This window comes from Pinus tabuliformis, chromosome 5_2, assembly GCF_031772625.1.
Source record: "Pinus tabuliformis cultivar Carrire ecotype Pingquan chromosome 5_2, CPIR1, whole genome shotgun sequence".
NCBI lineage: Eukaryota > Viridiplantae > Streptophyta > Pinopsida > Pinales > Pinaceae > Pinus > Pinus tabuliformis.
Window position 1 is genome coordinate 835,231,436 of NC_142306.1, and position 212,049 is coordinate 835,443,484.

The 212,049-nt window shown below is 40.8% G+C and overlaps 1 protein-coding gene across 1 annotated transcript; it reads right to left on the reverse strand.

Moving 5' to 3' along the window:
• Positions 1 to 3,952: 3,952 nt before the first annotated feature.
• On the reverse strand, positions 3,953 to 189,795 carry LOC149161922 (cytosolic endo-beta-N-acetylglucosaminidase 1-like). Its single transcript, XM_089435044.1, has 9 exons — positions 189,077 to 189,795; positions 165,780 to 165,917; positions 165,270 to 165,379; positions 165,070 to 165,181; positions 164,848 to 164,955; positions 65,327 to 65,439; positions 58,729 to 58,810; positions 30,022 to 30,102; positions 3,953 to 4,012 (listed from the first exon to the last, which is right to left on the reverse strand). The coding sequence occupies exons 1-9, from the start codon at positions 189,560 to 189,562 to the stop codon at positions 3,953 to 3,955; spliced, it is 1,290 nt and encodes a 429-aa protein (XP_089291170.1). The 5' UTR covers positions 189,563 to 189,795.
• Between the last annotated feature and the right edge of the window lie 22,254 nt (positions 189,796 to 212,049).

The following is a 212,049-nucleotide window of genomic DNA, read 5'->3' on the forward strand; positions in this document are numbered from 1 at the left end:
AAAAAAAAACCAGGAATGATGATAAAACTTGATCTCTCAAAAGCCTATGATCGCTTAAACTGGAAGTACTTGGAATCAATATTACAGGCTTATGGTTTTCGCAATAGATAGGTGAAATGGATCCATAGCATGATCTCTACACCAAATTTCTCCATCCTTTTGAATGGTACACCAACCTCAGTCTTTAATGCCACAAGAGGATTACGCCAAGGTGACCCCCTATCACCATTTTTGTTTATTATAAGCGGCTGAAGGTTTGGGAAGATACCTCAAAAAAGAGCTAAGAGAGAGGAAAATAAAAGGCCTGAGACCTTGGGGAAACAACCTACCTGTTACCCACCAACAGTTCGTGGACGATATTATGCTATGTTGTACCGTCTCTTTGAGAGAAGTCAAAAGGATGAAAGGAATTCTTGAGCTATTTATGGAAGCTTCATGCACATAAATAAATAAGGGCAAATCGAACACTTTCATCTTCAATGCCCCTGAAACGGTTAAAGCCCACTTGACTAGAACTTTGGGGTTTAGAATGGGAGAACATCCTACAAAATACTTGGGCACCTTACTAGCGGCAAATCCTCTGAGGATAGCTAACTGGCAGCCCACCATAGACAAACTCAAGAATAGGTTAGCTAATTGGTCATTTAGATCTCTGAATAATAAATATAGCAGCAAGACTAGTGCTCCTAAAATCGATTCTCCAATCTATCCCCATTTACCCTCTGTCGGTAATGGTTGTTCCTAAAGGCGTGTGTACCAAAATGATTGAAATCATCAGAAAATTCTTATGGGGAGGGCCAAAACAACAGAAGAAATGGCCTTACTATCATGGAATAGTCTAACAAAAGCAAAAGAGGCAGGGGGATTAGAACTTAGAGATCCGCTTACCCTAAACCAAGTCCTAGGAGCGAAACTATGGTGGCGCTGGATGAAAGGGGGCAAAGATTTATGGAAAAAAATATGGACTCAAAAATATAACATGCCTACAACTGCTGAAGAAATTTTGAGATGGGAAGAGATGCCAAAAGGCTCTACGATATGGGATCTGGCAAGTCAGAACAGAGATATCATAAATAAGCAGGCTTTTTGGGAGATAAGAAATGGAAAGACAGCTAAATTTTGGGAGGAAGCCTAGCAGCAAAGGGGAAGAATGATGGAGATTCAGGACATACTAAACACATACAGGGAAGCCAAAGCTAAGGCACTTAATTTATGCCAGCGGTTACTGGAAGGAAGGAAGAGATAATGAGACTTGGAGAGAATGGAAGGATCCAGAAGAATGGAATAATAACATCAATGATGATCTAAAGGCAATGCTAGTAAAAGAGATGGACTCAAGAAGGATTAAAAACAAAACAGGGCCGGACATTCTTAGATGGGGCGGATCTACGAAAGGTACCTTTACGGTTAAGGAAGCATACCTCCTAAAGTCCAAACAGGGGCAGGGAGAACAACTTCAAGAATGGAAACAATTATGGAGGAACAGGTGGTGGCCAAAGGTCACCATGTTCACCTGGCTAGTAGGAAAGGGTCGCATCCTGACTTGGGATCAAATTCAGAGACGAGGGTTCCTCGGACCACCCAGATGCAGCTTATGTAAACAAGACATAGAGACCCAGGAACATATTTTAAACGCTTGCCCGGTAGCTCAACAACAGTGGGAAGAGACCAGAAACCTATTTGGAAAGACAAACTAGGATCCTCATGACATAAAACAGACCATTTTCCAATGGGGGAAAGGCCATTTCTAAGCCCAGTGGTGAGGAGAGCATGGAGTCTGGTAGTAGGATTCAACATATGGCTTATCTGGAAAGAGAGAAATAGAAGGATATTTCAAAATAAAACCAACTCCCCGGAGTCGATATGGAAAAGAACTCAAAGTCTTATAAGGGAAACAATTCTATCAGAAGCTTGGGACCAAGAGGATTGGAAAACTACCGCGGAAGAAAACCGAATCTTAATAAGGTTAAATCTGGAACAAGGAATGGTTCATCCTCAGAAGCAAAAAACTCAGAGCATACAGATCCAAAGCCCAGCAGTATTCATTCGTCCCCAGGATGGCTTCATCAAACTAAACTTTGACGGGGCTTCCAAAGGAAACCCGAGACCAGCAGGATACGGAGGGATTTTTAGAGATAGCCAAGGTCACACCAGGTGGATTTATGCAGATAAAGGAGGTATAATGAGTAACAATGAAGCAGAATTTATGGCTGCTTATCAAGGAATCAGAGTGGCAATAAGAAACGGATATACAAAGCTAGAAATAGAAGGCGATTCAAATTTAGTCATTGAGACTATCAGAAAATTGAATAATGGAAAGGAATGGGAACATGTGGCAAAGAGCTGGAGGACGGCGGGTATAATCCAGGACCTCACAGAAATTATGAAGCGTATAGACTATAAGATTATTCACCATGTTAGGAGAGAAGGCAACAAAGCTGCCGATCTCCTAGCTAACTGGGGCTGTAATGAATCGGACGGGAAGGTGGATAGTATATGGCCAGCTCACCTGGCAGGAACACGATGGGAGAACCTAAATCTAATCATCAAGCAGGACAATAATGACACAATACACTCATGATCAAAGTTACAGTCAAACCCCGATCGGGGTGGGGAAAAGGACTCTGTGCGAAGAAATGATGGTGGCCAGTACGTGGAAGCACAAGCCACATCCTAAGATAATCATACTCCGGTATGTAGAACCGGCATGCAGGTGTGTTCGAGACCCGAGGCGAGAAGGTGAAAGAATAATGGAAAAGGCAGGGGAAAGGATGACAGAGTTTGGTCGGTGGAGCGCAGGATAGGTGTCGATAAATCAATAAGAGATGGTGAAGGCAAAGTAACAGACAATCCGAGGTTAAGTAAGGTGGAGAAGGCAGAGAGTATTAGGCAAAGAAACCCTGGTAACCGGCTTAGAAGAGGGCAGAAGGCAATGGCGGAGAGAAGAAGGAAGGCAAGAGAAAACACTGAAGAGGAAGGAAGATGGATGGGCCACGATAAGAATAAGCAGGGAGTCCAGAACGTAAGAGAGAATGATAAGCAGAGGGTCGAAGAGCGTGAAAGTCCCTAGGAGACCAAAAAGTATCTGCTATCCAAAGGAAGAGAGATGAAGGATAGCAAGCCGGAGGAGCAGTCGGAAGAGACAGATACTCGAGATGAGGAGGAAATGGAGGTTGGTAGGAAGGAGTTCACGGAGAAGGTAACATTCGAGGTTGGACAAGGCAGTCGAGGTACCATCAGAGGAAGACCCTCCAGAAGAGGCAAAGGCAGAAGACGCAGGGGTGGTGGGAGAGTCAGGCAAACAAACAGTCATGAATCAAAGGCGCCATCACCAACCCGTCAGAAAAGAGGTCGAAGAACATCGGAGCAGATGGCTTGGGAAGTGGAAAAAGCGTATAAAGAAGGGACTAACGCGGAGATCAGAATAATTATCCAGGAGTTGGAAAATAATGTTCTGTAGGAGGCCTCAGACCCGAAAATGGAGGATTGGGAAATTCTATTACCAGACCCAGGAAACACAAGGGGACGTTTATCCCTGTACAAACAAGCTTTGCATGTCTATTGGGTGATGAAACGTTTATTAGCAAAGGCCATGGAACAGGTTGCTAAGGAGATGACTGAAATGGCTCAAGGAATCCCAATACTAAAAAGGGAGATGAAAAACCTCCAACTCACTCTTCTGATGCAGGATAGCAGGCTAGAGGAAATTCAAATTCTGTTGAAAAAGATAACTACTGTGCAGGACGAGGAGAAGACCAAACCGGAAACCATGGTAGACTGAACCTTACTGTTCTGTTTTCAAATGATCCTTCTGTTAGGCCTATGAGAATCAGTTTTTTTTGGAAATGTTTTTGAATTGTTATTGCTGATAGGAATCCAGAGTAGTCTGTTGATAGGGTATGCTATATGGTATAGACTCGGTGGTTTATATTCATATGTTAAGGGTTGACATTTACTGACTTTTGATGACCAACAGACCCGGTTTCCCTCCGGGGCGGGTTGAGGTCACCATCTGATTGTACATATTAATCTTAGTTGAATATAATAGAAAAGATCCTACACTAGCTTACAAAAAAAAAGAAAAGTGGCTAATTGAAGGTGACCTAGATAAAAGGGAAATTAACAATCAGGTTGATGCTCACACAGTTAATCCACCAATCATAGAAGATCAAGTTATAACTCATGGCACTTGTGAGATTGATCCATCATCCTTGACAGGGCAAATGCAGAATGAAGAAAGACATGTCATGCATATCTTACATATTTCATCTGAGAGTTTTGAAGCAGAATGTTCCACAAAGAAAAAAGGCAAGAGAAAGAGAACAAGAAGAAGATTTGATGCATCAGATGGTCGCGAGCAACTTGATTTTCAGATAGGAAAAAGTCCTACCGTATGCAGCATTGGACATGGCACATCCGAGAAGCAGCCGACAAATTTCCCTGAAAGGAGGCAAATGCTTAGTATATACTATATTGAACACATCTGATGTCATGGGGCATCCTCTGTATTTCTAACCCTACTCCTTGTTTTTTTTCAACATTTTCATTTCCGTTTTAGGATTAGATTTACTTTTCATGTTACTAGATAGTTAATAAATGAAGAGCTTATATCTTTCATGTGCTTAATGTTATACGAGATTTTTGGATGGATGCAACTTATGTTTTGTTGTGTGTTGCTTGGATGCAGATTCAAGATTCTCACATTCCTACAGTGCAGCAACATGTCCCCAAGTAGAGCCAGATGTTGACCACTACGTGTCAACTACCCATAGCAGTACAGCCCCTTTTTTCGCAAAAGGGATAGCGCTTGATCGACGTGCCAGTGCCATTCGACTATCATCATCAGCCTGATCATGTTATGTTGTAAACCCAGTCTGCATGTGTAAATTGTAAATAATCTTAGCAGATCTGTGTCATGTAAGTATTTGCCTAGGTAAACCTAATCTTCTAGTGATGATCTACGTTCCGGAAGGTTTTTTTGTCTCACTGATCCATGATCAGCAGAGTTTTCCTTCAACCTAACACCAAAGCCGGAATGGATTTTGTCATTAGAATCTTAGGGGAATCCTAGTGTCCTTCAAGTCTATGTAAAAGTAATTTGGAAATAATTCTAACTATTCGGTTAGGTTATTACAAATTGCTTGATCTGCTAGATTATATTTGTGTCGCAAGACTGGGTAGTCTATGAGGGTCTATGTCAAATGGGTTTTCCCCCTTGAAATGTAAAATTGTAAAAGTCATGATGTAAAGTGTCTTGAGGGTTAGAAAATGTTTTAATGCCCTCATAAGTCCTAGGTCTTAGGTGTTTTTTCCCAAAGGCTAAGTTCGAGGGTCCAATAAAAATAATAAAAAATATAAAATTAAATAAAAAATTAAATTAAAATTTAAAAATAAATTAAAAAGAAAAATAAAAATTTGAAAAATAAAATAAAATAATAATAAGTCAAAGTTTTGAGGAAATAAATGCAAAATTTTAATTTTTTAATAGATTAAAATGCATTTAAAATTTCGACGGATGAGATTAAAAGAGATTTTGATTCTTCTCGACGGTCGAGATCAATTTTGACATGGATCACTTGAACCAGCCGTTGGGGAAATTTTCCTTTAAATAGGGTGTCAGGGGTCATTTGAGATCATTTGATCTTAGAGTCGTGTGCTAAAGAAAGCTCTCTTGTAGTCATTTTTTGTGCAATAAATAAAGACTTTGGGGTTGAAATCTTGTTGGTGTTACTCTTCTTGAATCGTTGTAAGATGTTTTATTTTTCAGCATAAATTTATTTTCAGCCATTGATGATAGCTTGATAAAGAGTGATTTTAAACACAGGTATCTTGTTTAGTCGCTAGGGTTTGAATGGTAGTTAAATTTCTGGATATGATGGCAGGTATCTCCATTACATTTGGATTTTACCATCATTTTCTCCTTCTTCGTTAATGGTTGATTTAAGTTGTGCAGGAAATCCTTTTTTGGGATTACCGGGCGTTCGAGGAAGGTCTCGTCTGAAGGGCGCATGACAATTGTGTGACAACACTATAAATTTGCCAATATCAACTCCTACAGCATACTAAAACAGGCTTTTAGACAATTACTACAACTGTAATACAAACTCAGTATTTACACTATTGACATTTGCTTGACTAAAGATAAGGAAACATAAAGAATAAAAACACATGGTATATATGTTGCCCTAGAGATTTTCCAAAGTCAGCTCCAACAAAGTGATCCCAGTGACCAGCTACAACACCAACAATTTGTACACACTTGTCCTGTCTATCACGGATCTAGGAAATGTCTTCTACAAGTGTCGTATAGGAGTTACTAGCGTACTATTACAGGTTCCAATCGCACTATCAATTATTTGTTCTACTCAACACGCATGCTGACAGCAATATATGATTTGGCCAACGTTCCTTTTTATTAAGCAAAATTGTCAAACCGGCAATCAAAGCAATTGAGTTGAATTTTGATTATACGATATCGACTGGCTGGGATTCTTGAGTGATACAATATTGTAGCTATTGTTGATTTTAGACAGATAAGAGTGCCTTTGAGATGTTGAAGTAACCCATTATGTTCTCAAAGTCCAACTCATCATCCGTAGGGGATCATTGCTAACACCACGGCCAAAATATTAATACGATCACATCTACCAATTATGTGCATATCACCCTATGTTGATACCCACCATATGTATAGCAACCCCGCAATCGCTCCAAAATTTGATATTGCTCCTCTGTCACTTCACGTGCAGGTTACTCCTGAAACTCACACACTTCGTCGCACAGGCCCAGCAATAATCAATCGTCCATCGCTCTCAATAATGCACCTATCATGAGAAGCCTCTTACATTGTCATTAAACGAACTGGTGTTAGGACACACCGCCATCTCTATGGCACGTGATGCAATTAACTTGGACTGCGACCAAATTAAGCAAAACGCTGAGACTAGCAACTCAACTTACAAAGAGGAAAAACCTAGCCCACGAATTTAACCAATGGCTGCTAATTTTGGCCATCGCGGGGGTCACGGATTAGTGGATTGATGACGCCTCAGGATGGAATCTCGTGGCCCTCCCGGTGTCGAATTATTCAGCAGTCATTGTTGGATTATCTTGTTGCTAGCCTCGAAATAAGCTCAGCCCCGAAATTTCTTTATCAAAATTGGCCCGCATTCCTTTCAATGCAAAGGTGTCGTTTAATAATTTGTGGCCCTCAAAACATAAGTCTTTGCTCAAAGTGATGAAGACAATTGAATTTTCAACGAACTTGGATCTATATATGTGGCGGCCCCCACTTTAATGACATGTCCATGTAATTTCAAATGCCACGATTCCACGATTTTTGTAAGTCGACCCCTTTAACTTAATCCTTGACTTCACTCGCATTTACAGGCTGTCAAATAAACCTTCTAATGTGCTAACATAAAGGGGCACTAGATTGTGCTCATAGCACTCTTGTACCCGATGCACAACAATTCAGATCTGTGCACATCTATTCACACAACTCTGGCAACTACAATATGATCTCGACCTGCGCCAAAATGACAGCATGTAGCTTGATTTTTGACCAGCAATATTGCGGCCCCAGATAGGTTTTTAGGCCTTACAAAAACTTAGCCTTTTTAATAAAATGATTGGCACAATCGTTTCTTCCACTGAAGAATTTGGCCCCCAGGGCTCGGGCATGAATCGATGTCCAAGTATGATAGATTTTGGCCACATTAGAATTCAGCACTTCCGGCAATAAATCAAATACAACTCGGCATCTACTCAATCTTTGGCAAAATAATATTAGATTTGGCACCTCAAACCCTCAAACCATAGTTGTTGCAACCAAGAACTGAAAACCCACAGGTTAAGCCAAGACCAAGGCTCTGATACCACTGTAATGTCCCAAACGAAATAAATTTGGAACATTCCCTTCACATAAAATTTCTACTCATAAACAGAAGATTTCCAAGTAAAATATAACATATAAAATGCATGCAATTTGATAATGCGATACGTAGAAAAATCTCAACTTTATTATAATATAAGAATTGGGGTTTTACATGCTGGAAAAATAGTTGAGGCCAGATCTACAATAATGCCACAATGGGCCTCCCAAAACAAACTGAAAAACAATACACTGCAACCTGTGAACCCTGAATGGATCCACCAAGGGGAGATGGGTGCTTGCCCAATCTCTCTAAATCACCCGAGGGTTTTCGTCTTGGGGCTACCAATGGAGTAGAGAATCAGGTTCTCAACCTCTCATACAAGAAATAATATCAAATCCAAGATGTCCTCCAATGGCCTCCTCCTCCTCTTTTATAGATCTGATGGACCCCTCTAGAATCTTCTATTTTATTATTATTTTAATCATGGAGCACTTTTCCCTCTTTTATTTTAATTAAAATATTCTTTTTAATGCAGGAAAAGGGTAAATTGGCCACCATGTCTCCTTAGGTCACTGAAACTCCCATCCAAAAGTCCCATCATGTAGATCTTCTCATTTCGGTTCCAACGAGCTATTACACTGAGGTGTTCCATCAATTAATCTCCCTGGAATGCCACCTCGAGCATAATTAATTAAGTTATGTCCAATAATAATGCTAATTTTTGGAAAGTTTTCAGAATGCAACGGAACGAAAGACAAACTGTGTTGATGATGGAATATGCCAAGCAAATGCCATCAAATCCCATAAAAACTCCTCAAAACTCCATTGGGACCCCTGATGACATAAACCTGCTCCACTGACCTGGCCATCCCCTATCCTGGAAATCCACCCTGACTATACTATGAGGAAGAATAAAAATGGGGACATGACACTCCACTAGATCTGCCCAAAAAGGAGTCTTCAATGGTGCTTTAAGATTGCCTTAACAAGGTTGTTGTGGACTTCAACAAAGTTTCACAAATGATTCAACAATGTTCTAGTCATTACTTCTATAGGCTGAGATGAAAGTCACTGTAGGTCTGTTGCCATAAAAGCTCCTAGATGATGCTTTTAGGAGGTGTCCGAGTTTAAGGACTGAGATGAGATGCTAACTGAGCTCCAAAAGGTCTGTGGTAGTGATCTGAGCCCCTTTTTACACTACAGGTCCAGCCTTAAACGTTGCCCAAACAATGATGTCTTCAAGGACACTGTTGTACGAGATTCTTCACATAAGAGCTGCCACAGGACTATTGTATAACTCAACTTCTCCAATAAGGATCCAGGCTCTAAATGATGATTGTACCAATGTCACACTGCTCCATAGAAATCCGCACTTCTGCAGTTCAATCCGAGCTCAATCCTCTTAAACACAGTTCCAATTTGTTGCAAGATGGTTCGAGGTGAAATGCTCCAAAGTTTGTTCATAAGTCCGAGGTATTCACAAAGAAGTATGTAACAGGATTGCAAGTTCGAAGCTCTATTTTACTTGGCAGCAATCCGAAGTAGAGGTCTAAGGTTTGTCACAACTATACTCAAGTCCGAGGTATGTAACAGTTCTTTAGTTCAAGCTCTAAACACATTCCACTTGCTAAGAATTCATTGTTTGTTGTCCTCAAGGTGTCCGAACCTACAAAAGATGTATTGGAAACTTCAAAGTACATGAAGTGTCATTCAATCTTTAGGATGATCGCTCATCCAGCATCAAACCCTGCAAGCGTAACCCTTTACCAAAAAAATTGAAACCTAAGAATGGAGCCCAAAAATTCCATGCAACAAGCTTTCTTCATCCAGTTTCTTCGAAAAGGCTGAGATTTCAAAGTTCAATGCAATTCCATCGATTCATGGATGAAAGACGAATATCCTCATGCTCAGAAATTAAAAAACCTTCCACTTGCGACAACAATGTGACCCTTTCACCATCAAATATTCAAAATATCTTGAATCTGCAGACAAATAGCAAAATATACAAGGATAAATTTCACTGCTACAAATGCTTGTCTTCACCGAGTTGCTATTCCTTTCTGAGATTGCTTTCGCTGAGTTGAGTCAATCAACCGAATGAGCTCAGGCCATGTATATATACGTATTTGAACAATCACGTCCGAATTGGTGGAGCCGACCAATCAAGTAGGATATTGAAGACGACTTAGGTAAAGGTGAACTCGACATGTTAAATTTTTAATGTTGTCATGTGGTAAAAAAGTTATGATAGTCGGCTTGAGAGTTGACTTTACGAATTAGGGAGTTCACAATAATGTGTAGATATTTTTAATTAAATTTGAGGATATTCAATACTATAATGGTTAGGGATAGATTTAATTAAGGAAAGATTAGGGCAGATAGGATTTTATTTATGATTTAGAAATTTGTTTCCAAGAACTAGGGTTAGGGTTTCATTTATGCAAAGGCTAGGGTTTTAGGGATGGATTCAATTATGGTTTCCAAGAGAGGGACTCAAGGGTTTCTCTAGTGGTTACAATTAGCTTTCCAAGCTTCTTACAAGCTAAGGTTGGATCATCATGCATAGGGTTTTCCATCAATTCTCAACCTAGGGCTTGCTCTTAGGGTTTTATCATGTAGCTAGGGAATATGCATCATCTTCATGCTTAGGGGATTCACCTAGGGTTTATTAGGGCAACACAGAGTTGCGGGGGAGTGCCCCCCCACCCCCTCGAACCCGCTCCCAAAGCTCGCTCCGGGCGGGAGCGCTCTCCCAATTAAAAAAATTTCACTCCCTGCCAATTTTGGGAGCGTTGTTGGGAGCGTCGCTCCTGTCGCTCCCGGAGCGAAATTAAAAACCCGGGAGCGATCAAGGAGCGATCACTCCCGACCTTTAAAAATCGCTCCGGGAGTGAATCGGGCTGCGTCGAGAGCGTTCCAGCGGAAAAAAAAAAAAAAAAAAAAATCCGCGGACGCCAAAAAATTATCAATTTAAAAAAAAATGTTTTAAAAGCCCAATGGGCCAAATAACATTTCATTATCACTTGAATGAATTGAGAAGAGCTGGAGAGCAAGAGCAAAGGAGGAGCGAGGAGCAAGTGCCAAGGAACAAGGAGCAAGCCTGCAAAGAGGTAAGTAACTTAGTAATTTAGTTAGTTTAGTTAGTTTAATTTAGTTAGGTAGTAATTTAGTTAGTTTAATTTAATTTATTTAGTTTATTAACCTTATTTATGTTAAAAAACATGAATATAAATTAAATTTATTAATCTAAATAAATTAAATTAATTTGCAGATTCAAAAACCTACAAATATCAAACACCATGGACCTCGCTATATTTCTTGGCATTTTCCTCTTCTTGGTCCCTTTTAAGGTTATTATGGTGCTGGAGAGTAGGAAACGGAGGGGCCAAACTGAAGAGGGGGATGAAGAAGCTGGAGAAAGTCGAATTGATGAAAACCCTGGTGAGGAGGAGCTGGAGGAGGGTGAACATGACCCTCAAAAAACTAAACAAGACCAAACCCCATTGTGGAAATATGTTAACAGGGTTGAAACAAGGAGAGGGGGTGGAACCACTAAATTTCATTTCCCCCATTGCAATAATGATTACACAGGTTCATACACCCGTCCTAGAAGACATATATGGTTCAATGATCAATCTATGTTTTTTTATGTTTTTTATGTCTAATTCATCATTCTACATGTTTTTGTTGACATATATGTATCAAAAATTAAAAAATATAAAAAATATATATTTTTAAAAAATCGCTCCCAGATTCGCTCCCAAACCGGGAGCTTCTGAAAATGGTCACTCCCGCTCCTGTTCTCGCTCCTGCTCCCCGCTCCCGCTCCCGCTCCCAAGCAACATTGGGGCAACATCATGTATCACAAGAATATTTTTCATCTCCAACAATGCCATATTGACATCAATAACAATGTTGAAGTTTCTAAGTTTACTTAGTTAGAAACCCTCCATGCACTCTATCTAATTTATTCCTACCTACTTATTATTTTTTCTTTAACAAGTTATTTACAATGTAAATATTGAAAATAAACACCAGTGCATGCTCAACATATTACAGATCAACAACTAAAAGAAACAAGAACAAACACACCATATGACACCATTGTTTTTGGACTAATGTCCCCGGAAAAACCCAATGTGGGAAAACCAGTGCAGCTATCTGAGCGTTCTCTTATTAAGCAATATCAGAGTACAATCTGGGTGTCGAAACTGGCCTACCCAACAGAGAATTTTCTTGGCAATAATACCTCTCAGTATCTGACAAATTATTGGTTGAAACCCCAGATAATCCTTCCGGCAACTACTCTGCACCAATCTGCCCCTAGAAACCCCAGCATTTGCCTAAATTGGACTGTGTCAGCCTCTCCTAGCCCAGTGTTGGCCCTGTGTCAGCCTATCTTGGCCTGTGTCAGCCCAAGGAGGCCCTACGTCAGCTCTCTGAGCCTCTGCGCCAGCTACGTTGGCCCCTCTGGTGCTCTGCGCAGCACTTAGCTGCCTCTGCGTGGCCCTGAATGAGCACTGGCTACTCCTACATCTCTCTCTCTGGCTGCACTGCTACTCTCTGACACTATCTCTACCTCTCTGTCTCTCTGTACTCAATGCCCCTCAGCTGCTCTCCCGATCACTAATTCTATCTCTCTTAGCAAACCCCACTCTAGAGAATAGAATGACTAATCACTCTGGTGTATTCTCCAAGTGACCCTCAAGCCTCCTCTTATACTTTTCCTGTTGACATCTCAATGGTCGAGATTAAGTCCCTAATCAACGGCTAAGATTAGATCTGGCTTGATCCATGTCTTTTGGACCATTCTAACACAGATTCATATTAATACACATTAATATTTTATTTTCCCTAAGTTTAGACATAAGGACTCCATTAAAAATATTAATTATTTTAATCTCCTGATCTGTTTAGAATTTGCCAAAACCCTTTATGGGTATTGGAGATCTCATGTGCCCCAACCTCTACACCAAATTCTGTGGCTAGAGCACATCCGATGCTACCCCAAACCAACACTCCCTCTTCGCAAGGATTGTGTTCTAGCAATACTCCTCACTGAGTATTACTCTGATCATCCAGCATTAGTTCCCTGTGCTGATGCTAGGCCTTCCTACCCAATATCCTCTGCACTGCTGCCCATGGTTTTGCCACTGCCACTGTTGCATATGTACGACAACTCCCTCTGCACGCATGCTACTGCTGGTCCTTTCTCCCAGCAATGCATTCACACTATACCTCCTCTCATCGTGTTGCATCGTGTCGCCCACTGTTGCACTGTAACTCAGTTACTGAGAAGTAAGTAATTGATCTCCCAAATGACCTCCCTGTTGGGCTAGAGACACCCATTGATTTTGAAGCTCCCTTTGCCGTTGACAGTGCTCCCTCTCTGACCTTTGCGCTGCTACAACAACTCCCTGCATCTTGCACTGTTGCACACCTCTTTGTGTCGTCCTGCATTGGTGCAACACTCCTGTGCCTCTCGCAGTGTTGCAGCCTGCTAGCCTCGTGATGTCTCGAGACTCCTGCACTATAGCTCTCGTTTTCGCTCCATTCGCATCCGTCTCTACCCAAATCAGCTAGTCCTGCTACTCCTCTTCGAGGCTCCCGTAGCAAGGTCTCATCCAAGAGGTTGGGTACCTCGAGAATCCTGCCCCTCATCGCCTATAGTCTGCTTGACTACAGCTCGATGTCTCCCCACTTCCACTCAAGTAGTGCGTGTGCACTCATGGCACATTCATCGTCTGTCAAAACTTTCTTTTGTGCCCATGTTGGCGCTGCCTTAGTCTCGGAAAACTTTCCCTTACTCTTCTTCCTTGGACACTGGGTCACATAATGACCCAGCTCCCCACAATGGAAGCACTTGATCTTGGAGAGATCTTTTTTCTTCCGCTTTTCCTGCTTTCCCTCAGATGCTAGGGCCACATCCTCCTCCTCTTGCTTGACCTTGATCCCTTTGTTGCTGCTACCTGTCTTCGATTGTCGTCTAATCTCTTCCTAGCAAAGAGCTACCCACATCTCGTCCCAAAGTGGGAGAGTCCCTCTGCCCAAGATACTCTGGACAAATACTTCCCAATCTTCTAAGACAGCATTCAGGGTTGTCCTCCCCATAAGCTCATGATCCAGTGTCGCTCCTATAGCAGTCAACTGGTCTCGGATCCCATTCAGTCCTCCGAGGAAGGTGTCAATCAATTGACCCTTCTTCATCTGATACAACCTCATCTGGTTCTCGAGCAGCATTCTTCTCTGCACAGAAGTATGCTAGTATAGCTTCTTGAGAGCCTCCCACATCTCAAATGTCGTTTCCTTCTCGGCGATATGTGGTACCACATGATCCTTGACCCCGTCAAGGATAATGCACTTGGCCCTTGCCATCACCTCTTCATACCTGTCATTATCACTGGGGTCGACTAGGACAGCGATTACCTTCAAGGCGAAGTTCTTGACACAATTCCTGTCAAGCACTGATAAGATTTTGGCCTTCCAAACTGCGAAGTTCAATGCTCCGTCTAGTCTATCCTGGTCTCTTACCCCGTGTAGTGCCATGATGCTACTCTACTTCCCTCCTGGAAGTTCTCTGTTCGTCTCCTCTTAGTCTCTACTTCCCGTCTAGAAGTTCTCTTCTGGACTCCCTCTGAGCCCTGATTTCCCTCCTCGAAATCCTTCTGTCGCTTGTCGAGATGCCCCATACTCTGATCGTCTTGTGCAACTGCACTGTTGATCCGGGTTCCTCGGCTAGAAACCCTTGGTAACAACTCCTCTAGCCTTGCTCTGTCAAGTACTGTTCTGACGACAGTACCTCACCAACTCCACTCTGCAATATTCTTGCAGCCTTCTAGACCCCAGCAACTGCCTCTCTGTGAACTGCGTCAACCCCTCTCTACCTCATGCTAGCCCTGCGTCACCTCGAATGGGTCTACGTCAACCCTGGGATGCCCTGCTCAGCCCTCTGGCTGTTTGCGTCAGCAATGCTGGCCTCTCTGAGGCTCTGAGCAGCTCCCGACTTCCTCTGCGTCACACTCCTTGGTTTCTGCGCTGCTAGAAACAGCTTCTGTCACCTCAGGACAGTTGTTCTCTACTGTTATTGCTCCACTCGACTGATGTCTTTTATTCCTCCTGTGATTTGCAACCTCGCTCCAATACCATGTTGAAGTTTCTAAATTTATTTAGTTAGAAACCCTCCATGCACTCTATTTGATTTATTCCTACCTACTTGTTATTTTTTCTTTAACAAGTTATTTACAATGTAAATACTGAAAATAAACACCAGTGCATGCTCAACATATTACAGATCAACAACTAAAAGAAACAAGAACAAACACACCATATGACACCATTGTTTTTGGAGTAGTGTCCCCGGAAAAACCCAATGTGGGAAAACCGGTGAGGGTTTTCTTATTAAGCAATATCAGAGTACAATCTGGGTGTCTAAACTGGCCTACCAACAGAGAATTTCCTTGGCAGTAATACTTCTCAGTATCTGACAAATCTACTAGCTAAAACCCCGGATAATCCTTCCAGCAACTATTCAGCACCAATTTGCCCCTAGAAACCCTAGCATTTGCCCAAACTGGACTGCGTCAGCCTCTCCTAGCCCAGCGTTGGTCCTGCGTTAGCCCCAGGAGGCTCTACGTCAGCTCTCTGAGCCTCTGCGCCAACTATGCTAGCCCATCTAGTGCTCTGCGCAATACTTAGCTACCTCTGTGTGGCCCTGCATGAGCATTAGCTGCTCCTGCGTCTCTCTCTCTGGTTGCACTGTTGCTCTCCGGCACTATCTCTGCCTCTCTGTCTCTCTGTACTCAATGCCCCTCAGCTACTCTCCCGATCACGGATTCTATCTCTCTTAGCAAACCCCACTCTAGAGAATAGAATGACTAATCACTCTGGTGTATTCTCCAAATGACCCTCAAGCCTCCTCTTATACTTTTCCTGTTGACATCTCAATGGCCGAGATTAAGTCCCTAATCAATGGCTAAGATTAAATCTGGCTTGATCCATGTCTTTTGGACCATTCTAACACAGATTCATATTAATACACATTAATATTTTATTTTCCTAAATTTAGACTTAGGGACTCCATTAAAAATATTAATTATTTTAATATCTCCTGATCTGTTTAGAATCTACCCAAACCCTTTCTGAGTATTGGAGATCTCATGTGCCCCAACCTCTCCACCAAATTTTGTCGCTAGAGCACATCCGATGCTACCCCAAATCAACAGACAACCTTGACCAACACCAACCTCTTTGAGTACAAAACCCTAAGCTTGGGTTTCAAGCCCACAAGTCATTTTTGTGGCGCTCCAACCTCCAATATAGCAAGCCATAAGAAAGAAGCTCAATATGATGAGATGCAAAAGAAAGAAGGAGCCATGCAACTACTACTTGAAGATCTCCCTAAAGAACTGGTAGCTGACACACTTATAAAGACAAGCTAAAGAGCTTGTGGTTATGGCTTCCTAACTGAAAGGAAGTGAATGAATCTCCTATATGATTTAAAGGGGGTAAGAGGTCTCCTTAAATGTTGAAAAAGGAGCAAGGATCTATTCCCTAATTAATAGGGAATAGGCATATCCTCCTTAGCTGAGAGGGAGTGAGGATGAACATCGTATTCTCTTCTATTATGTGTCATGCACTAGGCCAAGACTAACAACGATATGTCTAGTGAAGGCCATGGTATGGAGAATGGAGAATTGGACAAGCATCTGAAATTTGATACTCCTTGAGGATAAAGAATCCAAGATAGGAAGTATTCTTGTTGACCGACACTCTTTAAGCATTGGGCAGGTATCCAAGATAAGAATGATTAAAGAGGACTGATATTCTTTGCGGATTGGGAATCCAAGATAAGAATAGTCCTAAAAGGACATACCTAGGGAACATCCAGATGTGGTATGTACCTTGAAGAGGTAGTGAGGTATCTCACGTAAAGCCTCATAGAATTATGCTCTCATATAAATAGAACTTGTCAAGTTAAGGCCTTACTATGTTGACTATGTTGGTTGTAATATTAATGCTTAAAGATGGCTTATCAATCCAACTCTTCTTATGAGATCTCTTTAGTTTGTATAATATCCTTGTACCGGTTGTACAATTATGTAGTTCCCTAGTCATAATCATTGTGTCATATCATTATATAGTATATTATTATTCAAGCATAAGGTTAATAAGCTTCTTTCAATTGGCCTATAAGCTTCATGGTCATGTTCTTCATGCTTCTAGGTTGTTTTTCATGTCCTCACACATAATTGAATCAAGAGAGAATATCATTCGTATAAAACCCTATTGGGCAAGTTGCAACTTGTAAAAGAATTTGATTTGAATCTAGAAGGTCAAAATAAGCCTCCAAGCACAAGTCGGCCCAATCAGTGACAAGTCGACCTAGAAGAGGCTATTTGACCCCCACAGATGTGTATATATACAAGCAGTTTTTGTTGAGAAATCTAGGGCATTAACATTATGTGATTTCTCTACCATTAGTAATTGCTTGTGAATGTTTTTTGCTTCTTATATTAGAATCTTCTTCTTGTTAGATTATTAGTGTTCTTCTTCATCAAACAGTAACCAATGCATGAACATAAATAGACAAGAGACAGAATGCAGGCTATGAGCCAGGGCCAAAACCTCTCACTCTTTGAGAGGAAAACCAGCACAAATTCTTCTTATAGAGATTCCAATTGACGAATACCAAGACCAAGACCCTTGACCTATTAGCCACTTCCAAGACCAAGACACTAGCTCTCTTGATTGTCTTCTCCTTCCTCCTTTCGATTCCTCTTACACATTGAGATCATCTCCTTTTTTAGCATAATGTGATAGCAACGAACTATAGACATACTTGAGATGGCACTGAGACATATCACTATATTGTCACCAAATTGTCCTTACTACAACAACACTAAAACACTGTACTACTTCACTTACTATCAACTCCTTCATATCATCGAACGAAGGCTTCTATATATCATCTGGCTGTGGTATAGATACCCTCATCCGAACTATATCTTTTTGTTCGATCCAGGTGGATATTGGTGGCCACCTGCCAAGTCCACTTGGACCCCCACCATCGTTTCTTTCAACTTTTCAGTTTCCTTAATTATAGCACAGTTTACTATTTTTAGCAGTTTTTCGGGTCCTGAACTTCCAGAGCCATTTTGAGGCCCTAAATGACGTTTTTTTGAGAAAACTAGGAACAACATGGGTCCATGGACTAATGTTGCTCTTCCCAAAGTTGTAGTTCTCGGATAGATATTTCTAACGAGATACTGTGCGCGTCAAACAAAGATCATATGCCAAAGTTACGACCCCGGGAAGAGCAATTTACCCAAACGAGGCCCACAGTTTGGCGTTTCATCTTCTAGGGTTAGGTTTTTGGATGTTTAGGGTTTTCCATTGTTTCTCAACAATAAATAGGCCTTCGAGCCTCATTGTAACACAGTTAAGACGCATGTAGTTGCCACATCTCTTCTCAGAGATAAGCTACCATCGTCGTAGTTGGTTTATTTCCATTTCTGTTTGTAAGCATATTTCAGTATTTTCCATTAATGAAATGAAGTATTATTTCCGCTGCATTTTTCTGTATATGCTTATCTCTGTATTTTGTTGCATTCCTGGTTAAATCCGGATCAGTGGTATCAGAGCAGTCTTCTTTTTTTCTCTGTTTTTCTTTGCATGTCCCAACGAGGTTGAAATATAAGGAGTTAAGGCTTGAATTGGTCGAACCTTTAGAAGACCAGCCTCGCAAATCCTGACGACCTCCCATGGTGGATGAAAAGAAAGACAAGGGGATAGGAGATCCTATCAAAATCTTGCTCAAAAAAGCCCTCGAGCGACAAAGGAACGCGATGATGGACAACTTTGCCCAGATCCTTCAGCGGCTACCCAGGGGTGACGTATCGGCTTCCAACAGCTACTCTGGAAACGCCACACCATTTAAGTTACAAGTTAAGTTTGAAATCCCCATATTCGAGGGTCAAATAGACGCAGATGTCGTCGATAAATGGTTAAATCTGCCAGAGGGTTATTTTTCTGTTCATGATTTTTCCAGTCGAGAAAAGATTATTTTTTCTCTTCTCAAAGTAGCCGCCCACGTCAAGGACTGGTGGGAAACCTACTACGAGCATAAGGATGAAAGTACAGGCTCACTATTTTCGGCCGCACCCACCTGGAATTCATTCCGGGATGCCATCAAGGAGCAGTACTACCCTGTCGAAAGCTATAAGGATCAATACATATAATGGACCATGCTACAGTAGGGAAGGGGCCAAGACGTGCCGGAGTTCACCAATATTTTCCATACCCTTCGCACAAAGTTGGGTATCAAGGATTCGAAGCAGCGTTTGGTACTCAAATACTGTGACTACCTGCACAAGTACATCCAGGAAGAAATACAATTCCTGAACATCTCCTCACTCGGCACTGCATACCGATATGCGGTCAGGGTCGAGCAAAAGTTTAAACAGAAGAAGCGAGACTTTGGATCTGCGAATCCGAAGTAAGGGAAAGGTGCCCCCAAACCGCAGAACAAAGGACAAAGCTAAGGCGAGACGGCCCAAGACAATCCGCCAAAGCTGCAAGCAAAGAACAGCGCCGCGAAGCCGAAAAACGACACGGGAAAGTGGTGTGAGTTCCATAAGAGCTCCACTCACACAAGTGAGTGTCGGGCCAAGTAGTCACTGGTGGTTGAGCTAAAGGTTTCAAAATCGGATGCGGGTTCCGACTTTGAGTCAGAACCCGACAAAGGGAATGACAAAGGGAAGCATATTATCGATGAGGAACCCAACGCCACCATTGCCACCACGAAGATCCAGAACGAGGAACTCAAAGATCCAGAGGAGGAGTGTCTCTTCCACTCTCAGATGTGGGTAAAGGGCTCCCCGCTACAGTTCATTGTCGATAGCAGGAGCCAAAAGAACCTCATTTCGGCAAAGGTCGTGAAGCGGCTAGGCTTACCAACCACAGCACATCCACAATTGTACACCATCGGGTGGCTTCACCAAGGACAGGATCTTCGTGTGAGCCAACAGTGTCGCCTTCCATACAACATCAAGCCCTTCACGGATGAGGTATTATGTGAAATTGCTCCCCTTGAAGTTTGTGATGTATTACTAGGACAACCATACTTGTGGAAGCGACACGTTGTGTATGAATCAAGGCCCCGTGCTGTTATTGTTACTTTGGGAACTAAGTTGTACAAGATACTAGAGGTAGCACCGCCTACCGCCATCTCTTTGATTACTGCAAAACAATGCAGTAAGCTCGTTTCCAAAACCGGGAAATTTGTTTTCCTGATGATATGCCCTCAAGAAAAGAAGAAGACGGTGGCCACGACCTCCAGACAGGGCCCCTCCGCATCACAACTACAGATGGACAAGGTCGTGGAGGAGTACGAGGACATATTCACCTCCCCTGCAGGGGTACCTCTGCACTGTCAGGTCAAGCACTCCATCGATCTGACCCCAGGTGCGCAGTTGCCCAATGGACCAATCTATCGGCACTCCATTCTAGAGAATGATGAAATCAAGAGGCAGATTCAGGAGTTGCTGTAGAAAGGTCACAGTCGTCCAAGTTCATCACCTTGTGGGAGCCCGATCATGTTGGTACAAAAGAAGGATGGGACTTGGAGACTCTGTATTGACTATCGGGCGTTGAACAAGATCACTGTCTGTAATAGGTACCCGATCCCATGGATTGATGACCTCTTGGACCAACTGAAGGGGGCAAAATATTTCAGCAAGATCGATTTGAAGTCAAGATATCACCAGGTACCAATCGAACCCTCCGATGTGTGGAAAACTGCCTTCAAAGCCAAGAAGGGCCTGTTCGAATGGTTCGTGATGCCTTTCGAATTGACGAATGCTCCTGCAACCTTCATGAGGCTAATGGATGACATCTTGCGGCCATTCACCAACTCATTTGTAGTGGTATACTTGGATGACATCCCGATCTTCAGCTAGAGTTGGGAAGAGCACCTCCACCACATCCGACAGGTTCTCCAAACACTACGACAACACAAGTTATGTGCCGATTTCGAGAAATGCACTTTTGGCATGACCCAGGTTCAATATCTGGGATACATTATTGATGAGAAGGGGGTGCCTGTGGATCCATCCAAGATCCAAGTCATTCGAGATTGGCCATCTCCAACCACTCTGACAGAGCTTCGTAGCTTTCTAGGTCTTGCCAACTTCTACCGCAGGTTCGTGTTGGGATTTTCTCATATCACTTGGCCCTTGAGTCAAGTCACCAAGGGAGGAGCGAAAGCAAAATTCTTTTGGTCTGAATCTCAACAAAGGGCATTCACAGAGTTGAAAGATCGCCTCTGCATGGCACCCGTGCTCGCATTATCAGACTTGCAACAACCATTTGAGGTCGAGACAGATGCCTCTGACTATGCTATTGGGGCAGTCCTTACTCAACACGGGAATCCAGTGGCATATCACAGTGAGACACTTTCAGACACAATCCGGAAGTATCCCACTTATGACAAAGAGATGTATTCCATTATACAGGCCTGCCGACAATGGAAGCATTACATTTTGGGGAAGGAAATGGTCATCCACACAGACCACCGACCCTTGCAGTTCATACAGACCCAAGGGAAATTGCAGAATGATTGCCATCAGAAGTAGTCCACATACCTGCAACAATTCCATTTGAATATCATGTATAAGAAGGGTAGCACCAATAATGTTGCAAATTGCCACAGTCAACCACCGATCATGGCGTTAACCACTATGCTCAACTCTTGTGGGCACGAGACTTCTGATTGGCACTTCTCTACAAAAGTGACCCAGAATTCGGCCACACATACCAGACACTCTTGGAGGGTCAACATGTCCCAGATTTTCACCTCCGAGATGCCCTGTTATGCCACCTGGGTCACCTTTGTGTTCCTTCAAGCGAGCGTGCCAAGATGATTTGGGAAGCACACTACAATCGGGCTGTTGGACATTTCGGGGTCGAGAAAACGGTGGCAGTACTACAGAAGTATTTCTATTGGCCGAATCTTCGACATGATGTCAGGAAGTACATCAGATCATGCACTGCCTGCGCCATTGCCAAACCAACCATCAAGAAGCAAGGCCTCTATACCCCACTGCCTACCCCTAGTCGACCTTGGGAATCCATCTCCATGGATTACATGTCAGGTCTTCCTTCCACTAAGCATGGAAATGACTGTGTTTTTGTGGTCATCGACAGGTTCTCGAAGATGGCCATTATGGTCGCCTGCAAGAAGAATATCACAGCAAAAGCCACTGCTAAACTCTTCTTTGAATGAGTGTGGGTACACTTTGGGATCCCACAATCTATCATCTCAGATCAGGACAGCAGGTTTCTCAGTACATTTTGGTCAAGTCTCTGGTCGATGCTCGACACCAAACTCACTAAGTCCACAGCGTTCCATCCTCAAACTGATGGCCAGACAGAGGTTGTCAACAGGATGATTGTACACATTCTGCGCATGTACAACTCAAAGCATCCACGCACATGGGACGAGAGCCTCCCCTATGTTCAACACAGCTACAACCGGGCTCTCCACAGCTCGACTGGCCACAACCCTTTTCAGGTGGGCTTGGGATTCCAACCACTATGTCCCATTGATGTGGCCATGCCAGTTGTAGCTACTCACGCAGATTCGGCTCATGTCCAGTCCGAAACAGATAAGGCAAACAACTTCATTGAGCACATCCAACATATTCGCCAGCAGGTCCATGACATTCTGGAGAAATCAAATGCCAAGTACAAGCAGCGACATGATCAACATCGGGTGCCACACAAGTTTCAGGTGGGTGACAAAGTCTGGTTGCATTTGCAAAAGGAATGCCTTACCGAAGCCTATCAAAAACTTAGACCACTCCAATATGGTCCTTACACCATTACCAAGGTTGTGGGAGACAATGAATTTGAGCTCAGCATTCCCCCATTCCTTGGCCTGCACCTAGTGTTCAATGTGGACTGCCTTCGGCCATACTTTCCACCATTACTAGACACATCCAACATTGCAGAATAGCTCACACCCATAGAGTTAAATCCAGATTGCATGGAACAAGCTGCAACTGATCGGATCATGGACACACAGATCAAGCACACTCGCCAGCAGAATATCCAATTGTATCGAATTATCAAAGTAGGCCAACTCCTTCACCAGGGCAAGTGGCTCACCAAGGACCAAGTTCAGCAAAAGTTTCCTCATCTCATGGAGGAACTCAACGCAATGGGGACCATTACTTCCTAAGGGGGGAGGAATGATCCAGGTGGATATTGGTGGCCACCTGCCAAGTCCACTTGGACCCCCACCATTGTTTCTTTCAGCTTTTCAGTTTCCTTAATTGTAGCACAGTTTACTATTTTTAGTAGTTTTTCGGGTCCTGAACTTCTGAAGCCGTTTTGAGGCCCTAAACGACGTTTTTTTGGGAAAACTAGGAGCAACATGGGTCCATGGACCGATGTTGCTCTTCCCAAAGTTGTAGTTCTCAGATAGATCTTTCTAACGAGATATTGTGCACGTCAAACGAAGATCATATGCCAAAGTTACGACCCCGAGAAAACCAATTTACCCAAACAGGGCCCACAGTTTGGCGTTTCATCTTCTATGGTTAGGTTTTTGGATGTTTAGGGTTTTCCATTGTTTCTCAAACAATAAATAGGCCTTCAAGCCTCATCATAACACAGTTCAGAGGCATGTAGCCGCCACATCTCTTCTCAGAGATAAGCTACCATCACCTTAGTTGGTTTATTTCCATTTCTGTTTGTAAGCATATTTCAATATTTTCCATTAATGAAATGAAGTATTATTTTCGCTGCATCTTTGTGTATATAGTTATCTTTGTATTTTGTTGTGTTCCTGTTTAAATCCGGATCACTGTTGTAGCATTGAGACCTTTACCCAGAGATCCAACCTTCTTACTGTCATTGTCTACCCGAAATCATAGAGAGACATATCCGAACAGTATACTGGGACTACCATCTGAATTCAGAGTGAGATCTGAATTCCTATAGATTGTGATCAGCCCTTACTGTCCCTTCATCTCTTCGTTGTCCCTTCCATCGAACTTGTCCTCTGTAATACCCATCTGAAAAAACTCGGAGAGATCCGAAATGTGAAATGTGTAAATGTGGATGCCTACACGCCTATATATAGTCGTTTTCCCATCAATATAAGTCGACCTATCATTTTGAATAGATGCGTCACCTTGCAATGTGAGCCGACATGAGTTTCTTATCATTTCTTGAAGCCGACATGAAGAAGGAGAACCGTGCTTATCTTTGGAGGGCTATTTTACAGTATATAGACTAGAATACATTTGACATATCTTCATACATGACATTGACTCTTTGACAAATCCTAAGGCTCTCAATGGGAGCCATCTAAAATAAACCTCTTGCTTATGAAACCCATGAAGCAAGGCATTACAATAATAATTTTATTTACTTATTTTCATCATTTACAAAGATCATAATTACATGTCATTATGAAGACCGAACCTAGTTACACTTTTCAACACTCCCTCTTAACTAGGGAGGTATTCATAATGGTACTTGGTCATTCTCAATCTAAAGAATTTCTCATAAGAAGAATCAGATTGGTAACCCATCTGTATAGCATCATATCAACCAGCATTGTCACATAGCAAGGCCTTGACTAACAACTCTATCCACATGATCAGAGCACAATGTTGGCAAGACCAATGATTCATAGACACCATAATCATTGTCTCTCAAGGTACATACTCCACCTGAGTGTTCACAAAGTATGACCTTCTTTGGACTATTCTTATCTTGGATAGATAGTCCTCAAAGAATATCGGTCCACGACTACTCTTATCTTGGATGCCCTATCTCATCCTCAAAGAGCATCAGATGCTAGATGATTACCCAATCCTCCATTTTGTCTTCCCAGGTGAAGACCAGAATGATGTGTCTATCTCTCCCTCTCAATTAGGAAGGACATATCAATTCCAATAATATAATGTACTCATTCCTACAGAAGGAATGTACCTAAGCTCCCTCTTGGCTTAGGAATTTCCAAGTTTCTTCCAAGTAAGAAACTTGTTTTCAGGCTCCCTCTTAATTAGGGACCTACAACAGCTCCTCAACCAGCTGCTTGAAGAGCTCCTTCCTTCGATGTCATGAATTTCTTTTTCAAGGAGTCTTCATCTTTTGGGGCTTCTTCATAGGGCACAAACCATCCATCACTTTCATCCATGAGTCAGTCATGTCATCATTCCTTTCATCAGAAAGTGATCCATCAGTCTTCATCTGGCCTTGCTTCATGTCATGTTGCCTTCTTCATGCCATATTTTTCTTTGGAAGGATCTTACATCCTTCTACATGGTCCTCTTGGAAGATATTCGCAGTTCTTCCCTTTAGAAATCCTGCATAAACCCATCCAAATATTTGTTCAAAAATAAGAAATGAACACTTAAATCAAAATTACCTTTGTGATGGTCTTTCATCATGACATCTTCCTGTAGGTATCAACATCCTACAAACATGTTGACACATCTCCCAAAGATATCCATTGTCAAGGGTCTCCATCTTTTTCAGACTTCCATCAGAGTCTTCATATCTTTCCAGGAGATTTCCTAGTCAAATCTTCTTGGTCTTTCGGATGTTGATTGCCTTTACCATGGTTGCATATTTCATGATATATTCCTTCCTTTCTTCACACATTTCATTCCCATGAGATTTCATTCAAAGTTCCTCAATTGTAGTCAACCACCTCATGCTTCATATGAGGACATATTATGTTGATTTCATCTAGTGTGACTCATGCCTTCCAGAAACCTTTAATAGGAGGAGATTCCTTTCCTTTGATCATGATTCTCAAGATAGAGCAGTGATCCAAGTTACCTACAACCATACAACATGACTTTATAAAATCAAATACAAGCATACATATCTCATTTACCTTTAGGTCATCTAGGCTTCTTTCAGCAGCTTCCTTGATTGAAAATATCTTCAACCCCTTGATTTGCTTCATCTCTTATGTCATCATACCATCATCCATGAATTCCACAAGTTGGAGTTCCTGGTGAAACACTTGCTTCCACTCAAGATCGGTGAATCCTTCGATGAGGATTCCATCAAAGAAACTTGAGGATTTTGCATATCCCTATCCAGCAAATGTTTCCTTTTGATTTGATGTATGATGAGACTTGTCCTGGATGACTTCTTCCCTTTCTTAAGTTTTCCAATAAGGTTCTCAAGAAATATATCCTTCATAGTTGACTATCAGACATCCTTCATGTTTCCTATGCTGATGTCATGAGCTCTTACTTCTAATGCTTTTCCTCTTCCTTGGACTTCCTTCTTTCAGCTTTTTCCACTTCTTCTCTATCTTTCTTGTTATTTCCCTTTCGTACTTGGGACAATCTTTCCTATGATGCCCATAGCATTGAAACTTAACTATGTTCTTCTTTCCTTTCGACAAATCTTTGAATCCTTTCATTTGAACCTTCAACACTTTTGCCTTCAACCTGTCATCTCCTGTCTTACATAGAAACCACAAGTTGTTGAATAGGATAGCCTTCTTATCCTCATTGACATTTGTTACCTTGCTCATCAGTTAGTGCATTTAGAACAATGAGGATTATCTCTTCTAGATCTTGCAATTGAGATCTTCTGAAGATAATCCTTTATCCTTGGATACCTTCAATTTGTGTAGATAAGATCTACGTGATATGACCTATTGTATCGCATCTTCAGAGAATAGCTCTACCAGCTTATCATATATATCTCTTTGATGTCTCCAACACTGCTATATGAGGGGACCTTTCATAAGAATCCCTTTCCATGTATTCAAAGGAGACCTTTCCCATGATATGTTCAATGACTTCTCTTTCTTCGAGGACTATGCCTATCCTCCTTTTCCATGCAAGGAATTTCAATGACCCAACCAGCTTATAGATCTCCTTGCAAAACGAAGTCATTTTCCCAAATTTGATTATAGAATGAAAGATACTTACTTGACAAGTGAAGATGAAATCTTCAACTTGATCACTTTGATGGTGGATGAAGAAGATGTATTAGTGCTCCTTTCAGATGATCTTCTTCCAAATGAAAAGCCCTTCTTCAATAAAGGAGATCGCTCCTTTTATGATGTCAATGCCTTTAGATCTAGCTTCCATTGTTGATGGTGAGGATGTTTTGATGCTTCCTTGGATGATCTTCTTCAAGGATAAGGAGGGGATCCTTGCTGCAATGATAGGGAGCTTGCCTTATAGCTTTTGAAGATGATGATAATGTCTTCTCACCTTCAAGATACTTTGACTTCTTTGGTAGTGAATGAATGCAGATCAGAAATGCTTCTAGGATCTCCAAGATGATGTGATCTTAGTCCTAGAAATGCTTCTCTATACTTTGGGTTGCCTTGCTTTGTAGATCTCTTCATCTTGATGAGGGTCTTTGTGGTCTTTTGCTAAAGATTATAGGATCCAACACTCTTGCTGGTGTAGACTTCTAGTTGCCTTGATTTGTAGATCTATTCGCCTTGAGTAGAAATAAGGCTTTGGCCTCAATTATTTGATGATCCTAAGACTTCTTTTGAAGTAGACTTCCTTCTTTGATCTAGGGTTTGATTCTTCAATGTAGATCCTTCACTTTGCTTTGATGCCTTCCTTGAAACTCGATCCTTGAGTGTCTCTTTTGATTAGATGCCCTTCCTTAACTTCACCTTAGCTCCGATACCATGTTGAGAAATCTAGGGCATTAACATTAGGTGATTTCTCTACCATTAGTAACTGCTTGTGAATGTTTTTTGCTTCTTATATTAGAATCTTCTTCTTGTTAGATTATTAGTGTTCTTCTTCATCAAACAGTAACCAATGCATGAACATAAATAGACAAGAGACACAAAATGTAGGCAATAAGTCAGAGCCAAAACCTCTCACTCTTTGAGAGGAAAACCCACACAAATTCTTCTTATAGAGCTTCCAATTGACAAATACCAAGACCAAGACCCTTGACCTATTAGTCACTTCCAAGACCAAGACACTAGCTCTCTTGACTGTCTTCTCCTTCCTTCATTCGATTCCTCTTACGCATTGAGATCATCTCCTTTCTGAGCATAATGTGATAGCAACGAACTGTAGACATACTTGAGATGGCACTGAACCATATCACTGTATTGTCACCAAACTGTCCTTACTACAGCAGCACCAAAACACTGTAATACTTCACTTAATAGCAGCTCCTTCATATCACTGAACCATGGCTTCTATATATCATCTAGCTGTGGTATAGATACCCTCATCCGAACTGTATCTTTCTGTTGTATTACCCAAAGATCCGACCATCTTACTATCACTGTCTACCCGAAATCACAAAGAGACATATCTGAACCGTATAGTGTGACTGTCATCCAAATTAAGAGTGAGATTTGAATTCCTGTAGACAGTGATCAGCCCTTACTGTCTCTTCATCTCTTCATTGTCCCTTCCATCGAACTTGTCTTCTGTAATACCCATCCGAAAAACTCAGAGAGATCTGAAATCTGAACTGTGGAAATGTGGATTGCCTACACGCCTATATATAGTCGTTTTCCCATCAATATAAGCCGACCTGTCATTTCGAATAGATGTGTCTCCTTATAATGTGAGCCGACATGAGTTTCTTATTCTTTCTTGAAGCCGACATGAAGGAGGAGAACCGTGCTTGTCTTTGGAGGGCTATTTTACAGTTTATAGATTAGAATACATTTGACATTTGACTCTTTGACAAATCCTAAGGCTCTCAATGGGAGCCATCTAAAATAAACCTCTTGCTCATGAAACCCATGAAGCAAGGCATTACAATAATAATTTTATTTACTTCTTTTCATCATTTACAAAGATCATAATTACATGTCATTATGAAGACCGAACCTAGTTACACTTTTCAACAGTTTTGACCTCATTTGACACACATTTCGATTTGCACAAGAAAGAAGTTTGATCTGAAGCAAGGAGCAAGAAGGAAGCAAGAGCAAAGGTCAAGGAAGCAAGAAGAAATCAAGAAGAAGAAAGATCTGATTTTGAGCCTTATTCTCTCACACGTGTGAAGGAATTAGGGTTTCTACAACTATTGCAGGGCCAAAAGTTGCAGGTCGAGATTGCAGATCCGAGTTAGGGGTCGAAGCTGAGATTTGAAGCAGGTTGAAGGAGGATTGACCCTTGTTGACTTGGTTGATCTTTGACCTACTTGGAAGAGATTCTTGGAGGGCTGACTTGGTGCTTGGAGGAGGACTTGGTCTAGGGTTTTGGGTCTTGGTTTTCTCATTTGAACTGATTCTATAAGAAGAGAAGAGATTCTTTTGGGTTTTCCCCTTGGAGGGGTTTTGCCCTGGCTTGAAACCTACTTCTTCTGTCATTTGTCTTTATTGTTCATGCTCTTCATAATTGTTTGATGAAAAAATCTAATAAGAAGAAAACTAAACCTCACAAGCAATTCTTAAGGATAAGGAGAATTAATTTAATAGCTTCCCTACTAGATTCTCCAATAGATGGGAGAACACACCATGCTCCCAACCACTCGATCTACCAACTCGGGACTTTTTAAATTGAAGGGCATGGGGATGAGCTGTAAACCACTTATGCATGCACGGATGACAATATCATTTAATGTTGGGATTTTATCATTACGATTTATATTTTTATAAATTTAGAGACAGGGACCACTATGCTAGGAACCTTGACGTCCCCGTGAATTTCTCTAACCTTCAGGGGTGCTCCCACACATCCCCCTTGTGTGTATTACCGCTCCCGCACTCCCCTGTCCTAGGAACTTTGTGGAACATAGAAAATACCCAGGAAGACAGAATAAAATTAGTGATCTATTCTCCAACTTGAGTTTCAATGAGCTTGTACTTGAAACAAATTCAAGTGTAGCAGTCAAATCTATAAACGATATTCATGTATAAAATGACCACGAGTAGTAAGTGAGATCTATATGTAAAATAGTGATGAGGCAGCACATAAGATAACATTGTTGTAGATATGGTGTTATATCAAAATAGAATGACTTAAAATTAAACTAAATACACCAACCTGTTTCGGGCATATGAACTTGAAAAAGGAAAATATTTATTAATGTACAAACCACTGCTGAATAGTATGAAATTTGACAAAATAGAAAACCATTAAATTGTCAGCAGTGCACAAACCTGATATGATTGACAAGAAATGTTACTCCATGGTTGGTCTGAAACATGCTGCCCTTCTATGTAAATTCCCTTTCCATGACCCTAATAGAATGTCAATTCACAATTAAGTGAGATCTTAATAGATATAAAGGCTTTGTATAACGACAACTAAAAAATATACATTGAGCATAGACCCAATGCCATGTTTCACTCATTTCAAATTCAAATGCTAATATAAGAAAATGACAAAATTAATTATTTTAAAAATAGTAAGCAATAAGAATTATAATATATCATCATATTCTACAAATATATAATTGGATGTAGTTACTCATGGAAGAAGACCAAAAGAATAACAAGCAATCATTGGCACATTGAACGTTCAAAGAGCAACAGAATAATACTTGGTGAATGCTAGATACATGGGGGATTTCAACTACTATCATCAATAAAATTCAAAGAACTTTGTTACCACTTCGAGGTACTGACTAGGTTCTTAGTGTGAGGGAAACCAGGTTGCCCACACTGGCAAATTACATGTACATTGATACATGAAAAATCCAATAAGAATTGCCCTTCCTACATTGCCACTCTAGTTCAACAACAATAATAATGACCAGCAAATAGCCACCAAAACCATGGTTATGATCTTAGACCTAACCTAAGTAAATACCCTGCAATTTACATTTTGATCTATCATTCTCTTTTATTTCTACTTTTTTCATCGCTCTATTTTCTTCTCTTTTGTTCTCTCCCTTTTTATCATTTTTCGAATTATTATTTTTTTTAAATCTTTGAACAACACTTTTTTCTGTCATTTCCCAATGGTATTTAGAACAATATACCACTACAGAGCTCAAAGATTTTCCAACCCCTCATATTTAATCTCTGTATAAAACTTCAATTATCTCCAAAAAATATTGTTTGAACAAAGTTCTTGTTAAATCAATTCAGCATTTCAATAAACTATCTTCTCAGAACTAAGACATTAGTCATTACAAGATCTCGGTTTCATTGGAAATGCTTACACGAATTCCATGGGAAATATATTCCCATGCATATATTTCAAAAAATAAAAATAAAAAATAATAATATTTATCTAAAAATTTAAGTTGCGTTGATATTGGTCTAGAGAAAGTTAGGTGCTCTCCCACTCTTCAATTATTTCCATCATTGGATTTCTACTATTAGTTTGTCATATGACCCCAAGGGGAGGCATATATGGGGTTAAATGTAATCATAATAGTGGTTGGCTTAATAAAAGGGCCACACATGTTGAAATTTCTAAGTCTAACTGTTAGAAACACTTCATGTACTTTTCTGATTTATTTATGCCTACTTGTTATGTTAAATTAACAAGTTATTTACCATGTAAATACTGAAAATAAATACAAGTACATGCTCAACACAACTGAAAGAAACAAGACAAGCACACAAGTGACACCGTTGTTTTCAGACTAATGTCCCCGAAAAACCCAATGCGAGAAAATCGGTGCAGCTATATGAGGGTTCTAATTATAAGTAGTTTCAGACTACAATCTGGGTGCCAAAACCGGCTCACCCAACAAAGAATAATCTCAGCAATAGTACCTCTCAGTCGGAGACAGATACTCCAGCTGAAACCCCGGATAAACAATCCCACAGCTCTCAGCTCCAATCTGCCCCACGAAAACTCCCAGAGTCTGCCTCTAAGGACTGCGTCAGCCTCTTTGGCCCAACGTCAGCCCAATAACCCTTGCGTCAACCTCTGGAGGCACTGCGTCAGCCTCTAGAGCCTTTGCATTACCCACACTGGCTCTCTGAGGCACTGCGTAGATCCTGGCTGCCTCTGCGTGGGCCCTGACTAGCTCTACATGAACCTCTAACTGGCTCTGCATCCCTCTCTCCTGACTTCTACGCTAATTCTCCCAGTACACTCTTTGCCTCTCTGCTTCTATAGTCACTGCCCCTCAACTGCAACTCTAATCACTCCTTCGATTTCCTCAGCAAGCCCTGCCCCAGAAAATCGAATTCTTGATCAACTCAGTGTGTTCTCCAAGTGACCCTCAAGCCTCCTCTTATACTTTTCTCGTTGACAATTCAATGGCCAAGATTAAGTTCCTAATCAATGGCTAAGATTAACTCTGGCTTGATCCATGACTTTTGGACCCTTCTAACACAGTTTTATATTAATTCACATTAAAATTTTATTTTCCCTAAGTTTGAATTAATATTTTATTTTCCCTAAGTTTAGACTTAGGGACTCCATTAAAAATAATAATTATTTTAATATCTCTCAAACTGTTTCGACTCTGCCCAAACCATTTCTAGGTATTGGAGATCTCATGTGCCTTAGCCTCTCCACCAATTTTCGTGGCTAGAGCACATCCGATGCTACCTCAAATCAACACTTCCTCTTAGCAAGGACTGTGCTCTAGTAATACTCCTCACTGAATATCACCCTGATCATCCGGCATCGATTCTTGTACCGATGTTAGGCCTGCTGCCCATCATCTACACTATTGCATCATGTACTGCTACCCATGGCCCTGCCACTGCCACTGTTGCATCCGTACGGCAGCTCCCTCTCATCCTGTTGCATCGTGTTGCCCATAGCACTGTCATTGCTAACTGCTACACTGCAACTCAGTTACTGAGAAATAAGTAACTGATCTCCCAACTCTGACATCGTCGTCAAGGTAGAGACACTCATGAAGTTGAATCTCCCTCTGTCGCTAACAAGTGCTCCCTCTCTGACTTCTGTGTTGCTGCAACAACTCCACACATCTCGCAATGTTGCCTCACGCTATCTTGGGACTCATGCACTGTAGCTCCCTCTGTCGCTTCAACTGCATCCGTCTCTATTAACATCCGCCAGTACTGCTACTCCTCTTCGGGGCTCCCGTAGCAAGGTATAATCCAAGAGGTTGGGTACCTCGAGGATCCTGCCCCTCATCGCCCGTAGTCCGTTTAACTACAGCTCGATGTCTCCCCACTTCCGCTCAAATTGCATGTGAGCACTCAAGGCACATTCATCATCTATCTCCACTTCCTTCTCCACCCTTCCTGGCGCAGCCTTGGTCTCGGAAGCCTCTCCCTTGCTCTTCTGCCCTGGACATTGGGTCGCATAATGACCCAGTTCCCCACCATGGAAGCATTTGACCTTGGATAGGTCCTTCTTCTTTTGTTTCTCTTGCTTTCCCTCAGATGCTAGGGCTCTGCGCAATCCCAACACCAGCAAAATCCACACCTCCTAGCCACAGGCGCCAATCCTTCCTCACTGAGAAAGATGATCGGGCACTGCGTAGGTCAGGTCTACTCCTCTATGCCACAGCGTTGATCCTCTTCACGGCTCGAACTGATGACACAGACACCGTGTCACCCCTTCCTTGCTTCTTTTCTGCTAGGAACAACTTCTGTCACTCGGGACTGCTGTTTCTGCTGTTGTTGCTGTGCTCGGCGGATGTCCTCAGTTATCCTGTGATCTACAACCACGCTCTGATACCATGTTAAAATTTCTAAGTCTATTTGTTAGAAATCCTTCATGTACTTTCTGATTTATTTCTTCCTACTTGTTATGTTAATTAACAAGTTATTTACCATGTAAATACTGAAAATAAATAAAAGTACATGCTCAACACATACATATCATCAACTCAAGGAAAAACAAGCAAACAAGTGACACCGTTGTTTTTGGACTAATGTCCCCAGAAAAACCCAATGCAAGAAAACCAGTGCAGCTATCTGAGGATTTTATTATTAAGCAGTTTTAGAATACAATCTGGGTGCCAGAAATGGTTCATCCAACAAAGAATGCCCTCGGCAGTAGTACCTCTCAGTCGAAGACAGATATTCCAGCTAAAAACCCCGGATGAATGATCCCACAGCTCTCAGCTCCAATCTTCCCCACGAAATCTCCCAACGTTAGCCTCTGGAGCCTCTACATCACCCAAGCTGGCTCTCCCTGGCATTACGCAGCTCCTGGCTGCCTTTGCGTGGCCTTTGGCTACCTATGCATGGCCTCTAGTTGGCTCTGCGTCAACCCTCTCTCGGCTTCTGCGTTGATGCTCCCGATACCCTCTTTGCCTCTCTGCTTCTGTATTCACTGCCCCTCAGCTGCAACTCAGATCACTCCTTCGATTTCTTCAGCAAGCCCTACCCCAGAAAATCGAATTCTTGATCAACTCGGTGTGTTCTCCAAGTGACCCTCAAGCCTCCTCTTATACTTTTCTCGTTGACAATTCAATAGCCGAGATTAAGTCCCTAATCAACAGTTAAGATTAAATCTGGCTTGATCCATGACTTTTGAACCATTCTAACTCAGTTTTATATTAATTAGCATTAGTATTTTATTTTTCCTAAGTTTAGACTTAGGGACTTCATTAAAAATATTAGTTATTTTAATATCTCCCAAACTGGCTAGATTCTGCCCAACCCATTTCTGGGTATTGGAAATCTCATGTGCTTTACCCTCTCCACCAATTTCCGTGGCTAGAGCACATCCGATGTTATCCCAAATCAACGTCGTGAAGCACCAAGTTTGGAAGAATGCGATGAACGAGGAATATGAGTCGATCATGAAGAATGATGTCTGGGATGTGGTTCCTAGACCCAAGGACAAGTCAGTGGTCAATTCAAAATGGCTTTACAAAATCAAACATGGAGCTGATGGGAGTGTTGAAAAGTTTAAAGCCAAGTTCATTGCTCGAGGCTTCTCTCAAAAAGGAGTGGACTATGACGAGATATTTGCATCGGTTGCCTGATATCTTGAAGTTTCTAAGTCTACCAGTTAGAAACCCTCCATGCACTTTACTGATTTATTCCTACCTACTTGTTCTGTTACTTAACAAGTTATTTACAATGTAAATACTGAAAATAAACACTAGTGCATGCTCAACATATTACAAATCATCAACTGAAGGAAACAGATACAAGCACACAAAATGACACTGTTATTTTTGGACCAATGTCCCCGAAAAAACCCAATGCGGGAAAACCGGTGCAGCTATCTGAGGGTTTTCTTATTAAGCAGTTTCAGAGTACAATCTGGGTGCCAAATCCGGCTTACCCAACACAAATTGCCCTTGGCAGTAGTACCTCTCAGTCTGAGACAAATGTCCTGATTGAAACCTCAGATAAACCCTCCGGTGGTTCCTCAGCTTCAATCTGCCCCAAAAACTCCAGCACCTGCTTTTCTGGACTGCATCAGCCTCTCTTTGCCCAGCGCCTGCCCTGTGTCACCCTGAATGGGCCTGCCTCAGCCTCAGGAGGTTGTGCGTCAGCCTTCTGGGCCTCTGTGTCAGCCACGCTGGCCTCTCTGAAGCACTACGCAGCCCCTGGCTGCCTCTGCGTGGCCTTACGTGCGCCTTGGTTACTACTGCGTCACTCTCTCTAGCTCCTGCGCTGATCTCCCGGCACTATCTCTGCCTCTCTGTCTCTTTGTACTCACTACCCCTCAACTGGAACTCCAATCACTGATTCTATCTCTTTTAGCAAACCCCGCTCTAAAGAATAGAATGACTGATCATCTGGTGTACTCTCCAAGTGACCCTCAAGCCTCCTCTTATACTTTTCTCGTTGACATATCAACGGCCAAGATTAAGTCCCTAATCGACGACTAAGGTTAGATCTAGCTTGATCCATGTCTTTTGGACCATTCTAACACAGTTTTATATTAATCCACATTAATATTTTAATTTCCCTAAGTTTAGACTTAGGGACTCCATTAAAAATATTAATTATCTTAATATCTCCTAAACTGTTTAGAATCTGCCCAAACCCTTTCTAGGTATTGGAGATCTCATGTGCCCCAACTGTTGAAGTTTCTAAGTTTACTTAGTTAAAAACCCTTCATGCATTTTTCCTAATTTATTCCAACCTACTTGTTATTTTTTTCTTTAACAAGTTATTTACAAAGTAAATACTGAAAATAAACACCAGTGCATGCTCAACATATTATAGATCAGCAACTAAAAGAAACAAGAACAAACACACCACATGACTCCTGTTGACCACTGGAGTGGCACCTGATGATTATATGAAGACGCCAAAGCCAGGGTGACGGTTTGAAAGTTGAGCCCCTAACACATTGTAGTGTCTAGAGTCGATGTATATTACCATACTAGATCACACAAAAATTTCGTGGAATTTGGTTAGATCTAGGTAGTCATTTCTTAATTTTTTAGATTTCCCGCAAGTCAAAAATTGCAAATAAAATTGTATTTAAATTGTAATAAATGTAGTCTAGAGAAGTTGTATGGGGTATGAGTAATCAAAATTACACCTCTCACCTTCAACTTTCTACTATGACACACTTTGAGGGGTTAATAATGTGTTTTGGACCCTCAAAACCCACTTTTCCTAAGTTTAGTGGGAAATCTGACAATTATTAAGCCAGAAATTAAATAAATAGAGAAAAATAAATATCCACACATGTTAAATGTTGTGGAAATGAGGTGGAAAATTATGGGGGAGTTAAAGTGAAGTCCTAAGATGATGCGGACTCCTAAAATCAAGGAAAAGACATGTGCTCAAATAAAATTGAATTTCTGGCATTAAATGAAAAAACTGTTTGGAAATTCGAATTTGTGAAGTTAATGCACATTTGGGAGAATTTGGGAGAATATTCAGTGGAGATTTTTGTGGGAAATTGTCCCTACATGGGTTACCACCCATATACACTTGTCATTCCACCATAAAATTCGAATTGATGAAGTTAATGCACATTTGGAAGGATTTGGGAGGATTTGAGAGAATAATTGGTGGAGATTTTTGTGGGAAATTGTCCCCACATGGGTTACCACCCATATACGCTTGCCATTCCACCATAAAATTCGAATTTGGCACATAAGGGAAGAAGAAAATTATGTCCACTTGCCAGAAGTCGATTTTTACACTTGGCATTGGAGTTCCATTCAACAAATTCGAATTTTTCTTTGGGATTGTCACTTCATGCCACTTGTTTAATCACTTCTACATTGGGATTTTCCCAACTCTATATAATAGAGTCATGGGCTCTTACATTGTATAAGATTGTTACTAGCTATTGTGCTTGCGGAAACGTTGCTACTTTGTACACTTTCAGAAATATCAATAAAGACTTTGGGGTTTGATTCATGAGGTGTTCCTTCTTTTCGAATGTGATGAATTGTTGGCATTGGTATAATTCCTTTCACTCATGCTTTGATCTAATTTGCTTCCGAATGCTCTTGTAGATTTGTTAATGTAGAGTTATCTTACATTGACATTTGATTTAGAAGTATGCTCTAGGTATAGAATGCTCTAGTTGGTTTTAAATAAATCTCTAGAGTTTCTTATCATTGTTTATTGATAAATCTATATGAAACTAATTCTTGATTGAAGTTTTGTAGAGGGAACATCTTGTTGGGATTATAGAATCAAGCGTGAGGGGAAGTCTTTGGCGAGACCAACCTAGTCTTGATACATTCTTAAAGGAACTCTCATTTGTTCTTTGAACCTTCACAGTATTATTTTACAAAATGGTTTTGCAGGCATTTCGGCACATAGCTTGTACACAAGCCAAGAACTTCTAAATTTAAATCTCTTTTAAAAAAACACAATGTATTTCATTTCTTTCATTGCTATCTAAGAGCTTGAAGATGGCTAAGAAAAGACGAGAGTTTACTCTCACTCTTTAGCTTAGCCTTTTGTAAATTATAATTGTACATATACATTTTATCTTGTTGATTTTTCCATTAATACCTAACTTATTTTGCAGCCATTGTTTGGATTGCTAACTCTTGTGTGGCAGATTTTGAAGAACAACTTACCGCAACATCTATCAAGTGTTTGCAGGACCTTTAGCAAGTGTTGGGGGTTCAATTTCCAAGGATGTCGTGAGCCCTTTTGAGGCTTATTCTGGCCCAGTCGAGTTCACTAGAGGGCTGCCCATTTTCCTCTTTAAGCCGTGGGCATTTGGAAGAAACTCGTACCTTGTTTCCCTTGCATAAGTTTTGTGAGATCTTGTCACTACTTTCTCAAGAAAAGAGGTCTAGTGTCCAAGTTTCAAGCAATTATTGTGAGGACTCTCCTTGAAGTATAGTTGAAAACTTTGAAGGGCCCTATTCTCATTGTAATATTAATAAAAGATCTAACTTGCTTGTGGGAGCTTGGGATTTCTCCCATGGTATCCTATCTCCCCATTTAGAGGGAGGCTTCTCTTGGGTGGATTGACATTTGCATGGTTTAAACTTTCATACTTCATTCACTTGCATGCTTTAATTGGGAATTAACACAACCTCACTATCACATTTCATTAAGTTAAAGTTTGTTACAATTTCATTTGAGCTTTGCATTTCTTTCTCATTGTTGCTTGGAGCTACAAGCTTACACTTTACTTTGGGCAATTCATCCTTTACATGCAAGCATTTTATATTCTTAACAAACTTTGATTCGTTTCCATTTATATTGGCAAATTGTTTCATGAGCACTTTAATACATATTTCAATTTTATGCTACATTGTTAGCTTGAATATTGGAGCAATTTATTGTCATTGTTTATTTGAAACAAATTTTACTTTCAAACAAATTACTTGTATCATTTTAATTCATTGATGAAACACATGCAACACTTGTAAGCTAATTTTATTCCTCTAATTGAAGTTATAATTGCAACTTATGTTGAAAACTATTTCATTTTCAAGCATTGCAAATCAATCTTTTTGAAGCATTTGCATGTATCATTATTTTAATTTGGAGAATTAACACAATTTGCATTTCATCTAGGGATTTTAGTATAAGAAGGCCCCAAGCATCATTAAAATTTTACCTCCAACATAGGTTGGTTGAAGTAGACATCTTAGGGATCCTCTACTCCTCTATTCACTCCTCAATGTGAGATCCATATCATTTGGCAATAGTGAGGTCTGAGGATTGAAAAGTTAAATTGTAATCTTGTTGTAGAGCTAATTAATAAAATTAACCAAGAGAACTTTCCATTACATTTACTTTACTTGTCTCTTGATGGTTTGAGTTTTCATATGCAAAGTCTATTCCAAAAGCAAGTATTGTAATCATTTCAAACAAGTGTTTTCTTTTCATGTTTCAAGTCTAATTGCATATTGATGTCTTGGTTTAGCACTTCCTTTCTTTTACATTTCCAAGTTAATTACTAATTTTGGGTTTTGGCAAGATATGTTTCACATGTTTTGATTTATAAAGTTGATTATCTCAAAAGCATTTTGTATTTTACATATCTTGTGCTAACAATTCTTATTTACATTTCAGGGTTACTTTGTTTTCTCTTTTGAGAGCATTGCATTTTACTTTGAGCAAATATATCTTTAAATTGTTGAGAAAATTCCTTATAAGGCACTAGTTTTATGGTTTTTAATCATATTAATGATTGGCATTGTTATTTCAAGTTGCTCACTTCATATTTGCCCATAAATCCTTAAAAGTAATCCATTTTTACTATAACACTCTCCTAGAAACTCACATCTTTTAACTTAACTTTTCATTAGGGACCACCCCCTTTAGCTAACCTAGGAGATAGCTCAAACAGAGAGAGTTGGGATTAGTGTGACAGCCCCTTCTCTGAGTTCCCTGCCACCAACCACACCTTGTGGGGTTGAAGGCTTTTCTCACTAACTTGTAGGTAGGTGTAGGCGGCAGGGTCAACAACACCATTATTTTTGGACCAATGTCCCCGAAAAAACCCAATGTGGGAAAATCAATGCATCTATCTGAGGGTTTTCTTATTAAGCAATATCAGAGTACAATCTGGGTGCCGAAACTGGCCTACCCAACAGAGAATTTCCTTCGCAGCTATACCTCACAGTTTGAGAGAAATCTCCTAGTTGAAACACCAGAAAATCCTTCCGGCAGCTCCTTGGCACAAAACTGCTCTACAACCCCAGCATCTACCCAATTTGGACTACGTCGGCCCCTCTCTGTCTCACGCTAGCCCTGCGTCAGACTTTCTTGGCCTATGTCAGCCCAGGAGGCCCTGTGTAAGCTTTCTTGGCCTCTACGTCATACACGATGGCCTCTCTGGTGCTCTGCGCAGCACTTGGCTGCCTCTGCGTGGCCCTGCGTGAGCCCTTGCTGGCTCTGCGTCACTCTCCTTGGCTGCTCTCCTTGTCAGTTGCGCTGCTCTCACGGCACAATCTCTGCCTTCTATGTTTCTCTGTATTCAATGTCCCTTAGTTGCTCTCTCGATCACTGATTCTATCTCATTTAGCAAACCCCGCTCTAGAGAATAGAATGACTGATCATCTAGTGTACTCTCCAAGTGACCCTAAAGCCTCCTCTTATACTTTCCCTGTTGACATCTCAACGGCCGAGATTAAGTACCTAATCAACGGCTATGATTAGATTTGGCTTGATCCATGTCTTTTGGACCATTCTAACACAGATTCATATTACTACACATTAATATTTTATTTTCCCTAAGTTTAGACTTAGGGACTCAATTAAAAATATTAATTATTTTAATATCCCCTGATCTGTTTAGAATCTGCCCAAACCCTTTCTAGGTATTGGAGATCTCATGTGCCCCAACCTCTCCACCAAATTTCGTGGCTAGAGCACATCCGATGCTACCCAAAATCAACACTCCCTCTTAGTGAGAGCTATGCTCTAGCAATACTCTTCACTGAGTACTACTCTGATCATCTGGCATCGGTACCTGTGCTGATGCTAGGCCTTCCTACCCAACATCCTCTGCACTGCTACCTCCTGTACTACTGCCCATGGTTTTGCCACTGCCACTACTGCATCTGTACGACAACTCCCTCTACATCCGTGTTGTTGCTGGTCCTTTTTTCCAGCACTGCACCTCCTCTCATCATGTTGCATCGTGCTAACCACTGTTGCACTACAACTCAGTTACTGAGAAGTAAGTAACTGATCTCCCAATCTGACCTCCATGTTGGGCTAGAGACACCCACTGATGCTGAAGCTCCCTCTGCCGCTGACAAGTGCTCCCTCTCTGACCTCTGCGTTGCTACAACAATTCCCTGCATCTCGCACCGTTGCTCACCTCTTTGTGTCATCCCGCACTAGTGCAACACTCATGTGCCTCTCGCACTGCTGCAACCTGCTATGCTTGCGTTGTCTCGGGACTCCTGCACTATAGCTCTCTCTGTCGCTCCATCCGCATCCGTCTCTACCCACCCAGCCAATCCTGCTACTCCTCGTCGGGGCTCCCGTAGCAAGGTCTAATCCAAGAGGCTGGGTACCTCAAGGATCCTACCCCTCATCGCCTGTAGTCCGCTTAACTACAACTCGATCTCTCCCCACTTCCGCTCAAGTGGTGCGTGTGCACTCATGGCACAGTCATCGTCTGTCAAAACTTCCATCTCTGCCCGTGTTGGCGTTGCCTTAGTCTCGGAAGACTCTCCCTTACTTTTCTTCCCTGGGCACTGGATCGAATAATGACCCATCTCCCCACAGTGGAAGCACTTGATCTTGGAGCGATCTTTCTTCTTCCGCTTCTCCTGCTTTCCCTCAAGATGCTAGGGCCACATCCTCCTCCTCCTGCTTGACCTCAACCTTTGATGCTGCTACCTTTCTTCGACTGTCGTCTGATCTATTCCTAGTGAAGAGTTGCCCACATCTCGTCCCAAGGTGGGAGAGTCCCTCTGCCCAAGATACTCTAGACAAACACTTCCCAATCTTTTGAGACAGCATTCAGGGTTGTCCTCACCATAAGCTCCTGATCTAGTGTCGCTCTTATAGAAGTCAACTGGTCTCAGATCTCATTCAATCCTCCGAGGAAGGTGTCAATCAATTGACCCTTCTTCATTTGATACGACCTCATCTAGTTCTCGAGCAGCATTCTTCTCTGCACAGAAGTATGTTGCTATAGGTTCTTGAGAGCCTCCCACATCTCAACTGTCGTTACCTTCTCGGCTATATGTGGAACCACATGATCCTTAACCCTGTCAAGGATAATGCACTTAGCCTTCGCCATTGCCTCCTCGTACTTGTCGTTATCATTGGGGTCGAATGTGATAGCTATAACCTTCAAGGCGAAGTTCTTGACAGGATTCCTATCAAGCACTGATAAGATTCTAGCCTTCCAGACTGCGAAGTTCGATGCTTCGTCCAGTCTATCCTGGTCTCTTACCCTGTGTAGTGCCATGACGCTCCTCTACTTCCCTCCTAGAAGTTCTCTGTACGACTCTACTGAGTCTCTACTTCCCGTCTGGAAATTCTCTTCTGGACTCCCTCTGAGTCCTGATTTCCCTCCTGGAAATCCTTCTGTCGCTTGTCAAGATGCCCCCTACTCTGATCGACTTCTGCAACTGCTCTTATGATCCGGGTTCCTCGGCTAGAAACCCTCGGTAACAACTCCTTTGGCCCTGCTCTGTGAGATACTGTTCTGACTACAATACCTCACCAGCTCCACTCTGCAATGACTGCAGCCTTCTAGACCCCAGCAACTGCCTCTCTGTGAGCTGCGTCAGCCCCTCTGTTATGAAACCAGCTCACAAAAAGATAGAAAAGATAAATCAATGCCTTAGAATTCAGCCTCTTCGAGGGGGCAACCTCCTTTACATTACACAAATGAACAATTCTTCGATGACACAAATGACAAGACCGCCTTTCTATATATATAGGAGTCTAAGTGGTCATTATATAATCAGAGTTCACATAACAATAATAATGTAAGGGCGCAATAATAACAGTAGTGGGCTTCTATGGGGCACAATAGTAACAATATGGGGACTACATGGGTACAACAATATAATAAGGGGGTTGTACTAATAATAATAAAGGGTTACACTAGTATTATAGGGGCCTAACATGCCCCCCTCCTTCAAAAAGTGTTGTCCTCAACGCTTGAGAAGTTCTTGATGCTTCTGTATAAAAGTATTGTTCTCCCATGTGGAATCTTCAGCGGTTAAGTTCTTCCACTTGATGAGATACTCTGAAATTGATCGATTTCATAGCTGTCGGGTTCTTGTTTCTGTGACTGCTCCAGGTTCCAATATGATTTTTCCTTCCTCTTCAAGTTCTAGCAATATTGTTTGAATTGGGATCTTCTGCAACTTTTGAATGAGTGGTCACACTTCTTCGTCCTTCATCCATTCATCCCTTGCTTCGTTTATCCAATCTAGTTGGATAATAGAAATAGCACAAAACAATGCTTCCACATCCTCATCCTTTCTTGAGAGTGCATCTGCAAAAAAAAAAAAATCTTCCCGTTTTTGTAGATGATGTCAAAGTCATAACCCAACATATTTGTGACCCATTTTTCATGTTCTTCTAAAAATAATATTTGTTCTAAAAAGTATTTAAGACTATCAAGATCCATTTTTACCTTGAAGTGTCTTCCCATTGGGTAAGTTCACCATTTCTTAACTGCATGTAATATTGCCAACATTTCCTTCTCATAAATAGCTTGCTGGAGATGTAGTCGTAAAAATACCCAATCACCTACATCAAAACTTTTTTCACTGCGATGTTGATCTACCTATTGTTTCATTCGATTTTGCACCAAAGTGGCATTATTCTTTAAAAGTTGGAGAACTTGTAGTTGATGCTCGATGTGATCTTTCACTGCTTGAACCTTTTTCTTCTTGATATGTCCTTCTATCTTGAGAGTTTGAGGAGTGGTAATTTCTTCCAATGCTTTACAAGATATGGTCAGATTCATTTCTTGATGCTCGATGTGATCTTTCACTTCTTGAACATATTTCTTCTTGATATGTCCTTCTATCTTGATACTTTGAGGACTGGTAATTCCAGCCAATGCAATACAAGATATGGTTGGATTCATTTCTTCTTTCTCGATGTGATCTTTCACTTCTTGAACCTTTTTCTTTTTGATATGTCCTTCGATCTTGAGAGTTTGAGTGGTAATTATTGCCAATGCTATACAAGATATGGTTGGATTCATTTCTTCTTTCTCTGGGGTTGGGTCCTAGCGTATATCCTCTTCATTTGATGTTTCTAGATCCTTTTCTTCCTCCTCTCCATACTCAATGTAAAATAATTTCTTCTCAGCACACTCATGATCTTTAATGCATTTGCTATCACAATTGTAACAAAGCCCTTTTTCTCTTTTTTCTTCCAATTGTTGTGGTGTCACCCTTATAGGTAGTGGAAGGCTAGGAGAAACAACACTTCCATGTTTATAGTTGTGAGGGGCAGAATTCCTTGTTTCCATAATTTTGCTTTCCACTTTTCTTGCCAACCTGAATGCCTTCTCCAGTGAATCAAGTTTCCAAAGACGAACCTCATGTTGAATGTTATCCTTTAAAGTCCCTATGGAGACATCAACCCTCTGCTTCTCTCGAATATCATTTTCCCTTATATTCAAGATTTGAAAGTCCTTAATGTGCTCTGTCATTGAAAACTTTTGTTTGAGATTTATCAATTGGCTAAAGAAGGTGTTTCGCTTTGTATCCTCATAATGTGCTATCATTTCCTCCGTAAAAATTTACCACATGACAAGTGGTTTACGAGAACAAAGCCCTTTATACCATAAAAATTGATTTTGGTTCTAAATAATTAGACGCTATACATACCTTTTGTAATAGTGGTACACCATGTAGATCAAAATATTTCTCCATCTGTAGTATCCAATTTACCAAATCCTTACCATCAAACTTCCTCATCTCGCTTTTTCTTGATTTTAGGAGCTCGATCTTGAAACAAATGTGACTCTGTAATTTCGGATCTAACAGTTCTGAAATCGCGACCTGCAGTAGTCCTCTGCGTCCTCCTTCCAATGCCACCAGTGTAATCAAAATTGGATTCTCTAAGAAAGAGTTATGCACAATCTCCCAAGATGACCTAATTATATACCTTTTTAGAAGAGTGAACTTGTATGAAGTGCCACATGTCACTGTTTTGACCTTTGGATCTGAAAATATACAAAAGAAACTAAAGTCTGTCCTCTTTCTGTAACTTCTTACGAAATTTCAATCTGATGCACAGAGAGATAGTTATGACGATTTTCCCAAGGTGACCTATTTGGAATGTAATTCGGGGGTCTGCAAAAACAATAAATTCCTTAGATCATATCTCTGAAAATATAGCGAGACAAGCTCTGAAATTTGGACCTGAGGTTTAGCGCGAGTTCGTCTCAAGTGGGTTTTTTTTGTAGATTCTGAAACATCGCAGAAAAGAAGTTATAGGGAAAACGCCATGCTGACTTGTTTTGGAGCAGCAAAACCGTAGAATCCAAAGCTCTAATACCAAATGCTATGAAACTAGTTCACAAAAAGATAGAAAAGATAGATCAACGCCTTAGAATTCAGCCTCTTCGAGGGGACAACCTCCTTTACATTACACGAATGAATAATTCTTCGATGATACAAATGACAAGACCACCTTTCTATATATAGGAGTCTAAGGGGTCATAATATAATCAGAGCCGACATAACAATAATAATGTAAGGGCGCAATAATAACAATATTGGGCTTCTATGGGGTACAATAGTAACAATATGGAGACTACATGGATACAACAATATAATAAGGGGGTTGTACTGATAACAAAAAGGGGTTACACTAGTAGTATAGGGGTTACACTTGTCATTATCATTGGAGTCGACTGTGATAGCTATAACCTTCAAGGCGAAGTTCTTGACAAGATTCCTGTCAAGCACTGATAAGATTCTGGCCTTCCAGACTGCAAAGTTCGATGCTCCGTCCAGTCTATCCTGGTCTCTTACCCCGTGTAGTACCATGACGCTCGTCTACTTCCCTCCTAGAAGTTCTCTGTATGACTCTTTTGAGTCTCTACTTCCCGTCTGGAAGTTCTCTTCTGGACTCCCTCTGAGTCCTGATTTCCCTCCTGGAAATCCTTCTATCGATTGTCAAGATGCCCCCTACTCTGATTGACTTGTGCAACTGCACTTCTGATCTGGGTCCCTCGGCTAGAAACCCTCGGTAACAACTCCTCTGGCCCTGCTCTGTTAGGTACTGTTTTGACTACAGTACCTCACCAACTCCACTATGCAATATTCCTGCAGCCTTCTAGACCCCAGCAACTGCCTCTCTGTGAGCTGCGTTAGCCCTAGGATGCCCTGCGTGAGCCCTCTGGCCCTCTGCGTCAGCAACGCTGGCTTCTCTGAGGTTCTGCGCATTTCCCAACTTCTTCTGCGTGGCTCTGGTTGGCTCTGCATCACACTTCCTTGGCTTCTGCACTACTAGAAACAGCTTTTGTCACCTCGGGACATATCTTTTCTGCTGTTATTGCTCCACTCGGTTGATGTCCTTTAGTCCTCCTGTGATCTGCAATCACGCTCTGATACCATGTCTAAGTTTCTAAGCTTACTTAGTTAGAAACCCTCCATGCACTTTTCCTAATTTATTCATACCTACTTGTTATTTTTTTCTTTAACAAGTTATTTACAAAGTAAATACTAAAAATAAACACTAGTGCATGCTCAACATATTACAGATCAGCAACTAAAAGAAACAAGAAAAACGCACCACATGACCCCATTATTTTTGGACCAATGTTCCTGGAAAAACCCAATTCAGAAAAACTGGTGCAGCTATCTAAGGGTTTTCTTATTAAGCAATATTAGAGTACAATCTGGGTGTCGAAACTGGCCTATCCAACAGAGAATTTCCTTAGCAGCTATACCTCACAGTTTGAGAGAAATCTCCTGGCTGAAACCCCGAAAAATCCTTCCGACAGCTCCTCAACACAAAACTGCTCTGCAACCCCAGCGTCTGCCCAATTTGGACTGCGTCAGCCCCTCTCTATCTCACGCTGGCCTTGCGTCAGCCTTTCTTGGCCTGCATCAGCCCCAGGAGGCCCTGCGTCAGCTTTCTGGGCCTCTGTGTCAGACACGCTAGCCTCTCTGGTGCTCTGCGCAGCACTTGGCTGCCTCTACGTGGCCCTGCGTGAGCCCTTGCTGGCTTTGCGTCACTCTCCTTGGTTGTTGCGCTGCTCTCCCGGCACAATCTCTGCCTTCTCTGTTTCTCTATACTCAATGCCCCTCAGTTGCTCTCCCGATCACTGATTCTATCTCTCTTAGCAAACCCCGCTCTAGAGAATAGAATGACTGATCATCTAGTGCACTCTCCAAGTGACCCTCAAGCCTCCTCTTATACTTTTCCTATTGACATCTCAACGGTCGAGATTAAGTCCCTAATCAGCAACTAAAATTAAATCTGACTTGATCCATGTCTTTTGGACCGTTCTAACACAGATTCATATTAATACACATTAATATTTTATTTTCCCTAAGTTTAGACTTAGGAACTCCATTAAAAATATTAATTATTTTAATATCTCCTGATCTATTTAGAATCTGCCCAAACCCTTTATGGGTATTGGAGATATCATGTGCCCCAACCTCTCCACCAAATTTCGTGGCTAGAGCACATCTGATGCTACCCCAAATCAACACTCCCTCTTAGTGTTGAGTACTACTCTGATCATCCGGCATCGATACCTGTGCTGATGCTAGGCCTTCCTGCCCAACATCCTCCACACTGCTGCCTCCCGTACTGCTGCCCATGGTTCTACCACTGCCACTGCCACTGCTGCATCTGTACGACATCTCTCTCTACATCCATGCTGCTGCCCATGGCTCTACCACTGCCACTGTTGCTTCTGCATTGCATCTCCTCTCATCATGTCGCATTGTGCTGCCCACTACGGCACTGCAACTCAGTTCCTAAGAAGTAAGTAACTGATCTCCCAATTCTGACCTCTCTGTTGGGCTAGAGACCCTCTTGATGTTGAAGCTCCCTCTGCTGCTGACAAGTGCTCCCTCTCTGACCTCTACACTGCTACAACAACTCCCTGCATCTCGCATCGTTGCACACCTCTCTATGCCATCCTGCACTGGTGCAACACTCCCGTGCCTCTCGCACTGTTGCAGCCTGCTAGCCTCACACTGTCTTGGGAATCCTGCACTGTAGCTCTCTCTGCTGCTCCATCCGCATCCATCTCTACCCACATCAGCCAGTCCTGCTACTCCTCTTCGGGGCTCTCGTAGCAAGGTCTAATCCAAGAGGCTAGGTACCTCGAGGATCCTGCCCCTCATCGCCTGTAGTCCACCTGACTACAGCTCGATGTCTCCCCACTTCCGCTCAAGTGGTGTGTGTGCACTCATGGCACAGTCATCATCTGTCTCCACTTCCTTCTCTGCCCTTGCTGGCACTGCCTTAGTCTCAGAAGACTCTCCCTTACTCTTCTTCCTTGGACATTGGGTCGCATAATGACCCAGCTCCCCACATTGGAAGCACTTGATCTTGGAGAGATCCTTCTTCTTCCGCTTTTCTTGCTTTCCCTCAAGATGCTAGGGCAACATCTTCCTCCTCCTTTTTGACTCTAATCCCCTTATTACTGCTTCCCGCCTTTGTCTGTCGTCTAATCTCTTCTTGGCAAAGAGATGCCCACATCTCATCCCAAGGTGAAAGTTTCCCTTTGCCCAGTATACTCTAGACAAATACCTCCCAATCTTCTGAGACTGCATTCAAGGCTATCCTCACCATTAATTCCTAATCCGACGTGGCTCCTATGGAAGGCAACTTATCTCGGATCTCATTCAGTCCTCCGAGGAAGGTGTCAATCGGTTCTCCCTTCTTCATCTGATATGACCTCATCTGATTTTCTAGTAACATCCTTCTCAGCACAGAAGTATGTTGGTACAATTTCTTTAGGGCCTCCCACATCTCATTTGTCGTTTCCTTCTCAGCAATGTGTGGTACTACATGATCCTTGACCCCGTCAAGGATGATGCTCTTGGCCCTCGCCATTGCCTCCTCGTACTTGTCGTTCTCAGCTGGGTCGACTAGGATAACTATCTTCCTAAAGGTGAAGTGCTTGACACGATTTCTATCAAGTATGGATAAGATTCTAGCCTTCTAGACTGCAAAGTTTGAGGCTCCGTTCAGTCTGTCCTAGTCTCTTACTCCGTGTAGTGCCATGCTGCTCTTCTACTTCCCTTTTGGAAGTTCTCGATGTGACTCCCTTTGAGACTCGATTTTCCTCCTGGAAATCCTTCTGCCGATGTCGAGATGCCCCCTACTCTAATCGTCTATGCAACCGCAATACTGATCCGGATTTCTTGGCTAGAAATCCTCGGTAGCAACTCCCTCCTACTTGGCCTTGCCCTTTCAGGTACTGTTCTGACTACAGTACCCCACCAGCTCCACTCTGACTCTTTCCCATAGCCTCCTCAACTCCAGCACCCTGAAGGTGAGAGCTCCTAGGCTCTGTGCAATCCCGGTACCAGCAACTCGACCTCCTCAGCCAACTACGTCATAGCCCTCTGCGTGGCTCTCCATGAGCCTCCTTTTGCCTCCCTTGGCCTCTGGGTTGCCTCTTCCTGGCTCACCCTTGATGACGCAGGCACTGCGGCACCCTTCCCTTGTTGCTGCTTTGCTAGGAACAGCTTTTGTTACTCGGGACAGTTGTTTCCTGCTACTATTGCTCCGCTCAGCTGATGTCCTTGACTCCTTAGTTCTCCTGTGATCTGCAACCACGCTCTGATATCATGTTGAAGTTTCTAAGTCTACCAGTTAGAAACCCTCTATGCACTTTACTGATTTATTCCTACCTACTTGTTCCATTACCTAACAAGTTATTTACAATGTAAACACTGAAAAATAAACACTAGTGCATGCTCAACACATTACAAATCATCAACTGAAGGAAACAGGTACAAGCACACAAAATGACACCGTTATTTTTGGACCAATGTCCCTTGAAAAACCCAATGCGGGGAAATCGGTGCAGTTATCTGAGGGTTTTCTTATTAAGCAGTTTCAAAGTACAATCTGGGTGCCAAATCCGGCTTACCCAACAGAGAATGCCCTTGGCAGTAGTACCTCTCAATCAGTGTTTTTAAAACCGGAACCGGTGACCGAACCGGTCCACCTAGCTAACCGGTTTACCGACCGGAACCGGTCTAACCGGGACTGGTTTGGTCTAAACGAACCGGTTTTTAAAAAATACATTAAATAATTAATTTTTAATGAAACAAAACTATTTTTAAGATGTAAAACCATGATTCCAAGCCAATAGAGACAAAATATGCAAAGTTTGCTCATTTATATACCATGCAAAGGTGAATATATCAAAATGGCACCGAGTGCAATACATATCATCGACAAAATAGCAAAATACATAAGAAATGAGGCTCTAAATGGCCTATAAAGTCCAAAAACAATGCTGCAAGCTATGAGGCCATTGGCCTACTACAAGTCTACAGTGTACACATGATCAATCATCAAGATCATCACCACTACTAGACACAGGATCATCATCAGGAGCTACATAGACATCATCTGGTTCAGAGTCTGAGGATGCCTCTGCCTCATCTGCAACATCAGTATCAATGCCACCAATGACAATAGAAGTGGACCTAGTGGAAGCACGAGTTTGTCGACCTGCACGACTAGTGCCTTCCATTGGTTCCTTGCCTTTCCTTGATGCCGCTACTGATCCTCGTTCTGATGCCGCCACATAATCTGCCTCATCCTCCGCTAAAGCCATGTCGATATCAAAATCAGCCTCAAACACAGGATCTTCAGTCTCCTCCACCCATTCTGATGTTGGATCAATATCGTCCAACACAATGGGATCTAGATCAGGTGATTTGCTCATCATTTGGTTCCTCCTCAGTCGAAGGTTGTATTGCACAAAAACAAGATCATTTAACCGTTTTTGTTCCAAACGGTTTCTCTTCTTCGTGTGTATGCGCTCAAAAACAGACCAATTGCGCTCACAACCTGAAGCACTGCAAGTTTGACTGAGGACTCTAATTGCAAACCTTTGCAATTGAGGACACTGGCCACCAAATGACTCCCACCAATGTGCTGCAAAGAAAAAGACAATAATTAGTAACTTAGTTTATAATTTGAATTGTAAAGAACGTAAACAATTTTAACTTGAAATGAAAAACAAAATGGAAATTGGAATTGCTTACCTGGTTGGTCCACATCTCTTGCCATCTTTGCCAAGTTTTTGCCAAAAGTACCACTTTCTTGATTGAAAATAGTAAGCTGTCTATGTATATCCAACTGGTCTACATGGTTAGGGACCATGCGCTCCAAGCAATCAATCAATCCAGCTCTGACCTCCCCATCATGCTGATCTCCTAGCCGATTTTTATAGTGATACCTTGGGTTCAAAAAATACACGGCTGCATGTATAGGACGATGGAGTTGATTGTTCCATCTGTTATCAATGATCTCCCATATACGGCCATATTTAGCTAACCTGTCATTGTAAGCTGCCCGTATCTGCTCCTTTGCCTGATCCATAGCTTCATAAATGTAGCCCATGGCCAATCTTTCCCCATCCACCAACCTTAGCACCTTAACAAGGGGCTCGGTAATTTTCACAAGCTCTACAGACCTTTTCCAAAAATAAGTGTCTAACACTTTCTTTTTGGTGTCTTTTCCATCTGGTCTACGAGCCCACCGAGATTCAGACCATTCATCAGAGGAAAACATTTTCTGCAAGTTTCTATGTTGACCATTGAGACATTGCAACGTGAGGAAGTGAGTTGCAAATCTCGTAATTGCAGGCCTAACAAGCTCTTTGCCTCCAGTGTGTTTCCTCATTAGGCTCAATACCCATGAGTGGTTGTAAATGTATTTTGTAATGCACTTGGCATGCTCTACAGTGTTTTTTACCCACTCCACCTTGCCTATATCCTCAAGCATGAGGTCTATGCAATGTGCAGCACATGGAGTCCAAAATATGGTGTTATATTTGGCCTCAAGCATCTTTCCAGCAAGAACATAGTTTGAGGCATTATCAGTGATGACCTACACAACATGCTGCTCCCCAACTTCCTGAATAATGTTATCCAAAAGCTCAAATAGAAGGCTTGCATCCTTTACCCTATCAGATGCATCAACTGATTTCAAAAACATGGTTCCTTGAGGGCAAGAAACAAGGAAATTAATGATAGTGCGGTTCTTTCCATCGGTCCATCCATCTGACATAATGGAACAACCTGTTTTGACCCATGACTCTCTAAACTCAGTCAAATACTCATCAATGGAAGATATCTCTTTTTGCAAAAGAGCTCCCCTCAAGTCATGCATACTAGGGCCTTTGAAGCCCTTTCCTGCAGCTATAACAGAGTCCCACATAGCTTGGTAATAAGGTGAGCGAGCAGCATTAAATGGGATATCTGAATCATACCACCATCTAGCAATGTATTGGTGAGAAGTTTCTTTGCATTGTTTTTTCCAATGCTGATCCAAAGTGGGTTGAGAACTTGGCTGGGAGGAAGTGGGATTAGATTTAGAAGAAGCAATGGTGGCAGAAGATGAGAAATAACTTTGGATGTTTGGTCTCTTTGGTCCTTTTGATGGTTGGCCAACTCCAACAGAAGGATGAACATAGTGAAAGGGGTCATTGGTGGAAGGGATAGAAGTGGAGTCTTGAATCTCATAATCATCATACCCACTCTCTTTCATGGCTTCTAATAATTCCCTCTTCCTTGCAATTTCATCTTGGATGGCCTTCTCCCTAGCCTTATCCTCATAAAATTTTTCAAGCTTGGCAATGTATTCTGCCCTAATAGGACCTAACAGTGCATTTGGTGCATCACATGGCTTTACTTGGCCTCTTACCCCAGCCAAGTGTTGTTTCAACCTAAGAATACCCCCACCTCCAATAGATTTATGGCATAATTTGCATATCATTTTTCCCTCAACTACATCACAATGAGCCCATGCACTGTCCTTTCCTTTTGGAGCCATGTTTGCTTGAAATAATAACAATTTGCAAATAAATCTGCCATTTAAAAAAAAAATTGCAGCTAAGGAACATGGAAAACCAATGATAAATGTAGGAAAAAAAATGCACATGCAAGCTACAAAATTTGATAGCATAGAGCTAGAGAGTTCATAGGCTTAGCATAGATGATAGATCATTGAAATGAGAAGTTTATAGCACAAAAAAAATAATTCATGGACAGCAGACCCAAATGAGGAATTATCAAGTGCAAATCCTTACCTGGAAATGCAAAGTAGCTCCCTTAGCCTCCTCTTGATGATGGCAACTCCACTGACAGCTACACACTATCTCCAAAATAGCTCCAACTCCAACTCCAAGATGACTACTTCAGCAAAAACTCCACACTCTCCAAGCTCACAAACAAACTCACAAACACTCACAAACACTCCAAATCAGTTGTGTGAGACAAATGAGAGTGAGAGGGGTGTCTTATAGCAAGTGTGAGGGTGTTTTTGGAGGGAAAATCCCTTTCCCTCACCCCCAAAACCCCTAAACCGCCCTCAGCTCCAAAAAACCGTGCGCTTTTTAGCTTGACCGGCGGCCTGTCCATAAACCGGCCGGTTTAGGACGGAACCGGCCGGTTAGCAATAAACCGGCCGGTTTTGACCTAAACCGGCCGGTTTTTACCGGTTAGGTCTATTTTCTGGGCAAATGAGGCTTCTAACCGGGTTTTTTCACCGGTTCTGACCGGTGAGCCTCCCAACCGGCCGGTTAGGCCGGTAACCGGTCAGACCGGAACAGTTTTTAAAACTATGCTCTCAATTTGAGACAAATGTCCCGGCTGAAACCCCGGATAAGCCCTCCGGCAGTTGGGGCTTGGGGGCCCCATCAAGGCTCAAGGGTCAAGGAGGGGCCCCATCAAGGCTTCAACCCTTCGGGCAAGACCACTGAAAATGAATAAGGAACTTGCCCCAGAAACTCCAACGTCTGCCTTTCTGGACTGCGTCAGCCTCTCTCTGCCTAGTGTTGGCCCTGCGTCAGCCTTCTAGCCCTCTACGTCAACTACGCTGGCCTCTCTGAAGCACTGTGCAGCCCCTGGATGCCTTTGTGTGGCCCTGCGTGAACCCTAGATGCTACTGCATCACTCTCTCTGGCTCCAATGCTGATCTCCCAGCACTATCTCTGCCGCTCTATCTCTCTGTACTCACTGCCCCTTAGCTGTAACTTCGATCACTGATTCTATCTCTCTTAGCAAACCCCGCTCTAGAGAATAGAATCATTGATCATCTAGTGTACTCTCCAAGTGACCCTCAAGCCTCCTCTTATACTTTTCTCGTTAACATATCAATGGTCGAAATTAAGTCCCTAATCGACAACTAAGATTAGGTCTAGCTTGATCCATGTCTTTTGGACCATTCTAACACAGTTTTATATTAATCCACATTAATATTTTAATTTTCCTAAGTTTAGACTTACGGACTCCATTAAAAATATTAATTATTTTAATATCCCCTAAACTGTTTAGAATCTGCCCAAACCCTTTCTGGGTATTGGAGATCTCATGTGCCCCAACCTCTCCACCAAATTTCGTGGCTAGAGCACATTCGATGCTACCACAAATCAACATGATATAGCACTATTCGTTCAATCATAGCCCTTGCTGCCTCGCAAGGATGGAGCCTACACAAAATGCATGTCAAAACTGCTTTCTTGCATGGAACGCTTAAGGAGGAAGTCTATGTAGAACAACCCGAAGGGTTCGAAGTTCAAGATCGTAAGACACATGTATGTAGGTTAAAGAAAGTCCTCTATGGATTGAAGCAAGCCCTTAGGGCTTGGTATGACAGGATAGAGAGTTATTTTATGAAGCTGGCATTTACAAGGAGTGAAGTTGACCTGAACCTATACTTCACGGTTGAAAAGGGCAAGCCTCTCATTCTGATCCGCTATGTGCATGATCTCTTTCTGCCAGGTGATGACCCTCTCATTCATCAATGCAAGAGGGAGTTGGCTTCCGAATTCGAGATGAAAGACCTGGTACTGATGCACTATTTCCTAGGGTTGGAACTTGGAGGTCTGGAAAAAGCCAAGTGATATTTTCCTTTCTCAAGGAAAATACATTGTGAAGTTGCTTGAGATATGTGGGATGGTGGATTGCAAGTTCGTGTCTACTCCGATGGAACTCAACTTCAAGAAGCTATGTGGAAGCATTGTTGGGCCCAGATTAGTGAACCCTTCTGAGTATCATCAACTTGTGGGGGACCTCATGTTCTTGGTAAACTCTTGTCCTGACATATGCTTCGTTGTGAACAGATTGAGTCAATTTATGGTCGAGCCTCATTGCATTCATTGGACTGCTAAGAATCTCTTGAGATATCTCTGAGGCACAATCCACTATGGACTAAGATACACTGTCGGGAGTTTGAGGCTACATGGATATACAGATGTTGACTGGGCTAGCAGTGTGGTGGATCGTAAGAGCACGTCTGGGTGTTGCTTCTCTTTGGGGTTTGATCAATATCTTAGATGAGCAAGACGCAGAAATCGGTTGCTTATAAGCACCGCCGAGGCCGAATACATTGTTGTGAGTATGTCCTGTTGTGAAGCTATTTGGTTGAAGGAGCTCTTCAGTGAACTATTTGAGCACGTGTTGGATACTACCGTGATCTTCTGCGACAACCAAAATGGAATTTGCCTTTCAAAGAATCTCGTGTTCCACGACCGTTCCAAGCACATTGATATCAAGTACCACTTTATCCAAGATATGCTACAATAGGGAGCAATAAAGCTCCAACACATAAGGATGGATGAGTAGGTCGGAGACATTCTCACAAAACCCTTAGGGAAGGTCAAAGTCTTAGCCTACCATGAGAGACTTGGAGTCGTGAAAAGACCCTCCTATGAGGGTCCCGCATGAGTTGGAAACTAAGCTCTAGGAGCTCCTGGGGGCTTGGGTTACTTCATGGAGCTATGAGCGACCATAGGGTGAGTGATTCACCTTCCCTTAGTGGTGCGATATGTACAGGGTGAGTGGTTCACCTTCCCCTGTGATACTCCATGATGGTTAACATGTATGTAGGGTGAGTGGTTCACCTTCCCCTATGATTGACATATGCATAGGATGATTGGTTCACCTTCTCCTATGGCATATGAGCAGAATGAGTGGTTCACATTCTCCTGCCAATGCCCCACCATACATCCTACCCATGGAGGCAAGGACTCATGCGAAGTACCTGTCATCTAGCCAATGAGTTGGGAAAAGTGGTTTAGGGACCATAGCACTACCGATGGACACATCAGTATTGTCATACTCCCTATGACTAGGATGCATGGTGTTCAACAACTTGATCTGGGATCAAGGACTGACTTTTGTCAGTGGAGAGTGGTAAGGTCTTGTGACTCACTCTCGATCACTTCTTCTTCATTATTACTTCATGGTTCAACAGAGCAGAGTAGTGATGACAGAGATGGTACATGAGGACAGATGGATTGGCAAGTGGAATTCTCCCTAGTTGAGAGGGAGTGTTTAAATTGGCAACTAGAAAAAAAGAATCCACCTTGGAACAGCTCCTATTATGGAGATGATTATTGCTTTGGATTCCTTTTTTCGAGAGGTCTAAGTTTGATATAAATATCGTCTCGTTTGAACAAGCAGAAGTGTGATTTTGAATTTATTCTCTAACATGCACAAATTGTTAAGGTCGGCCTCAACTTAATGTAGGCTCAAAAAGCCCAATAGATGTGTCCTTTCACCCTCAATGAATTGTATAAATAGGAGTGACCTCTCACCTCATTTAGACATCAAGTGCTTCATCATTCTTCTCTCTCAAAAACAGATTGGTTCGTACAGCTTTGGAATCTTCTCTCTCTCTCTCTCTCACATGCATCTAGGAAGACTTTTTTCTGAGCTGAAACAGGGCGAAAATTTCAGGACTATTGACCCGCATTGACCACTGCTCTTTTGACCAAGTTTGACTGCATTTTCTAGGGCAGAAATTCGCTCGCTTGAGGCAGCATAATTGGCACATAAATCGAGGTGTTTGGAACTGTTTGACCAGTGTTGACTTCAGGGTTGTTTGACCGCAGAGTTGACTGTTGTTTGACTGAGTTTGACCAGCATTTGTGGGACCGTTTTGGGTCGACTTTGACTCTTGATGATAGCTGAATTAATATGCCTTTGACCGAGCTTCAAAGGAGGTAACTTGCTACTGATTTGACCAGCATTGACTTTCTGGTTAGGGCTGAAGTTTGATTGCAGTTGACTGCAGAATTTGACAGGGCTAATTTGACTGTGTATTGGGCAAGTGAATTTGATTTTTGTACTCTCTCTCTGCTGAACTATTGAATAATAATAAGAAGATTTGATCAAAGGGTTTCCCCACATTGGGGTTTTTCCTTAGCATCTGCCAAATCTGGTGTCCTCTTGTCTTGGCTTGTCTTCTACATATGTTTTTATGTTCTATCTGCATTTACTGTCAATGTGATTAAGTTAATGTGATTGCTACTGGAAATAATTGGAAATTGTCATTGGGCTGCTAAAGGAACATTGAAGTAAATTGTGCTAAGCATAGAACATACCATTGTTATCTAAAATTAACAACAAAAGTAGCATGGTAAATTTACAATGTTTGCCATTCAAGGATGACATGGTGAATTAGAGTATAGAACACTATATTAAAGGCTTAAACTTAGTCCAGATAGAATTAGCACATGCCAAAAATACCCAAGAGGTCAAACGAGGTTGTGGAGTGGTCAAATTTAGCATATGGGATCAAGATTTGTAATGTCAAACTTAGCAAAAATGAGCCTAAACATAGCCACCCGAATTGGGGTTTTGGAAATCAATTTTGGGTTTTGGTATAAGGCAAATTTTATAACCTGCTGCCATGTGTCACATGAGGAGAACCATTTCACTACTTAATATTGTTCTTGACTCATCACTCTTTCATCCACCAGAACCTCAAATCACCCCATCACTACCTGCTTAGAACTATCACATTCAACCTCTACCTGCAATAGAAAGTGTTAATTTTCGACAATCCCAAAAGAGAAATCTTCCTCTAGAAAAGCAAAAAGCAGGAAAGACTGATTATGTAGAGATGGACTGTCAATCTATCTTCTGAAAAAACAAAAAGTGAAAAGTGAAAAACATTGATCGCCTCACATGCAAGAGAAAACAATCTCATTAGAATTCTTCTTTTACAAGGATCAGGAATATGTGATCATCTCTGACATGTGAGCCTTTATATTTTTAAGTGCTTGAAAAAAGAAAACTACTAAAAATAGCAATTCCTTGGAACTTGATCAAACTGACTTTGGAATGAGCTCTGATCAATGTCAATGTCTATATGTAGCTGCAATGGAGCCAGTGTGATGGAATCTCTCCATATCTTAACCCTCCAATTGCACAAGTACAACTAGGGGTTAACAAGGAGATAATGCAATGGAAGTAGACTTTCTATCTTCATACGGCAACGCTTGGGAAGACCACCATGCAAGTTGTGCTCTCATTTATAAAGTATGCCTTTCATATGATCTTTGAAGTTTGAACTATATTTTTTTGCTTCATTGTGTGACCACATGCAACATTGCAAACACATGCTCTAACTCAATATCCTTTTAAATCCAAACATGGGACTTTATACTCAACAAAGATAAGGAGCATGAAACTTGATGTAAGACAATCAAGTCGATGTTTTATTGCAGCAAATGATGTTGGGGCCCAGTTTCATTCACATTTAGCACAAGCAAATTCATTTAATAAAAATCTCCAGTGCAGTATTATTGTCTTCAAAAGGAACAGAGGTGTTGACATTTTATCTCACGGTTCACCATTCTTTTTCATATCCTTGTCATAAACATAGTCTTACAATGTCACAGTTTTAAAGCAGTAATGAAATTCCTTCCTTTCCAAGATGTATTAATGGAAAGAAAGTAAAGTCATAAGTTCGTATTGACATTCGAAAGAACAAGGACATGAAAATGAGCTAACCAAACGATTAGACTAACAGACAATTACTAATCACATTTCCATTCATATTTCTACATAAGAGTCATCAAAACCATGCAGTTACATAAAATTTCATAAACATTGTTATGTCACTTACCTGATCAAAACATGAAAAGAATGGAAATAGTTGAGGATAAGTTTGAGCAGAAGGCCATGATTGTCCCACAAGACCCCACCATCTGCAAGTGCAAAATGAGGAATTCAACTTACTTTCTTTCAAGTATACAATTTAATTTCCTTTTAAAAATGCTAAAATACATCAATATACCTTTATTATAAAATACTGAATTGTTGAAAATCAGACCATGGTAAGCAAAGTTTGTACCAAAGAGCCTAACCTAACAGCTAGATAGTAGAAATTGTTAAGGTCGAAAAAAATTCTGCTACGATTACTCTAAGCTACAAGCACACACTGCTGATAAAATAAGACAGCAGACACACTAATTTAAACACTCAAAACAGCATTTGTAATTTTATATTAAATCACAAAACAGAAAACAAAAGCTACAGTTCTTCCTATTTCTCCTTTATAGACTAGCAAGAAGAGAGGTGCAATGGATCTGGACATATGCACAACAGCATGTATACTAGCAATGTGAACTCTAACCCTAGTGCAACTACCATGCATGAATAACCAAGCCAAGGATAAGGTATGGCCTTATAGAGATCCACACTCTTCACTCAGAGCAAAAATCCTCATCCAAGAGTTCCCCTACTAACATAGGAAACTGCACCCTCAATCTTTGTGTGTGCAAAACTAAGTAAAGCAGAAAACCAATTTAGAACTAAACAGCTAATTTAGAAAAGCACCTAAAAATAGAAATAGACTGAATAATGTACCCTCAACTTTGTTGTATAAACTGCTGAAGAGAGGTGCACTACTGCTGCAAAGAGTCTACTGTATGGACTATTGTCACGGGTCTGTAAGTACAGCTATGGCTCTCTCTGCGTAATCCTTCAGACCATGCTCATCAAGCAGAAAGGACATTCTGGCCTTCCAAATAACATAGTTGGAAGCACCATCCAACCTGTCCTAATTGTTGAGTTTTCTAAGTCTATCCATTAGAAAATTAATCTGTATTCTGCTGGTTTATTTCTTCCACTTGTAAATTCTGAACAAGTTATTTAAAACATTTAAATACCGAAATAAACACAATACAGTCACAACATCTACAGATCATTAGCTGAAAGAAAACAAACACGCAAGTGACACCGTTATTTTTGGACAAATGTCCCCAAAAAAGCCCAATGCTGGAAACCCGGTGTAGCTATTCTAAGGGTTTATTATTATGCAGTATTTCCTTGAGTACAACTGGGTGCCTAACCGGCTCACCCGACAAAGAAAAATACACGGAAGCAATACCTCTATATTCGGAAACAGGTATTCAGAAAACCTGTCCCACGAAACCCTCTCCAGCAGCTCTGAAGCTCAGCGCTGGCCCTTTTGGCCTCTGCGTCAGCGTCCTGCAGACCTGCATCAGCCCCAGGACCCTCTGCGTCAGCCCTTTGAGGCACTGCGCAGCCTCTGAGACCCTCTGCGTCACTCCAGCAGCCTCTGCATGGATGATGCAGTCCCTCTAGCCTCTGCACTATCTCTGCTGAGCTCTGTGTGGCCTGAACTGGCTATTGCTCTCGCTCTACCTGCTTCTGCGTTGGTCTCTTAGTACTGTCTCAGCCTCTCTGTCCAGTACTCACTGCCCCTCGCTGCTGATCATTGATTCATTTTTTCTTAGCAACCCCGCTCTAGCAAAATGAATCACTGATCACTCTAGTGTGTCTTCCAACTGACCCTCAAGCCTCCTATTATACTTTTCTCGTTGGTCCATCAATGGCAAAGATTAAATCTCTAACCAACGGCTAAGATTAGATTTGGCTTGATCTAGAGTTTTTGAACCTTCTAACCCAGTTTTATATTAATAACCATTAATATTTTATTTTTCCTAAGTTTAGACTTCGGAACTACATTAAAAATATTAACTATTTTAATATCTCCCAAAACGGGTACAATTTGTCCAAACCATTTCTGGGTCTTGGAGATCTCATGTGCTTTAGCCTCTCCGCCAATTTTTCATGGCTAGAGCACATCTGATGCTATCCCAAATCAACACTCCCTCTTAGCAAGGACTGTGCTCTAGTAATACTCTTCACTGAACATCACACTGATTATCTGGCACCGGTCCCTGTGTTGATGCTACGCCTCCCCACCCAACATCCTCTACATTGTTGCATCTTGTACTATTGCCCATGGCCCTGCCACTACCACTGCTGCATTTGTACGACAGCTCCCTCTGCATTCATGTTGTTGCTGGTCCATCCTCCCAACACTGCATCCCCCTCTCACCATGTTGCATCGTGCCACTGCACTGCAACTCAGTTACTGAGATCCACCCAACATCTGTGTTGATTTGGGGTAGCATCGGATGTGCTCTAGCCACGAAAATTGGTGGAGAGGCTAAAGCACATGAGATCTCCAATACCCAGAAATGGTTTGGGCAGAATCTAACCAGTTTGGGAGATACTAAAATAATTAATAATTTTAATGGAGTCCCTAAGTCTAAACTTAGGGAAAATAAAATATTAATGAGAATTAATATAAAACTAAGTTAGAATGGTCCAAAAGTCATGGATCAAGCCAGATCTAATCTTAGTTGATGATTAGGGATTTAATCTCGGCCGTTGAATTGTCAACGAGAAAAGTATAAGAGGAGGCTTGAAGGTCACTTGGAGAACACACCGAGTTGATCAAGATTTCGATTTTCTGGGGCAGGGATTGCTGAGGAAGTTGAAAGAGCGATCAGAGTTGCAGCTGAGGGGAAGTGAATACAAAAGCAGAGAGGCAGAGATAGTATCAAGAGGATTAGCGTAGAAGCCGGGAGAGAGGGGTGCAGAGCCAGCCAGAGGTGCACACAAAGCCAGCCAGGGCTCACGCAAAGCCAACCAGGAGCCGTGCAGTGCCTCAGAGAGCCAACGTGGGTGACGCAGAGGCTCTAAGGGTTGACACAGTGCCTCCAGAGGCTGACGCAGGGAGAACTAGGGTGACGTCAGGCAGACACTGGGCCAGAAAGTGCTGACGCAGTCCCTAGAGGCTGACGTTGGGGTTTTCGTGGGGCAGATTAGAGCTAGGAGTTGTTGGAGTGTTTATCCGGGGTTTCAACCGAAACATCTGTCTCCGACTGAGAGGTACTACTGCCGAGATTATTGGGTGAGCCCGTTTTGGCACCCAGATTGTATTCTGAAACTACTTAATAATTAAAACCCTCAGATGGATGCACTGGTTTTCCCGCATTGGGTTTTTCCAGGGACATTGTTACATAAACAACGGTGTCACTTGTGTGCTTATTTTGTTTCTTCTAGTTGATGATCTGTAATGTGTTGAACATGTACTTGTATTTATTTTTAGTATTTAATGGTAAATAACTTGTTAATTAAACAGAACAAGTAGGCAGAAATAAATCAAAAAGTACACGAAGGATTTCTAACAATTAGACTTAAAAATTCCAACATGGTATCAGAGCATGGTTGCAGATCATAGGAGAACTAAGGGCATCAGCTGAGCAAAGCAACAACAACAGAAACAACTGTCCCGAGTGACAGAAGTTGTTCCTAGCAGAGAAGCAGCAAGGAAGGGGTGACGCAGTGCCTGCATCATCAAGTTTGAGCTAGGAAGAGGGTCAAGGCAGTGGCAGAAGGGAGCAGACCTAACCTATGTAGTGCCCGGTCATATTTCTTAGTCAGGAAGGATTGACTCTCATGGCCAGGAGGTGCGAATTTTGCTAATGCCGGGATTGCACAGAGCCTAGAAGCTCTAACCTTCAGTTTGCTGAGGCATAGGAGGTTGTGGGTAAGTTGCAGAGTGAAGTTGGTGGGGTATTGTGGTCAGAACAATACCTAACTGGGCAAGACCAAGGAGGAGGGAGTTGCTGCCAAGGATTTCTAGCCAAGAAATCTGGATCAATGGTGCAGTTGCACTAACGATTGGAGTGGGGGCATCTCGACATTGGCAGAGGGGTCTCCAGGAGGGGAATCGAGGCTCAGAGGGAGCCAAACCGAGAACTTCTAGGAGGGAAGTAGAGGAGCAGCGAAATGGCAGTGAACGGAGTAAGAGACCAGGACAGACTAGACGAAGCCTCAAACTTCGTAGTATGGCATGCATCCGAGGGGAATTTGTGAGCTAAGAGACTTGGGAAAGCTTGAGCATAGAAGTGCTGATGGAGAGGATTTTGCAATAGCCATGCCTGAGCTGTCGGAGCAAGTAAAACAAAGATCACAAGATACAAACAACAGCTACAAGCAACGAGCAAATTTACACAGGAAAGAGTTAAACTTTGAAGTGGGAGATGTGGTCCTAGCTCACCTAAGAAAAGAGACGTTTCCAAGGGGAGAACACAACAAATTGAAAATGAAGAATATAGGACCTTGTAAGATCCTCCACAAGTTTTCAGCGAACGCTTATGAGTTGGAGTTACCTCTAGGAATTGGCATTTCACCCATTTTTGATGTAGCAGATTTGTATTCCTATACAGTTGGTGATGCGGATCAAGCTTCTGGGAATCTTGACCAGGATGAAGGAAAGGAAAAACAGTGGTTGAAACAAATGCCTGTGGTAAAGAATTTAGAGGCTGAACAGATTTTGGATACACTCGTTGCTAAGAAGACCAGAAGGAAAGAATACTTGGAATATCTTATGAAGTGGAAAGACCATCCGATGGAGCATTCTACTTGGATAGATGAAATAGCACTACAGAAATCAGGTCATTATGTAGAAGATCTTATGAGTAGGAGCTCATAAAAATTTTCTTTCTTGAGGAGTCTAATGCAGTTGCATTAGGCCGAGCACATAAAAATGATAAGTTATTAAAGTCAAACCAAGAGCCTAGCAATGTGATGGATTGATCACATGCCAAGGCTAGAACATTTTAAATTTTATTTGTGAAAAGTTTTTGATATTTAGTTAAGATTAGTTAGGAACATCTAGTTAAAAGAAATGATTTTATAGTTAGTAGGGAGTTAGAGCTAAGGGAAATTGGTTCACATCCGTGAACTCATTTCTTGGACAGTTTTTTTTTTTTCAGTTTTGAGAAAAAAAAGAGGAACATTTTTGGAAAAAAAGATTTTGGGAGTGTGTATGGGAGCATGGGTTTTTTGTTCTCTATGTGAGATTGAAGTTAACTGAACAGCTTTTCTTAGACCAGTGGTTTTTTTTATCAACAAGTCAAATTTGTAAGTGTGTATGAAATATTTAATTGTATGAGAATTTGTGAGGTTTGTTAACAGCCATACTAATATTTGGAGTTTGAAATTGTTTTGGTCTTTAATTTTTAATATATTTCCCAAAGAAATTACCGTGTATAGTAAGTAATTTGTGCATTGTATTCTCTTTGTTATTTACATTTAAATGAGAACCTGGAGAATCACATTTCAGTAAATCCTTTAATCCAATGCTTTTGCGTCCAAGATTTTGTATTGGAAAGAGCCATTTACGTTACAGGTTCGAGAATACAGAGCACTTTGTATCAAGCCAACAGAAGAATGGAAATTCATAAGGGAAAACCGTCATCAAACTTGCAGGTCAATTTCTGATCAAAGGAAAATGAAATTCGAAATTCTGCCATCTAGGTGTGCAAAGCAGGGTCTATTTGGTAACCCGTGAGCGATTGTCCAAAAAATTCCTTGGTTGAGGAGTTCCGAAGTGATCTTTAAACTGTGTTTTTACAGACTGCGTGGCTGGGAAAAACGACTTGCTGTTCTCTTGCACCAATGCCTGTGTTTGCAGAAATTGGAACTGAACAAACGACTTGCTATTCCCTTGCACCAACACCTGTGGTTTGCAGAGATAGCTTCCATCAGGTAACATGTCCCAAACTGCACATGAACTTTTAATATATGATTTGCATGTTCCTGCTAAATATAGTCCATTCTTCTCGGTTTCCAACCAGAAGTATTTATAAATAAGATAGCCTTGTACCACCTATCTGAATTGCCAAAGTTTCAAAAAAAATTGCACATGCATGTGTTTTGAAGCAACATTTTTTGAACCCTTCACATATAATATAGCATATCGCAAGAGATCAAAGAGTGGTCTTTTAGTTCTCTTTTTTTCATGATGGAGTACTACAATTTTGAATCAATGCCTGGTATAGTAACTTGCCTTCTACAAAAGAAACAATGAAAAAATGAAAACAAGAATTGCACATGCATGTGCTTTGAAGCCACGTTTTTGAACCTTTCACATATAATATAGCATATCGCAAGAGCTCAAAGATTAGTATTTTATTCTCTTTCTCTATTATGCAATAATAAAATTTTGAACCACTGCCTGGTATAGTAACTTGCCTTCTGCAAAAGCAACATTTTTTGAACCCTTCACATATAATATAGCATATCGCAAGAGATCAAAGAGTGGTGTTTTAGTTCTCTTTTTTTCATGATGGAGTACTACAATTTTGAATCAATGCCTGGTATAGTAACTTGCCTTCTACAAAAGAAACAATGAAAAAATGAAAACAAGAATTGCACATGCATGTGCTTTGAAGCCACGTTTTTGAACCTTTCACATATAATATAGCATATCGCAAGAGCTCAAAGATTAGTATTTTATTCTCTTTCTCTATTATGCAATAATAAAATTTTGAACCACTGCCTGGTATAGTAACTTGCCTTCTGCAAAAGCAACAATGAAAAATTAAAAAGAGTACCGGTTATTTACATCCTCAAAATTTGGACCTTGTTTAGTCTGATACACCCATGCTGGAGCAAATATTGCAACTGATACTTCAGCTTCTTTTGCAACCTCCAGTGCAAGATTTGTCTGGCACACACATTCAACAAAGTTTTTTATAAGAGATATGATTACAAGGATTCTGAAAAATGAATGCATTGATGTTCTGCATGGGTATCATGATAGTCCACACCATTTCAACTGCCCCAAATAAAACCTACAGTGAGAATACAGCTTTGACTGAAAGTAGTGTCCAAAAAATTATACAAACAGAAAAGTGATGTAGAATAGCTGTGTGATCATTCTTAAGCACATTCTGAATTCCTTTGTATTCTTGCTTGTTTCATTTTGGGAGCGGTAGCATATGTAGATACACACAAGCCTTGGGACAGTGGATGCACACTCCAGACATAAAGAAAAATGGGACTCCACATATAAGAAATATGATCATGTCCAGTCCCCAAAGTACATTTTCTTTCATGTTCATAATAAACAGAAACAGCAGAACTGAAACAGAAATCTTATATTAAGTAACTTTCAATCCCGATATTTGTGTTCTAAATGCAAACCTTAGTGACTTTAGTAACTTGGGTATATATTGGACAGTACATTTTTAGCACCCTTGTCTTTAAACCAGGACAGTTCAAAATATGGCAGAAGACCATAGCATTGGATCAAGTTTTAAACTTAGATTCTATTATCAACTCATAAGGGTTTGCAAAGGGTTTGAGAAACATACTAACGATAGCTTATTTCTAGACCTTAACATTCTCAAGGCTGACTTGCGTCTTAATCTCCTACCTTCAAAAGATTGCCTAAATACAAGTTCTTTTTCCTGGGACCTTGTCAAATACTGTCAGAGGAACAATTTATCTGCGTGAAACAAGTTACCTTTAAGAGGTAATTAGGCTTTTATTTAACTAAATAATCTTAGACACAGTAATTATCTATATGACATCATATTTAACACTAGGGGCCTAATTATAATTTTCGAACATTAATATTTGTGGGTCAATATTGAATACTAAAAATCGCAATGCTTGGATATGCCCCCACTCTTCAGATTTGATTGTCCTTGCTTTTGTATTCTACTGAAAACCCATCACCAGCTTCTTTAGACACGGAACTTCCTCTAGCTCTGTTGTTAACAAAATCACTTCTCCCATATACTTGAATGCCATAGAAATAGCCACATCTTTTTGTTCCATCATTTCTGAAACCCTCTCTACTAGGCAAGGAACACTTCGCACTGACAAATACTTTATTCGCCCCCATTGGAATAGGGGATGCCTAAATTGTGTGAAAATTTCGAAACTGAAATCCTATTGCAGCAACTGATAACTTGATTATTCAGTTTTCTTCTCACTGATAACTTGATTATTCTAATATTCAGTTTATTGCTATGGCAACATCGAATTAAACACACTGCAACCTTCATAAATAGAGTTGCAGAAATAGTAGCGCTGGACACTGGGAAAATACTAGCACATGCACACAATAAAATTGACACCGTTATTTTTGGACAAGTGTCCCCGGAAACACTCAACTTGGGAAAACCAGTGCAGCATGAGGGTTTTTATAATTATGCAGCAGTGAAATTCTATGTACAATCTATGGATGCCCAAATGGCAATCCAAACAACAAGAAAATTTGGGCAAAATTATTTTAAGGGAATTACCCTTCTTCCACAAGCAATCCCGGCACAACTTCCTTCAAAAAACTCGACCTCCTAGACCCTCTACGCTGCTCTGCGCAGACCCTATGACATCATCCCTCCAACCTGCCTCCGATGAAGTCGTTTTGCCTGTCTCTGTTGAGGAAATCGCTTCTCTGGCACCTGCGGAAATTCGGAAAACCCTGAATCTTACTGCAGCGACTAACAATGTTTCTTCTATTTTTTAAATTAACCAACCAAATTATTTGCAGTTTCCTATGGCAAATATCGAAACATATAAACTGAAGCCTTCACAAAATAAATACTGCTGAAGCAAAAAAACGTTGAAGAATCGATTCACACACAAAATAAAACATTATTATTTTTGGACCAATGCCCCCGAAAAAACCTAATTTGGGAAAATCAGTGCAGCAACTAAGGGTTGTATTATTATACAATATTAAATCTAAGTACAGATCTATGGAAGCTCGAATCTAGCTTTCCATACAGAGAAAATGACTGAGAGAAGTCTAGTGAGAAAAATCTCACTTCCCCCAGTGATCCGACATTGACCTTAGCTCAAGATGGGTTGCTCCTTGCTGCCTTTGCGTCACCCTATGCATAGCTGTGTCACCCACCTTGGACCAGCGTCTCTCTCAATCTGTTGATCAGCTGCTACTTTGGAAACTTGATCTTCCTGGCCTCCACGCTCCCACTCCGGCTCCTGCCACTGAATCTCGACTTCTCCTCTACAAAATACGGATCTCCCTCTGAAGCTCTACACTACCTCTTTACACTGCGTCAACCTCTCTATGGAGCTTTCTATCTCTCTGCTATGCACTCACCGGACTAGAAAAACTTCCTTTCAACCTTACTATCCCTGCCCCTCTCTCACTGCTTTGAAACTACTAAATCACCTCTGGCAACTTACTGTTGCTACTCTAGAGTTTGATTTCCCAACAATATTGAATTCCTTGCCCTCAAGTGTGTTCTCCAAACCCCATCGAATTTCTTCTTATAATCTCTCGTTGAGGCTTCAACAACCAAGGCCCAAGATTAAAACATTATCGATGGCTAAGGTTAACTAAAAATCGATCCAAGTCTTCTTCTAGAAGATTCTCACCGTGACTTAATTCATACCCTTTAATTAATCAGTTTTCCTAAGTTTAGACTTAGGTACCATTTAAAAAAGATTAAATATTTTAATTAAGTCGTCTCTAGGTGGAATTTCCATAAACGATTTCTAGGTTTTGGAGAATACATGTATTCTAGCCTCTCCACAAAGTTTCGTGGCTAGAACACATCCGATGCTACAAAAACTAACACTCTTTGCCCTTTGCCCAGCGTATGAAACTGATAACGAATTGCTCTCCAGCAAATCAAACCGTGTTTCTGAAGCAATTGCACAGTCCTCTTCGTTGCTTCACTGGGAATAACTTGACCCTCTAGCTACTGCCTCTCCGAATCTGGAAAAACTTCCTTTGGACCACTGTCTCTGCCACTCACTGTCTCTACTTCGATTTCTGGCTCTTCGGCAACTGTTGTTGCTCTCTGGAAATCGATTGTCCAAGTAAATCGAACTTCTGGTGCCTCTTCTCCAAGTGCCCATTAACTTCTTCTTATAATCCTCCGTTGGGACTCCAACAGCCAAGATTAAATCTTAATCGATGGATAGGATCATCTTGAAATCAATCAATGTGAGTTTCTAGACTATTCTCACCTTTCTCAATTAATATTGATTAATTAACCATATTCCCTAAGTTTACACTTAGTAAATATTTAAAAATCGGCTAATAATCTAATTGAGACACTTCCAGGTGGAATTTTCATAAACGATTTATGGGTTTTGGAGTTCTCATGTATTCTAGCCTCTCCACCAAATTTCATAGCTAGAACACATTCAATGCTACAAAAACTAACACTCCCTCTTAGCGAAGAATGTGTTCTAGTGTTGCACACCCTGTCAGAACACCCTGTCTTTGTATCACCTCCTGTCACGCTGCTGATGTCGGGCCATACTGCCCACCAACCACTGCGCAACTCTAATGTTGAATCTGTGCTGCTGCTAACACTGCCATACTTTTGTCAACACTTCATCTGCACTGCAATTCCCTCTCATCTGTTGCTACTGAAACTGCAACTACAGCAACTGAGAAGCATCCTAAATATTGAATCCACTGTGTTCAGTATGATGCTTCTATCTCCTGAGTCTCTGACTGCTACTAGCATCTGCACTGTCACTGAAAAATCTGCGTTGTTGTCGACTCTGCTACTGTGCCACTCTGCATTGCTACCAACACTACACTGCGCTCCTCAACATCTGACTGCTACTAGTCTGCAACTGTCACTCTAGTACTGACTACATCAACCGCCACTGATCCATCCTGCTATTGAATATTATGGGCCCCCGTAGCCAAGTAATGATCCACTAGGCGGACTCCCCAAGGACCTTGTCCAAACCCTGTAGCACTCTGGAGCTACAACTCCAAATCACCCCATCTCACTCCTAGAGGTATGTCTGTGAACATCGTAAAATATTCCTCTAACCTGGAGGACAGCCTATCTATCTCAGCATGTGTTGTTGCCTGGTCTTGCTTCTCGTTACACCTGAAGCACTTGATCTTAGCCAGGTCTTTCTTCTTCTTCTTTTGTTCCCCCTATCCCTGACTGGGATCCTTCGATGCAAGGGCCACATTCTCCTCTTCCTTCACACCCTTCGATCTGCTGAGACTGCTACCATTGATAGAACTCTTTAGCAAAGCTCGCCTCATCTCCTCCTGCTATAGATCGGCCCACATCATGTGCCATCTAGGTAGCGTGTCTCTGCCCAATATGCTTTGGACAAAGACTTACCAATCCTTCGATACACTGTTTACTGCCAACCGTACAAACTCTGAAGATTGAGGCACTGCCCCAACAGCTGCAAGTTGCTCTCCGACCTCCTAAATCCTGGTGAGAAAGGGATGTATACCTTCTCCCTTCTGCATCCTGATGCATCTGAGCTTCTCTTCCATGAACATATTTCATTGCTCCGAAGAACTCTGATATAGCGTGGAAAGAGCTTCCCACATCTCTCTGGTTGTACCTTTGTCTAACACATGTGAGACTATATGGTCCCAGAGTCCATCCAGGATCAATCTCTTCGCCTTCGCAATCTCCTTCCTGTATTCCTTGAGTTGATCTGCATCCTGGGGAATTGCCACCACATTATCTATGTAGACTTTGTTACCGCTCAAATTAGCAAGGGGCATAAAAGGGACTCCTAAAGGGCAACGATGGAGGCTTAGCCCACTGTCACCTCAGCTAAGACACCCTACTCTTTACAGACTTTCACTGATGGGATGAGACCCGGTATATAGAAAGTCACTTGTGAAGGATGAATCAACAAATGGATGGTGAAGTGACCTTAATGATCATTTTCCTAGAAGGGGGTTAAGAATATAGCTTACTTACTTGTTAAGCAAGGTACAAAGGTTTCTAGGATAATGAGGTGAGGATTTGAGGGTTAGGTTAGAGGAATATGCTTTGTAAAGGAGTTTCCCAATCCTAAAATCCTTATTGGATTTGATTTTCCGAATGGTTCTTGAGGATTTGACTTTTGAAAAGTGTGGGACCACACAAGACCAAGTGGACCCAGCCTAGGTAAAGGGGAGGAGAATTTAGCAACCAATGATGTTCTTAATCCAGACAAGGAAGGGGAAAGAATCAAAGCAAGAATTCCCACTTAAAGGTGTCAAATTAATCCTATGAGGCACTAGCCTAGGGAACACCAGGGCAAAGTTTGATATCGGAGCTAGGGCTTGGGTTATCTCACAATTCCACTGTCAGAATGGCTTCAAAATTGGAGGAGGCCTTGAGGACACACCAGCGCAGTAGAGGCTAGGAGATCAAACTTTTTCTTGGGCTATTTTGTCAGGTTAATGATTCCCTGGGTGACCCAACTTGGTTAGACCTAGAGGAGAGAGGGAAAGGTGAAGAAAAGTATTCTTTGAGTGATCACCTATTGGAGGATCAGTGCCTTAATCCCTTGGGAAGAATGGATTCTAGGAGAATAACGAGAAAGGAACTTGTATTTCGGTCAAGGAGGCCTTAAGGACTACTTCGCTTAGCCATTAGGGCAAGAGGAAGAGACCTCAAAGCTTTTATATTTCGCTTGGCAAAAGAGATGGCTTATCAAGATAAATTCCCAAGTGGAACTATCCCTCAAGGATTTCATTCACATACATGGCCCAAACATTGAGAGATGCTATATAGAAACAATAATTCCACAAATTTGCAATTATGCAATGCAACAATTGTGAAAATTCTATCACTGCAACAACTGATTTATTTTACCTACTTATTTCCCAATAAGTTATTTACAAAAACCCTTTAGTAAACATTAAAATAAATTCTGAGCAGATATCACACCATAATACAGAAACAAACACATGCACAAGAATCAAACACAACAACACAAATATTTTGGACAATTGTCCCCGAAAAAACCCAATGCCGGAAAACCGATGCAGCAAAGGAGGATTTTATTAATCAGCTATTCTTCAGTATAACTAGGTGCCAAACTAGCTTACCCAACAGAGATAAATTCTCCAGCACTTCTCCTAGACTCAACGTCAGGCTTGCTAGACTCTGCACAACTCCCATACCCTCTGCGTCAGCGCCTGCCTCTCTACGTCAGCACTGAGCCTCTCTGCATCACCCACGCAAGCCCTCCAGTAACTGCGCAGTCCTATTGCCTATGCGTCTCCCTCTCTAACCTCTGCGTTGATCTTCTGGTGATGTTCCTGACTCTCTGTTTCGTAACTGCTACCTCTTGTTGTGCTCCAGACCTCTAGTTAGAATTTCTCAGCTAACCCCGCTCCAGAAATCGAACTAACTGGTCTCCCTTAGTGTATCTCCAACTGACCCTCAAGTCCCCTTTTATACTTTTCCTGTTGATGAATCAACCGCTGAGATTAAGTCTCTAATCAATAATTAAAATCAAAATAGACTTGATCCTTATCTTTTGGAAGCTTCTCATCCTTATCTTTATTAATACCCATTACTATTTTTATTCCCTAAGTTTAGACTTAGGAACTCATTAAAAATATTAATTATTTTAATATCTCTTCATCCGTATGGATTTTTCCAAAACAATATCTGGGTTTTGGAGACCTCGTGTGTTTTAGCCTCTCCACCAATTTTCATGGCTAGAGCACATTCGATGCTACCCCAAATCAACAATCCCTCTTAGTAAGGATTGTGCTCTAGTAATACTCCACACTAAGCATCACTCTGGGTATACGGCACCGGTACCTGTGCTAATGCTGAGCTTCCCTGCCCAACATCCTCTGCACTGTGGCATCCTGTACTGCTACCCATGGCTCTATCACTGCCACTGCTACATCTGTACTGCAGCTCCCTCTACATCCGTATCGTTGTTGGTCCTTCCCAACACTGCAACTCCCTCTGCATCCGTGTTGTTGCTAGTCCTTCTTCCCAACACTGCATCTACACTGCAACCCCTTCTCATTATGTTGCATCATGCTACTACACTGCAACATCATACCCATTTCTGCTACTGAAATGGATTCTTTATCATCCCCATCTTCTCCCTGAAATAATCAAACTTGGTTCTTCCAAGGGCCTTGCTAAGGATGTCTACCACCTATTCTCCTGTAGGAGTGTAGCTCAACTATACAGCTCCTCGTTCGACACAGTGTCTAACAAAGTGACACCGAATATCAATATGCTTTGACCAATCATGAAATACTGGATTCTCAAAGAGCTTGATGCAACTTTGATTATCACACATGATCTTGGTTGCCTCCATCTTTCTTCTGAATAGGTTCACAAGCCGTTTTCTAAGCCATATGGCTTCGCACAAAACTGTGCTTGCGACCATATATTCTGCTTCAGTTGAGCTTAGAGCTACGAATTTATGTCTCCTACTGCACCAGGAGGTCATTCCCGATCCAATATTGAAACAGTACCCAGAGGTACTTTTCCGATCCACTTAACTTCCAGCCCAATCTGCATCAGTAAATCCATTCAACCTGATATCCTTACTCCTGGTGTACAAGAGTCCATAATCGATTGTTCCCTGTATATATCTGAGAACATGTTTGGTTACTGCCCAGTGTGCCCTCTTCGATTCCACCATGCACTGACTGAGGGTGTTGACAGCGTAACAAATGTCTGGCCAGGTATTGACAAGATACATCAGGGACCCTATGAGCTGCCTATATAAGGTGGGATCAACATCCTTGTCTTCTGATGCATCAATTTTCTTCGAATTGGTGATCATTGGAGTAGCCATGGGTCTACAATCTTCCATCCTGAATCTCTTCATAATTTTTGTAGCATATCTCCCTTGCCCAAGGAAGATCTCCCCCTTTTTCTCCCAAACTTCCAACCCCAGGAAATAATGCATTTGTCCCAAATCCTTCATGTCAAATGCTGTGACTAGATTCTTCTTGTATTCCCCAATGACCCTGGATAATCCTATCAGGAAGAGATCATCCACATATAATACTAGGATTAGAGGTTCATTCTCTACAACCAAATAGTAGAGATTTGGATCTGCGTCACTCTTGACAAATCCCATCTTCTGCAAGTAGCCATCAATTCGACTATACCATGCTCTAGGTGCATGTTTCAGCCTATACAAGGCTTTCTTTAATCTGCATACATGAGACTTCTTCTCATGTGTCTCAAAGCCTTTTGGTTGTTCAATATATAAGTCTTCTTCTATCACCTCGTTCAGAAATGTTGTTTTGACATCCATCTGATGAATCTCCCATCCCATCTGTGCTGCAAGAGATATCACGGTTCTAATAGATGTATACCTGGCTACTAGGGCGAAGGTCTCTTCGTAATCAATTCCTTCCTTCTGAGTGTACCCCTTAACCACAAATCTGGCTTTGAATTTTTCCACACTACCTTCTGCAATGTATTTAATCTTGTAGATCCATCTCGAACCTACCACCGATCTGTCTTGAGGCCTTAGCACTACCTCCGAAACATCGTTCACCATTATGGAGTTGTATTCCTCTACCATCGCATCCAACCAAACCTAATGTTGAGCAGCTTCCTGAAAACTGGCAGGCTCCCCATCCTGAGCTAGTAATGCCTGATATCTATCTAGCTGTTTTTGCTCCCTTTTGTTGTTTCTTGGTGCACTGATGAAATCCTCTGCATCTCGCGGAATCTAACGAAGTTCCTTGCTCGTTCTTCCTCTACTAGCAAGTGCTTCTGTTCAATGTTGCACGAAGCGGGGCAAAGCAGAAACGTTTTTTGGAAGCGGGACGAGGAAGCGTCATTTTCCAAAAATCTAGGAAGCGAAGCGTCTGCGAAAGCGTCTGCTATATATATATATAGATATAGATATAGATATATATATATATATATATATATATATATATATATATATGCATTTATACTCAAAACAAACATCCCAAATAGCAAATTAATAGTAGAAGACATGAAAACATGCATATTTTTGCATAAATCAAGAGAGATATAACATCCATTGTACATTAATGATTAATTATTCGAGCATCAACCATTTAGATGCATCAACCATCTAGAATCGAGATTCTTCTCCTCTTGTCTAGCCTTTGCAACTACCTCGATTGTCTAGGGATATTAGTCAACATTGCCCAATTTTGATCAAACTACCTAATTCAAGACTTAAAATATGGTATAAAAAGCTTAACATGCTTTATCGATGATTTTGACTTGATTGAAAGGTAATTTTTTGCTAAGGGCGTGCCGCGTGACAAAGGAGTTCAACAATTAACACCACCAACACTAGAGTACATATAGGGCTTGGTGCTCTTGATTAAATGCTAATCGCATACCTTCATACTTGATATAATCTAATGAAATGCCACAATCCCATTGATCCTGAATTCCTGAAAACTGTTAAGTCTGCTGAATTTTGAATAGGATATGAATTTCTATTTTGTCCATATGAAGTCCAATGAGGCTGGAACCACTCTCAAACATCTTGAGTCATTTCATAGTAATGTTAAAAATTTAAGTAAAAAGATAAAAATGAAAAATAAAGGAGAATGTCACTTTTACTTTAAGAATTTAACATTACCATGAGGGAGCCTCTACTATATTTATAATTTTTTTTGCCTTCATTCGTCACCCTAACCCAAGGTGGACCCACCCCCAACAAGCAAACTCACCTAAAATTAAAAAAAAAAAATTGACAAAAAAATGATTTTCTAAACACTTTTCCGGATGCTTTTCCGGAAGCGTACAAGAAGCGTACGCTTCCTCCTCCGAAGCACCACACTTCCAATGCCCGAAGCACCGTACAAAGCGCACTTTGGAAGCAGCGCTTCCATACCACGCTTCCGAATTTCCAGGAAGCGGCAAAAAATTCGGAAGCGGCGCTTCCGGCCAAGCTTCCTAGGCGCTTCCGTATGGGATGCGCTGGGGGGGGGGCGCTTCGTGCAACATTGCTTCTGTTAGCTCCTCCTCCTCCTGTGATTCTTCCTGATCCGAGGAAGAATTCTTTGCTTCCGTTGGTTGGAGAGGTTTGACCAACGACTCATCTTTTGACTGCTCCTCGAAAGGCATTTCTCGAGATTTTCTGAAAGCCCTGTCCTCCATGAACTTCACATCTCGTCGAACTACTACCTTCCTGCTCCCTAGAAGATAGATTCTGTATGTCTTAGTGTTCTCGCTATATCCCACTAGATATCCTTTCTCTACAGTTTGATCCAGCTTCTTCCTCTTTTCCTTGGGTATACGGCGATATGCTAAGCTCCCAAATATCTTGAAATGACTGACCTCAGGTGTCTTCCCTGTGAAGACTTTCTTTGGAATAATCTTCCCCAATGCCCGATGAGGAGGTCCATTTTGAACATAAACTGTCGTATTGCATGCTTCTGCCCACAAGAACTTTGGCATGTCCTGATCATACATCATGGCCCTAGCTGCTTCTACAATAGTCCTGTTCTTTCTTTCTGCTACTCCATTTTGCTCCGGGTTGTAAGGAGTTGTCCACTCTCTTTTGATGCCCTCCTTAGAGCAAAAATCAGTGAAGTCCTTATTGACATACTCTCCACCATTATCTAAGCGCAAAACTTCTATTTTCATCCCTGTTAGATTCTCCACCAAAGCCCTGAACTCTTTGAATCGACAGAAAACCTCGTCCTCGGTTTTCAAAAAATAAATCCAAGTTTTCCTTGAGTGGTCATCGATGAAGGTGACGAAGTACTCGGCACCACTATGAGTTTTAGTGGACATAGGTCCACAGATATCTGAGTGCATCAATCCTAGTCACTCTTGGCCCTGTTTTTACTTCTAGGAAATACTACTTTGGCATACTTTCCCAGGGCACATCCTCTACATACATCATCTCGTTCTGTACTAAGATCCAGAACCCTTGTTACAGTTTTCCTGAGAATTCTCAGAGCCCCATGGTGCAAATGTCCCATTCTTCTATTGCATAGTTCATTCAAATCCTTGTCTCCAAGACTGCCTATTAGTGCCATTGGTGATTCTAGTTGTAGTCTGTACAACCTGTTACTTCTGATCCCGATCTGCACTTTCTTTTTCCAGCTTAGATGTTTGACGTATACTTTCTCCTTGATGAAGAAAACGTCATATCCCTTACCTTAAGGTTGCGACATGGAAAGTAAGTTCATCCCCAATCCTGGTACATGCAGCACATTGGTAGCATGGAACCGCTCTCCTGTTTCTATTTGAAAAACTATGGTACCCTTCCCTAGTGGAGTACACTTTGCCTTATTCCCCATGGTGATCTGAAAATTCATCCTTTCCTCCTGATAATCTGAGAAACATTCTCAAGTTCCCGTCATATGCCAAGAGGCTCCACTGTCTATATACCACACCTCTGATGATGCAGAGCTAGTCACACAAGCAACTTCTTCTTCCAATCTGGAAGCCAACATAGAGAAATCGAAATTATTGTCCCTTGTGCAATTTTCTGAAAAATTTGTGCGAGTCTCCTGACGTAGATGCCTCTGCATCATGATCTCGACCCATAATTGATTTTCCCTTCCTATCTCTGATTACTTGCTCTGATACCATCTGAAAATTCTATCACTGCAACAACTAATTTATTTTATCTACTTATTTCCCAATAAGTTATTTACAAAAACCCTTCAGTAAACATTAAAATAAATTATGTTGTTGATATCACACCATAATACAAAAACAAATACATGCACAAGAATCAAACACATCAACACAGATATTTTGGACAATTGTCCCCGAAAAAACCCAATACGGGAAAACCGATGCAGCAGAGGAGTATTTTATTAATCAACTATTCTTCAGTACAGCTAGGTTCCAAACTAGCTTACCCAACAGAGATAATTTCTTCAGCACTTCTCCCAAACTCAACATCAGGCTTGTTGGCCTCTACGCAGCTCCCAAACCCTCTACGTCAACTCATGCTTTTCTGTGTCAGCACTGGGCCTCTCTGCGTCACCCAGGCAGGCCCTCCAGTGACTGCGTAGTCCTACTGCCTCAAAGTCTGCCTGAGAGGCTCTGCATCTGCCTCTCTAAGCTCTACGCTAATCTTCTAGTGTTGTTCCTGACTCTCTGTTCCGTACCTGCTACCTATTGTTGCGCTCCAAACCTCTAGTTCGGATTTCTCAGCTAATCCTGCTCCAAAAATCGAACTGACTGGTCTCCCTCAGTGTATCTCCAACTGATCCTCAAGTCCCCTTTTATACTTTTCCTATTGATGAATCAACAGTCGAGATTAAGTCCCTAATCAACGGCTAAGATTAAAATAGACTTGATCCTTATCTTTTGGAAGCTTCTCATCCTTATCTTTATTAATACCCATTAATATTTTTATTTCCCTAAGTTTAGACTTAGGAATTCATTAAAGATATTAATTATTTTAATAACTCTTCATCAGGATGGATTTTTCCAAAACGATTTTTTGGTTTTGGAGACCTCATGTGCTTTAGCCTCTCTACCAATTTTCATGGCTAGAGCACATCCGTTGCTACCCCAAATCAACAACAATTAGCCCTATTATAGCGAAAATCCCATCCAATGAATATGACAAAAGTAAAACAAGAATAGCCATAAAAAGTGTGTACTTACATGTAATAGGACATATCCAACCATCAACAATTTGACAATAAAGAAGCTCCAAGATAAAATACTCCAATCCAAACATCAAAATTCATCCATGCTCCAATTCTTCATTCCAGAAAAAGTGCAAAGTTCTCTAAAGAGGAGAGATCCAATCCAAAGTGATAATGAGAAAATGAACTCATCTCACTTGTATTTATACACTAATTAGAAGTTCGAATTAGTCTCTTAGGCCTACATAAGCCCCAAAAATAAAACAATGTGCTAATAGCCTAACTTTTGGTGACAAGCCCACCAAACTAGGACATAAATGAAATAATAAGGCTCTCAAGAGGTCAATGATAAACAATACATGCCGTAGGGCCCTCCAAGAGGCCTGATGAGGTCCATAAGTGCCATAATGAAGAATAAAACCCTCAAAAGTGATGAACAAGGGGGTGGCCCCTTTTCTCTAAACAATAAACCTGTGGTGCTCCTAGTGGGTGTGGGGGCACAATGATAACCTCATGGGTCTCCAAATAAGTCGGAAATGCTTGTAGACCATATGTAAGGACTTCGATGATAGTGTAGGTGATGCCATATCATCCTACAAGTCTTAGGTCAACTGCCAATTGCATGATACATATGTGGGGTTGGTTAGGCAAAGGTGAACCAAGTGCATCTTCCTCATCCAATAGATGGGTTTCGAGCCAAACTCTGAACATCTTTGGGGATCCATGGAGTATTGTCTACTACTAAGGAGGCCCATGGCTCTCAACACACACCCTACATGTGCCAATGTAGTCCTCTAGAGGGTTAGGACCCGTTTTAGGGAGACCAAACCCAAGATGGAGACCACCTGCAATCTTGCATAAGATCCAATGCATCCCTGAAGCGAACAAAGTTCCTTCTACAAATTAATTACTCCAAAAGACTTGGAATATCAAGATATCCATGAAGATACAAATATTATATATTAAATGTGTGAATAAGAATGAATTGATATACAATGAGAACGAGAGGCTTGCTTATATATCGGGCAAGTGTCTTTTCCTGAAGAGTCATGTCTCATTTAGACATGCCTCTTCAACCTAACTAATGATTAACTAATAATTATTTATGATTATTATCGTTTACATTATTTTATTTGTTGCATTGCCTCTTTCCTCAAAAATATTTGTCCTCAAAGCTTGTCAATGAAAAAGGATTGATCTCTTTTTCAGCTTCGAACATCTTTCTATCTCGGAATAGTCATCCTCGTCGATACACGCTGATATGATCTTCTAAGTGACAAACAAAATTGTCACACTAAGAAGGAATCATACCATCCTAGATTAATTTTTTGTGGAATTTTGTAACGACTTTTTAGCATAAGACGAGATTGATTTTACATCATCATTCTCTGAAACATCAATTTGTTATTTCTAGTGTGAATGGTCCCGATACGTAGATTGGTTGAGCTGTCTATTCTCATGATTTGGATGTTGACAGGGAACTTTTTTGTTTGACTTTCCCTTATTGGGCATGTGGCAATTTTTATATTTTCTTCTGGCGAAGATGTTGTTGAGTTGGTTATGGAACATTCACTAAGAATATTTATCATCTGACTTGCAACATCCAAGCGCATCTTTTCTTCAACTTGCTTGTCTTCTTCCTGAGTTGTGACATTCACTGGATCGGTATTTGTTATTTTGTCATCAACTTGAATTCCTACATTTGATGCTTCCTTCTTGATAAGTCGTTGTACCTGGCTTTCTGATGACTTCTTATACTTCTTAAGTTTCTTAATTTGTGTCAGCAATTTTTCACTATGATTTTTAAGTCGAGAAACTTCTTAATTTTTGTCAAGATTGATTTTGTCAATTTCTTTTTGCATATTTTGTAATACCTCTTTACCTTCTTGAGAGATTACTTTTGAAATATCTGAGATATCTTCGGGTGTTACTGAATTTGGTTTTAGTGTAAAATCTTGGAGCGTTATTTTCTTCTTCTTGTAAGAAAATGTTAAAAACTTATTCTTTGTATTTTAGAATAAAGGAACCTAGAGTTTCCATCCAAGGTAAACCCAAAACAATGTCACTAACAATGTCACTATCGTCAAAACGTAAAGTTTTCACGGTGAATTGTGAGGTAAAAGTGTATTCTCCAATACTTAGGTGTAAATTGCTTATATCGTATTGTTTGCCAAAAATATTTGCTTCAACTATATTTGATTTAGGAATCACCAATTGGTTAGCACATTTAGGACTAACATAATTACTTCTTTCAGCAGGACAAATAGAGATTATGATGTCTCTTCCTGCGAGTGATCCTTTGATTTGAAATAATGTATCAACATATTTACCAAAGGTTTCAGGAAACCTTTCATCTCTCATTTTTGGACTACACTCAATTTCTTTATCGTCAACGGTTGACTCCATTTTTACTTTGTTAAGATGAACTTGGGATTTTATTCTTTTTTTTTTTTTTGTATTTCTTTTATTTTTTATATATCTTTTTCAAATATTCTCCTTTAATGTGGATTGTTAAAAACTTGAATACCCTTTTATTAAAAAAAAATACTCCTTTATATTGTTGCCCTCCATATATATGTATGTATTTCTTTATATTAAGTCCCCTTTTAAAAATAATTCTATTATTTTATAATAATAATAGTTTCACTTCCTTTTTTTTTATTTTTTTTTAATAATAAATTGGTCCCCTTTTTTTATACTTAATTACTTCCTTGATAAATTTTTAATATCACCGCACTTAATAAATATAAAGGTCACGTCTTTTCATATGACACAGACACAATGTTAAAATACCATGGGCTATTACCATGGATTGTTTTTAAAACCCTGGTTAAAATGTTCTCCACGTAAAAAGTAAAATGTATTCCTTTTGTTTTTTGTTTTTTTCCCCTTAACTTTTTAAAATACCATGGGCAATACCATGGGTTGTTTTTAAAACCACGGGCTTCTCCACGTAGAAAGTTTTAAATATACTTGGTATGAGATTTTGTATCCGTTTTGTTTTTTCTTTTACTTTTTTTTCTTCTTTTTTTTTAATTTATTTACTTATATTTTTTTTTTTTGGTTAATTTTTTTTTATGACCAAAGGCCTAGAAAAACTGAGAGAAGGAGAAACTCCCAAATATTTAGCGAAACGTTTGAACTGCAACAGAAGTAAATTTGACGAAGAGTCGATAGCCAAAGACTTGGATTGGAGAATGAGCTTCGTGCACCGGTTAAACAACCTAGAGGACCGAACTCCTCTGATACCAAATGAAGCAAACAAAGTTCCTTCTACAAATTCATTACTCCAAAAGACTTGGAATATCAAGATATCCATGAGGATACAAATATTATATATTAAATGTGTGAATAAGAATGAATTGATATACAATGAGAACGGGAGGCTTGCTTATATATCGGGCAAGTGTCTCTTCATGAAGAGTCATGTCTCATTTAGACATGCCTCTTCAACCTAACTAATGATTAACTAATAATTATTTATGATTATTATCGTTTACATTATTTTACATTATTTTATTTGTTACAGTCCCCTAGCCTTCCAGCACAACACGTCATCAAAGAAATCAAGTAAAAGATCTTACAAACCATGGACCACATGTAGGGACTTCATAATGGCCTACCCTTCCATAATGAGCTTTGGCATATACTAATGTCTCCAAACTCCAAATGGGGTTAACCAAGTATCCTATTAGGTGGTTTCTACTTCTAGAGGTGTTAGGTCCTTGTTGTCGCACAAAGTGTCCAGGAACCGCGACAACGCTCAAAGTAAGGGCTGTCACTCTTGATCCTTACTCACTTCGTTTAGACTCTCTCCTATGCAAGTCAAGGGGGTAGTCCCTAAGGTAAATGGATGAGAAAGCCTATGGAACACGAACTCTGTGAATTTAAAGCAAGTCTTGGTCAATTACAATAGATAGATTAAGATAAGACACAACTACAAGATATAAATGACTACAAACCAATGCCTTTTATATGAATTAACCATATACTAAATAACAAGTCATCCAAAACAATTTAAAAATGTGACAACTAAGGACAATCGTGAATGATTAAATGTAAACTGCTCAAAGCTTTATCATGCCAGATATTCCAGATTTAAAATAATTTTCATTAATGACCAAGATCCAGAATTAATTAATTTTCTTTTATCGCCAATATAACTTTTGAAACATTAATTGCACTTGACAATAGAGAAATATCAAAAATGCATTTAATCACCAAATAACACTAATGAACTTCAAATAAACAATTTTAATTATTCCTTAGGCAATAACTTCAATGCAAAAAATGAATAAGAAAAATAAATCAAAGGGTTAATGAATCGAATTTTTAATGGGCCACATGCCACGTTAAAAATTTTTAATGTTAAAACACAATTCCTTTAATTTACTTTAGTTTATTTCACTTTTAAATTCTAGAGTTTAAAACAAAAGGATTTTTTTATTTTTTTTATTTTTTTAATGTTTTTAAGATTTTTTAGGAATTTTAAAATGTTATGATTTTTTTAAATTTTTAGAATTTTAAATCAAAAAACAAAACAAAAGGAAAAAAAATCAAATGTTAAAAGAATTTTTTTTATTTTTTATTTTTTAGAAATTTTGAAACTTTTATATTTTTTTTTAATTTGTAGGATTTTTAGAAATTTTTTAATGTTTTAGAATTTTTTTTTAAGTTTTTTGAATCAAAAAACTTAAATCATAAATAAAATAAAAAAGAGAATGAAATCAAATATCAAAATGAACACCAAATCGGAATTTTTTATTTGTTAAAATCTTAATGAAATCTAGCTAAAGACATGAAATCGAAAACTAAACCTAAACTCCTAAAAATTATCTAACCTAACCTAATGTACATGCATAAAAATAAAATAAAATAAAACGAAATTTTTTTTGTTTGCTGCTGTGCAGGTCAGGTTTGCAGGAGGAAAGCAATGACGGCGGAGAGTTTGGCGGCTTGCACAGCGAAGGAGAGGAGCTCGAGCTGCGGATTAATGGTTGCAGGTCTACGAAGGAGTTTGGCAACATAAATGCGTGGAGGACGCGGAAGGAAAGGATGCAGTGAATGGAGTTGCGTGACGGTTAAGGAGAAGGCAGCGTGCAAGCAGATTGGACGTGGAATGAGGGACTGCGTGAGCAGAGGCCGCGGGAATGACAAGCAAACAGGGATGAGGGGTCACGTTTATGCTTGCAGATTAGGCAGCGTTTGAGGCGAAAGGATTCAGGTTTAAGAAGGTTGTGGAGTGGGTAGAAAAGGGAGGACGCAGGTCGCATGGGGAGCAAGATACGTGACTGCGGCTCTGATAGAAGAGGGAGGACGCAGCAAGGAAAAGGGGATGCGGAAATGAAGGCCGATTGAAAGAAGGACAACACATAGGTTGAAGGAGCCACAGAGGTAAGGAAAAATGGTAGCAAGAAGAAGATTGTGCGTGGAGGAATAAGGAAGCGGACAACGTGCAGCAAAAAATAGATGGATTTGAGGCAACACGCAAGGAGATCCGGATGGGCAGCGTAATGGAGCATCAAAGAAAGGGATTTTTGAAGGGTTTGAAGGATGTTGCGGGTAGAATGAAGTAAAGAGCGCAGGCAGGCAGGGGTAAAGAGACCCAAAAATTTTCCAAATAAAAAAAAAAAAAAATTAAAACCCAAACGCATACAAGAAAAATAATTCCAGAAAATCACAGTGAAAACTAATTCGAAATTTTTTGTTCAGGAAACCCCAGGCAGTAGAGAAACTGTAGCCCAAGAACCGAAGAGAAATTTCCAGATTTAAAAATTTAAAACACTTGGACTACAAAATCCCTGCAATGTGATGTTAATGAACCCTAGAGATCCAATCTTACCCTCCAGGGCCTAGATCTAGACTCTACACAGTTTTCTCCTTCGGATCTGTAGTTGCGCACAACAATAAAACACCAAAACGATATATACAAAACCCAGAAAAACCCAAGTCAGAAAACCAAAAATAATTACATATCTATGTACATGAATGGCAGATCTATCAGATCTAGGGAGTGTAAGCCCAACTCCACTCCCAGATCTGATAATCTGAGGCTCTCAACAGCCAAATCTATCACTTTAGCACATGAAAATTAAAAAAATTCAAAGTTCAAAGGAGGTGATGAGCTCAAAACCCTTCATGCATCATCAGTAAAAATATCTTATGATAAGCCCAAGATCAAATTAAGTTGGTCTCTTCAGAAAACACGAATCGGGATTTGGCTGGTCCAATTGAAAACTTCCCCGAAGCCCGATGATCTAAAAATCAAGACTTTCCCGCAAAACTCAATTCATCCATCAACATAGAGCGAGAAAACGATAATAAAATTCAAATAAATAGAGATACCTACTATTATATTCAAAACTTAAATTATCATTCAAACTCCAACGACTGAGCAAAATACCTGTACTCAAATCACTCTTCAGAAGCTATTATCAATGGCTAAAAAAAATTTACATGAGTCTTTCTTTATTGTCCAAAAAGAGATTACACGAGAGCTTTTAGCTTAGCACACGACTCGAAGGTCGGATGAATTGACTGACAAATGACCTCCTATTTAAAGATAAATCCTCCAACGGCTAGTTCGAGTGATCCTCGTCAAAACAATCTTGACCATGATGGGGATCAAAATTTCTTTTAATCTCATCCGTTGAAATTTCAAACTCTTGAGGAAATTCGAATTTTTCAATTAAATGCATTTTAATTAATTCAAAAATTAAATTTTTGAATTAATTTCCTCAAAATTTTGACTTTGACTTAACCCCAAGGACCAAAGGCTTAAAATTTAACAAAATAATTAATTTAATTTAGTCCTTGGACTTCTTAAAATTTAATTTTTAAGGACCGACGAATTTTGCTTTTGAAGAATTTAAATTTACCTAGGACCTAGAATTAATTAAATCTTTGGCTTAGGATTTTAATTAATTTTGGGCAGAAAATTTAATTAATTAACTTATGATGGGATAAATTATTTTTCCAACCCTCGAGACACTTTACATTATGATTTTCACATTTTTTACATCTCAAGGGGGAAACCCATTTGTAAAAGACCCTCACAGACTACCCAATTTTGCGACACAAATATAATCCAGCAGACCAAGCAATTTGTAATAAAATAACCTAACCAAATAGTTAGGATTATTTCCAAATCACTTTTACATAGACTCGATCTAGAACACTAGGACTCCACTAAGATCCCAGTGACAAAATCCATTCCGACTTTGGGATAAAGCTGAAGGAAAACTCTGCCGACCATTTGAGAATGCATCGGTGAAACAAAAAAACTCTCGGAGTGTAGATCATTACCAGAAAAGTAAGTTTACCTAGGCAATTACATACATGACACAGATCTGCTGAGATTATTTACATAAAATACATGCAGAATGGGTTTACATTATAAGATGATGATCAAGCTGATGATGATAGTTGAAGAGCACGGACACGTCGATCAGGCGTTATCCCTTTTGCGAGAAAAGGGGGTGTACTACTATGGGTCGTTGACACATAGTGGTCAACAGTCCCTATACTACTAGCGTGGCCCCTTATTGTTATTAGTGCAACCCCCTTATTGTGTTGTTGTGCCCATGTAGTCCCCATATTGTTATTATTGTGCCCCATAGAAGCCCACTATGGTTATTGTTGTGCCCTTACAATATTATTGTTACATAGGCTCTAATTATATTGTGACCCCTTAGACTCCTATATATACAAAGGAGGTCTTTTCATTTGTATCATCCAAGAATTGTTCATTTGTGTAATGTAAAGGAGGTTGCCCCCTCGAAGAGCCTTATTTTGAAGTCGTTGATCTATTTCCTCTTCTATTTTGTGAGCTGGTTACGTAACAAGAGGGGATAATATGTCCAAGGTACATCCTTTAAAAGGTAGCGGTATGTGATAAAGAGACGAATGGAATAGGGGATGAGAAGGGGCAACCCTGGGCCACATGCTGGGATACAAGGGTGGCTAGTAGAAGAGAAGCCTACACTTGGGTATATAATGTATAGGAAGGAGCAATTGTGGTACATAAGGTGCCTCGACCTTGATTTTTCCACCCTTCTTTATATGCCTTTTGCCTTTTTATGATTTTTCTTTAATTAACTGCTCGGGGCTCAAGGGGTAAGACAATGATGTGTGAGATATAGCAATGGATACCCCTTTTAAAGCAGGGCAGTTCATTGTCCACCAGGGGTCGGGACAATCATGGATTCCTGTATGATGAAGGAGGCTCATAGAACATGTAGGAACTAGGGTGATGGCCATGATGATGGGGTAGAGCTCGTGCATTAGATTTTGCCCACGTGTTAAATGTGTGCATTTTGTAGTACATTTTCCTGTTGAATGTGGCCAATTATGCTTTTACTTTTCTTTTTAGCTACATCAATCTCCGAGGCATCATTCCAGGCATGACCCAAGGTGTGGACAAGGGGAAGGGGAGAACTAGCTCTATGTGGACCCAGTGGAGGGATGTGGACCCAAGTGGAAGAAAGGAAGAATGGGGTAATAATGAGTGGAAAGGGGGGAATATATGTGGATGAGGCAGTGGGACCAAGCAACCACAATCAGGGTTTCCCGTGAAATACCATCCCTAAAGTCAAATGGTCAATAAAAGAGATCCCACGGGACTAGAATCCAAGGTTAATATTCAAAAGGGGTCTAGGGGACAAGAGCACAGACCTAGCCCATTATTTCTGCCGAATCCCCCCATTAATCTACCTAGCTCATTCTTTCCGTCGAATCCCCCCATTAATCTACCTAGCCCATTCTTTCCGCCGAATCCCCCCATTAATCCATGCCAAGAAGTGTCCATGACAAACAAACTACAACACTCAATTACCAAATGATAAGGCATACCTTTAGGTTCAGGAGGCCCACCTTCAAACATATGATCATGGTAGATGGGTGAGGGAACACATGGTTGGCTCAGGTGGAAGAGAAAAGGCACAATGAGCTAGTTGGTGGTTGCAAGGGGCTGTTGGGTGCCGACTGAGGACCATCTTGGGGAAAAAAATTCTCCTAGGAATATCACCTACAAAATGGTGGGTAACAGGAATGGAATGACATCCTAGACTTCTAGATGACATAGTTGGAGGCCCCCCTCCAACCTATCCTGATCTCTAAGCCTAGTTATGGCCATCTCGATTCTGTCAAAAGCTCTCTCTTTCCCTCTGCTCGGTTGTTGCTCTGATACTCACACTCCTTTTGGGAATGCACAAATCTGCTAGCCTTCACTGCCAATCTGCCTAGAAAAATCGAAATTTTGAGACTCGAAGTTCCCTGAGGGAAATTTTCCCTCTAGAGTGTGTGCTTTTCTCTTCCACCCGATGCAAATTTTGTTTATGCAAACTGCAGCAAAAGCCTTCTGCGTTTAACCAGAAATCAACTCCCTCTGACTGCTGGAATCACTAACCCAAGCAACTCGACTTTTCTGCCAACCTGCAACTGAAAATCAAATTGCTGCCCCAGCAACTCAGCCTGTCTGTCTTGGTACTACGTTGCTCTGAAAATTCCGGCCTGTTGCTCCCTCTGAGCAAAAAATTTTCCTTTTTGCTTTTGAGCTTCCACGCTGATCACTTATGCTCTGATACCATGTGAAAATTTCAAAACTGAAATCCTATTGCAGCAACTGGTATTAATTCTTCCAACTGATAAATTAATAATTCAGTTTATTGCTACGGCAACATCGAATTAAACACACTGCAACCTTCACAAATAGAACTGCGGAAATAATAGCGCTAGAAACTGAGAAAATACTAGCACACACACACAATAAAATAAACACCATTATTTTGGACAAATGTCCCGGGAAAAACCCAACTTGGGAAAACCGGTGTAGCAGTGAGGGTTTTCATTATTATATAGTAGTGAAATTCTAAGTGCAATCTATGGATGCCCAAATGGCAATCCAAACAACGAGAAAATCTTGGCAAACTCATTTTAAGGGAATTACCCTTCTTCCAAAAGCAATCCTGGCACAACTTCCTTTAGAAAACTCGGCCTCCTAGACCCTCTACGCTAGCCTCTGCGTAGACCCTATGATGTCAAGCCTTCAACCTGCCTCTGATGAAGTCGTTTTTCCTGTCTCTGATAAGGAAATTGCCTCTCCGGCACTTAGGACCCTCGGCCTGGCCTCTGGAACAAATTTCTCTACAGAAAATTGAACTGCCTTTCTGAAGCAACTGTGAAGTCCTCTTCGTTGCCTCATTGGGAGGAACTCAGCCCTCTTGTTGTTGCCTCTCCGGATTTGGAAAAACTTCCTCCGAATCACTATCTCTACCCCTCACTATCTTTGCTTCAATTTTTTGCTCTCCAACAACTGTTGATGCTCTCAGGAAATCAATCTGCCAAGGAAATCGAACTTTTGGTTCCTCTTCTCCAAGTGCCCATCGACTTCTTATAATCCTCTGTTGGGACTCCAACGGCCAAGATTAAATCTTAATCGATAGCTAGGATCATCTTGAAGTCGATCTGTGTGAGTTTCTAGACTATTCTCACCTTATCTCAATTAATACTGATTAATTAACCATATTCTCTAAGTTTAGACTTAGGTAATATTTAAAAATCGGCTAATAATCTAATTGAGACACTTCTAGGTGGAATTTCCAAAAATGATTTCTGGGTTTTGGAAATCTCGTGTATTCTAGCCTCTCCACCAAATTTCATGGCTAGAACACATCTGATGCTACAAAAACTAACACATTGTAGCATGGATTGAAGTTGCTTCTTCAAATTCAACAAAAGCATAACTGGTTCTACCTCCCTTCCTAGTCCTTACTTGTACCCTAGAAGGCTTAATTGCTCCAAACTTTTTCAACTCTTCCTCAACTTGGGGGGCGTAATATCAGTATGCAAGTTGTTGATAAAAATAGAGCACCGACTTTCTTCTATAGTGCTTTTATCTTTCATAGCCCTCAGAATAGATGGTTTATGAAATGCCATTGTCTGTGTTGTTGCATTTTCTTGAACAATCAAGCCATGAAACTTTTCTTGTGCACCTTGAAATACAACAGGAGTTCCTTGGGTAGCAATAGGTTGCCCTTGATAGTGAACCTGTTCATTTGGAGAAACTTTTTGGAATTGGGCATCCAATCCTGTCATGACTTTCGTCCTCCACATGTGTACCTTCTCAACCAAAGGAGCAAGGTCCTCTTCCATTATTGTGGGTTGATCAACCATACCAATCTGAACCTGAGATACTACTTCATACTCGACAACTGCCTATGATACGGGATCAGCTTTAGTTGCATATTGTTCTATAATGTAGCCATGTATCAAAACAAGAATGTGTTTTGGATTGATGTGGTTCTTAATCCACGTACCTAAAGATATCATTCAATATGAAATACCCCTTTTCCCAAGGAGCTAGGAAAAAGGTCTGAGTAAAGGTGTGTGTTCCATTGTTTATAAAGGTAGTTGATCCACTAACCAGAATTAGTATGTAATTGTTGTATGACGCCTGTGAATCCACTGTTTGATCTCCAATTTAAGCCTATTGTAGTCTGGAGACATTATTTATTGCTCAATGATAGTAGTAAGCGAAGGAATTTGATCATTCAGGCATGGGCAAGTATATTGCAATCGTTGTAACTCTGTATAGCGATTGAGGAGACAAAACAAGAACATTGTTATACTACTTCACAAAGGCAAGCCCAACAAATTGTACATTGGGAACGAAATAATAATTCATTGTCTAATTGGTATTATAATTAGAATTGTTTAAAGAACCAAGAATAAATCTATCGTTCACAAGGTTCACATTATAATTGTTGCGGCCAAATTGAATATAATGATTATAAAATTAACAAAACCAAAATAACTCACACGAGGGAAAGATTCCCCATTGATACCAACCACATTATCTAAGGAAAATGATCCAGCAATGGTATTGTCATCGTTTATGTTATGGGTATGAATGGGAGGGGGTGGGCGTAAAGAATCAACAACAAAATTAAATTCATCGAATGTCGATAAGTTAAAGAAACCAATATTATCCTCGATCCCATGCTTAGTAGGGATTTTTGGAAATTCTTGTTGGAAACACTGAGAGGGGGGGTGTATCAGTATTTCTTATCAATTAGTATATTTTTATTCCACATAGCATTAACTGTTATTAGCATCAGATAAACATAAGCATCATCAACACCATTTAACAATGCATAACAAATACAGGCAGTAGACACAGGTTTTTAGGTGGAAACCCCTCCGACACAAAAACCACCAAACACTTCTTAATATTTATCTTCAAAAGATTTACATCAAGTTTTTAGCCGCGACTAAAAGAGGCTCCAACCTATAGGACACTCTAATTCCCTGCTTACCAACTGCAACTGAGAGGACACTCCAACACCCTAGTTATCAGGCTCCAACCTGAAGGTGCTCCAACACCCTATTGTTGGGAGCGGGATCCCCCAAGGACAATTTTGGGGCTAAAAGCCCATGTTTTGGTTAAATTTTGTAATAAAATTGTAAAGACTCTGCATTTTGTGGTCGCGGAGCGCAAAGGTGTCATGAGTCATAAAGGGTTGTCTGCCCTTAGTTTTGTAAAGAAAAGTCGGCTGTAAGAGATCTACCCATGGTCCGCGGACCATGGGATTGTATAAAAAGAGCTAAGATCTAAGTAGTTTTAGGGACAGACAACGGAAATCATGTGGAAAAGAGAGTTGTAGCTCTGAAATAAGAAGTCTAAGTCTTGGTTCGTAGTGTAGGTAGAGGCTCTGCAGCTGAATGCGCAGAGGCCTAGGGTAGAAGTCCACAGTTGAATGCGCGGACCCCTGCAGTTGTGTGCGCAGGGTGGATAGAGTTTGTAATCACTTGGAAGATATCAATAAAGAGAAATATTTTGCAATTCCTGTGTCTTGTTCTGATTAATGCATCTTGTCATTTTATATATGAATTTCCTTTATAATGCTTATATGATGCGCAAATGAATGCAATTACATTGGATAACTGAACGCAATTAAGGATATCTATTTACGCGGTGTTAACTATAATTGTTTGATAAGATAAGCAAGTCACTTAGATTAATTTGGGAATCTGCACTATGGCAGCGTGAAAGTACCTGAGCAATCGGTTAGGGCTGCGCGAAGGTCAATCGTACCATTTCGCGGAGGTACTGAGGTATGGGGTAGAGGGCTAGTCTAACAAGCACTAGAGCTAAGTGACCTGCGTGAAGGCAGGGATAGAGGGAATTAAACATCATAACCATCTCAGGGTGCAGAAACTTGGTTCCAACATCCCCCCATACTGCTTCCAGTGAGACTTCGGTCCGCGCTCCGCGGGCTGATGCCGAAAGGGCCAGTAGTGTAGGGATTTGTTTGGCTAATTAACGTTGAACTTGGGTCAGGCCCCTTCAAGCCAACACCTGTGTACCAACTGCAACTGGATGGACACTCCAACACCCTATGCAAACTCCAGCTTGCCCTAGCACCACCTTGCCACCATGAAGTGTTCTCAAGCTCCAACCTGAACGAGACTCCACTCTCCTGCCTTGCACCACCCTACCACCTTGTTCAACCAGCAGACCATGTTTCACAATTTTCAGACTAGATCCACCTGTGCTAAAAAAGAAATACAAGGAATTTCCAATACGAAAGAATTGCCACACAACTCTGTAAATCAAATCTTCCTCTGCTCAATTTGAATACCAAACATAACCATTGCTCAATCATACTATCTTTGTCCACTTTGCAATCTATAATTGCTCACTATTGCAACTAGACAACATCATAGTCATCACTGTCAATAGGTTATTGTCACAATAAGTAAATCATTGCATCAAGATCATTGTTGTATTCAATACTATAAATTATCATTGTAGTCGTATGCCAGTTCTTTCTTATAGGTCATTGTTACTAGGTCAAAGTTCACTACTATACTCAAGTAGATCACGGTCACGTTTCCAAGTCACCGTCACTATCAACAATGTTGTCAAGTCAAATCACTTCATCCTCAAATGTCGATAAGTCACAGCAAGTGTCATCGTCTCAATAATTTGCAAAAAGTGTCACTGTCTCAATAAGTTACAACAAGTGTCACTGTCAACATATAGAGTATTGTCATATGTCAAATCATACTAGGTCAAATCTTATCGTCTAACATGAATAGATCTTTGTCATGCAACAAAGTCAATGTTTGACAAGAATACTACCTATGAACAAGAAGATGCCAACTGAAGCTATTGTGAAAGAACCTTTACTTCAAGGATGAAACTCTTCCTTACAAAACCATTGTTGTCAAATGTAGATACAACACTGCCACTTCAAATTGAGATCATTGATAAACTAAATATGAATACCCTTATTGTAAGATGATGATGTAACCTTTTCTACTTATTTCTAGCTACAGAGCAATAGAGTATTGCTACAAATGATGTAAAAGGACTTATTCCAAAGGGAGCAGTGAGTCTTTGCTTACAATGCCAAGACAAGACCAGTATGTATGTGGCTTCTCTGTTTTGACTCTTGAGTAACCCTTGCCTTCCAAAATTATTATAGCCACCAACTAGAATGTTGAACCCTCTTGTCTTATAGTAAGAGATGGAAATAAAGTCTACAAAACAAGACTGTTACAAATATACCTTGTTCAGTTTTAAGTGAATGCCAAATGAATCAATAGGTCAACTTGACTTGAATTCTAGTCTCAGGTACATATGCTAGGATTCTTTTGTGTAATGTACTACTTTAAAGACTCGGATGGGAGGTCGCACAATTCTGAAGTTTTGGGCAGGCTGAAAGAGAATCAAACCATCAATCTGCACTATACCATTGATCCAAAGCCGAATCTTGAAGATTGATCAACAAGAATTGCGTCAATTTGTCACTATCCAAGGCCGCACTGTTGTAATTTTGGATTGATGCCTTAACCACAAGGTGGATGGAATTGGTTGTTGGTAATTAGAGTCATAGAGATGCTTCTTTAATAATGTGTCCTTAACACAGAAAATGTCACTTGTTGGCTTTTGAAATAATGTTCAAGGTAAGTCGAAGTCATGTTGTAATACAATGAAATCAAATCATAAAACAAGAACCAAACGAAAGGATCCACAGGGTTTCTTGTTGTTCTTCAAATCATGGTGGAAACTTCCTTCGCTGGTCTTTTAAAGGCAGAGAACAATGTTACAAAAGTACTACCCTAGATCGAGAAACTTTGAAGTCTTGTAGCAACCTTCGTTAACCTATATTCTCCACCAAATAGTCACAAGATTGATTTTTTAGGTTCTGAGTTGATGCCCTAGTAGACAAGGATTGTTATTCCTCCAATTTGCAAAAAGAGACCTTGCCCCAACGAATTCCCAGACCAAAAGAAAACACAAGAATTCCCAAACCCTATCTTTTGATTTCTTCGTTGTCTCCACGGGGGTCGAATTTCATAGCAAGAGATCTTAAAAGATAATCATTTGATTCATACATTTTGGAGGTGAATGTGACTTTATTTTCATAGACTTAGAAGGGTCTTTTAAGGGTAGTTGTTCGAGTCTTAGGGCTTAATCCCTTTTTGAAATATTTAAATTTCAAGTAAACTCCCACTTAATTTGGGACCATAATTTAATTTAATTATATATTGAGGATCTAGAGCTTGGTCAAATTGCAAGATTTTTCTCAAGGATATCAATAAGAATGAATGAAACTTTTAACCGCTTCGTTCTTTATGTGCCATTGCTAAACCAAAAATAAATTGCCACATCATCAACTAATCATATGTCTCCACCTCAGCAACCCCTTTGGGATTTTGAGCCATAAATTTGGTCTTCAACTTTGACTAAGCCTTTCTCTCAAACCGTGAAGGCCCACGGGGCGCTCCACATACTAACGGAATAAGTGTAACGAATAGAATCTAATGGTGAGGGTTTCCGAGGAGAATTCAATGATCTTCCTTTCCAAAAACCTATAACAAGTGTGAGGTATGTCCATCACTTAGGGAATCCAAACCCTAGGTTTAAGGTTTCCAGCCATCCTTCTATTGGAGCTTCCAACTTGATGCAAATCAAACAAATATTAAGAGTGTTCATTAACAAATGTTGGAATCAATGACAACACCATCCAACAATCTCCTCCTTTGTCATTGATGGCAACACGTTTGTGATCACTGCTCCCCCTGACTTTGTGCCTCGATGCTAATTTTAGATAACAATGGTATGTTCTATGCTTGCAACAATTCCTTCAATGTTCTTTTATTAGCCCAATGATAATTTCCACTTATTTTCCAATAGCAATCACATTAATAGTTATTGTAGATAGAACATAAACAATAAATGCAGAAGACAAGCCAAGACGAGAACACAAGAATTTGGATCAAGCCAAGGAAAAACCCCAAGATGGGGAAATCCCTTGATCAATTCTTCTTATTATCTAATATCAAAGGTTCAGCAGAGAATGAGAGTACAATAATGCAAAGGCAAAGACAAAATTGACTTCCCAATTTGATGATCCAATACCATTGTCCAAATGCCAAACAAATAGCCCAGTAAAACTGCCCTAACTAGAAAGTCAACAGTGGTCAACGCAGCAGTAAAAGAGTCCTCTTTGAGCTCGATCAAGGGCAGTCAAACTTGGCCTTCCTTGCTAGTCAAAGTCAGCCCAAAACATTCCTCCAAAGTCTAGTCAAAAGAGAGAGAGTCTATTGTAATTTTTTGCAGTCAAAACAACAATCAACCCTAAAGTCACCGTTGGTCAAATTGCCCATATTCCCTCTATTTTTGTGCCCAGCAACTCAGCCTTCCAAGATCGAATTTTTGGTGGTCAAATGAATTCAAACCAATGAAGGCAACTCGGTCAAACAAGGTCAAATGGTCCTACTACAAAAAGTCAACCCAAACAATCAAAGAAGCCTCCAAAAATCTCGCACATGTGAAGACCTCCCTGCAATTTGTACGACCCAATCAATGAAGGAGAGAGAAGAACAGGTTGTGTGATGAATGTGCCAAATGAGGATGGAGGTCTCTTCTATTTATATGCGTTGGAGGAGGATAAGTTTGTCCAACTTGACCCCAAGCCCACCTTGACAAATTGCGCATGTGTGGGCTTGACTTCAAAAACATATTTCTGCTTGTCCAAATTTAGTGATCTTTAGGTCGATTTTGGTCTTCTCAGAAAGAGGAATTAAATCCAATAATCATCTTCTTCAAATGAGTTGTCCAAAGTGGAATTTGGCCCTAGTTCCACTATTTAACACTCTCTCTCAACTAGGGAGAATTCCACCTGCCAATCCATCCATCATCATGCCATCCTGATCATCATGTACTATCTTTGCATTTTATCTCATCTCTGTTGAAGATTGATATAGATAATAAGAAGGATCAATCGAGAGTGAGTCGTAAGACCTTACCACTCTCCATTGACAAAAGTCAGTCAAAATAACCAGGGGTAGAACCCCAATCAAACTTGATCATGAGTGATCAAGTTGTTGAACACCATGCTGTTGATTTTTGTAGCATCGGATGTGCTCTAGCCTCGAGATTTTGCAGAGAGGCTAAGACACATGCATTCTCCAATACCCTGAAATAGTTTGGGAAAATTCCACCTAGAGATGATTTAATTAAGATAATTAACATTTTTAAATGGTTCCCTAAGTCTAAACTTAGGAAATCTGGTTAATTAAAGGGTACTAATTAAATCTAGTGTGAATCTTCTAGAAGAAGATGAGGATCAACTCCCAGTTAATCTTACCCTTTGATTATGTTTTAATCTTGGCCGTTGGTGCTCCAACGAGAGATTATAAGAAGGAACTTGATGGGCACTTGGAGAACACATCAAGTGGGAGATCAGAGATGGAATTTCTGAAGAGAGCAGCGCAGTAGTTGCCGGAGAGAAGTTCGAAGTGATTTCTTGCAGTGAGGGGCAAGGATAGTTTCGGTTAGAGATTTCTCCTAATCCAAGAATACTCAACAGAGGAAGCAGAGAGAGATCCAAGAGAGGCAGCGCAGAGGCTACCCTGGGCAGCGTAGGCTGACGCAGAGGCAGCGCAAAGGCTACCCTGGGCAGCGTAGGCTAACGCAGAGGCTACCCTGGGCAATGTAGGCTGACGCAAAGGCAGTGCACAGCCTTGAGGAGATCTATATTTTTGCTGGAGAGGTCGATTTCTGAAGCCGGAAGCCGAGATGTGAGACCGAGAGGAAAGAATCAAAGTCTCAGAGGCAACTCGATCAGCGGAACGGGTGACGTTGGGCCTACGCAATGACTACTCAGAGGCAGCGCAGAGGCAGCAAGGGACAATCCATTCTATGGCTAGATCAGTTGAGATCGCCAATGATAGTGTGACGTATTTCTCACTAATCTTTTGTCAGTCATATTCTCTGTACTGGATAGCCAGCAAGGCATCCGGAGATTGTATTCAGAAAACTACTAAATAATTAAAACCCTCAACTGTTGCATCGGTTTTCCCACATTGGGTTTTTCTAGGGACATTTGTCCAAAAATAACTGTGTAGATGTGTGTGATGTTTATTTCTCTCCAGTGCAGTATTTAGTTTCTGCAGTTTTATTTTGGTGTAGGCTGCAGTGTATGTATTTCAGTATTTGCTATAGAAAATTGCAAGTAACTTGTTCAATTGATTTAACAAGTAGGTGAAATATAATCCGTTTGTTGCAGTAGGAATCGTGTAACCAATTTTTCACATGGTATCAGAGCACATACCATAAGTCAAAGAGCTCAAAGCAGAAAGGAAGGAGGAGGTTTGAATTTCTACCTTGGCTGCAGTTCAAAACCCCAGAGGCAGTGCAATCCTTGAGCCAAGGAGGTCAAAGTTTTGAGGAAATATCGATTTCTCTGAGTGAGTCGATAGAGAAATTCGATTTTTTCCAGCAGCAGAAGGGAGCAGCGTATTTTTTCTTGCAGAGCATATCTTCAGCTATGACAGTTATTTTGCAGTAGTTGCTGGAAAAATAGCGTCTGAAGGAAAGGAGAGCACATACTCAAGGAATTCCTTTCTCAGAGGACTTCTAGCCAAGAAGTTCGAATTCTCCTAGCAGAGCAGCAGTAGTTGCGTGCGATATTTCTCACTCCATAAGGGAGTGCGAATCGCTGGGCAGCAGCTGCGCAGAGGAGAAGAGGAAGTAATTCGACTTTTTTTATAGGAGAGATGGCATCAATTGGGTTAAGAGATCAATATCGGTTAGACGGAGCCTCCAACTATGTGATCTAGAAGGCCAGGATTTCCTGCCTTCTAAATGAGCATGATCTTAAAACTTATGTAGATAGCGTGGTAACTATACCTGTTGATGCAAATCCGCTCCAGAAGCACAAGAAGGAGATGGCAAGAGCTAAGAGATTCATTCTCGATGGGGTTCGAGATCATGTGGTATCTCAAATAGCTGGCAAAGATATGTTGGAATTTCTAAGTCTAACCCGTTAGAAACCCTTCATGTACTTTCTGATTTATTCCTATCTACTTGTTCTGTTAATTGTTTACCATGTAAATAATGGAAATAAATACAAGTACATGCTCAACACATTACAGATCATCAACTAAAGGAAAAAGAAACAAGCACACAAGTGACACCGTTGTTTTTGGATTAATGTCCCCAGAAAGACCCAATGCGAGAAAACTGGTGCAGCTATCTTAGAGTTTGATTTATTAAGCAATTTCAGAATACAATCTGGGTGCCAAATCCGGCTCACCCAACAGACAAAAATCTCGGCAGTAGTACCACCCTACTTGGAAGCAGATATTCCAGCTGAAACCCCGAATAAACACTTAGCAGCTCCACAGCTCCAATCTGCCCCACGAAACCCCATTGTCAGCCTCTCTCTGGCCCAGCATTAGCCCAGCGTTACTCTGGCTTGGCCTACGTCAGTCCTCTGGCCCTCTACATCGCCCACGCTGGCCCTCTGAGGCACTGCGCCGCTCCTGGCTGCCTCTGCATGAGCCATGGCTGGCTCTACGTGGACCCTTGGCTGCTTCTGCGTCCCTCTCCAACTACTGTGTTGATCCTCCCGGTGCTATCTCTGCCTCCCTACTTCTGTATTCACTTCCCCTCAGCTGCAACTCTGATCATTCTCTCAACTTTCTCAGCAAACCCAGTGCTAGAAAGTCGAAATCTTGATCTCTTGGTGTGTTCTCCAAGTGACCCTCAAGCCTCCTCTTATACTTTTCTCGTTGACAAATCAACGGCCGAGATTAAATCCCTAATCAACGACTAAAATTAGATCTGGCTTGATCCATGTCTTTTGGACCATTCTAACACAGTTTTATATTAATTCACATTAATATTTTATTTTCCCTAAGTTTAGACTTAGGGACTCCATTAAAAATATTAATTATTTTAATATCTCCCAAACTATTTAGAATCTGCCCAAACCCTTTCTGGGTAATGGAGATCTCATGAGCCTTAGCCTCTCCGCCAATTTTCGTGGCTAGAGCACATCCGATGCTACCCCAAATCAATAAGATATTGCCCGACAAATGTGGGAGGCATTAGCTACACTATACAAAGGATCATCTCAGCAGCAAAAGATGTACTTGGAGGAGAAACTAAGATGCACAAGGATGCAGAAAGGGGAGCGTGTAGAGTCTAGACCCCTTCCTTACTAGACTTCAGGATGTCTGGGATCAGTTCGCTTCAATAGGATCAATGCCCCAGCCTACAAAGTTTGTTTGATTAGCGTTGAACAGTGTTTATGAAGATTGGCAAGTTTTCATCCAGAATATCTTGGGAAGAGAAAAATTGTCGGATTGGGAACGTGTGTGGGTTGATCTGCAGCAGGAGGAGATGAGGCGTGATCTGGCGAAGGCCACCATCAGTGGCAGTAGCAGCAGTGGGACTAAGGGAGTAAAGGAAGAGGAGGACGTGGCCCTTGCGTTGAAGGGGCAGCCAAAGCAGCGCAGAAGAAAGTAGGACATCTCGAAGATCAAGTGCTTCAAGTGTGGTGAGCTAGGCCACTACAACACTCAATGTCCTCTCAGAAAGGACAAAGAGGAGAAGCAGGATCAACAGGTTGCATCCGCTGATACCGACAGGTTGTCCTCCAAACTGGAGGAAGAGTTTGCCATGATCGTTGAGTTACCTCCAAGGGTGAGGTGGGTGTGAAAATTTCTAAATCTTTACAAACAAAAATCCTACTGCAATTACTGGTTTAACATCTCCTACTTGTTATTTCATTCAACAAATTATTTAATTTGATAAACAGTGATGTAAACACTACTGCAGACTACACTGACATACAGATCATAAACTGAAACAATAGATGAGACAAACACACAAGGGATAATGTTATTTTTGGACAACACATCCCTGGAAAAACCAAATGCATGAAAATCGGCACAACAGATAGAGGGTTTGTATTATTAAGCAAGCAGAATCTGAGTACAACAGGTTTCCTCTCACACCGGCTAACCTTACAGAGAAATCACGGCAGCAAGAAATACATACGAGTGTTTACATCGCTCCCCAAATCATAGTTGATCCAATGAGTGATTTGACACCCTCCTGCCAAAGACTACACAGTCCCTACACAATCTCTGTGTGGGCGTGCGTCTTGCCTCTAGAGGACTGCGTCACCCCTTCTGTTGGATCAATTTGCCGAGTGAAGTCTATCATTCAGCCCTCCCGGCTTAGAACCTTGCTTCCCCAACGAAATCTCGAACTACTGACAAATACTCTGCACAGCCACTGCAAAAGCCCCTCCTGGACTGCGTCAGCTCTACGTAAGCCCCTCCTGGGTTGCGTAGGCCTCTGCGCTGCCTTCCTTTCGCTCAAGTTACCTCTCTGCCATGTACTCTTTGGCTCGGAACTTACTCTCTGATCCAAATCTCTCCTTCTGCCCCTCTCACTGCAACAACTCACTTGTTTGATTCTCTCAGCAAACCATGCCCCAAAAAATCGAACTGACTGATCAACTTGATGTGTCTCCAACTGACCCTCAAGCCTCCTCTTATACTTTTCCTGTTGATGAATCAACGGCCGAGATTAAGTCCCTAATCAATGGCTAAGATTAAATTAGACTTGATCCTTGTCACTTAGAAGTTTCTCACCCATATTTTTATTAATATCCATTAATATTTTTATTTCCTTAAGTTTAGACTTAAGAACCCCATCAAAAATATTAATTATTTTAATAAAACACAATCTGGGTGGAATTTTACCAAACGATTTCTGGGTCTTGGAGATCTCATGTGTTCTATCCCCTCCACAAAATTTTGAAGCTAGAGCACATCGGATGCTACCCAAAATCAACACTCCCTCTTAGCAAGAAATGTGCTCTAGCAATGCTTCTCAACAGAAGTATCACACTGATCCACGGAATCGGTCCTCTGTGCAGCTGATGCTCGGCCTGTTGCCCTTCATCCACTACACTGCTGCAACCTGCACTGCTGCCCATGACACTGCCACTATTGCATCTATACTATGCTCCCTCTCAATATGTTGCATCATGTTGCCCATAGCACTGCCACTGCTAACAGCTGCATTGCAACTCAGTCGCTGAGAAGCAAGCAACTGAAAAAGTCACCCAAAAGCTGACATGTTGGTCAGTCTGGATACCCCATGATGTTGAAGCTACCTCTACTGCTAATCTGTGCTGACCCTCTGATGCTATTGCACTGTTGTTGTATCTTCTTTGTGCCTCCCGCACTGCTCAACACCCTACTACATTGCTTCAGATTTTGGCACTCTAGCTCTGCCACTATCGCTCCATCATCCCTCGCACCAACTTGTTATCGCTCCTCCGGATCTCCAAGGCTGAGGAAGAGTCTAGCTAAGGCAACCACAGACCAATCTTTTGACTTGGTAGCTAGCCCTACCAACCCGGAGAGGGCTCTCTCCAAAGAATCACAGCCAAGAGGGCTGGATGGATAAGGGTTTTAGGCTAGATATAGTAGCTCATGGTTTGTTTGATTTGATTTGGTTGGGGTAGTCACTAGATGAGTGAATTAGGCCAGAGAGTGAACTAGGTCAGGGCAAAAGAGAATCAAAATTGCAGACATCTGATGGGGAAAGGTAGGCAAGTTACTTTAACACCTTGTAGTATAGTAATGAAATGGTTTAGACTGGTGAGGTGCTAAAAAGAGCATGAAAATCATAAAAAAAAAAATTAAACTGAAGAAATAAAACAAATTATGATGATTTTCCAAAAACAGAGCATAGAAGATGTATTCTGCTTATCACACCGTGAAAATCAAACATATTTAGAAGTGAAATGGATCATGAAAGGTATAAAACATTCACACACATGTAGCTGAAGAAGAAACAGTATCAAAATACCATGCCACAGGAATCCCACCAAAATAACTGCAAATCATCCTATATATTCTATGCCAAAGTATAAAACACTAGTACAACATCCAATGGAGTCCAACCTGTAGAATAACGGAAAAATTACATGATATACTCCTCAAACCAACTCATCCTAGCCTCATGGGTCGAATCCATGAGAGGAGGAGCAGTTACAACAAAAACTGAACTGATAGCTAGAGTGTAGGGTGGTCAAAGTAACTCATCCCCTAACTTAAGTAAACCGATTCATTACAAGTCATGGAGGCTATTTACCTAATTTATTTACCCTAGGTAACAGTAAAAACATAATAGTTACATGAACCACATCAATTACATCAATAAACAATTGATTTCCCATAGGTAAAAATCAAATTTGGAGAGAAACGGTGAAAAACTAGGCCAACTATAAAACGCGCAACGCCGTGTTCAGACCCACTTTTCCCTGCCTTCCTAATGTCCAAATTTAGCCCGGGATAGCTCATTGGAAAGCTTATCCGATCTAGTTTTCAAAACTACCCTTGGTTTTAAAAATGGGCTTGATTTGACCCCCCCCCCCCCCCCCCCCCCCCCCCCACCCCCACCAAAAAAACTCTATTCTCCCAAGACTAGTCAAACACGCAACGCCTGGTCCAAAAATGAGGCAGAAACATGATTTTTTGGTGGTTTTTTGCCTTTTTCACCTACCGGTTTTGCATTCCAAGGGCTGGAAAGATGGTTTTCCTAGATGTCTTGGTCCTTCTGAATCCATTGGTGGCTTCCATTCCTCCAAAAAGTATCCCAAAAAGGTAGGCGCTGCACATTTGACCATGCAGCTGATTTGTAAAATTAATCTCTATTTGGTTGGAAACATACTTTGAAGCAAAACTGGCCCTATGTGTGGCAAATGATTTGTCCCTTGGAATGACTTCTTGAAAAATGATGGAAACATGATGTTTATGAGTTGGAATGGCCTCATACTTGCTGAAATGACCTCCCTTAGGCCTCCTCTGCTCAAATGTCTTTGATTCCATAGCCAACCCTAGCTCAGTCGGAGAGGAAATTAGGGTTTAGTACTTGTGGAAAATGATGATTTAGGCACCCTTGGGAAAAGACAACTCCCTTTGGCATTCACTTAACCTTTTGAAACTTTACCCTTTCACTTGACTGTTTCCTTTGACAAAATGATCTTTTGATGGTCTTTGAGAACTTTTTTGAATTTGACTTTGCTTTAATGAAGTTGGCATATAGAGATTGAGTTGGCAGCTTAGGAACAGTACTTATTACATATAGTGAACATAGAATTACATGATGAAATAAGCATTTCTCTTTACAAATCATCTTCACAGGGTGAAGAGATGTTATTTGATCACTCTTTACTTGTTGGTCTTCTGCAATGGAATGGAGTTTTATTGGAATCTTGGAAACCCTAATGACCTAATGGAACCTTGGAAACCCTAAAAGACCTAATGAGACCTTGAAGGACTGAATTTCAAGGTGACATCACTGATGTGATGGCATGATGTCATTAACTTTATGGAATGGATACTCAACAAGGTTGAAATGAGCCAGCAAGGGGTAAATTTCTAAAAGGAGTAAAGGAAACCCTAATTCAACCTTCAGTGACCAAATTTTTGCATGACGACCTAATGGAATGACAAAAATTTCAGAATGGGACCCTAATATGATATGAAAAGAAGATTTTTTATCATTGATGGCAATATGCAAACACTGACACTAACACCACTCACTCTCGTCATTCTGCTACTGTCATTAAAGGCTCTCGTAGCCGTATGTGATCTAAGAGTTTGGGCACCTCAAGGATCCCGCCCCATACTGTAGTCCTCCCAACTACAGCTCAATGTCACCCCACCTCTTCTCGAGAGGTGCATGAGCACTCATAGCGCAATCAACATCATCGCCCTCTTTGTCAGCTTACGCTGGAGCAGCCTTTTAGTCAGACTTCTCTTCCTTGCCCTTCTTCTGAGGGCACTAAGTAGCGAAATGTCCCAGTTCCCCACATCTGAAGCATCTGACTTTGGATATGTCTTTCTTTTTCCTCTTTTGTTGCCCTTGCTGTCCGCTGATGCGAGAGTTGCATCCTCCTCTTCCTCCTTGACTTTGATCCCTTTGCCGCTACTTCCTGCCTTAGTTAATCGTCTGATCTCTTCTTGTCAAAGCGCTGCCCACATCTCCTCCAATTGGGGAGAGAAGCCCTGCCCAAGATGCTCTAGACAAAGGTCTCCCAGTATTCAGTGACTGCAATAAGGGCAGTCTTGACCATGAACTCAGGATCTGGTGTAGACCCCAAGGACGTCAGCTGGTCTCGAATCCCTTGTAATCTGAGAAGGAAGGAATCGATTTCTTCTCCCTTCTGCATCTGGTACTGTCTTCGTTGATTCTCAAGCAACATCTTTCGTTGAACGGAAGTTCCCCCATATAAGGTGGTCAAGGCCTCCCACATTTGCCTTGTTGTGTCCTTTTCAGCAATATGTGGGACCACATGATCCTTGACCCCGTCCAAGATCATGCACTTCGCCTTTGCTTGAGCCTCCTCATATTTCTTGAGAGGATCAACATCGACCGGAACAGCAACCATCTTCAAGGCATAATCCTTGATGTGATTCTTGTCCAAGACTGCCAGGATCCTGACCTTCCAGATGACAAAGTTGGATGCTCCATCCAATTTGTCTTAATCCCTCAGTCCATTCACTGCCATCTCTGCTCAAATGAGTGTCGAATAGGTTCTCTTCTCCATCTTTCGTTGTTGCCCAACAAAACTTGGATCTGAATTTCTTTGGTGCAAGAAATCCTCTAAGAAACAAGTTCCCTACAGACTCCCTTTGAGTCCTGATTTCCTTCACGGAAATCCTTCTGCCAAACAATGTCGAATCACTCCTCTCCAATCCTCCTTCGCTGCTGGTCAGCAACCCGAACCTAGATTTCTTTGGCAAGAAATTTGTTAAGGCAGTGACTCCCTCTACCTCGGTTTTGTCTCCTCATACACTGTTATGCAACGACAGCAACATCGTCCCACCAGCACCACAGATCTAATCTGCACTACCCCTACTGCCCTAACAACTAACTGAACTGAGCCCCTCAAGCTTTGCGCTGCCTAGAGAGCTGACACAGTCACTGTGTGGGCTCCTCTTGGCTATTGCGTCGCCTCCTTTTAGCTCAAAAAGTTGATGCAGGCACTGTGTGAGCTTCTACGTCACTCCTTTTGCACTGTGTTACCCCTTCTGCTACTCCTTTGACTCTAAAACAACGTTGTCACTCGGGACAACTGCCACTCTGCAACAAATTTGTTGGATATTCTTGGTTGATGGCTTCAATGTCCTATGATCTGTAATCGCTACGATAGCATTTGAAAATTTATGAATCTTTACAAACAGAAATCCTACTGCAGTTACTAGTTTAACATCGCCTACTTGTTATTTCATTCAACAAATTATCTAATTTGATAAACAATGATGTAAACACTACTGCATACTACACTGACATACAGATCATAAATTGAAACAATAGATGAGACAAACACACAAGGGACAACGTATTTTTGGACAACAAGTCCCTGAAAAACCCAATGCAGGAAAACCAGTGCAGTAAATAGAGGGTTTGTATTATTAAGCAAGCAGAATCTAAGTACGCCAGGTTGCCTCTCACACCGGCTAACCTTATAGAGAAATCACGGCAGTAAGAAATACATACGAGGGTTTACCTCACTCCCCAAGCCACAGTTGATCCAATGAGTATTTGACACCCTCCTAGCAAACATTACACAGTCCCTACGCAATCACTGTGTGGGCCTACGTCTTGCCTCTAGTGGACTGCGTCACCCCTTATGTTGGATCGATTTGCCAAGTGAAGTCTGTCGTTCAGCCCTCCCGGCTTAGAACCTTGCTTCCCCAGCAAAATCTCAGACTACTGACGAATACTCTGCACTACCACTACAAGAGCCCCTCCTGGACTGTGTCAGCTCTGCGTGAGCCCCTCTTGGGCTGCATAGGCCTCTGCGCTACCTTCCTTTCGCTCAAGTTGCCTCTCTGCCATGTACTCTTTGGCTCGAAACTTACTCTCCGATCCAAATCTCTGCTTCCGTCCCTCTCACTGCAACAGATCACTTGTTCGATTCTCTCAACAAACCACACCCCAAAAAATCGAACTGACTGATCAACTTGGTGTGTCTCCAACTGACCCTCAAGCCTCCTCTTATAATTTTCCTATTGATGAATCAATGGCTGAGATTAAGTCCCTAATCAACGGCTAAGATTAAATTAGACATGATCCTCATCACTTAAAAGCTTCTCACCCATATGTTTATTAATACCCATTAATATTTTTATTTTCCTAAGTTTAGACTTAGGAACCCCATTAAAAATATTACTTATTTTGATGAAACACAATCCGAGTGGAATTTCACCAAACGATTTCTGGGTCTTGGAGATCTCATGTGTTCTAGCCCCTCCACAAAATTTCAGAGCTAGAGCACATCCGATGCTACCCAAAATCAACAGTGGGGTGATTTGGAGTTGTAGCCCCAGAGAGCTATAGGATGGAAGGATTCTTGAGGAGGTCCACCTCATGAATCAGTGCCTTGCTACAGGAGCCCATAGTCAGTAGTAGCAGGATGGATCAGTGGCAATTGGTGCAATTAGGTGCCAGAGTGACAGATGCAGTAGCTAGTAGTAGGTCAGAGACTGAGCAACGCAAAGCAGAGTTGGCAGCAATGTAGTTGGCAACAATCCAGTTGGCACAGTGCAGAGTCAGCAATAGCGTAGAGGCTTCAGTGGCAACGTAGAGGCTAGCATCAGTGAAAACTCGGACCATAGATGCATCATACTGACCACAGTTGGTTCAATTTTTTGGATGTTTTTTCGTTGCAGTTGTTGCAGTTGCAGTTGCAGCAATAGCAAATGGAGAAGGTTGCACTGCAAATGCAGTGTTGGCAACATCCCAGCAATGCCAGCAACATCATGGATGCAACAATCAGAGTTGCACAGTGGTTGGTGGGCAACAGCAGCCAAACATCAGCAGCACAGCTGGAGATGGTGCAGAGATAGAGTGATGCTTCACTGAGTTGAAGCACTAGAGCACATTCCTTGCTAAGAGGGAGTGTTGATTTATGTAGCATCGGATGTGCAATAAACTCAATAGTTTGCAAAGAGGCTAAGACACATGCATTCTCCAATACCCATAAATTGTTTGGGAAAATTCCACCTAGAGATGATTTAACTAAAATAATTAACGTTTTTAAATGGTTCCCTAAGTCTAAACTTAGGAAATCTGGTTAATTAAAGAATATTAATTAAATCTGGTGTGAATCTTCTAGAAGAAGACGAGGATCAACTCCCAGTTAATATTAGCCTTTGATTATGTTTTAATCTTGGTCGTTGGTGCTCCAACGAGAGATTATAAGAAGGAGTTGGATGGGCACTTGGAGAACACATCGAATGGGAGATCAGAGATCAAATTTCTGAAGAGAGCAGCGCAATAGTTGTCGGAGAGAAGTTCGAAGTGATTTCTTGTAGGGAGGGGCAGGGATAGATCGGATTGGACATTTCTCCTGATCCGAGAATACTCAGCAGAGGAGGCTGAGAGAGATCCGGGAGAGGGAGCATAGGCTAAAGCAGAGGCAGCACAGAGCCTTGAGGAGATCCGTATTTTTGTTGGAGAGGTCGATTTCTGAAGCTGAAAGCCAGGGTGTGAGACCGGGAGGACAGAATCGAAGTCTCAGAGGCAAATCGATCAGTAGAAGGGGTGACGCTGTCCCTAGAAGCTGTGACGTTGGGCCTACGCAGTGACTGCGCAGAGGCAGCAAGGGACAAGCCATTTTGTGGTTGGATTAGTCGAGATCGCCAGTGATAGTGTGAGGTATTTCTCACTAATCTTCTGTCAGTCATATTCTATGTACTAGATATCCAACAAGGCATCCAGAGATTGTATAACTACTGCTTAATAATTAAAACACTTAGTTGTTGCACCGGTTTTCCCGCATTGGGTTTTTCTAGGACATTTGTCAAAAAATAATTGTGTAGATGTGTGTGATGTTTATTTCTCTCCTGTGCAATGTTTAGTTTCCACGGTTTTATTTTGGTGTAGGCTACAGTGTATGTATTTCAATATTTGCCATAGAAAATTGCAAGTAACTTGTTCAATTAATTTAACAAATAGGTAAAATATAATCAGTTTGCTATAGTAGGAATTGGTTAACCAATTTTTCACACATGCATCCTAGACATAGGGAGTAAGTAGTACACGATGCGTCCATCTGTAGTGCTATGGTCTCTAACCACATTTCCCAACTCAATGGCCAAATGAGAGGTACTTCCCAAGAGTCCTAGACTGTAAGGGTAGGATGTATGTTGGGGCATCCGCAGGAGATGGTAAACGACTCATCCTGCTCATATGCCATAGGAGAAAGTGAACCACTCATCCTATGCATATATCATCAACCATACAGGAAGGTGAACCACTCACCCTATGCTCTCATATATCATCATGGGGTATCACAGGGGAAGGTGAACCACTCACCCTATACACAGCGTACCTATAGGGGAAGGTGAACCACTCACTCTATGATCACCCATAGCTCCAAGAAGTACCCCAGGCCCCCGGGAGCTCTTAGAGCTCAATGTTCAACTCAAGCAAAACCCTCATGGGAGGTCCTTCCACAACTCCAAGCCTCTCTTGGAAGGCTAAGAATTTGACCTTCCCCAAGGGCTTCATGAGGATGTCAACAACCTATTCATTAGTCCTGATGTATTGGAGCTTTATTCCTCCCTGTTGTACCATATCCCAAATAAAGTGGCACCTAATATCAATATGCCTAGACCAGTCGTGGAACACACGATTCTCTAAAAGGTGAATCCCATTTTTGTTGTGACAGTAGATAATGGTGATATCCAACACAAGCTCAAATAGCTCACTAAAGAGATTCCCCAATCAAATAGCTTCACAACAATCCATACCAGCTACAATATATTCGACCTCGACGGTGCTTAGAGCAATTGATTTCGACTTCCTGCTCATCCAATAAATTGAAGCAGATCCCAAAGAGAAGCAACATCCTGACGTGCTCTTTCTATCCACCACACTACCAGCCTAGTGAGCATCAGAATATCCATGTAGCCTCAAATTCCCAGAAATGTATTGTGAAAATTTCTGAATCTACACGTCAGAAATCCTACTGCAATCACTGGTTTATCATCTCCTACTTGTTCTTTATATTCAACAAGTTATTTAATTACTTAAACAGCGATGAAAAACACTATTGCAGCCTACACATACATACAGATCATCAACTGAAATACACTGAAACAATCACACAAGGGACACCGTTATTTTTGGATAATTGTCCCCAGAAAAACCCAATGCAGGAAAACCGGTGCAGCATATAGAGGATTTGTATTATTAAGCAGATTTATGAATACAACTAGGGTGACAAATCTGGTCACCCAACAGAGAATAAACCTGGCAGAGGTACCGCTATCTGGAGACAGATATTTTGGCAATCCAACAACTGGATGATCAAACCCCACAGATGACAACTATTGTTCCCAATGCTGGGCAGCGATGGTTGCTCCAAGCTCTACGTTGGAACTGCGTCACCTCCTCTAGGAGCTGCATCACCCTCCTAGTGAGCCTCCCTTGCTCAAGAGTCGATATGTTGAACTGTTTCTCTCTCTATCCCACAAAAAACCCTAGCATTGCCTCTAGGGAACTGCGTCAGCCCCTCTAGCTTCTGCACTGTCTCTCCTGCTATTACTCTGCCTCTCTGTTATGTATCCTCGGCCTTCGACTAAAGTCCCTCTACCAAACTGCCCCTCACTGCAACTCAGATCACTTAGCTCGACTTTTTCAGCAAACCACGCCCTAGAAAAAGTGAACTCTTTGATCTCTTGGTGTATCTCCAACTGACCCTCAAGCCTCCTATTATACTTTTCATGTTGATGAATCAACGGCCGAGATTAAGTTTCTAATCAACAGCTAAGATTAAAACAGATTTGATCCTCGTCACTTAGAACATTCTCACCCATATTTTTATTAATACACGTTAATATTTTTATTTTCTAAGTTTAGGCTTAGGAACCTATTGACCACTAAATGTCAACGACCCATAGCAGTAGACCCCCTATTTTCGCAAAAGGAATAGCGCCTGATCAATGTGTTTGTGCCGTCAACTATCATCATCAGTGTCACTTCCAAGATGTTATGTAAACCCTTTCTAAATGTGTATAATGTAAATAATCTCAGCAAATCCGTGTCATGTATGTAACAACCTAGGTAAACCTACTTTTCTAGTGACGATCTCCATTTTGGGAGGTTTTTGTCTCACCGATCCATTCTCAGATGGTCGGCAAAGTTTTCCTCCAGTCTTTCCCCAAAGCTGGAATGGATTTTGTCGCTAAGATCTTAAGCAAGTCCTAGTGTTCTAGATCGAGTCTATGTAAAAGTAATTTAGGAATAATCCTAACTATTTGGTTAAATTATTTTATTACAAATTGCTTGGTCTGCTTGATTATACTTGTGTCGCAGAAATGGGTGGTCTGTGAGGGTCTATTACAAATGGGTTTTCCCCTTTATAATTTAAAAAATATGAAAATCATGATGTAAAGTGTCTTGAGGGTTGGAAAAATAATTTATCTCCTATTAGGTTAATTAATTAAATTTTTTGGCCAAAAATTAGTTAAAATCATAAGCCAGAAATTTAATTAATTCTAGGTCCTATGTTGGGTCCCTATAATACTAGTGATTACCCCATTACTATTGTAGTTATACCCCTTATTTATATTGTTGTGCCCCTATTACCCCCATATTGTTATTTCTGTGCCCCATAGAATCCCTCTATTGTTATTTTTGTGGCTTTATATTATTATTGTTAAGTCGGCTGGATTATATTGTGACTCCTTAGACTCCTATATATAGACAGGAGGTTTTGTCATTTGTATCATCCAAGAATTGTTCATTTATGTAATGTAAAGGAGGTTGCCCCCTCGAAGAGGCTGAATTCTAATGCGTTGATCTATCTTTTCTTGAGTTGGTTTCATAACATTTGGTATCAGAGCTTTGGATTCTAGGGTTTTGCTGCTCCAAACAGGTCATCGTGGCATTTTCACTATAACTTTTTTTCTGTGATGTTTCAGAAGTCGCAAAAAAAACCCATTTGAAAAGAAATCGCGCTGAATCTTGGGTCCGAATTTCAGAGCTTTTCACGCGATATTTGCGGAGATATGATCTGAGGAAGTTGATCTTTTTGCAGACTCCTGAATTACATTCAAAACAGGTGACCTGGGGAAAATCGTCATAACTTTCTCTCTGGGGATCGGATTGAAATTTCGTAAGAAGGTACAGAAAGAGGACGGACTGTAGTTTCTTGTATGCAAGTTTCAGATCCAAAGGTCAAAACAGTGACTCGTGGCACGTCGTACAAGTTCGCTCTACTGAACTAGTCTATAAGCAAGTCACTGTGGGAGATTTCACATAACTCTTCCTTGGAGAATCCAATTTGGGTCGGACTTGTGGCATTGGAAATAGGACACAGAGGGCTACTACAGCTCACAAATTCAGAACTAGATGATTGGAAAGTACAAAGATACATCAGAAGCAATATCGAGCTCCTACAAAGTGAAAAAAGGTGTGTAGATTTTCTAAAATTTTTGCTTAAGCTTGGTTTGAAAATTTATTTTGAAAGAATTCAAAGGGCATAGTAGAGCATTATTATCGGTAACTGATGCCCCGAGGAAAGAAAATGCAAACACCTAGTAAGGAACCTGAAAGCTCTAGCATGACTCATGAAGAAGAACAAGAAATGCAACATGATATATCAAAATTACAAGACCAAGTGCAACAACTGTCCCTTGCACAAAAAGGAACAAAATCTAAGATGGATGGTTTAAAGAAAGATGTAGAAGCTAAGGTGGATGATTTAAAGAAAGGTGTAGAAGCTAAGATGCACTGTTTAAAGAAAGGGATAGAAGCTAAGATGATTGACGTGGAAGCTAAGATGGATGATTTGAAGATAGATTTGAAGACAGACATGGACGAATTGAAGATAAATATGAATAAGTTGCTACAAGAAATGGTCCCTAAGGGTGAAAGGGTACTAAAGGAAACTCATGATGAGAACAAAAGAAATGTTAATCATGATTCCATAGACGCTAATGTTGGATCGAAGACTCACCATATTCCAAAAATCGATATGAGGAAGTTTGATGGCAAGGATCCCGCCACATGGATATTACAGATGGAGCAATTCTTCGATCTCAATAATGTGCAAAACGCACAAAAGGTACGTATGGCAACTGTATATTTGGAACCAAATCAGTTTGTATGGTATCAATGGCTTTGTTCTCGTAAACAATTTATCACTTGGGCAATTTTTACGGAAGAATTGATAGCACATTATGAGGATACAAAAAGCAACACTTTTTTTACCAATTGATAAGTCTCAAACAAAAGGGTTCAATAATGGAGCACATTGAGGAGTTCCAAAAATTGAACATAAGGGTAAAAGATATTCCAGAGGAGCATAGGATTGATGTGTTCATAGGGTCTTTAAAGGATAATATCCAACATGATGTTCGCCTTTGGGAACCTGATTCATTAGAGAAGGCATTCAGGTTAGCAAAAAAAATGGAAAGCAAAATTATGGCAACTAGGAAGCATACCACTCACAACTATAAAGACGGAAGTGTTGTTGCCCCTAGTCTTCCACAACCTACAAGGTTGACACCACAACAATTGGAAGAAAAAAGAGCAAAAGGGCTTTGTTACAATTGTGATAGCAAATACACAAAAGGTCATAAGTGTGCTGAGAAGAAATTATTCTACATAGATTGTAAAGAGGAAGAAGAAAAGGAGCAAGAAAGGTCAAAAGAAGAGGATATACTCCAGGAACAAAGCCTAGATGAAGAACAAATAAATCCGACCATATCTTGTAATGCATTGGCGGGAATTACCACTCCTCAAACCATCAAGATAGAAGGACAAATCAAGAAGAAAAAGGTAATAGTGTTGATTGATTCAGGAAGCACCCACAATTTTATTCATTGTAGGGTAGCAAAAGAATTGAATTGCTTCCTATATCCAGCACCAGAGTGTCAAGTGATGATTGCAAATGGAGGAACAATAAATTGCTCTGGAAAGTGCCATAATATCAAGCTATCCATGGGAGAATATGTATTGACTAGCCCAATGCTTTCCATTCCAATGGAGGTGCTGATGTTGTACTAGGAGTCCAATGGCTACAATCCTTGGGTACAATAGCTTTTAATTTTCAAGAACTTTTCATCAAATTTTCTACAGAAGGAAAGGAAGTTGAATTAAGGGGTATTGCAGGGAAACCAGGAAAGATAATCAGCTCTAATGGCATGACAAAGCTTCTAAAAAAGGAGCAAAGAGGTGTAATTGCACAATTATGTTCGCTAGATGTTTCCACATTGGAATCATCTATTTCTCCAGATCTCCAAAAAGTCCTGGACAATCATTCCAAGGTATTTGAGACTCCCAAAGGTCTCCCACCTATGCGTGATCATGATCATGCTATTCATCTGATTCCAGGAAGTGTTCCTCCAAACATCAGGCCGTACAGATATCCCTATGTCCAAAAAAGTGAAATTGAACGTATGGTTGCAGAAATGCTAGAGGCTGGTATAATTCAACCAAGTCAAAGTTCTTTCTCAGCTCCAGTAGTATTGGTGCACAAGAAGGATGGATCATGGCGCATGTGTCCAGATTATAGGGAGCTCAACAAGCTCACTATTAAAGATAAGTTCCCCATTCCTGTCATTGATGAATTACTGGATGAATTGCATGGATCAATTTACTTCACCAAGTTGGATCTTCGTTCGGGATATCATCAAATCAGAATGAAGATTGAAGACATTCCGAAAACAGCATTTAGAACTCATGAGGGTCATTATGAATTTTTGGTCATGCCTTTTGGCCTTACCAATGCACCTTCAACATTTCAAGGTTTGATGAATTCAATTTTCAAACCATTCCTTAGAAAATTTGTGTTAGTATTTTTTGATGATATACTAATCTACAGCAAGTCTTGGAAGGATCATGTTGAACATGTTGACAGGGTGCTACAACTATTGGAGGAGAAACAATTATATGCAAAAAGATCCAAATGTTTCTTTGGAGTCCAGGAGGTGGAATATTTGGGTCATATTGTATCTCATGAAGGAGTTAAGGTAGACCCTAGCAAAATTAAAGCCATTAAGGAATGGAAAATCCCCACATCCATAAAGCATCTGCAAGGATTTCTTGGGTTGACAGGGTATTATCGCAAGTTTGTTAAGAATTATGGGAGAATAGCAGCACCTCTAACAACATTATTGAAGAAATATTCATTTTCATGGACTCCGAAAGAAACAAAGGCTTTTGAACATCTTAAAGAGGCAATGTGCCAAGCACCGGTCTTAGCTACACCGGACTTCACAAAAACCTTTATTGTGGAATGTGATGCTTCAGGAAATGGAATTGGTGCTGTTCTAATGCAAGATGAAAGACCCATTGCTTTTGAAAGTCGTCCAATCAAGGGAAAGTTTTTAAGCAAAGCTATTTATGAGAAGGAAATGTTGGCAATACTCCATGCACTTAAGAAATGGTGACCCTACCTAATGGGAAGACACTTCAAGGTAAAAACGGATCATGATAGCCTTAAATACTTTTTAGAACAAAGATTATCCTCTGAAGAGCAACAAAAGTGGGTCACAAAGATGTTGGTTATGACTTTGAAATCATCTACAAAAAAGGGAAGCAAAATGTGGTGGCAGATGCACTCTCAAGAAAGGATGAGGATGTGGAAGCATTGTTGTGTGCCATTTCTATTATCCAACCAGATTGGATAAACGAAGCAAGGGAGGAATGGAAGAATGACGAAGAAGTGTGGGCACTTATTCGAAAGCTACAACAAGATTCCAGTACTTCTGATACATTTAGCTGGCAAAATGATTCGTTATGGTACAAAGATCGCTTATACCTCTGTAAGAATTCCCAGCTAAAACAAAAGATTCTTATGGAATTGCACACTTCTCCCTTAGGAGGGCACTCAGGATTTTTAAAAACTTACCACAGGGTTAAGAAGGAATTTTTTTGGGATGGCCTTAAATTAGATATTCAAAAGTTTGTGGCGGAATGTTTGGTTTGCCAACAAAATAAAGTTGAAACAATTAAGACACCGGGTCTATTACAACCTTTATCCATTCCAAGCCAACGTTGGGAGGAGGTTTCAATGGATTTTATCACAGGTTTACCCAAGTCTGAGGGAAAGAGTGTCATCATGGTGGTAGTTGACAGACTTACCAAGTATGCACACTTTTGTGCATTATCACATCCATTTAAAGCCAGTACAGTTTCTACTGCATTTATGGAAACAGTTCAAAAGCTACATGGAAACCCAAAGATTATTGTAAGTGATAGAGATCCCATTTTCACTGGAAATTTTTGGACAGAATTATTTTCTTGTCTTGGTACTCAGTTAGCTCATAGCTCATCTTATCATCCTCAATCTGATGGGCAAACTGAGATAGTAAACAAATGTTTGGAAGGATATCTTCGTTGCTTTGTATCTGATAAACAGACACAATGGGTCAAATGGTTGCCTCTGGCTGAATGGTGGTATAACACTTCCTTCCATACAACAACAAAAATGACCCCATTTATGGCACTTTATGGGTATCAACCACCATCCATCACATCATATTTAAGAGAAAATTCTAAGGTTCAGGCAGTGGAACATCACATCGAACATCAACAACAAGTCCTCCAACTCTTAAAGGATAACCTCGTGTTGGCACGAAATAGAATGAAACAACAGGCAGATCAACATCACAGTGAAAGAAGTTTTGATGTAGGTGATTGGGTATTCCTACGGCTACAACCATATAAGCAAATGTCCCTAAAGCAAGCTAATAAGGATAATAAATTATCACCAAAGTATTATGGTCCGTACAAGGTGTTGCAAAAGATTGGTACTATGGCATACAAATTGGAGCTTCCTGCAGCTTCTCGATTGCACCCAGTTTTCCATGTTTCATGTTTAAAGAAGGTTATAGGCGACAAGCTCCCAATTCAAACAATATTGCCAGAACTTGACGAGGAAGGAAAAATTATATTGGAACCGGAAGCAGTCACAGAAACAAGAACTCGAAAGCTACGAAATCGATCAATTTCAAAGTATCTTATCAAGTGGAAGAACTTATCCGCTGAAGATTCCACATGGGAGGATGAGAATTTTATGCAGAAGTATCCAGAACTACTCAAGCGTTGAGGACAACACTTTTTTGAAGGAGAGGGGCATGTTGGGTCTCTATAATACTAGTGATTACCCCATTACTATTGTAGTTATACCCCTTATTTATATTGTTGTGCCCCTATTACCCCCATATTGTTATTTATGTGCCCCATAGAATCCCTCTATTGTTATTTTTGTGACTTTATATTATTATTGTTAGGTCGGCTGGATTATATTGTGACTCCTTAGACTCCTATATATAGACAGGAGGTTTTGTCATTTGTATCATCCAAGAATTGTTCATTTATGTAATGTAAAGGAGGTTGCCCCCTCGAAGAGGCTGAATTCTAATGCGTTGATCTATCTTTTCTATCTTTCCTTGAGCTGGTTTCATAACATCCTAGGTAAATTTAAATTCTCCAAAGGAAAAATTCGTCACTCCTTAAAATTTAAATTTTAAAAAGTTCCGAGACTAAGGTAAATTAATTATTCTGCTAGATTTTAAGCCTTTGATCCCTAGGGATTAAGTCAAAGTCAAATTTTTGGGGAAATTAACTCAAAAAAATATTTTTGAGTTAATTAAAATGCATTTAATCGGAAAATTCGAATTTCCCCAAATATTTAAATATTTTGACGGATGAGATTAAAAGGAATTTTAATCCTCGTCAACAATCGAGATTGTTTTGATAAGGATCATTCAAACTAGCCATTGGAGGATTTATCTTTAAATAGGAAGTCATTCGTCAGTCAATTGATCCAACCTTTGAGTCATGTGCTTAGCGAAAAGCTGATGTAATTTTTTTCCTGGATAATAAAGAAAGACTTTGGGGTTAAATTTTGCTAGTATTACTCTTTATTGAAATACTATAAGATGTGTTGTTTTCATGCATAACTTTTTTTTAGCCATTGATGATAGCTTCTAAAGAGTGATTTGAGTACAGGTATTTTGCTCAGTCGTTGGGGTTTAAATGATAATTTGAATTTTGAATGTAATAGCAAGTATCTCTATTTGTCTGAATTTTATTCTCATTTTCTCCACTGCCCAATTTCGTGGTTAACCTTGTATCCTAGTCCCATGGAATCTCCTTTACTGGCCATTAGCTTTAGGGTTCACATTTCATGGGAAATCTTGATTTTGGTTGCGTTGTCCCAACACCATATACATCATTCTCTTCCGCTCATTTTAACCCCATTCATCAGTTTTCCCATTCAGGTCCGTTACCCACCACTTTGTGGGTAATATCCCTAGGAGAAAAAATTTCTCCATGATGGTCTTTAGCCAACAGCCCCTAGCAGCCACCAACTAGCTCATTGTGCCATTTCTCCGCCATCTGAGCCAGCCATGTGATCTCTCACCCATCTGTCATGATCGTATGTTTGAAGGTGGGCCTCCCAAACCTAAAGGTATGCCTTTTCATTTGGTGATTGAGTATTTTAGTTTACTTATCATGGAAACTCTTGGGCATTGATTAGTGCGGGGATTCAGCGAAAAGAGTGGACTAGGTCTGTGCTCTTATCCCCTAGGTCTCTTTTGGATGTTAACCTTGGACCCTATTAGAAAATTAGAAAGGCAGATTGATTTTCTTATTCTTGATAATTATTTGTGGTGTTTTTGATTTGTTATTACGTTTCTTTATATTTTCTTTTTTTTAGTTCATCAAGAAATTACCAAAGAATAGCACATAAAACAATGGACACCAGATGTAGGCTCACAGCCAAGGCAAAACCCCTCTAGGGGGAAACCCAGTCAATAATTCTTCCTTCAATAGTTTTCCGAAGATATTCCAAGACTCTTGACCTTGACATAAATTATCCTCCACACTAAGTCAGACTTCTTCCTTACTTGCAAATGATCCTTCTTGACCTAGCAGCAGCACCAGTAGTGGCAGCACTTTCGTCAACCCAGCAACTTCGACCTTGCCTTAGAGACTTCAATCTTCACTGAAAGACTTTGATCTTCACTCTGGACATTCGATATTGGTCTAGTACAGCGTCTTGAGGTGGCAACATGACACGGCAACTGGCTACGACATCAACACAGCGACTTCGATCTTCCGCACTAGGGCACGAGAGAGAGAGATAGTTGCACCAAAGGTTCGATTTTCCCTTTCTTCTTCTCCTAGACCAAACTCGCACTTCCTTCTCCTCCTTCTATTTCGTACTTATTTCGGCTTCAAGTGATATCGAACTTGCTTGTGAGAGAGAGTTCTCCAAATGGAATTCGAACTACTTCATTTACAGCCCTTTGGTGAGGTCGAATAGCCCTCCTTGAGGCCGACTTGATCATCTTAAGGCTGACTTGGTGTGGAGACAACATGTTAATTTTAGGTATGTTCTACGCTGAGTGTAATTTACTTCAATTTTTCACATTAACTCAATATCAATTCCAGATTAGCAATCACATTTAACATGATAGTAAAATGCAGATAAAACAGAAACATAAATCGTAGAAGACAAGCCAAGACAAGAGGACAGAAACTGTAGCGCTAGCCAGGGACAAACCCCAATGTGGGGAAACCCTTGATCCATTCTTCTGATATGTTCTTCAATAGTTAAGCAGAGAGAGAGATAGTACATATACATCAGAAGTCAGTATCTTGACTTATCAAAATAAGGGCATAGATCTTCTCTAAGAATATAGCATATGAGGTAGCTAATCTGAGCTAAGTTGAAGGCATACTGCTTCCACCGATCCAAGGTGGCTCCATCACCATGTTGCACCTCACTGTGTTGCACCTCACTGTGCTACACCCAATCATCATGTTGGACGTCATTACCATGCTGCACACATCATACTGTTGCACCTTATCATCATGTTGCATCATCAAGTTGTACCTTATTGTGCCCATCATGTTGCATCTCATTGTAGCATTCATTAAGTTGTACCTTACTGTGTCCATCTTGCTACATCTCATTGTAGCATTCTTTATCACAGTGTTGCACTTTGATACAGGTGTGCTGCACACATCATGCTACATTAGTTCACTGTAAAGATCTCTATTTGCTGCATTGAATGGTATTCTAACAACAGATAGGGCAGCCTTCGTCATGGACTGATTGGAGCATCAAGACAATCCTAATCTAACAACCCTCCTAAACAAAACACAGTTTTCATTCATGTTTGCATGTTGTTGTTTGCCACTGACCTGGTTAGGGCACTTACATAGCCCTAAACATACTCCACAGTTAACCAACCAACCATAGAGAATACCGATCATTATATGCACAAGTTGCTCCACAAACCACCTAGGTTCGTCCTTCTTCAATGCGGCTGCCACTACACTTGCTCGGCCCTGTCTAGGGCATCATTCTGCCCACAAGAACACTTCAAAAACCCTCAACAAGGCTCCCATACCTTCACTGCTGCTACAGGAATATGCAGCCTTGTTTTGGAGGGCCTAATACATATCTCAGCGTCCAAAACAAGCCTCCCTTCCTGCCTATAATTACCGAAGGAAACTCGACCTGTTTACCTCTGGGGTTTCTTTTATTTCTGCCCAGAATTTTCCACCATGACCTCGGCCTCCTGCTTGTAGTAACCCAGCTCCCAAACAGTCTAGAAGGAGGCATAAACTATGCCTTCCTTCACCTTCGTTGGGCTCCTCTCTTCTATGGCCAAAACAAATCTCTTTATGCACCATAGATCTTGTCATAAGTCTGCGGCTAGGGCACATTGTGACAACTGACATAGGGCTTCATAGATCAACATTGTAGGTCTTTGCATTTAGGGCATCTCCATGACTGTGTTTTAGGGCATCATCTCCATTACTGCGTTTTAGGGCATCATCTCCATTAGGGCAGCATTGTCTTCTTAAGATCTCTCCTTCCACCAAAACCGAAGAAAAGTGGAGAGGAAGAGATCACAAGAAGTGTGTGTATAAATGACCTTCAAGGCACCTCTATTTATACTAAAACGTTGAGCACAAGTGGGGGCAATTTGGTTGCTGGCCGACCTTGACAAATTGTCCCATAACACAAATAAATTCATATCTCCATGAATACTTATCAGAATCGAATGATCTTTAGATCAATCCTACACCTCTCGATGAGAGGAATGCAAGAAAAATATCAGTTGCCATAAATAAGATGACCCATATGGATAAATGTGACTTGTGATTTATTGTTAAGTCATTCAAATTACATAATGGAGGTCATGAGTTCAAATCTTGTAAGGATTGGTATTTGTTAATTATTCTTCAATTTAGCCCCAAGAGTTAGCTCAATCGGTCAAATCAAGTGCCTCGCCAAGGGAGGTCACAGGGTCGAATCCCGAAAACTCTTGGGGTTAGGTCAGTAAATAGGCCGAGGGGTGTTGATGCCTTCGGGTGCGTCCACTCAGTGTTGAACAACCCTGGATGTAGCGGCTACCCATTGACCCGGGTATCCATGAACCAGAAGTGAAGAAAAAAAAAGATGACCCACATGGAGTTTGGTCCTAGTTGCCAATTTTAACACAACAAAATTCATATTTGACTCAATACTTAACCTTTTTACATGATTCAAAAGCCCAAGAAGGGTCTCTTTAAAAGTACAATGACTCTATTGACTCAATAAATCCTAGAAGTCCTCAATGGGGACTTTGACCTAAAACATGATGACCCCAGCATGAAACCCATGCTTTAATAAGTCATAATAATAATTATTAACTGTTAGAACTTTTGGATGCGCGTTTGAGCCCCGGAGTCCCGTCCATGGCTCCCTCTTGATCTTCCCCCGCGGGCCTGTGCCTGGCAGCGCTGCTGCTCGGCGGCGCCTGTCCTTTGCCCAGGGCCTCCTGCCCTCTCTCAGCTCGGGGCCTCTGCCCTCCTTCCCCCTTTTTTTCCGGGGCCTCTGCCTCGTCTGCCAGCTGATCCCCCCTCCTCTGAGCGTCTGCGCCTGGCAGCGCTGCTTCTAGGCTTCTCCCCCCCTGGGCGCCTCCGCAGGAGAGCCAGAGGTGCAGAAGCATCGCCTACAATGGATCCACCTCATAAGGAACACGAGGATCTCGAAAAGTCCTTTGCCTCACTTATTCCAGAGAACTCTTCAGAAAGAATCAGACCTACAGCAACAAGATTCATCAAAAAGCTAGACGAAATACCGGAAGTCTCGCTCCCTCCCGCCCTCCCGAGGAGAGCTGCAGTAGCCTTAGCTGACCGGGGCCTGGTTGGCCAGTTTACCGGACTATGGCCCTCTCCTCGCACGGTTCAACGATGGGTAGAAAGGAACTGGAACTCGATGGTTCAAGGAAAGATAGCAATAAGGTTCTGTGGAAGAGGGTTTTTCACTTTCCTCTTCGAAACAACGGAGGATCGGAACCTCATTTTCAGAAATGGCCCTTACTTCATGGACACTAGAGACCTCTATTTGAACAGATGGACCCCTGACTTTGACCCAGAGATGGATGTCCCTAATGTTGTTCCTGTTTGGGTCCGTCTCCCGCACCTGCCGCTCCACTGCTGGGGAGACGAATCTGTAAAAGCCATTGGAAATGCAGTGGGAAAATATATCGATAGATCGGAACCAAAAGAGAACATGCATGCATGCGCAAGGATCTGTGTGGAAGTTGCTCTGGGAAAGGGTCTGCCAGAAGCAATCAAGCTCAAAGTCGACCAGTGGACGCACATACAGCAAGTGGACTACGAGCAACTACCGTTCAAGTGCAAGGTATGTCATGAATATGGGCATTTTGCAAACAGATGTACTAAATCTAAGTTAAATGTATCTGAAACTAATAATGAAGCTCCGGAAGAAGCATGGGAAACAGTCAAGAAAAAGAAATCAAACCCTCCTCCATCAAGTATCTCTAAACCCCCTCCAGAAACCCCTCCCTCCCCTTCTCATCCCTCCGGATCTGGCCCTCCTTTCCTCTCATCCTCCAATCCTTTCGAAACTCTGTCCACTGAAGAACCCCCTTCCCCCCCTCCTTCACCAAGAGCCCCCATTGTTACTCCTGAATCTCCTCACCCAACCTCTCCTCCTCCAACGGCAGAAAGAATCCTAACAAGGAACAAGTCTAAGGAAACTAGCTCTTCCATCGACCCTCCAAGAAAAGTTGGAAGAAAATCCAACAAAGAAATAAGGGATGAGACAGCTGCTAAAGAGATGGCCACAGGGACCCAACAGCCAATGGATACATTCCTAGACAAGTCTAAAGGAAGCGGGGAGAGAACGAAAGAGAAAGGCGGGGCCCACACAAAACATAAATGATGAATCTGGTCTCTTGGAATTGTAGGGGGATGGGCTCCTCCCTTAAAGTAAATGCAGTCCGAGACCTACTAAAATCAGAACATCCGGACATCCTCCTTCTCCAGGAGACCAAAATCACCGAGCAGGAATTTCAAAGCAGTTTGAAAAAAAGCAACATATATGAGGGAACCGCAGTAAGTGCAGCAGGAGCCTCAGGAGGCTTAGGGACGCTCTGGGATAAGAACAAATGGAAGCTCAAAGACTACAGGCAAAGCAGATGGTGGATCAGAACAGACATACAAAACATAGCATCAACAGAAGAATACACCATTTACAATGTGTACGCCCCCCCTCACTACAGAGAAAAAGCCATTTGTTGGGAGTCAATCTCATCTGATCTAATGGACGCCCAAAGAATAAACATCTGCTTGGGAGGTGATATGAATCTAATCAGAAATGCAGAAGAAAAGATAGGAGGGAATTTCTTGGCAGATCCCTCAAGAGATGCCCTTGAAGAAATCATACAAGCTCATAATCTGGTGGACATACAGCCTCAGAATGGGCGCTTCACATGGTCAAATAAGCGAACAGGAAGGAACAACATAAAAGAAAGGCTGGATCGTATTCTGGTTCAAGAGACAATAGTGGCTAATTTCACAAGCATCCAAAGCTCCATCATTCAAGGGTATATCTCAGATCATAAACCAGTGGCACTGAAAATGGATAAGGGGAAGAATATGGGTCCGCTCCCGTTTAAATACAACAGAGCCTGGGACAAAAGCGAGGACTTCAAACCTCTGATAAAAGCGCAGTGGGCAACTGAAATATTAGGCTCCCCTCACTTCATATGGGAAACCAAGCTCAAGCTCCTTCGGATTGCCATTAAAAATTGGGCAAGAGACAAGGCAAAAGAAGAAAGTAAAAAGAAATCTGAACTCCAAGTAAAACTAACACAGTGGAATCTAGAAAAGGAAACCAGACAAGAAACGGAGGAAGATCAAGCAAAAGAAAACGAATTGTACAAGGAGTTGTACAATCAGAATAGAAGAGAGGAAGAGGAGCAAAGGCAAAAATCAAGATGCCTTTGGCTCAAATCGGGAGACCGAAACACATCCTTTTTCCATAACAGTCTGAAACTAAGAAGAGCTGGAAACAATATCGAAAAAATAACAGTGGAAGGTAAAGAGATAAAAGATCAAGAGGAGATTAGGGAGGCAGCAACTCAGCACTTCCAAAACCTCTTAACCGCTGATCCGCATCACATGCTCAATCTGGATTTCTTCAAAAATTTGAAAAACAAAATCTCAGAAGACCAGAACGCTGAACTGGACAAAGAGCTCACGGTTGAAGAAATCGAAGGGTCAATATACAGTATGGCCTCGGACAAGGCTCCGGGGCCCGATGGCTTCACAGTGGACTTTTATAAGACTCATTGGGATATCATAAAGAAGGACTACATCAGGGTGGCAAAAAACTTCTTCGCTAAATGCAAAATGGGCAGTGGTATGAAATCCTCCCATCTGGCCCTTATTCCCAAAGACCCTAATCCCCAATCCTTTGATAGATTCCGCCCCATATCCCTTTGTAATGTCTCCTACAAGATCATAACCAAGATCCTAGCAAACAGACTTAAAAATCTGCTCCCCTCCCTCATCTCAGAGAACCAAGGCGGCTTCGTTCCTAGGAGGCAAATATCTGATAATGTCATCCTTATCCAGGAGGCTATTCAGAGCAGCATGTCAAGAAACGAAAGGGGTATGATCATTAAGCTTGACATGGCAAATGCATTTGACCGGGTTAATCATGCATTCCTTCAGGCAGTTCTAAAGGAATTCGGGATATCTGAGCTCTTCATCAACAAGGTCATGGAATGCATATCAGACAATTGGACAGCCCCCCTTATAAACGGCAGGCCCAGCAAAGCTTTCAAAAGCACGAGAGGATTGAGACAGGGGTGCCCTCTTTCCCCCTTCCTCTATATTATCATGGCGGAAACTCTCAGCTTACAGCTGGAGAATATGCGAAGGACAAAGGAAATAACAGGGGTTGAAATAGCAAGAGGTGTCAAAGGGATCAACCACTCCCTTTTTGCAGATGACACTTTATTAATAGGAGGTGCCTCAAGTCTCATGGCCCGGAGATTCAAAAAAGCTCTAGACCTTTTTCTGCAAGCCTCTGGAGGCAAGCTAAACAACCACAAATGCATGATTTACACTTGGAACGTCCCCAGACATATAATTCAGAGAATTTCCACAATAATGGAAATCCCGGCTCAAAGGAATTGGACTTACTTTATGTACCTAGGGCTACCTTTAGCAAAAGAAACATTAAAATCAGAGATCTGGGTCAAGCTGATCGAAAAATTGAGAGGCAAACTTCAAAGCTGGGGAGTGTACTGGCTAAACTTGGCGGGCAGAACAATACTAATCAAAGCCATTCTCACAGCTCTCCCAATATATCAATTTGCAACCACTCTAGCCCCGGCTAGCATCCACAAACACATGGAGCTGATAATCAGAGGTTTCCTGTGGCAAGGAGGAAAGCAAAATACAAAAAAGTTTAGTCTGGTAAAGTGGGACAAGGTCACTCTTCCCCTAGAGAAGGGTGGACTCGGAATCAGAATACCAAGACTAGCAAACATGGCCATGGGCTTCAAACTAATTTGGCGAATTCTCAATGAAAGAGGAACCTGGTGGACAGAAGCCATTAAGAAGAAGTACCTGAGCGGGGTCAATAGCAACATCCTCACTGAAACCATCATTGATAGGCAGGGCACGCCTATGTGGAAACTGATTAAAAAAATGCTCCCTCAATTTAAATCCTATATATCCAGGGTACCGGGTAATGGCAAGGAGATTAATATTTGGAAGGACAGGATAATGGGGTCAAATGAAAGGGAATCCCTCCTCAAATTCAGGCCCCTCCAGAGGTGGATGACTGAGGCAAAACTCAAAACCCTCTTCGATATCTCTCTATGGGAGAACAACTCTTGGATAGGGTGGAGATCCTTTAACCTCCCCTCGGATCTCACAAACCTTTGGGCCGAGCTCAAGACCTCCCTTACAGGTGCAGCTCCCACCAATAAACAGATTGAGGATAATTTTGTTTGGGATCCTAATGGAGGAAGATACACGGTGAAAGAAGGCTACAAAGCTCTTCAAAATACCTCAGCAGTTAATACATGGCCCCTACACAAAGTTGCATGGAGAATTGAAAGTCTGCCAAAGGTGAAACTGTTCAACTGGACCCTACTCCATGGCAAAATCCTCACTGCGGAGAACCTCAAGAAGAAAGGCATCCAAGGTCCCTCTATTTGTTGCATGTGCAAGGCAGCGGAGGAAAGCAGCATACACATTTTCATAGAGTGCCCGTTCGCCAAAACTTGTTGGAAGCTCCTCACCAGCCCCTTAGACACAGGTGAGTTGCCAAACCAAATCACTCTTCTTCAGAAAAACTGGGGGAAACTCCTTCCTCAGAACAAAAAAGGCAAGACCCTAGCAGCAAGGCTCTGGAACAGCATTCCTCCAAATCTTTGCTGGCAGATTTGGATCTCCCGGAACAAGTGTATATTCAACAACGAAAAACCAAGCATAGTTAGCACCATTGCAAAAACAACTGCACTAATCTCAGAGACTATCGAGGCTAATGGTATAACTCAGGTGGACTTGGACTCGTCTGATGCAAAAATAAAAGAGTGGATTGGCAAATTTAAGTATGGGACAACTCCTCCGAAAAATCCAAGCATCTGGAAAGGCAATCCGGATTGGAAGCTTCGTGGGACAAAAGAAGAAGTCACCCAGTGGATTCAGAATCAAAGGAGACCTGTCCTCCAGTTCGATGGAGCTTCCAAGAATAATCCTGGTCAAGCTGGAGCGGGTGGGATCATTAAAGACCCTCAAGGGAAAGTTATAGTAACTTATGAATGGGGTTTAGGCACCATGACCAATAACAAGGCAGAGGCTTACAGCCTTCTGCTGGGAACCTCTATCTCTCGGAAATTAGGCCTTCAGAACCTTCTTATTTTGGGCGATTCTGCAATCATCATTGCGGCCATGACATCAGGGAGAGACTTCAAGCAGATGGCATTGAATAACATAAAAACTAGGATAAGGGAAAACATCAGGCTTCTGGGAGAGGTCTCGTTCAAGCATATTCTGAGAGAGAACAACAGGGAGGCGGATGAGCAAGCAAACAAAGCCACAGGTAGGCAGCCAGGTCAGATAAGAGAGAATGACAATGTATATGGAAAGGATATCCCATAAAAAGATCCCTCACATCGCCTCAATCCAGGACAGTAGTCAACTCAGACAGGAGGATCATCATTTCAGACCTCCCTCGAACTCTTCATTCCGCCTCCCAATCCATCTCGACTGCATAACTCGGTACCAAGGATCCATTTTCTGTCAACAAAATATGGTCCATATCAGCAAGCTAAGTTTAATCATGTCTTTTATCCTGACTCGCGCAGCCAATCTCTGGAGGGGAGGCCGAGCCCATCTCTCTCACATGATTCTGGGCGGCAGAGAAATTATTTCAAAGAGCAGCCCTCTTCACATGTCTGGATTCATGCATCGGACCGATAACAGGAGGAGCCTCCCGCACTCTTTAAATGGCACCTCAGAACTCAGAAACCACAAAGCTCGCAATCTTGCAAGGCATAACACTGTTGTTCTCTTTAAAAGTTGGCATCGTGCGACCTCCATCAGCTCGCAGCGGGATCAAGCCTCCACTCGGATCTTGGTAAACTCTGTTTCTTGCTCTGTGGGTTTTATTACAACTAACTCTCTGTGTTCTATTCTCTGCAGAGCTCTTAGAAATCTTCCCCAGCTCTCTCATCTCAGCTCTCTGAGCCCTTTGATCTTATATTCTCCAACCCAGAACCTCTGCGACATAGCTTATCCTCCTCCAATACCCTCGCCCTCAGCTCTTATCGGGCCCTCTCTTATCTCAAACACTGGTCCTTTAATTACTAAAATGGCTGAGCAGCATAACAATCCTCCCGCTCAGGCCCAACCCGGCATCGTTCTGGACAGAATCTTCAATAATAGGGACTGCACCATGTGCAAGGCCCATACGATTATGATAAACAGCCTCACAAAGCAACTCAAGGAGCTGACGGACGACTACCATGCAGACAGGAATTCTAAGCGAAAAAAGCTAGACAAAAGGAAGAATGAGATCGAAGCTCTTCAAGATAGATGCAGCCACTTGGAGGCAGCCATTCAACACATTCGCTCCCTCACTCAGAGTTACCAGGCCGAAACTTCAACCAAGGCAAGCGCAAGGCACCAGGATGACTCAGTCACTCAACACCTTCCTTAATAGATATGCAATGTAAATTTAAATGGATAGGCGGTTCCTTCGTTAGACAGTACAGTCGTCTTCATTTTGTTTTCTGTTTAACCAAAAGAAGCAATGAGGAATACGGGTCTGCGAACCCGCTTTTGACCCTCAGCTTTCAGATCCTTTTCCCCTATGTAATCGAATTCAGTATTGCTGGCTTTTTATAATATATAAGTAACCGACTTTGTTAAAAAAATAATAATAATAATTATTATTATTATTTTCTTTATTATTTTGACAAGTACATTACAAAATGACTCAAATACATTTAATGAAGACCGAACCTAGTTACATTTTCCAACACTCCCTCTTAACTAGGGAGGTATTCATCATATACAAGTACAAGGAAGATCTCAACTATATGAACCATGAAGAACTTTAGGCATCGCAATGCCATGGACTAGATTCCTGACCAGGGCAATCTATCCATTGGTCTCTCAACAATTTAGGCACCGCAATGCCACGGACTAGATTGTTGACCAAGGCAATCTATTCGGGTGGGACTAAGATGGACTCAAGATTTCAACCTCTCTAAGTACCATCAGGCTTACTTGCTAACCATCAACCAGCCTCTCTATGTACGATGATGTAATGACCTATCTATAAATATAGAGAACGCAAGAATAATAGCAAGCATACGATGCATGCATATGATAGCTACATATGCATGTGTCGCATACACCGCACTAGTATTTATATACTAAATTAACTATAAGTACTAAATATCATGACACTTCTTCGAATAGAGGTTCTACTCATCCATCAACACCCATATTGCTTAATGTATCATGATTAATGGGTAAATACTAAAAGAGGGCTATATAAATTATATATTTCAAATTATTAATAAAAATTATATTAATAATGACAGGGCCGTAAAACAGATGTAAAAACAGTGAAGGAGATTTTATCCTAAACCTGTAATTATTTTACTGAAACCTTACAAAATTAACTAACAGGTTATCTAACAGAACTGCTGAAGGCACCTACCTATGCCCTTGCGATTGATGATGCCTCCAGCTCCCTGCTTCGGTTACCAAAAGACCAAATCCACCCAGCCAAACTGAGCAGAACCTGGCTACTCAGTCCAGTAAGCTTCTGAGTTGAAGCAGACTATTCCCCCGTGCCCAGAACCTCAGAACAATTCAGGCTCTTCCTGTGGATAATTTCCGTTTGTGATGTTCTTCCTCCTTCAGTTTTCCTTTCCTGCCTTCTTACCTTCCTCTTCTCTCGGTCCCCTTCTAAAATTCTGCTCCGTGCTTTTTATCTGGTTTCTTGGCGGTGGCCACTCTTCCATCAGCAACCCACCACTTAGTCTCTTGGTGACACCCTTCCATGTCACGTATCATCTCCCATATTTCTTTTTAAGGTCACGTATATATATACCTGTGTTGCACGGGTACCCGCACACGGGGGTGGGGTTCTCGAACCCGTCCCGGGTTCCCGCACCCAAGTACCGGATTCGGGTACGGGTTCTTCCCAGACGAACCCAGAAAAACCGGGTTCTTCCATGAAGAACCGGGTTCTTCAAAAAAAGAAATTTGGTTCTTTTCCTTTAACGGGTTCCTGGGTTCTTCGGGTGCTTGGGTTCTTCGGGTTCTTCGGGTTGGGTTCTTTGGGTTCTTCATAAAAAAAGCTATATTAAAAATTTAATTTTCAAATAATTTTTTTTTATTGAAATTTAAAAAATAACTTATAACAAAGGTAAAACTTATAACAAAACCTAAAAAACCCTCAATCAATTCTTGTAAATCAATTTGGAATGAAACATTCTTCCACGGTCCTTACCATCAAAACCTGTGTTGCACGGGTACCCACACCCGGTTTTTTAAGTTTTTTACAAGTCTTTTTTTTTAAGAATTCTTGTAAATCAATTTGGAATGAAACATTTATTCCCGAGCCAAATAACCATCAAATTATAAACTGTAAATGCACACATACAGGTTCAGACATTTTCGATCAAATAGAAAGTAGGATTGAGACCAGCCATAAGCTGTAATCCGCTGATGCTGTTAAATGGCGAAGGGCTATTTTGGACAATGGCTAAATTAAGTATCAAAATCTGCCAATTTCTCACAGCATTCTGATAACATCATTTTAAGATTAAAACTAGGAAAATATGCCTAAATCATATATGGTCTCTACAGACTTGTACACCAAGTAATCTCTAAAAACTGCGAAGATGTTTTATGTTTAGATAATTAATATTCAGGGAGAGCTTCGCACTCAAAGACAAACTATCCCTCAAGCCATCAGATGGCTGTTGTGCATTTTATTGGGAAACAAAGACTGATAAGCGTGTTTTGTGGAAGGGTAAGGCTGCCACTATTTTTGGGATTGCTTTACCACAGAGCACACCATGCATGGGGCAGGTGGATGATTAGACATCAAGAAAATTCTAGACCACTATCAGGTTGAGAAGAATCTCCTATGAAAAAATTGTGTTTTTATATGGGAGAGACTAAACATTCAAAGCCAAGTTACAAGCTCAAGCTCCAGCCAGAATGAGCAATTTCAATAAGGAGAGAAGTTGTCTTGAAATTAGAGCAGGAGGCAGAAATGCTAACACTCCTTGGCTGTGTAGGAGGAAGGGTCTATACGACCACAGCCTGATTCATTGATAGGCATCCTTGCAAATGAACCTAAGCTGCATGGTTATTTTAAAGCCTGTGTGTGACAAAATCTGTCCCAAGTTTCACCAAAATAGCTGAGTCTAGCATTTATCCTAGTATGTATTTTGAATTTTCAGTTTTAGTAGTAGCCTTGAGCTCTCTCACATAGCTGTCACAGTGTCATGGTTACACGGAAAAGATTCAAAAGAACAGTTTTTTGGTGATAAATTTTGAAATTTCAATGTCAATGTTGAATGTTCAATGATGTGCATGTTTAAATGATTATCATTAAAGTTTTCTTGTTTAAAGTTGAAAAAATATACAAATTCAAATTTCATATATATTATTAATTATAAATAATAAATTTATAAAATTTAATTATTAAAATTTAATATTATTATGTTACCCGACGAACCCACGCACCCTGTTTCCAAAAATGTCGTCCCCGTCCCCGCACCCACGTTTCCCAACATAGATATATACTTTATGATTTAATAAATTGCATTTCTTTATGTTTTATTAAAGTACTCCTTTTAATATAAAGATTATAACATTATACTAAGTACCCTTTTAATTAATTTTTTATATATTTTTTTAATTATTTTATTAATTTATTAATATAATTTTATTAATAATCTGAAATATACAATTTATACAGCCCTCTTTTAGTATTTAACCATTAATCATGATACATTAAGCAATATGGGTGTTGATGGATGAGTAGAACCTCTATTCGAAGAAGTGTTATGATATTTAGTACTTATAGTTAATTTAGTATATAAATACTAGTGCGGTGTATGTGACACATGCATATGTAGCTATCATATGCATGCATCGTATGTCTGCTATTGTTCTTGTGTTCTCTATATTTATAGATAACTCGTTACATACACTCCCCCTTCAGAAAACTTCGTCTCGAAGTTAGATTTTTTTATTTTATATGATTACTTATGATAGCAATTAATACATTCTTCTTAAGATTGTGCATCGAGGTTGAATTATTACTTAATGTGAAGACACTATAAATTGGTGTTTTTTTTTTTAACTTTTAAGTTCACAACTTTAATGAACATGTCTTACTTCAATCAGGTCCCCAAGCTATTACAAAATCATCCTATCCTTCCTAATCTCTTCTGCTCCCATCCTATCCGTTCTCTACTGGAGTATGCCATGGCGTCAGTTTTACTGACCTAACCATTCATAAACTCTAAGGATGACAGTGTCGGTTATACCGACCTGATTCCCAGTAGGAATCCGACAGTCATCATCACACGTCTAGGGGAGCATGATTCGCACAGTCCTCCCATGACTCCAGGGTTCGAAGGATAAACGGTGGGCAACACCTCCACCCCTCCCAATAGAATTAGGGTTAATACCCTATCATAGAATCTCTTTGAGTCTTAATTGTTCTGAGGTTCTGGGCACGGGGGAACCGTCTGCTTTAACTCAGAAGCTTACTGGACTGAGTAGCCAGGTTCTGCTCAGTTTGGCTGGGTGGATTTGGTCGTTTGGTAATTGAAGCAAGGAGTTGGAGGCATCATCAACTGCAAGGGCACAGGTAGGTACCCTCAACAGTTCTGTTAGATAATTTGTTAGTTAATTTTGTAAGGTTTCAGTAAAATAATTACAGGTTCAGGATAAAATTTCCTTTACTATTTTTACATCTGCTTTACGGCCCTGTCACTTGGTATCACTGGGCTACCTCTTACTTCTCAAAGACAATGCCATTCTGGTAGTAGTGGATAAATTAACAAAAAGCGTCCATTTCATTCCCGTAAGAGATACTTACGAAATTGTTGACGTAGCGCGAGTATTCATAAATGAAATTATCAAATTTCATGGAGTACCTAAGAAGATTATATCCGATAGAGATTCATGATTCACTTCAAGATTCTGGACTTGCATGCAGTCAGCCTTAGGAACTCAACTAAATTTGAGCACTGCTTACCATCCTGAAACTGATGGGCAACAGAAAGGGTAAATCAAGTACTTGAAGACATGTTGAGAATGTATGTTATGGATCAGCAATCACACTGGGAAAAGTACTTATCCTTAGTCGAATTCGCATACAATAACAGTTACCATAGTTTGATTGGAATGCCTCCATTTGAAGCATTATACGGCAGACCTTGCAAAACACCGTTAAGTTGGGACAGGTTAGAAAATCGAGTGATAATAAGACCATAATTAATCCAAGAAATGGAAGAGCAGGTAAGACAAATTAAACAACAGTGAAAGGAAGCACAGGATAGACAAAAGAGTTATGTTGATGCTCACAGAACTGATAAGAAGTATGAAGTAGGGGATCAGGTTTTCATCCGCATCAAACCAAATAAAAGTACTATTTGATTCGTAAAATGGACAAAGTTGTCACCCCAATTTATTGGACCATTTAAAGTCATAGAAAGAGTTGGACCTGTCGCCTATCGTCTTGCACTGCGACCTCACTTGCATAAAATTCATAATATATTTCATGTATCTGTATTAAGACATTATACAGCTGATCAATCTCATAACCTTTAATGAAAGGAACTGCAGGTATCAGACGAAGGAATCATATTGGTCGAACCATTACGTACACTGGAACGTAGATTTTGACAGCTCAGGAATCATCTGGTAGACCAAGTTAAGGTCCAGTGGGACAAGTATAGTCCTAGATCAGCTACTTGGGAAGATACAGAGAGCATATGTCAAAAATACTCTAATTTGTGTCAATTTTGAAGAACTTTAAACTATGTTTTGTATATATTTACTTTAATGCAAATCAGAGACTCTGAACCATTTTGAATGATCATATATAAACGTGAATTTTTATGACATAATATCTATTTAAATTCCGCTGGTACATGGATACCAAGATAGAATATGTTATTGATCTTACTAAATCATAGTTGTCAAAGTAAAGTTTAAAATATTTAAGTGATTTTGCTTCTAATGGGAATTAAGATATCATAATTCTGTTTTATTTTATGCGTATCAATATGATTGATGAGATAGAAATCAAAGAATAATTACATTTTAATATGAAAATCAATGACATGAATAGAATATGGCAAAATATGTTATACTGTAGTTGACATATGTGAATTATACATAAGTCATTCTTGAATATGTTAATGCACATTTTATAAATGCATGGATAAGTGTTTATGATTGCAGATAATATCTGTTACCAAAATTACCATGTAATGACAGAACCTCAGAACAATTAAGGCTCAAAGAGATTCTATGATAGGGTATTAACCCTAATTCTATTGAGAGGGGTGGAGGTGTTGCCCACCGTTTATTCTCCGAACCCTGGAGTCATGGGAGGACTATGTGGATCACGCTCCCCTAGACCTGTGATGATGACTGCAAGATGCCTACTGGGAATCAGGTCAGTATAACCGACATTGTCATCCTTAGAGTTTATGAACGGTTAGGTAAGTAAAATTGACGCCATGGCATACTCCAGTAAAGGACGAATAAGATGGGAGCGAAAGAGATTAGGAAGGATAGGATGATTTTGTAATAGCTTGGGGACCTGATTGAAGTAAGACATGTTCATTAAAGTTGTAAACCTAAAAGTATTCAAAAAAAAACACCAATTTTATAGTGTCTTCACATTAAATAATAATTCAACCTCGATGCACAATCCTAAGAAGAATGTACTAATTGCTATCATAAGTAATCATATAAAATAAAATAAAACTCTAACTTCAGGACGAAGTTTTCTGAAGGGGGAGTGTATGTAACGACCTATCTATAAATATAGAGAACGCAAGAATAATAGCAAGCATACGATGCATGCATATGATAGCTACATATGCATGTGTCGCATACACCGCACTAGTATTTATATACTAAATTAACTATAAGTACTAAATATCATGACACTTCTTCGAATAGAGGTTCTACTCATCCATCAACACCCATATTGCTTAATGTATCATGATTAATGGGTAAATACTAAAAGAGGGCTATATAAATTATATATTTCAGATTATTAATAAAAATTATATTAATAAATTAATAAAATAATTAAAAATATATATAAGAAATTAATTAAAAGGGTACTTAGTATAATGTTATAATCTTTATATTAAAAGGAGTACTTTAATAAAACATAAAGAAATGCAATTTATTAAATCATAAAGTATATATATATGTGACCTTAAAAAGAAATATGGGAGATGATACGTGACATGGAAGGGTGTCACCAGGAGACTAAGCGGTGGGCTGCTGGTGGAAGAGCGGCCACCGCCAAGAAACCAGATAAAAACCACGGAGTAGAATTTTAGAAGGGGACCAAGAGAAGAGGAAGGTAAGAAAGTAGAAAAGGAAAATTGAAGGAGGAAGAACATCACAGACGGAAATTATCCACAGGAAGACCCTGAATTGTTCTAAGGTTCTGGGCACGAGGGAACAGTCTGCTTCAACTCAGAAGCTTACTAGACTGAGTAGCCAGGTTCTGCTCAGTTTGGCTGGGTGGATTCGGTCTTTTGGTAACCGAAGCAGGGAGTTGGAGGCATCATCAACCGCAAGGGCACAGGTAGGTACCCTCAACAGTTCTGTTAGATAATCTGTTAGTTAATTTTGTGAGGTTTCAATAAAATAATTACAGGTTCAGGATAAAATCTCCTTTACTGTTTTTACATCTGTTTTACAGCCCTGTCACATGAAGTGTGGGCTTCCCTTTCATTAGCTACCCTTGTACCATGGCATGTGACCCAGGATTTCCCCTTCATCCCCTACTCCGTTCCATCACTTTATCACATGCCACCACCATTTGAAGGATGTACCATGGACACACCACCCCCTTTAGAAGCAGAAACCACCTATTAGGGTGCTTGGTTAACCCCCCTTTCATCTTGGAGACATTCGCACATGCCAAAGCCCACTATGGAAGGGCATGCCATTATGAAGTGCCCACGTGTTTGCCATGGCTTGTAAACTATTTTACTTGATTTCTTTAATAACTTGGTGTAATGGAGGGCAAGGGGGCGCGTTGGATCTTATCCAAGATTGCAGATGGTCTCCATTTTGGGTTTGGTCACCCTATACGGATCATACCCTCTAGAGCACTACATTCGCACATGTAGGGTGTGTGTAGAGAGTCATGGGCCTCCACAGCAGCAGACAATATTCCATGGATCCCCAGAATCATTCAGAAATTGCTCTTGGTTCACCTATTGGACAAGGAAGATGCCTCTGGTTCACCATGCCCAATTGGCTCCATAGTTACACCATACACTTGGCAGATGGTCCAGGATCTATATGATGATGTGGCATCACTTATATCATCATCCTAGCCCTTGCAGATGGTCTATAGGCATCTTCGATCTGTTTGGAGACCCATGAGGACATTTGTGTGCCCCCACATCCATTTGGGAGCACCACGGGTTTATTACTTGGAAAACAAGGGACCAACCCCTTGTCCACTATTTTTTGGGAGTCTTATTTCACATTATGGCACCTATGGACTTCATTAGGCCTCCTCTAAGGCCCAACGACACATGTTATTGATCATTCGACCCTCTTGAGAGGCTTACTCCTTTGTTATTGAGCTAGTTTGGTGGGCTTGTCACCAAAAGGTTGTTATTATGCACATTATTTTATTTTAGGGGCTACATTAGGCCAAAATTAGCTAAATCAAATTCATTAGGCATTGTATAAATAGATGATGAGTTGATTCATTCTCTCATCATCACTTGGATGGATCATTTTCTCTTGTGAGATTTTCGCTATTCTTTTTGGAGGACAAAATTGGATGGATGGATGAATTTTGATGTTTGGATCTCTTCATTTTTGTCTTGGAGCTTTTATATTGGTATACGATGATGATTGGATATATTTGTTCTGTTAAGTTATGGTATGTTCTATGTTTATAACAGTTTACTTCTTTTTCTTATTATATTCCACTGATTAGCAATCACATGTACATAAAGTAAAGTGCGGATAGAACATTAAACGATCGACAGAAAACAAGCCAAGACAAGAGACACAAGATGTGGCGGCTAGCCAGGGACAAACCCCACAATGTGTGGGGAAACCCTTTGATCAAATCTTCTTTTATCTTCAATAATTCAGCAAAGAGAAATAGTACAATAAATCTGATTCATATCAGCAGTAGCAAACCCTAGATCAGTAGCATCAGCATTAGCGGCTTCATTATCAAACTAGGGCAGACCATATCTCACAAACCGACAGTCGGATTGACTTCATTCCATCACCAAAAGTTTTGGCTTTCAAAGGAGGTTCAAATGAACCTACAGCGCAGTTTAGATGAGGAGATCTTCCAGGCCACACAAGTCAATCTTTACTTCTGCAGTTGCAGCTTTAGTTTCAGCAGTTTCCGGCTTCAAACTAGGGCAGTCGATATCTTGCAAACCGTCTGTCGGATTGACTTCATTCCACCACCAAAAGTTGTGGCTTTCAAAAGAGGTTCATATGAACCTACAGCGCAGTTCCAAAGAGGAGATCTTCTAGGCCACGCAAGTCAATCTTTACTTCTGCAGTTGCAGCTTCAGTTTCAGCAGTTTCCGGCTTCAAACTAGGGCAGTCGATATCTTGCAAACCGTTCGTCGGATTGACTTCATTCCACCACCAAAAGTTGCGGCTTTCAAAGGAGGTTCAGATGAACCTACAGCACAGTTCCAAAGAGGAGATCTTCTAGGCCACGCAAGTCAATCTTTACTTCTGCAGTTGCAGCTTCAGTTTCAGCAGTTTCCGGCTTCACATGTGTGAGAGAGAGAGACCCATTTCAGCGCAGTAGAGAAGAGACTCATATCTGCGCAGTAGAGAGAGAGAGATGTGATGAGATGAGTGAGTCTAAATGAGGAAAATTCCTCTTATATTTATACACAACGTTGGTGGGTGAATAGATGCGACTGTTGGGCTTCTGAGCCTACATGAGTTGTAGGTCGGCTTGATAATAATTCCATAATCAAAATAAATTCATATCTCCATGAATACTTATCGAAATTGGATGATCTTTATATCAATCCTACACCTCTCGACGAGAGGAATCTAATAAAAATATTATTAGCCATGAATAAGATGACCCACATGAAGTTTTGCCCTGGTTGCCAATTTTAACACTCCCTCTCAACCATGGAGAACTTCATCTGCAATCTGTCTATCGGCCGTTACTATTCATCCATCAAATGCACTGCCTTGTATAGCTTGACCCTTGCCCTGCTCTGCTCTATTTTGCCTATTCTGCTTTGTCTTGTTCTGCCCTGCACTGATCTGTACTATTTTGTTCTGTTCTGCTCTGCTCTTGCATTGTTCTGTTCTACTCTGCTTTTGTCCGAATTATGAAGAAGAAGAAATGATCGGGGATGTATCATACTGACTCAAAGTCAGTCTCAGAGTATGTACCACTGGTCCCAGACCAGTCTCAACCAACCCAAAATCAGCGTCATAGTGAGTACAACTCCAATGGTCCCAGACCAATATCATCCTCCACTGACTCAAAGTCAGTCTCAGAGTATGTATCACTGATCCCAGACCAGTCTCAACCGACCCGAAGTCAGCATCATAGTATGGTACAACTCCTACCACTGGTCCCAGACCAGTATCATTGATCCCAGATCAATGGAGGTCATCCTAGCGTAGGGAGTACGGTAGTTACAACGATGCGTCCATCGGTACTACTATGGTCCCTAACTTCATTTCCCTGCTCATTGATCAGATGAGAGATACTTCCCATGAGTCCCAGACTTCATGGGTAGGATGCCTCGACAGGAGAACTAATCAATCTTGTCCTCACAGGAGAACACATCAATCCTGCTACAATTGCCATGGAGAACACATCAATCCAGGCCTCACAGGAGAACACATCAGTCCTGCTACAATTGCCATGGAGAACACATCAATCCAGGCCGCCATGGAGAACACATCAATCCAGGCCTCACAGGAGAACACATCAATCCTGCTACAATCGCCATGGAGAACACATCAATCCAAGCCTCACAGGAGAACTAATCATCCTGCTACACAGGAGAGCGAATCATCATGTTCCACAAGAGAGCGAATCATCTTGTCCCACAAGAGAGCGAATCATCTTGTTCCAGTGTGCACCACCAGGGGAAGGTGAGTCACCCTGTGGTCGTATGTTGCTCCAGTAATAACCGCAAGCCCTCAGAGCTCCCAGAGCTCAATGTATGCAACATGCAGGACCCTTGTACAAGGGTTTCTTACCAACTCCAAGTCGTTTGGGAAAATCACAGATTAGATCTTTCCTCGGGGCTTTGACAAGTTGTATCAACCTGTACATCATCTTAATGCGATGGAGCCTCCTTGCTCATCAACTCACCATATCCAAGATGATGTCTATCTGCTGGAGCAATCGACGAATACGGGATTCCTCAATAATCGAATCCCACCTCTGGTTGTTATAGAGAATCACAGTGGTATCCAATGTAAATCCAAACAGCTCACTGAAGAGCTTTCGCAACCAGACTACCTCACACGAGGTTATGCTAGCAACAATATATCCTGCTTCGGCGGTGCTCAAAGCCACCGACTTCTGCTTCCTGCTCTTCCAGGATATCGAAGCAGATCCCAAGGTGAAACAGCACCCGGAAGTGCTCTTACGGTCCACCACACTGCCTGCCCAATCAACATCAGTATATCTCACATCTCCGGCAGTGTATCTTAATCCATGAGAGATTGTCCTGAAGACATCTCAGAAGATTCCTGGCATCAATCCAGTGAGGCTCAACCAAATATGAACTCACAATGCTAACTGCAAAAAATATGTTCGGACGGAGATTCACCAAGAACATCAATGCGAATGAGTTTATGAAACTCAGAGGCATTTCCCAAATCTGGTTCGACATCACTACCATATAACTTCTAAAAGTTAAGATCCTCGAGGTAGTCACAGGCTTGCAGTCCATCATACCAAACCTTTCCAATATCTTTACCACATATTTCCCTTGAGATAGGAAAATTTCCCTTGGCTTCTGCCATACTTCAAGTCCTAGAAAGTAGTGCATCAGTCCTAGGTCTTTCATTTCAAATTCAGAGGCCAACGCCATCTTACATTTGTGAATGAGAGGGTCTGCACCTGTTAGAAAGAGGTCATCCACATATAATACCAATATGAGAGGCTTGTTATCTTCAACCTTAAAGTAAAGGTTAGGATCGGCTTCACTCCTAGTGAATCCCAGCTTCATCAAGTAGCTATCGATCCTCTCATACCATGCTCGGGGTGCTTGCTTCAGCCCATAGAGAGCTTTCTTCAACCTGCATACATGAGATTTTCGATCATAAATCTCAAATCCTTCGGGTTGCTCTACGTAGACCTCTTCTTTGATTGAGCCATGCAAGAACGCAGTCTTGACATCCATCTGATGTAGGTTCCATCCTTGTGAAGCGGCAAGGGCTATGATCGAGCGGATGGTCGTATATCTGGCAACAGGTGCAAATATCTCATCATAGTCTGTACCTTCCTTTTGGGAGAAACCTCGAGCAACAAAACGAGCCTTATACTTTTCCGTGCTTCCATCTGCTGCATGCTTTATCTTGTAAAGCCATTTTGAAGTAACAATTGTCTTGTCCAGGGTCTGGGAACTACTTCCCAGACATCATTCTCCATAATAGACTCATATTCTACGGTCATAGCATCCTTCCATACTTGATGCTTGACGGCATCTGAGAATGACGAAGGCTCATTTTGTATGATCGTGCTCATGATGGTCAGGTATCCTTGATACCTATTAAGTTTCTTACTTTGACGGAAGGTTCCTCAGGGTGCAGCATGTCCTTTAGCATCATCAAGTATCCCCCTAAGCCATGAAGGCCTCTTCCTAGAAGAGGAAGGCTCATGTGGATGAGAATCTATCAGATCCATGGGTTCTTCTACATCAGGCATTGATTCATCATCCTTTTCTTTCGGTTCCCTGGTGTTGGCTTCTTGAGAGCTCGTCAAAGTCGAAAGATTGTTCACCTTGCGGTGAACTTTTCTTTAGGAGTCTTGGAACCCAATGCTTGATGAGGGCATCAATTTTGTACATATACGACGGTGATTGTAGTTTCAGCCCATAGAAACATCAGAAGTCTTTGATCATGTAGCATGGCCCAGACAGCTTCCATCATCGTGCGGTTCTTCCTTCCCACCACACCATTCTGCTCAGGAGTATGTGGTGTAGTAGTCTCCCTCTTAATGCCAACCTCAGGTATGCCTGAGTGAACCAATTGATATATCAGAGGTCTTGCTTTGGCTTGAGGGGAATGGTCCCCTTTTGAGCTTTCCTTCAGCACATCCTGGACATACACCTTCATTCTCTATTCAGATTTCGGGCATCCCTATCACCATTTGTCTTACACCGAGTATAGCTTTATAATGAAGGGGGGAAAACCTCTAATGCCAAAGATCGGACTGAAGAGATGTGTCATAAGACATGACACCTAGCAGACTTCCATCGACCTGATATAATGAATCAATACTAAACCCAAGAGTAAAGGCATCTTTAACATTATTTTTCCATATACATACCTTGCCATCGCTGAAGGTTACCTTGTAGCCTTTGTCTTCCGTTCCCGAGATGGACACTAGGATCTTTTTGTGGTCAGGTGCATTTAATACATCCTGGAATTTCTGGCCTTCTTGAATGCTTGTCCTCTTCCTTGATTCCCAGCTCTCCTCTTACCTTTGCTGTTGAATTTGTCATTCCTTTGATTGCCATCAGAGGGATTTTGATCATCGTCCTAGAGTGAGTCCTTTCTATCAGGGCACTCCCTTGCATAGTGACTTGCTTTATCGCAAATGTAACATCGTCATTTTCTTCTAGCCTTAGGTCCGGCCTTTCCTTTTGATTTAGTCCCGGAATTATTTCTTTTCTTTGCATGAAAAGAAAAGGCAGCAGGAGGACCTTTAGGCATGGGCATTTCTTACACTTCTTCCCTTGTTTCTTCTTGAATGCATCTAGCCATTAATTCCTCGAAACTAGGAATTACATTATTGTTCAGAAGAGTAGTCCTGAACACATACCATTCAGATGGTAATCCTCCGAGAGTTGTGAGTGCCATTTCTCTGTCAGTAATGGTTTCCCCAATAGATAGGAGATCGTTCTTGATCTCGGTGATCTTTAAGAAGTATGCTTGCATACTTTCATCTTTACCCTTCTTGATTTCCCTCAACTTATTTCTAAGAAACAAAACTTGATTTGCATCATTAACTTTAAATAAACTCACCAGTCTGTCGTAGATTTCCTTGGAGGTGTCTAGATCAGAGATGTAGGCCACCAAGCGCTTGTCGATAGAGTCCCGGATGATCTTCTTTGTTTTGACTTCTCCATTTTTCCATTTGTTCCAGGCAGCAGCAGATGCATTTGATGAAGGCTCAACAATATTGCCTCTTACATGGTCCAGCACTCCTTGATCTTCAAGGGTTAGATCGATAGACATCTTTCATCCGTGATAGTCAGCTTTCTCACGGAGCTTGTCTTCGGCAGGAAAGAGTGTTGAGGACCCCATAGTTCTTTTAAGATAGCCTTGCCAATCTTCTCTTCAATGATTGCTCTTGCTCTTGCTCGGGCTTTGTCTTCACCTCAGCTCTGATACCATGTTAAGTTATGGTATGTTCTATGCTTATAACAGTTTACTTCTTTTTCTTATTATATTCCACCGATTAGCGATCACATGTACATAAAGTAAAGTGCAGATAGAACATTAAACGATCGACAGAAAACAAGCCAAGACAAGAGACACAAGATGTGGCGGCTAGCCAGGGACAAACCCCACAATGTGTGGGGAAACCCTTTGATCAAATCTTCTTTTATCTTCAATAATTCAGCAGAGAGATATAGTACAATAAATCTGATTCATATCAGCAGTAGCAAACCCTATATCAGTAGCATCAGCATTAGCGGCTTCATTATCAAACTAGGGCAGACCATATCTCACAAACCGACAGTCGGATTGACTTCATTCCACCACCAAAAGTTTCGGCTTTCAAAGGAGGTTCAGATGAACCTACAGCGCAGTTCAAATGAGGAGATCTTCTAGGCCACGCAAGTCAATCTTTACTTCTGCAGTTGCAGCTTCAGTTTCAGCAGTTTTTGGCTTCAAACTAGGGCAGTCGATATCTTGCAAACCGTTCGTCGGATTGACTTCATTCCACCACCAAAAGTTGCGGCTTTCAAAAGAGGTTCAGATGAACCTATAGCGCAGTTCCAAAGAGGAGATCTTCTAGGCCCCGCAAGTCAATCTTTACTTCTGCAGTTGCAGCTTCAGTTTCAGCAGTTTCCAGCTTCAAACTAGGGCAGTCGATATCTTGTAAACCGTTCGTCGGATTGACTTCATTCCACCACCAAAAGTTGTGGCTTTCAAAGGAGGTTCAGATGAACCTACAGCGCAGTTCCAAAGAGGAGATCTTCTAGGCCACGCAAGTCAATCTTTACTTCTGCATTTGCAGCTTCAGTTTCAGCAGTTTCCGGCTTCACATGTGTGAGAGAGAGAGACCCATTTCAGCACAGTAGAGAAGAGACTCATATCTGCGAAGTAGAGAGAGAGAGATGTGATGAGATGAGTGAGTCTAAATGAGGAAAAGTCCTCTTATATTTATACACAACGTTGGTGGGTGAATAGATGCGACTGTTGGGCTTCTGAGCCTACATGAGTTGTAGGTCGGCTTGATAATAATTCCATAATCAAAATAAATTCATATCTCCATGAATACTTATCGGAATTGGATGATCTTTATATCAATCCTACACCTCTCGACGAGAGGAATCTAATAAAAATATTATTAGCCATGAATAAGATGACCCACATGAAGTTTTGCCCTGGTTGCCAATTTTAACATGTTCTCACATGTAAGTGCTCTTTTAATGCTATTTTATTATTTTCTTATGTCACATGCGTGTTGCTGGGAAATCTCACTATACTGGGCAGGAATTTGTTGTTGATTTTTGGTAGCATCAGACATGCTCTAGACATGAAATTTGGTGGAGAAGCTAAGGCACATGAGATCTCCAAGACTCATAAATCGTTTGGAGAAATTCCACCCGGATGAAGAGATATTCAAATAATAAATATTTTTAATGGGTTCTTAAGTCTAAACTCAGGAAAATTAATATATTAATGTGTATTAATATAAAATGGGCGAGAAAGTTCTAAGAGACGAGGATCAAGTCAGATCTAATCTTAACCATTGATTAGGGACTTAATCTCAGCCGTTGAATCATCAACAGGAAAAGTATAAGAGGAGGCTTGAGGGTCAGTTGGAGATACACCAAGAGAGATCAAGAATTTGATTTTCTGGGGCTGGGTTTGCTGAGGAAATCGAGTTAGTGATCAGTTGCAGTGAGGGGCAGTTCAGCAAGGGATTTTGATCCAAGGCTAAAGAATACATATCAGAGAGGCAGCAAAGTGCCGGAAGAGGCAGCGCAGAGCCTAGGAGGGTTGACGCAGAGGCTAAGGAGGCCAACGCAGAGGACGTAGAGGGTCGTAGAGGCTGACGCAGAAGCCGTAGACGCTGACACAGAAGTCAAAGAGGGCTTCAGATGCAGTGCTAGGAGTGTCTGTAGGGCAAACTGGAAGTTGATCCACTGACGCAGAGTCGAGGAAGGGTGACACAGTTCCTGAAGGGTGATGCAGTTCTAGAGGAGTGCTTGAAGCAGCATTTGTTGTCCAGCACAAGGAACAGCCGAAGTCACTATGGGATTGTTCATCCGGTTGCTGATTTGCCAGAATATTTGTCTCCAGATAGAAGTACTACTGTCGAGGATATTCTCTTAAGGGTGAGCCATTTCTGGCACCCTAATTGTATTCAGAAATCTGCTTAATAACAAAACCCTCATATATGGTGCACTGGTTTTCCCGAATTGGGTTTTTTCAGAGACGATTGTCCAAAAATAACAGTGTCCCTTATGTTGTCTCAGTTTATTTCAATTGTTGATCTGTATTTGTGAAGGCTGCAATTGTGTTTACTTCGATGTTTATGTTGTTAAATAACTTGCTAATGTAAAGAACAAGTAGGAGATAGTAAATCAGAAATTGCAATAGGGGTTTTTGATGTGTCAGATTCAGGAATTTTCACATGCTATCAGAGCGATTACAGATCAAGGAGGACTGAAGACACCAGCCAAAAAAACTGAGGATTTGCATAATAGAAGCAGCTATCCCGAGAGACATCATTGTTCCAGAGCTAAAGAGGCAAGAGGAGTGACGCAGTGCTGAGTGGGTGACGCAAAGGCTCACGCAGAGCTTGCGTCAGCATTCTAAGCCAGGAGAACGGCCAACGCAAAGGCAAAGTGGGGCAGAACAGGCTCACGCAAAGCCACGTCATCTTTCTCAGCAGGGAAGGATTGACGCAGTTGGCCGAGAGGAGCAGATTCAGCCCAAGTCGTGATTGCGCAGAACTTTAAGGGCTCAGATTTTTCAATTGTCGAGGCTAAGGGAGTTGTGCAGATTGTGATTTGAGGAGTTGGTGGGACGTTGTGTCTGTTGGTGCAGAATAGTGTCTAAGGACACTGAACCAAGGTAGAGGGAAGCACTACCTCGACATATTTCTAGCCAAGAAATCTAGATCCGGGTTGCAGCGGCAAAGGAGGATTGGAGAGGAGTGATTCAATAGTTGGCCAGAGGATTTCCAAGAGGGAAATCAGGACTCAGAGGGAGTCTAGAGAAGAGAAGCTGAGATGGCAGTGAACGGATTGAGGGATCAGAGCAGATTAGACGGGGCTGCCAATTTTGTCATCTGGATGGCCAGGATCCTGGCAATCCTGGATAAACATCGCATCAAGGACTATGCCTTGAGAACTATAGTTGTCCCAGTTGACCTTGATGCAAATGAGAAGTACGAGGAGGCCCAAGTGAAGGCAAAATGCATGATTCTAGACGGGGTCAAGGATCATGTCATACCACATATTGTTGAGAAGAACACAGCAAGGGAGATGTGGCAAACCCTGACCACCTTATACCAGGGCTCTTCCATGCAGCGAAAAATGTTATTGGAAAATCAGTTGAGGTCATATCAAATGCAGAAAGGAGAGGAGATAGATCACTTTCTTCTCAGGTTACAAGGGATTCGAGACCAGCTTACTTCCATGGGGGCTACACCGGATCCAGAGTTCATGGTCAGGACTGCCCTGAATGCAGTCTCCGAGGAGTGGGAGACATTTGTCCAAAGAATTTTGGGCAGAGCGACTCTCCCCAGTTGGGAGGAGATGTGGGCAACTCTTCGACAGGAAGAGCTCAGGAGATTGACCAAGACAGGGAGTAGCAGCAAGGGAGCTCGAATCAAGAAAGAGGAGGAGGAGGATGCGGCTCTAGCATCTGCGGGACAGCAAGGGGTTCAGAAGAGGAAGAAGAAGGACATCTCCAAGGTCAAGTGCTTCAACTGTGGGGATATGGGACATTATGCCTCTCAATGCCCCAGGAAGAAAGGCAAGGGAGAAGCTTCTGACTCAAACGCAGCTCCAGCAAAGGCGGAGAAGGATGTCGAGACTGGTGATGATTGTGCCATGAGTGCTCATGCACCTCTAGAGAAGACGTGGGGAGACATAGAGTTGTAGTCGAGAGGACTACAGAAGAAGGGCAAGATCCTTGAGGTGCCCAAACTCTTGGATCATATCCGGCTACAGGAGCCCTTAAAGACAGTAGCATGATGACAGGTATCGAGTGGAGCAAGGTGTGATGGAGCGGCAAGGCAGTGCTAGAGTGCACAAGTCTGTAGCAGTGCGTTGGAGGTTGCAGCAGTGCGAGAGGCACAGAGATGTTTGCAGCAATGCAGTGGCAGCAGAGGGAGCACAAGGTAGCAGCAGAGGTAGCTTCAGCATCATGAGGCTTCCAGATTGACCAGGATGTCAGTGTCTAGGTGAAGTTAGTTACTTACTTCTCGGTCACTGAGTTGCAATGCAACAGTTAGCAATGGCAGTGCTATGGGCAGCATGATGCGGCATGTTGAGAGGAAGCTACAGTACAAATGTAGCAGTAGCAGTGGCAGTGTCATGGGCAGCATAATGCGGCATGTTGAGAGGAAGCTACAGTACAAATGTAGCAGTAGCAGTGGCAGTGTCATGGGCAGCAGTATAGGATGCAGCAGTGCAGTGGATGTGGGGCAGCAGGCCAAGCATCAGCATAGAGGACCGATGCAGAAGATCAGTGTGATGCTTCTATGGTGAAGCATTGTTAGAGCACATTCCTCGCTAAGAGGGAGTGTCGATTTTTGGTAGCATTGGATGTTCTCTAGCCATGAAATTTGGTGGAGAGGCTAAGGCACATGAGATCTCCAAGACCAAGAAATCGTTTGGAGAAATTCCACCCAGATAAAGAGATATTAAAATAATTAATATCTTTAATGGGTTCCTAAGTCTAAACTTAGGAAAACTAAAATATTAATGTGCATTAATATAAAATGGGTAAGAAAGTTCCAAGAGACGAGGATCAAGCTAGATCTAATCTTAGCCGTTGATTAGGGACTTAATCTCAGCCATTGTATCATCAACAGGAAAAGCATAAGAGGAGGCTTGAGGGTCAGTTGAAGATACACCAAGAGGGATCAAGAATTTGATTTTTTGGGGTTGGGTTTGCTGAGGAAATCGAGTTAGTGATCAGTTGCAGTGAGGCGTAGTTCAGCAAAGGATTTTGGTCCAAGGCTGAAGAATACATATCAGAGAGGCAGCAAAGCATCGGAAGAGGCAGCGCAGAGCCTAGGAGGGTTGACACAGAGGCTAAGGAGGCCAGCGCAGAGGGCCGTAGAGGCTGACGCGAAAGCCGTAAAGGCTGACGCAGAAGTCAAAGAGGTCTTCAGATGCAGCGCTGGGAGTGTCTGTGGGGCAGACTGGGAGTTGATCAGTTGACGCAGAGCCGAGGAAGGGTGACGCAATTCCTGAAGGGTGATGCAATTCTAGAGGAGTGCTTGGAGCAGCTTTCGTTGTCCAACACAAGGAACAGTCGGAGTCACCGTGGGATTGTTCATTACGTTGCTGATTTGCCGCAATATCACTACTACCGAGGATATTCTCTGAAGAGTGAGCCATTTATGGCACCCTAGTTGTATCAGAAATCTGCTTAATAATAAAACCCTCATATATGTTGCACCGGTTTTCCCGAATTTGGTTTTCTGGGGATGATTGTCCAAAAATAACGGTGTCCCTTGTGTTATATCAGTTTATTTCAGTTGTTGATTTGTATATTTGTGAAGGCTGCAATTGTGTTTACTTCGATGTTTATGTTATTAAATAACTAGTTAATGTAAAGAATGAGTAGGAGATAGTAAACCAGAAATTGCAGTAGGGGTTTCTGATGTGTTAAATTCAAGAATTTTCACATTTGTTGCTTTTCTTGTTTGAAAGACTGGGAATTTGTCTTTTATTAGCATTGCACCATGTCATGGGCCATGTTTGAATAAGTGAATGTTCCTAGAGATATTTCGTTGAAATTTTATCTTGATAAGTCATCACATATTGCACGTTGAAGTATAAAGAACTTGAAGCAATTATCCCATGCATTAATTGCCATGCGAAATTGTTCTAGAGGCCTCCTTGATGAAGTGAAACCATCCCAAAGATTGGAATCTTTTTTACTCCATTTCTCCCAAAGGATTAGGCACTGATCTCTCTAGGCCTAGCCTACATAGGTCACCTAGGGCATCAATTATCTCACAATCTGTCCATCCAAATACTTCAACTTTTGGTCCACAATTGCGCTGTAGTTTGTTCTAGAGGCCCTGCAAAGGTGGGATCTCGAGATATTGCAAGCCCTAGCTCGAGGATTGTTTCTTGCCCTAGGTTTCCCTTGGCTAGTGACCTCATTGAGATCATTGCACTAAGATTGTTGAAAATTCCTCCTTTGGTCTCCTTCTCCTCCTCAATTAGGTCAAGCCTACCCTTGATTAATCTACTCCACCCCCTTGGCCTAATTGTGGGTCCACTTGGTCTCGTGTGGTACCGCAACTCTTAAAGACAACTTCACAAAGACCACTTGGAAATCAAGTTTCCACAAAGATTTCTTGGACTAGGCCCCTCCATTACAAGTCTTATTTGCAAACCCTAACCCTTGAAATCCCTTGACCCTTCTTAGAGAGCCTTACATCTTGTTTTTCAAGAAAGCAAGCCACAATTTGAGTCTCTCTTGTGAATAGGCCTTTAGGAATCACTCCTTCTCCCTTTATTGACTCATTTGTCTAGTGATTCCCATCATACCGAGTCTCCTCCCATCGGTGAAAGTTCGTAAAGAGTAGGGAGCTTTAGCTGAGGTGGCAGTGGGCTATTGCTCTATTATTTCCCTTGACCTGACAGTTGCCCCTTTAGGATCCCCTCCTAGGACCCTTGCTATTTTGAGCAGTAACAGGGTCCACATAGGGTTAGCCTCCCCCTCCCCTTGTCCACACCTTGGGTCGGGCCTGGAATGATGCCCGGAGATTGATGCGGCTAAAAGGAAAAGAAAAAACATAATTTGATCACTCTTAACAAGAAATGTACCACAAAATGCAAAAGATGGTCGAGACATACAAATTTAGCACATGTGTGAAAGCCAAACATGAGCTCTATCGCTGCTTCATGGCCATCACCCTGGTTCCTATGGGCCCTAGATGAGCCCCCTCCATCATTAAGGAACCCACGGTTGTCACAACCCCTAGTGGGCGATGAATTGCCCCACTCTAAAGGGGTATCCTACTCCTGTATCCTACACATCATGCTCTCATCCCCTGGAGCCTTGAGCAATTATGAAGAAAAATCAATCAAAGGAAAAAAGCATATGAAGAAGGGTGGAAAAACAAAGGTCGGGGTAACTCATGTACCACAATTTTCTCCATCCTACACTCATATACCCAGGTGTGGGCTTCCCTTATTATAGCTACCCTTGTACCATGACATGTGGCTTGGAGCATTCCCCTGATCCCCACTCCATTCCACCACTATATCATTTGCCACCTACCACCTGATGGATGTACCATGGACATGTCACCCCCTTTAAAGGTTGACGCCACCTAATAGGGTCTTTGGTTAACCCCCATATTGAACTTGGAGACACTTGTACATGCCAAAGCCCATTATTCTGTGATTTGTAAGCTCTTTTACTTGATTATTCTAATGATTTGTTGTATTGGAAAGCAAAGGAACGTATTGGATCTTATGAAAGATTGTGGGTGGGTGTCCATTTGGGGCTTGGTCTCCCTATATAGGGTCCTAGCCCTCCAAAGGGCCACATTGGCACTTGTAGGGTGAGCGATGAGAGCCATGGGCCTCCACCATAGCAAAGAGTACTTCATGGATACCCAGCACCACTCATTGTTTGTTCGTGTTCCACCTTTTGGATGAGGATAATGCACCTAGTTCACCATGCCCAGCTAGCTCCACACTTGCACCATACACTTGGCAGATGTTCCAAAGTCTATATGATGATGTGTCTCACTGCAAGAGACAAAGGGAGGGCTTATGTCATCATCCTAGCCCTTACAGATGGTCTATAAGCATTTTCAATCCAATTGGAGACCCATGAGGAAATCCTTGTGCCCCCGCACCCACTTGGGTGCACCATAGGGACATACTTGGAAAACAAGGGACCAACCCCTTGTCCACTATGTTTGGAATCCATTTTTCTCACCATGGCACACTTTGGACTTCATTAGGCCTCCTCAAATGCCCAACGATTCATTTTATTGATCATTTTTCCCTCTTGGAAGGCTTATTTTTATGTTATTAACCTACCTTGGTGGGCTTGTCACCAAGGGATGTTATTATTGCACATTATTTTATTATTTGGGGCTTAATTAGGCCAATTAGGCAAATCAAACTCATTAGAGATTGTATAAATAGATGAGAGGTGATTCATTTCTCTCATCATCACTTGGATTTGGGTTTAGTAGCTACTTGGAGAATTTTGCATTCCCTTTTGGATGACGAATTTGGTTTCATGGATGAATTTTGATATTTGGATTCTATCTTCTTGGTCTTGGAGCTTCATTATTGGCATAATTTGATGATTGGATATACTCATTTGTACATGTAAGTGATCTTTCTCATGTTTATTCTTGTTATTTACTTTGTCTCATGAATGTTGGTAGGATTTTCGCTATCTAGGTTTGAAATTTACTGTTGTTTTAGGCGAAACTGTGGAAATTTAGATCCTTTGAAGCGTTGCATCATTGCATGTGTCATGTTATGCATCTTGATAAGTCATCAATTATTGCACATCGAAATATAAAGTCCTTGGGTAGCTACTATCATGCCCTAATTGCCATGCAAAGATGCCTAAAGGCCTCCTTGATTGGGTATAGTCTCTCCAAATCACAAGTTCATCTTGACTCCATCTCTCCCAAAGGAAAGGCACTAATCCATCCACTGGTGGTCACCTAAATGCTTATTTTTCTTGCCTCCTCTCTCTCTTTCTAGGCCTAGCCACCATAGGTCACCTAGGGCATCAAATAAATCTCATTGTAGCCATCAAAACACCTCGATTTTTGGTCCATAATTGCGCTAGGGTTTCCTCTAGAGGCCCTCCAAATTTGAAGCAATTCTGATGGTGGGATCTCGAGATATAGCAAGCCCTAGCTTGAGGACCATTTCTTGCCCTAGGTTTCCCTTGGCTAGTGTCCTCATTTGGATCATTGCATTCAATCCTCAAAAGAAAATTTGTCCTTTGATCCTCTTCTCTTCCTTAATCAAGTCAAGCCCCTTCTTCGTTGATCAACTCCATACCCTTGACCTAATTCTGGGACCACTTGGTCCCTTATGGTCCCACAACTTTACAACTCTAATTTCAAAAAGATCACAGAAAGGCCAATTCTCTTCAAGGATCCTTAGGCCTATGAATCATCTTTACAAGATATATTCCCAAACTCTAGCCTCAAGAATCACCTTGCTCCTCAAGCAAAAAAGCCATACAATTGAGTCTCTCTTGTGAATCGACCTTAGGAATCACTCCTTATCCTCTTATTAATCCATTCGTCTAGTGATTCCCCTTATACCACGTCTCCTGCCATCGGTGAAAGTCTGTAAAGAGCAGGGAACCTTAGCTGAGGTGACAATAGATTATCGCTCCATTGTTGGCCATTGACCTAGTAGTTGCTCCATAGGATCCCCTCCTAGGGCCCCTGCTAGTTTGAGCGATAAGAATGACGTCATGATGAAGTGAGGTCGTTGGAAGGCCACGTTGAGTTCTCTAAGTGCCAAAATGAGAGAGAGGGCTCCATAAATGATGTACAAGGGGATGGCCCCTTAATGTCTATGTAAGTCACCATGTGGTGCTCCAAGAGGCTCTAGGGCACAAATACCGATCTCATGGGTCTCCTGGTGAAAGATAAGCTTGTAGACTGCTCCAAATGAGGGCACTAATGATGGTGCTTGCCCTCCCATGTCTCAAGGGTGAGACAAACCTTTGGGCCCTGAATCAGCTACCAAACCATGTGTACACTGCTAATCTGGCAGGGGCAATGCTGGTCCAAGTGCATCATCTCGTGAATAATGTGGGGCAACAAACAAGTTGCTAAAGGTGCTAACAATGACCATGAGATGAAATAATGCTCTATCACATGATGGAGTCCCATGGCTCTCAACACATCCCCTACAAGTGTCAATATGATCCTCTGGTGGGCTTGGGCCCCAATTAAGTTGCCCAACCCATGATGAAACCACTACCAATTACATATAAGATCCAATGTGTCTCCTTACCATCAGGTACAATAATTCATTAGTGCATCTAAGTGAACCAAGCTTGTTAATCAAAGGCACAAATGAGACTTCATAATGGGCTTCCCTTCCAAATTTGGGGCTTTGAGCATGTAATAGTGTTACCTCCCTAGGTAGGAGTGGCTAATAAACAACCCTATTAGGTGTTCCCAACCCCTAAAGGGAAATACATGTCCAAGGTACATCCTTCAAGTGATAGGTGTCATGTGGATGATGATGAGGTGGATTTGGGCACAGGGGTCTCAAGGCCAAATGCCATGCGTTCAACGGTGGTAATGACAAGGGATGTCCACACATTTGGGTGAATAGATGTAGGAGGGAGCAATCGTGGTACATGAGTTACCCCAGCCTTTGTTTTTCCACCCTTCTTCATTTGCCTTTTGCATTTTTTATTTTTTTTTATTATTACTACTCGGGGCTCCAGGAGATGAGAGCATGTTGTGTATGATGTAAACAGTTATTACCCCCTTAAGGTGGGGTGAATCATCGCCAACCAGGGGTTGGGACATGCATGGGTTAATTAATGATGTGGGGGCACTCATGGGGCCCCAAGAACCAGGGTAATGGCCATAATGAAGGGGTAGTGCTCATATTTGGCTTTTGCCCACACGCTATATTTAATATTTTGACCATCTTTTGCATTTTGTAATATTCATTTTCTTTCACTTGTGGCCATGATATGCTTTTATCTTCTTTTTTTTAGCGGCATCAACCTCTAGGGCAACATTTCTAGGCCCGACCTAGACATGTGGACAAGGAGAGGGGAGTACCAGAGCCTTGTGGACCCAGAGAGGAAAGATGATGAAATAAGGCATGTAATGTGCAGAGGGGAGTGAAAAATATGAAACAGGAAAATGGGACAGCACTAGCAAAATCGAGGTTTCCCAAATAGTGCCCATCATGAAGTTATAAACCATTAGGGGAGGTCCCATGGGACCAGGATTGAGGAATAACCCCCCATTTAAGGTGAGGGAACAAGACTACAATAAAAGCCCTTCCTTCTTATAAGCCACCCAATAATCCATACCCAATGTGCCCAAGGAAAAACATGCATAAGCACCCGATTGCACAATGAAAAACATACCTTTAGGATTGGATGGCCCACCTTCAAACATATGCTCTCGACAAATGGGTGAGGGGACATACGACTAGCTCGAGGAGAGGAGATGAAATGGCTCAATGCATCGGCTACATTGGCAACTATCAGGGGTCGTTGGTTTCTTGCTAAAGAGATGTGTAGCAGAAAATTTCTCCTATGGGGTCACCCACTGGTGGTGGGTAATAAGACCTATGGATTGGTTACGGAGATTGATCTTGACAGAGAAGGAGAGACTTGTACTTGTTATCTCTTCCTTAGGCTATGGGCCATGAGACCTAGGATTGGTCGAGAAGATTGATCTTCAAAGAAAATGAAAAGTACCTCCCTAGCTAAGAGGTAGTGTTGAAAAATGGGTAGCTATGGTCGGTATTTTCATTGACAATTAATAGAGAAAATTCATATTTTCAAGTTTGATCAAGTCGGCCCCTGTTAATTTTAGGTATGTTCTATGCTTAGAGCAATTTATTTCAATTTTCATAGTTAGCTCAATATCTTTTCCAGATTAGCAATCACATCAGCATAATAGTAAATTGCAGATATAACATAAACATAAATCGCAGAAGACAAGCCAAGACAAGATGACACAAGATGTGGCGCTAGCCAAGGACAAACCCCAATGTGGGGAAACCCTTGATCAATTCTTCTTATATGTTCTTCAATAGTTCAGCAAAGAGAGAGAGATAGTACATTTACAACAGAACTCAACACTTTGACTTATCTAAATAAGAGCATAGATCATCTCTAAGAAGATGATAAATGAGGTAGCTAAACTCAATTGAAGACATGCTGCTTCGCCCCCCCCCACGAACCTACTCCCGAATCGCGCTCCCTTTGGGAGCGACCAAGGAGCGCGCCCCTGAAATCGCTCCCACATGGGAGCGAAAATTTTCGCTCCCTAGCCTTTTTTGCAACAAAAAAAATTGTAGTAACACTCCAAATGCAATTTTTTTCAAAGAAATAAATAATTTTTTTGTGGGGCAGCCTAATTATCAAGCCTATGGCCCTAGTATTGATACGCGATTCATGGTAATGTTAAATTCTTAAAGTAAAAGTGACATTCTCCTTAATCTTCATTTTCATCCTTTTACTTAAATTTTTAACATTACCATGAAATGACTCAAGATGTTTGAGAGTGGTTTCGACCTCATTGGATTTCATATGGAGAAAGTAGAATTTTAAATCTCATTCAAAATCTAGCAGACTTATCAGTTTTTCAGGATTTCAAGATTGGGGGGATTGCAATGTTTCCATTGGATTTTGTCATGTATTAGGGTATGGAACTCGTATTTAATGAAGAGCACCAATCCCTCTATGTACCTTGATGTTAGTGACATTGGTTGTCGAACTCCTCTATCATGACCCTACTAAAAATGTAACCATCACTCGAACAAAATCTTGACTTGACATGCTATGTTTTTTCTATCTTATGTTAATGAGGGTGATATTAATGACAAAGATCTTGATTTTCCAACAAGACTCAAAAATTAGACATTTCTCGCGGCGGCAAGAGACCCAAGCATTAGCAATAGATAATAGATTTACTTGTCTTTTCTAGTTTCTAGTAGTTTTTATAACTGTTGACTCTTTCATATTTATTATGATATTTTTTGTAAACAATATATGACAATTTAAGTTTGAAGTTGGCAATTATAACTCATTGGTAATGAATTATGAATATGATGCTTTGTGAAAGTTGAAAGTTGTTTCATTTCATTTCATTTTATAACATTTCATTTCATGTTAGATATTATTTGTTGTAATGGTTACACTTAGCTTACAAGTACAACTTTGGAGATCAATAATGATAAATGTTATATATTGAATTTTGAAAGCTTGAAACTTTAAGATTGATGATTCATGAGACTATCTTGTATGTTACTAACTTGTGGACGTGGTTGATGAAGGTTATAACTTCTAGATGATTGTTGTTATATGGTTCAATCTATGTTTTTTTATGTTTTTTATATCTAATTCATCATTCGACATGTTTTGTTGACATATATGGATCAAAATATAAAAAATATAATATATATATATATATATATATAAAACGCTCCGGGATTCGCTCCCAAACCGGGAGCTTCTGAAAATGTCGCTCCCCCTCCCGCTCCCAAGTAACCTTGGCTTCAACTGATTCTCCACGGTGACTCCGTCACCATGCTGCACCTATCATTGTGATGCATCTCATCATCATGTGGCACCCATCATCACTACGTTGCATTTCATCATGCTCCAGCATTGTACTGCATCATGTACCATTGCTGCCCCATTGTTGTACCAATGTTGCACCATGTCCAGCAACACTGATCTACACCATGCTGCACCATTACTTCTGTCATGCTGCCACACTGCTTTAGTTGCTGGCTATGGCCTATGGCCTAGCCCAGCAGCAAGATAACTTGCAATTGTCAACACTTTGATGACAAACTCTCATTCCAAGTTTGTTTCCCAACCACTTGTCACTAGTCTAGGGCATCTAATCATGAGATCTGCTCTCATCTCATTGACTTCCACAGGCTGCCTTAACACGATCCAAATCTGAACTTCATCTAAGATCCAACACCTACAAGAAATGTCATCAATAACATACCTTAGCTCATTCTTTTGAGGTCTAATTTGTTTGCTACAAACTAGGCCTGGTTAGGGCATATCACAGTCCCATTGTCAGCCTTCTCTTCCACCCAGATTTGCTCCAAGGTGATGCGGTTGCCCTTCCTTGTGGGGATAAGACCCCTCACTGTAATCCTGGGTAGTTCTAGCCCTTACAAAGTTCTCGGCCTACCCTCAATCCCTGCGGCATGCTACAGCAAGCTTCCACAGGCCTGCAACAACCTTGTTAAGGGTTTGCCCACCCTCAAATGTCCTCAAAGCAGTCCCTCCTTGCCTCGGCCCTCTAGGAAGGTACCTCGGCCCTCCTAACAGCAACTCGGCCTTCACAAAATGACCCTGAAACAACCTCCTAAACCCACGTTGTTCTGTCCCTCTTTGCTGCGGCTTAATCACAACAGGAAGGTGCCTTACTCGGCCTGTTTCAGGAGGATTTCTAACCCAGAACAGTCCCTAATTATAGCAGCCCTCCAGCAAGGAACTTCGGCCCTCCTTCCAGCACTCAGTCACCTGAAGTTGGCCTCCAAACATCCCTTCAAACCCTCGTTGGCTTGTCTTCCTTACTGCGGTTAGGGTCACCCTTGGGACAGCGTATTAAAGGGTTGTCTTCCTTGATAGCATAGAGGGTTAGGGCATCTCTTCTTCCTAACATGACTGCGTCCTAGATCTAGGAGAGCTGTCAAACTAGGGCTCTGCTAGGACTGCATTTAGACTTCAAGCTTAGCTCCTTTCCTCCTGCATCTAGGGCTTCCTCCTCTTAGACTTCTCTTCCACTAAAACCCAAAACAAGTGGAGAGAAATCAAGAGTGAAGTGTCTATGCAAATGACTATCAAGTCCCCTCCTTTTATACTAAAACGTTGAGCACACATGGGGGTTATTTGGTTGCTGGCCAGCCTTGACGAATTGTCCCATAACACAAATAAATTCATATTTCCATTAATACTTATCGGAATCGGATGATCTTTAGATCAATCCTACACCTCTCAATGAGAGGAGTCCAAGAAAAATATTAGCTGCCATAAATAAGATGTCCCACATGGAGTTTTGCCCTAGTTTCCAATTTTAACAGCCCCACGTGTCAGAAAAGACACCTCCAAAACCACATATAAATAGAGGCTCGTTGGACTTCATTTGGACACACACATCATCACATCTGATCTGAAATAGCAAGTAGTTCACACGTGCGAAGGAGTAAAAAGAGATTTTTCTTATCTGTGTTGAACAAATTCTTTTGATCTGTTTGACTTGCATTGACCTAGGCTAGTTTGAATTTGTTTGACCAAAAATTTTGATTATCTGTGGACGCTGAAGATTACAAAAGATTGTTGACTTGACTTGACCGAAATTGTCTTGTATCTAGCTTGTCGAGTTGGTTGACCGCAGGGTTTGACTAAAGCTTTGACCAAAAGTTTGATTGGTTCTTTTGAGGCAATTTCAGGACCAAATTTCGGCCCTTTTGTTTAGCTACCTCGAGCCGAAATTCAGCCCCTCCGTTGAAAACTATAACTTTGAAAAATGTTGACCAGATTCTCTCTCCCTTTGATTGATTTGACTTGGATATTGTCGAGGTTATTTTGGTATCTTGTTGAAATACACTGATGTACTATTGATGAATAAAATTTCTCTCTCATAGGGAAAGATTGGTTAGGTTTTCCCCATATGGGTTGGTGTCTCTTGTCTCTTGTTCTACTGTTTACTGTGATCTCTATTACTCTATTGATGAAAGTATATGGGAGGTTTTTCATGTATAGTTGCTTAATGATTGGAATGCTAAAAGAACATTGATTATATCATTAGAAGTAGTTATCAATTGTGAAAAACCATACTAGTCTTGATTGCACTAGAAAATCAACAATGTCGAACACAAGGGAAACCACCCAGTGAAAGACCAATGATGAAAATCGATGTTGGGCACAAGGTCATCTACCAATGATGAAAATAGGGCCAAGTTGCAACTCTAGGTCTACTACTCTCAGAACAATTTGTTGAAGTCAATAAGAGCAGACCAACCAGCAATAAGTCTATGGGAACCTTCTGTATTGACATGACTATATGACTAAGATACTAATCAGATACTAATAGTGACTTGACAAACCGAGTATGGTCGACACAATGAGTCAAGAGACACCACAAAATGGCCAACACAGAGTTTTACTTCCCTTAAACATAAGAACAACATATTTTGCGACTTAGGCAGCATGGACCAAGATGAACCTTGTATGATTTTCAGCCACAAGAGGTATCAACAGACTCTCCATATGATTGGAAAAGTAAAAAACCAGAGTACCAACACTAGACAAGGTTCGACTTCTTAAGGCCATACTAAATCCCAATTCGATGAGGACAAGACTCATAACATAGTGCTTTGTTCAAGGGCCGAATTTGACCACAAGGACAAAGTTGACCATAGTCCTATTTTGACCAGGCCGTTGACCAAGGTTGAAATTCTGATATTTAAGATGGTTTGACCAGCATTGACTTGCTGAAGTATTGACCAGATTTGACTGGTATTTTGACTTGGATATTGGCACAGATTTCTTAACAAATTGTTTATCTCTAAACCTTGTTGAAGAATAATTTCTCCTAAGAAAAGTTGTTGGGCTTTCTTCCAAGGTTAGGTTTCCCACGGTAAAATTATTCTCTATTGTGCATAGCTGTTTTTCTATGTTCTTTACTGTTTCTGCTGCATTTACTGTTGAGATTTCTTTGAAGTGTAATTATTCAATGATAGTAATGGCATAAAATACTAGTTGGAAATCATTACGAAGTAATTGTCTGGCAGAAAATCGTATTCTACTATATATCTTGTAGAAAATTCAACACCTTCATGGATCTCCTTTTGGAACCCCACTATCATTTTAATGTGCAAAATCTGTTACTTCAGTTCAAAGTAGAAAATATTTTAAATGCTCCTGAGCTTCAAATATAAAAGAGTATGGCTCTAAAGTTTTAAACCAACGAGTGGATCTATTCTAGGACGAAATGGCTCTGAAGTCGCCAGGTCAGGTTAGCGCACGCGAAGGGTTTGGTTAGGGTTTCAACCGAGCTTGAAGCTGCAGTAACCGCGCTTGGGTCTCCGTTTCGCTCCCGCCGCTACTGCAGACTCCGCGCTCCCTCCTCCGTTACAATGCCGCTGTAGACTTCGAAGCTCCGCGCTGAGGACTCCTTCGCCGTGACCTCCGTGACTTCCGTTTTCTTACCTGTGACGGTTTACTTTTTTAACCTGGCACGGTCCGTTAGCTGTAACTGCAACCTGTCTTTTTCCCCGGGATTCTCTACTCCATAAGGTGTCCGCCGTCCCGAGGTGCAGCTGGCCATGGAGGACTTGGAGGCCGTAGATTATTCCGCTGACCCATTGGAAGGGGTCTCCATCTGGCGCACTCCATATGCCACATCAGAAGGTATGTTTAATCCTGATTTTTCCGGAAATTTCTCACAGTTTTCCCTCGGTGAATCGTCTAGGGCTCAGCCTGTGGTCCTCCCGGATGAACCCCCTACATGGCCTGCCCTCTCCACGCCGCCTCACTCTCCGGCAACCCTCGGTTTTGTCTCCGGTTGCTTAAACCCTAACCCTGGGTTGGTTCCCCCGGAATCTAGCTCTTTTTCTCGACCGCCGTTTAACCCTCCTCTGCCCTCATCCTCCGCCGGACTCGCAGTTTCCCTTGGTCACCACTCTGGCAGTTTCAATGCCGTACCCCCGCTTTCGGGCCCCCCTTTTGCACCCGGTTTTGGCATTCCTATCACTCACCAGTTCGCGGCCCCTTTGAATGTTACTGCCCCGCCTCCGGGACAGCCACTGAACCCTCCACCTGCTCGCGGCCCTAAGCGGAAGTATAAGTGTTTCAAGTCCAAGGAGGACGATATTTTTCTCAGACTCGAAGAGGACATTCGGTGGGGAGAATCGATGGACTTTGCAGATCGGGTCTTGGTCGGCCGCATCAGGGGACGCAGCTACACGGCGGCACAATTGAAAACCTGGGCAACTGAAGTATGGGGGCATCATTTGGTGAACATCCCTCATGTGCAGACATTCGTGCGGGGATGGTTCGCACTGAGGTTTGCGCGTGCCGACCACACAAACTGGGTCTTGTCCTCCTACTGGCATTTTGAGCACGCCCCTGTGCTCCTTAAGAGATGGACACCCTTATTCGACCCTGAGACGGAGCAGATAGGCATTGGACCAGTTTGGATTCGGCTTCCAGGGTTACCTCTTCAATACTGGTCCGAGGATATATTCAAACGTATTGGAAATGCACTTGGCACATTCATGGGCTATGATAAATCTTATCATCAGACTGGCATGATGGCTTATGCTAGAATCTTAGTCAACATGGATACCAGAGGCGGGCTATATGAGCACATTACTATTCAGTGGAGAGACTCTGCTCGCAGACAGATCATCGATTATGAGGGCATTCCCTACCGATGCCGCAGGTGCCACAAAGTAGGGCATCTCTATAAGGATTGCCCTCTCCTCCGAAAAGGGGCTAGGAAAGGCAATGAAGCTGGAGTCGACCCTCCCCTGGACACCTCCCCTAATCAGCAACCCATTCAGCATTCGGGGCCTCAACTGCAAGCACAAGAAGGAGTTGTCCCACAGAACTCTCCTGCGGCCGCTGATACTGTCTCTGCCCCTGAGGCACCTCCAACTTCATCAGCACCTGTTCATTCAGCACAGCCGGAGGACGCTGCGAACTCGGGTATGTCTTCATCTCCCCCTTCTTTGATATCTCATGCATCCTGCACTGCATTGGGCATATCTACCCTCCCTTCATGCTCCGTTCCCCTTCCCTCATTATCTCATCCCGATCCGCGACTCTCTCCCTCTCACTCTCCCCTTACTTGCTCCCTCCGCCATTGGCCCCCCCTCTATTGATCACATCGACTCTTGCTTCCCTCTCTATCCGAACGACTCAGTCATCTCCTCGGTACGCTCTGCGATCTCGGATGAGGGACAAGGGCCCTGATGCGGTTGGTCTTGACTCTATGAGCATCCCCTCCTCACTAAAGACCTCCCGAGGTCGACCCTCCCGTATCACAAAAGCTAGGCATACTGTCGACGAAGAGGTTGCCCTTGGGCGACAACAGACTATTTTTGGGGCGCTTAGAGCAAAGGATGGCCCTCTTCCCCTTCCCCCATGAAAGTATTATCCTTTAATTGCCGAGGTTTTGCTAGTTCACCAAAAAAACTAGCGCTCAGGAGGCTGCTTACATCGACTCAACTTGACATTATTTTCCTGCAAGAGACCCTATGCTTGGCTGAACCCCTCACACTCACCCTCTCCTCTTGGCTCCCTAACTGGACCTTCCACGCCCTGGATGCAGCTGGGCGATCTGGAGGATTGGCTATTGGGGTCTCAAACAGGGCTGTGGATATTCGGAACCTCTGGGGAGGGAGGGGATTCATAGGTCTTGACATATTTGTCCACTCTATTGAAAGAGACATTCGCATTTTCAACATCTACGGCCCTTGCACTGATCGTGTCAACTATTGGAGATCATTAATGGCATCTGAACTTCTACAAGCTGATAACATCATATTGGGAGGGGATTTGAATTTTTCCTTGGGTTTCTGTGAATCATGGGGGCATATGGCTCAGGTCGACTCCCTCTCTGAAACCCTCTCCACCTTATTAGAGGATCATAAATGGGTGGACATCCCTTCTGCTCGTTTACAATTCACCTGGTCAAATAATAGGAGTGGGGAGCAGAGTTTAGCCAGGAGACTCGATCGTTTTCTTATCAAGGAAACTCTGTACAACAGCCTCCCCAGAATACGACAATGGGTCGGATCAGGTGGCATGTCCGATCACAGACCTATCTTCCTGGAGGCTGAGGACCTTAATCACAAAATCAAGAGCCCCTTCAAATTTAACGCCTCTTGGCTCCAGGACCCTTCGTATCTTCAGCTGGTCCATAATTTCTGGCAGAACAATCCCATCAGGGAAGAGGAGGAACTAGCAGCAGGTTTTGTCAGAAAGCTCAGGGAACTCAAACAAATCACCAAAACCTGGGCCCACCAGAAGCGAATCCAAGATAACCTCATTCTGAAAGAGGCAGAACAGGTTATTGCGGATTTTGAAAATGCATCCTCTGGGACTTTCCCCTCACAGGAGAGGAAAGAACAGTACGCTTCACTTATTGCTAAGCGCACTCAAATTCTGAAAGAAAGGGAAGAAAGTTGGAGGCTGAGGAGCAGGGCTATCTGGCTCACTGAGGGAGACAATAACTCAAAATTCTATCACAAATTCGCCAATGGACGCAAAGCCATCAATACGATTTGGGAGCTTAAGGATAACCAAGGCCATACTGTTACATCTCAACCGAACCTGGCAAGATTGGCCACTGAACACTTTCGAGGTATATACTCTGCTCCTGGGGATATAAATATTTTGGAAATCATGAGAGTTGCGGAACTCTTTCCCAGATATGTTGAACAAGATGAGTTGGATGAGCTACAGAAGGAAGTAACCATGGAGGAATTGGAAGCCACACTCAAATGGTTTAAGAAAGATAAGAGCCCGGGCCCAGATGGCTGGACCATTGAATTCTACATTGCTTTTTTAGACATCTTGGGGAATGACCTTCTGAAGATTGTGGAGGATAGTAGGCGACGAGGCAGGATATCCGCAGCCATCAAGACCACCTTCATCGCCCTTATCCCTAAATCCGATGATCCGTCCTCCTTCGATGATTTCCGGCCCATCTCACTCTGTAACTGCCTCTATAAAATCATTGCCAAGATTATCGCTAACCGCCTCAAGCCCATCCTCTCGCAACACATTTCCCCTGAACAATTCGCTTTCTTACATCACAGACAAATCCATGAAGCCATCGCCACTGCTCAAGAGCTCATGCACACCCTGCAGATCAAAAAACAAAAAGGAATGATCCTTAAAGTGGATCTCTCGAAGGCATTTGACAGAGTAAACTGGCTGTATTTGAGGCTGCTACTAACTCATCTTGGCTTCCCCTATGACTTCATCAAATGGACAATGAGCTGCATCACCGATGTATCTTACAGTGTTTTACTCAACGGGGAAGCCACCCCTTTCTTCACTTCTGAGAGAGGACTTAGACAAGGATGTCCCCTCTCGCCTTTACTATTCCTGCTAATCATGGAAGGTTTAAGCAGAATTATCACATCAGCCAGGGATAGACATCAATTAACAGGCATCAAAATGGTGGATAATTTCTTCCTCACACATCTGTTATTCGTTGATGATATCTTGATTTTCCTAAACGGCAGCATTGGCGATTCCACAACGCTTCATAACTCTTTCCTTCTATTTCAGCAAGCTACGGGAATGAAGATTAATGAAAACAAATCCACGATCACCATGGTGGGCTGCTCCATTCAGGAATCTGCCTATATCACTCAGCGTTTTCCCTTTGTTCTTTTGAATCTGAAGGATGGGATAAAGTACCTTGGATTCAGACTAAAACCATCCGGCTACAAGATTGCAGATTGGTTATGGCTAATTGCAAAAGTGGAAAAGAGGCTACAAGTATGGTACCACCGATACCTCTCACGAGCAGGCAGATTAGTACTCATCAAAGCTGTTATTGAAGCCACGCCAGTCTACTGGATGGCCCTAGCCTGGATTCCTAAAGGCATTCTGAATAGGCTTCAAAGCATATGCTGCAGATTCCTTTGGAAAGGAAATCAACAGGGGAGACTATTTGCTTGGGTCAAATGGGATACCATTGCCAAGCCTAAGCGTTGGGGCGGATGGGGCATCAAGAGATTGGATTCCTTCTCCAAAGCTCTAGCTGCAAAGCTTGGCTGGAGGCTACTTACCTCAGATGGCCTCTGGTCACAGGTTGCATACGCTAAATATATCAAGCCCCAGTCCGTATTGGATTGGATCTGTACTCATCATGGCACCAATCATCAAATCTCAAATATCTGGAAAGCTGTCATGGGTACCTTACCTCTTCTGCGTGATGGCATCACCTGGCGCATAAAGGAAGGCAACGCGGTGCGCATTGGGCTGGACCCATGGGTGGGATGTGGAAATGCCCACAGATTACCTGCTGATTTAATTCGACACCTTCAGGGCAGAGGTATTACACACATCAAGCATATTGGAGACAATGCAAATTCAACGTTCCTACAACAAGCTTGGTTGACCGCTCAAGCTCTGGAAGTACCTGCACAATGGACAAACGAATGGACGGAGTACACATGCGCACTATCTCAAGCACATATTAGGCTCACTGATGGTCCGGATGAGATCATATGGGCTTTTGCCAAGCATGGTGTTTATACACCTAAGCATGGATATCTAAAGCTCATGGAACCTTATAGGCCCCCGGAAATTCAACCCACCTGGAAGGCTCTCTGGAAACTAAAATCAGCCCCCCGGACGAGACTGCTGATGTGGAACATCCTTAACGATAAAATTCCCACTGGCTCCAATCTCATGAAGCGGTCCTTTTATGGACCCTTCCGATGTCACCTCTGTCATAACGCAGAGGAAAGCACCGAGCACTTATTCCTTTCTTGCAGCTCTTCACAGCATTTCTGGAAATCACTCACTTCGCAGATCCCGCTATTAAAAGACTGGAACGGCAACAACCTCATAGGAGCCTGGAATGCATGGTGTCAAAATCACTCTGGGAAGGCTATTAACATGCCACTTCTGGCATGTTGGGCCATTTGGATCGCTCGGAATCAGTCTATCTTTAAGCTTAAAGCCCCTCATTGGCCTTCTATCATTCTCCACGGTAGCAGACTACAATATGCTACCTGAAGAGGATCCCCCAACCCCGCCCCGCATTCTCAGACCTGTACCCATTGATACATCCAAACCTTGGGCGTTCTTTGATGGCTCGGCTCAAGAAGCGGGCTGTGGGGGAGGAGCTATCCTCCACCTAAATGAGAGGCATTGTTTTAAGCTTCAAATCAACCTTGGAAGAGGCACTAATAATTTTGCTGAGCTATGCACCGCCAAACACATCATCCATTTTGCCCTTCATAAGCAGTGCAGACACCTACAGCTATTTGGAGACTCTAAAATTGTTTGTAATTGGCTGAATGATGCATCCCATTGTTATGCATTTTCTTTGAGGCATATACTTGATGAAGCAAAGAGATTAACTGCTGCTTTTGAATCCTTTGTCTGCCAACATGTTTACAGGGAGCATAACACCGTCGCCGACCAGCTCTCCAAAGAGGCCGCGCATAGAGATGGAGAAGACTGGTTGATTCAGGAGGAGATCGATGGCACATACTACCAGCATTACCACAGACCTTTTGACGACCACTTCGACGCTGGGCTATGAAGTCCACATTATACCAGAACAGTTTTTGTTTATAGTATGTACATAGATACTGTCTAGATATGTTTACAGCACACTTTAATTTTGCTTATACACAGTATATATATTGCTCTCTGCGAAGAGCACAGTCAAATTTTGATCTCTGATAAACTTAACAGTTTTTATTATTTTGGAAATGCTCCCTGCGTGGAGACATCATGGACTGCTCTACAGTTATTTTTTGAAACTCTGATAGGCAATGCTGCCTTCATATGAATATGCTACGGCATCTGCAAAATGTAATTTCTTAACTCATAATAGAAATTACGACTTTTTCCCAGGGGAAAAAAAGTTTTAAACCAACTGAACCATTATGATGTTAAATTTCAGAAAATATATAATATGACAAATGACTTCTTAACCAATTCAAGCAACATATCCAGGGGCAAAACATTGTTCAAATTGTTTGATGGCAAAATCATCCTTCATATCCCATGTAGAATTTTTCTCTAAATTTCCACCTTTAATTTGTTCCTCGACCTGTATAATATGTTATCTAATATCAAATAACCTGAATGTTAAAAATAATAATAACTAGAATATAGCATTTCTCTAGGTGAAATGTCATTACCGTCCATTGACCTCCGCCGTATGTGTTCCTCCCAAAGACATCAATACCCATGTAAACATCAAACTGGCGCTTGCCCGCAACAAGAGCAGAGCATTTAGGATGATCTTTCTGTGTGTTCAAAAAAATAATCTGTTCATTTTTCTTACTTAATTCCCGCCAAGATAAAAGTACAAAGCATAAATTGACTCGCATTGATTATCATGATCTAAAGGATACCATTACCTTCCAAGTGTAGTTGACAAATATCCCATCACAAATATCAAAGAAAGGTTTGTTCTTCTCATTTAATTCATTTTGCCATACAAGATCCCCATCCTTAGTTACACTGTCATACCTGTACTTCCATGACTTGAAATCAGAACTATGGCCCTTCATGCTCTATAAAAAGCAAAAGAACAGTCCAAATATATCCGTTTACTTACCATATGACTAAAGAACCTGGCAATGAGTTATGCATAGACACAGTTAAATGATCTACAAACTCCTTCAGGTGAGTAGTTTGTTCCAATTCCAGTTTAACCTCCATATTGATCTGCAAGTAACATTTCGCCTACCCTTATATATAACTTATATAAAATAATGAAACTGATAGTATCCTGAGCTCTCTAAGTGATAAAGCCCCTGTTCCTTGACACTGTCTATCTGTTCATGGTATTTACTTAAATAGAATATCAAAAAAAAGAAGCAGCTAGCAAAAAAACACCTCAAACAACTAGACTGGCCCACTTTGATTCCATTAATAAAAGTCGCCAAGCATTCCACTTATTGATACAGTCAAGAAAGAGTTTGGTAGATCAGGAAATTTTAAATAAATGTGAAAACGTAAGTTACAATTAAACTTCAAATTGTGAACCCAATAAATATTTCAGTGCTCAAACAAAACATTTCTGAAAAGAATGCAAGAATTTCAGCAACAAGTTGAAAAATCTTACGAGCCAGCCATCAAACCCTAGTTCAATCGCAAGCTCTGTCAAATGGTCAGCATACATCTCAGCAGACTCCTTGGAAGCCAGCAATGTTTTACAAATCGAAGTTCCCTCATCCCATTCAGTGATAAAAGTTCCCAAAACCTTACACACAGAAAACCAAATAGTAAATTTGAGTGCATGAAAGTATCTATAAGATCCACATGTCCATAAAAATCAAATTGAACCAAAGCAATCATTTCTCAATTCAAAGCCCTGAATGTTTGCATGCTATCTGGTTTATAGCTGTAAAGACCTAGAATGAATGAATATTGAAAATCTGAAAACAGTAAATCTGAATCACAAACAAGCAGGTTTGCATATTTTCCCACTTATAAAAATTTATTGTAGTATGCATAACATATATGTTTTGTTTTATGTGATTAACATATTTATTATGAGTAAAAATTACAGAACGCAATTAACCGGAGGAAACATGCGGTTTATAACTTCCTTTTAAAGGCCATAACCCAATGCTTATAGATGAGCACAGAAAATATACAAATGGCAATAAACAAGCAGCAACATTTTTTTATGGGTTTTATTTAACATTGTATATAAATATATCAACGAAAAAGAACACAAACTAGATGAAATAACAAACCATAGCCAAAACTGTTTACATTTTGTAAGACAGAGAGTTGACACCCATATAGTTGGTGTCTGCTCTCTTTCCAGGTTATGCAGAGAAACTAATGGGCTTTCCTATGAAAATTCGAGAATCCCACCCAAATCTACTACTGCAGCAACTGATTAAACTTCGGCCTATTTGTTAATTACTGAAACAAATTATTTACCGCTTCCTACAGCAAATATCGAAGCTAATACAACTGCAGCCTGCACTTAATTAATTAATCTGCCCAAAACAAGAACGGAACAATAGAGAAGGATACACACAAGTGACACGGTATTTTTTGGACAAATGTCCCCGAAAAAACCCAATGCGGGAAAACTAGTGCAGCAGCTCGGAGGGTTTTATATTATTAAGCAGTAGTTTCTAAATACAACATTGGATGCCCTTCTGGCAATCCAGTTACAAAGAAATAAATTGGCAGAAAAACTTAGTGAGATTACCTTACTCTACTCAGCAAATCCCGGTTGTTCTGGCAGCTAAACCAACTGTCCTAGCTATCTCTGTGTTGTCCCTGCGTCAACCTCAAAAGGCTTTGCGTCAGCTCAACTGGGAAACTTCTTGCCTTCTGGAGCAGTTTCCATCCCTCCCAGCTTAGAAATGTCAGCGCCTCTGCAAAACTCAGACTTCTTCTCTAGATGACTGCATTGTTTATGCGTGAGCCCTTTTGGTTCAGCGTCAAGCTCTGCATAGGCCCCTCTGGCCTAGCGTCAACCCTTCTAGTGTCTCTCTGCTTCTCTCTGTTGCTTATCCTGGGTCTTGGAGAAGATACTCCAACCCAACTATCCCTGCCCCTCACTGCAACAGCTCACAATCAAAAATCTCCCGACAGCGGCTCTGCTTCAGAAAATCGAACCTCTGAACTCTCTGTGTGTCTTTCCGAATGACCCTCAAGCCTTCTTAAATAATCTTCCCGTTGACATTCAACGGCTAAGATTAGAAGCTAATCAATGACTAAGATCATTTATGCTTGATCTTCGTCATCTTCTAGAAGTTACACCCACACTTTATATTAATACCCTTTAATTATTTTATTTTCCTAAGTTTAGACTTAGGGTCCCATTAAAAATCATTAATTATTTTAATAAAATTGTTTCTGGGTGGAATTTTCCAAAACGTTTTCTGGGTTCTTTGGAATACATGTGCCTAAGTCTCCCTGCATATTTTGAGACTTAGAGCACATCCAATGCTACCAAAAATCAACACTCCCTCTTAGCGATGAATGTGCTCTAGTAATGCCTTCAATCTAAAGCATCACACTAACTTCATAACATCGTCCTCTGCACTGCTAATGTCTGACATGTCCACCAACCACTGCACAATTGTTGCATCTGGACTACTACTGACCCTACCACTGTCAATATTGCATCCATACTGCAACTCCCTCTGAAATTCTACATCTGTGTTGTTGTTGGCACTGCAAACTGTTGCTGCGACTCCATCAGCAACGAAAAATAATCCCAAATCACTGAACTAACTGTGTTCAGTATGATGCCATGTGAATGTTGGAGCCTAACTACTACTAATCTCTGCGGCTAACCCTCTGAATCCACTGCATTGTCGCTGACTATTGCTTTGTGCCATCTGCATTGTTGCCAACTCTGCTCTGCATTGCTCAGTCTCTGGCGCTCCTAGCCACTGCAATTGTCTCCTTGACACTCCTCGGCACCATCCGACACTAGTCCATCCTGCTACTTCTGATCTGGGCTCCCGTAGCAAGGAATTGATCTAAGAGGTGGGCTCCTCAAGGATCCTACCCATCTGTAGCTCTTTTGAACTACAGCTCCAAATCAACCCACCTCCCTCCTGGAGGTATCTCAGCTGTCATGGCAAACTCCTCCTCCTTAATCTTCACGGGTGCAGCCTTCGGATCGTGCTTCTCACCTTTGTGCTTCTTCCTGAGAGGATATTGTATTGCGTAGTGACCTATCTCACCAGACCTGAAGAACTTTATCTTCAAGATGTCCTTCTTACGTCTTTGCTGCTCCTGCTGTCCCTTCGATGCAAGGGTTGCATTATCCTCCTCCTCCTTGGGCTTCGACCCACTGTTGTTGCTTCTGTCAAGCTTACACTTGACCAAGTCTCTCCTTAACTCCTCTTGTTTGAGAGTTGCCCACATCTCATCCCAATTCGGCAAAGTCGCCCTTCCGAGGATACTCTGGACAAAGACTTGCCACTCATCTGAGACAGAATTGAGGGCCAATCTAACCAACTCTGAGTCTTGAGGTGTAGACCCCACAGCAGATAACTCATCACGGGTCTCCTGAAGCTTCGTGAGGAATGGATCCACACACTCTCCCTTCTGCATCTAAGGAGATCTCAGCTTCTGCTCCAAGTACATCTTCCGCTGCTTGGAAGATCCCTGATACAATGTAGACAATGCGTCCCACATCTCCTTAGCAGTACCTCTACTAATGTTGTGATAAACCACATGATCCTTCACTCCGTCGAGAATCATTCTTTTCGTCTTTTCCATCTCAGCTCGGTACTTCTTCAATGGATCTGCATCTGCAGGCACAACCACCACGCTGTCAACATATGTCTTGAGAGCATACTCATCTAGAAGGAATGACATCCTTGCCTTCCAGATGACAAAGTTAGGTGGTTCGTCCAACCTATCATGATCCCTCAATCCACTGGTTGCCATCTCTGCCACAAATGTCGAAAATCTCCTCTTTGGTTCTTGTTGACCCTGTTGCCTACACCTACCTACAAGTCAGTGAGAAAAGCCTTCAACCCCACAAGGTGTGGTTGGTGGCAGGGAACTCAGAGAAGGGGTTGTCACACTAATCCCGACTCTCTCTGTTTGAGCTATCTCCTAGGTTAGCTAAGGGGGGTGGTCCCTAATGAAAAGTTAAGTTAAAAGATATGAGTTTCTAGGAGAATGTTATAGTGAAAATGGATTACTTTTAAGGATTTATGGGCAAATATGAAGTGAGCAACTTGAAATAACAATGCCAATCATTAATATGATTAAAAACCATAAAACCAGTGCCTTATAAGGAATTTGCTCAACAATTTAAAGATATATTTGCTCAAAGTAAAATGCAATGCTCTCAAAAGAAAAAAGAAAGTAACCCTGAAATCTAAATAAGAATTATTAGCACAAGATATGTAAGATACAAAATGTTTTTGAGGTAACCAACTTTATAAATCAAAACATGTGAAACATATCTTGCCAAAACCCAAAAATTAATTAACTTGGAAATATAAAAGAAAGGAAGTGCTAAACCAAGACATCAATATGCAATTAGACTTGAAACATGAAAAGAAAACACTTGTTTGAAATGATTACAATACTTGCTTTTGGAATAGACTTTGCATATGAAAACTCAAACCATCAAGAGACAAGTAAAGTAAATGTAATGGAAAGTGCTCTTGGTTAATTTTATTGATTAGCTCTACAACAAGATTACAATTTAACTCTTCAATCCTTAGACCTCACCCTCGCCCAATGACATGGATCTCACAGTGAGGAGTCAATAGAGGAGTAGAGGATCCCTAAGATGTCTACTTCAACCAACTTATGTTGGAGATAAAATTTTAATGAGACTTGGGGCCTTCCTACGCTAAAATGCCTAGATGAAATGCAAATTGTGTTAATTCCCCAAATTAAAATAATGATACATGCAAATGCTTCAAAGAGATTGATTTGCAATGCTTTAAAATGAAATAGTGTTCAACATAAGTTGCAATTATAACTTCAATTGGAGGAATAAAATTAGCTTACAAGTGTTGCATGTGTTTCATCAATGAATTAAAATGATACAAGTAGTTTGCTTGAAAGTAAAATTTGTTTCAAATAGACAATGACAATAAATTGCTCCAATATTCAAGATAACAATGTAACATAAAATTGAAGCATGTATTCAAGTGTTCATGAAACATTTTACCAAGGTAAATGGAAACGAAACAAAGTTTGTTAAGAATATAAAATGCTTGCATGTAAATGATGAATTGCCCAAAGTAAAGTGTAAGCTTGTAGCTCCAAGCAACAATGAGAAAGAAAATGCAAAGCTCAAATGAAATTGTAACAAACTTTAACTTAATGAAATGTGATAGTGGGGTTGTGTTAATTCCCAATTAAAGCATGCATGTAAGTGAATGAAATATGAATGCTTAAACCATGCAAATGTCAATCCACCCAAGAAAAGCCTCCCTCTAAATGGGGAGATAGGATACCATGGGAGAAATCCCAAGCTCCCACAAGCAAATTAGATCTTTTATTAATATTACAATGAGAAGAGGGCCCTTCAAAGTTCTCAACTATACTTCAAAGAGAGTCCTCACAATAATTGCTTGAAACTTAGACACTAGACCTCCTTTCTTGAGAAAGTAGTGACAAGATCTCACAAAACTTATGCAAGGGAAACAAGGTGTGAGTTTCCTCCAAATGCCCGCGACTTAAAGAGGAAAATAAGCAGCCCTCTAGTGAACTCGACTTGGCCAAAATAAGCCTCAAAAGGGCTCACGACATCCTTGGAAATCGAACCCCCAACATTTGCCAAAGGTCCTGCAAACACTTGTTAGATGTTGCGGGAAGTTGCTCTTCAAAATCTACCACACGAGTTAGCAAACAATCCAAGCAATGGCTGCAAAATAAGTTAAGTATTAATGGAAAAATCAACAAGATAAAATGTATATGTACAATTATAATTTACAAAAGGCTAAGCTAAAGAGTGAGAGTAAACTCTCATCTTTGCTTAGCCATCTTCAAGCTCTTAGATAGCAAATGAAATAAATGAAGTACAATGTTTTTTTAAAATAGATTTAAATTTAAAAGTTATCGGCTTGTGTACAAGCTATGTGTTGAAATCCTTGCAAAACCACTTTGTAAGATAAGACTATGAATGCTCAAAGAACAAATGAGAGCTCCTTTAAGAATGTATCAAGAGTAGGTTGGTCTCTCCAAAGACTTTCCCTTACGTTTGATTCTGTAATCCCAACAAGATGTTCCCTCTACAAAACTTCAATCAATAATTAGTTCCATATAGATCTAACAATAAACAATGATTAAAAACTCTAGAGATTTATTTAATACCAACTAGAGCATTCTATACCTAGAGCATACTTCTAAATCAAATGTCAATGCAAGATAGCTCTACATTAACAAATCTACAAGAGCATATGGAAACAAAGTAGATCAAAACATGAGTAAAAGGAATTATACCAATGCTCAACACTTCATCACTCGAAAAGGAGGAACACCTCATGAATGAAACCCCAAAGTCTTTATTGATATTTCTGAAAGTGTACAAGGCAGCAGCGCTTCCGCAAGCACAATAGTTAGTAACAATATTATACAATGTGAGAGCCCATGGCTCTATTATATAGAGAGTTGGGAGCAAATCCCAATGAAGAATGACAATGACGAATGGCATTGGAGCCAATCCCAATGTAGAAGTAATTAAACAAGTGGCATAAGGTGACAATGCCAAAGAGAAATTCGAATTTGTTCAATGGAGCTCCAATGCCAAGTGTAAAAATCGAATTCTGGCAAGTGGACATCATTTTCTTCTTCCCTTATGTGCCAAATTCGAATTTTATGGTGGAATGACAAGTGTATATGGGTGGTAACCCATGTGAGGACAATTTCCCACAAAAATCTCCACCAAATATTCTCCCAAATCCTCCCAATGTGCATTACCTTCACAAATTCGAATTTCCAAGCAGCATTTTCATCTAATGCTAGAAATTCAATTTTATCTGAGCACATGTCTTTTCTTTGATTTTAGGGGTCCACATCACCTTGGGACATCACTTTAACTCCCCCATAATTTTCCACCTCATTTCCACAACATTTAGCATGTGTGGATATTTACTTTTCTCCATTTATTTAATTTTTTGCTTAATTAATTGCCAGATTTCCCACTAAACTTAGGAAAAGTGGGTTTTGAGGGCCCAAAACACATTATTAACCCCTCAAAATGTGTCATAGTAGAAAGTTGAGGGTGAGAGGTGTAATTTTGATTACTCATACCCCATACAACTTCTCTAGACTACACTTATTACAATTTTATTTGCAATTTTTGACTTGCGAGAAATCTAAAAAATTAAAAAATGACTACCTAGACCTAACCAAATTCCACGAAATTTTTTGTGTGATCTAGTATGGTAATATACATCAACTCTAGACACTAAGATGTGTCAAAAGCTCAACCTTCAAACCGTCACCCCGGCTTTGGGGTAAAACGTGAGTGAAAAAACCTAAAAAATTATCTGCCTCTGAAAAAGAAGGGATAATTAACCAAATAAAAAAAACACTCCAAGGTGTACTCGTTTGCTGATCAAGTCCCAACATCATAGGCTTGTTACAGAATCAAAACTCATCATTACTAATATCACTTATTACAATTCCCCGTAGGGTGTGAAATTTGGGTACAAAAAAGATGATGAGAAGAAAGAAGTAGAGTTAAAAAAACTCTGTTGACTGACAATTTCTAATGGTACAAGTGTCCTCTAGATCATCCTTAGGCATAGAGTTTTCATATAATCATCAGGTGCCACTCGAGTGGTCAACAGTTCTTACTGTTGTTGCTCATCCAGTAAAAAAATGGACTTCTTGGCGAGAAGTCTTACCGAGGAAGAAATTCCCTCAACTGTGCTTCTTCCTTCTATTCTAACGTCTTTCTACCCAGCAAAACGGCCTGCAGAAAAGACTATGTCCCACCAACTTCTCCTCATGCTGAGGCTTCAGCGCTGCTTCCTTTGCCCCGGCAAACTTTCGAACTGGGAGTCCTTCCTATCTGTCGACTCACTCAAAGAGAGGTTGCCTCAAAAATCAGCCCTCCGGCTAGACTGTGGAAACCCTCTGGGGTTTCGAACTGTTGCTTCCTACAACTTTTTCGATCTCCCACCTCTGCTTAGCGCTGGGTTCTCTGGCACTATTCTTGCTTCACCTGCAATGCTTTGATACCATGTGAAAATTCGAGAATCCCACCCGAATCTACTACTGCAGCAACTGATTAATCTTCTCATATTTGTTAATTACTAAAACAAATTATTTACTGCTTCCTACAGTGAATATCGAAGCTAATACAACTGCAGCCTTCACTTAATTAATTAATTTGCCCAAAACAAGAACAAAACAATAGAGAAAGATACACACAAGTGACACAGTATTTTTTGGACAAATGTCCCCAGAAAAACCCAATGTGGGAAAACCAGTGCAACAGCTCTGAGGGTTTTATATTATTAAGCAGTAGTTTTTGAATACAACTCTGGATGCCCTTCCGACAATCCAGTTATAGAGAAATAAACTAGCAGAAAAACTTAGTGAGATTACCTCACTCTACCCAGAAATCTCGATTGTTCCGGCAGCTGAACCAACTGTCACTGGCTATCTCCGCGTTGGCCCTGTGTCAGCCTCAAAAGGCTCTGTGTCAGCTCAATTGGGAAATGTCTTGCCTTCTGGAACAGTTTCCAGCCCTCCCAGCTCAGAAATGCCAGCTCCTCTGCAAAACTCGGACTTCTGCTCTGGATGACTGCGTGAGCCCTTTTGGCTCAGCATCAAGCTCTGTGTGGGCCCCTCTGGCCCAGCGTCAACCCTTTTGGTGTCTCTCTGCCTCTCTCTGTTGCTTATCCTAGGTCTTGGAGAAGATACTCCAAACCAACTATCCCTGCCCCTCACTGCAATAGCTCACTATCGAAAATCTCCCGACAGCGATTGTGCTTCAGAAAATCGAACTTTTGAACTCTCTGTGTGTCTTTCCAAATGACCCTCAAGCCTTCTTAAATAATCTCCTCGTTGACATTCAACGGCGCAGATTAAAAGCTAATCAATGGCTAAGATCATTTCTGCTTTATCCTCATCTTCTTCTAGAAGTTACACCCACAGTTTATATTAATACCCTTTAATTATTTTGTTTTCCTAAGTTTAAACTTAGGGTCCCATTAAAAATCATGAATTATTTTAATAAAACTGTTTCTGGGTGGAATTTCCCAAAATGCTTCTGGGTTCTTTGGAATACATGTTCCTAAGCCTCCCTGCAAAATTTGAGATTTAAAGCACATCCGATGCTACCAAAAATCAACATTTCCCCCCTATTTCAAATGACTTTGTTATATCATTTCGAGGAGGGTAATTTAAAGAATGCTCTAGATCACAGAGATCACTATGAGAGAAATCATAAGAGGATAGACCATAATGATAATAAAAAAATTGTAATTAACTGGTATGGATCTACCTAGCCATGATGACAACATAGGTCCTAATAAAGCACAGTAACATTCAAGCCATGAGCGTTCCCAACCCACAAAGACAATTTGTAAGCAACTGTACTTAAAAAACAATTATGTCCTTTTCATATCCATATATAATTATATTAGACAAATTGAACTGAGCATAAAAAACATATTATTTTTTATCCTAAAGATGAATTCATTCTCATTGGAAGGTGGCTACCAAGTTAAAGAAGGATGCTAAAATCGAAACAAGGCCAAACAAGCTTTCATCGATGGGCCCTGTTACCTACCAAAAGCAGGTGACCCCATAGGAGAAAAAATTTCTCCTATCTTGGACATCTAGCCAGCAACCCTATACATTGCTAAATATATGATGATATGCCACATTTCTTTGCCATTTGCACCATTCAGACACCTCTCACCATCCAACATTCCTCTTGAAGGAAGGTGGGTCACCACTTGGCAAGTACTTAACCATTTTAAAATCATGTGCTTTTACTTAATGTTTTGGACATTCTAACAAGGAAAAAGGGGTGATATAGATGATTGATTAATCTTGATTGTAAACTTGTTTTCTCGCCTTACCAAGCGGGTTAGTCTTTGGCCCTAGTCCAATGGGACCTCCTCCGAGGCCTTAGGGTTATAAGAGGGACAGTACTTGGAAAACTTACATTGAAGTAGTGTGTCCATGACTATTCCATTCTTAACACTCTTCATCATTCCCCTGATTTCACATCCATCCTTCGAGTTTAGTGTCATTAGTTCATTGGGATTGGCACCCTCACATCCACATGCTTGAGTCAGGGTCGGAAAACGATGCCCTAGAGCTTGATGCCACTAAAAGAAAGTTAGAAGCATAAAATGGCCACAATGAAAGAACAAGGAAAGTTAAAATGCAAAAGATGGTTGGGACATTAATTAACGCGCAGGAAAAAGCCTAGCATGAGCTCTACCCCCCTCATTAGCCATCACCTGATTCCTAAGCACTTGATGCTCCATCACATAATAAGGAAATTTTGCATGTTCCAACCCTAATGAGCGAGAATTCGACTCATCATCAAGTGATAAATCAATGCTATATCATTAGAAACAAGCTTGGACACCTAAGTTATGCACCTCATCAAAGCATTATCAAAAAGAAGTAAAAGGTGCACTAGAGGAGTGGAAAAAGCACGCTGAGGATAGTGGTAACTCATGACTCCACGGTTGTTGCCTCCATACATCTATACACTCAAAATTATAGACATCCATCAATTGGTCCTATGGCAATGGCACCTAGCCATGGAACATTTCCCCTCCATTGCCACCATTATCACTAACACCTATGAATTGAAGGGTTGACCTTGGACATGTCACCTCCCCTTAAGGGCTAGAAGTACCCAATAGGGTTAGCCATCCCTAACAAGGTAGGGAACACCTTTACCAAACTTGGTCTAATTAGATATTTGAAGGTGATCATAATTTGAAGTCTTATTATGCCCTTAACAATTAAGTATGGTCCACTATGATGCATCTATGGTCATTGTCTCTAATGATTAGCAACTTTCACCTAAGTTTGAGATGGTTTTACCAAGTGGTCCTTCATAGAGTAGCAAAGGCTTTGAGGGCGCACACTCCATGCCTTCACTACATATGATGCCCACGTTGTACCACACATCCGGAGAGCAATAATGACCTTGTAGATGCAGTGTTGCCCCTCCATAGCAAAGCGTTAGGCACTTTGATGATTCCAGCACTTGGTTGACACCAGTGTTATCAGAACCAGACCAAAACAGGTGGAACCGGCCGGTCTAGCCGTTTTTGGGCCAAAACCGATCCGAACCAGTCTATTTCACCGAACCGATTGGTTCAAGACCGGTTCCGTGCAGAAAATTTTTTACTTTTTTTTATTTTTTATTTTTTAGTTTGTTTGGCTCACTTCTTGCTCTCCCCTAGGCTAGCCTAATATTCAAGCCTATGGCCCTAGTATTGCTAGGAAATTCATGGTAATGTTAGGCAATTACCATGAAATGACTCGGGATGTTTGAGAGTGGTTCCAACCTCATTGGATTTCATACGAAGAAAGTAGAATTTTAGATTTCACTCAAAATCCAGCAGACTTAACAGTTTTTCAGGATTTCAGGATTAGGGGGATTGCAACATTTCCATTGGATTTTGTCATGTACGAGGGTATGGAACTAGTATTTAATAAAGAGCACCAAGCCCTCTGTGTACTTTGATGTTAGTGGCATTGGTTGTCAAACTCCTCTATCATGACTCTACTAAAAATGTACCCACCACTCAAACAAAATCTTGACATGACATGCTACGTTTTTTCTCTTATTTTAATGCCTAAATGGTTATATTCCTGGCGAAGACCCCAATATAGGCAATGATTTTGTTGATATGTAGGCATTTGTTGTAGCAAGATTTTTTTTTATGCTAGAGGCCATCTAGAGCCTATTTGTTGATGTATTTTTGGCTCGTAAATGGATTGCACTCGATGATATTTTGGTTATGTGTGGCCTTACATGCTATGTAAATGAAAATTTTGCATATTTGTGTATAAATGGTTTGGATTCATATGGATGCACATGAATATATATGTTTTTCTATAAAATATGAATATTTTATGTGTTTTTGGTAAACTGGCTTTTTTTCCGGTTTTTTACCGGTTCCCGGTCCACAAGGTTTTTCGGTTCTAATAACATTGGTTGACACCTTAGAGGACCCCCAGATACTGAAATGTTGAGTTCACTTTGCTTGGTGTTAAAGATTTTTGATGATGTACACAGTGGACCCAGTGGATATTGTTTGATGGGTATGTCTTGATCTGAGGTCCAAATGATGATGGTCATCCACAAGATGACAAGGGAGGGCTTGTACTTGCACTTGGAGCCCCAACGCTTGAGAAAGAGTGTGCCACGTCATCCTTCTAACAACTTTGGATATGAAATAGGGCACCCAGAGCAAGGTTTTGACACATGGAGACAATTTCGGGTGTGACTAGAGGATTTCTCCTCAATTGTTGGGTTGATCATGATGATCGAAGATGCATCTTGCCTATTTCGTGCAATTTTAGAGCTTTTACTACCATAAAATGGCATGACATCATGCTAGAGAGGAGTTTCGACCCACACGTGTGGGCTTTTAGTGGCATATTTTATTACATTGAGCTATTGGGTTGGCTTGTAACCCTTTTTCTTCATGTACTCTCAAAATTAAACTTGTCATATGGCTTTTCAATGATTATTATGAGTGATTGACCTCATATAAATAGAGGATCACTCATTTGTAACTTTTCATCATCACTCATGGATTTCAGCCTCCTTTAGAGAGCTCGACTTAGCCTTGTGTAAACTCGCTACTTATGGAGATGTGATCTTTATGGTGCTATTGCTATTGGAGATTGATTTTTGTCTTGGACATGTCTTTTTGGGATTGAAAGAAGAATATTTCATGACATAATTGTCAGTTTTTATTGCAGATTTTCATTGTTTTTCATGTCATTAATTATTGCTAGACTTTTCTTTGTCCCATGCGTAAATGCATATTATTTTTGCAAAATCTTGGTTGATTGTTGCATGTTAGATTTATCTTCCTTGAAATCCATAAGGGGCCTCCTAGAGAGCTTCCCCTATTTAATTTCTCTCCTGACAAAAATGATAGCTAGGGCTTATTCAAGTAAAAGAAAAAAGGTTTCCCCCCTTACTCTAGGCATTAATTCATTATCTCTTAAATTTAGCCCTAAGGACTCCATCACACAAATAGGAATAGGCACCGGTATCCTTGGTGTTGGTCAAAAATCCTCAAAACATAAATATTTTCCTTTCCTTTTATTTTCTAAGTCCTTCAAGGCATGCTGCTAGGGCTAATTTATAGGGCCAAATTCAATTAGGGCATCTCTATGTTGAAGAATGTAACTAGGTTTGGTCTTCATAAATGTATTTGAGTCATTATGTAATGTACTTGTCAAAAGAATGAAAAAGAAAAATTATTAATGTTACAATGATTTATTAAAGCATGGGTTTCATGCTTGGGTCATCCTCTTATTAGTCAAAGTTCCCATTGTGGACTCCTAGGATTAATATTGAGTCATTAGAGCCATTGTACATTTTATGAGACCCTTCTTGTGTTGAAAAGTGTAACCAAGTTCGGTCTTCATAATGAAATGTGTAATTATGATTTTATGTAATTGATGAAAAGAAGAAAAATAAAATTATTATTGTAATGCTTGTCTCACGGGTTTCATGAGCAAGAAATTTTATTTTTAGTATGACTCCCATTGAGAGTCCTTAGGATTGGTCATAAAGTCTAATTGAGTCAATGTCATGTATGAAGGACCCTTCTTGGGCATGTTACATCTTGTATGAGTCATTTAATAAGTGTGTAAAAACTCCAAAACCAAGCACGAAACCTCTCCTTGAAGTCGGCTACGAAATGGAGAATATAACTTACTTAATGGACATGTCGGCTCTCATGTACTCATGTTGGCTCATATACAGGGGAAAACTACTATAAATAGGCTGCTCGGATTTCATATTTGCCACAAAATTTCGGTAATCTCAGTCTGAAGTGCGAAGGTACTACAGTAATTACAGGAGTGCGAAAGTGCAGCAGTGGGAAAGGACAGCAGTGCAAAGGTACTAGGATAGCAGTGCAAAGGTATAAGGACAGCAGTGCGAAGGTGCAATAGTACAGCAAGTGCGAGGTACAGTAGTTTGAAGTTAAGTAGTACGAAGGTGACAAAGAAGGAGCCAGCGAAGAGAGAGGAAAAGATACGAAATATTCCAGCATTAGTTTTGGGATTGTTTTGGGCTAAGGGTTTTCTGAAGTGCAGTGTTGAACCAAGGGACCGAAATTCTGAAGAGTAGCCAAGAAGAACGAAGAAGCAGAGGTTTGATCATTGCAGGAAGAACCTCATCAAGGAGGATTTGTGTCTTGGTCTTGGAGGGGCAAATAGGTCAAGGGTCTTGGTCTTGGTATTTGTCAATTGGAATCTCTATAAGAAGAAGAATTTGTTCGGGTTTTCCTCTCAAAGAGTGAGAGGTTTTGGGCCTGGCTGATAGCCTATATTCCTTGTCTCTTGTCTCTTTATGGTTTATGCATTGGTAGTTGTTTGATGAAGAAAAACAATAATAACCGAAGTAAAAGAAGATCTTAATCTAAAGAAATAAAAAGCACTCACAAGCAGTTAATAATAGAAAAGAAATCACTTAATCTCTATGCCCTAGATTTCTCAACATCTTGGGCTTTTGAATCATGTAAAAAGAATTATTTTTGAGTCAAAAATGAATTATGTCACCTCGACACCAAGTCGGCCTCAGAATGGACAATTCGACCTCACCAAAAGCCTATATATTGGAGCAAATCGAATTCATTTGAACACACTCTCTCACAAGTTCAATATCCTAGAAAGAGCTGGGAAAAAGTGCGGAGTTGGAGAACGAGGCTAAAAGGAGTGCGAAGTTGGCCAAGAAGGAAGGGAAGGACAAAATTGAATTTTTGGGTTATCTATCTATCTCTCGTGTGGGCTACTTTAGGAGATCGAAGTCTCTTTGTCAAGTCGAAGTTGTTGTTGCTGCCAATTGTTGCCTATTGCTGCCAAGTCGAAGTTGTTGGGGTCGAAGTGTTGTTGCTGCAAGGTCGAAGGTTTGGATCAAAGACGGAAGGGCTGACTTGGTGTGGAGGAGGTCTATGTCTAGGTTGAAGAGTCTCGGGAAAAACTATTTAAGGAAGATATTTTTTACTGGGTTTTCCCCTAGATAAGGGTTTTGCCCTGGCAAAGTGCCTATATCTTGTGTATCGCGTTCTCGTGATCTTCATACACACATAATTTGGTAATTGCTTGATGAAAGATAATATAATAAAGAAGTAAAAGAAGCCAACATAAATCACAAGTAATTATCAAGAAAGAAGAAATCAAACCCTAATCTACTTGCATTGAATTCTCAACATGGTATCAAAGCTAAGGTCAAGGAAGATTGAAGATTACTTTGTTGGCTCAAAGAAAATGGTTAGTCCCTCTATGATAAGTTATATGAGAATGGGATTCAATATTGTTGGAAGTTGGATCAAGAGAATCTTCTACTACTTATTCAACAAGGTCAAAAGTCAAGGGTTCTTGGCTACTCTTACAGGTTCTCTTAGTGATGACAATGCACAGATTATTGATAGTGGAGCATCAAGGCACATGACAAGTGAAAGTAAACAACTTCACACTCTATCAAAGGAACCATCTTATCATGCAGTGGAATTGGGAGACAACAAAAGCTATGCTGTTAGAGGCCTCAGATCAACATCTTTGAAGTTGGAGAATGGAGCTAAACTACATCTCAACAATATACTATATGTTCCAAGTTTGAAAAATAATTTGCTTTCTATTTCTTGCTTAGAAGATAAAGGGGATAGAGTTGTTTTTATTGATAGAAAAGTTTTGGTTTGGGGAAAAGATTCAAGTATCGATAAAGCTAGGGTGATGGGAGTTCGTGAAGGAAGCTTATATAGAGTCATTACACCATCTCCTCAAGCTTTAGTTCGCATGGAAATCAATCCCATTGAGCTATGGCATAGGAGGTATGGTCATCTACATTACAAGGTCATTCCTACTCTTAATCAATTGGTTCATGGCATCCCCAATATCAAAGAAGATCATGAAGGAGTGTGCAAGGGATGCTCTTTCGGTAAACATACAAGAAAACCATTTCCAAATAGTGAAAAAAGTTCTAAAGAAATATTAGACCTCATCCATTCTGATGTGTGTGGGCCCATGTCAGACAAATCACTTGGAGGTCATCTTTACTATGTAACATTCATAGATGATCATTCTAGAAAGACATGGCTCTACCTTCTCAAGAAAAAGGATGAAGTATTTGGGAAGTTCAAGGAGTTTAGATCTGAAGTGGAAACCCTAACCGAAAGAAGAATAAAGACTCTAAGATCCGACAATGGTGGGGAATACACTTCTAAAAATTGATTGCATATTTGAAGGAAACTAACACACATAAAATAAACTCAATAAAATAAACACTAAGAAATATAGAAACCAAACATGGCAGAAAAGGCCTCAGCCTTACAACATTCCTCACATTCTCATTATTAATCAATCCAATGTACAAAGAATGATAATAGTACAAATAAATACATGAGGAAGTTGGTCTCAAGATAGTGCGTCTATCCTCCCGGATGCGGGTGATTGACAGTTATAAGGGTACGTTGGAGGTGCGCAAGAAGGGCAAGTGGCAGCCCATCTGCGTCAAGGGTATGAGTCATGGCCTGGATAACTGGCCTCACACATATACATTAATGGCATCATTAACTCTGCCTTTCCTATTTTTGGTCATAGGTACGATGGCGCTCCGTTTCATTCTCATTGTTGTTGTTCTTTTGTTCGCTCTCGGCTCCATCCAAGTCACAGTCCAGGGCGAATCCCCGAGAGACAGTCCGCCTACCTGCTTCCTTTCGGCACTGGCGCACGCTGAGAATTCTTCACTGCTGGACTTGCTCTGCAGGGCTATATACGTCTTCACCCTCTCCGATCTCCCCTTAGCTCCAGATCCTATCGCTCACCGCTTTTTACGGGCTCAGTCCCCGGCTCTCTCTGTGCATTCGCCCCTCAGTAGTTTATCCGCCTTCCCTCCTCCGTTTATTAGTCCCCATCTCATAAAAATGTCGAAAGAAAGGCTGAGAATGATCAGCAGGCGCGGTGGTTCACGTGGTCGAGCCACCGCCCAGCACTCCTCCACCACTCTGGACCCCCCTAAAGATGCATCGGCCTATCCAGCCACCAAAAGTGGCAGAGGCCAGGGTCGAAGGCATGATAGAGGCGATGCCTGTATGCATCACGTGCATCCCACGGCTCGCTACCGCATTCACTGGCCAATTCCTCCTTCATCGTTTCGGTGACTATCGAAAGGTGTGAGCACAATTCGAGTCTGGGAGCAGTTCACCAGAGGGCTATGGAGGAACAGAGGTTGGCAAGTCAAATTGCCACCCTGCGCCAAGGTACCGGAAGCATGCCTGCTACGCACACTGAGGCCAATGTCGACCCAAGCACAAGAGGAGGGCCTTCAAGCTCTGAGGTCCACTCTTCTGACTCCATGGACTCCGGACAATTTGGGTGCCGCGTTATAGAGGAACAACCGTCCACTTCAGATGAAGATTGAGTCAGTCAGTGCCTCTGGTTTTTTGGTTTTGCCTCCGAAGGTAAAGCTCACCTCCCTTTTGATTCACAGGGTTCATGCCTGTATCAAGCTTCTGTTCATGATACAGGTCAGGGTCTATTTATGTTTATGTTTATGTAAAAATTGGTCCTCGATACAACAGTGTTTCACTCAGTCCGGTATCGCTTTTTGGGTCAGTTTTTGGAGTCTGTCTGGTTTGTTCAATGTTCCTGGAAATTATTCTCTCTAATGTAAGTCATTTTGACGGTTCTACAGTCAGGATGTCATGTTTTTCTACTAAATGTCAACCTCATGGCATGAACTTTCGTGGCCACCCTCGCTGTAACTTTTTTATATGAATATAGGAGTAGACTAATTGAGAGAAAAAAAAAAGATAGTGCATCTATCTTGGACACTATGGTTGAGAAATTTTCTCAACAAAACACTAATCTAGGAGAACTAGTTGGAGAGAATCTCTCATCCTAACTAAACTCCCTACTTTGAGGAACTAACTCCTAATTCTCAAGATTTGATTTATTTAATTATAATTTTGGATTTATAATTGTTTTATTACGAGAGTGAGGCTAACATTTCCCCCCCTCAATGATAAATCCAAAATAACAACAAGGAACCCTCTTCCAAGTTCTCAAGTTGATCCTCAAAAAACATTTGCCTAAAAAACCGCCAAAGCTGGATGCTAAAGAAACTGCAATATGAAGAGACCATGAATTAGCTACATGTCTGATTCATCTCTGAATGAGTAGGGAAATGAGGATAGGGACCATAGTAGTACCGATGGACACATCATGTATCTACCGTACTCCCTATGCTAGGATGACATTGATCTGGGATCAATTGGCACTGACTTCGGGTCAGTAAGAGTGATATAACTCACTCTCTTTTGGAACTGATCTGGGATCAGTAAGAGTGGTATGACACACTCTCTAGGACTGACTTCGGGTCAGTAAGAGCGCTATTGAGCACTCTCTTTTATCTGGGACTGACTTCGAGTCAGTGGAGGATGGTATGATACATCCTCGATCATTTCTTCTTCTTCATAGTTCAGCGGAGCAGAGCCGAGCAGTGTAGGGCAGTGCATTTGATGGCAGAGATAGTACCGACAAACAGATGGATTAGCAATTAGAGTTCTCCCTAGTTGAGAGGGAGTGTTAAAATTGGCAACTCGGGCCAAACTCCATGTGGGTCATCTTATTTATGACAGCTGGTATTTTTCTTAGATTCCTCTCGTCGAGAGGTGTAGGATTGATCTAACGATCATCCGAGTCCGACATGTATTCATGGAGATATGAATTTATTTGTATTTCTTGACAATTTATCAAGGTCGGCCAGCAAGCTAAAGTGTGTGGCACACCCCCAACTTGTCCTCCACGATTCATATAAAAGGAGGAGACCTTGTGGCATTATTCCACTCATCTCACCACACATCTTCTCTCTCTCCTACGCATTAGAAGAGTCTCTCTCCCACATGTGTGGTTGAAGAAGGAGGACGCAAATCAGGTTTAGAGCAGCGTTGACTTAGGGTTGAACATGAAGGACACAAATCTATTTTATGCATGCGTTGACCAGCATAGTGGAAGGTTTGACTGCGTTTTTGGGTTGGGCAGCCTCTCCTAGGCTAGCCGCATTGCTGGGCAGCCAAACGCTAGCCTATTTGACCACGGATTTGACCAACGTTGACTGGTTAGGGCTAACCACAGGGCTACAGTGCATTGACTGTTGTTTGACCACATTTTGTGGCTTGTTTTGGGCAACTTACTATTGTTGTTGGGGGCGGAGTTCGATTGACTTGAGGTCAAATTAGAGATGTTTTGACTAGCTTTGACTTTGTTGGTTGCTATTGTATTACCACTGATATAAAATCACAGATTTGTGATATTGTACTATCTCTCTCTCTCCGTTGAATTATTGAAGAATATAGAAGAATTGATCAAAGGGTTTCCCCGCATTGGGTTTTGTCCCTGGCTAGCCGCCACATATTATGTCTCTTGCCTTGGCTTCTCTTTTGTCGATTTATTTATGTTCTATCAGCATTTTACTTTATGTTAATGTGATTGCTAAACTGTGAATTGACATTGGGCTAATAAGAAGAAATTGAAGTAAATTGCTCTAAGCATAGAACATACCATAATTTAACAATATTGTTGCTTTTATTGATGATAGAAGTTTGGAAGAGATTTGTTGAGGCTTTGTGAGTGAAACACTGCCTGGGAGGACATCAAGTTGGCACTATGTGTTGATCTCTAGAACCCAAAGTAGGGAGGGTGGCGTTGGTGTTGGAGCTCTGACTTCGGATACACACCTAGATCCCTGGGTTGATGGTTAGCAAGTAAGCTTGATGGTACCTAGAGAGGCTGAAAGCTTTAGTCCATCTTAGGCCCACCCGGATAAATGGCCCTGGTCAGGAATCTAGTTCATGGCATTGTGGTGCCTAAACTATTGAGAGACCTTCGATAGATTTCCCTAGTCAGGAATCTAATCTGTGCCCTTGCGGTGCCTAAACTATTGGAAGACCTTGGTAGATTGCCCTGGTCAGGAATCTAGTCCATGGCATTGTGGTGCCTAAACTCTTCGTAGTTCATAGTTTGAGATTTTCCTTGTACTTGTTATGAATACCTCCCTAGTTAGGAGGTAGTGTTGAAGAATGTAACTAGGTTCGGTCTTCATAAATGTATTTGAGTCATTATGTAATGTACTTGTCAAAAGAATGAAAAAGAAAAAATTATTATTGTTACAATGACTTATTAAAGCATGGGTTTCATGCTTGGGTCATGGTTTTATTAGTCAAAGTCCCCATTGTGGACTCCTAGGATTAATATTGAGTCATTAGAGTCATTGTACATTTTATGAGACCCTTCTTGGGCTTTTGAATCATGTAAAAAGAATTATTTTTGAGTCAAAAATGAATTATGTCACCTCCACACCAAGTCGGCCTCAAGGAGATCAAGTCAGCCTCAAACTAGGCAATTCGACCTCACCAGAAGCCTATATATTGGAGCAGATCGAATTCATTTGAACACACTCTCTCTCACAAGTTCGATATCCAAGAAAGAGTTGGGAAAAATTGTGAAGTTGGAGAAGGAGGCTAAAAGGAGTGCAAAGTTGGTCAAGAAGGAAGGGAAGGACAAAATCGAAGTTTTGGGCTATCTATCTCTCTCTCGTGTGGGCTACTTTAGGAGATCGAAGTCAAAGTTGTTGCTATTGCCTCATGTTTCCAAGTCGAAGTGTTGTTGCTGCAAGGTCGAAGGTTTGGATCAAAGAAGGACGGGTTGACTTGGTGTGGAGGAGGTCTGTGTCTAGGTTGAAGAATCTCAGGAAAAACTATTGAAGGAAGAGATTTTTGACTGGCTTTTCCCCTAGATAGGTGTTTTGCCCTAGCAGCGTGCCTACATCTTGTGTCTCATGTTCTTGTGATCTTCATACACACATAATTTGGTAATTGCTTGATGAAAGATAATATAATAAAGAAGTAAAAGAAGTCAACATAAATCACAAGTAATTATCAAGAAAGAAGAAATCAAACCCTAATCTACTTGCATTGATTTCTCAACACTCTAGATGAGTGTTGGAGGTAATTGACCTTGAGTTTAAGTTTTAACCTTGTTGAGCCATTTAACTCAAAATCTAGGCTTTTGCATGGTTAAATTTGCTCTAAAAGGGCTGAAGTCACCTTCTCTAAGCAATATGTGCCCTAGAAAAACGCCAACCCTATCTAAGACTTGAACTTAGCACATAATTTGAGGATTTGCATTCTCCTTTGTTAATTGTATCTTTTGTAAACCCTTTTTTATGTGTGTGTACCTAGCAATGTTGCATTAATCGTTATCGGGATAATATCGGCGCGAGGAAAAAATCGGAAAAAAATCGTAATTATCGGGAAAAAATCGTTTGGTACAAAAATATTCATTTTTTTTCATTTTTTTTTCAATTTTTTAATATCTAAACCATCTACAACATAAAATAAATACATTGACACATAAATATGATTAAAAAAACTAATATATAAGATGTTTAATATCATTTCTAGTGCTAAAATCACACATAATATTGAATCATGTCCTGAATAGTAAGTCCTGATTCCTGAGTCACAACTCAGCCTCAAAATATCAACAAAAAATATAATAATGTATCTCATCATGTCATAATGTCATATACAATAAAATGAAGAAAATAACTAACATCTAATCCTATTGATTTCCTCTGCCCCTCTTGCGAGAAAATGCCACAGCTTTCCCTTTCCCTCTAGATGTAGATGCTAGTGCTGGTGGAGTTGGCAGTGGAGTTTGCTGTGCTCTAGAAGCTGAAGAACTAGAAGTAGGAGCTATAGGAGGTAGACCACGTCCTCTACTGGTGGCAGGGGTAGCCCGGGCAGGTGGTGGCACCTGGAAACATTACAATCTCCCAATCCTGAAATCCTAAAAAACTGATAAGTCTGCTGGTTTTTGAATGAAATCTAAAATTCTACTTTCTCCATATGAAATCCAATGAGGTCAGAACCACTCTCAAACATCCTGAGTCATTTCATGGTAATGTTAAAAAATTAAGTAAAAGTGACATTATCCTTGATCTTCATTTTCTCCTTAATCTTCATTTTCATCCTTTTACTTTAAGAATTTAACATTACCATGAATAGCATATCAATACTAGGGCCTAGACTTGATCATTAAGCTGCCCCACTCAAAAATTATTTGTTTTTTTCAAAAAAAATTGCATTTCGAACATTTAGCATCCCTTATAAAACCGCGTTGCCCAACCCTCGGCCATAAATTGGGAAAAAATCGCGTATAAAAAAAACGCGAGTATTACTTGCGATAATATCGGCTTCGGGAAAAAATCGCGATAAAGCGATAATATCACAATTTTAACAACACTGATACCTAGAAATTCCTTTGTTGCTGCACAAATTGAAACCCTAGGTCATACATGCCTCTTTCCAGGCTTGGTGTATGATACATTATTTCTTTACAAAAAGAATTGTGTCTTTGTCCATTAGAGATTGCACTCACCTAGCCCATGTTTACATCACCCTAAGCCATATAACCTAAAATATCCTTTAGGTGATCACTGGGAGGACTCCCTTGTGGTGCAATTCCACTTAAGAGCACAAAGAAGATTGCTTAGGTGACAATGGCAATCTCCCTCATTGTTGCAACAAGGTCTGGCATTCACCTTGTGAGGCCTCTCACAGAGATTGCTAGATTTTGAAGCAACAGGCTCTTTTAATTGTAAAGATAAATTTATTTTATTGAAATAACTACTACCATGCACCATGAGCAAGGAGTTGCATGTTGTATCACCTGATTGCTTGGCCTGCTTCAGATATTCCCAATACCCAAAGAGGAGACTCCACGATAAGTTAGGCAAGCAGTTTGCGAGCATAAGCAGCGCTGCACAGCTAACCCCATCTTCCTCATCCCCGAATGACAAGTCCCCCATGCTCACGCTTGTTATCAGAGATGCGGAAAAGCCTCCAGAGCCCAAACCCAGGAACAATGGATTGAAACAGATCATCCCCGACCCACGCCCAGCAAATTATGGATGGTGGCCAACCCTGAAGGACAGTGATAAGCCCTGCCCTTAATGCAGGGATGCTTCCCTCGGCTGCTTAAATTATGATTATCAGAGCATGTGTCCGGTTGTGCGAGTCTTCATGTTGCAAGTAGTGGCCGCTTAAGCAGCGTTTTTTAGTAGAATCCAGTGTGTATATTTACTGTTTTATATTACTAGCCAAAGAAGCAAATTATCCTAGCAAAAACTACAATCATGGTAAAGCATAAGATTATCCTACCAAAGGCAAATATGTTTAAATACTTTTTTCCCTGGGTTACAATTATATATATTCAGAAACTTATACACACATATACATACAAACAAGCCTAAGTGGTGCATGGATGCACTTAAAGGTTCGTCTAAGGTGCAGGCGCGCCATTCTGAAATCCGGGTACAGAGGACGCGTCTCTCTTTAGATTAAAGAAATGGAAAGCTTTAAGTGCAAAATAGTATCAAAATGACTTTGGTTTTAGATATGGGGTGCTTCTTTGCGCGAGACCCTATTGTGAAGTAGGGATCAAAAAGACAGGGTAACGGATCATTGTTGAGGGTAGATTAACCCTCAGACCCCGTAACAACGAATGCACCACCACAAACTAGGTGCATCATGCCGCACAACCATGCACCTGGTTCGTGCACCACATGAATGTCTGCGCTCATCCCAGGAGAGACTGGATGCATCCTGACTGTAGCGACACACACACGCATAGACAAATTGATAGATTAGTAGAGAGACAAACCTGCACTCCGTGCCTGTGGGCTGTATTGGTCCAGCAAGGTGGAGGTAATGTCACCAGATCGTGCGAGAAATAGACAAAGATGTCAATCAAATGCCAATGCCATATCGCATACGCATCACTGTTTTCGTTTCCCTGGACCCATTTGTCATCTTTATATCCACCCATCATGTCATGGCACACGAGGAGCCTCGGCCTGTTTTCCAGTGACTTTGAAGCTCTGTGTGGGGGCAGAGGCACAGAGGATTTATTAAAAGGGAAGTGAAAGGAGGCAAAGTATGATCTGTCTTCCAGATCCTTGAGAGTCGATAGGGGATATGAGATGGGCACGCCAGGCTTCTTGGTATCCATGGGACGCCCTGACACGGAACTCTTTTCCTCCAAGTCAACCTGGTAATCTGCTACTAAGTAGTCCACGACCTTAACTGCAATGGAGATCAAGGTTCTCACTACCCACCTGATTTTCCTCTTGAGTGAATGTGAGAACATATAACTTGTTTTCGCTAACGTGGGTAAGCAGGAGATAAATTTGATTTCAAATGACTATCCACCTGCATCTGTACAGTGTATCAAGTTACAGAAGCATATTATCCCACAATTTTTGTCTCGGCTCTGTGTGCAACCGAATTCTCGGCCGAGATCATCAAATTTATATGTCCGCCCAGGAACCGAAGTGCTTGTCTCCAAAGCGGAGCAGATTAAACCCGTGTTAGAATTTACAGGAAATACAAAAGGAAAAAATGAAATTAACAAAGTATTTTCTATTTCTGATGTATAATAGAATAAAATATTTATTAAATTACAATATTATTATAAGTATAAATTATTTTTTTTAAACTTAAATAAGTGGATAAGCATTTAAACATTTCATTAGTGTGAAATATAACTAAATTTATTAGATATGAAAATTAATTAAGTGTTATATATATATATATATATAAATTTAATTTAAATATAGTTATATTAAAGTAAAAATATTGAATTCAAATTATTGTTAAGGTTTGTAATCTTGATTATTTAGATTTCACTGATTCGTAAATTGCTATTTTGATATTTGGTCTATTTATATTTTACTAATTGGTAAATTAAGATATTTTGTTATTTGTAATTTTGTAGTGGAGAATCTAATCTTACTCAAGAACCATAATAATGTTTTATTAGTCTTTATTGTTGATTTGGGGTAGCATTAGATGTGCTCTAGCCATGAAAATTGGTAGAGAGTCTAAAGCACATGAGATCTCCAAGACCCATAAATGGTTTGAGCAGATTCTAATCGCTCTAGCCATGAAAATTGGTAGAGAGGCTAAAGCACATGAGATCTCCAAGACCCAGAAATGGTTTGAGCAGATTCTAATCAGGAGATATTAAAATAATTAATATTTTTAATGGAATTTCTAAGTCTAAGCTTAAGAAAAATAAAATATTAATGAATATTAACATAAAACTAGGTTAGAAGGTTCCAAATGTCATGGATCAAGTCAAATCTAATCTTAGCCGTTGATTAGAGATTTAATCTCGGCGGTTGATGGACCAACGAAAAAAGTATAAAAGGAGGCTTGAGGGTCAATGAGAGGACACACCAAGAGAGATCAAAAATTCAATTTTATAGGGCAGGGTTTGCTGAAGAAATCGAGTGAGTGATCTGAGCTGCAGCTGAGAGGCAGGGTGTCACGCCCCTACACCTGTGGTAGTCTTCCAACCGCTTGTAGCAAGGTGCGGCACCACCGAACGCGTTCTTTTCACCAATACTAACATTCGTGGACTACGCCTACTTTCACATTAACATACTTAGCTTGTGTTTGGCAACTAAGTAAAAGCAATGTTCCTTTATACTTAATGAAGCTCATACTCATTCATTATCATCATGCAATTAAACCGAGAACAACAATTGCAACAAGTATAAAGGGGAGGGGCAACTCCTCGTAATGTGAGTCTGCCCGACAATATATTATATCAGTTTTTCAATAATACAATCATCAAGTATACTTGGCAAAACTCCAAGTCTATACTTAGAATATTTTACAATCAAGGCATAGAACAGCCTTTTACAATCGTGTGCACCCTTGCACAAAGAGAAGTGCTCACCCGAGCCACCTATATCTCTCCACCAAGTCCTGCACAAACATACATCGAACTCCCGGGTATACCGTACCCTCGCTTCAACCGGCACAAGACAACTCTCGAAACTGCACTTAGATAATGCGCATGAGTTATGCGCAGCACTATCTAAATCTGCGCAGGTTTTTACCCCTTACTTGTGCGTAGAGAAGACACCAAGTTCGTTGGTGCAAATGAGCTCAAGGCTCTCCTTGTTTATACACAACTCTGCGTGAGTTTGGAAGGGTGTCCAGCCCCATGGCCGACCCCACAGTTCATTACCACACGCCCACATATAACTCTATTACAAGTCGGCTTGTATGTAATTGTTCCATCGCATATAAAGGTGCGCTCCAACACTTAGCCGCACAAGCACTTCGCACATTGTCGCATGTATCGTCGCACTTATGTCGCATTATTTCCGCACTCCGTCGCAAGTCCGTCGCATCGTGGTTGAACGCGCCCGCGCGCCCGCCCGCACTCTTGCTCGCGCCCGTGCACGATCGCCCGCCGTCGCCCTACTGCACGAAGGCCTTACATCCTCCTCCACCTAAAATCATTATCGTCCTCGACAACATATCATCCCGGTAGCCATCCACCAAGATCATCACTCAATTGTGATGTGAACTCCTCTTCGCAAGGCGAACATCCTTGCAACATATGTAGAGACTCTTCTCCACTATGTCCCGGCTCAATGACCACTACCACCAAGCTCACCATACCAAGGCATGCACCTCTACGGTATGCTCTGCATCAGATGTCATCTCGATCCATGATTGCTGACCTCTTGTCTCCATCATGTGTCCCCTCCTCCATGTAGTCTCCCTGTCAGATGCCAACACATATGTGTCACCATGTCTCAACTAATGCCAACATAACTCTGCACATTGGTACCCCTCATGACTTGAACTAGTCGAGTGATCAATCCAACCATACGCCCAAACCATAAGAATGCACATCCTTATGCCATCACAAGTCTTCCACTGACTTCTGCTACATCTCGGACTCATCAAGAATCTATTAATCATCCCATGCTCAGGTCCATGGAAACTCCATCCCATCTGCAACATGCTCCATATAACCAACCTGATGTCCATGACTCTAGTTGCCCATGATGTCCAACCCATGTAGACTCCATCTCAACCTCTAGCCATCTTCACCCAAGCCGGCATCTGTCATAAAGAAGCCTCCTCCAAGGCCCCTTGCAAAGTTGATGTGGTTCCTCCCTACCAAGGCCTCCACACCAACCTTCCTCCAAGGTTATCTAAAGAGAAAGGAAGGCCAGGAAGTTTCCTCCCTAACTCCCATCCACCCATGTGTCAGATTGATGTTGTGTCCTCAAGTATCTATGCACAGCTTCAATCTCCTCACATGTACACCCAAGCTCACCTAGCTTGTTCTTTGTCAACTAAAAGTCATATATGCCCATAGCATATCTACAAAAGTCCACTATCCCGACAGGGTCTCTACCTCCATAATCCTCATCAACCACTGCCTCTGAAGTAGCACTCGGGCTCCCTTCACTTGTAGCTCCATTGTGAAGATCATCAGTAGAAGATGCTCCCAACAAGTGTCTCCATGTTCGTGAGGTTTTCTTCTCACTTCCTTCATTCTTCTTTCCAGCTCTTGCAACGAAGTCAACAAGCTTCCTTTCCTTCGTTGTTTGAGTCACACTCCCAAGTCCTCTTTGCTCCACATCCTCATGCTTCACATTCGGATCTTTGGGATACAAAGTCATAGAAGCCATCCTTGGTCTATACCCCAAGCAACTTCTTCTATTCATCGGTACCATCATGGTCTTCCCTTCAGCTGTGATCAAGAGAATGTCTCGGTCCACCATTGGTATGGCTTGTGCAAGCTCCATAAAGTCCAGCCCCAACACCATAGAATGATCATCCATGTCCACAACTCTCAAGTCCAACTTTCCAAACCACGATCCTACTTTCACCTGAGTGTCCTTCAACACACCATCAACAGCTCTAATGGTAGAGTATCCTGCTTTGAAAGCACTCCATTCCCTCTCCATCTTTGCTTTCTTCCTAAAAGACTTTGCTGCCTTCCTGCTTACGAAGCTATGAGTAGCCCCCGTATCCACCAAAGCTACAAATCTCTTGCCCTTCACGGTCAGCTGCACAAAACTTCGCTTCAAGGAATCACCTTCCTTTGTTGGCTTGGTCTTGCGTCTCACATTAGCAACCTTCTTCAAGAATTCGGCCTCAGAAGTGTCAATTGGCTCATGCTCTACCTTGACATTCCTCCTAAGGTACTTCACCTCCTTGCTTGGCTCCTCTAAGCAATTCGATCCTGGTTCAGCTTGACTTCCTTCAAGCTTGCCCTTCATCGCATCTTGCTTAAGTGCACCAACCAAGTGTCCACTGACCAAGTTCATAGAACTAAACTTCCGAATGTCCTCTGGATGCTCTCGGTAGTGAGTTCCCAACCTGTCAATGTAGTCGAGCTCTTCCTGCTCAATCACAACAACCTTCTTACCAAGAAGCTTCTTCTTTATCTCTTCCTCAATTTGCTTGATTTCGGCTTCCACCTTGGCACTTTCCTTCCTCAACCGGGCTCTTTCGTCAAAGATCTCTTGAAGATCAAGACCACTTCATTGGATCTCCTCGTCAAGTTCATTGAGTTCAACATCTGTCGTACTTCCGCATTGGCTCTTGAGTTCTTCAAGTTCCTTCTTTAGTTCTGAGCAGCTCTCTCGAATCTTCATGTTCTCAGCCTTCATCGAAACCCATTCTGAACTCCATCGACTCATATGTTCCAACACTTCGTACTGGAGAGCTTTAACTGCACTATGGCTAGATTCACCTTTCGTAGGTTCATCTACCATCACTGCCTTTTCAGCCCTCTCCATGTTCATCAAGTCACCTGCAACTTGAACCAACCCTTGTTCCACTTCGTGTGAAACGGTTTCCTTCACCTGCAAGTACCTTTCATGAGCAACCCTGCTCAATAGCTTCAATCCTTCACGAGCAAACCTTGCTCTGATACCAACTGTCACGCCCCTACACCTGCGGTAGTCTTCCAACCGCTTGTAGCAAGGTGCGGCACCATCGAACGCGTTCTTTTCACCAATACTAACATTCGTGGACTACGCCTACTTTCACATTAACATACTTAGCTTGTGTTTCACAACTAAGTAAAAGCAATGTTCCTTTATACTTAATGAAGCTCATACTCATTCATTATCATCATGCAATTAAACCGAGAACAACAATTGCAACAAGTATAAAGGGGAGGGGCAACTCCCCGTAATGTGAGTCTGCCTGACAATATATTATATCAGTTTTTCAATAATACAATCATCAAGTATACTTGGCAAAACTCCAAGTCTATACTTAGAATATTTTACAATCAAGGCATAGAACAACCTTTTACAATCGTGTGCACCCTTGCACAAAGAGAAGTGCTCACCGGAGCCACCTATATCTCTCCACCAAGTCCTGCACAAACATACATCGAACTCCCGGGTATACCGTACCCTCGCTTCAACCGGCACAAGACAACTCTCGAAACTGCACTTAGATAATGTGCATGAGTTATGCGCAACACTATCTAAATCTGCGTTGGTTTTTACCCCTTACTTGTGCATAGAGAAGACACCAAGTTCGTTGGTGCAAATGAGCTCAAGGCTCTCCTTGTTTATACACAACTCTGCGTGAGTTTGGAAGGGTGTCTAGCCCCATGGCCGACCCCACAGTTCATTACCACACGCCCACACATAACTCTATTACAAGTCGGCTTGTATGTAATTGTTCCATCGCATATAAAGGTGCGCTCCAACACTTAGCCGCACAAGCACTTCGCACATTGTCGCATGTATCGTCGCACTTATGTCGCATTTTTCTGCACTCCGTCGCAAGTTCGTCGCATCGTGGTTGAACGCGCCCGCCCGCACCCGTGCACGATCGCCCGCCGTCGCCCTACTGCATGAAGGCCTTACACAGGGTTTGCTGAGGAAATCAAGTGAGTGATCTAACCTGTAGTTGAGGGGCAGTGAATACATAACAAAGAGGCAAATTTAGTACTAGGAGGATTAATGCAAAGTCGTGAAAGGTTGACGTAGAGGCAGCTGGGTGCTACGTAGTGGCAGCCAGGAGCTGCGCAGAACAAGGAGAGACCAACGTGTGAGACGTAGAGGGTCTAGGAGATGACGCAAAGGCTCCAGAAGCTGACGCAGAGCCCAAAGATGTTAACTTAGGGTCAGAGAGGCTGATGCGGGGCCTAGAGGCAGCGCTGGGAGAATTTCATGGGACAAACTGAGAGCTAAAGAATTGGATAGGGTGATGCAATCCCTATAAGTGTGATGCAGAGCAGCAGAAGCTGTATTGTTGTTATGGGATCGTTCATCGAGTAATTTAGCTAGAAATCTATCTCTGACTGAGAGGTACTACTGCCGAGAGCATTCTCTGTTGGGTGAGCTATTTTTGGCACCCAGGTTGTATTCTAAAACTGCATAATAATAAAACCCTCTAAATATTTGCACCGGTTTTCCCGCATTCGGTTTTTTCGGGGACATTAGTGCAAAAACAACGGTGTCACTTGTGTGCTTGTTTACTTTTAGTTGATAATCTGTATGTGTTGATACTGTACTTGTATTTTTTTCAGTATTTACATGGTAAATGATGCAGGAGCATCCGGACTTAGCTAGCAATGTGAAAATTTGTTCACATGTTGTGGCTAAACAAGTTGAATTTCATTGACCTGATTGGTCAAAAGTCAGTTTTACTGAGAGGGTTGGATCTCTCAAGAAATGAGTTGTATTTCATTATTGTAATAGTTAGTAATTATCTTATTTTAAGTTCAAAGATAAGTTGTTAGCATAGGTGTGTGGTAGAGCTAGGAATTAGAGATTTACTGTTAGATTGATTAAAATAGAGATTGAGTTGTTAAGCACAGTTAGAGTAATTTTCGTTTGGAAAATGAAGAAAAAATGTAATATAGGGAGAGACAGAGGGACCGAGCGAGAGGACGAAGTGGAGCGAGAATCAATAAATAGTGTGTGTGGATTTCCGTTGAAACAGAGGTCTTTTTATTTGTTGTAATCAAGCCAAGGCCGAGACTCTGTAATCTCTTTTATTATCAATAATTGATGTTGTGCGTGTGATTAATTATTAACCCTGTGGAAATCCTCGTTATGCTTTTGTTTTCTTTGTATTCGGGATATAGTTGATGATTTCTCTATTTTTACGCTTCGTAATAGAAAACACAGAGAATAGAAAAATCACGAGCATTTGTACTTTGAACAGTGTTGAGCCGGATAAGATCTCGGCCGTTGATACTAGTTTGAACCAATGAAGCGAACCTTTCCCAACCGTTGGATCACCATATATCGCATCACAAGATTATTTAAGAGAAGAGCGGGTTTTAAACAGTGAAAGTGGTATATCGGGCGGATAAAAAGCTGTAAGCGATATTTCAATGAAGGCCTCCGATTCCACTCACTACAGGACATGTAGCACACGGGTGGAGAGAGAAAAACCGCTTTTTCGGGCGGTACTCTCCGTGCAAGTTGTGCCTCTGAAATCCTTGTGAACCGCTGGATTTAGCGCGAGTTGATCGACGGTGGAGGATCGATGAACTGTTTTGATTTTTCGGGGTGAATGCTGACCGTTGGACACTTCTATTGAAAATGGGAAAATCATTATTTTGGGCCTTTTTTCCAAAGGCATTCCAGTTATAAAGGAAAAGGTCAGATTGCTAAAGGAGTGGTGAACCGCGGGGTGATTGTTGAGATCTCTCAAACGATTAATACCTGCGTCATTTGTGGTATCAGAGCACAGAGATTAAGGTTGATTGCAGAAAAAAATGCCACCGAGGAGAGGAGCTGGCATTGGTCGAGGAAGACCTGAAGCAAATGCAGTACTACTGGAAGAGATCCAGAGTCTGCGTACGAGAATGGAAACAATTGAGACTGCTCAAAGAAGAACACCTGATGAAGGAGCCGACAACACTAAAGAAGAATCTTCTAAGAAAGAAGAAGAGGAGGAAAATGAAACTACCAGAGTTATCAAGATGTTGGCGAAAGTAGGAGGAAAACCAAAGATGGAAATTCCTACGTATGAAGGGAGTCTCAATGCAGAAGAGCTAATGGATTGGATCAATTCATTGGACAAATATTTTGACTATGAAGAGGAAGCTGATGACAAAAAGAAGGTGAAATTTGCAGTTACCAGATTGAAGGGTCATGCAACTATTTGGTGGGATGAATTACAAACATCTAGAATGAGGAAAGGAAAGTCCAAGATCAAGCAATGGGACAAAATGGTGAGTAAAATGAAAGCCAAATTTATGCCTAAAGATTATTAGTTAAATCTTTTCAAACAATTGCAGAATTTAAGGCAAAAAGGAATGTTTGTTAAAGAATATACAGAAGAGTTTTATAGATTGAGTATTAGAGTAGGACATGCAGAAGATGACATGGAGAAGGTAGCTAGATATATCAATGGCTTAAGGTATGACATCCAGGATGAGATTAGCTTGTTGAGTCTGAAGACCATTAAATATGCCTATCAAGCAGGTTTGAAGGCAAAAGAGAAGATGTTGAGAAAACAGAATCAGAGGAATAGAGGAAGAAGCTTAGTAAGAGGTAGAGGAACTACCAGACCAAGGGGACAATAGCATCAGCATGAAGCAAGCAGCTCAAGTAGTAGACCACCACAGAGGGGAGAATTTAACAGAGGAAGATTTGCACCCAGAGGAAGAGGCCGAGGAAGAGATGTTCGGTGTTACACATGTGGAGAATGGGGACATGTGTCATGGGACTGTCCTCATAATAAACCAGCAAGTCAGAGGAATGCGAATGTGGCTAAGGCAAAGCCAGAACCACCTCTACTTATGGAAAAGGAAGAACCCCTTGAAGTAGGAGAATCCCTGTTATTGAGAAGGACCTTGCTTAAGACAGAGAAGGAGATTGAAGAACCAACGCAGAGGAAGAATTTATTTAGAACTACCTATAAATCAAAAGGTAAGTGTTGTAAAGTAATAATTGACAATGGAAGCACTGACAACCTTGTTTCTACAGAGATGGTGGATAAGCTCGAACTAGCAAAGACAATACACCCTACTCCTTACAAAGTGTCATGGTTACAGAAAGGACATCAGATTATTGTGACAAAACAATGCAAGGTTGAGATACAAATTGGTATGTATAAAGATGTGATATTATGTGATGTAATGCCCATGGATGTATGCCATGTATTACTGGGAAGACCGTGGCAATTTGATCGAAAAGCTATTCATGATGGGAGGAGAAACACTTATACTCTGGAGAAGGATGGAACTAAACATACATTGCTGCCATTGAAGGATGATGCTGACAAAGGAACACCTGGAAGTAGTGTTATGCTGATGAGTGGGAAGGAGTTGTTACAAGAGGTTGAAAAAGGTGAAGAAATGCATTTTGTTGTCATAGGGAGACCTAAGGTAATTTTGACTTCCACAAACTTAGACGATTTACCTGAAGAAATCAAAACTTTGTTGAATGATTTTGTTGATATTGTTGTGGATGAGTTGCCAAATGCATTGCCACCGATCATGAGTATTAGTCATCATATTGATCTAATACTAGGAGCAAGTTTTCCAAATAAAGCAGCGTACAGATTAACTCCTCAAGAGAATGCAGAAGTTGGAAGACAAGTGCAGGAGCTGATGGATAAGGGGCTAATCAGAGAAAGTCTTAGTCCATGTGCTGTACCAACAGTACTCAGTCCAAAGAAAGGAGGTGAATGGCGAATGTGTACAGATTCCAGAGCTATAAACAAGATCACTATCAGGTATAGATTTCCTTTACCATGCATGGATGATTTGATGGATTGTTTGAGTGGATCAAAATATTTTACTAAAATAGATTTGAAGAGTGGATATCATCAAATAAGAATTCGAGAAGGTGATGAATGGAAGACTGCATTTAAAACAAATAGTGGGTTGTATGAGTGGTTAGTGATGCCTTTTGGACTCACTAATGCACCTAGCACATTCATGAGATTGATGAATGAAGTTTTGAAGGAATATGTAGGCAAGTTTGTTATTGTTTATCTTGATGATATTCTAGTCTTTAGTAGAAGTAAAGAAGAACATCTAGAGCATCTTAAGTTGGTTCTAAGAACTCTGTAGAAAGAGAAACTACTGATAAATCTAAAGAAATGTAGTTTCATGAAGGAAGAATTAATTTACTTGGGATTTGTAGTTTCTAAAGAAGGATTGAAAATGGATCCAGAGAAAGTCCAAGTAATTTGGAACTGGCCTATTCCCAGAAATATATTTGAGGTAAGAAGCTTCCATGGTCTTGCAAGTTTTTATAGGAAATTTATCAGAGGTTTTAGTCAGATTTGTGCACCAATTCTTGAAACAATCAAGGAGACTAATCAACCATTCAAGTGGACAGAAGCAGCAGACATGAATTTTAAGTTGCTGAAGGAGAAAATCACAGAGAAACCAGTTTTGGCTTTACCTGATTTTGAAAAGGTATTTCAAGTTGAAACAGATGCTAGTGGAGTTGCAATTGGAGCAATTTTGAGTCAGGAACAGAGACCAATAGCATACTTTAGTGAGAAACTAAATGAAGCTAAGAAGAAGTATTCTTCTTATGATAAAGAATTTTATGCTATTGTACAAGCCTTGAAAAAATGGAGACATTATTTGTTGCCAAAGGAATTCATATTGTATTCGGACAATCATGCCTTACAGTTCATCAATAACCAGCCGAAGTTGAACTAGAAACATGCCAAGTGGGTAGAATTTTTGCAAAGCTTTACTTTTGTGATAAAACACAAGAGTGGTAAGTCAAATAAAGTCGTTGATGCATTGAGCAGGGTAAGTTTTATTGTGCAAGAATTCAAAGTGGGTGTTGTAGGATTTGAAGAAATGGTTGAAATGTACAAAGATGATGCAAATTTCAAAGATATCTATATAGCAATTCAAAATCCAATAGTTCATAATAGAAGTCAGTGGTTAGATTATCTTATCCAAGGAGGGTTATTGTTTAAAGGTAACAAGTTGTGCATTCCCAAATGTTCTATGAGGGAAAACATAATAAAGGAGAAACATAGTGGGGGATTATCTGGTCACTTTGGACAAGACAAAACCTTTGCATAGGTAAATGCTTTTTACTATTGGCCAAAGATGCAGATTGATATTAAGAGATTTGTTGAGAAGTGTAGGATATGTTAGCATGCTAAAGGGAGAAGCCAAAATACAGGATTGTACCAACCATTTCCAATACCAAACCAACCATGGGATGCAGTTAGCATGGATTTTGTTTTGGGCTTACCTAAAACTCAAAGGGGGAATGATTCCATTTATGTTGTAGTAGATAGATTTTCCAAGATGGCACATTTCATTGCTTGTAAGAAGACTAGTGATGCAACACATATAGCTAATCTATTTATTTTCAGAAATTGTAAGATTACATGGATTGCCTATAAGTATTGTGTTTGATAGAGATACAAAGTTTGTAGGGCATTTTTGGAGAACTCTTTGGAAGAAATTGGGAGCTAACCTTAGTTTCAGTTCAGCATACCATCCTCAAACAGATGGACAAACCGAGGTAGTAAACAGGAGCTTGGGAAACATATTGAGAAGTTTAGTGTATCAAAATCCCAAGCAGTGGGATTTAGCACTAGCTCAGGCTGAGTTTGCTTATAATGACACTCCAAACCGAAGTACTGGGATGAGTCCATTTCAGATTGTTTTTGGATGAATCCAAGAGGTGTGTATGAGCTCAGAGATTTGGGTAAATAGGAGATCAGAAGTGAAAAAGTTGAAGAGTTTGTAGAGCAGATGCAGAGACTACAAGAAGATGTCAAAGGCAGATTGCAGGAAAGCAATGGAAAATACAAACAGAGAATAGATATGAAAAGAAGAGAGAAGGAATTCCAAGTGGGAGATTTAGAGATGGTGTATTTGAGAAAAGAAAGATTTCTTGCTAAGACTTACAATAAACTAAAGATGAAAAAAAATAGGACGATGTAGAATTATAAGAAAGTTTTCAAGTAATGCTTATGAAATTGAATTGCCAGAAGGGATTGGGATATCACATATATTCAATGTTGCAGATTTGTATCCATAAAAGGAGACAAAGATAGAGCTATAGGAGGAGACTACAGAAGATGAAGTTCAAACTTTGAACTGGGAAGAACAAATGCCAAAGACAGTTAAGAAAGAGGTGGAAGCTGTTTTGGAAAAAAGAGTTACCAAAAGAACCAGAGGACAGGTTTATTTTCAATATCTAGTCAAATGGAAAGGACAGCCAGTGGAGGATGCCAGTTGGTTGACAACAACAGAGTTGCAGAAGTATGGAGTAAACCTTGAAAGTCTGAGGGATAATTCTTTTCTTCCCTCGGAGTCTGATGCAGAAGCATCCAGGCTTAGCCAACAATGTGAAAATTTGTTCACATGTTGTGGCTAAACAAGTTGAATTTCAATGACTTGATTGGTCAAAAGTCAGTTTTACTGAGAGGGTTGGATCTCTCAAGAATGAGTTGTATTTCATTATTGTAATAGTTAGAAATTGTCTTATTTTAGGTTCAAAGATAAGTTGTTAGCATAGGTGTGTGGTAGAGCTAGGAATTAGAGATTTACTGTTAGATTGATTAAAAATAGAGATTGAGTTGTTAAGCACAGTTAGAGTAATCTTCGATTGAAAAAAGGAAGAAAAAATGTAATATAGGGAGAGACAGAGGGACCGAGCGAGAGGACGTAGTGGAGTGAGAATCAAGAAATAATGTGCGTGGATTTCCGTTGAAACATAGGTTTTTTATTTGTTGTAATCAAGCCAAGGCCGAGACTCTGTAATCTCTTTTATTATGAATAATTGATGTTGTGCGTGTGATTAATTATCAAGCCTGTGGAAATCCTCGTTGTGCTTTTGTTTTCTTTGTATTCGGGATAGAGTTGATGATTTCTCTATTTTCACGCTTCGTAATAGAAAACAAAAAGTTAATAGAAAAATCGTGGGCCTTTGTACTTTTAACAGTGTTGAGCCGGATAAGATCTTAGCCGTTGATACTAGTTTGAACCAATGAAGCGAACCTTTCTCGACCGTTGGATCACCATATATTGCATCGCAAGATTATTTAAGAGAAGAGCGGGTTTTAAACAGTGAAAGTGGTATATCGGGTGGACAAAAAGCTGTAAGCGGTATTTCGAGGAAGGCCTCCGATTCCACTCACCACAGGACACGTAGCACTCAGGTGGAGAGAGAAAAACCGTTTTTCGGGCGGGTACTCTCCGTGCAAGTTGTGCCTTCGAAATCCTTGTGAACCGTTGGATTTAGCGCAAGTTGATCGACGGTGGAGGATCAACGAACTGTTTTGATTTTTTAGGGTGAACGTTGACCGTTGGATCTGATAGTAAGAGATCTACGGTGAATTGCGAACACTTCTATTGAAAAGGGGAAAATCATTATTTTGGGCCTTTTTTCCAAAGGCATTCCAGTTATAAAGGAAAATGTCAGATTGCTAAAGGAATGGTGAACCGCGGGGTGATTGTTGAGATCTCTCAAACAATTAATACCTGCGTCGGTAAATAACTTGTTAAGCAATTGAACAAGTAGGAAGAAATAAATCAGATAGTACAAGAAGAATTTCTAACAGGTTAAACTTAGAAATTCCAACACTTATCATGAAGTATAAAATTCTATTTCCATGAACATTTTCAATAACTATAGTTGTTTTTTTTAAACATATTAGATATTTTATAACTTATCATATTATTTTGCAAAATTAAATAATTATGAAAATATTTTAGTTAAAGAAAATAATTTTTTTATTTTTTAAAATAAACTATAAATTTTTAATTGGTTGAAACATATGGAAACATTAATTAATTGTAGTTGAATATTATATAATAAAAAGAAAAAATTTTAAAATGTATTATTAATTTAAAAATAAAATTAAATAACTATGAAAATATTAAAAAAAAAAAACAATTTTTAATTTAAGAAATTATAATTAGTAAAAACATATAATTAATTGTAAAACGATAGAAACACTTAATATAGTGGTCAAGAAGTCATAGTTCCATGCATGTATATGAATTTATGGGTTTACCACAAAAATTTTTGCGTAACTAATGTACTATATAATTTTATTTTATTTTTTTAATATTTATTGTAAGATGTTATTAAATTTAAATTTTTTATAACTAAATTTTTGACCTATATAATTGGTATGTGTGTCAATAGAATTTTTAAATGGTTAACTATAATAATAAAAAAGAGGTCAAATAAGTTTAATGGACCATATTTTATGGTGGGATGTGTGTACTTTTGGCTCATCAATCCATGCATTGAGCAATAACATGTTCATTTTCGTAGCCAATCAAATTAAAGAAAAATAAATTAAAATAATGTCAAAAAATAATAAATTTCTATATTCAAAGTTAAATTATGGAAACTTGATAATTTTTTTAAGTGAACCCCAAAATAATAGGAGTTTTGACCATAAACTCAATGCAATATCCTATAATAATATATTTATTTATGGAATTTATGCATGGTTTTTAATAATTAGGTTGAAATTTATGTGTGTTTGTTTCTTTTTTGGTATAGTGAATAGGTAACTATTTTTTGGAGATTTACAATTAAATTTAGTGGTTACCATTATAACACAACGAGTAACCAAGAATTTATGACTTAGCTAGAATTGAACCTTATCACAAATGCCAAGGATTCCCTCATGATATTTGAAACCTAAGAGTAAATATACAAGGAATTTATGACTTAAAATTGAACCTTATCACAAAGGCTAAAGATTCCCTCGTGACACTTGAAACCTGGGCTCATGAAACCTAATGGAGGGGATAATAGTTCATTGTGCTAACCACTTACTCATGTCAAGAGGAAACTTGTCCTAGTTTAATTTTTAAGAATTAGATTTTTAATTATTATTAGTGACTCTAATAACTTCATTTATTATTTTGCTTTGGTAACCTTTCTTTTGGACTTGGATTAGCATCTTTACATAAGTATTTTAAGATCACTAGCTTGGATTCCTCACATTCAAGTCAAAATTGGCAAATCAATCTTGATCACTTCCTCCTCTCACTTTTAGGACCATACATAAAGCAATGCTACCTTAAAAATATGATAATGGATTCTAAATCAAAATATATATTTGCAACACCTCCAGGTAGTGCAACAGAGGGCAGCGAACACAATCTCTTTTGGAAACTCTACCCCGTCCATCCTAGCTAAATTGCCAATTGTTACTAAAAATTTAACCATAAAAAATGACTAGTAGTTAGTGCTTCTTATATTTTGATAAAATATTATTGTAATGATAATATTTTTTATGAATTATATTTATTACATTTTTTGAAACTTGTAATATGATGGAGATAATCTTAAAACCCTTTGTAATATGTTTTCTAGAAACCTATAAATATATTTGACATTTTTTTATTAATATAATCAACTAATTATTATTAAAAAATAAAAAAATATAAAAAAAAAAAAAATAAAACAATCTTACCGTATTTAAAGAATTGAAGCCATAAATTTTCAATAAAATAATATTATACAAATAATTATAACACTGTACTTATCATTCTTGGCATCTTAATGGGATTATTGAAAATAACCACCATAAAGTTACATCTTTTTTAGTGATTATCTATATGTGATTTATCGCGATATTGTTTTTAGTTGTAATGACCCACCTATGATTACAGATAGAATAGAATATGAATATTAGCATGCATTTGTATGCATGCTAATATTCATATTCTATTTTAATGGTAGGTGAGTCATTACATTAATCCACAAATGGACATAGGAATGGAAAGAACTATAGACTTATATTATTTGACTTTTATTATATTATTTGATTCTTGTGAAAAACTTGTAATTTTATTATTTTTATTATATATTTTAAATTGTTTGACAAAACTATATTATAATTTTTGTTTTCTCAAAAGAACTAGAAAATAAGAATACTTGTTTGTTTGAATAGTTTGAAACACTCCATATTCTTATATGGAGTTTTTGGAGTTTTTGATTTCTAAAATGTTAATATAGAATATTTGTCTGGCTTTATGTGGAGATAATAGTATAATTTCTAAAATTCTAAGAGATGTGTAATATAATGAATTGAGAATGTATTTCTTCACTATTATATTTTAATATAGAATGTTCGGTTTTATGTGGAGATAATAGTATAATTTCTAAGAGATCTCTAATATAATGAATTGAGAATTTATGCCTTTAGTATTATATAAACAACGTGAGGCACTATGCCTTTGCTTTAAGGGTGAAGATAATGTGTCTTCTCAGTAAGGAAGACATTCACAAATAGCGAAAAATGGATTCTCAATGGGGAGCAAGCTACTTGAAGTCTATGAGTTATTGTGCATTAGTCGAATAGAAGAAACATTATGCTTGCTAGTTAATATAATCCAAGGAAAAAATAATGGAAACTCTCACCTATAGCGAGAGTGTTGAAGAGATATTTCTTGGGGTAGATAAGAAGTAAACAATGAAGTCAAATACCATCTAAAGAATTTATAAAAACAACATTAAGGGTGCAAGAAATTGAAATGAGTGTTACCATTAGAAACCTCATCATTATAAATAGAAAAAAGGTAAAAGGTAAATCGTTCACTCAAAGGGGTAAATGGAAAATCTTTGGGGTTAAAGGTCACTGAGAACTCCAAAATAAGCAATTTATTAAATAAAGATAAATCACTAGAGGTCTTGGAGCACTCTTAAGTAAGTTTTTCTCTCAATGAATGTGAACCATTGACTTGAAACATTAAGAAGTAATTCCTCAAAGTTGGAAGTCACTAATGTAATGTCCCCAATTTTTGGATTGCCTTATGGTGAGATTAGGAGGGATTTCCAAAGCTTATGTTAGCCAAGTCACAAGAGCAGGATTATATTATTGGTGGACCTGGAGGGTTTTGAGGAGTTTTATGGGGGTCAACTGGGATTGCTTGTCATTTTTCATCATTAGGATTAGTTTCACACAGTTCAATCTTGGTTCCATTACATTCTGATGATTTCCATAAAACAAAGTTATTAACATGCATATTTTAATTAATTACGCTTAAGGTGTTGTTCTAGGCTGATTACTCGGAGAAACACCTTAGTGTAATAACTTGTTGGAATCGGGGCAAAAATATCTACAAGGCAAGATGATGAAAAAGGAGTTTGGGTGGTCCATGCGATCATGAAGGTGAATTAAGCATTTTTGGGGGTAAAAAGTGACTTTAATTAGTTAACAAAAGTCATTTTATTAATAAAGAAAGGGAAAGTGATTTTATTATTTAATTGGAGGGAAACGGTAAAAATAGTGGCAAAAGAATCAAGTGAGTTATAAAAAAAATGGAAATGGGGGGGTCTCTCCTCATTCTTGCATTTGTTCAGTTGAGAAAAATAAATTTTGAGAACTATAGAGGAAGAGTCTAGAGTTTTTGGAAACCCTCATTCTGGTTTGTTAGTTTCGGTGTTGAAACTATATGTCCTAGCTAGTTTGGGAGCATAATCACTCAGATTTCACCATTATGCTTCAAAGGAGAAAAGATGGCAAAGATGGAGTAAGTCCTCAAAGTGATATCAATTGATCTCAAGCTATGATTTTGTGTATTCTTTAAATATTCTTTTAGGTTGAGATACCAAGTCAAATAAGGTCGAGTTGTTAAGGAAATAAGTTGAGCTTCCATTCTTGAAGAGGTCGAAATTATCACTACATGAAGGTTGACTTTTATCACTCAGAAGGATGAGTTCAATCTGCAAAGAAGGGACAAGTTCTACAACACATTTGATGGCTAAGTCATATCATTTCAAAGAGAGTAGAGTTTTGTTTTAAAGGGGGCTTAGTTATTTGCCACTTCTGGGGCTGAGCGTATCCTTCTTAAGTCAAGTTACAGTTGTTCAAGAAGGTCGAAACCCTCTCTTTTGAAACTAGTTCAAGTTATTATTTGTGGGAGTCATTTCTAGGTTGAATATATTAGTTTGGGGGTTGAGTTACAACCAATCTCTAAGTGGACGAGTTGGCGGTTTATAAAGACTGCGTGTACAACCTATTTGGGGACTAATTTCTATGGGAAAGGGGCTGAACTCACAGCCATTCTGGGGTTGATATTCCCAGGGTATAAACTACTGGAACTTCACTCCAAAGCACTTGTTATGTTGACGTTGTATCGTTGAGTTTACACTAGGTTCATGTTTCCTATTTCCTTAATATGTACTCCTATGCCAAGTAAACAAAATATTTTTTTATGCTTAAAAGCATGTAACATTGTTTATATATATATATATATATATATATATATATATATGCTTAGTCTAAAGCACATAACATTGTTTTGAAGCTTCTTCTTGGCATGTATTAATCACTGTATGTTTATATTTGAAATTAAACTCAAGAAAGTGCACCTACAACCAAGCACATACAAACTGTTTGACAAAATGACACACTGAAATTCCAGACCAAACTCAGAAAATTGTGAGGAAATTCTAAGGTATCCCAAGGGAGTATATTACAACTAAGCTCCAATGTTGTTGATTTAGTTTCTCCAAACAATTGTTATAAAAAATAATAACTTAGAAAAAATTTCATTAGCTTGAAATAATAGGTCATTATTTTCCAAGGTTGTTGAGGCAAATTGTTGGCTTCAAAAAACGTGTTGTTGTTTTAGAGGTTTTTAACCTTTGAGGTGGCCAATTTTCCTTCATCAGGCAAAGTACTACCTTAGAGAGCTTGCTAACCTCCAGGATGATTGATTTTACCTTTACGTGCCTAAAACACTAATTCACAACCCAACAAGTAGTTTTTTGACACTTCGATGCATTGATTTGGTCAATTAACTATAAATTGGACAATCATTGGGAAATATCCTTGAGTTTTAAGTGTTGTTGGGTGAAGTCTTGATGGGTGGGGAGGGAGGTGAAAGGAGGTGGGCATGGCAACTTGTTGTCAACTCATGTATTAGATGAGGGTGACATGATTACCACCCTCCCTTAAGATGATGTGACATGGTGTCCTAGGATTTTACCACCTCATGTGGTTATGTTCTGGTTTTAATTTATCTACATCAGTTCAGTGGCTCGTTTGTGGGAGCTTTGACTGTTGGAGGTTTCTCAAGAGCTAGCTAATGACTTTTCCTAGTGAAAGTATTGCGCATGGTTTATTTGTCTCCACTTTTGTAAGGTTTTTCTACCCCCTGCTCTACTTAGTTATGGTTCTAAAAAGTTAGTATTTTGGTTCCCTATGTGAATTCTCTCTAGATAGCTTCTCCATCAACGTTTTTTTAGGAGAAGGACTAGGTCTTCCTAGCCTAGCTCCTCCTGCCCTTTGGACACATTGGTTTCAACATTGGGTTTTGGTCATAGAGGACAGTTCTCTAGGTTACACATGTAGCTTATTTTCTCAAGGGATGTGAGTGTATGTTCCTCTTGCCTCTCAATTCAACTTTTATGGTTGGGAAGCATGGCTTGTATTTCTAAATGAAAGGTATCCCTAATGCATGAGGATTTTTTCAGCAAACAACTTCTCTGAGATCTTGTTGGATTAGGTATCTAACAGTGCAGTGATTTCATCCTTCAATACGCTATCACTCAATTCCTTTGCTTTAACCTGAGTTAGTTTCTAGTTTCACATTAGTTTTCTTCCTCTCAGGATCTTGGTTGGGTTTATCCCCTCCCTGTTGGTTGTCCTCATCCTTGTTCTCTTTGTTTTTGTTTGTGCTCTTGGATTCCCTTGATGGTTTCCAAGTTAATTCTCTTTGCATTTGGTTATGTTTTGGACTCTTGGTCAGTGTGTTTTTGGGTCCTCAATTTGGCCCATTCCTTTATATTATTGCCTTGATTCCTAGGAAACACAACCACTTACACAAAGAAGCGAGTGGGAGGGGTGTGCATAGTGTTTCTCAATTCAAAGCCAGGGAACAATCCTAGTTCATGATCTACCACATGTAGACACCTCCAAAATTCCAATAGGAAATAAAATAGATAGAGGAAGAAATTGTTAATGAATGAAAATATCACTAGGATTCTAAAGTCATTGTCATTTTTGTTGATTAGGTGCTCAGTATCGCGAACACAAGAAGTAAGAAAAATTGATATGTTTACATAACTGATCTATTTTGGCATCTGAAATCATTAACAGGGAAATTCCTCCTTAAAAGGAATGATACAAAAAATGATCTTCTTCTTCTGTGGAAGAAATTCAATTGCAATTTCAAGAAATGGATGATCACTTGGTGAGAATGGACATTGCCATTCTACATTACAAGGGACCAAACCCACAATATAGTTCTAGGCATTTTCAGCCCATAGAGGTATCCACCTCCTCTTGATATTCTACATGCATACTAAAGTTTTGATCATGGTTGTTATATCCTTGAATTTCATGGTTAGTTTGGTTTATCTAGATATTTTTTTTTTGTTAGTTGTTAACACATACTTTCTATTTAGTGTGCCTTGGTTTTGGAGTTCAAATGGCGTCTTAGAGGATATGTATGCTTATTACTCTATCTAGGAATTGAAATTCTACTCTTTTTCCATTGGTCTAGTTTCCTATGCGGCAGGCCAAGGTAGATAGTAGGAATTATATAATTTGTAACCTCATGATTAATGAAAGGCCTTAACTAAAAAAAAGTGTTGTTGGATGAACATGCTTCCGAGGTGTCTGATTTTTCTCTTCACATGGCCTCACAACTACACATGTTATTTTATAAGGTGAAATAATGATAAGTAGAGTCATCAATCCCAACACGCATCACCTATCCTTATGCATGAAGAGATCACTTGTCTGAGCTTTTAACCATTAAATTTAATACATGTGAATCCCCTTATTTATTCAACTTTGTAGAACAAATAGTGCCCCTAAACTGATATCGAAATTTCTATCTATCGAAATAAAATCACAAAGGACACAATGAGCTTTCCAACACCTAGTTAGACAATATATAAACTACTTGTACCTTTTATTAAATGTGTAGTGGAAAATAAATTATTGCCAAAAAAAATGTCAATTACATATCTTTTACGTTTGGATTTGAGAATCAACTTCCACTAGATATATTATGGTTGTGGGTCTCAAAAATATTGGTCTAGCCCCTTCTATCATTCCCATACTCTCGCTATACAATTAAAATATGTATAAACAAGCCTCCAATACTAAAGTCTAGTTTAAAAGTGATGTTCTGGTGAATTTAACAATTTTGCATGAGATTACAATCCATAGAATACACTATTTGATCAAACTTATTAATGCATTCCCAATCATCGTGAAGGAATTGGTTGTGTTACACTCAATGTCGCCCTATACCCTAACTATAGTAAAAGAGAACTATTAATTAAAGATTCTCTATCATGCATTACTAATTAGATATGTGATCATTGGCGATAAGAAATTATACTAATCATTAATGAAGAATGAGGTGGTTTGTCAACAATCATGATCAATATTTCTCCCACCTCTCCCTTTCACATACCAATCCTCCCTTACTTGAAACTAGGCTTGTTAGAGCAAAACTGTAATTTATCTTTAAAAACAAGCTTGTAGAACTCTTTTGCATGATCTCACCCATCTGTGTACATATAACATCATCCCAAATCCTTTTTATGCATTGCTTGTACTATCTTTGCATACAACATTAATTTGAATGCTCGCATCTCTTTGCTAATGAAGATTACCATACACTCGTGTATTTACCAAGTAGCTTCACTCACTTCACACATTGTTTGACTTTACAACTTGCCTCTTATGATTGTATTGAATTGACATTAGTTTCAAGGTAATGAAATCAATTATTTTGTTAGTATGAAAATTCTTAATAGGTATACCAAAAATGTTTCACTTAAGTTATAGGTGACTTATAACCCTAACAACAAAAGATGGATGCTTCTATGCTTTATATCTGCAACAAAAACATGAAAAAAACCATGCAGCAAAATAGATCAAGCAAATAGAAACATATAACAATAGAAAATCAATGTGTAATAACCCAATGGAGGACTTGAATAAATGATAATTTTATTAATGAATACACCAAGTGAGAAGAAATCACAAAAGGGGTTTGCAATTCCCCCTCCACGGGATGGGTCCTTTCCTGTCCTTGTGCTTCTGCAGCATGCTTCTCTCTCTCAATTTACAATAGGCAAAAAAAACAAAAAGGTGTTTGAACTCAAGTGGGCGTTCAAATGTTATGAGGCGATAATGTTGACAATGAAAATGGTCATGGTGAAGAATGGAGAGAAAACCTTTTATTTATAACAAAATATTGAGCTAAATTAGGAATTAGAAAATAATAAAATATTATTGACTAAATCAAAATCTAGTCGTTGTGAATATTTTATTATATTTTTGAGAGGGAAAAGATATTCAAAATGGTCAAATATCTTTATTTAGAAAATGGTTGAAGTAATTAACACATAAAAATGATTTATTAATCACTTTGTGAGAATTAAAGAAAATATGAGTTTGAAATAATTATTAAATAATGATTTAACAATTATCTCAAAAGGAAAATATGGAATAAATAAGGAATAATAAATAAATAATGATTTATTTAAATATTCAAAGGTGATTAAGTCAAAAGTGATAATTTTTTTTTTTTTTAATCAAATAAGGATTTAATAATTATTTCTAGAGCATATTAAATAAATAATGATTTATTCAATTACTCTCATGGGTTTTTTTGGATTTTAATGAGAAATAATTTAGGAAAAAATTGTTTAATAATTTATTTCTTATAGTGAAAGTAGGTTTACTATGGTAAAACCTATTCGACATGGTGTATTTCGATCAACCTAGTAATAAATGGCTAAGTGATCATTTTTTGGATGATAACAAATTGCCCCCAACGTAAGAGTGTTAGGAGCAAATCGTATGACTAAAATACGTTGTAGGTTGCGAATTAACGAG

Excerpts from the sequence above, each read along its gene's own strand:
- LOC149161922 (XM_089435044.1), bottom strand. The coding sequence starts at position 189,562 with ATGTTCTCACATTCACTCAAGAGGAAAATCAGGTGGGTAGTGAGAACC. Across the intron at positions 165,918-189,076 it reads CCCACAGGCACGGAGTGCAG|GTTTTGGGAACTTTTATCAC; the intron begins GTTTGTCTCTCT and ends TCTGTGTGTAAG. Across the intron at positions 4,013-30,021 it reads TTTCTTGTCAATCATATCAG|ATGGTGACCTCAACCCGCCC; the intron begins GTTTGTGCACTG and ends ATGTACAATCAG.